Source organism: Neophocaena asiaeorientalis, unplaced genomic scaffold (genome assembly GCF_003031525.2).
Source record: "Neophocaena asiaeorientalis asiaeorientalis breed wild unplaced genomic scaffold, Neophocaena_asiaeorientalis_V1.1 scaffold197, whole genome shotgun sequence".
Classification (NCBI taxonomy): domain Eukaryota; kingdom Metazoa; phylum Chordata; class Mammalia; order Artiodactyla; family Phocoenidae; genus Neophocaena; species Neophocaena asiaeorientalis.
The window spans coordinates 3983873-4237886 of NW_020174703.1; the positions used below are offsets into that span (position 1 = coordinate 3983873).

A 254014-nucleotide genomic window follows, 5' to 3' on the forward strand; every position below is an offset into this window, starting at 1 on the left:
AAAAAAAAAAAAAAAAAAAAAAAAAAAAAAAAAAAAAAAAGACTTGTATGAAAAATGCCATATAAAATTGCAAAGATTTTTTAAATGTCCAGTACTAGAGTGACAGCAGATCTGGGTCCACACCTGCAAGCTGAGGGCTGATGACCCTGTCAGTGTCAATCGTTTTAAAGGTATCCCTTTTAACCTAGCAGCCGCTGTGTGGGTACCCCTCTCCTTACTCCCATCCCCTATTGAGTCATTTTCTGCCTGCAAACTAAAGCCCGACCTCTCTTCCCCATCTCCACCTCCCGCTAGGGGCCGACCTCCTCACCTTCCTTCCTCTCCCACCGGTCCACAGAGAAGCGGGCGCCCCCGTCCACCTGTGCCAGCGCCTGGCACACCTGGGCCTGGGTCTCCAGGATCAGCAGCTCCATTTTGGTCTTCATGTCGCCCGGTCTCCTCCGCAGCTCGTGCAGGTCGGTCACAGGCGAGGCCATGAAGCAGCTGCAGCGGCGGGCCAGCTCGTCGTCCTCCTCCTCCGGCCTCCCCGGCGAGGGGCTCGGTGTCCCCGAGCTCTTGCTCACCATCTCCGCCCGCTCCACGTGCCCGAAGGCGGCGGCGGCCAGCCCGGCCAGCCCCGCGGCCAGCCCCGCGGCCAGCCCGGTCCTCAGCCGGGGGCCGCCTCCCGCAGTAGGGCCGTACCCCAGCCCGCGGCTCTGCTCGGAGCAAGCGGTGCCAGGGGGACGGCAGAAGCGTCCGGCCGCGCAGCGCAGGGACCAAGAGCGCAGTTCCCCGCAGCCGCCCCGCGCCGCGAGCCAGCAGGAGCCCGCGCTCAGCTTGCCCAGGTGCATGGCCATGCTCCCGCACTGTCACCCTGGGCAGTGCCCACCTCCCTCAGACAGGCCCCTGAGCCCCCGGGAGTTCCGAGCGGCGAGCGGCGAGCGGCGCAGGCACAGGGAAACTTCACCAGAAAAGAGCAACTACCGGGTCGGCTCCCCGGCGTAGAATGCCGGGAGCTGTAGTCCCGGCTCCTATCGCCGCCTGCAGGGGCGCGCCCGGGAGATAAAAGAATCCACCGTCCCCAGAAGGGCGGGGCCCACGGGTAGAGAACTGGGGTGCTGGGTAGGAGAGGGCAGTGGAAGCGAAGGCGGAGATAAAAGAGGCCGTCTTGTCACGTACAACCTCTGGTCTGCGGTTCACGCAATCACAGGGAGAAGACAAAGTAGGGCTGGACGCGCTGAGGGCTAACCAGGGAGAAATGTGGCCAGAGACCCCTGCCCCAACTTACATTTCTAAACAGCCTTGCAAACCCTGCCTCCTGTACGTGTAGAAGGCCCCTTCGTCCCCGGTTCTAGTCCTCTAGAGCTTCTAGAGCTTGTAGGATTGGTGGGGGCGGAGCCTGGGAAACTCCTTACCTATGGGCTAGTTTTTTAAAGGAGTCGGAAAAGCTAGTTAAAGGACTCCTAAGAAAATCCTAGGAAAAGACTTTCTGGGATCAACTCCATATCACAGTTCTATCATAAAAATCTTCCCAGGCCTTGCTTCTACAGTGCCCACTTAATTATTTTGGAACTAGGAAAAGCAAAGTGTTTTATTACTAAACCGGCATAAAACTTAGGAACTGGTGTGTCTGGCTGCTCAAGGAAGAAGAGATTTAAACATACGGATCCTACAGTTGTAGAGTGCTGCCAAGTGTTTCTCACGTTTAGTACTTCCAGCAACTCCGGTAAGCTAGGCAGGACAGACATTCACACCCCTTCCTCTTCTCACCCCCAGCGCGCGCACATACACACACACACACACACACACACACACACACACACACACACGTCAAGAGAAATGAGGAAAGAAGCTAACATAGGTTTGGTAGATTTTTTTTGTTCCTGTAACCATGCCACAGTTCCATGTTGTCTGGACATAAGAGTGTAGGAAGGACTGTCATAGGCTAATTCGTCCCTTAAGTCTCCAGGATGATTTTAATTTCTAGTAGTAGATAATTACATAAGCCACTGGTGGTGGTTTCTACGTTTTTTTCTTGGTGGCTAGATGCAGTGATGGACATTCCATGGCTGCGGGTCAAACCAGTTTTTCAAGGCAGTATATTTTATCATCCACAACAGCATCCAGCAGCTCTTACACAGAGCATATTGTTAGCTGGGTGGGCATGCTTGACTCTCTAGCAGATTCTCTAGTGTTAAAGGCCTGGATTAAGAAGTGAATGAACTACGTTGGGGGGAGCTTTTAGCTGTAGTGTAACTTGCTGGGAGGCTGAGTTGGCAAAGGAAAGAAAAGATAAGAACTGTCAGTGTAGAATGCAGCCCACTGCAGGGAACATGGGGGCTGAGTGAGCACCAAGAGGGGACCAAACCCAGCCTGGAAGCCTGGCAGGTCTTTTGGCAGGGGAGACACCAGAGCTGAAGAACCTTAAGGAGGTTTAGCCCTCAACAGGGTGAGGGAGGGTCTGGAAGCTCTGTGGGTGAGGGATTAAGAAACATTAGCTGGGTATTAACCCTCCTTGACTGGTCTAGACCATTGAAAAGAATACCTCAAGGTGTAAGGGAGGAGGTGAAGGACAGACGGTGTCTGTGTTCAGAGAAGAAAGGTCCACAGGGCAGTTTGGGGCCTCAGCCCTATCAGGGATATCCTTGCGGCCTCCTGGGTCCTGGGCCTATGCACCTGCCCACAATCACTTTGTCACTCCTAATCCCATTCCTGCCTCACCTCTGTCTACCTGGGCAACTCTTTTGTGCCTTTCAGAACTGGGATCTGGCTTCACCTCCCACTGATGCCATCCCTGACCGTCCCAGGCTGACTTGGATAGCATCTTCTCCTCCTCTAGGCTCCTGTGCTCACCCCTACCTAACACTTGTCCTACAGACAACACATCTGTCTACCCCACCAGACTGTGAGCTTCGTGAGAGCAGGGTCTTTGTATCCCCAGCACCTACCACAATGCCTAGCGTGTGGTTGGCTCTGAATGTTTATAGAATGAATACAGAGGGCAGACTGAGCAGGAGATACTGCCAGATGCTCTGAAGGAATCAAGAAGAAAGAGTGTTGTGAGACAGTGAGATGTGAGGGGAGAGGGAGAGGGGGCAAAATTGATGAAGGGGGTTAAAAGGTAGAAACTTTCAGTTATAAAGTAAGTCCTGGGAATGTAAGATACAGCATGGGGACTATAGTTAACAATACTATACTGTACATTTGAAAGCTGCTAAAAGAGTAGATCTTAAAAGTTCTTATCACAAGAAAAAAAATTTGTAACTATGTGTGGTGATGGATGTTAACTAGTTAATTGCAGTGATCATTTTGCAATAGGTACATATATACAATCATTACATTGTACACCTAAAACTGATTTAATATTATATGTCAATTATAACTTAATTTTTTAAAAAACAGAAGAACTATCACTCAAGGAAGGCTTTGTTTGCCTTTTCTAGATGCCTGTGGTGGGGTTTTTTTGTTTGTTTTTGTTTTTTTGCTGTACGCGGGCCTCTCACTGTTGTGGCCTCTCCCGTGGCGGAGCACAGGCTCCGGACGCGCAGGCTCAGCGGCCATGGCTCACAGGCCTAGCCGCTCCGCGGCATGTGGGATCTTCCCGGACTGGGGCACGAACCCGTGTCCCCTGCATCGGCAGGCAGACTCTCAACCACTGCGCCACCAGGGAAGCCCTGTGATGGGTTTTGACTGAGCCTGGTGGTGATAAGTGAACCTCATTAATGAAAAGGAACCTCTCTGGCCCATTTTCCTTTAAGAACCCCCTTCATTATTGCTCTAATTCTGAGAATACCCATAAAGTTAGTAAAAGATAAGCAGGCACAGGCTGTTTTGAACATTTGCCTGGTCAGATAGGCTGGACTTGAGCCCAATTGTGTGCTAGTTTCCAAGTTTCCACCCCTCCCCACCCTTAGCCTTTCTATGTGCAGGGCCTCTCTCATTTCCTCCTCTGGTTTCCAGCGCCTTCCCTACCTTCACCTTGTTATGGTACACTTAAGAAAGACCTTAACAGCCTGATTAGTGTGAGTTTAAACCACACTTCCTAGGGGTTCAAATTGTCTCCAAGGAAGATACTTGTATGTAAGTGTTATTTGTTGGGGTGGAGTAAAAGGCATCCCCTTGTCAAGCAATTTCAAGCATCAGAAAGCTGACAGGGACAAATCATACGTTTAGAGTAAGTTGTAAGACATAACGTGTAAGGTAGATATTCTCGTCCTTTTTGAACCCAGTTTCCTGCACTGCTGTGTGTTCTGTGTGACCCTACCAGCCAAAATGATTCTGACTAGACTTATACAAACTCATGAGGTATAGGTATATTAGTATCATTTTTCAAACTCCACATGCTTCCCAGAATCCTTATGAACTTTACTCCTTCTCTCTGCCCCAAAGCCCTGTTGAACATAACTGACTTTAGGCCTGCTGATGGTATATGAGTCTGCCCTTTTCTGGAGAGAATTAGAAAAGACTCTGACATCCCTCTGGCAGATTTTCTGCCTTCTAAAAACACACACACAGTCATAATTCCCAGTACCTTAACTAAATTGTACTGCTTTCACCAATTCCCAAATTTTGAGAGCCAAACTTAAGAAATGTATTGGGTTGGCCAAAAGGTTCGTTCGGATTTTTCATAAGATGGTACGAAAAACCTGAACAAACTTTTTGGCCAACCCAATATTATTCAAGTGACTCAGCTCTGTTATTTTCTGCTAGATACAGAAACTCAGGATAATTATAAACTGTGTTGCCAAACAGATGTGTTTGCCTTGGCAAACTTCTGCCAACTTATCCGAAATTCTAATGAGGGTGGTCATGGGGTGATAGTAGTGACATTAGCAAAGAAGTGGAATTTTTGAGATTTTTACTCAATTTTTGTCCTAGAATTTGCATTTTAAACTTTTAGGATTTTGGAGGCAAATATTTACACAAATCATTAAAATAATTGTTTTTTAAAGCTAATGTAGGCTAAATATCTAATTCAATTTGGTGTTGCTATTTTGTTTTTTCTTTAACTGAAGGAATTTTTTTTATAGGAGCATAGTTGCTTTACAGTGTTGTGTTAGTTTCTGCTGTACAGCAAAGTGAATCAGTTATACACATATATAACTATAACTATATATATAATCCCCTCCTTTTTGGATTTCCTTCCCATTTAAGTCACCACAGAGCACTAAGTAGAGTTCCCTGTGCTATACATTAGGTTCTTGTTAGTTATCTATTTTATACATAGTAGTGTATATATGTCAATCCCAATCTCCCAGTTCATCCCACCCCACCCCCATCCCCCCTTGGTGTCCATATATTGGTTATCTACGTCTGTGTCTCTATTTCTGCTTTGCAAGTAGGTTCATCTGTACCATTTTTCTAGATTCTACATATATGTATTAATATATGATATTTGTTTTTCTCTTTCTGACTTATTTCACTCTGTATGACAGTCTCTAGGTCCATCCACGTCTCTGCAAATGGCACAATTTTGTTCCTTCTCATGGCTGAGTAATATTCCATTGTATATATGTACCACATCCTCTTTATCCATTCCTCTGTTGATGGACATTGAAGATGCTTCCATGTCCTGGCTATTGTAAATAGTGCTGCAATGAACATTGGGGTGCATGTGTCTTTTGGAATTATGGTTTTCTCCGGATATATGCCCAGGAGTAGGATTGCTGGGTCATATGGTAGTTCTATTTTTAGTTTTTTAAGGACTCTCCATACTGTTCTCCATAGTGGCTGTATCAATTTACATTCCCACCAACAGTGTAAGAGGGTTCCCTTTTCTCCACACCCTCTCCAGCATTTATTGTTTGTAGATTTTTTGGATGATGGTCATTCCGACCAGTATGAGGTGATACCTCATTGTAGCTTTGATTTGCTTTTCTCTAATAATTAGTGACGTTGAGCATCTTTTCATGTGTTTGTTGGCCATCTGTGTGTCTTCTTTGGAGAAATGTCTATTAGGTGTTCTGCCCATTTTTTGGTTAGGTTGTTTGTTTGTTTGTTTTATTCAAACAGAAAGTCACAAAAATTATAATCATCATCAGTTCACTCAGTCCCGTGTAATTAATTTCTTTTCATCTTGATCTTTTGTTAGCACTTTTGTGAATTCATCAGTTTTCCATTAGAGTTCTGAAAATGCTGATTCATTCAGTTCAGCAGCATAGTCAGTTACCAGAAACCTGTACTTGTCAGAGTCAGGCTTCCCTGGTGGCGCAGTGGTTGAGAGTCCGCCTGCCGATGCAGGGGACACGGGTTCGTGCCCCAGTCTGGGAAGATCCCATATGCCGTGGAGTGGCTGGGCCCGTGAGCCATGGCTGCTGAGCCTGCGTGTCTGGAGCCTGTGCTCCGCAACCAGAGAGGCCACAAGAGTGAGCGGCCCGCGTACAGCAAAAAAAAAAAAAAAAAATTAGTTTTTCGTAGAGGTGTAGATACCACCCAAATATTCCAGAAAATTTTTATTAAATAGAGAAAGCCATGGTGCCTGCCCCTTATGTCTTTTATGTTCTGCCTTTAGCCCCTCTGTAATTCTTTCCTATAGTAATATGTATGTGATATCTGGAGTTACAGCACCATTTTGCAACCAAGATTAAGAAAGTCCCATGAAAAAGTTTGCACATCAGGAAGATTGAAGGAGCCTGGGTCCTGGTTACATCCTTGAGCAGATGCACTAGCCCTGGGCTGCCTACCTTTGGAGCTGTTATTCTATGAGAAAAAATAAATTAAGGTACTGGTTGTCAGGTTTTCTTTTACTTGCAGCTTAAGTCTTTCTAATACTCTAATTCTTCCTTGTTCGTTCAGACGCCCACCCTGGAACAAATCCACAATGGCTGGGGTAGGAGATAGGATCATGTTAGAACACAGGGTACCTCCCCCTATAATTAGTGTTGGAGAGAATGAGTGGTGAGTGTGGGATGTCATTTCTAGAAAAAGGGAAATATGGTAAGCAAACAATAGCATAAATGCCCGATTTAGAGAGAAATTTTTGAAGATTATCCCAGTATTGAGCCTGTGGATCTAAGATTAACAAAAATATGAAATTCAGCAAGAAGAACTAGCAAGTATAGGGGGGACAGGAGGTAATCACTTTGATCCAGACAGTTGTTAAAAGAGTTGTTTCCACCAGTTTAGCCAAAGCTCTCCAGAAGTCCATTTGCCTGGACACGGCAGTTTCCTGGCCACCTATCCCTTCACTATACAATGCTCTCAACATCCATTCTAGGAGGCTTAAGAATATCATGGGTCAACTGAAAGGTGTGTGGGGGGAATCATTTGGGAAAATGTTAGGGACAAAGTGCTGGGATATATGCAGGTGTCCCTTCTGTTAGGCAATCAAGGAACAATGGGCATTGGGCTGCTGTTGAGTAATCCTCACCAGACAGAAATAAGAACGACATTTAACATTGCTCCTGGGTACCTGCCTCCATGATGATTTCGTGACACTAGCAACCGATGGTATTTGCAGAAGAGATGCAAAGCTGCTCCCATTCAAGTCATGGAGAATTCATCTGATTTGGTGGACTAGAATACTCTCCTGGAAAATACACATTGAAAACCTTTTAACTTAAACCCATATCAACATCTTACTAAGCTTAGGAGTCAAGAATTTGTTTCCTTTGTTCTCTGTATCTAACTAGAGTGACATTTTCTCCGATGTCTAACTGTTTAGCTAGGACCAGAACTTGCTTCTAGAAATGATGGTGTTGAATGAATGCAGAGGGAAGGGAAGCACATTTAAAATACTCTCTCTTATTGCAGACACATTGAATTTAAGATGCTGGTGGGCTGTGTAAATCAAAATGTGGGTCCAGAAAGGGGTAAGAACTGGAAGGGTAGATTTGTGAGATACCCACAGCTGGAATGATGAAAAGTTCACAGAAGAACTTTTAGAACAAAAGGATAAAGGGTTCAAAGTCCGAAGACAGAGCACAAGACACATTTAATGACAAAAGAAACAAGAAGTCTTGGGACCTTTGGTGCTATGTCCCAGAGGCATGGGGTGGGGGTCATCAAGGAGGAGAGTGTGGCCAGTGGACAGAAAGCTGCACTTTCTGATCAGAGAACTTAAGTGCTGAGTACCAGATACTAGAAATTATGAAGTCACTGGATGTCTTTGAGACAAAAGCTTCAGAGAACCAGATGATGTGGCAGGTAATTTAAAAGAAAATATAGAACAATAGTAGCTCAGGGTGGGCAGTTACAAGATCCATCTTTTGTCTGAGTTGGAAGACTTGAGCATGTTTTTGTTTTTTGTTTGTGTGTTTTTTGCTGAGAAGAGTGAGGCAACAGAGAGAACTAAAAATGCAAGAACGTGCACCGCTAGGAGACCCCGTGACCAGACCCCGTGACCAGACCCAAGTTTTAATTCCTTTGCTCCTTTTCCCAAATTGAACCATTCAGCCTCCATTCAGAGAGCACAAAGGTCAAGGAGAATGGGAATGAGGATTGGGCGAAAGGATTAAACACTTTTGGTCCTGATATATGTACCTTCAAGGGACCAGGCTTTCTTGCTCCAAATAGTTGGTCCTGCCCTCACCCTCATTCTAACCAGTTCCCAGGCAGCTTTAATGTCCTAGCCTCAACTGTAACCGAAGGGTTATGAGAACTTTGTGGGGTAACTATTCTTGGTCAAACTGAATCCTGGTCATTCATTCTTCCTATAGACACTTATTTATCACTTTCTATGTGCTATGTTCAAAACAACCCCATAATTTTTTTTTCTCCCGTTGTGGAGCACAGGCTCCGGATGCGCAGGCTCAGCGGCTATGACTCACGGGCCCAGCCGCTCCGCGGCATGTGGGATCCTCCTGGACCGGGGCACAAACCCGCGTCCCCTGCATCGGCAGGCGGACTCTCAACCACTGCGCCACCAGGGAAGCCCAGATGTAACCACTCTTATTACCCTCACATGATGAATCAGGAAACTGAAGTTTAGGTTTAGACAGGGACCAAGTGTAGACCTTGTTTCTAAGGCTGTCTTAACATTACTGCACTGTTCTTCATCTGACCCAGAGTCACTGTCCGCTAAAACAATGAAACCAATATTTTCTAAATACCTGCACCTTATTAGGAACTTCAGAGTATGCAAAGGAGCTAATACCCTCCTCCCACCCTCCTAGAAAGAGATTCCATTTGAGACACCAGATAACCTCTTTAAATGAAATACCACACAGGCAGTCCCCATTCTGCATGGTACTTTGGGATCATAAAAATAATCATGCATACAGAGGCCAGAAAAATCAATCTGAATAATCAATGTGAAAAAACTGATTGTTTTGTGATCTTTAAAAATGTTTTGTCAAAACATTAAAGATTTAGTTACTGTAAGTTATAAATGAAAAAATATCAAAACTAGTAGTTATTTAGTACAATGCAATTTAAAGCATTAGAAACATTCAGAATAAAGTGTTTTATTTCTTTGCACTTATCAAGAATAGTTTCAACAGTGCTTGCCTTTTTTGTTGTATATCTTTATGATATGGAACGAGCATTTTTTCTATGCCTTGGTGAATTGTCAGCCTCCTTTCTAAGTTTGGATTAGCTTCCAATATTTTATCCTTTGTGCTTTCAGTGTTGTGAAATATTCCAAGAATTCCTTTAATGTGAAGGTTTTTTGTTTGTTTATTTGTTTACCAGCATAACTTCCTCTGGGACATCTTTAGCTGGCTTGTCATAACCACTTTCCTCAGTTATGTCAATAAGTACTAAGTTCCTGTGATGCTTAATTTTATGTGTCAGCTTGGTTGGGCCATCGTGTCCAGATATTTGGTCAAATTTTGAACTGCAATATCAGATTTCACCTCCGTCTCCAGTGTACTGGTTCACTATGCAGATTTTGGACTTGCCAACCTCCATAGTCATGGGAGCCAATTCCTTAAAATAAGTCTCTCACTATTATATATAAACATAACCTATTGGTTCTGTTTCTCTGGAGAATGCTAACACAGTTCCTCTGGCTAAATATCTGTCTCAGTGGTGGTGATGACATTTCCATGGTCAGCTTTTTCTAATTCTGTTTATATTCAATTAGAATTTCACTTTTTGTCGCTTTACTACACTTTCGTCTCTATTGTCCAATTACCTCTTTCAGTATCATTTTTGTAAAATGTCACATGAATTTATTACTGTTAGACAAAGAAGCAACATAGTTACCCACTTTGCTCTCGGTATGTAGTGTGTATATGTTAATTCCAACCTCCTAATTTATCCTCCCCACTGCCACATTTTTCCCCTTTGGTAACCATAAGTTTGTTTTCAAATGCTGTGAGTCTGTTTCCATTTTTAAGTAAGTTCATTTGTATCATTTTCTTTAAATTCCACATATAAGTGATATAATTGGTATTTGTCTTTCTCTGTCTGACTTAATTCACTTAGTATGATAACCCCTAGGTCCATCCATGTTGTTGCAAATGGCATTATTTCATTCTTTTTTACAGCTGAGTAATATTCCATTGTATGTATGTACCACATCTTCTTTATCCATTCCTCTGTCGATGGACATTTAGGTTGCTACAAACAGTCTTTCAAAAAAAGTAATGTGATTGGTCAATGAATATCACGTGCACCTGTTATTTATGTAGTGATTTGTGGACTGAAGAGCTAGCACAAAGTTTGTGCTTTATTTTTTATTTTTTTTAACATCTTTATTGGAGTATAATTCCTTTACAGTGGTGTGTTAGTTTTTGCTGTATAACAAAGTGAATCAGCTATACGTATACATATATCCCCATATCTCCTCCCTCTTGCATCTCCCTCCCACCCTGCCTATCCCACCCTTCTAGGTGGTCACAGTGCACCGAGCTGATCTCCCTGGACTATGCGGCTTGCACTTTATATATCCATCTTTATCTCTATCTACCGTGTGTGTGTGTGTGTGTGTGTGTGTGGTAACTGAATTTGAACTATGTTGTTGGGGAGCTGGTGATATTTAACTAAACCATGGTAACTAACTGAAATTTGTGCATATTGAGGTCATGCAATTCAAGGACTGCCTGTATTTACTTTTGAGTTGATTGTCTAGGTCCATAATTAATAAATCTCTACCATGAATAAATAAAGCAAAGAAAACAGGTTCTCAGCTGAATCAGCAGCATCTCTGTAAAAATTCTACCATATCATTAACTGTCATTCTTGAAATACCTGATACTTGTTTTTCTTGCCTATTTTCTGTGAATAACTGGCTGCTTATAGAATCACATAAAAATGTTCAAATATAGAAAGTGGTTTGTGGCAAAGACAACTATTTGTCCACTGAAAATCCATTCTCCTCTTCTTCCTTTAATTATGGTACTCCAGGTTTTAGTGGGGCATATAGCTGCCTCACTGAAGACTACATTCCCACCCTCTCTTGAAGCTTATGGCCAAATTCTGGTCTATAGGATGTGAGCAAAACTGTTGTATGCCATTTCTGGGTTTGTCCTTAAAAGGAAGGGCTGTGTTCTTCCCTGGTCTTTTCTCCATTGGCTGGGATACAGATGTAAGAGCAGGAAGTGGAGCAGTTATTTTGAACCCCAAATGGAATCTGTGTTGAGTGTAGATGTCAGGGCTACTACCTCTGGACAGTTATATCAAAGAGAATAAACTTCAGTCTTGTTTTAGCCACTACATTTTGGGGTCTTTTTGTTACAGACATTTAACTCTAACCTAAAAAATCCATGGATGGTTTCCTGTTTGGGAATAAGCTATAGCCTAACATAGTAATACAGGGGATTTATATATATCACACTAAATAGTTAATTGATTCTCCTCCCTTCCATTCCTAACTGAAAGAGGATAAGAAAAAAAAAACAGAAGGCTCTAAGTATAATCCCCTTCTGAGAGAATAAATTGAGCAGAACCTACTGAAGACAGTTAATGATATAATGAAGCCACCACAGATAGGATGAGTAAAATCTGCCACTCCACAACGTGGATTTGATGTTCCACATTTATCAGTTACTGTGCACTAAGGCTATGAGCCTCTATTCCTAGTAACCAGACGTGCTGGTATGGAGGCTTCCAATAATTAAATCGAATTCCCAGGAACTGCTGAGGTCTGATGAGAGACAGTTACTGGCAATATTTACATAACTTTTGTGACAAAATAAATTTAATGTAGTGTCAATCAGTTAAGTCACTGACATGGAAATAATTTACCCTGATACAGTTCTTAAAATTTGTACATCATGGGGACTTCCCTGGTGGCGCAGTGGTTGAGGATCTGCCTGCCAATGCAGGGGACACGGGTTCGAGCCCTGGTCTGGGAAGATCCCACATGCCGCGGAGCAACAAGGCCCGTGAGCCACAACTACTGAGCCTGAGCGTCTGGAGCTTGTGCTCCACAACAAGAGAGGCTGCGACAGTGAGAGGCCCGCGCACTGCGATGAAGAGTGGCCCCCACTCGCCGCAACTAGAGAAAGCCCTCGCACAGAAATGAAGACCCAAAACAGCCAAAAAAATAAATTAATAAAATTTTTAAAAATGTGTACATCATGAAATATGGCTCTTTTGTAAGGAACTGATAAAAGATCTGATTCATCAACACCAACAAACGTGTAATACTCGTGTATATACACTAGAGGGCACTCACCTTCTACTATTTTCTATTTGAGCAACATTTACCATAATGGCTTTCAAACAAGTGTATAGAAGAATCACCTTGGGAATCTTATTTGAAAAGTATACCCTAGGTTGTGAAGGAGCCTGTGAATCTGCATTTTAGTAAGAGGCTATAAGGGAGCATGGTTAAGAGGATGGCTCGTGAAGCCTGACCACCAGCGTTTGAAACCTGGCTTTGCCACTTACGAACTCGGACAATTATTTAACCTCTCTGTGCCTCGGTTTCCTCATCCATCAGATGAAGTTAGAAACAGCACCTACCTCTTACGGTTGTTGTAATGATTAAAAGAGTTAACCTATAACATACAGCCTAATGTCTGGCAATAAATATTCACTCTATTATTAGAAGTTTTTTGGGGGTTTGTTTTTGGTTTGTTTTGTTTCATTTGGTTGGTTGTTTTGGTTTAAACAAAGAGTTTTATTTGGGCAGACCTGGGGACCGGGAGGGCCCGCACATAAAAGAAGGTGTTGGGTCTCTTGGTGGTGAAGCATGGCTTGTGCTGACAATGCAGGACCTGGTGGGGCAGCCGGAAGTTGATCTTGGAGTCATGGAATTGCTTGACTGATGGTGGGGGACATCTGCTGGCTGTGATCTCTTCCACCTTCATGATATGGATCGAGTGGGCCCAGGCGCGGGGCCGGGCGCCCACGTCGTGGTCTGCAGGGCTCAGGAGGGGACAGGGTGAATTGTACATCCTCCCAAACCTCCCATCACGTCGGGGGGAGGTGGGCACTTGGGGACCCGGTGGACACAGCATCTGGTCCCAGCAGGCACTGGCTACCAGGGATGTAGACCCTCCAAATTCACTTTGAGAGGCATGACCGCAGCCCCCAAAGGCAACGAGATCCATTTGCTGGTAGCACCTCTGTTTAAATTGTTGCTATATGAAACAGCAGTTCTTGGGGCTAGGGCCTTAGAAGTGTTTAATAAAGATGCTCATTGATTTTGTTTCAAAGAGACTTGAGAACCATGCTTGAGAAACACAGGACTCTTTTTAAAAGAAAAAAGAAGATATTTTCAACATTCTACCCAGCTGGGCTGAGACTTCAGGCTTTAATCTGCTAGAGTGAAAACGGAATGGCAGGAACCAAAGGTACAGGGTGGAGAACAGAGCAGGATGAAGCTGGTCTTCGTATGTTTTTCCAGAGAGTTTGTATTTTATTCAGAAGTCAGTGGAAATTCATCTAAGACATTGAGGCAGAAGATGGCATAATCAGATTGATATTTGAGATAGATCACTCTGCAAGTGGAGTGGGGGATGGAGAGTGAGTGGTGATGCTGAGGCAGATAGATAGGGGAGCTCAGGTAGATGCAGAGCTGCTACTTTTCCATCCTACGGAATGGTCTCCAGAAAGCATTACAATTATTTACATTAGTGATTCCAGTATTAATAATTTGAAGCTTATAAATGCTTTCTTCTTAGTTCAAAATAGAGTGGAGTTTGTAATGAAGCACTCTGCCCCAACCCTACCCTATGATTTATACACACTATAGAATATACAGTACCTGGCAGGCATCCTTCCTGGGTTTTGTTTTGTTTTTTTTAATTAATTAATTAATTTATGGCTGTGTTGGGTCTTCATTTCTGTGCAAGGGCTTTCTCTAGTTGTGGCAAGCAGGGGCCACTCTTCATCGCACGCGCAGGCTCAGTAGTTGTGGCTCACGGGCCCAGTTGCTCCACAGCATGTGGGATCTTCCCAGACCAGGGCTCGAACCCATGTCCCCTGCATTGGCAGGCAGATTCTCAACCACTGAGTCACCAGGGAAGCCCTTCCCTAGGTTTTGAGGCAGTCCCCAACTGCCTCACAACACCAGAGGCTGTAAAAGGGGCACATTCTGCATCCTGACTCGTGATACTGTAGAGGTTGGGGTAGATTTCCAGTAGCCGTGGCAGCTTTAAAGTGTCTGACGCAAAAGGTTTAAAATAAACTTCAGTTCTGCTCTATCACTTCCCCAGCCAGAATGGGAGGAGCTGCCAGTGGGGTGGGAGGAGTGTAGGAGGAGGGGAAGGCTGAAGTCACACTCTCCTTATTGGCTTTACCTAAAATTCACCAACACTGTTCTGCTACCGTCAAATTAGCAGAGTCAACAGTGCTAGGGAAAATGGCTACATGAGTCTTTTCTCTAGTTCCTGAGGAGGGGCTATAAACGATTTTATGAGAAAAGAATCCATCCCTGGAGTCCTCTCTGACAGGATCATTTCCTACTTGTGCACTCAGCCAAGCCTTATATATCACCCACATACCTTGTCACTAAATTCCTTAGAAACACATGTTTCTAAGTCTCTGAAAACATGCAAAATGTAAATAGATAAAACAGCTCTTCCCTCTGTTGTTCAGATCGCAGAATCATAGGTTATTATCTTAGACTGCTTAGAGCTAGAAAGAAACTAATCCAATGGTTTTCAAATTTGTTTTAGTATCAGATCCCTTCAAATGAAATCCTGGCAAGTTCAATTAATATGTTCAATTAATTGAACATTAATATGTGAACAGAAAGCAGAGCTACTTCTATTTCTATCTGGGCAATGCCTCTCTCTGTGTTTGTCACACCTCCAACACCCTACTGTGTGAATTAATTCTTTGAACACCTGGGACTTAGAGGAGCAAAGTCTGATTTGGAGCAAAGTCATGATTAAACAATTTCTTCCATTTTACAGAGGACAAATATGAGTCCCAGAGAGTTAGTAATTATTTGAGTAGAGTGTAAAATCAACAGGGGGATGCAAAGAAATAAAATCAAAGCTTATTGTTCGAATGCATGATAGAGAATAGAGTTTGGAAAGGATTTTCTTAATGGTTTCTTCAGAGTTGGATCAATGAGTCAAGAAAAACATGATAAATTGCAATGTGTGAGGGGCAAGAAGAAGGTTTAATTTAGATCTAGAGAAGGATTTCGATAGAAAGAGATGCAAACTTTGGAACTTCGAAATCTCTGGCCCAGAATTTGTTCAATGTGGCAAAGCTGCATACCTGTCTACAGAGAATCAAAGCCAGCTTTTAATTAAAGTCCCGCATTGTGGTGGAGACCTTCAGCCCTATCAGCCATTAGTCATCATCATCCTTGGCATTATCAAATATCCATTACAGGTCTTTACAAGTTTAACCCAGAGGTCCTTTTTCCACTGGACGTGGTTTGTGCAGATCAATAGTTTAGACAGACAACAACATGGAAATTTCCTGAAGATTCGTAGGAGAAAAACTACTCAGTTCCAACCTTTCTTGCCTTTGTTTCTGCATTCAAAATCAAACTCAAAACTTGCCTGGTCCAGGAAATGTCTACCCACCTGACTTGGTTCATTACTGTGCTCAGCAACTTCCGTTTTTAACTTACCTTGCTGAACCTCTGTTCCTCACCTGTAAAGTAGAGATAATAAGAAAGATTTCTTACTGGGCTTATATGAATAAATGGAAATAAAATACATTAGCCATTTAGCACAGTGCCTGGCACATAGTAATTATATTAAAACTGTTAGTTTCAGCATGAATATCTGATAAACCAAGGTCAAATTAATAAAAATTAGAAAGAGGTTAAATTTCTCTTCAGGTATCTTTTCACTTAGAATCCACTCTAATTTCTGGGCTCTGTTATTTTTTATTTTTTCTCTTTTCCCCTTTCTTTCTTTTTATTCTGGAATAATAATGATCAACTTTCATTAGTGTAGAGGTTAACTGATGATAGGAATCAAAGTAGAGAATAAATTAGATACCCTATTCAATACTGTAGTTTGCCTTTAGTTACAAACTTTTTAGAATTGCATTCCCTTAGACAGCAGAGGTGTTTGTTTCCCATGCCTCTTTCATCTCTAAATGGTTAGAGAACATCTGTTTTTTTTTTTTTAGAACATCTGTTTTTAGTTAATACATTCTATAGTGTTGGACAAGGTAAGTATCTCTGGAAATAAGCATGTGGTCAATCCAGACCAGCTGAAATTAACCCACACTATTCAAGTGGAAATTCTAGAACTGAAAAGTTCAATAGCCGAAATGAAAAATTCAATGTATAGGCTTAACAGCAGATTGAATATTTCAGAAGAAAGGGTTATTGAACTTGAAGACAAATCAATAGAAATTATTCAACCTGAATAACAGAAAAGTGAATAATAAGAAAGAATGGCAAAAGAAGTTCCACGCAGGAAGCTGATAGCAATACAAGCCTACCTAAGAAATAAGAAAAATCTCAGATAAACAACCTAAACATACACCTAAAGGAACTAAAAAAGAAGGACAAACAAAACTCAGTTGAGAATATGTTTCCTTTAAATCCAAAGATTACCACAGAATTCACCACTGTAACAGAATAAAGGAGAAAAGTCATAAGATCAACTAAACAGGTGATGATAAAGATATTTGACCAACTTCAACATTTATTCATGGTTTAAAAAAAACTCTTTAGCAGAAACTAACACAACATTGTAAAGCAGCTATACTCCAAAATTAATTCAAGAAAAGAAACTCTTTGGTATAGCCACAACGGGAAATAATTCAGCACTTCCTTATAAAACTAAACATGAAAACACCATATGACCCAGCAATTTGAACTCATGGACATTTATCCCAGAGAAGTGAAACTTACGTTCACACAAAAATCTATACATAAATTTTCATAGGAGTTTTATTCATAATAGCCAAAAACTGAAACAACTCAGATGTCCTTCAATAGGTGAATGTTTAAACAAAGTGGGATATATCCTTACTATGGAAAACTATTCAGCAGTAAAAAGGAATGGACTCTTTATATGTCAAAAAACTTGGATGAATCTCCAGGGAATTAGGCTGAGTAGAAAAAATCAATTCCTAAAGATTGCATAGTACATAATCTGTTTGATTTATATAAAATGTTTAAAATTTTTTTTTTTTAGAAATAAGGAACAGATTAGTGCCTACCAGGAGTTAGGAATAGTAGGCAGGGAGAGGAAAGAAATGTGCTTATAAAAGGGCAACATGAGGAATCCGTATGGTGATGGAAACGTTCTGTATCTTGACTATGGTCAACTTACACATGAGATAAAATTGTATAGAACTAAATACACATGAGTATAAGTAAAACCAGAGAAGTCTGAATAAGATTGTTGGATTGTAATGTCAAGGTCTTGATTGTAACATTACACTGTATCTCTGCAAGATGGCACCACTGGAAGAACCTGGGTAAATGGTACAGACTCTCTCTGTATTATGTCTTACAACTGCATGTTAATCTACAAATTATCTCAAAATAAAAGGTGTAATTTAAAAAACCACTCCTAACAACCTAGTAATAGATGAGAACTTCCAAATCTGATCAAACGTAGTTCTAAAAAGCATATAACAAACCTTATACTTCTTGGGGAGATATTGAAAGCTTTTCTTTAATATAAAGAACAAGACAAATACCTGTTCTCCCCACTTTTATTCAGCACTCTATTAAAGGTTCTAGCTATGGAATAATGCAGAAATCGAAGTTATAGGACAGGAAAAGAACTAAAATTGTCATTATTCACAGGTCATGTGGTTGCATATGTAAAATTCCAAAAGAATCTACAGTTAAATTTTTAGAATTCATAAGTGTACTAGCAAAGATACAGGAAAAGTCCATATACCAAAATTGTATATATAGTATACAAAAATCAATTGTATACATTAGCCAAAAAAACACCCCAAAATATTTCAAATATACCATTTAAAATAAAATTAAATTAAACACAAGAATAAATCTAACAAAAGACATGCAAGGCCTCTACACAGAAAATTACAAGCATTATTAAGAAAAATTAAGGAAGATCAGATAAATGAAAGAATATACCATAGATGTTTTAAATACCAGTATTATAAAGAGGTCAGCTTCCTGAATTGATCTATGGCGCAAGTGCAATACTGATCAAAATCCCAATTCGTTTTTGTTATTGTTGTTGAAATTAACAAGTGGTTATGTGATTTACATGGAAATGTAGAGAGGTAAGGAAAGCCAAATTGCTGTTAAAGAACACCATGGGAAAATTTGCTGTACTGAGGATTAGTTAACAGAACTATTAAATAATTTTAAAATATTAACAAGTTATAGAAGTTAAAGGAGTGCAATACTGGTACAAAAATGGACCAAAAGACCACTGGAACAGGAGAGAAAATGAAAATGCAGAAACAGACAATGAATAAACACGTAATTATGACAAAAGTGGAGCTGTAGAAAAGTGGGTAAATGATAGCCTTTCCAATAAATAGTGCTGGGTCAATGTATTAATTTTCTGTAGCTGACATAACAAATAACCACAAACTTAGTGGCTTAAAGCAACACAAATATATTATCTTACCGTTTTTAGGTCAGCAGCCCAACACAGGTCTCGCTAGGATAAAATTGAATATTGGCAGGACTGCACGTTCTTTTCTAGAGGCTCTAGAAGAGAACTCGTTTCCTCGCCATTTCCAGGTTCCTAAAGCCACCCATGTTCCCCACTCTACGTTGGCTTGTGACCCCCTTCCTCCATCTTCAAAGCCAACAGTGTTGCCTCTCTCTGATTATTCTTCCCTAATTAAATCTCCCTTTGACCACAGCCTGGAAAGATTCTATTTTACAGATCCATTTGGTTAGGTTGGGTCCAGTCAGATAATCCAGGATAAACTCCTCATCTCAGAGTCACATCTGCAAAGTCCCTTTTGCCATGGAAGGTAGCATATTATGAGGTTCCAGGGATCAGGAAAAGGGCATCTTTGTGGGGCCATTGTTCTGCTTACCACAGTCAAGTAGATACCCTATGGAAAAAATAAGAAACTTTCCTTTACCACTCACCAAACACAAAATCAATGACAGATGGGTTGTAACTGGCTATAAATGTGAGAGTTTGAAAAATTAAAATTTTGGAAGAAAATACAGAAGAACATCTTCATGATATTGGGGTAGTGAAGGATTTCATGACCAGGACACAAAAAACATGTAAGATTGAGAAATTGATCTAGATTAAGATTAAGAACTTCTTTTCATCAAAACATCCTATTAAAGAATGCAATGCAAGGCCACAGAGTGGAAGAAGATACGTGGAACACACATCATCAATGAAGCGCTGCGTCAAAGTCTGGGTTCCCCTGAAAGCAGAACCTGAAAAAAAGACTTGGGTACAGGAGCTTCTGGGGATCCACTGTGTGTGTGTGTTATGCTTCACAATAAAACAAGTTAACACCAATAAAAACAAAGGTCTTAAATGTAATAGCTAACACTTATTAAATGCTTTCTATGTGCTAAACTCTGTTCTAAACATTTTATGTAAATCAACTCAGTTAATGCTTAAGACATGCCCAGAAGTAGATACCTTTATAATCCCTGTAAAGGAGGAAGCTGAGTCACAGTATAGTTAATGTCCTAAAGCTAGTAGGTATAGTGTGTGATGGCAGGGATTGTTGTCTCTTTTGTTGACTGCTACATTCCCAGTGCCTCTTGATTGAGTAAAGACGCAAAGTAGGATTCAAACCCTGCTGCCTTTGGTAAAGCCTGCATTCTTAACATGGCACAGAACAGCTCATGTTATTCATTTAAAATCTCCTATTAGGGCTTCCCTGGTGGCGCAGTGGTTGAGAGTCCTCCTGCCGATGCAGAGGACACGGGTTCGTGCACCGGTCCGGGAAGATCCCACATGCCACGGAGCGCCTGGGCCCGCGAGCCATGGCCGCTGAGCCTGCACGTCCGGAGCCTGTGCTCTGCAACGGGAGAGACCACGACAGTGAGAGGCCCACGTACCGCAAAAAAAAAATGTCCAGATTGTAAGAATGAAGATAATAAAAGTATAGGGAAATTAAAATTAATGTTTTAATTTTAAAAATAGGTTTCTATTTTAAAAAGTAAATGTTAAAATGTTATCCATTAGTCTAGATTTCTTAGAGGAAAGCGGGATGGGAAAAACTGATCTTGGAGAGTGAGCAGTGAGCGGTGCCTTGAAGCGAGATCTTAGTTCCCTGCCCAAGAACTGAACCTAGGTAGCCTGGATGAAAACCAGGAATCCTAGCCACCAGTCCACCAGGGTCTAGAAGCTAAAAGCAAAATTCCCCTGGCCCTTGCCCCCACTGAAAAATGCATTTCTCAAGGAGGCAAACATGTAAAAACAGGTACATTATTAGAGGCACAGCACAAGTGGGAGAGCACACAGAGAAACTGTTTAGTTAAGACAGAAGTAAGGCAGAGATACACACCCAGAGAGAAAGGGGTGTGGGCGTCCTCCCTAAGGAAGAGGAGGACAGTAAAGAGGTGTCTAACTCACTTATATAGGGCAGTTCCTCCAGGTCTTTTTTTTAACTTTGGCCAATTATCTGGTTTCTTTTCCCACACCTGACCTTCCCTAGGCACCTCCCCAACATGCATGCACAACTTTTTTCCAAGATGGATTCCAGTCCAGAGGTCTATGGGGGGGCTTGGCATCACCTATTATGGGGTGGTGCCCCCTCCTTTTTGACCCCCAAGGAGCCTTTCTGCACATGTGCAGTGTCTCCCTTGCCCCAAGGACGGGAAGTATGTGACCTATTGATCTTTCCTCAAACAGGGTTTAGCCTCTCTCTGTCCCCGCAGTGACTATTATCTTAAAGTGTCCATAGTCCAGCTATTTACCCTGTCCCTGTTGTTTTTTTCCTATCTCGAAGTGCAAATGGGAGGCTGGTTGTAAATATTTAGCCTAGAGGCCACCTGCCTCATTCCTCAGGAAAAGTTAACAGGAGGCTGGTTGTAAATGCCTAGCCTTGGAGCCCATCTATCTCCTGCCTCAAAACCAAAGGCCTAAAGAATGTTTTAAAATACTTTTCTTCCCCACAAAATGTGTTTAAGATCATATTCCCATCATTGCCAGCCAGCATTTTAGCCCTTGCCAATGAACTTCACAGATCACAGAAACCCACCCTTCATAACCCTTCTCCCAACACCTGAGCCTAATCCCTGCATGACCCTCTCCCAGCTGAAAGACTTGTTCGTGTTGGCGGTTACTTTAGCAGTCGCATTTCCAGCCACTGAATCATATTAAGCTGAAATCAAAACCAAACACATATTCCTCTAAGAAACAGCCAAGGCTTTCACGTTAAATACCGAGCATTTCTCCCCAGCAGTCCAGGAGTTCTAGCACTTTAAGATGTTGACCAAGTATTGTCCAGACTACAGGTCACTGCTTAGAAGTTTTTGTTGCTGCTGCTGCTTTTGATGGTGGTGGTGATGCTGTGTGTGTGTGTTTTCAAAACCAATGTAGAAAAGTTCATGCAATAGTCTGCTTTCATTTTAATAAAAATGATTACAGTATAATTTGTATAATAAAATCTCTTCTGAGAGATTACAATTTCCCTTCTGTTGGATGATGGCCAGGTTGTTTTGGGTGGGCAAGGGGAATATTCAAAAGTAGTATTCATGCTTTTTCAATGAAACATGCATTTAAATGAAACACGCATTTAAATGAACCACAAATCAACATGTCAGTTGAAGCTATGGAACTGGCTACTACAGTGACTTTATTTTTTTTAATTTTAAAAAATTTTACATTGGAGTATAGTTGATTAACAACGTTGTGTTAGTTTCAGGTGTACTGCAAAGTGATTCAGTTATACATATACATGTATCTATTCTTTTTTGAGTTCGTTTCCCATTTAGGTTATTATAGAATATTGGGCAGAGTTCCCTGTGCTATACAGTAGGTCCTTGTTGGTTATCTGTTTTAAATATAGCAGTGTGTACATGTCAATCCCAAACTCCCAAGGTTTTGGTGCTTGTGATAATGTCTTCAGAGAAATTATGCAGTCTAAAACACTAATGTATTCCTACTCTTGTATATTTAATTTTCTATGAAATATATTTATGTGCATATCCATTATCATATCAATCACAATGCCTGCTTGTTGTTATTTCCTTGAGCCTATTAAATGATTTATATTTTCCCTAGAAGTTCATATACAGTGTTTTTTTATTCACTCATAAAAACCATATTTATTTTGAAAGCTATAATTTCACATACTCATACTAGAATTATATATAATAAAGTCCCAGCCTGTAGGGAACAAGTTAGAAAATAAATAGGCATACCTGAAGTAGAAAAAAAATAGGCATACCTGAAGAAACAAAGAACAAATTTCAAATATCTTATATTGTACACAGGATTATTTGCTATTTATCAAATTTTATATTTTGTTTAATATTTTTTCATTTTTTTCCATAAAAAAGAGTCCATAGTATAGTTAAATTTTTGTTTGTTTGGTTTTTTCGGTACGCCCGCCATGGCTCACGGGCCCAGCTGCTCCGCGGCATGTGGGATCTTCGCGGACCGGGGCACGAACTCATGTCCCCTGCATCGGCAGGCGGACTCTCAACCACTGCGCAACCAGGGAAGCCCTAGTTAAATGTGTTTTAAATGTTTGTATCCTTATAGGTCTTTTCATATTCTTACATAAATAAATCACAAAAGGAAAGTATTTATTTGAATACAATGAGATGATTGGCACATTAGAAAAAGCCTTGATTTTCGGAGTCAAACAGAGATGAGTTCAAAATTCAGACTTTGCTACTAATTAGCTGTGTGATTGTAGGTGGGTGACTTGACCTCTCTTAGACCTTGCTTTTTACCTCCCTAAGAAGGAATAACATCTGCTTTGCAGGGTTGTTGTAAAGGATTTTTATCCATCCATTTCATCAACATATAAGCATTTCTAAGTGCTACTACTTTATAACACAAATTTTTTTTTTTTTTTAGTTGGGAGGAAACTTTAATGAAGAAAAAATTACGAGCAAAAGCAAGAGGCACGTAAATTTGTTTCTCCTCCAGAGACCATACATACTCCAGCAATGTGGATGAAATGTCCCCATTTTCAACCCTATATATTTATCCAAATCAGATAGATAGATAGATAGATAGATAGATAGATGGATGGATTCAAGGTGCTCTTCTCCTTCCTACAGAGAGCTGTTTATTGAGGCAGCAAATATTTCTTGAGTGTCTAATCCATGCTGGGCACTATGCTTGGTGCTGGAGGCTGTGAACAAGACAACGAGTAGTAGTCATTCCACATGCTAATATAGGATATTAGTTAAGAGTTCTGGTTACAAGAAACAGCTACTCTAGCAAATGTAAGCAAAAATGGGAATTTATTGGAAAGCTACTACTGGTAGAGTTAAACATCCAAACCCTGGATAGGGTAGGACCAGGAATTCATGGACCTTCCCCTTTGGGCAATGATGTCATTATGGTGACTCAGCCCCAACAAGTCCCAACCGCTGTGCCTTTCAGGTCAAGTTTCTGAAGAGAGAAACTCATTGGCTCAGCTTGGGTACAGTGTCTGTCCCTGGTCCAATCACCCATGGCCAGAATGGCCAGCTCATGTGGCTTGAACCTGCCCCAACATATCTGAGTCTTCCCAGAAACTGAAAGAGTTTCACATGAACTACTGTTCACTGAGATCTCCCTCTCTCTGTTTATGGGCTATTGATTTACTGAACCAAAATATAGGATTTTACATTCATCCTTAGTTACATTTCATCCTATTAGCTTCAACCAATTTGATTGAACCTGTTGAGTTCTGTTGGCTCTTAGTCATGACGCATGCTAATTATTCCTTCCACATTTGTGACATTTGTGACTTTGATTACAGTATAAAACTCTATTCATCCAAACTGTTGACTTAAGAAAGATAAATAAAAAAGAAGATAAGGTGGAGTGTAATGCCTTGTAACACGTCACCCAAACCTTGTGCTAAGTTGTTCCCAATCCAATAAATGGCCACCCTTGATTTTCAGATGCCAGTTGGTATAACTATACGTATTTTCATCTAGTGCAAATTTCTGCATTTTTTTTCTGCCAGGATATAAAAGTCTTTAGTTGTATTTTGGCATTTCTCTCTAATATTCTTTAAACATCACCAATAGTACTTCGTAAGTCGCTTACAGAAGTCATTCCAACCAAAGAATTAAAGTTCAACTAGATCTGGACACATTCCCTGATTTAAATGATCTAGGTACCCTTATTCCATGCTACTCTATTTGGACTTCCCTCAACTTCCTACTTCCCTATGACTCATATTTCTCTATTAATATTTGAGATTTAGTTTGCAGAAACTAACACAATATTGTAAATCAATCGTGCTTCAATAAAACAAATTAAAATTAAAAAAAAATACTGCTATCTAATCACTTAAAAATGACCTCACCAATATACAGAAAAAAAGAGGAAAGAAACACGTCATCAACAACAGATGAGTTAGTGTGGTAGCTTTATACATAATTTTTTTCTTTTTTCTATTTTCTAAAAATATGGAAATATTTTTCACTTCTATTTCAGTTCAACCAGACATGGATTAGGCTCAAACTAAGAATTCACCAGACTATGGGAAATCTTATACCACTGCATGTGTAAAATATATTTTTACTTAACAAATATTGATTCAGCATCTATTACTTACTAATGAAGAAAGAGCCAAAAGGTTCCCAAATGGAACAGTCTTACTGCAGTTTGGAGAAACCAGTCATATTTTGTCCCTACAACCCGTGTGTACCTGTTCTCCAGGTGAAATGCCCTTCTTCCATTTCCACCTCTCTACATTCTTATTCACCTTCCAAGGCCAATTTCAAATGCTAATTTACCAAAGAAATCTGCCCTAATCCTGTCATCTAAATATGCCTTTGACAATTCAGAAGTCCCATCATATCCCGCCTTAAGATCAACTGTGTATGTTGAGGCCTTATGGGATGGGGGATATGTCCCTTATAGGCAAAAAATGTAGTTTAGTCAGTTTTCTTAGATTCTCCATAGGACCTAGCATGATATGCCATAAATACTTTCTGAAAAAAGGAAACCATTAAAGGTAATTAATCTACTCTGTTAACACTTCCCTATTCAGGAAGTAAATCAGCCCTCTCAAATCATAGTCAGATAGAACATGAGAGAGAATACTAAACACTGACTGGGATAGTTAGGAGGATTAACTTTTTTCCACCTTTTTCTCAAGTCAGATTTGTTCTTTTGTGTAGAAACAACGTCCTTATTGGTAGGTTGGTAGCTCTTAATCTCAGCTGGATGGAATTTCATCTTGTTTTCAGCTGGATAGAAGTAGGCTGGCTATATGCTTGTTAGTATTTAAGAAGTCCCTTATCTTGGGGGGTAGCACTTTTTATGCCTGGTTTTTCCTAAAGTTGAGATGGCATCCCAGGCAGAGGGCCTTCTTTCTGAAGAGTGTAGGGTTGCTATTAATCAAATAGCATCTTATGAGCTGCATGTCAGTGATGCTTATTTATCTATGGTTAGTATGGGTCCTTGAGCCACTGTGAGGGAGGTTTCAGTTCTGATCTGGATAATATATCTTACATATCCTTTCTAATTGTGGTTATGGCCATGTTTGTTGTTTGATACTAGATGTAACAACAATTTAGTGGCTGGGATTTTGCTTCTCTGTGGCCCAATGATTTAGAGCTGTGATTGCAAATTGTGGCCTATTATTGGGAGAATCACAGTTCTTTTCCAGCGGATTCCCAAAACTTGTATGGGCATCAGACACTGTTATAAATAACTTTTCACCCATCTGCTATTTTAGAGCTAATGTAGATGTGGTAGGGTTAATGAAATAGATTGACTTTACAACGGCACTTAATTTATGCTGGACTTCTGCCACTTGTCGACATAATTACTGGTTATAGTGCTAGCATATAGGGTTCATAAATCTGACCCTTAAAGAGGCCTAATAGCAAAATGCTAGGCACCAGCATATTAGAATCTGAGTGGCTTCTCTTTGAAGTAGCCTGGGTTCGGGAAGGCAGCTGGGGCCTTCTGGAAGTCAAAGGACAAACTGAGGACCCTGGACTGAAAAAAGAAGGCCTCTTTGGATAGCCACAGAGACAACAAAGTGAGTTTGTGTGAGAGTCCAGTCTTAAACATAGACTTCTCTCACCTCGAGTCTCTCCCTATTCTTATCCCTGTCCCAGGCCTGTTATTACATTGAAGATACAGAAGTGCCTTCTTTTCATACATTTTTCCAAGATCAAGCTGAGGTGAAGAGAGAGCATGCAAAGCAGTTCATAAAATATCTAAGAAAATATAAGTGTAAAGTCTGCCTTCCGGTGATTAAGGTGACTATGTAACTTTGTTATGATGATCTCCATGGGGCCTTTGCTGGGTCTAGAGAACTAAATTATTAGTTGCTACCTGACTTGTTAGCTCACTCATGTTCCTACACGGGATGTGAGGGCAAGCATGTGTCTTCTTTGTAGCCTCTTCATATCATTTTCAGTAAACTTTAGCTGCTAAATGTATGTTTGGCTTTTCTCAAGGAGCCATACAAAGTGTCATCTCTGGACCACAGCACCAGCATCACCTGGGAAGCTCACTGGAAACGCAGATTCATTGACCTCACTCTGATAAACTCAATCAGACTCTCTAAGGATGGGGCCCAAGGAGCTGTGTCTTACCAAGCTCTCCAGATGATTCTAATCCTCTGTATAGTCTGAGAAGAACTACTGGTCTCTCCCTAGAGCTGTTAGTATCCTATATTAGATCTTTAATTCAGATGTACGCTCAGGTATTTAATACAGCCGTCTCTTCGATGTAGTAAAACAAACATTTTTTTTCACTGGAACAGACACTAAGAAACAATCTGAGCCTTAGTCGAACGTATTACATTTAGCAACATTCCTACTTATCTGAGGGGGTTCTTTTAACTCCAAGTCTATAAAGAAAACTAAATGTCTGGTGACTGAACTGAACCACCATCCAAAGCTAATGAAATCCCAAAGCTAATGGAATAGTGCGTATAACTGTGCTAGTGGTACCCATGCTTTGCAGAACATTAAAGTCACCTGGGGAGCTTTGAAAAACCCTGCTCCTCTGTACCAATTAAGTCAGAATGTCTGCAGTTGAAAGCCAGACATCAGTATTTAAGGTGCTCCACTGATTCCATTGTGCCAGGAAGTGTGGAAATCATTGACCTCTGCAAACCTAGTCATAATTCTACCTAGGAAGTAGGATGTAACCAAGCTGTGCCTCAGGTAGGATAGTGACTCCCCTGTTTCTCTCCAACAGAGGCCTGATATAGATAACTGGGGAACTGGCAAACAAGCTATAGAGTCTGCTCTGCAGTTGGAGAAAGCGTTAAACACACTGCTGCAAGAACTGAAGACCTTGGCTTCTAAGAATAAAGAAACCAATGTAAGTAGTAAACTGGTTCTGAAAGAAGTGTCATCTTTCACTTCTGGATTATGGCTTGCTTTTGGGAAAGAGCCCAAGGCAATGGATTAGCTAATGTGTCTATTTCCCCGGAAGGAAATATATGAACTTATTTCTTGGACGTGGGAGGAGGAGGTGTCCTGACAAGGAGAAATGCAACTCAATACAAGACGGGAAGACGACTTTTCAGGAATAACGCATTCTGGATATAAATAAACACATCTTGAGAACCACTGTCCTAGACTGCCCCTACAAAAGTGAATGTCAGTGGTGACCTATTCTATAGACTTCTCTGAAGTATTCTCGGTTCATAGTGAGCACTCTACCTCGCAGTGGTAACTTATTTCTCACCAACCCTTTAACTTTTCTGGAAGTCGAAGTGAAGAAAATGACCTAGTAGAAAAGTTATCAACCTAGATGCATACTGGACTCGCTGAGGAGCCCTGAAAATGATCAAATGCCTGAGCCTTATGCCAGAACACTAAAATTTAAAGGCCTAAATGGGGTCTGGGAGCCTACTCGAAACTTACATGTCATTGAGATAGGGTGGAAAAACATCCGCAGTGGTAGCTTATTACTTAAATTAATCTGTACTTTTGATGAGTTGCCTTAACACTCATACTCATTGAAAGTGGTTGTTTGTATTCATCTGGAGGTCTTGAAGGTCATAGATCAGTGCTCTTTGAACTTCAATATGCATATGAATTGCCTAGTTGCTTCTTAAAATATAGATTCTGATTTAGTAGGCCTGGAAAGGATTCAGGATTCTGCATTTCTGACAAGCTCCTAGAACTGCTGGACTAGGACTGAGCTATAATTTGGGTAGCAAGATCTTAGATTGCCTCCCACTGCAGACAAGGGCCTCGATGAATTCCTCCTTGTTTTATTTCTGTAGCTCTCACGCTTCATGAAGAAGTTCCTGGATGAACAGACCAGGAACATAAGCTATCTGGAATACCAGCTTAACTACCAGAAGGACTTAGGAAAGGTGGCCCAGAGTGAAGGACAGCCTGAAAAGGCTGCTGAATCATCTGAAACATCAGGTAAAGAGACAACATCTGATGGCAACACAGCAAATCTTCCCACCCAGCAGGTCCCAACGTCAGCTACTTAAGAATCTTGATCTTCTCCATTTGACAGAAATGTGCTTTCCTTTTCACCTCACAAATAAATCTGTTTTGCATTATAATTATGTGTAAAGAGATTGATATTGGAGCACAAGAAGGGTTAGGTTCATTAATGTGAGTTTGGTGAAAGCTTCCTGAGGTACAGTGGGTGCTTTTAAAAAAAAAAAAAAAAAAAAAAAGGCTTTCCTCAACACCCAGATACAGGATTTGGTAAATTCAGCTAGTCCAAGTGGATATAGCAGAAATTAAGTAGTGAAACTTTAGATCTCCCTAATGTCCTCCTCCCCCAGCTTGTATACACATCTTAAGTTTACAAAATGGTAGGGTTTTCTAACTTAAATGCAAAGCTAAAACTTAAACAAGAACTCTTGGTCTAGAAAAGGTGACTCTCACTTGAAAGATATACAGTGAATAGGCAGCTGCAACCCAGGTGCATTTCCACAGCTGGAGGTAGGCATAGGGAACAGGAGGGTACCTAGGCAATTAAGACAATACAGGGCTTCCCTGGTGGCGCAGTGATTGGGAGTCTGCCTGCCGATGCAGGGGACGCGGGTTCGTGCCCCGGTCTGGGAGGATCCCACATGCCACGGAGCGGCTGTGCCTGTGAGCCATGGCCGCTGGGCCAGCGCGTCCGGAGCCTGTGCTTCGCAACGGGAGAGAGGGATGCCCCGACCCCCTCCACTGTGGGCTACCTAGCAGCTACTGGGGTAATTGCTTTCAGGAGCAAACAATGAGCATGCAAGCTTGGATCAGACCCAAGGACCTCAGGTGGCTAGTACCACCTGGGAAGAAAGGGGGCGCTATAGGATTGTGTCCTGGCTTTAAAACTGACCAGCTCCATGGCCTTGAATACGTTTTTATTTACCTCACTCATTGATACAGTTTAGTCATCTGTAAAGTAGGATTAATATTACTTAGTTCATAAAGTTAATAAGAGGATTAAGTATGTAAAGTATCTAAAAACAGCACCTGCTCAAATTATGTATTCTGTTATTTGTATAATAAAGTGTCATTTCTTAAACTTGGAAAGCCAGTACTACATAATGGAAGCACTTAGAATAAGAAAACATGTCACTGAAATTGAGACAGAATCTTAAAACATTTAATATTAGAAGTATCTTGTTCTACATATTTAATCATCACCACAAGCCTATGAGATAGGTTCTTTTTTATCTCCGTTTTACAGATGACACTGAGACAAAGCAGTAACTTACCCAAAGTCATACTGCTACTTAGTGGTGGAGCTGAGGAAGGATTAATTAACTGTCTGATAAATATTCTCTATTATGGTGTTCATGAAAAGTGATGTTGAATTGCTTAAAAAGCTTAATTGATTTCAACTTTTATGTTTATGTTTTGCTAAAACTACTTACTTTTGAACCATGCTTCTTTCATTTTACTTTTTTAAATTGTGGTAAGAATACTTAACTTGAACTCTACCCACTTACATTTTTAAGTGCACAATACAGTATTGTTGGTACTTCCTTTGTGGTTCAGTGATAAAGAATCTGCCTTCCAATGCAGGGGACTCAGGTTCCATCCCTGGTCAGGGAACAAAGATCCCATAGGCCACGGGGCAACTAAGCCCACACACCACAACAACTGAGTTCGCGCACCTCAACTAGAGAGAGAGAGACAGAGAGAGAAAAAAAAAACCCGCGTGCCAAAACGAAGAGCCCCCACGCCGCAAGAAAATATCCCACGTGCCTCAACGAAGATACCGCCTGATGCAACCAAGACCCAACGCTGCCATAAATAAACAAATAAATAAAATTTTTAAAAATACAGTTTTGATAACTATAGGTCCTATGTTGTACGACAGATCTTTAGAACTTATTCATCTTGCATAACTGAAACTTTATATGAATTGAACAGCCCCCCACGTCCCCTTTCTTTTGAATGTATGTCCATGTTTACTCTGTTCTTCTATTCATTCCTATGTTGCATGAATGTTTTTAGCAGGTCATTACTACTGCAATCACTACTGGAAAAATCCATATGCCATGTATGCTTTAAAATGTTCAATGCCCACTTGTTATGTTACATTTGTATTAATAAAGATTGCACATTAAAAAAAAAAAGTATCTTGTTCTAAGGGGAATAGTCAACCACATAGTGGACTTCTTTTCCTACCTCTTCACACCTTTTCTACAAGTCACACATCTTGAAAATCACTGCCACGGCGAGCTTGTCACCCCTGGAGAAATACTAGTTTACAAAGCATTCTTGAATAAATTCTCACTTTTATAATTACTAATTTATATCCAATTTTATACTTGTTAATGAATGATAGAAATTCACATTGGATTGGGAATAAGACAAGACTGCATTATGCTCAGCACTACTTATTGTTTTTTCTGAATGTTCTCAAGCAGCGTTTCTCAACCTCAGTACTACTGACATTTTGAGGCAAATGACCCTTGTTATGTGGAGTAATCCTTTGCATTGTAAGGTGTCTAGCAGCATCCCTGGCCTCTACCTACTAGATGGAACCTTCTCCAGTTGTGGGAAAACTGTTTCCAGACATTGCCAAATATCTCTTGAGAGGCAAAAATCACCCTGTTTGAGCACCACCTTTATAGGCAATGCAATAGAAAAGCTAAAGGAAAAGATCTGTTTGAAAAAAACTTATTTAATGTGATATGATTATAACTAGAACTGAAAAACTATTATAACTTACAAGAAAGTTATAAACTTTCTTGTAAGTTATAAGTTATCCTGCATCCTGGCTGGATGCAGGATGAATATCTACAAATCAACTTTTCATATATAGTATCAACAAATAGAGAGAATATTTTTTAAAAGATATCTTGTTTAGCCACAAATATCAATACATAAAATATCTAGGAATAATTTTAACAGAAGTAGCTTGGAAACTTTATAAAATAAAACTAAAATGTTTCCTGAAAGAAAGAAGCTTTGAATAATGAAAAGAGAAGAGGAAGATTAAATTTGAAAATTGTGACACCTTCCAGATCAAAGGTCTAAAGCAATTTTGTTCACGATCCTAACAGGATTTTGAGGGTTTAGACAGTTTAGTACCAAAGAGTAAGCTCCGGTCATGGGGAAAAACATGGGAACACACATAAAACTTCCTTAACATCATTAGTCACTGGGAAATACCCCCAAATCACAATGAGTCACTATATACTCACCAGAATGGCTAAAATTAAAATGACTATCAACACCATATGCTGGCAAGGTGGTGAAATAACTGAATCTCTCTCACACATTGTTGGTGAGAATGTAAAGTGGTACAATCACTTTGGAAAAAGACATGTCATTTTATCTTATAAAATAAGCATATACATACCTCATGCCTTTTGGGAGGACACACTTCAGCACATAATAAATAATAATATTGTTAACTAAAATTGAGTAGAGAAAGCTACAAAGAAAAGAAAGGAAGGAGTTACAAGCTAATTCACTTGATGTTCACAGTAGGAGTCAACAGATACTGCCTGAAGAAAGAGGGTTCTAAGAGTTTTATGTAAAACTCTAACTATAAAGAGTCACTAGAGGGACTTCCCTGGTGGTGCAGTGGTTAAGACTCCGAGCTCTCAATGCAGGGAGCCCGGGTTCGATCCCTGGTCAGGGAACTAGATCCCACATGCATGCCACAACTAAGAGTTTGCATGCCACAACTAAGGAGCCAGCGAGCCACAACTGACCCAGTGCAACCAAATAAATAAATAAAAATTAAAAAAAAAAAAAAAAAGTCACTAGAATAAAAATATCATAAGGACTATAGTCCTTATGATATTTTTAATTTTTTTAATTTTTAATTTAATTTAATTTAATTAATTTAATTTAATTTAAATTTTAATTTAATTTAATTTAATTTTTAATATAACAGCCTCCATAGTGAAAGCTTATATAAATACAATCGTCATACTACATTTTATTTTGTAACCCTTACGTTAGTCCTTGTTTTAGCCATAGTTTCATTGTTAAATACATTCAGTGTTCACTCCCAGGACTTTTGCTGATGTTTCCCTGATCATTTTTCTGCTTGCGTCAATTTTGTTCTTTCGGAGGTGTTTCAGCAAGGCCTAATGCAGATAGTATTCCCACAGTCCATGAATTTGCAGAAAGTTTTGCCTGTGCCTTTGACACTTGAAGAATATCTTGGATGAAAATCCTTGGCTCAAACTTTCCTCAAATATCTGATAAATATTGTTCTGTTTCTGTTAGCATTGACTCTAGCTATGCCAACTTGTCTTTCTTTCCCTTATAAATGACACAATGTTTTTGCCCAGATTCTCAAAGTGTGCTACTAGTGTTAGTAGGCTACATCTTGTGTTGGCAGGGTATGTGTTAGTAGGATATGTCTTGGTATTGATCATTCTGAGACAGTTTTTTTCCATATCTTGGGTATGCTTTTTAATATACAAATTCAAGTCCTATTTCACAGCATTTTCTAATGTTTGCTTTACTCCATTCTTTTATATTTCCTCCAACTGGAAGAACTCCAATTATTCATATTTTGAATCATTTTTGCCTACCATTTATAACATTTACTTTAAAAAAATCTTTTTGCTTATTTCCCTTATACTTCATTTTTTCCATATGTATACACTGTGTCCTGCTGTGCTTTCTATAGGGTCTATTTCTTCTTATACTATTTGTAATTTAGTCTTTATTTATGAAATGATTCTGTTTCTTTCATTTCTTTCCTAAATTTTACCAGGTACCATTTCAAATCTTTCTATTGACTGACCATCAGCTTCCTTTGGTGGCCAAGTCTTCCCTGTGTTAATGTATCTATTTATTTTTTAAAGGTTACACTCCATTTACAATGATTACAAGATACTGGCTATATTCCCCAAGTTGTACAATACATCTTTGTAGCTTATCTTACACCCAATAGTTTGTACCTCCCACTCCCTCACCCCTTCACCCTTCCCCACACTGGTAACCACTAGTTTGTTCTCTGTATCTGTGAGTCTGCTTCTTTTTTGTTATGTTCACTGGTTTATTGTATTTTTTTAGATTTCATGTATAAGTGATATCACACAGTATTAGTTTTTCTCTGTCTGATGTATTTCACCTAGCATTATGCCCTCCAAGTCCATACATGTTGCTGCAAATGGCAAAATTTCATTTTTTTTATGGCCGAGTAGTATCCCATTGTGTCTATGTGTGTGTGTGTATATATATATATATATATATATATATATATATATATATATGTATATATACCACATTTTCCTTATCAAGTCATCTGTTGATGGATACTTAGGTTGCATCCATACCTCAGTAATTGTAACTAACGCTGCTATGAACGTTGGGGTCCATGTATCAATACCTTTTAGAATTAGTGTTTTTGTTTTTTTTCAATATTTACCCAGGAGTGGAATTGCTGGTTCATATTGTAGTTCTATTTTTAGTTTTTTGAGAAACCTCCGTACTGTTTTCCACAGTGGCTGCACCAATTTACATTCCTACCAACACTGTAGGAGGGTTCCCTTTTCTCCACATCCTCGCCAACATTTGTTATTTGTGTTCTTTTTGATGATAGCCATTCTGACCAGTATGAGGTGATATCTCATTGTGGTTTTGATTTGCATTTCCCTGATTATTAGTGATGTAGAGCATCTTTTCATGTGCCTGTTGGCCATCTGCATTTCTTCTTTGGAAAAATATATATTCAGTCCTTCTGCCCATTTTTTAATTTTTATTTTTTTGATGTTGAATTGTATGAGCTGTTTATATATGTTGAATATTAACCCCTTATAGGTCATATCATTTGCAAATATTTTCTCCCATATCCCCTCCCATTAAGTAGGTTGTCTTTTTGTTTTGTTGATGGTTTCCTTTGCTGTGAAAAACCTTTAGTTTTATTTAGGTCCCATTTGTTTATTTTAGCTTTTGTTTCCTTTACTTTAGGAGAGGGATCCAAAAAAAATATTGCTGCAATTTATGTCAAAGAGTGTTCTCCCTATGTTTTCCTCAAGGAGTTTTATAGTATCTGGTCTTACATTTAAGTCTTTAATCCATTTTGAGTTTATTTTGTATATGGTGTTAGAGAGTGTTCTAATTTCATTCTTTTACATGTAGCTGTCCCGTTTTCCCAGCACCACTTATCGAAGAGACTGTCTTTTCTCCATTGTATATTCTTGCCTCCTTTGTCATAGATTAATTGACCATAGTGCATGGGTTTATTTCTGGGCTGTCTTTCCTGTTCCATTCTATGTGTCTGTTTTTGTGCCAGTACCATACTGTTTTAATTACTGTAGCTTTGTAGTATAGTCTGAAGTCAGAGAGTGTGATTCTTCCAGCTCTGTTCTTTCTCTAGATTGTTTTGACTATTTGGAGTCTTTTATTTTCCCATACAAATTTTAAAATTATTTGTTCTAGTTCTGTGAAAAATGCCATTGGTATTTTTATACGGATTGCATTGAATCTGTAGATTGCCTTGGGTAGTATGGTCATTTTAACAATATTGATGCTTCCAATCTAAGAACACAGTATATCTTTCCATCTGTTAGTGTCATCTTCAATTTCTTTCATCAGTGTCTTACAGTTTTCCAAGTACAGGTGTTTTGCCTCCTGAGGCATTGTATTTTATTTTATACCTAGGTTTATTCCTAGGTATTTTATTCTTTTTGATGTGACGGTAAATGGGATGTTTCCTTAATTCCTCTTTCTGATAGTTCATTGCTAGTGTATAGAAATGCAACAGATTTCTGTATATTAATTTTGCATCCTGCAACTTTACCAAATTCATTGATGAGCTCTAGTAGTTTTCTGGTGGCATTTTTCAGATTTTCTGTGTATAGTATCATGTCATCTGCAAACAGTGACAGTTTTACTTCTTCCTTTCCAATCTGGATTCTTTTCATTTATTTTTCTCCTCTGATTGCTATGGCTAGGACTTCCAAAACTATGTTGAATAAAATTGGTGAGAGTGGGCATCCTTGTCATGTTCCTGATCTTAGAGGAAATGCTCTCAACTTTTCACCATTGACTATGATTTCCATGTGCATGGAATACCTTTTTCCATCCCTTCACTTTCAGTCCGTATGTATCCCTAGATCTGAAGTGAGTCTCTTGTAGGCAGCATATATACAAGTCTTGTTTTTGTATCCATTCAACCACTCCGTGGCTCTTGGTTGAAGCATTTAGTCTGTTTATATTTAAGGTACTTATCACTGTGTATGTTCTTATTGCCATTTTGTTAATTGTTTGGGATTTGTTTTTGTATGTCTTTTTTTGCCATTCTTCTTTTGTTCTCTTCTCCTGTGATTTGATGACTACCTTTAGTGTTATGTTTGGATTCCTTTTTCTTTTTTTATGTGTATATCTATTATAAGTTTTTGGTTTGCAGTTACCCTGAGGTTTTTTTTTTTATAGCTGTCTATATACATAATTGTTTTAATTACTGATCCCTTCATTTAAAATGCATTTTTAAAACCCTGCATTTGTATTCTCCTCCCTTCATGATTACTGTTTTTGATATAATATTTAATATCTAATTGTTTCATGTATCCCTTAACTGCTTATTGTAAATATAGATGATTTTACTACTCTTGTCTTTTATCCTCCCTACGAGTTTTGTTTGTGGATGATTTCCTACCTTTACTGTGTGTTTGCCTTTACTGCTGAGTTTTTCACTTCATGATTTTGTTTCTAGCTGTGGCCTTTTCTTTTTTGCCTAGAGAAGATCCTTTAACATTTGTTGTAAAGCTGGTTTGGTGGTGCTGAACTCTTTTAATTTTTGCTTGTCTGTAAAGCTTCTGATTTCTCCATCAAAACTGAACAAAAGCCTTACTGGGTAAAGTATTCTTGGTTGTAGGTTTTTCCCTTTCATCACTTTAAATATATTGTGCCGTTCCCTTCTGGCCTGCAGAGTTTCTGCTGAAAAATTAGCTGATAGCCTCATGGGAGTGCCCTTGTATGTTGTCATGTATTTATTTTTTATTGTTTTCTTTCCCGTCTGCAATTGCATCAAGATTTTATGCCTCTTTATTCATGTTGGAATGTTATATTACACTTTTCTTCTGTTTTGGCCTGATATTTTTGTAGGGAGTGTTGTTAATCTGTAGGGAAGTTTTGTATCTATTTTCAGGTCTTTTTTTTTTGCCCTTGTTTCCCTAGAGCAGCTTCCTTTGGATGTTTTAGTTGCATAATACTTTGTCGATTATATTTAAATAAGTCAGATTTTTCTCAGTTTGAAGGAGGATCTTTTGAAGTACGGGAAGGGGTAGCTTTCCCAGTTTCTCAGTTCAAGAGCTCCCTCTTCTATGGCTACTATAAATTGCACTTCTGGTACTAAGTCTTACCTAAATTTCAGATCTTAACTTGGTTCACAAAGGCTTCCACCATCAGTTCCAAACTTCTATAGTATCTTTACCACCTCTGGTGAAGAAGCACTTTCACCAAGGAATCTTGTCCTAATTTCCACTTTCTGACTCCCCTCTTATTTATTTATTTATTGGTCATCAAATAACCCTTTATTTAATTATTTTCCTTTGTAGTTCTTAACTAGCTAGGCATTCCACTGCACCACTGTTGATGTCATCTCTGATGTCGTGAGGGTGGCAGCCATCAGCATTGCAACCCACGGGCTGGAAAATCCCCAGGATCTCTTTAATGGTTCCAGAGAGTTCTCTAGCTAAAGATCAGTGCCTCATCTGTTGCACAATGTTGACAATCTCATCAAAAGTGATGTTTGCACTGTGCTTAATGTTTTTCTGCTTCTTTCTGTCTCTTGGCAGTTCTTTGACGGCTTTGATGATCAGGACAGAGGCAGAAGGTACTACCTCAATCTGGGCCTGTGTGTTCTGAATGGTCAGTTTCACTGTAATTCTCAGACTCTTCCAATTACTAGTTGCCTGGTGATGTCATCACCAACCTCTTTTGGAGACAGACAGAGGGAGCCGATATTGCTGGCCAGGGCAAATGTGGCACCAAGTTTCCCATCAGTGCACCTCAGATATACAGCTTTTATCTCCTTGGGGTTGAACTTAGGTGGCAAGGTGGAGGTGGCTGGTGTCATATGAACCCATATTTGGGATGACCCAAGAAAGCTGCACCTTGGCTGCTTCAAGCTGAAAGCTCCCTTCTGTTTTAAAAGTGCTATTTTCCCAGACAGCATCTTCAATAAGTGGTGTTGGGAAAATTGGACAGGTACATGTAAAAGTATGAAATTAGAACACTCCCTAACACCATACACAAAAATAAACTCAAAATGGATTAAAGACCTAAATATAAGACCAGACACTATCAAACTCTTAGAGGAAAACATAGGCAGAACACTCTATGACATAAATCACAGCAAGATCCTTTTTGACCCACCTCCTAGAGAAATGGAAATAAAAACAAAAATAAACAAATGGGACCTAATGAAATTTCAAAGCTTTTGCACAGCAAAGGAAACCATAAACAAGACCAAAAGACAACCCTAAGAATGGGAGAAAACATTTGCAAACGAAGCAACTGACAAAGGATTAATCTCCAAGATTTACAAGCAGCTCATGCAGCTCAATAACAAAAAAACAAACAACCCAATCCAAAAATGGGCAGAAGACAGCAAAAAAAAAGTGCTATTTTCTCAAATCTGCCACCTCTGTGTGACTCCTCACCCAAACATATTCTAAGCCTTTTATCACCAACTCTCTCATTGCACCTTCCCACTTTGATCACAGTTCTCACTGGTGATCTGACCTCATCCTTTTGGGAGTGAATATTTACTGTTGATTTCTCACATCTGCCACTTCTAGGACCCTTCTGCACATCCTGTTCTCACAAACACCTGCAGCACTGTTGTGGCTTCCTGAACTAAAACTTATGACTTCAGATGCCCAAAACCTTTATTATCCGGGATACTTAAAGGAAGAGAGTAGAGGAGAAAAAATCCAGTAATAATAGATGTCATATGGAACACACTAAAATGTTTACTTCCTAAACGTGAGGAATACCCCTTGAGTGCAAAAATCATATCATTTGTCTGCTAAAGAGGGTTCAGGAATAGGGCTATGCTGACAGAAGGTCCTTCGGGAAACATTAGCTACATAAGTGCAAAAAGACTCACGAAGACAACCTGAAGTGGATGAAGGTTGGATTGGATTTTGTGACTACTGAAAAGAGAGATACTGGGCTTCCCTGGTGGTGCAGTGGTAAAGAATTCACCTGAATGCAGGGGACATGGGTTCGAGCCCTGGTCTGGGAAGATCCCGCATGCTGCGGAGCAACTAAGACCATGAGGCACAACTACTGAGCCCGTGTGCGACAACTACTGAAGCCCACGCGCCTAGATCCCGTGCTCCGCAAAAAGAGAAGCCACTGCAATGAGAAGCCCGAGCACCGCAATGAAGAGTAGCCCCCGCTCCCCGCAACTAGAGAAAGCCCGCGCGCAGTGGCAAAGACCCAATGCAACCAAAAATAAATAAAAATTAAAATAAATAAATTTATTTTTTAAAAAAAGAAAAGAGAGATACTGCTTTAGAAAAAAATATCAAAATCACTCAGCCTAGATTGCTATCCTGGTCCTTTCTCACCTACAGGAAATTCTTGCAAATGGATGATCCAGAAATCTCCAACTCAAACAACAACGATAAATACAAAAGAAGAAGGAGTTGAGTTATCAAGCAGGGTGGTTCCTCCTGGAGACTCTAAGGGAGAAACTCTTTCATGCCTCTCTCCTAACTTCTGGCGTTGCTGGCAATTCTTGGCATTCCTTGGCTTGTGGAAGCATCACTGCAATCTCTGCCCCCATCTTCACATTGCCTTCTCCCTGTGTTTCTCCCCTTCTGTCCTCTGTAAGGACATCTGCATTGGATTTAGGGCCCACTCTAACCCAGCATGATTTCATTTTGATCCTTATCCTAATTATATCTACAAAGACCCTTATTGCAAATAAGATCATATTTTGAGGTTCTGGGTAGACATGAATTTGGGAGGACACTATCCAACCCACCACAGCATCCATAAAGCCTCTTTGCAACTAAGACACTAGCACCCCTATTTATCACCTCTAAATTGATTTGTTCCTCTTTTATCAAATACTATGTGACAGGCACTGTTCTAAGCATTTCACAAATAATAACTCATTTAGGAAGATGGCGGAAGAGTAAGACGCGGAGATCACCTTCCTCCCCACAGATACATCAGAAATACATCTACACGTGGAACAACTCCTACAGAACACCCACTTAACCCTGGGAGAAGACCTCAGACCTCCCAAAAGTCAAGAAATTCCCCACGTTCCTTGGTAGGGCAAAAGAAAAAAGAATAAACAGAGACAAAAGAATACAGACGGGACCTGCACCAGTGGGAGGGAGCTGTGAAGGAGGAAAGGTTTCCACACACTAGAAGCCCCTTCGCAGGCGGAGACTGCGGGTGGTGGAGGAGAGCTCAGCCACAGGGTGCGGAGGGCAAAGCGGAGAGATTCCCGCTCAGAAGATCGGTGCCGACCAACACTCACCAGCCCGAGAGGCTTGTCTGCTCACCCGCCGGGGCGGGCGGGGCTGGGAGCTGAGGCTCGGGCTTTGGTCTGAGGGCAGGGAGAGGAGTGGCGGCGTAAACACAGCCTGAAGTGGGCAAGTGCACCACGGCTAGCCAGGAGGGACACCGGGGAAAAGTCTGGACCTGCCGAAGAGGCAAGAGACTTTTTCTTCCCTCTTTGTTTCATGGTGCGCACGGAGAGGGGATTAAGAGAGCTGCTTAAAGGAGCTCCAGAGACGGGCGCAAGCCGCGGCTAATAGCGTGGACCACAGAGACGGGCATGAGACACTAAGGCTGCTGCTGCTGCCACCAAGAAGCCTGTGTGCGAGCACAGGTCACTATCCACACCCCCCTTCCAGGGAGCCTGTGCAGCTCGCCACTGCCAGGGTCCCAGGATCCAGGGACAACTAACCCGGGAGAACGCATGGCGCGCCTCAGGCTGGTGCAATGTCCCGCCGCTGCAGCCGCACGCTCGCCCCGCACTCTGTGCCCCTCCCTCCCTCCGGCCTGAGTGAGCCAGAGCCCCCGAAGCAGCTGCTCCTTTAACCCCGTCCTGTCTGAGCGAAGAACAGACGCCCTCAGGCAACTTACAAGCAGAGGCGGTGGCCAAATCCAAAGCTGAACCTGGGAGCTGTACGAACAAAGAAGAGAAAGGGAAATTTCTCCCAGCAACCTCTGGAGCAGCGGATTAAATCTCCACAATCAACTTGATGTACCCTGCAACTGTGGAATACCTGAACAGATAATGAATCATCCCAAATTGAGGAGGTGGACTTTGAGAGCAAGATATATTATTTTTCCCCTTGTCCTCTTTTTGTGAGTGTGTATGTGTATGCTTCTGTGTGAGATTTTGTCTGTATAGCTTTGCTTTCACAATTTGTCCTAGGGTTCTGCCTGTCCGTTTTTCCTTCTTTTTTTTCTTTAACTTAAAAATTTTTTTTCTTAATATTTGTTTTTTATTTTAATAACTTTATTTTACTCTATCTTACTTTATTTTATTTTATCCTCTTTCTTTCTTTCTACATTTTCTCCCTTTTATTCTGAGCCATGTGGATGAAAGGCTCTTGGTGCTACAGGCAGGAGTCAGTGCTATGCCTCTGAGGTGGGAGAGCCAACTTCAGAACACTGGTCCACAAGAGACCTCCCAGCTCCACGTAATATCAATTGGCAAAAATCTCCCAGAGATCTCCATCTCAACACCAACACCCAGCTTCACTCAATGACCAGCAAGCTACAGTGCTGGACACTCTATGCCAAACAACCAGCAAGACAGGAACACAACCCCACCCATTAGCAGAGAGGCTGCCTAAAATCATAATAAGTCCACAGACACCCCAAAACACACCACCAGACGTGGACCTGCCCACCAGAAAGACAAGATTCAGCCTCATCCACCAGAACACAGGCACTAGTCCCCTCAACCAGGAAGCCTACACAACACACTGAACCAACCTTAGTCACCAGGGACAGAAACCAAAAACAACAGGAACTACAAACATGCAGCCTGCAAAAAGGAGATCCCAAACACAGTAAGATAAGCAAAATGAGAAGACAGAAAAAAGACAAAGTGAGAGAGTGGCATGGACATATATACACTACCAAACGTAAAATAGATAGCTAGTGGGAAGCGGCCGCATAGCACAGGGAGATCAGCGCGGTGCTTTGTGACCACCTAGAGGGGTGGGATAGGGAGGGTGGGAGGGAGGGAGATGCAAGAGGGAAGAGATATGGGAACATATGTATATGTATAACTGATTCACTTTGTTATAAAGCAGAAACTAAGACACCATTGTAAAGCAAGTATCCTCCAATAAAGATGTAAAAACAAACAAACCAAAAAAAAACAAAAAAAATTCAATAACTATTCAGACAACTTCTATTTATCCTTTTTTTTTGAAGTTTTGAATTGTATTTATTTTTTTATACTGCAGGTTTTTATTATGATCAATTGTATACACATCAGTGTATACATGTCAATCCCAATATCCTAATTCATCACACAACCACCCACACCTCCGCTTTCCCACCTTGGTGTCCATACATTTGTCCTCTACATCTGTGTCTCAATTTCTGCCCTGCAAACCAGTTCATCTGTACCATTTTTCTAGGTTCCACACACATGCGTTAATATACGATACTTGTTTTTCTCTTTCTGACTTACTTCACTCTTTATGACAGTCTCTAGATCCATCCACGTCTCAGCAAATGATCCAATTTCGTTTCTTTTTATGGCTGAGTAATATTCCATTGTATATATGTACCACAACTTCTTTATCCATTTGTCTGTCGATGGGCATTTAGGTTGCTTCCATGACCTGGCTATTGTAAATAGTGCTGCAATGAACATTGGGGTGCGTGTGTCTTTTTGAATTATGGTTTTCTCTGAGTATATGTCCAGTAGTGGGATTGCTGGATCATATGGTAATTCTATTTTTTGTTTTTTAAGGAACCACCATACTGTTCTCCATAGTGGCTGTATCAATTTACATTCCCACCAACAGTGCAAGAGGGTTCCCTTCCAGTATTATTATTGTTTAAGACATTTCATATTCATTTAGATTTACCCATGTATTTATCCTTTCTGTTGTTCATTATGTCTTCCTATTTCATTTTGCTTTCTATCTGGAACCATTTACCTTCTGACTAAAGAATTCCCATTAGTATTTCTTTAGTGTAAGTCTACTAGTGAATAATTTTTTCAGTTTTTTTCATGTGAAAACATCTTTATTTCACTTTCATTTTAGAAAGTTATTTTTCAGTGGGTGCAAAATTCTAGTACAGTTATTTTCTTCTAGCTCTGACATTAGTTGTCACTTTGATGTTTGTGGCCTACTTTCTTTTGTTGAGAATTCAAGCATCAGTTTTATTGCTGCTATTTTAAAAATCATACATCTTTTTCCTCTAGCTTGTATTAATATTTTCTCTTTGTCTTTGAAAAATGTTACTATGATACACCTATATGTATGCTTTCTCTGTATTTAATTTAAATGATGTTTATGGTTTCCTGAATTTGTGGCTTCATGTTTATTATGAACATCATTTTGATCTTCAAATTTTATCTCTGCTTCATCTGTCTCTTCTGAATTTGTTTTGGTTTGTTTTTGGTAGGATTTAAATTACATATATGTTAAATATTTTCACTATTTCCCATATATCTCTTATGCTTCCTCTTTTTTTTTTTTTTTTGTATTTTCCATTCTGTTTTTCTCTCTGTGCTTTGTACATAAGATTTTCTCCCAAGGTATGTTCCAATTTACTAATGCTCTCCTAAATTGCTTCTAATCTACTGCTCTTAACTTTTTAATTTTAGCTATTATATTTTTTCAGCTCTATAATTTCATTTGAAGAATTTTTATATTTTTGAGTTTTATGCTGAGATTTTCCATTTTGTGATCTTATTTCTGGAACATATTAATATGTTATTTTAAAGATCACATATAATAATTCCAATATTTGGATCTCCAGTAAGTATATTTCTATAATCTGTTTTTCTTTTATTTTTCAGTCATGTGGTTTTGCCTCCTAGTAATTTTTCATTAGCAGCTAGAAAATACATTTGATAAATTGTAGTGATATTTTAAGACTCTAGATAATATCTTCTAGAGAGCATTCATTTTTGTTTGGTAGTTAGATAAAAGGAAGATTAATTTTAATTAAATCAAGGATTAAGTTAATTTAATGTCTAGCCCTTATAGAGTTGTAAGTTAAAATTGGAATGGTTGCCTGAGCCTCTCCTTGGTTGGCCTGAAGTCCAATTTTTGACCACCAGCACTATAAGACTGCTAGAAATTTTGCTCAGCTTCTCAGCCTCCTGGCTTCTACTTACAAACAGACAAACATCTAAAAGGAGAACTTAGGGCCAAATTGGGCTCACTGCTCTATTCTTGCATTCTGTCTTAGCCTAGGTTCCCTAGAAAATAGATCCTGAGGTAAAGGTTAAGCGCTAATTTTTAACAGGGAGGTATAACTCTGAGATAGTAAAAGTAAAGGGAAAATAAAGTGGGTAGAAAAGGAGGAAAAGGAAATATAAGCTAGTGTATTACTGCAGATGACCACAGCTTCATGAAGAGAGGCTCACTGTATAGAACCACTTTGTCTTGGAGTAGTCTGATAGAGGGATAAAGAGAGAGGAATTTATTCAATGGCTCCCTCTATTGACTGGCTTAACTTTCATTGGTCAAAATTTACCCACAAGACATTAACTTCTATGCATTCCTGATGTTTCAACTGGTCTCTTCAGACCCACCAAGGAAACTGAATCCCATACCCTACAACATGTTGATTCTTCTAACTCCAGAACTAGTGAGAGTAATCAGATCCTTGATGGGTATGGCGGGGCCTGGTGCCATAGCTGCAGCAACTCATACCACATCAGGAGCAATGGAGTCTATGTGGAGACTAGCACTCACCTTGGGGGAGGCTGAAGCAGCCTGCAAAGCTTGTTGAAGAAATGGTTGTGACCTTGTGTCCACAGTAAGTTTGAGGACCTGGAGAACAGATAGGGCCTAGAAGATTTAAGGAGGTTCCTCAATGTGTCCAATGCACCTTTTCCTGGGAATCTTGACCTATCAAAGCCCTTAGTAGCTTCATAGTTTCCAAATGTCTTTAAGCAGTGGTTTTATGTATTGTCCAGCATTTCTGATTCTCAGGGGAAGGTTTAATCTGCAACCAACCACTCCACATTACTAGAAAAGAAAAAAAAAAAGGCACTGCTATCTTTTAAAGATCTTATAATAGTAACATATAATGTTAACCACAGGCACAACTGACACCCAAATATAGCTAAAAAACTAGTTGACATCAGCTGCAGAGTAAAACTAGTGGGACACCAAGAAGCCAGGTTCTCACTTGTTAGATATAAATCACCCCTCACCTCTATGTTGACTCCTCAGATAAGTTCAGTTGATATTTTCAAAGTCAACTTGCCCTTGATTTCCTCAGATTAGTCACTGTTAGTATTACTCACCCGTTGGAAAGTCCCATCCTCAGGAAACCACTAATCACGGGTGGGGCCATAAGAGAAGGGCACACAATATACCAATTATATCATCTCTGAAGCAGAGGGTTCACAAGTGCCTTTATTTTTTTTCTGAATGCATAAATTCCTTTATTGAAAATATTGGGTTAGCACTGTAGTACATATACTCAATATCCATAACTCAAGGGCCACACATTTCTGATTGGAAAATACTGTTTTAAATAGAGAACACAGCATCTGGATATGCTCTCACAAGTATAATATCATGGACTAAACTAGGTAGGAGTGAACTATATGCAAAATGACCATTTTGTTAATAGCATATGTTTGCAAATGGCATAAATGGTAAATGTGGTCATCATGAGACATTCTTGGTGTCTCACACCAACACATAATTTAACAGGCAGATTAAGGTTAAACTGCCAATAAGTTGTTAATTAAGAGTTCTCAGTAGGAGAACTTGGGTGAAAGTACACCCAGTCTATAGATTTAAGATTTTATAGCATTCATTTAAACTTGCATGGAATGTGAGTGGAGTAAAATAATTGTTGATTTGACAGGAGGCCACTTGGCAATTTGTTTGTTCTCTTTTATATATACTCTAAAATAAGAGAATATCTAGCTAAAGGAAATATTCTGTCAGCTTAAGGCCAACATTCTAAGAACTGTTTACTTCTTTAAAATGTTATATAAACACTACTTTTCATTAATTTTTCCTTTCAAAGATCACTATGTGTTTAATTCTGACTGCTGCAAAAACTCAACTCACACTAATCATTATCTCTTCTTCCTTTTCCCAGCTAAAGTCTATCTCTGGTCTAACCTACAGTCTATAATTCAACTTCTTGTGACATACTCTAAGAATTTCAGGATCTCCTCATCTGCTGCTGTTCCAAAACATTACTGACCTATATGAACCCTGTAATTTTTAGCCTCTTCCAAATTAGGCCAAAGATTTTAGCTCTTAATTAAACCTCCTTATAGAAATTTACCATTGTATCTTTTCTATATTTTTATGTAATATAAAAAAGAGGAAGAATCAGTGGAAGGAGCTCATTAGGACCACTAAATAAAGGTCTTCTCTTATATTTGCTACCTTCTCAGGGCACTTAGATGCCTCTCTTTAGAAAAATGTCACCCTTTGGAGAATGGTAAGAGATGCATGCTTAATCATACAGTTCATGGAAATTGAGAAATGTTTCATTAGCTTCATCCAAAATAACAATAAGTTTACTACAAAGGTTTTAGGATAACAACCTTTCTCTACTTCCTCCCAATCTGTCATTGTCACCACCATGGGTCATCCTTGCCACAGCAATCTGAATATGTGTGGCCAAAGGGAAATGATGACTTTTCCAAAGGGAAGAGGACCTTTCTTCAGTAAAGGGAACATACACGGCTCTGGTTTCCTGCTAGAGCTTAACGTATAGGCCCCATTCAACATCAAGAAATACTGTATCACAAAATTGTGTATGCAGTTAAAAAACTATGTGTGCAGTATGATCTCAGTTATACAATATGTGTGTCTATAAAACATGTATGCATGTATGAGGATATATAGTAAAGTGTTAACCAATTATGAATCATGGAATTATGGGTACCAGCTAATTTCTATGCACTTATTTGTGTTGTCATCATTTTATTTATTGGACATGTAATATTTTTTTCAAAAAACTTAAAAAAAAAACTGTTTTGTCAGATGTTGTGCTCTTCTAGGTACGTAAGTCAGTAAATAAACATGAAATGCATAGAACAAGCAAATAGCTTGTTCTCAACAAATGTTAACTATTATGGATACAGCACAGGAAATTAAATTTAACTTTTTCATGAAATGCAATTTTAAAATATCTATATTTAAAGGCATGGGTCTTAAAAGAGTGTACAGATCTACAAAGGAACCAAGTAATCTACTAAAAGTGCTTGCCTCCTTTTTTATTTTTTTAATTTAATTTAATTTTATTTTATTTTGCCACATTGTGCTGCTCACGGGATCTTACTTCCCCCACCAGGGACTGAACCCAGTTCCCCTGGAGTGGAAGCCCAGAGTCCTAACCACTGGACTACCAGGGAATTTCCACTTGCTTCCTTTTTTAGAATGAGGTATAACTGAAACAGGAAAAAAAGACTTATAATGACTATTAGGCAGAGGACTATAAGAGATTTGAAGTCAACAACTCTTTAGCTGTGAGTGCTGCCCCTCACTGGCTAAGGTTATAATCTGGGTAAAAAATAATGAAAAAATATTTGGAGAGAAAAATGATGAGCAAAAGAAGACTAGAAGGGGGAAAAGAGGACAGGAACGGAAAGGAGAGAAAAAAGTTAGATCTAATTATAATGATTAATAGGAGAAAAGAAAACAATAAAATGAATAACAATTGGAGGGGACTTCCCTGGTGGCACAGTGTTAAGAATCTGCCTGCCAATGTAGGGGACATGGGTTCGAGCCCTGGTCTGGGAAGATCCCACATACTGCTGAGCAACTAAGCCCATGTACAACAACTACTGAGCCTGCACTCTAGAGTCCGCAAGCCACAACTACTGAAGCGCACGCACCTAGAGCCCCTGCTCCGCAACAAGAGAAGCCACTGCAATGAGAAGCCCGTGCACTGCAACAAAGAGTACCCCCACTTGCCGCAACTAGAGAAAAGCCCGCGCGCAGCAACGAAGACCCAACATGGACAAAAATAAATAAATAGATAGATAGATAGATACATAAATAAATAAATAAATTTATTTTAAAAATGAATAACAATTGGAAGAGTGGCATCTACATAGACCAATTAATGTTACAAATGTCAGGCCTTCTGCTGAGTGTTTTATAAGAAGTATCTCATTTAGTTTTTAAAATTGAAAACTAAATATAGAAATTGGTATTAAATTGTCCCTATTTAACAGAGGAGAAAACTAAGATTTTCAGGGTTTAAGTGATTTTTTCCCCCAGATCATGTATTAGACCTCTTTAATGAGGTATGTCCTGTCCTTTTGAGCTTCACTTTGGCCTGATTTGTCTTCTTGGGATGTGATGTCCCATCTTCCCAAATTATAAAATAAATGAACAGAATATCTGTCCCTTGTTTGATGTCCTCTATATTGTCACTATTTTCTATAATCCTGTGAATTAAGCAGGCTTAATAGGGCTCAAAATAACTTAATGTGAAGACAAATGCAAAGATCTAACTCTAATACCATATTCATATTTTCCAAACTAAAACTTAAATCATTAATTCTATGACATTATACTTGCAAATTTATTACATATAAAATTTTACTAAAGTATAAAGAGAAAATCACAGAATACTTTTTTGAAAAGCATCAAATTAAACAAAATGTGTTTGGCACCAAAATTTTACTGTTGTCACCATAAATGCTTGACATCTGCATCACCACTCACTTAATAAGGAATATTTTCCCCAGAAGAAAACTAAATGGGAAGAGTGTCTGCTGTGAAGTTTTATACTTTTCCCAATATTTGGATAAAAGAGTTCTGGATTGACAGTCAGAGTCTGGGTCCAGGTTTTAGCTCCTGCTCTGTCAGTTGTGCAGTCTTTGCCCCAGCCCCTAACTTCACTGGGTCTTAGTTTTCTGATCTGTATAATAAAGTTTTGAGCAATATGTTTGGAAAAATACTATGACTATATAGCTTATAAAAAAACAAGGCAGGAAATTACCAATGGCATTTTTCACAGAATTAGAACAAAAAATTTTACAATTTGTATGGAAACACAAAAGACCTCAAATAGCAAAAGCAATCTTGAGGAAAAAAAAAAACACGGAGTTGGAGGAATCAGGCTCCCTGACTTCAGACTATACTACAAAGCTACAGTAATCAAGACAGTACGGTACTGGCACAAAAATAGAAATATAGATCAATGGAACAGGATAGACAGCCAAGAGATAAACCCACACACCTATGGTCACCTAATCTATGACAAAGGAGGTCAGAATATACAATGGAGAAAACGCAGTCTCTTCAATAAGTGGTGATGGGAAAACTGGACAGCTACATGTAAAAGAATGAAATTAGAACATTTCCTAACACCATACACAAAAATAAACTCAAAATGGATTAAAGAACTAAATGTAAGGCCAGACACTAAAACTCTTAGTGGAAAACGTAGGAAGAACACTGTTTGACATAAATCGCAGCAAGATCTTTTTTGACCCACCTCCTAGAGTAATGAGAATAAAATAAACAAATGGAACCTAATTAAACTTAAAACTTTTGCACAGCAAAGGAAACCATAAACATGACAAAAAGACAATCTTCAGAATGGGAGAAAATATTTGCAACTGAAGCAACTGACAAAGGATTACTCTCCAAAATAAACAAACAGCTCATGTAACCCAATCAAAAAATGGGCAGAAAACCTAATTAGACATTTCTCCAAAGAAGACATACAGATGGCCAACAAACACATGAAAGGATGCTCAACATCACTAATTCTTAGAGAAATGCACATCAAAACTACAATGAGATATCACCTCACACCAGTCAGAATGACCATCATCATAAAATCTACAAACAATAAATGCTGGAGAGGGTGTGGAGAAAAGGGAACCCTCTTGTACTGCTGGTGGGATTGTAAATTGATACTGCCACTATGGAGAACAGTATGGAGGTTCCTAAAAAAACGAAAAATAGAACTCCCATATGCCCCAGTGACCCCACTACTGGGCATATACCCAGAGAAAAACATAATACAAAAAGACACACGCAACCCAATGTTCACTGCAGCACTATTTACAATAGCCAGGACATGGAAGCAACCTAAATGCCCATCGACAGATGAATGGATAAAGAAGATATGGTACATATATACAATGGAATATTACTCAGCCATAAAAAGGAACGAAATTGGGTCATTTGTAGAGACGTGGATGGACATAGAGAAAGACTGTCATACAGAGTGAAGTAAGTCAGAAAGAGAAAAACAAATATTGTATATTAACTCATATATGTGGAATCTGAAAAAACTGGTATAGACAATCTTATTTACAAAGCAGAAATACAGACACAGATGTAGAGAACAAACATATGGATACCAAGGGGGAAAGGGGGGAGTGGATGAATTGGGAGATTTGGGATTGACATATATACACTATTGATAGTATGTATAAAATTGATAACTAATGAGACCCTACTGTATAGCACAGGAAACTCTACTCAGTGCTATGTGGTGACCTAAATGGGAAGGAAATCCAAAAAAGAAGGGATATATGTATACGTATAGCTGATTCACTTTGCTGTACACTAGAAACTAACACAACATTGTAAAGCAACTATATTCCAATAAAAATTTATAAAATAAATAAATTAATAAACAAAACAAGGGCTTCCCTGGTGGCGCAGTGGTTGGGAGTCCGCCTGCCGATACGGGGGACGCGGGTTCGTGCTCCGGCCTGGAAGGATCCTGCATGCCACGGAGCGGCTGGGCCCGTGAGCCGTGGCCGCTGGGCCTGCATGTCCAGAGCCTGTGCTCCGTAGCGGGAGAGGCCACAGCGGTGAGAGGCCCGCGTACCACACACAAAAAATAAATAAATAAACAAAACAAAACAAGGCAGGAGTTCTCCTGTGATAAGAACTAGATCATAAAGAACTCTAAAACTAATATTTTAATGTCTCTAATACTTTGTTAAAATTTTTTTCCACATGTTTAATCATTATTGTTGACTTTTACTTGGTGCCATAAATGATAGGAGATAGGAGTAGCCAAGATGGTGCAGTAGGAAGACACTGAGCTTACCTCCTTCCACAGGCAAACCAAAATTACAACTATTTACAGAGCAACTATTGATGAAAAAGACTTGAAAACCCACAGAAAAGATTTTCTGCACCTAAAGATATAAAGAAGCAACCACAATGAGACAGGTAGGAAAGGCAAAGACATGGTATAGTCAAGACACTTACCCCCAGGTGAGCAACTGAGAAGCAGGAGGATAATTAAAACTGGAGAGGTTCTCCACGAGGAATGAGGAGTCCAAGCCCCACATTGGGCTCCCCAGCCCAGGGTTCCTGCACCAGGAAGGTGTGCACCCAGAACATTTGGCTTTGAAGGCCAGAAGGGCTTACTTTCAGGAGAGCCAGAGGGTGTAGGAAATAGAGACACCACTCTTAAAGGGTGCAAACAAAATCTCAAACACAGGAAGGCTAAACAATAAACATAAATAAGAATAAAAATTCAAACATAAAAGTAAACTAAACAGCTAATTGATCACTGAAGAAATCGAAGAAGAAATTAAGAAATACCTAGAGACAAATGAAAATGAAAACATGACCCAAAATCTATGGGACACAGCAAAAGCAATTCTAAAAGAAAAGTTTATAACAATTCAAGACTACCTCAGGAAAAAAGAAAAATCTCAAATAAGCAACCTAACCTAAAGGAACTAGAAAAAGAAGAGCAAACAAAACACAAAGTTAGTAGATGGAAAGAAATCATAATGATCAGAGCAGAAACAAATGAAATCAAGACCAAAAAAAGAAAGAAAAGAAAAAAAAGAGAAAAGATCAATGAAGCTAAAAGCTGTTTTTTTGAAAAGATAAACAAAATTGATGAACCTTTAGCCAGACTCGTCAAGAAAAAAGGAGGGCCCAAATATATAAAATCAGAAGTGAAAAGGGAAAACTTACAAACAATACCACAGAAATACAAAAGATCTTAAGACATTACTGTGAACAACTATATGACAATAAAATGAACAACCTAGAAAAAATGGACAAATTCCTAGAAATGTATTATTTTCCAATCTGAACTGGGAAGAAATAGGAAATATGAACTAATTACCAGTAATGAAATTGAATCAGTAATTTAAAAAAAAGAAAAAAACTCCCAGTGAAAAAAAGTCCAGGACCAGCTGGCTTCACAGGTGATTCACCAAACATGCAGAGTCAATACCTTTCCTTCTCAAACTATTCCAAAAAATTGCAGAGTAAGGAATGTTTTTGACTCATTCTATGAGGTCAGCATCACCCTGATACCAAAACCAGACAAAGATATCACAAAGAAAGAGGATTTCAGGGACTTCCTAGTGGTCCAGTGGTTAAGAATCTGCATTTCAATGCAGGGGACACTGGTTTGACCCCTGGTTGGGGAACTAAGTTCCCACATGCCACAGGGCAACTAAGCTCACGTGTTCTGGAGCCTGCATGCCACAGCTAAAGAGAAGCCCATGCACTGCAACGAAAGATCCCACATGCCGCAACTAAGACCTGATGCAGCCAAATAAATAAATAAATATTTTTAAATCGTGTTAAAAAAAAAAAAAGAAAGAGAATTACAGGCCAATAGCATTAATGAACATAGATGCAAAAATCCTCAACAAAATACTAGCAAACAGAATCCAACAACACTTTAAAAGGATCGTACACCATGATCAAGTGGGATTTACCCTAGGGATGCAAGTATGCTTCGGTATCCCCAAATCAATCAGTGTGATACACCACATTCATAAACTGAAGAATAAAAACCACATGATCATTTCAATAGATGCAGAAAAAGCTTTTGACAAAATTCAACACCCATTTATGATAAAAACTCTCCAGTAGGTGGGCATAGAGGAACATATCTCAACATAATAAAGGTCATATATGACAAACCCACAGCAAACATCCTTCTCAAGGGTGAAAAATTGAAAGCATTTCCTCTAAGATCAGGAACAAGACAAGGATGTCCACTCTCAGCACAATTATTCAACATAGTTTTGGAAGTCCTAGCCATGGCAATCAAAGAAAAAGAAATACAAGGAATACAAATTGGAAAAGAAGAAGTAAAAACTGTCACTGTTTGCAGATGACATGATACGATACATAGAGAATCTTAAAGATGCCACCAGAAGACTACTAGAGCTAATCAATGATGTTAAATTTGCAGGATACAAAATTAATGCACAGAAATCTCTTGCATTCCTATACACTAACAACGAAAGATCAGATAGAAAAATTAAGAAACAATCCCATTTTCACCATCACAACAAAAAGTATAAAATACCTAGGAATAAACCTACCTAAGGAGGTAAAAGACCTGTACTCAGAAAACTATAAGACACTCATGAAAGAAATCAAAGATGACACAAACAGATGGAGAGATATAACATGTTCCTGGATTAGAAGAATCAATATTGTGAAAATGTCTATACTACCCAAAACAATCTAGAGATTCAATGCAATCCCTATCAAATTACCAGTCACATTTTTTACGGAGCTAGAACAAAAAAATCTTAAAATTTGTATGGAGACACAAAAGACCCCAAATAGCCAAAGCTGTCTTGAGGGAAAAAAATGGAGCTGGGTAAATCAGACTCCCTGACTTCAGACTATACTACAAAACTACAGTAATCAAGACAATATGGTACTGGCACAAAAACAGGAATATAGATCAATGGAATAGGATAGATAGCCAAGAGATAAACCCACACACCTATGGTCAACTAATCTATGACAAAGGAGGCAAGGATATACAATGGAGAAAAGACAGTCTCTTCAATAAGTGGTGCTGGGAAAACTGGACAGCTATATGTAAAATAATGAAATTAGAACACTCCTTAGCACAATACACAAAAATAAACTCAAAATGGATTAAGACCTAAATGTAAGACCAGACACTATAAAACTCTTAGAGGAAAACATAGGAAGAACACTGTTTGACATAAATCACAGCAAGATCTTTTTTGATCCACCTCCTAGAGTAATGGAAATCAAAACAAAAATAAACAAATGGGAACTAATGAAACTTAAAAGCTTTTGCAAAGCAAAGGAAGCTACAAACAAGACAAAAAGATAACCCTCAGAATGGGAGAAAATATTTGCAAACAAATCAACGGACAAAGGATTAATCTCCAAAATATATAAACAGCTCACGCAGCTCAATATTTAAAAAACAAACAACCCAATCAAAAAATGGGCAGAAGACCTAAATAGACATTTCTATTACAGATAGCCAAGAGGCACATGAAAAGTTGCTCAACATCACTAACTATTAGAGAAATGCAAATCAAAACTACAATGAAGTATATCCTCAAACCAGTTAGAATGGGCATCATCAGAAAATCTGCTAACAACAAATGCTAGAGCAGGTGTGGAAAAAAAGGAACCCTCTTGCACTGTTGGTGGGAATGTAAACTGATATAGCCACTATGGAGAATAGTATGGAGGTTCCTTAAGAAACTAAAAATAGAATTACCATATGATCTAGCAATCCCACTACTAGGCATATACCCAGAGAAAACCATAATTCAAAATGACACATGCAACCCAATGTTCATTGCAGCACTATTCACAATAGCCAGACAGGGGAGGTGGTGGTGGTGGGATGAACTGGGAGATTGGGACTGACATACATACACTAATACGTATAAAATAGATAACCAATAAGAACCTGTTGTATAAAAAAATAAATAAAATAAAATTCAAAAATATTAAAATAAAGACTACCTTTCTTTTTTTTCTTTTTCTTTTTTTTTTTTGGCCACACCATGCAGCATGTGGGATCTTAGTTCTGCCACCAGTGATGGAACCCGTGCCCACTGTGGTGGAAGCAGGGAGTCTTAACCACTGGACTACCAGGTAAGTCCCAAAGACTACTATATATTTTTTAAAATAAATGTATTTATTTTATTTTATTTTTGGCTGTGTTGGGTCTTTATTGCTGCACATGGGCTTTTCTCTAGTTGTGGCGAGCAGGGGCTACTCTTCGTTGTGGTGTGCAGGCTTCTCATTGTGGTGGCTTCTCTTGTTGTGGAGCATGGGCTCTAGGTGCATGGGCTTCAGTAGTTGTGGCACGTGGACTCAGTAGTTGTGGCGCATGGGCTTAGTTGCTCCGCGGCATGTGGGATCTTCCTGGACCAGGGCTCGAACCTGTGTTCCCTGCATTGGCAGGCAGATTCTTAACCACTGCGCCACCAGGGAAGCCCAAGACTACTATTTTTAAACTCTTTCATTTTTATTTCATTGTATCAATAGATTGAAAAAGTGGCCACAAATGGTATCCATCCTGCACACGTGTCCCTTTGCAAAGGTCACTTTGCAGTGATTCCCATGAAGAGGTAAAGTCTATTCTTCTAAACCTCGAATCTGCACTTGACCATGTGGACAATGGGATGGTAGAAATAATTACACAAGCAGAGACTTGAAAAGTAGTTGTACGTTTTCAAGTACAACTTGATTGCTCCCTTGCTGCTCTTGGGAACCCTGGAACCACTGCATGTAAATAAGCCTAAATTAGCCTCCTGGATGATGACATGTGGCCCAGTACCCATATGAGAGCCAGCTAACTACCAGATATGTGAGTGAGGCCACTGACTGCCCTCTGACCAGGAAAGCATAAGCAAGACCACCTGAGACCAGCAGCAGACCTTTGCAGCTGACTCCAATCCAAAATGCTAACCCACAGTATCAGGAGCTGGTAAATAAATGATTGCTGTTTCAGGCAAGTTAGTTTTGGATGGTGGGCTACACAGTAAAAACTAACTGATAGAGAAATTAGCACCTAGAAATGAGTTGCTATAGTAAAATGGGTTGCAAAAGCCCAAAACACGTGGCCTTGGGTCTCTGAATTGGGCAGACACTGAAAGAACTTTAAGAACCCAGAAGCAAAAACGAGAAAGAGGGTGAGCAAACTATTAGTGGTAGCTGGAAAAACAGTGAGGAAATTACTATAACAGGCCAGAAAAATGGCAACATGTATCATGTACTTAAAAACAATTGGCACAATGGTTGCCTGCAGAACTTTGCAGATTTTTTAAAATACATATTGCTAATGAACTTATGGACCTTGCCAAATGATTTCCTGGCAAAATGCTGAAAGTGTCAATTGGTTTCATTTAGCTGCCTAAGAAGAAAGAATTTAGAGGAAATATACAGGAAATAGCAGTTTCTCATCCCTGATCTCTTTAGCCAGAAAATCCTCCAAGTGAAAGAAGGCTGAGGTGAAAGATCATATCAAGGTGTGGCTATTAAAGCTTTATTAAGATATTTGAAAGAATTAAGGTGGCATCCAGTTGATCCTCTTAACTGTAAAAAGGTGGGGTTGTCTAAGAATATTAAGGCTGTTATCCCACAGATAACAGACTGACACACCCACATAATTCTCTTTCTAAAGAATGTGGGTGTGGCTTTCCTTGGACCTAGTAGACTCCAGTCAGATTCAAAGGAAAACCAAAAAGGTTTTTTTTTTTTGTTAACATCTTTATTGGAGTAAAATTGCTTTACAATGGTGTGTTAGTTTCTGCTGTATAACAAAGTGAATCAGCTATATGTATACCTATATCCTCATATCTCCTCCCTCTTGCGTCTCCCTCCCATCCTCACAGTTTTAAGAGTTGTACTGATGAAAGCACCACATAAAGGACTGAAGAAATTAGATTACTCAAATTACAAAATATGAGTCCTTCCTTACAGAAAAGTCTCAGAAGACAGCCAAGAGCTCAGAACGTAGAGCTAAGAGCCCTGGAGAACAATAAAGCAGGGAGATGAAACTAGACCTAATCAAAAAATATTTCCTGCCCCCAGGATGGGGAGACTAGCAACCCATGTCCTGGATTTCAGAATTGTTATAGACCAGCAGCTGCTATGTGTTTCAGATCCTTCCCCTTTCTGATGGCAGTGTCTCCTGTAATGATCCTGTCCCTGCCCAGTCATGTATATTACTGGGTGTGTTGAGGGCAGATAATCAGTCTTTTTTGGTTCATAGGTTGCCAGACAAGAGGAGCCCCTCTGAGGATCCTCATCTGATCTGATTTAGATCACAAGATTCCACACTAGCCTGATGCCATAGTTAAAGGAGATCTTGAGGGTCTTACGTATGGAAGGAATGATAAAATTATTTTGTTCAAAGGACAGACTGCTAGATTGCAAAAATGGCTATAATACATTGTAGCTTCTTCCACGAAGAGATGTTTATTTCTCCACCCTTTGAATCTAGACTGGTCTTGTGACTTATATCACCATTAGTGTGCAACAGAATTGATGTTGTACCAATTCCAGGGCTACAGCACCTTCACTCTCTCTGATCATGTCAACCATGTGAACATACATGGGCTACCTGCTGCATGACGACAGGTGTGTGGCCCAGTCACCATTGTCGCTCCAGCCAACAGCTGACCAACACAGAAGCAGTTTTTTAGCTGCTCAGAGACACTCGAGGAAGTTAAATGAGCTAGTTGAGAAGAGCACCCAATTGATCCCAGCCCAAATTGCTGACCTAAGAATTGTGAAATAAACACATGGTTGTTATTTTAAGGACATCAATTGGAGGTAGGGGAGGTTGTCACGTAGCAGTAGGTAAGTGACACAGACACCTAAATGTCACAGAGCCATTTATCGATGTCCTGTCCTTTCTCCTCTGGTCTTCAATTCTCTCTCTGCCATGGATCAATTGTGCATAAATCGGTGGGTCTGTTTTGGGCATTGCAGTCTGTTCCAGTAGTCTATTTATCTGTGTCTACACCAGTTCGACACTATGTTATTCAATGTAGCTTGATATCTGATGAGGCAAGTCTCCCACAACACACCTTTTTCTTCTTCCTTTTCTTCTTCAAGAGAGCCTTGGCTATTCTTAACCTTCTGTTCAATTCTTTAAATTTTAGATGAGTTTATCGAGTACAATAGGAAAAAAACACTCTGCTGGGATTTTTTTTATTGAAATCTTATTAAATCCAGGGATAAACTTGAAAGAATTGGCATTTTTTAAAATTGAAGTACAGTTGATTAACAATGTTGTATTAATTTCTGCTGTATAGCAAAGCAATCAGTTATACACATATATAAATTCTTTTTTATATTCTTTTCCATTATGGCTTATCCCAGGACATTGAATATAGTTCCCTGTGCTATACAGTAGGACCTTGTCCATCCACTCCCTAAGTAGTAGTTTGTATCTACTGACCCCAAACTTGAAGTCCATTCCTCCCCCACCACCCACCCCCTTGGCAACCACAAGTCTGTTCTCTACGTCTGTGAGTCTCTTTCTGCTTTGTAGATAGGTTCATTTGTATCATATTTTAGATTTCACATATAAGAGATATCTTATGGTATTTGTCTTTCTCTTTCTGACTTACCTCACTTAGTATGATAATCTCTAGTTGCATCCATGTTGTTGCAAATGTCATTATTTTGTTCTTTTTTATGGCTGAGTAGTATTCCATGGTACCACATCTTCTTTATCCATTCATCCATCAATGGACATTTAGGTTGTTTCCATGTCTTGGCTATTGTGAATAGTGCTGCTATGAACATAGGGGTGCATGTATCTTTTTGAATTATAGCTTTGTCTGGATATATGCCCAGGAGTGGGATTGCTGGATCATATGGTAATTCTATTTTTAGTTTTCCGAGGAACCGCATACTGTTTTCCATAGTGGCTGCACCAACTTCATTCCCACCAGCAGTGTAGGAGGGTCCTCTTTTCTACACACCCTCTCTAGCATTTGTTATTTGTAGACTTTAATGATGGTCATTTTGACTGGTGTGAGGTGGTACCTCATTGTACCTTTGATTTGCACTTCTCTAATAATTAGCGATGATGAGCATCCTTTAACGTGCCTATTGGCCATCAGTATGTTTTCTTTGGAGAAATGTCTATTTTGGACTTCTGCCCATTTTTTGATTGGGTTATTTGTTTTTTTGTTGTTGAGTTGTATGTGTTGTTTGTATATTTTGGAAGTTAAGCCCTTGTCAGTCACATCACTTGCAAATATTTTCTCCTATTCTGTAGGTTGTCTCTTCGTTTTGTTTATGGTTTCCTTCACTGTACAAAAGCTTGTAAGTCTGATTAGGTCCCATTTGTTTATTTTTGTTTTTATTTCTATTGCCTTGGGAGACTGACCTAAGAAAACATTGGTATGATTTATGTCAGAGAATGTTTTGCCTTTGTTCTCTTCTAGGAGTTTTATGGTGTCTTGTCTTATATTTGACTTTACTTGTGAGTTTATTTTTGTCCATGGTGTGAGGGTGTGTTCTAACTTCATTGATTTACATGCAGCTGTCCAACTTTCCCAGCACCATTTGCTGAAGAGACAGTCTTTCCCATTGTATATTCTTGCCTCCTTTATCAAAGATTAATTGACCGTAGATGTATGGGTTCATTTCTGGGCTCTCTATTCTGTTCCATTGATCCACATATCTGTTACTGTGCCAATACCACACTGTTTTGACTACTGTAGCTTTGTAGTATTGTCTGAAATCTGGGAGGGTTATGCCTCCTGCTTTGTTCTTTTTCCTCAGGATTGCTTTGGCAATTCTGGGTCTTCATGGTTCCATATAAATTTTAGGATTATTTGTTCTAGTTCTGTGAAAAATGTCATGGGTAATTTGATAGAGATTGCATTAAATCTGTATATTGCTTTGGGTAGTATGACCATTTTAACAATATTAAAGGAACTGACTTATTTTTGATATTGATTTTTCCTATCTACAAACATCTCTCTATTATTGAAGTGTTCTTTGGTCTCTTCTAATAAATTTTTATGTAATTTCCCACATAAATTTTTTTTTTTTTGCAGTACACGGGCCTCTCACTGTTGTGGCCTCTCCCGTTGCGGAGCACAGGCTCCGGACGCGCAGGCTCAGCGGCCATGGCCCACAGGCCCAGCCGCTCCGCGGCATGTGGGATCTTCCCAGACCGGGGCACGAACCCGCGTCCCCTGCATCGGCAGGCGGACTCTCAACCACTGCGCCACCAGGGAAGCCCTCCCACATAAATATTTTGTACATCTTTTTAAGATTTATTCATAAGTACTCTGTATTTTTATTATTAATATAAGTTAGATTAAAAAAAGTTTTTCCAACTGACTATCAAAGTGAAAATGACTCATTAATTGTAATAATTTGTGGGCATTTGAATATTTTCTGTTTAGGAAATAATCTAAAGAAAATAGCTCTCTCTCTACCCCTTATGATTGACAATGGATGAGTCCAAAACAAGATTTGCAAATACAAGAAGAAAGAGAGGGAAGAAAGAGAAATAAAGCCAAAAATGTCCCCTTCTTTCATTACAAGTTTGTAAGTCTGAAACAGACTGAGTGGAGGCAAGGAGTAACTACTTAGATAAGAGTACGTAGTTTTAAAAAAAAAAAAAAAAAAAAAAAAAAAAGAGTACGTAGTTTTGATATTACACTTGCAGGGAAAGAAGGCAAATTATTATAAGACCAGATGAAACTTTTATTTTCTAAGAGCAGCTGTAGGATTCCTGGCACAACAGGACATTTGCTATCCTAAATGTCCCAATCAATGAAAGCAATTTAAGCTAACAAAGAAGACAGTCAGATGGCCAACAGGCACATGAAAATATGCTCAACATTGCTAATTACTTAGAGAAATGCAAATCAGAACTACAATGAAGTATCACCTCACACCTGTCAGAATGCCATCATCAAAAAGTCTATGAATAATAAATGCTGGAGAGGGTGTGGAGAAAAGGGAACCTTCCTACACTGTTGGCAGGAATGTAAATTGGTGCAGCTGCTATGGAAAACAGTATTGAGATTCCTTAAAAAACTAAACAATAGAGTTGCCATATGATCCAGCAATACCACTCCTAGGCATGTATTCGGAAAAGATAAAACTAATTTGAAAAGATACATGCACCCTGATGTTCATAAGAGCACTATTTACAATAAACCCGAGACATGGAGACAACCGAAGAGCCCATAAACAGACAACTGGTTTAAGGAGATGTGGTATATATATATGTATACACACACACACACACACACACACACACACAATGGATTATTACTTAGACATGAAAAGGAATGAAATATTGCCATTTGCTGCAACATGGATGGACCTAGAGATTATCATACTAAGTGAAGTAAATCAGACAGACAAAGATATGATATTATATTACTTATATGTAGAATCTAAAAAATAATACAAATGAAACTATTTACAAAACAGAAACAGACTCACAGACATAGAAAACCAACGTATGGTTACCAGAGGGGAAAAGGATGGGGGAGGGATAAATTAGGAGTGTGTGATTAACAGGTACAAACTACTATACATAATATAGATAAGCAACAAGGATCTACTGTATAGCACAAGGAACTATATTCAATATCTTATAATAACCTATAATGGAAAATAATCTGAAAAAAACTACATGCATATAACTGAATCACTTTGCTGTACACCCAAAACTAACACAATATTGTAAATCAACTATACTTCAATTAAAACAAAAAATTTAAGCTTTATGAAAAAAAGTATAAGATATATTTCATGTTTTTCTGAGATGGCAAGGAAACTAAAGTATCCATAAACACCAACATCAAAGTAAAAGTGGGAAACCTAAGAGGAAAGCAAGAACCAAAACCAGCATTTGTCTGAAGGCGTCTCCAGAAACCCTGGTGGCTTTGAGTTTCGGTTTTCATGTCTGGCCAATTCTGGTGATAAATGATAAAGCTCAGGGACCTCCAAGACTGGGAGTCTAGTTAGATCACCCCGTTCATTGCTGAGGCCCTGTGGGGCAAATAATGGCCCTCCAAATGTGTCCATGCCATAATCTCCTATACCTGTGAGCATGCTGTTACACGGCAAAGGGGAACTACAGTTGCAGAGGGAATTAAAGTTGGTAATCAGCTGACTTGAAGATAGATTATCCTGGATTATCCAGTGTAATCATAAGGGCCTTTTAAATGTGGAAGAGGGAGAGAGAAGGCCGGAGTCATAAAGGGATTTGAAGATGCTATGCTGCTGACTTCAAAGATAGAGAAAAGAGGGCTTCCCTGGTGGTGCAGTGGTTGAGAGTCCGCCTGCCGATGCAGGGGACACGGGTTCGTGCCCCGGTCCGGGAAGATCCCACATGCTGCGGAGCGGCTAGGCCCGTGAGCCATGGCCGCTGAGCCTGCGCGTCCGGAGCCTGTGCTCCGCAACCGGAGAGGCCACAACAGTGAGAGGCCTGGGTACCGCAAAAAAACAAAAACAAAAACAAAAACAAAAGATGGAGAAAAGGGCCAGGAATCAAGGAACGTACATGGCCTCTAGAAGCTGGAAGAAACAAGGAAACAGATTCTTGCACACAGACCTCCAGAAGCAGTGCAGCACTGATGACATTTTAATTTACCTCAGTGAGATTCATTTCAGATTTCTGACCCCCAGAACTGTAAGATAATAAATTTGTGTTTAAATCATGTAGTTGGTGATTATTTGTTACAACAGCAATAGAAAAGTAATACAAACCCCAAAGGGATAATATATTTCCAGAACATTTTCAATATGGGATTCTGAGGGAAAATTATGGCTATGGAGATGACAGAATGATTTCTATAATAAATGTTAAAATGAACACAAACATACTCAACCCATTCAGGAGTTTAACAAACAAAAACAACTTATTGAATTGGATTTAATCAAATTAAAAGCATTATTTTCCTCTGGGAAAGGTAAGGCAAGTTTCATTAACAATTACAAGGCTTCCCTGGGGGTGCAGTGGTTAAGAATCTGCCTGCTAATGCAGGGGACATGGGTTCGATCCCTGGTCCGGGAAGATCCCACATGCCGCGAAGCAACTAAGCCCCTGCGACACAGCTGCTGAGCCTGCGCTCCAGAGCCGGTGAGCCACAGCTACTGAAGCTCACACGCCTAGAGCCCGTGCTCCACAACAAGAGAAGCCACCGCAATGAGAAGCCCACGCACTGCAACGAAGAGTAGCCCCTGCTCACCGCAAGCCAGTTCACACTGGCTGTCACAATCCTGCTTTCTTTGGAAGCTTTGCGGAGGGTAAGGTGCATGGGGTATGGGTTTCAGTCCTCTATGAGAAAGACATGAGACAATATATTGGGCTTAATTTGGGCTTTTTACTGATAGCTAAGCCTGCAATAGGTTCAACCAGAGTTATCAATAGAAAAGAATTTTAGAATCATGAAAACTTCAAGCTGTAGGAAAGCTCATAATACCATCTTTCTAATTCCCTGACTCTTGGGCATAATGTGGCATCATTCTTGTTTTACTTTTTTATGTGTTTATCTATTGATGAAGCACTTAGAGTTTATTTATTTATTATTGGAGTATATATAGTTGATTTACAATGTTGTGTTAGTTTCTGGTATACAGAAAAGTGATTCAGTTTTATAAATACACACACACACACAATTTTTCAGATTCTTTTCCATTATAGTTCATTACAAGATATTGAATATAGTTCCCTGTGCTATACAATAGGACCTTATTGTTTATCTATTTTATATATATAGTAGTTTGTATCTGCTAATCCTAAACTCCTAATTTTTCCCTTCCCCCAGAGTTTAAATAATTTTCCCAAAGTCACTTTCAAAAAGTGGGCTTTTCTAAAGAATATGAAAATTTCCCAATTAGCCACTCTAATTGAAATTAAGACTGATATATATTATATTTCTAATATCCATCATATTAGAAAACTGAGAAAAATTTAAAATATTTACATATATTTAGTTATTAATTCGATTAGAACAACAAAAATAAGCCCATTACCTGTTATCATAATGTACAATTTTGAAAAATAACTATCCTTTCCAAAACAAACAAAAAATAAGACAGTTCAAAGAGTGAACTGTTTTACAGTTTTGCAAATCTCTTTAATGTTTAGCTTAATAGACAACTGGATTCTCATATCTGTACTTGCATTCAATCTGCTTCTCTATACTGTTTTGGCTGAAATAAATGTAGAAAGTCCAGTCATACACAGAGGAGTAATTGACATAGAAAGAGGTATTTAATAGCCTTTTCAGACAATTGATGGTATTATTCTTTGCTACTACATCAAAACTTGACTCATCTTGAAGAATGGTTTCAATGTGGAACCTGAAACAATCTGTCGAATGTTATAACTCATATTTTAGGTTCTTTTTTCCCAGTCTCATATTTTATAACCCCTCATGTATGTATGTCCATATATATGTCATATATATGTCATATATACGTGTCATAAATATATATATCTCATATACACACATGTGCATGTAGCAGGCACTGTCCTAAGCTCTTTATAGGTATACCTGATTTAATTCTCACAACAGCCTTATAAAGGTAGACATCCATATCTCCATTTTGTAAACGGAGAAACTAATGTAAATAAAAGTAAAGTCTCGGGACTTAACTGGTGCCTCAATGGTTAAGAATCCGCCTGCCAATGCAGGGGACATGGGTTCAAACCCTGGTCCGGGAAGATCCCACATGCCGTGGAGCAACTAAGCCCGTGCACCACAGCTACTAAGCCTGTGCTCTAGAGCCTGTGAGCCACAACTACTGAAGCCCACACGCTTAGAGCCCACGCTCGGCAACAAGAGAAGCCACTGCAATGAGAAGCCCGCACACCACATCCAAGAGTAGGCCCCGCTCACCGCAACTAGAGAAAGCCCACGCGCAGCAATGAAGACCCAACGCAGCCAAAAATAAATACATTAAATAAATTTAAAAAAAGAGTCTCTTCTCAGAGTTTGCCAAGGTCACATAACAAGTAGTCTTAGACCCAGAATATGAATCCATTATGCTGTTGACCCCTACTAATACTACTTCCCTTACTACGGATGGAGTAAATACTAGAAAGTAAGTGATTATATCAAACATATGTCATCAACCCCATTTTGCACCTAAGGAAACTGGGATCTAGACAAGCTAAGTGAGTTACTTAAGGTCACAGAGGTTGTTAGAGGCCCAAACTGGGAACTTTTGCCTTCAGTCTTCTACAATTCAAGAAATCCACAACACAGTAGTCACATAAAAAGGAGACTACAATTTCTTTGTTCATCTGTGTTAGGAATAAAGTGGCTAGTATAAATGGGAAGGGTTTTCATTTTCTTCAGAAAAATATATAGACAAATTCTATTTTTCGTTCACTGTTTTGGTCCAAAGTTATTGGATAAAAATTAATATTTTATAAGCACAGGTTTGTACACATAAACAGGCACATAGAAACTGGCACTTTAATTCTAAATTTTTATTTAAAGGATTTAATCACAGCAAAAAAAAGTCTACGCCACTCAAGATTTCTTTATTAATGAGTCAAAATAGACAAAATCTAAAACAACTAGAAGAGTTTCATATATGTGCTACAGTCAGATCTTTACCATTTACTTTCACTGGTAAAGTCACCCTTTCTGTCAGAGTCTCTAAGTGAAATCTGGTTCTATCCTGAGCTTCTGAACCCATAACCTCCTGGGCAGTGCCTTGTATTGGGTTGCTAGAGTCTTTCTTGAGATTATTTTACATCTTCAAATCATCTAACTTTCCCCTGATGAGCAATAGTTAAAGGCCCTTTATAAAGTTACTGAAGGGACTTCCCTGGTGGTGCAGTGGATGGGACTTTGTGCTCCCAATGCAGGGGGCCCGGGTTCGATCCCTGGTTGAACTGGTGCCCCTGGTCGGGGAACTAGATCTCACATGCATGCCGCAACCAAGAGTTTGCATGCCACAACTAAGGAGCCCACCTGCTGCAAGTAAAACCCAGTGCAACCAAATAAATATTTTTAAAAATAAAGGTACTGAAAACAGATCAGAATGAGCCATTTCCTTCACTTAACGCCCTTTAAAGCTACCACATCACCAAGAATCTCCAAATTCTCTACACATTATTCATGGTCCTCATGATTCTGAGAAACTAATAAACTGTCTTCACGGACTCTCCCTTGGCTCTCATGGGCCACACAAGGTGGTTCACCATTCTCTCTAATGACCTTGTCATGACATGCACCACTCAGCTCTTGTTCTCTCTTCTCCTCTCACTCCACTCCCAGCCAGTCTTGACTAGTGGTGAATAATACTCACTTCAGTGTACCATGACCTCAGAAACATGCCCACAACAAGCACCCCGCAACCATCCCCCCTTCTCTTCCTTGCATTTATAGAGAAGCATATCCGTGCCTCTTTCGTAGCATGAATTACTATTAAATTTGCTTGTGTGCCTGGAGCATGAGCTCTGTAACAGCAGAGATCTGTTATTCATCTTTACTTCCCCTGCACAAAGATTAGGGTCTGACGTGAAACAGGGAAGTCTGCAGAACTATTTGGTGAAAACTGTGTTTGCTGGCTTGATCCACTTCATAATGTTACATTTCTTCCAAACTGAAGGTTCTTAGTCTAATAGAAAGAACGAAGCCTGGGATCCATTCTCTGGTTTGCTAGACATAGGACTTTAGGTAAATTTTTTAACCTTTCAGCATCTGTTTTCTGTGAGAGTTTTGGAAAAGTAGTAGATAGTATATTGAAAATACATAAAGTACCTATCATTGTGACACATCGTAGGTGTTCAATGGAGTGTGGCTATTATTTACTTTGTTCCTGTGGCCCCTGATGGTCACACCCCTACTAAAGGTTGTGTGTGGGCACGTTACACAGCTAGCTGGAGAGAGGGCAGCTATCACCTGATCAACACATGTTCTTTAGAAAATTTCCTGGCCCTAACTTCTCTCTAGGATCATTTACTAATCAATGACACTATTTAATATTGCCATAATCCCTTGTGCCCTTATTTCAGTGATAGTCATAACCTACGGAGGTTATATTTTTCTTTCTTTGTCTGGAGATTTCTTGTTCTGACACGCTTGCTATTTCACACTGAAATTATTCTGTACATGTATAAAAGAATCAAACTTTAAAATGAAGGGGGCTTCTCTGGCGGTGCAGTGGTTAGGAATCCGCCTACCAATGCAGGGGATACGGGTTCAATCCCTGGTCCGGGAAGATCCCTCATGCCGCGGAGCAACTAAGCCCCTGCGCCACAGCTGCTGAGCCTGCGCTCCAGAGCCGGTGAGCCACAGCTACTGAAGCCCACATGCCTAGAGCCCGTGCCCCGCAACAAGAGAAGCCACCGCAATGAGAAGCCCACGCACCGCAACGAAGAGTAGCCCCTGCTCACCGCAACTAGAGAAAGCCCGCGCCCAGCAATGAAGACCCAATGCAGCAAAACATAAATTTAAAAAAATATACATATAGGGAATGTTGTCTTTTCAGAACCAACCCTTAAGCACTGACTAAATGATGAAATTTAAATTTTCTTATCATTATAAATGCACGGTAGCACTCTCTCTCTATATATATCTCCCAGTCATAAAAAGTAAATAGGTTTCTTTGCTTTGAACTGAGAGATACTTTGGTTAAGAAGCATCAGTTGTGAGTAAACCTTACTTGCTTTCACAATACAAAGAACTATCTGGGCCTCCATTAGTTTAGATGGTCAGATAACTGATCACAGGTTAAATGTTGAGGGCAAGAGAATGACCATTTATTGTAGCCGCCAGACAGAGAAGAGCGCCTGTCACGAAACAGATAAGAAAACTCTATGAACACATGCATCTTCTCCAGCACTCAGCTATTACCAAGCCCAGCAGGAATTTTGACCTAGGCTTGGCTGACCCCAAAGCCCGTGATCCTCTTACTCTTGCCTCTCCCTGTCTCTGGAAGGCAGGATGCAGTATGTGAGTGGTCCTTCTAACGTGTTGTCCAGCTGCCATTCCTCATATCACAAAGTACAAAATCTATAACCCATTCCCCTTCTCACTACAATATTGGTAACCCAGTTTGTCACTCTACCAGAACTACAGAAGGAAGGGAGGGCTTAAAAGAAGTCATCCCCCCCAAAGAAATTTCTATTATCTCAAGTATATTTGGAGCAAACTGGAGACTAGAAAGGCAGGTAGTTTCTCGTACATCTATAGATAAGAGTGACCCTGGTAAACCATTTCCTGAAAACAATTTTTTGGTGCTGATCTGAAAGTGAGTGGTTCTGTTTGGTCTCGTGATGGTTTGTGGGTGGTTGGTTTAGGATGGGATGAACCATTTTTTCTTTTAAATTTTTATTTATTTATTTTGGTTTCTCCGTGTCTTAGTTGCGGCATGTGGGATCTCCGTTGCAGCATTTAGGATCCTTAGTTGCAGCAGTATGAGAGATCTTTTTTTAGTTGCAGCACGTGGGTTTCTTAGTCACAGCATGCAGACTCTTAGTTGTGGCAAGAACGTGGGATCTAGTTCCCTGACCAGGGATCGAACCTGGGACCCCTGAATTGGGAGCACGGAGTGTTACCCTCTGGACCACCAGGGAAGTCCGGGATGAACAATTTTATGGTTAAGGGTCTGTGGGTGAAGATCACTGCCTTCACCCCTCCTCAGACTTGTCAGACCGGCTTGTTGGAAGGGATGAGCCTGTCAGTTGCAGGCAGCAATTTTCAGGCTATATGGACTGTAGAAGGGATTTGAATTAATCCATTATTTCCCAAACTTGACCTCCCTCTGACCAACTTCTGTCTGGCTAACCGTCTAATTTCCCTGGGGGTTTTCCTTTTTTAACAAAACAACTTTGTTTTGATTTAGCCTAGGACTAGGCTTGGGTTTTAGGGAGGAAACGTCTTTAAACAACTTGCATTTGAAATGAGGAAGTGAAAAAAAAAAAAAAATGACGAGGCAAAGCCAGCCGTTTCCTACAAACCCTTGATAACGTGCAGCAGTTCATTGTCCTTCTGCCCCAGTGGAAACGGGCTTCCGCGCTTGCCTTGTCTGCTGCTTTTCCAGCCTCCCTCACCTGTCCAGACAGCTGTAACCTCCCCACTGGTCATCACCCCCGCAAGGTAAGATTCTGAGATACGTGTGTGAGCTCTGGGACAACTCGGTCTTTACTCAGTTTTGAGCAAAGCTACACTTTTCTTACAATGGTTGTGATAGGTGACACTTTACAAATACTGCCTCCTTTAATCCTCATAGCTCCCCAATGAGGAAGACTGTATTATTATCCTCATTTCACAGAAGAGGGAAGCGAGACTTAAGCCGTGTGTCCAAGTCATTTTTCTGATTCCAAGGCCTGTTCTCTGAACCAGAGGGTTTCAAAATGTCTTCCCATCAGCAGAGTGCTGGTTAGGAACAGAGATTTCCAGGCAGCAAGCTCAGAGATCCTGACTGAGTAAACGTGGAGTGAAGCCCGGCAATCTGTTTTAACGTCTCTGTTGGAGGCAGGATTTAAATCTTTCCAGTGATGTTCTCCGCCTTTATGTGGCCTGCTTGGTACAGCCCCTTCACACTTCTCAGCGCTGATTCATCACTCCCGCTGGGTTCTCAGAGCACTCTGCTCTCACGGCTAGTATGTGTTAGCTTACTAACAGACAAGGCCACGGTGTGTTAAAATTTGCTGGTTTTAGTTCTGTCTTCCTGACTAGTTGGGAGCTACTTGATGCCGGGGATACTGTTTCTTTTTGACTTCCTCTTCCTGAATTGCTTCTTCCACTGATCTTTACATAGCTGGGTTCTCCTTATTATCGGGGCTTCAACTTAAACGTTTCCTCCTCAGAGAACCTTTTATAATGACCTTAAGAATTAATTCAGCTCATGCAGCTCAATATTAAAATAACAAACAACCCAATCCAAAAACGGGCAGAAGACCTAAATAGATATTTCTCCAAAGAAGATATACAGATTGCTAACAAACACATGAAAGGATGCTCAACATCACTAATCATTAGAGAAATGCAAATCAAAAGTACAATGAGGTATCACCTCACACCAGTCAGAATGGCCATCATCAAAAAATCTACAAACAGTAAATGCTGGAGAGGGTGTGGAGAAAAGGGAACCCTCTTGCACTGTTGGTGGGAATGTAAATTGATACAGCCACTATGGAGAACAGTACGGTGGTTCCTTAAGAAACTAAAAATAGAACTACTATCTGACCCAGCAATCCCACTACTGGGCATATACCCTGAGAAAACCATAATTCAAAAAGAGTCATGTACCACAATGTTCATTGCAGCTCTATTTACAATAGCCAGGACTTGGAAGCAGCCTAAGTGTCCATCGAGAGATGAATGGATAAAGAAGATGTGGCACATACATACAATGGAATATTACTCGGCCATAAAAAGAAACGAAATTGAGTTATTTGTAGTGAGGTGGATGGACCTAAAGTCTGTCATACAGAGTGAAGTAAGTCAGAAAGAGAAAAACAAATACCGTATGGTAACACATATATGTGGAATCTAAAAAAAAAAAAAAAAACGGTCATGAAGAACCTAGGGGCAGGACGGGAATAAAGATGCAGATGTGGAGAATGGACTTGACGACACAGGGAGCGGGAAGGGTAAGCTGGGACAAAGTGAGAGAGCGGCATGGAAATATATACACTACCAAATGTAAAATAGATAGCTAGTGGGGAGCAGCCGCATAGCACTGAGAGATCAGCTCGATGCTTTGTGACCACCTAGAGGGGTGGGATAGGGAGAGTGGGAGGGAGGGAGACGCAAGAGGGAAGAGATATGGGGATATATGTATATGTATAGCTGGTTCACTTTGTTATAAAGCAGAAACTAACACACCACTGTAAAACAGTTACACTCCAATAAAGATGTTAAAAAAAGATTATATCTCAATAAAACCAGAAAGAATAAATTAAAAAATAAAATAGTTAAAAAATAGAATTCAGAACCCCACCACTCATTCACTGTCGTATCACCCTATTTTCATATAGCGTAGAGCACAGAGATTTGCATAGTAGGTGCTCAATTAGAACTAGATTATCCAAAGCCAGATTAAGTACATGTGTAGGACACCAGGAAAAGAGGTACCCTGTTTTATTTTTAAATAGAAATCGACATATAATTATATATATATATTTTTTCTTTTTCTTTTTTTTTTTGCGGTACGTGGGCCTCTCACTGTCGTGGTCTCTCCAGTTGCGGAGCACAGGCTGGGGACGCGCAGGTTCAGCGACCATGGCTCACAGGCCCAGCCGCTCCATGGCATGTGGGATCTTACCGGACCGGGGCATGAACCCGTGTCCCCTGCATCGGCAGGCGAACTCGCAACCACTGCGCCACCAGGGAAGCCCTATAATTATATTTTTAAACTGTAGAAGTCATGTGGAAAAAAAAAAAATTAGGATTTTCCTGGTCTCTCTTCCACTTACATTATGGCTTAAAATTATTTTTATAGGGCTTCCCTGGTGGCGCGGTGGTTGCGAGTCCGCCTGCCCATGCAGGGGACATGGGTTCGTGCCGCGGTCTGGGAAGATACCACATCCCGAGGAGTGGCTGGGCCTGTGAGCCATGGCGGCTGAGACCGAACCACAGGAACCTGTGCTCCGCAACGGGAGAGGCCGCGGCAGTGAGAGGCCCGCGTACCGCAAAAAAAAAAAAAAAATTATTTTTATATAGAATTACTTATTGAAAATGAGCTCCATAACATGTGGAGTCTTTGAGTCTCTAAAGGTTTTAAACTAGCACTGGTATGTGTTTAACATCTTTGGTTTCCAAAACATTTTGAAAATAAATTGGGCAGGTATTATTATTCAGTCCCATGCTGAAGAGGTGGGGAAAAAAAAAAAAAGGAAGAAAAAAAAAAAGGAAAAAAAAAAAAAAGGGAAGAATAAGCACACAAAAGAGGATGTAGCATCAGATCTCACAGGTTAAAGGCTCAGTCCTACAAGAGTGCCCCTTCCTCCCCACTTCAGACAGCAGTCACCAAGTCCCGGTTGTCACCTATGCTTCTGATCTATAGATTGGAGGTTCCAATGACCCCCTCCTTGGGTTTGGTTTATTTGCTAGAGCAGCTCACAGAACATTTTACTTACTAGATTGCTGGTTTATTATAAAAGGATGTAACTCAGGAACAGCCAGATGGAAGAGATACATAGGGCAAGGAATGGGGAAAGGGTACAGAGCTTCTCCAAGCACACTGCTCTCCCCAAATCTTCATGTGTTCACCAACCTGGAAGCCCTCTGAACCCCATCCTGTTCCGTTTTTACAGTAGGCATAATTGATTAAATCATTGGCCAATGGTGACCGAATTCAATCTTCAGCCCCTCTCCCCTCCTGGGAGGTCTGGGGGTGAATCTGAAAGTTCCAATCCTCTAATCACAGAGTTGGTTCCCTTGGCAACCAGCCCCCATCCTTAGGTTAGGTCTAAAAGTCACCTCATTAACATAACAAAAGACGCCTTCGTCACTTATCGCTTAGGAAATTTGTGCCAGAAATGGGGACTAAGACCAAATATATATTTCTTATTATAAATCACAGTATCACACCTGTCAGTGAGGCCCCAAATGCAAGGGCATCAAGAGTACAGAAAATAAGAAAATATAGCTTATATGGTTTAGTCCTGTAAACTCCAAAAAATGACTGAAACATAGCTGCAGGCTTCTGGAAATCCTCACCTTCTAACTGGAAGAGAGCCTGAGAGAAGTGGGAACACCTTGTCTTCTTCCATTGTCTTAGACTTTGTAATTAAATTTTGACTTGACATTCTTCCCTTGACTTGGGAATGACAGAACAAATTTTCTTGCTCTGTCCGTTTTTAAAAGAAAGGATTCTTGTAAATGTGTCATACTTTACCAGTATTCTTAATAAACTTTGGCAAGGATGTGGCACAGAATGAAACTACTCTTTTCAGATGTAAACGCAGGCATAGGTCCTGTAAAATCTTTAAAGAAAAGTGATGGGAGAAGAGAAAACATGTCTCTGTTATCTCTGAGGAGCTGTCCCTTTCCAGAACCTAACCTGGGCCAGTAAACTGTTCCAACTCATCCTGATTGAAAATAAGAATGAGCTGGAGGGGATAGAGGTGGAAATGGAGAAGTGAGAAACTTAAGGAGATTGTAAGGTTATTTAGGAATATATGGTCCAAAAGGACATTTAGCAGAAATCAGAGGGACAGTTCTCTCTTCCAAAAGGGAAATAATCTTTTGCTCCTGTTGGCATATTTTCCTGAGTATCTCTTGGTTGAATTTCTGCAATAGCAAAATAATCAGTTTATCAATATGTAGTGGGTTTAGTGCATTACTTAGAAATGTTGATAGCACAGACTCTTAGACTTGTGGAAATTTTAGGAGTTAGAAAATTAATCCTTCACCTATGCAGGAATTCTGAAAAAGTTATATTGTTAATACAGGCAAGTTATTCCATCACTAGACACCTTGTGGTGTTAAATGGCTGGATAAGTACCTAGCCCTTTAATGATATGGTTTGATCCAAAAGATAAAATTGAAGATAAGTAGAGAAAAAAATGAACCAAGAAATGTGTCTAACAGAATCTCCCACCTGAAAATCAGGTCAGTAATCTTAATTTAAAATTAGTTCTCAAAGCCAACATTTCGATAAACCATAGAGAGACCATGCTTCTTTTCTTTTCTTTTTTAAAAATTTCTTTATTGCATTTATTTTATTTTATTTTTTGGCTGCGTTGGGTCTTTGTTGCTGCCCGCGGGCTTTCTCTAGTTGCGGCGAGCGGGGGCAACTCTTCGTTGCGGTGCATGGGTTTCTCATTGCGGTGGCTTCTCTTTGTTTTGGAGCATGGGTCCTAGGCGCGCGGGCTTCAGTAGTTGTGCATGGGCTTAGTTGCTCTGTGGCATGTCGGATCTTCCCGGACCAGAGCTCAAACCCATGGCCCCTGCATTGGCAGGCGGATTCTTAACCACTGCGCCACCAGGGAAGCCCCCATGGTTATTTTCTGATGAGAGCCTGGATTGTCAGGGTTCTAGACTGCTAGTTGTATATGCGGGATGATTTTGGGGCTGTAAGAAGGAAAAATGTGACTGACTTTAACACTGAATGTATTTTAATATATTACATATTAATATAATGAAAGACATACTTTATAACGATTCCAGGGTCAGATCATTTAGCAGCTGGTCCACCTCATCAAGGATCCACCTTTCTGTCTTCTTGTTCTGCCTTCTCCAGATGCTGGCTTCATGTCCCTCAGCTGGAAGAGGGACAGAGAGAGCACTCCCTTTCCTCATTTATCTTCTGAAGAGACTAGGAAAACTTTTCCAAAGGCCCTCCTCCCTTATCGCATTGGCGAGAATCGTGTGGCATGCTGGTTCCTAACCTCCTCAACCCCAAAGGCAGTGGCTGCCATGGTTGGTTCAAACCCATCCTGATTTACACCCCTGGGACTGGGAGAAGCCCAGTCTCCCTTAAAGTTTATGGCCAGCCAAGTCCTTAAAATCTTTGGGTTTCTATTGACAAGGGTACAGGGAAAAATGAATTTAAGACAGACCATTGCATCAAGAAGGCAGTGTATTTGACAGTCAGTGGAGCACAGAGAAGGGTTTATATGATTCCACCCACCCCATTAAAGGAATCCTTATTATTCACAAGTTCTTTCAAATATTGAGATGAATGCTGTTTTTGTCATTTCACTTGGGCTTGGATATTTTTCCGGATAGAAGAAAATAAGCCTAATTTCTTTCTGTTGTGTCAACTGCCCAAGCAACAGGATTTAAATGTAGCTCTCACGTGACTCCTAACTCTTTTCCTAAAGTTCCTAAGCTAAATTCGCCCGTTCTGCTCAGCCATACCTTGTGGTTTCCAAATCTTTCACTATGTCTTCTCACTGTACATCCCTTATTTCTCCTCAATGAACTACAAGAAACTCAACTTTCAAGACCTAGCTCTGGAAAGCCTTTCCAAATTCCGCATGGTTGTCGGGTGCTCCACCGTCAACATTTACTGAACTCTACATGCCAGTCATTATGCCAAAGGCTTTATCAAGAACCTCACTTAGGAATCCCCAGGCAGTCCAGTGTTTAGGGCTCCACGCTTCCATTGCAGACGACATGGGTTCAATCCCTGGTCAGGGAAGTAAGAGCCCGCATGCCATTGGCGTGGCCAAAAAAATAAAAAAAGAATCTCACATAATCTTCATAAGAACCCTATGGGACTGTTATAATTTTATCTCAGTTTCATAAGTAACAAAACTGAGGCACAGAGAGATTAAGTAATTTACGAGGTCACACAGTATATAAATGGTGAGGCCAGGATTCAAAACCAGATGATTAGACTCCAGGGTCCTGGCTCATAAGCATTATATCCTACAGCCTCCTATGCTCTTATCGGCATCTCCAGAGTTCTTCTCGCCCAGTGCCTGGCACATAGTGAACACTTCACAAATGTTTGCTGAGTGAATGAATGATTCATGATTTTTCTCTTCTATAGAATATCATTTATCAATTTCCTCCTGAAAATGTGATGCCCAGCATTGAAAACACTACTCCAAGTGGTTTTTGGCCAGAACAAAATAAATGGCACATGTAGGAAGCCAGATAATGTCTCCACCCCGTGCCCCCCAAAATTGTCCCCAGAAACTGTGAAAATGTTACTCTAAATGGCAAAAGGAACTTTACAGACATAATTAAGGAGATTGAGAGGGGAAGATTATCCAGGTGGGCCCAATGTAACTACAGGGTCTTTATAAGAGGGAGGCAAGGAGGGTCAGAGTCAGAAAAGAACATGTGTTGAGAGAAACAGGTGTCACAGAGAGACCTGAAGATGCTACGCTGCTGGCCTTGAAAATGGAAGAAGGGCCACAAACCACGGAATGCAAGTGGTCTTTAGACACTGGAAAAGGCAAGGAAACTGATTCCCCCCTGGAACCTCCAGAAGGAATGCAGCCTTGATGACATCTTGATTTTGGACTTCTGACCTCTAGAACTGTAAGGAAATAAATTTGTGTTGTTTTAAGCTAATAAAGTATGATTTGCTGTAACAAAGCTTAGCAGCAGGAGGAAAATAATACAGCATAGATACTTTTCTTGATGTAGTTATGTTTCTATTAATAACAGCCTAGCAGTGTAGCCCTCTTGATATTAGGCACATTGAGTTTTCAGACTGCAGGCAGATTAATCTAAAAATATAGATTCTCTCTTTTCATTTTTTTTTTAAGACTCTTAGTTGGCATCCGTCCCCTTCATGTGGCCCAGACCTCCTGTATTGTCACCACCATCCTAGTACCTTTTGTTTGCTCTCATTGATGCTGTGTTAGAAGTTTGTTTCCCAAGAGGCCCATTCACAAGAAATAACAAATTCCCCCACATCCTTGGGACTGTGTTCTCACCACAAAATCTAACATTATGTTACTCGTTTGGATGTAGTCAGAATTTTTTTTTTAAATCTAAATTTCTAAAATGTCTGTCTATGGAAGAGGAAAAGAAGAGTTATTTCAAGTTAAGCCATAAAAGCATCTCAACCTCTAAGTATTTTGAATCCTGATAATCAGTGATAGCAGATTTCTGACTTCAAGTTAATAGATTCTTGCATTTAGGATATAAAATATTTATTATTTTATTTTGCCTGCCCATCTAAATTTGTATTTTATTACTAACCCATGCCTTGTTATTCCTCCTATGAATCAGAGATATCATCTGTCTTGCAGTCCTTTAATAATGACTTTAACTTGAGCAGTTGGTATATTTAACTCCCTAAACCATGCTTATTAAAGTGTGGTCCTTGGACAGGCAGCATCAGCAACTTCTGGGAGCCTGTTAGAAATAAAAATTCTCAGGCCACACTCTAGTCCTGCAGAATGAGAGACCCTGAGGCGGGGCCAAAAATCTGAGGCAATAATTAGGGCTTGGAACTATGTTAGGTGATGGGGTCAGAGTGTGAGACCTCTACAGACCTTTTGGAAAAGTCATTCATATCTCAGTGACTAAGAATCCTTGGGTAAGATTCTCTTCTGGCAAATTCTAAGTACGTGCATGTCTTATTTTAAGCAAAGGTAACACTAGAAAAGGAAAACCTTTTGGAAAAAAATAAGGAAGATTATTTTCTGCATAAAGCAAATTACAAATATCATGTTCCCAAATGCTTCCAGGAAGTTGTTTCCTCTAGTTCCCACCACGCTGTTTATGTCCAACAGTTACAATACCCTGACAAATAGTGTTTGTCTACGTGTCTGCTCATCTGCAATCATCATCAAGGTGGAAAATCTGTTCATTCACCACTGTTCTCTTTGAACTTAGCCAATGCATGACACATAGAATCTCAGTAAGTGTTTGTAGTCTTAATGCCTATTTCCCTCATATCATTTCTCAAGGCAGGAATTCCAATGTCTAGGATTCTGTATGCCTGATGCCTGGAATGCCATAGTGCTGGGTATATAGTAGGTTCTCGATAAACATATAAATGAATAAATCAATGAAATCATGATGTATATATCCAATTCCATTCCCCCTATTAACATGATCATTTCACATTGTGATGTGCTATGAAGTTTTAGTAGAAATAAGTAGGCGTGGGTTGGTGCCAAAGGAATTTCTGTTGCACTAAGATTTTGATTGCCAAAACATTGGGCATTGCACAAACTACTTCTGTAGAGATGAAGAAAAGCCAGCTAGCGAAAAGATAGAGGATTTCAGAAATTAACCTGAATTTTGACCAGAATTCGTCTTATTATATCTGAACCAAAACACACGTTATTGAAAAAAGACTAATTGTATTAAGTACTAACAGTAAGATATTAAGAAATGCTGATAACCGTATGGTTCCTAGAGCAATAGGAAGCAATTTTATATTAAATCTGTCACGGCAAGTTTGCCATACGATTTTTTTTCTAAGAATATTTCTCGTGAAGTAAGTGACATTCATGTCCAAACTTATATTCATGGTTGATTTTTATGAAAAGATCCCAGCCCTTGGTTTTCTAACTGGATATACAGAGAATCAAATCTACAGCAATTTTGTCTCCTGTTAACTGGTTTGGGGAGATAGAAGAGTAGATTATAATAGAATACTGAAGAAGAGTCTTTTCCCCACAAAGACAAGCTGTTTTTTTTGTTTGTTTGTTGTTTTGCTGTACACGGGCCTCTCACTGTTGCGGCCTCTCCCGTTGTGGAGCACAGGCTCCCCACACGCAGGCTCAGCGGCCATGGCTCACGGGCCCAGCCGCTCCGCGGCATGTGGGATCTTCTCAGACCGGGGCACGAACCCGTGTCCCCTGCATCGGCAGGCAGACTCTCAACCACTGCGCCACCAGGGAAGCCCTACAAGCTGGTTTTAAATTTGTTTAACCACTAAGCAAATTTAAACACCGTTCTTTATTGTTGTTTTTATCTGATCCTTTGATATGCTAATATGTATTGCTTGTGGCTTGGAGGAGGGTTAGAACTCAATCTTATTTGCCTCAGATCTTGTATTCTTTTTTCTTTTTTTTAATTTTATTTATTTTTGGCTGCGTTGGGCCTTCGTTGCTGCGTGGGCTTTCTCTAGTTGTGGCGAGGGGGGCTACTCTTCCTTGCGGTGCACTGGCTTATTGCTGCTGTGGCTTCTCTTGTTGCGGAGCATGGGCTCTAGGAGCGCGGTCTTCAGTAGTTGCAGCACTCGGGCTCTAGAGCACAAGTTCAGTAGTTGTGGCGCAAGGGCTTAGTTGCTCCAGGGCATGTGGGATCTTCTCGGACCAGGGCTCGAACCCATGTCCCCTGCATTAGCAGATGGATTCTTAACCACTGCGCCACCAGGGAAGTCCTGAATCTTGTATGCTTGGAACTCAGATTAGCATCTCCCAACAACACAGTTTGGGAAAGGATACTCAACTCCAAAAGCAAGTATTTAATTCATTGTGAAATAACATTTATAAAGGGAAGAACTAAAAAGGCCCACAGAACACTGCATCAGACTCTGTTTTTACCTGTTAGGTCACTCCTGGATGGATCTTTATGTTTAAGGACAGTAAGAAGAGCATCATTTCTACTAGGGAAAAAAATAGAAATGATAATGAAATGGAAATGTTGGTGTTTAGCTTGAAGATAAAGAAAAATTAAAGACATAAATGGATCACTATTTTATCAAAATTCAGAAACTTGGGGATTAGGTTATATCTGTGCACTTTAGTTTTTTTCTGTGTATGTCAGTCATTTGAGGGATTTCAGGACAAAAGCATTAGGTTCCTCTCTCTCTGCCAAATGAATGCATGTGCCAGGGATCAGGACCCACCCAGACCTAGGTTTGAATCTGGTTTTGTTCCTGCTTTTGTCCTCTTCATGCTGTCTCAGTAATATTTAACTCCCAGGTTTGCTATCATTAAATGTGATCATGAATGCCAAGTCCCTCCTTAGGGCTCAAGAAATGTTACTTTCTTTCTGCTTCACCTACCTCTCTCTCCTGTCTAGGGTTTTGATTCATTTGGGGCTGCCATACTCTGCCTTGTGTTATTAGGTGACTGTTAATAAGAATTTGTTTTAGGGCTTCCCCGGTGGCGCAGTGGTTAAGAATCTGCCTGCCAATGCAGGGGACACGGGTTTGAGCCCTGCTCCAAGAAGATCCCACATGCTATACAGCAACTAAGCCCGTGCACCACAACTACTGAGCCTGCACTCTAGAGCCCGTGAGCCACAACTACTGAGCCCGTGTGCCACAACTATTGAAGCCCGCGTGCCTAGAGCCCGTGCTCCACAACAAGAGAAGCCACAGCAGCGAGAAGCCCGCCCACCGCAACAGACTAGCCCCTGCTCGCTGCAACTAGAGAAAGCCTGCGCCTAGTAACAAAGACCCAACTCAGCCAAAAATAAATAAATTTTTTTAAAAAAAGAATTTTTTTTAAACCTCTTTATGTTTCCCCATGAATCCCTGCTATAAATATTCATCCCTCCTCTATCTCTAGAAGGTAACCATGCTTTGGTGTTCTGTTGTTCAGTGAGTTTTCTGTTACAGGATAAAAAGACAAAAGTTACCAAATCCCTAAAAGATGACTGAAATATGTTTTCAAAAGCATAGACTGATGGAGGCAGAGAAGGTGGAGTCCACTGTTGTTCTCTGTTTGGGTGGGGCTGGGAGTCAGGGTGTTCTAGAGAGAAAGGGAAGAGAGGCCTAAGCAGAGTTTGGAGAGATTTGCCTAATGTTGGGAAGTGAAAGAGCAAGTTGTGGGTCTCCAGGATATGATCACACAGAGAGCTGCTCTAGGTGGTGGGATGTCTGATGGGGTGGCCCTGGGTATCTAGGCTCGGGGGTGGTGGTGTTGAAATAAACACCATGTGAGAGGGAAGCACAGGTGAAATGGAGATGAAGGGCTCAACAAGATGACGTTTGAAAGCTCTTTCAGGACACTGTTAATTATCAGAATATAAGCTCCAGGAGAGCAAGGATTTTTGCCTGTTTCCTCACCGGCAAACTGTATTCCTAGCACCTTCAACAGTGTCTGACATATAGCAAGCACTTAATCAATATGCATTTGATGACTGAATGTGGAGTGTTAATGACATGAAGGATAGAAGTTCAGGTAAGATGGGGGAAAAGAAGGAGAGGTCAAGGATGACAAGCATTATCAGTAATAATGAGTCAGTTAAGAGAAAAGGCTGGTTGGTGTGGAAGACTAAAACATTCAGTTTTCTATTTGTAGACTCTGCTTTTTGTAAAGTACTTTGCATACAGTGGGTGCTGATAAATACATGATGGACGGGATGCTCAGCAAGCAGTTGGGAGTACACGATTGAGAATTAAGAAAGTAGTCGGAGCTAGAAATGGAAGACTCCCCAGTCCCTCTGTGGAAGTGGTGAGTGGGTCCCAGAGAGATCTCAGATATAGAGTAAGTGCGGGGGGGCAGGGGGGTGACAACTGCAAGGACATGCACATTTTCTGAAGCAATGTACAAATGAACTTATGAATCATCTTGGAGTTAAGTACAATTTAGGGACAACTTCCAAATATTTAGTATTGGATTTTTATTGCTTTCCAGCCTGTGGATTAGAATTTTATCTGAGAGAGTCTCAGTGGCAGGACTCTTGGTGTTAACGGACCCAGGAAGATTCAACGGTATTCAGCTTTTAAATCTATAGACAGTAAATGTTTTATCAGTTACACAAAACTTAGGGGATCCAACGTCTAGGATTTGGCTTGGTTAAAATGCATTGATTTATCTTGTAATAGGCACAGAGGCATACAATTAAATCCTGCTTACTCCCATCCCTCTCTCCAAGCAAAACCAAAATTATATGTGCTTCTTTTCAGTCCCTTAGGCAGGGATTCAGAAACCCACAGTTTTACGGAATAATACTAAAGTGATGGTGAAGACGAAATGTATCAGTATTTGCCACTTCTGAGGCACTGCAGACCATTGCTTGGATGGTCAGTATATCACCATGTGTTAATAGACTTGTAATAATTAACAGTCATGAGCAGGATTTGAAAAAACTGCTGCCAATCTGAACACACACAAAATAAATTAAAAAGCTGACAAGAAGATACAGTAAAAATGAAAACTGTAGTAAAACAACTACTAGTTTAAATCACTGGGAAACAATTGTCAGTTTTAACCCTTCATTTACTTCTACTTCAGATGTTCATAAGTGGTTCCTGTATCTAGAGGTTTTCATTACTGATACTGGTCCTCTTTTATTCATAATGTCCTGTAGTGTAATAAACTATTCCTAGCGAGGAATAAAAATAAAGAATTGAAGTACTGGGTATGCATGCTTCCAGGAAGCCGCTGAGCATGTTTTCTTTGTGATGACCCTGATGCCATTATAGCTACTGCTTCTACTACTATAATTACCTTAAAAATGGGATCTGCCCCCCCAAGTGACTTCAGGTGTGAAAGAGAGCAGACTGACCTGGGAGGAATGATGGCTAGGGTTCTGATGAAAGGTTTCAGTAACTTACTTTCTGTATATCCCTGGAGAAAACATTCTGGGTTTTTGGAAACTGGAAATGACTACAATTCCATTTCAGTTGACATTTTGATACCCATGCACAAAAGGCTAATTAAGCCTTCACAAGATTCTCATTCAATTAACCATGGTTGTGTTTTCCCAAAATGTCCCACTGTAGCATGTAATTGATTTTCTCCCATTCTTCATCTCTTGAATAGAAAGGCACTATGTCATGGGTGTGAAGAGTTTAATATGGGTTCAAAGTTTAGATTTGGGCCCTTGGACAAGCTGTGTAATTTCTCTGAGCCTTAATTCCTTATCTGGAAAATGGGAATAATGATATTTAGCTTACGGGTTTGCTATGTGTGGTAAACAATGCAGTCTATAAAATCACCTAGCATCTGGCAGGAGTATAATATGTCACACTAGAGTTGTCAACTTTAATAATATAAGCAAAAACGAGTTTTTTGGGGAATAGCCAGAGGAACTGCAATTCTGGATACACGAACCATGGCAGACCATAGGCAAATCCGAAGAACAAGGAACGGGAACCTGCTTTTATAGCGAAGGGTGAGTGGGGGATTGGGAAGGGCTATTATAACCAAGGAGTCCATTGGAGGAAGCTGGGAGTTCAAAGTATGGAGGCTTTTCATGGGTTGGGCTGCTACAGTTTATGATTGGCTGGGCTGGCCTTGGGCAAAGAGAAGTTTTCTTCTTCCTGCTGTATAGTAAAGTAGGCAAGACCTTTCTGTTTGGAGTAATTGGAGATGCATGGCAGATCATGAAAGCTCCCACTACAGGCCTGTTCTGACTCGAATTTTAGCTGAAGTGTCTTTAATTAACCCTAGTATATCCAGCGGTTCCACCTTGCCCTTCTTTTTTCCCCTACCCTCTTGAATCCCCTATGTTTATCTTCAGCTGTGGTGGCGGAAAGCTGGGAGAGGTTCCTAGTTATGCAGGGGCCGAGGTTCCTGGGGGACTCTCTAGAACCAACTTGGTATCCCACCAGTGTCTCTCTGCTTGACAAGTCAGTCTCTTACAAATATTCTTTGGTGATGTAGAATTCCCTTCAAGTTTGAAATTAGATGAGTTCCTTTTAATTCAAAGGTTGAGAATAATAGAAACCTAAAACACTGTCACTATCAGGGTTCTGATGAAAATGGTGTATAATCCTCCCTTTACAACAGAGTAACCACAGACCCCCCCACTCCCCAACAAGCAAAGTTCAGTTTGATATGTTTCCAAGCAACTGCATGTAAAAATTCCTAAAACATAAAAAGCTTTGAAATTTCTACTTTTTTTTTTTTTGGTTACAAATGGCGCTTATTGTGAAAATCAAACATTCTGAAATGAATAATTTAGAAAGGAAAGTCCTCCCATGAATGCATCCTCCAGAGATAGCTAATGTTCATGTCTGGTATGTATCGTATCAGATACTTTCTGTTTGTGTACTAACATAAGCTGTACTATAAATATCATTATTTCTATTTTTTGTATATCTAACAGTAACAGGATCCTACTAGGCAACTTGCTTAGCAACTTGCTGTTTAAATTTAATAATATCTTGGACATTATTCCAAGTCATTAGATATAGGACTAACTCATGGTTTTAGTGACTATACAGAAATCTACAGTATATGTGAACCCTATTACTCCAGTCCCTTACCAATGGCTGTTTGAGTCATGGTGTCTCTCCATTATAAGCAATATCTAAATGGCAATTCTTAAACATAACTTTGTATAACCAGGCAAAGATATCTACAACAAAAGTTTCTATCAGTGGAATTTCTGCAACAAAGTATATAAATGTTTAAAATTATAACTGATTTTGCTAAAATATCCTCCAAAAACACCTGACCAATTTGCATTCTCACAAAAAGCACAGGGAAGTACTTATATCTCCACACTAAGTTTTTTTTAAAGGTTTTTATATTTTTTTAAATATTTATTTATTATTTGGTTGCACGGGGTCTTAGTTGTGGCAGGCGGGCTCCTTAGCTGCAGCATGTGAACTCTTAAGTTGTGTCATGCGTGTGGGATCTAGTTCCCTGACCAGGGATGGAACCAGGTCCCCTGCATTGGGAGTGCGGAGTCTTATCCACTGCGCCACCAAGGAAGTCCCCACACTGAGTTTTAATAATCATTTTTACCAATAAGTGCAAATGATACGTAAATTTGATTAGTGAAGTCCAGACTCTTCAAATTTACTAGAATGTAAGCTCCACAGGGGCAGAAATTATTGTCTGTTTCCTTCACAGCTATATACCTGCTCAGAACAGTGCCTGGCACATAGTAGGTATACATATTTGTTTAATTAAGTAATGTTTATTTTTCTCTTCAGAGTGCTGCTTGTTCATGTAGTTTGCCTATTTTTCTATTAAATTCTTGGGGTTTTTTTGGTCCCCTAAGAGCTCTTGGTATAATAAGTAACCATTTGCTGTGTGCTGCAAGTATTTTTTCCCAACTTGTCTTTTTATTTCTTGGTGCGTTTTGCCTTTAGAAACTACATTTTTATGAGTTCGAATGTATTAACCTTTTTCTTCAAGCTTCTTTCATGCCTAGTTTTTTTCCACTGCACAATAAAAACAAGATTCACATAGGTTTTCTTCTTGTTCTTTCAACATGGGCTTAAGGGTTTTGTTTTGTTTTCATCTGATATTTCTATTTGGTGTCTACAGATTGGAAAAAATGCATTGTATAGAATAAAGAGCACACAGGTAGGGAATCGCCAAGTTAGAGAGTTCAAATTTGTACCTAAACACTGACGCATTTTTATTTTGGATTTTTTTTTTTTACTCTCTTTCCCCAAACACATAAAAATAACTTTGTTAGTGCCTTTTTAAAAATTACAAATATTGCTCATGTACATTATAAATACTTCAAGTTAGATAGATTTAGGGTAAGCAGCAAAAATCCCCTTCTTTCTCTACCCCTATAATTCTAGAAGAAATCTCTGTCAACATTTTGGTGTGTAGGCTTCAGGACCTTCTCTTATGTACTCACAAGTACATACACACATACCAGTGGTCCTTTATTTTTCTGCTTGATATAAATGAATCACACTGTATGTGTTTTATGAATGTAGAACTTCTAAAGCCAATATACTGTAGCTGTCATCATATCAGTATATGTATATATACATATTTATAATAGCTTTGCAACAGTTGCATTCATTACTAGGATATACTACCATAATCTAATTAGTCACTTTCTATTCGTGGGCATTATTTTCCTGTTTTTAAACATTACAGGCAATGCTGCTGTGACCATCCCCATACATATTTTTGTGTTCCTGTGTAATTAGTTCTGCAGGATGGAGTTCTAAAAAATGGAACTGATTTGAAAGGTACACGCATTTACAGCAGACTGGAGTTTACGAAATGCAGAGAAGCCTTTGTGCCACTCACAGCCCAGTGTAATGACTCCACCTTGCACTCTGCCTCAGGAGTGCTATAGAAAATAGCCTTTTGCTTTTTGTTTTTTAAGCATGAAGCTTTGAACATGAAAATATAAAATAGTTAATTATTTGAGTGTAGGTTTATGTACATTTTGCCCAGCAATTCCACTTTTAGGGATCCATCCTATAACAACACTCCCATGAAGTGAAGTAGCATAAGTTCAGCTCCATAAACCAGTTATGATGAAAAAAGTTGTTAAAAATGTTAAGTATCATTAATGCGCTAAGTGAGTGCTCTAAGTGACCCAGATATTTTGTCTCAATTATAAGTCATGGGACTGGAAATTAGGAGAGCATCTCCACAGACAGATGGTAAGGGTGAGACATCTCCCTTCTCTCCTGTGAGGTGGCACATCAGCTGGGACAGTGGTCCAGGCTTCTAACATTTCTCAGGATTGAATAAGAGCTCTGAGCAAGCTGCTCCAAGATACAGCAGCTTTGTACACTGCTCCCACCCCCTCGCCCCGCCCACAATTCGGGGAGGTGTCCTACCATCTGGCGATCTGTGCAGGGAGCTACCCAGCAACCAGAAGGGCCAACCTCTTTTCGTTGTCGGGGTAACTAGGAGTCAGGAAGAGATCTCAGTTCCTTTCCCTCCTGGTCCTCATTCCTAGATCACTTGGCTTGAGGCCAGAACTGCTTTCCAGGGAGATAAGTCAAGGAACTTTAGCATAACCACCGAATTGCCCTCTAAAAAGGAAGTAGTACTTTACACTTACTTGAATAGCTTCCTTGCCACCTTTGCTGGAAACTCACTAATTGACTCTTTAATCTTTTTAGTTTTTGCCAATCTGATTTCTCATTACTGTCTAGTTTTTCTTACACAGTGTTATTATAAAACAGACACTAAATTTTTTGGACATGTTTGTGGACTATTTGTCTTTCTTCTGTGAATTGCTTGCTTATGACCTGTGTCCTATTTTTAAATGGGTTGTCTTTATTGATCCATAGGAATTCTTTATATATATTCTGGATATTAACCCTTTTTAATAATACTGCAATTGTTTTCCATCAGTTGCCTTAATTACGGCTCCCACCACATAGATATTGACATGCTCATGTGCTTAGAACTTGCTGAACCCCAGTTCTACCTTCTCCCTTCCCTCCCTCTCCAGCTTGTGGAAGGAGAGTAAATGCAGTTCCTGACAACTACTGGGCCACTAAGACCTCTGAAACCTTGACAGGACTAGTAGAATAAGGAGAATAGGAGAATAAGGAGACACTATCATTTATGAAGTGGCAAATAAGCTTTCTGGTAGATGTGAATTCCTTTTTCATGAACTCACAATACTGGGGAAAACAACACAATGGTTATTTATATATGCAAACGTGTAGCTGAGCCCTTGCTCTGGAATGGAGATTTGGAGAAGATTGGGCTCTGCTTGAAAGTACTAAACTGCCATTTGCTAAAGCAATAGTTTTTCTACACTGTAAGCAGACTCATAGCTCTAAGTTAGGATTTAGACTCCTTACACACTGGCTTATTATTTTTGAGATGCACGTGTCCTCGATTTTTTTTTTTTTTTTTTTTTGCCACACCACGCGGTGTTTGGGATCTTAGTTCCCCGACCAAGGACTAAACCCATCCCTGCAATGGAAGTGCGGAGTCTTAACCACTGGACTGCCAAGGAAGGCCCTGCACATGTTGTTTAAATAATTGCTTGCAGGAGATAAAGACAGGGCTGGCAGGATCTTTACGTAGAGTTGGAGGAAGGATTGTATATAAAAAGGGTTAGCTTGGTCAAGCTCAGTCCTGAGTCAGATATTGTTTAAAACTGAACACCCCAAGATTTGAGAATGTTACGAAAACTTTTTTTTTAAATTATTATTAACTTATGAGGGGATATTGTGCGAAAGTGGCCTCTTTTCACTTTGTGGGTATCTCCAGTCCTGGGGTTCATCTACTATGATCTGATGTGACTTGCTGACAGCACACCCCTACAAGTAGGTCTCTTCTGCATGGAGTAGACAGTCCTACATCAATCATGCCAAGAAAGCCTGCACTTGGGACGGGGCATGAGAATTTGGAAGGCAGGCTGTATACTGGGGTGAAGAAGAAATACTACTTTCTTGAACCTTACTCTAGACTGTGATTCTACAGAGTGCTGAATGGTACCCCAGGGTAGTGCGGGGAACCTGGCTTTCACCTGTCCCTGGATACCCTGGGACACATCCCATGAGACAATATCATTTTAATTCAAAAAGACTGCACCATCCATAATCAAAAAACAAACCTAGCAAACAAGGCCAGCCCTATGTGTACAATGCCTAAATATTATGATTTCAGGGATCTTTAAAAGACCCTGCATGTCCCAGTAGTCCTGGCCCTTCCCTTCCCACCTTATTAGAATAAATCTTCTACACAAAGGCTGAGTTATAGTTACATTGTGAAAACATCCCTCCCCCCGCAAAAAAGTTACCAAAAACACTATCCCAGAGACGGCTACAAATTCACCCTGTTTAATTCTTTATCACCCTCCACAAGAATTCAAAATTTTTACATAGTTGCAATAATGTGCCCATGCAATAATGTATCCTGCATTAAAAAAAAAAAAAAAGTTTTACAGGTCAAAAGCCCTTACACCAGATAGTTACATAGTGATATGACATTCCGGAAAGAAAATTGATTTTGGTTTCGGGCACTTTCATTCGAATCACTGCTCCAAAATAGGTGGTATGACCTTGGGTACATTACTTAACCTCTTGACCCCATTTCATCATTTTTAGGTTGAGATTATTCTGGTTTGCAGGATGAATGAGAGAAACAGACATGATACATGGAGGGTAGCTGACTCATGGTGGGAAAGGACTGGCAGCTAATATTCCTACTTCCTGGATTGATGTTTCTTTTGAGATGAGCACTGTGCTGAGAATTCTCTATGTTGTCATCTATTTTAATCCTCCTAACAACCCCTGAAGATAGGTTGTACTATCTCACTGTAGAGGCGGCCAAAAGGAAGTATACTGAGGTTAAGTCACTTGCTCAAGGTCACACTGCAGGCCAAAGGAGGAGGTGGAATTTGAATTAGGTTAGGGTGAACAGTTCCTTCTTGGTCACTGACTATGAAGAAGCACAAATGTCACCTAAGAACAGTGGATTGCCTCTCCCCTTAGCACATAACGTTACAGATTCAAAAATCCTAGGAAAGCCAGAGGGGAGGAGGTATACCACTGCTTTAATTCTGAAACTCATGAACAAGAGAAGGGTAATAAACTCAGGAGAACCTAAAAGAGCAAAGTAACCTCAAGAAAAATGGGCCCAGATGGACAAATTCCCTAAACATCTTTCACGACTCTGATGTCTCAGGAATCACCTTTAAAATGACAAAATCTGTGTGGGTTCCTTCAAAGGCAATTTGTAGAAAGGGAAAGGGATAGGAATTTTCTGAACCCTCTGGGTTTTTTGATAGGAGAACTGGGAAAATAACAAGTGCTGCCTCCTAGGGCTGTTGTTAAAATTAATACAAATACCAGAAGGTCCGTCACAGACGGAGGACTTTGTTTCAGTGCCTGACACATTACTCACTTTGAATTGCACCCAAGTCTGTGGCTCTTCTCCCTGGGGTCATTTGATGGCATGTGATTTATATCACAAACACTGAAATTTAAAAAGTATTCAGAGGGAAGAGATATGGGGACATATGCATATGTATAACTGATTCACTTTGTTGTAAAGCAGAAACTGACACACCATTGTAAAGCAATTATACTCTAATAAAGATGTTAAAAAAAAAGTATTCACAGCTATCCAAGTATGAAGACGCTTTTCTCAAGGGAGACCTACTTTAATAAGAAAAGAAAATGCACGTCTCACCTTTGTTCTTCTCCCTAAAGTAACGTTTCCTCCAAAAGATAAAAAGCACTAACACATTTGTCCTTGAAGGGCCGAGCCCAGGAATTCTGGTCTCTCTGAACACCCTCTCCCTTCCTGCTGGCGACCAAACCGCCTGCCCGGCCTCGTGTCACAGAAGTCCCCCCACGCGCCAAGCAAAAAGTGTTTACTTCTGCCGCCTGCCAGCCCGGCGGGGAGGGCGGGGAAGCACCCGAGGTGCCCCTCACTTTCGCCCCTGCAGCTTTCCAAACAAACCAGGGCGGGATGGGAGTGTCTTCTTGGCTGTGGAACTTGATCCTCCTACCTTGTCCTGAAGCCACCCGCCGCTTTCCCCCGGCCCCCTTCCCGGTGATTTTCCTGTTCGGGACGCCCGGAGAGGGCGCGCGGCTGGTGTCCGCCCAGCCGGAAAGGTAGGGGCTCGGCCGCGCTCCCACCTAGCCGGCCCGGGGACGGGGAGCCCCACCAGCTCCCTCCGCATTGCACCTTCCTACGCGAACTCTGGGGCGGCCGCGGCCACCACGCATCAGGCGCAAGCCGCCGAGCGGGAGGAGCTTCTCCGCGGCTCCGGAGACGCTAGGCGCTTTCGCCGGAGATCCGAACCCGGGCGCGGCGGGCAGCGCACGCGCCGGCGGACGCCTGGGACTCCGGGCGGCGCCGCGCCCTTCCCCGCTCCCCCGCCGGGTCCTAGGGAGACTGAATCCTTCCCGCGCCGCCCCTTGAACCGCGCCACCTTCCTCCGGTTACCGCCGGCCGCAGGCTTCGGCGGCTCGATGCTTCAGGCGCCGCGGGAGAGGCAGCAGCCGGCTGGAGCGAGCGGCGACGAGGGAGCCGAGAGCAGCGGGCCTCCGGCCCCGGAGCCCGGCACGCCTCTGCGGTCTTCGCGCCGGGGCCTCGGCGGGTAACTCTCCCCCGTCCGCTTCGCTGCGGGTTTGTATCGCCGGGGGAGGGAGGTTGGCGGAGTGGAGAGATCCGCGGGCTTTGCAGCCCCTGAGGCTGAGGATCAGGGGCCGGGGGCGCGCCTCCACGCACCAACCCCCCCTCCCCCCAGGAGCCTGCGTGCGCTGGTCCCGTACCCCCGGGTTTAGGGTGTAAGGGGCGCTCGGCCCCAGGTGCTCTCCCGGGAGGGGCGGGAGGGGCGGGAGGGGCGCTGGAAGCTTGCGCGCAGGGAAGGCCGACTGGGGTGATGGGCGCTTTCCTCACTATTGTTTGCCTGTAAAAGGGTCTGTACGCGAGCAGGGGCGAGAGGTCTGGAAGGTTCTCCCGTTTTACCTTAGAAAATTTTGCTAGAAACCCTTCTTCCCGTTACGGTGGAACTAGACCTAGCAAACCCAGCTCCGAGGCAATTTGGAGGAAAGGGCGGCGGTGAGAAAATTTCCGTGACTTGGGCTGCCGTTAGTTTAGGGGGTAGGCGAGAAGACGCTTGTGGTTTTGAGGCGGATTGTTTCCGAGCTCCCTGGCGATCTCTACCCCTGTGTGCTGTTCTTTTGGCTTGAAAGAAAATCTATCAAAAGCTATTTTCAGAAACTAAAAACAAACCCAAAACAGTTTTTTTGGGGAGGGTCTTCAGTAGAAGGGCGGGGAGAGAGGTTGGGGACGGGGGTGGGCGTTGCTGTTCAAAGATGATGGTTCAGAAACGGTTCTTGGAAGTGGTGATGAGAAAGACATCTTGCATGCCAGCATATCAGAAACTACGTAAACTGCAGATTCTAAACTCAGCAAAGTCGCATGTGCTTAAGAGGAGCGCCGCCGGGGGTAGATAGTTAAGGAAATTGCTGATCGGCCAGAAGCCTCTCGCCCTCTGGCCCCAAGTTCACAGTAACCTTCTGGTCTCTGATAGCAGCTTTTACAAGGCTAGCTTGGATATTTGACTTTCCGGTCATAAAACTTTCTCTCCCGGCTGCAGACCATGAAACTATCTTTTTATTTATATGGAGATGTTAAATATTTAGGAGGATCTGGTCAGGGTGGCAGGTTATTTTCCGTTCGAAAGCATGCTGATTTGACATTTGTAAAGTGATTCGTTTTCGTTTCCTTTTCCTTTCACCTACGACTGCTTTTAAATACGAAGATCTGCAAAGAGCCACTCTTAGATTGTTATCTATTGATAGTTTGTCGTCTCTGAATAAGGCTAATTGTCCCGGAGGCACTTTAGATAATGGCAACTTTGGTTTTTGAGGAGAGAACTCTTCTAGAAACTGTTTTCCTGTTCTGGCTTCAAACTGTCCTTAATCCTGGAGGGGGAGGGGAGGTCTTCATTGGTTGCCCTTGGGGCTTCTCTTGAGCAGTATTTTTATCAGCTTCACTCTGATTGCCAACCCGCAGATTGTACCGTGTCTCCGTATTATGGTGCAATAAAGCAAGACTGCTGTTTTGATCTTTTCAGTAGATTTGTTAGAAGTACTCAATTTATTCTTATGCCCCGAATCAATACAAATCTTCGGGGCTCAGAAAAGAATAGAGGAACAGTTTTGGCAGAAGAATGCCATTAAATGCTATTTTATTAAATCTATGCTATTTTATTAAATCTTCCCAACCACCCTATGAGACAGGAATGCTTAACCTTATGTTATAGTTAAAAAAACTGAGACTGCCCAAGGTTAAGTGACCTAGAATGGATCACAGGAAGGTCACTTCACCTCTGCCTTACACCATTCCAGGAAGCCTCTGTAGCAGACGTTCTTCACCAATTCTTCCATTCATTTGCATATCTTTCTCCTTTGCCTTCCACAGTGCTCATTTATATACCCCCTGATCGGAACACAGATTAATTCTTTTTTTTTCAGAACTATTTATTAATAGTATTAAGCAGAAATATATACAGAAAACATACTCTGAATAATGGCTACACATATAATTTTCAGCAGATACTTACAAATATTCATGTCTCCCTTTCTTTTGATTAATGTTTTTTTAAACATCTTTATTAGAGTATAATTGCTTTACAACGGTGTGTCAGTTTCTGCTTTATAACAAAGTGAATCAGTTATACATATACATATGTCCCCATATCTCTCCCCTCTTGCATCTCTCTCCCTCCCACCCTCCCCACAGATTAATTCTTAATTACCCCTCATGCTTGGCTTCTTGAGCAGGTGCTCTGCATACTTTGTCTTTCCTTCTGATTAGCTCCAGAATTTCAACAATTAGTTATCCTCTATCTCCTCCATACCTTTGACATGGCCCTTGGGTGTGCTGTGTCTGGCCAGGTTTACAAGGTCATGTTATCTCCATTGGTTTATGTTCTGAAAGTTCTTTTCATTCTGAATACGTGTATATTCTCACCGAAGTTCCTGCTCATCCTTCTTGCCTGGAAGAAATCTTGCCAGGGCTACAGCCCCACCCTCACAGCTGAAATGAATCTCTCCTGTTTCTCCCAAATACAGTGGACAACAGCACACACCACGATTTCCAATCGAACCCTGATAAGTTAGAAATAAAAAGTAGTTTGGAGTGAGCTTGATGTATGGAACAGGCTGTCTGCCTTGGACATTACAGTGTTTCAGTAGAAAACTGTATTTATGATTCCATGTCAGGGTGTTAGAAGCACAGTTCCCTCACCACAGTGGGGTAGCAGGCGTTCTTTCCCACGATGGTGACTGAATTGGTGGAAGTGTCTCAGACTCGGTCAGGAACTTGGCTGCCATACAGTCAGGCTAAGAAGCGATAATATTATGGGGGTGAGGTTATGAGGGTAAAAGTGCGGAGCAGTAGGATCTGAGTCTCATCCATATTTCTTTTTCCTTTTCTTCTTTTTTTTCGCAGGGGGCAGATCTTTTGGTCATCCAGCTTCCCATTTACTGTCACAACCTTCTGCATCTGATCAGGGCTTTCCTCTTCCTGGACCATTGGGAAAAGGCGAAGGAAAGCACCCAACCCTTAGGAGATTTTCTTACCTTCAACACTGGAATGCTGAGTGAAGAGGATCTCTTCTTCTGCATTCTCTCTTCCCCCTTACACTTGAAACACAGTGGGCCAATGCCATCATTTCATCCAGTAGCACAGAGTAATGCTGGTCTTTGAAGGATTCTTTAAACATTGATTTACTTTTTATGTGGTTGGGAATGGAAAGGTCTGTGGGAGATGAGGGAATAAGGCCTCCAGATGAGGAAATGGAAAGGAAGCTGGAAATTTCTCCAAGGGAAACAGCGTTACTCTCGCCTTCATGGGTTGTGGAAGCAGGCCCAGAGTTGGTGTAGCTGTGGGTCATGGTCACTATGCTTTGATGGGGCAACGAGGGAGCAGAGAGTGGTTTTGCAGTGGCTCTTGCGTGACTTTCCACAGTCATCTATATGGTGGGACTTGAGATTTAACCAATATTTACTGCGTACCCACCATGTAATAGATGTTCTAGGTAGGTCATGCGGCGTTGAACAAAACAGATGAAGCTCCCACTCTTACAGAGCTTGTGTTTCTGTGGGAAATGGAATCAATAAACCAGATACAAATAAATGGAAAAACGTTTTTCAGATAGAGATGAGTGTTACAAAGACAATGCAATGTGGGCGCGTGCCAGACAGGGCATGGGGGAAGCCAGTTTAGAGCAGTCAGAGAGCTGCTGTGAGGAGGGCATATTTGAAGTGAGATGTGAAAGAGCAGAAGGAAGAGCATTCTAGGCAGAGGGAACAGCAACTGCAAAGGCCCTGAGGCATAAATGAATTTGGGATGTCTGGAGGACTTGTAGATGGAGAAGAGTGCAGAAGGGCAAGAGAGGAGATGAAGTCAGTGAGGCAGGCGGAAGACCGCTTATGTGAAGATTTTAAGTCCTAGAAAGGAGTTTGAATTGTGTTTTTATTAGAATGGGCTGCCACTGGAGACTTTCAATTAGAGACTCAGTCTTCACCTGGTGGGCAATGGGCTTCCCTGTTTCTCTCTCTCTCTCTCTCTCACACACACACACACACACATTTTCACTCTCAGTTTTTCTTCTCCCCATTAATTGTCCATCACTGATTTCCCCTTCTTTGCCCTAGGTTAGAGCACAGGCATATCCACACTGAAAAGCAGGGCTCACAGGACTGTGGACAGTGTTCCTCTTACCCTCTGAAATAAATCCATATACTCAGTTTCAATTTCAAGCATGAAACTCCCCATCACTAGCTCTGATTTCTTAGCCTCTCTCCAGACTGAATATCTAGTTGTCTCTAAGTCTCTGGATTGGCTGGTGACATCTGAAACTAGATACTAAGAAGTATCTAGTCAAATCAATCATAGTTGGTATCTTTTGCAAGACAATGATTGTCCCAAAAGGGGATATTCTGTGTAACAAGAAGGTCTTGCCTTTTCCAGAGCTCCCACTCTCTTTCCCCAGCCTATGCAGTCTGATATGAGAGGTAGTTTCAGTGGAAATGTGCAGGACTCTTATAATAGTTGCCATGGGACTAGACTATGCCTCAGAAATTTCATTTCTATTGTTCTTTGTAGATGATCTTGTCAGTCTTAGAGTAACACTTAAATCATGAAAGCTTATGTCCAAGTCGATATCTCCTAGTAGCACTGGTTTATCAGAAATGAACAGAAGCATTTTATCAGTTATCCTTTGATTCCAGGATAGCTCATTATTGCCAGTACATAACTCTCTGGGGAAGCTTGGTATACTCTTTAGAGAGAAAATTGCTTTTGAGATTATTTAGCCAGATGCCCTGCTCATTTATTAATTTACATACTTAACATACGTAGTATAATTTACATACTATTTCATATATAGCACAACTCACTTTCAGCTTTTCGTGTCTGTTTCTGTCTGATGTAGTGGCATAAAATCTGGAACACGTTTCTATTTGAGAGGGCAGCAATTATGTCTTGTCTTGTTCGCCCCTGTGTCCTCGGAACCTGGTGTGGTGTCCAGAACACTATAGATGGCCATGGATTAACTCACAATGTGAATATATTGGCTCAGCTGTAACATCTTTATAACTCTTAGGATTATAACTATTAGTATCATCAATTTGTCATCTCAAAAACTTAACACGTTGGAGAAGACAGGTGAAAGGTGAATTCATTACTGTGGATTAGTCTATATTAATTAAAACTCTTCTGGTTTTGAAACTCTTCTTTTTGAAAATAATATAGTATACTTAGGCTGACACGTAAGAGACCGGTATGTGAATATTATCAGGTGGATATTCTCAAATTTGTTTTCGTGTACAGTAAACTTTCAGAACAGTTTCATAATTCATAACTTATGATAATTTGAGTTGGGTTAGTCAGTTAGCTGGGTATGTGATTACATTAGTGAGGAAATAAGTGTGCCAAGAGCATGGATAATGGAATCATTTCCCTCTTTAATAGCCCAGTGTCTCACATCCATGATGTCATGCCCTTTAGGAGGCAGAGATTTGCACCGCTTGAGTTCCAGTGCTTATTATGATATTTCTTAGGTTTCTGTTATGTATCATTTTACCTAACTGGAGACACACACAGATGCCCTGGGGATAAAAAGCTCTCCTCATTGAGATTGCCAGAGCTGGGAGGAGTCCCTGCCTGGCAGAGGGAACTGAGAGGGGCCCAGCTGTGGGCTTTTGCTGAGACTCATAGTGACAAAGTTTCTCACAAAGAACGGTGCCTTCAGAGGGCATTTTCCTGGTTAATACAGATATTCAAGGACATGCTGTTACATAAACAAAGCCTTCTTGTCTTCGAGCTGATTTTACGGAGTCTCCCTCCCCCCACCCCATCATATTTTAGTCCTCAGAGAAGTTATCAGCCCACTGCTTCAGACAGCTTGGAGGAGTTTTCTTCTTAGGAAAGATTCTATTGTAACTATTTAGGCCAGCACCATAGAAGGTGCTGCTTTTATTAAAATAATAAAATAAAATATGTATAAAAATACAATATAAAGTATAACAAATGAAATAAAATAAAATGAAATGCTTTTATTAAAATCTGTACAACCCTTTAGTATGTAAGAGTCCTTCATGTATTAAGGGATAGAAGAGGCAAAGGTAAGGGAATATGTACATTTTCTATGTTCAGCCTAGAGCCAAAGAATAAAAGATCAGATTATTTTTTTAATTCCCTGACTTCTTTTTAGGGATAATATACAGCTAATATAAAATTAGATAATGTAATATATAATAATTATTATAATATAATAAAGATAATATAAAGTTATAAAACTGCACTTAAAAATTGAGAAATGGGTTATCCAGTTGCATTTAGACAAGAGCAATGAGATGATAATCCAGTTGCATTTCAACTGGGTTTTCAACTTCTTTTCAGCAACAGCAACTAATTTAATTTATAATTTTATTTAATTGACAGACTCTGCAAGTTAAAGGAACTCTGTTGTAAATGTAAATGATCTTTGTAAGATGAAGAATACTGCTTTCAAGATACTTTTGATATTTGGAGCCAATATTTCAAGTATATGTCAAAAGAAGTTAGCTAATCACTCTTGTTTGATCCCAGCTATGCTACAATTAAATTAGAAATAATTGGATTTTTTTCTTAAGCAGGATGTTAAGGGATATGTGTAATTTCTGATCATGAAGTACCTGTAAATGTTTCGCAGGCCCTGATTGTTTTTGGAGGACAAAACTGGCCCACCTATTGCAAAACAAAAACAACAACTCCCTCCACCAACTATTTTTACAGAATCGGTGTGTAGGGCTCTTCTGCTTTAACCATAAGTAATATAATCATATTCTTATAAAAAGCTTCTACCCAAGTTCTCTACCTATGACCACCAATATTCCTGTCCACACACCTTTTATAATAGCATTCCTCAAGCATGGGTTTTATTATGGAAATTTTTTCTGCTCAAAAATCCAGAGAATTTCTCCCACAGGTCTTTGAAGTTTTCTGCCATCTCCTGTTGCTAACTTTCTTTTCACTCTTCCATTTGCACTGCAGTCACTGGCAAGCCTCCTGGCGCTGCAGCTTGCTAGGGTCCTTTGACACTTAGTGCCTTTCTCCTTCCACTCCACACTCCCCCTCCCCCATCCAAGCCAGGTGATAACCTGCCTTCGTTTCCCAGCTTCATGGCTAATAACTGCACGACTGTGAACGCATTGCCTAACTTCTGTGAGCATCACTTTCTTTATCTGTAAACTTGAAATAATGCCCACATCACAGTTATGATAATTAGAAAGAAAACACGTATAAATAGTTCAGCATAGTTCCTGCCAAATATCAAACATTTAATCAATGTTGTTACATGACTATTATTATTATAACTCTATTATTATAGCTGTTCTTCCTCGAATAGTTAAAATTTGACTTTCTCCAAAAAGTCTTTCTGTTTGGCCTTCTCTAGCTCTAATTTTTTCTCCAGTCTGTGTCCTCTTAGACCCTGACTTCACTTTGGACTCTATTAATCTAGTCATGTTGTATTTCTTTAATTATTTTTCAGTGAACAGCAACAAATATTTGGGCACCTATCATGTGCCAGGCACAGTGCTATTTACAACATAGAGATCCATGGGCATGCAGTGGAGGGATACAGTGTGTGTGTGTGTGTGTGTGTGTGTGTGTGCGTGTGTGTGCGCGCGTGCGCACACACACACAGAGACACACACCACACGGGCTTCAGGTGAAGATGGGGCGTGAAAATCTGTTGGTTGAATAGCACTGTGAGTTTTTCAGAATAAGCTAGGGTTAAGAAGTAAAAACTACTCTATTCAGATGTCCATTAAAAAATTAACATCTTTTCATCTTTTTCTATAGTATAAAAAATGATAGTTATAGTTTCTGTATTCTTTTTTTTTTTTAAAAAGAATGATATTGGAGGACAACTTCAGATCACTTCTTTTTTTAAAAAATTAATTAATTAATTAATTTTTGGCTGTGTTGGGTCTTCGTTGATTGGCTCGGGCTTTCTTTAGTTGCTGCGAGCGGGGACTACTCTGTTGTGGTGTGCAGGCTTCTCATTGCAGTGGCTTCTCTTGTTGCGGAGCACGGGCTCTAGGTGCATGGGCTTCAGTAGCTGTGGACCGCAGGCTTTAGTAGTTGTGCCTCGTGGGCTCTAGAGTGCAGGCTCAGTAGTTGAGGCTCACGGGCTTAGTTGCTCTGTGGTATGTGGGATCTTCCCGGACCAGGGCTAGAACCTGTGTCACCTGCATTGGCAAGCGGATTCTCAACCACTGCTCCACCAGGGAAGCCCCAGTTTCTGTATTCTTGAAAAAGCTTTACATGTGCTTTCTTCCTTAGAAGCTCCTCTATCCTCATCCAAATACAGGGTAAAGGTAGAAAAGGAAGTCTTCCTTGAAGAGCAGAATCCCACTAGACCATTCCAGTTTATGGCGGGGAGGGCAAAGGATGGGAGGGAACAATCCAGGCAGCAGGAACAGCATGATCAAAGGCACTGAGGCATGAAACTGTTGAGTAGGATGGAGAACTGTGCAGAATTTCATGCTCATAGAGCATAATGTTCAAAATCAAGCATTTTGGGAGATGATGCAGTAGAGAATGTAGGGGTCAGCTAAATCAGACTCAGAAAAAAAAAAAAAAAAAAAATCAGACTCAGAGCCCTATGGCCTATATGTTTACATCTCCCTATAAGGATATGCAGTTGGGTAGGTCTACATAGACAATTTTAACAAATTTATATATAACAATTTATAACAGTCAAATTCTGCACATTGCTTCTAAAGTTGCACTTGGATTTTACATGTGGCATGGAATACATCTCTTCCATTTGCTGTTTTCATAAGAAAATGATGAAAACATTAGTTACCTGTAATATATAATTGATATCAGAGCTCTCAGTTTTTAATAACTTAAGTGTTTGAAAGATAGAAATGTGAAGGAGTTACCTGGTGGCCTAGTGGTTAGGATACCAGGTTTTCACTGCCATGGCCCAGGTTCAATCCCTGGTTGGGGAACTGAGATCCTGCAAGGCATGTGCAGTGCAGCAAAAAAAAAAAAAAAAAATTGTGAAGTATCATTTGAGACTTCTGAAGCCTGGGTTTCTATATGAAAGTTGAGAGTAGAGAGGAACTTCAACAGGACAGAGACATCTAAGAACAGACCAGAGAGAGGATCATTACAAATTCGTAGCCTTGAAACTTTCAGTACCTCCCTAATACATTTCACACCCAAGAAAGCCACAGCTTCGTCTTCTATAATTATGTGATTGATAATTTGTGTGTATAATTTGATCAATATTTGATTTTTATTTCTTTGTTTGCATTGCAGTTAATGTTTGGCTTCCTTTTCTCCCTCTCCACTCCCTTTTTTTACCCCTCTCCTCCTCTCCCTCCCATTTTTTTTTTTTTTTTTAAAGAAGATGTTGGGGGTAGGAGTTTATTAATGAATTAATTAATTATTTTTGCCGTGTTGGGTCTTCGTTTCTATGCGAGGGCTTTCTCTAGTTGTGGCAAGCGGGGGCCACTCTTCATGGTGGTGCACAGGCCTCTCACTATCACGGCCTCTCTGGTTGCGGAGCACAGGCTCCAGACGCGCAGGCTCAGTAGTTGTGGCTCACGGGCCTAGTTGCTTCGTGGCATGTGGGATCCTTCCAGACCAGGGCTTGAACCCATGCCCCTGCATTAGCAGGCAGATTCTAAACCACTGCGCCACCAGGGAAGCCCTCCCCGCTCCCATTTTTAAGGCAACATTCAGTTTGTTTTTTTTTTAAATTAATTTATTTTATTCTATTTATTTTTGGTTGTGTTGGGTCTTCATAGCAGTGCGCAGTCTTCTCATTGTGGTGGCTTCTCTTGTTGTGGAACACGGGCTCTAGGTGTGCGGGCTTCAGTAGTTGTGGCTCACAGGCTCTAGAGTGCAGGCTCAGTAGTTGTGGTGCACGGGCTTAGTTGCTCCATAGCATGTGGGATCTTCTTGGAGCAGGGCTCGAACCCGTGTCCCCTGCATTGGCAGGCAGATTCTTAACCACTGAGCCACCAGGGAAGCCCCATCAGTTAGTTTTTGATACATCAATATGTTATTTAGAGCTTATGCAATGTCTGATGTTAAATGTCTGAATTATATTTAATTCTAGAAAATCTAATGTGTTTTTATTACAGAAATATGTTTTCTACAAAGTCTGAGTGGTGTCCAGTGTAGTTTAACTCTGTCTTTTGGTGTTGATTTCTCTTGCTTAGGAATTAAGCAATAGGACTGAAAACTCCCTAAACATAAGAGTGTAAAATTCCCGGAAGAAAATTAGATGCGAAAGAAAAAAAAACACTGGAATTTACTTGAGGTGTAATTAGCCTGAAAATGGAATGTGTGGGAGGGGTCCGCAAGGAGGCTAGGAAAACAGAGGGCAGATCAAAAAGTGTCTTACTGCGTTTCCAGCACTACTGAGGGAAGAATGTATCCTTATTATAGGTCTGTGGTTATCAAACAACTTTTCTTATCACCCAGGGATTTGCCTCTAGAAGTTGTCAATCTTCCAGTTTAACTATATGTACTCCTTGGCTCTTATATTTTTCTCATTATAAGTGAATTACTTTGGCATTTCCATTTATACACCAGCTCCTGGGAGCTGAACATCTCAGGTAAACTGACCACTCAAATGTCTGAACCAGCACAGCTGAGCAGCTAACTCTTGGGTTGGGGCTTCTCCCAGGTAATGCCTTTTTCTGAGGTTCTGCCTAGGCTGCCAACACCTCTATTTCTTGGACAGCTCCAATTTCTCTCTCTCTCTCTCTTTTTTAAAGTAAAGTTCTTATGGAAATATATTGGACATACAGAGGAATACACAAACCATCTAAGTATAATTTGATACGTTTCCTCGCAGTGAACACACCCACGCTACGTGCCTCTGGATGAAGAGCTAGAACATTACCTGCCCTCCAGGTGTGTACCATGTGCTCCCACACAGTCACTGCTCCCCTCCTTGAATGTAACCACCATTCTGACTTTTTTTTTTTGTGGCCTCTCCTGTTGCGGAGCACAGGCTCCGGACACACAGGCTCAGCGGCCATGGCTCACGGACCCAGCTGCTCAGTGGCATGTGGGATCTTCCCGGACTGGGGCACGAACCCGTGTCCCCTGCATCGGCATGCGGACTCTCAACCACTGCGCCTCCAGGGAAACCCTCTTTTTCCTTTTAATTTGAATTAACACCCAGGTATTCTGAATGACTCTAGAGCATCAGGGTCCCTCTGGCTGAGAGTACGGACTAGGCATCAAGAAGGGTGTTATAGGTTCAACTGTGTCTCCCTAAAAAGGCACGTTGAAGTTCTAACTCCCAGTACCTCAGAATGGGAACTCATTCGAAAATAGGGTCATTGCAGGTGTAATTAGTTAAGATGAGGTCATGCTGGAGTTGGATGGACCCTTAGTCCAGTGTGACTGGTGTCCTTATAAGAAGCATCTGTGTGAAGACAGAGACAGAGAGAGAGCACTGTGTGAAGGCAGTGGATTGGAGTGATGATCTATAAACCAGGGAATGCCAAGGAATGCTAGCAAACCACCAGAAACTAGAAAGAGGCAAGGAAGGTTTCTCCCCTACAGGTTTCAGAGGGAGCATGGCCCTGCCAACACTTAGATTCTGGACTTCTAGCCTCCAGAACTGTGAGATAATACACTTCTGTTATTGTAAGCCACCCTGTTTGTGGTACTTTGTTGTTGCAGCCCTAGAAAATGAATGCAGAGCATCTGCGGCAGGCCTGGTGCCCTGACCCCTCTTCTCTCTGTCCCCCAGAGTGCACCTGATCCTTGGTTGTGGAATTGCCCTGGCTACACCCTTTTGAAGCTGCTCCTGTCCTAGCTCACAGAGTGCCCTGTCTTGCCCCTGGTTGTTCCACGTCTGTGTTGTGGAAGACAAGGTTTCATTACATTCGTATGACTTTTTCTTTATTTCTTCACTCTGCTCTTCCCTAGTATTTTCAGACTGAATCAGTTTGGTTTCCTGACATACCCCAGACCAAGCTTTGTAAATCAGCCCTCTCTGCTTTCCCACCATTGCGTATCTGGGTCTCTGCTGAGGTGTCCGTAATCCATCCTCCCAGACCCAGACTGAGCCACCGTCTCCGTCTAGTGTTGTCCCCAGTTCCTCTGATCCACAATCCTCTCTGATAGGAAACAAAAAGAACTTTATTCTTTAAATGAAATCCCTATTTCCAATAGTATGGCATGCTGTAAATAAAGGTTTCATTTTGTTGTACTTACGCATATCAAAGGCTGGTTCTCGTTTCAGAAAATAAAAAAGCCCTCAGATCAAAAAGCAGCTCAACAATTAGGCTTTAGTTAGTAATAACGAACGAGGCAGAGCCTATTCGATGATGGAGTATTTTTTTCTTCAGCAAAGGATTGGTTTTAGACTGCCTGACAGTAACTTATCGATTTCTTATTCTGGGCTGAGTTTCTGGTGTGAGGGGAATGATAAGGATGGGACTGTTGTTAAGTCCCCAGGGTGACTTCATAGACTCAGGCCACTTCCTTTGTTCTTTTGTACTGTTGCTTCAGGACCTAGGGATTCTGGTGGCTTTTGTCTTAAACGCTCTTAGTACAGACTCTCCCTTCACCTTATACGTCTGTAGCCTAGGGTGGTTACAGAGTGCATGTGCCTTTTAACTGCCCCTGCTTTTTGTTCAGAGGCCATTGTTTACTGCTAGTAACTACTGGGGAAGTCTCCAGACATTTTAAAATATCACAAACATGGGGAAGTTTCAAAAGTTTAAGCATTTCAACTTTTCGTTCCTGGCTTATTGGTGATTCCTTATTCTCTTGCTAAGAATCTCTCAACCTCTAATTTCTGCTGTTCATACAATATGTTTTGCCCTTTGAGGGAGAATGCAAAAAAGTTGCATGTTTTAGGCTTCTCTCTGTGTATTCTCTATAATATACATATTATTTAATTGAAAAATAATAAGAGAGTACACTTTGAAACTACAGGTAAGAGGTTAGAATTAGGCAAAATGTTACGTTCGGTATGTTTAATCGTCTATGTTTTTATGGACTTGTCTTTAGAGCATCTGTGTTGTCAGCTCAGACAGTCCTTGTTCCTTGAGATCTTGTGCCATGTGATGGATGAGTAATACGTATCTGTGTTGGATGGATGGATGGACAGATGGACAAGTGGATGATGGAGCTGCTCCATTTGCTTGGCCTGTTATTTCACTGAACTACTGGTAGGATGATTTTCTGTTGAGTTCAGAGCTGCCTCCTGAAGCCTGGGTAGGTTTTCCTAAGCCGAGGGGGTTTTCTTGGGCTGGAGACCAGGGATCTAGAGGAAGTGATATCTCCTTGACTCTCGCCTGTGGAATGTGCTAAAACATTTGGCTAATTGTGACCATGGAGTCAAACAGTCTGACTCCATTGTGATCCCCAGTGCACTGGAGTTACTTCTTTCAATGGAAACCCAGATTTCTTTTTTTATTCACCTTCTTGGGGATGGTGTACAATTCTTTGGAAATCTGCTAGGAGAAGAGATGTTTCTTCCCCCTCCCTTCAAAGAGAATGCTCTTATTCAAATTTCCTTTGCTCCTTCTAGATTAGGTTTTGTTTTGCTTAGTTTTGTTTTTGGCTGAGCTGCGCCTTGCAGGGTCTTAGTTCCCCAACCAGGGATTGAACCCCAGTCTTGGCGGGGAAAGCGCCAAGTCCTAACCTAACCGGCCTGCCAGGGGATTCCCGAGACTAGGTTGTTTTATAGTGTAAAGAATGCAGCCATTAATCTATATTTTAAAACATCTGCCTTTTGAGGTTTTCTCAGATTCTTTATAGAAAATGATGCTAAAGGGATAGGAAACCCATAGACGTAGACTTGACTTCAGTTTATGCTGGATGATAAACCTTGTTACAATGTCCTTGAGCTAAAAATTTTCATTAACGTAGATAGATCATTGTGTATAGTCACACTGTTTATGGGTCTAAAGACTTCAGGGTGAAAGACCTGGCATTTCATTGTTTTGCTTAATTGTCCACTTTATTTAGCATTGACTCTGGCTCATAGTAGGCACTTCCCAATCCCTCAGTTCTAAAGAGAAATTTAGTTATCTTTCTGTGGGGTTGTACCTTGGATTATGTTCTGGCCAAAACACTGAACAAAGCATTCCAGAGAGACCTCTGGTTTGTTTATCTACTTGCTCAAATGCTCTAACTTTTCTGCCTAGTCAGTGTGGTTATCAGAAAAAGAAAGTGATTGTAAGAAGGCTATTTTCAGCATCCACTTTTTCTTCAGTGTGTTTTGTTTTCAACGGGATGATCATAGATTCACCTTACCTAGAAATGTACTTTTTTACTTAAAATACTATTAACTAATACTATTAACTTCCCGTTTTCAGAGAGTCATGGTATTTTAAATATCTACGTAGTTTTAAACAACTTGAATGATCAAAGTTAATGTTTTAGAAAAAAGACTCTATGCAAAAGTGAAATTTCAATTTTAAAGTATTTCTAGCAATTTGTAAGTTTCACTGTCTTAGTAAACTTTTTTCTAGATTGGAAAAAAAAAGATTTTGCTCCAAAATGACATTTAGATTAGCAGTTCTCTGAAAACAACCTAAATGTCTCTGGTAGGGAATGGAAAGCTTTGTGATATATTTGGTTGATAGGATACTCTACAGAACTTAAAAAGAATGAACAAGACCTTTATGCTTCAATATGGATGGACCTCAAAACCAAAAGTGTAGCGTGAAAAACGCAAATTTCAGAATAGTATGTATTTGTTATGTCAATGTTAAACATTACTTTAAACAATATTACATACCACATAATGTTTTTGAATGCATGTGGGTGTGTACACATGTGTGAATAAAAAGTAGATAAATTTGTGATAGTGGTTGCCTCTCAGAGAAGAGGAACATGGTAAGGAGGGGAACATAAATCTCCATTAAAAAAAAATCCCTGAGAAGATATGGCTATTTTGGTTAATGGGTTCATGGGCATTTGTTATATTAACATTTGGACTTCTGTTAATGGGTTTTTTTAAAAAAATATTTATTTATTTGGTTGCGCTGGGTCTTAGTTGCGGCTCACCTGCTCCTTAGTTGTGGCACACGGGCTCCTTAGTTGTGGCATGCAAACTCTTAGTTGAGGCATGCATGTGGGATCTAGTTCCCTGACCAGGGATCGAACCTAGGCCCCCTGCATTGGGAGTATGGGGTCCTAACCTCTGCGCCACCAGGGAAGTCCCTGTTAACATTTTTGTAATGAAAAAATTCCATGTAATATTTCCTAATGAGATAGATTCCAACCTAGGAACCATACATTTATGAAGACTCTGGGAATGGGACTGAAGCTATTCCAATACATCTATATTTCACAATATTATTCTGTGAAAAATGAAAATTGACAGAATGAATCTTGAAGATGAGGAAAGCTCCAAGTTGATCTGGCTCCTGGAAAGCTAGAATAGCTTACAGATTCAGAATAATCTGAATTATTAGATTACTGCCTAGATTACTGCCTACAACTGCCTAGCCAAACCCCTTGTTTGACACCTAACTTTGAGACCTTGGACAAGTTAACTTCTCTAAGCCTCTCAGTTTCCTCATTTACAAAATTAGAATAACAGGCCCATCTCAGCACTGTTGTGAGGGTTCTATGAGTTCATGCATGTCGTAGGGCATGCAACAAAGATTAGCTCTTATCATTTTCATGCTTACTCCTGTTATCGGCAACCTCAATTCTTCTGGCGAACTGTTCTCATTTTCACTTCAGAATCTTCGCAAATGCTGTTTCTTCTGACTGGGATGCTTTTCATTTCCACCCTGATTTCTTCTGGTTAACTCCTTCTCAGAGGAGTTCTCTGAATTTTCTCAAATTCCTCTGAGAAGCTCCCTGTCCTTCCCCACCTGGGTAAGTTTCTTGTCAGACCACAAGTGTAATTTAATACTTACTTATATAGTAATAACTCTAAGTACTATTACTTAATAGTAATAAAACTACTTGCTAATTTCTGCTTCTCTCCTGGATTGTAGACTGTTTTTCTTCTTCACTTCTGTATCTTCAGTGCCTATGACAAGGGCTGGCATTAGGAAATTAATTATTGACTAAATCAGCAAAGTTATAGTAGAGGTAAAAACTTTCAGAGTTAATTTTACTAGGAAATGAATTGACTCCCTTTGCCTAGAGGATTCATTTAGCTGGTATTCGGAAGTAAATCTAGGACTATATGATTTAATTAAAAAATATGTATCCCATGTACTGGTTTATTTGTAATAATAATTAGAAGATACCCCAAATTAAGATTCACATCATATTTGTAATTTGACTTTGGAGGGTCATCTGATGGATAGTAACATAAGTATCATCACATACTTTCATTTACTGTGGAAAGCAGGAACATTTCCAATTGCTTTAATCTTAAGATTTGATACATGCTCATCTGATCCTTTACCCTCAAGCTAACTGACTTTTTTAAGAGTAGCAAAAGAGGAATTAACAAACAGGAAATGATATGTCTCAAGGAGCAGAATAAGCTAGGTTCATTCAGAATAAACTGATGTAATAAGTAGCTTGAAAAAAAGGGCTTTTGTAAGTCAGATGGAATGTTACTTATAACTTTTAAGCAAACTATAAAACAGTAAACCCTTTGGAAGGAGAACTTACAGAGTAGGAGGAAAGACAGGAAACTGGTTCCTCCTTAGTTGTGGGTTTATTTACTCTGGGAGAGAAACCTAAGAAGGCTTTACAGTTTGAGGAAGGTCTGTGTGTTCAGATATTAGCATATTTCCCCAGGAAAGACATCACACAGAATTTTGAACTGATTAAAAGCCCAAATTTATGAGATAAGTAGGGAGCTGAGCAAAATATGAACAAGAAAGAAACTTTCAAAGCATTGAAAGAATTTTTTGACCCAGATGGGGTGGTGGGGAGGTGAAATTTCAGGGCTAGGAAAATAATGCAAGGCCCTATGTTGAAAAAGAAGACTACAAATGTAGCCTTAGGAGTCTACCCTCGCCACCTTTGGAGGCAAATGATTTTGTAACAAATCACTGGGAAAAATTACTTTATAGCCATATTTTGTCTTATCCTACTTCTCTGTTAACTATTGTATACTGAAATCATAAGTAACTGCATTTTTTTTTTTTTTAAAAGAACAGATTTATTTATTTATTTATTTATTTTTGCTGTGTTGGGTCTTCGTTTCTGTGCAAGGGCTTTCTCCAGTGTGGCAAGCGGGGGCCACTCTTCATCGCGGTGCGTGGGCCTCTCACTATCGCGGCCTCTCTTGTTGAGGAGCACAGGCTCCAGATGCACAGGCTCAGTAGTTGTGGCTCACGGGCCTAGTCGCTCCGCGGCATGTGGGATCCTCCCAGACCAGGGTTCGAACCCATGTCCCCTGCATTAGCAGGCAGATTCCCAACCACTGCGCCACCAGGGAAGCCCAGTAACTGCATTTTTAATGCTGAGCATATACTCATTCATTCATCAGGACACGCTTATTTGGTTTCAGTTATTTACCAAGCTTGGAGTAAAAGCATCATTTTTTAATCCTTTTTTAATTGAAATGAAACATGTATTCTTTAAAATTGGACAAAATTACTTATTGTTCAAAAGTTTCACCTGGGGGGTACTGGAAGATACCACCATACACCCTTTTTATTTTTAATTTGAAGGTTTGTGCCTGCACAATTCTGCTAATAACTGCTTTACCTATTTATTCATCATCTGCCCCCAAATCAGGGTTGGAGTACTTTTGAAGCCATATGGTTAGAAGATTGCACTTTGGGAAACACTGGTTTAAATAACATTCTAATGCTTGTAACCAAGCTACATCAGCATTGGCACCACCTGGGAACTCGCTAGAAATGCATATTCTTAGTCCCCACCTGCCCTACCGAATAAGGAGCTACATTTTAACAAGATGCTCAGGTGATGTTAATGGACATTAAAGTTTATTAAGCATTACTATCCAAAGCCCTCCCAAGTGGTTTTAATTAATTAATTTTTTCCAAGTGGTTTTTAAAACAGAGTTATCTTTAGTAACAAATGACTCGTTATCCAGCAATGGAACCTGTATTATCTTTAGGCAACCTAAGCAACTTCTTCCGTGTGGAGCTCAGAGTCCTTGAATATTGCATTCACTGGCCTTGTCTTAACTCCCTGTAGCATTCAGTACCAGGCTAATGCCTCTTTTTCATGAAGGCCATACAGACATGAGCATAGCCATTTTTGTTTTCCTTCCTTGATTTAAGCTTCTCCAGGTGTAACTAAATCCCCATCCCTCTAGTTGTTCCTGGTGTGACATTGTTTGGGGTTTCTTTACTAACCTTTCCATTTCAAATTTGTGATTGCTCCTTTACTCCAGCTGGTAGTAGCTAGTAGTAGGTTGAAGATCATAGGAACCCAGGGGTTGTACTTTCTATACATTTAGGGAGAATGATTTTGAGGCTCAACTTTATCATTACCCATAATTTCCTTAGGTTCAAAATTCTGTCTTGTGGTGGAGACTTCTAATTATAATAATTGCCACTAAAGAGCACCGCTTTGCCTTTCTTCTGGTTTCTAAATGCACCAACTGCTTAGCACTTCAAATGCCGGGGTCAGTCAGCATATACAGATATATGCTGCATATAGATATATATGCATATAGAGATATATGAAAATAAGCATTTTCTGTTTCTCCATAAATTTTAAACTTTTAAGAAAAAAAGTCCCCTGTAATCCACAATTCAGCACATCAACTGATTTCTTTTTTTTTTTTTTTTTTCTGGTATGTGGTCTCTCCCGCTGCGGAGCACAGGCCCCGGACGCGCAGGCCTAGCAGCCATGGCTCACGGGCCCAGCCGCTCCGTGGCACGTGGGATTCTCCCGGACCGGGGCACGAACCCGTGTCCCCCGCATCGGCAGGCGGACTCCCAACCACTGCGCCACCAGGGAAGCCCGATCTATGATTTTCTTAATTAAGCATAATCACTTTCTTATTGTAGGACATCAGTTCGTCAGTGGGTTCTGAAATAAAATATTGGCCATATTTTTGTTGGTTTTGTTTTTTGATATTTGTTTCCTAAAATTTTTTTTTTAAATGACACTTTCTACTAACCCAAGAAATACAGAGCATGCAGTTTTGTTTGTTTTGTTTGTTTTTGTATCAGGATTATTTAGTCTTGTGTAAGAAAAGTTATAGCAGGAGCATTTGAGATTTTTTTTTTCAAAATTTTTTGGAGAAAGTAGCCCATGGCACATTGTTAAAGTAGTTGCTGTTCTAACTTGTCACACTTCCTTTCCCCTCACTTCCTTCTGGATATTTTTGTTCTTCTTGACCTTCCTCCACATTCTCCTGTCTCTCTCCCTCCCTTTCCTCTTCAGAAGGTTTTCCAGCAGCTCCTTCTCTCAACTCTGCATTGAACAATAAAGCTGTGTGTACGTGTGGAGAGAAGCTGAAAAAGAAGACAGATGGTTCTTTCATTACCGGGTTGTTCTGGATTAATTGAGCTGGATATGTTATTTTTTTCAAGGAGACTAAGCTGGATCGCGTGCATAACCAGTCATGGGCTACAGTCATGTAATATATGCAGCCGGTTTTGCTGTTGGATTTTTGTTTTTGTTTTGTTTTTGGTAATTACATCACCCTGCAGAGCATTTTGGGACGGGCCAGTAGTGAGTTTACTAAAGTAGTATTTTCGTTCAAAGTTTTTTTTAATGGCTTAAGATTTTTCTCGGGTAGCCGAACCATCCTTATAAGCATGCTACCTTTGTGTTTTATTTCAGCACTTACAAGTGAAGAAGCAGCACGACCTTTTTGTCTTGGATAATTTCTAGTGGAGAGGCTCCAAGAATTTAGCAGCAGCCTCCTGGGCCTCCGGCACCCTTACCACATTCTACATCCTCAGGGGACAGAGGGCCTTTGGGAACAGACCCCTAAAAGAGTAGGTAAGCAAAGGCAACAGGACTGTCTTCTCAGACTTCCTAGCTGTTAAGTTGGAACACTTGAAATATTTTTATACAGTGTTTCCCTCTGGCAGGTGACTTTACCCTCTCCTTCTTTGTATACAGCTGCCTGTTAATTTATCTCTTACTAGTTTAACAGGTGACCAGAGGGCCTATGAAACTACATATTAGGTAACCAGTGACTCTTTAGCATATCCCAAAATTGAGCTATGAAAGTTTTCGTTATTATTTTCATTCTCAGTCTAAATGGGCCTTTTTGGGACTGTTCTAAAACAACATGGAAGTGAAAGAGTAAGTAAACTGAAGTTACAACTAGAACATTACATGCATCACAACTATTGTAGCAAGTGCTGTTAACCAGTGTTGTTGGAACGAATTCTAGTTCCCTCTCTGTCTTTAATGCTACAATTAGTAATAATTTCATTGAAGTACCTTAATATAATTTGTGTGTATATTCTCCTTACTATGCCTGGAATCCCATGTACAAATTTACACCTATTTATAAATTCATTCTGAGAAAGCTCTGGAGCTCGAATGTCTTCTAGGAATTAGCTCTATGTTTTACCCATGAATCCATAGCCTTTCTGATTTGTTGAGGTTCATCAGAGAACAGTTATTCTACTAGCAAATTTGTTACTGCTAGCTACTGCTAGTTACTAGAAACTACTAGTTACTACTAGCAACTGCTTTGTTTGGAAATCGTTTTATGAAGGACACTTATTGACTTACAGTATTATGCTTTAGTACTGTTGGTACATCTGGGCATTTACAGTGGTTTTGGGATTTAGTCCTTGGGAATCTCTTGAGCTCTTCATTGTTCATACCAAGATTATGAGTGGATTCAAAGTCCTTCCCTAGTGTCCTGAGGCACTGGTCTTGCAGAACTTTTGAGCACTGTGAATGTAGGCTGAAGGTAAGGCTGGATCTTCAGGTTTCTTACTGCCAGAAACATCTTAATTGAAGGAAATCTGGGCTATAATCATCTTGGAGATTTCTGGAACTGCCTTTCCTGTCAATCTATACATCTGCTTGCGTCAAGAATATGGAAATATTTTGAGTCCTTATAGCCTAATGGTGAAGAGCATGGATTCTGGTATGTGCCTGGGTTCAAATCCCAGCTCCACCACTTACTACTTGGGTATCCTTGGGTACATTATAACTTCTTTGTGCTTTAGTGTCTTCATCTGTATGATAGGAATGACCTTTCTTAAGGGATCATTTTGAGGATTAAAAGAATTATATACGAAGAGCATTTAGAAAAGTTTCGTCACATAAGTGTTCAGAAAATTTAACCTAGTTGTATTGCTGTCGGTTGCACTGTTTTTTCTTCTTCCTCCATTCTCTAGTCTAGGGCTAACAGGTATTCAACTCTTCATCGTTAACTTGTTAGATGTTGCTGACTGACCCTGGCATTTACTTCTGAGCCTAGAGTACCATATTTGAATCCTTCTCAACATTTTTTTTTTTTTGCGGCACGTGGGCCTCTCATTGCTGTGGCCTCTCCCGTTGCGGAGCACAGGCTCCGGACGCGCAGGCCCAGCGGCCGTGGCTCACGGGCCCAGCCGCTCTGCGGCGTGTGGGATCCTCCCGGACCGGGGCATGAACCTGTGTCCCCTGCATCGGCAGGCGGACTCTCAACCACTGCGCCACTAGGGAAGCCCCTTCTCAACATTTTAATGGATCCAGATCAGAGTGTAAGGTGAAAACTATTTGCCAACTCAGATTATTTGTAAAGTTCTTGATTTTCTTTCTTGCTTCAAGACATAAATTTGATATGCTGATTACAAACCTAGGTTGTTTGGTTTTACTAGGACTCAGAGCAGTTTTATTATGAAAAGCATAGGAAGGTATGGCTTCTATAGCCAGAAATAGGGTCTAAGACGAGTTTTGCTAATGAATTACTATTATCTTGAATGCCTTTTGTTTTACATTTAGAAGCAGATGGGTAAGCCTTCCTATCACAGATACTTTGAAATGTTTAAATAAATGTGGAGAAATAATAGCTAGCGTAGTAATGGAAGCTTAATTTTCTTTCTTTTTTTTTTTTTGGCTCTTATTGTACACTGTCATGAATTCTTCAGTATCTTTTCCAGGATGTTATGAAGTTAGTTCTGTTTTTTGTTTTTAAAATAAATTTATTTATTTATTTTTGGCTGCGTTGGGTCTTCATTGCTGCACGCAGGCTTTTTCTAGTCGCGGTGAGCAGGGGCTACTCTTGGTTGCAGTGTGCGGGCTTCTCATTGCGGTGGCTTCTCTTGTTGCAGAGCACGGGCTCTAGGCACGTGGGCTCAGTAGTTGTGTCTCACAGCGCAGGCTCAGTAGTTGTGGCACACCAGCTTAGTTGCTCTGCAGCATATGGGATCTTCCTGGACCAAGGCTCGAACCCATGTCCCCTGCATTGGCAGGCAGATTCTTAACCACTGTGCCACCAGGGAAGTCCCCTGAAGTTTGTCTTTTATTGAAACCTTGGTGTATGGGCAGCTTATACTTTATTAGTTTTAAAAGAAGAATTAAAAACAAGATTAGGAGAGTCCTTACCACGTGCCAGACATTTTTCTAAGTGCTTTATATTTACAACTTAAATAGCTCTATTAGGTACTATCTTTATTCCCATTTTACAGGTGAGGTATAAAGAGGTTAAGAAACTTCCTAGGGTCATACATCTAGACAGAGGTAAAGCTGAGACTCAAACCCAGGGTGTCTGATTGCCAAGCAGACAACCTTAACACCTAATTGCGCTGCTACCTGCAGAGAAGAAATTACATGAAGAAGATGAGAAGGAAGATCGAAGGGCCAAATTAAAGAAGTCTTAAATGCCAGGCTGAGTGATTTTATGTGTATTTGGCAGACAATGGGATAACACTGAAGGTTTTCCTGTGGGGTGGATGACAAAATGAGAGCCGGGCTTGCTTTGAGGAGTTTATGCCGGTGCAGCACATGGGCTGATTTAAACGCAAGATAGATTAGAGATCATTGCTAGTTGCTGAGAAGTAATGAGAACATGGGTTTAGGAAATAGGATTAAGATAAGAGCTTGAGGGCTTCCCTGGTGGCGCAGTGGTTGAGAGTCTGCCTGCCAATGGAGGGGACACGGGTTTATGCCCCGGTCCGGGAGGATCCCACATGCCGCGGAGCGGCTGGGCCCGTGAGCCATGGCCGCTGAGCCTGCGCGTCCGGAGCCTGTGCTCCGCAGCGGGAGAGGCCACAACAGTGAGAGGCCCGCGCCCCGCAAAAAAAAAAAAAAAAAAAAAAAAAAAAAAAAAAAAAAAAAAAAAAAAAAAAAAAAGATAAGCGCTTGAGAACACCTGTATTTAGGTGTGCCAAGGAGGAAGAGAAAGATTTAGAAGCTCAGGCAGCAGTCGTGAGACGCAGTGTCACCCGAGGGGTGTTTCAGGAATTGAAAACCATAGAGATTTGAGAGGATTGGAGTGAAATGAAGACTAGTGGGTTATTGTTGTGTACCCATGATGAGCCTGGAATCGTGCTGGAGGAAAATCCACGTAAAAATGTTCTCCTGCACTGCCAACTCTGCTACTTATGAGTGAGGTCACCTTTGGCAAGTTTTTACTTTTTTCTAAATCCTGTCTGCTTCTTCTGTAATGTGGTGACATAAGACCTTACTCTGTCTAAATGCCCTGAACTCTTGCAGTCTTTCCAGCTCTAAGATCTGTAATTCCTGGGTCCCAGGTGTGAATAGCAATAATGGGAAATGTTGTGAGTGAGTGGTGATTCAGTTGGCCCTTTTAGGTGAATCAGAAGGCGATGCAGGATGAAGTGTGTGTCACGTAGATGTGATCTGTATATTTTCTCTCAAAAATAGCAGTGGTGATACTGGTAGTAGATGGAAGGTGAAAGGATAAGGCTGTAAACAATATAGGAATGAAAATATCCAGGGAATTTACAGAGAGACCACAAATATCCCCTAGAATGATGATGGAAATTTTTCTGAAAGCCACTTATTTTCAAAGAGAGTCTCACTAGTTTGTTCAGGGAAAATTTTGTTGATTGGAAATTTTAAAAAGTCAAGCCCAAAAGACTCTTAAAAGAGGTAGCATGGAACTTAGAATGAGCTTTCACTTCCTCTCAACAACTGTTTTTTGTGGAGCCCTGATCCTCTCCATGGGCTGTGATTCCTCTTTCTTCTGACCTTCTCCAGCAGTGCTTCTCAAACACACAGATCACCTGGGGATCTTGTTAAAAGGCACATTTGACTCAGTAGATCAAGGGGTGGAGCTGAGACTCTGCAGCTCTACCAAGTTCCCAGGTGATGCCAATACTGTTACCAAATGCAAGTTCTTGTGCCTAACGCACTGTGAGGCCAAATAAACCGAAGTGTCAGAGTTTGGAGCAGAGAAAGGTTTATTGCAGGGCCAAGCAAGGAGAACAGGTCCTTGTGTTCAAAAACCCCGAACTCTCCAGTGGTTTGGGGGGAGAAGTTTTTAATAGGCAAAATTTGGGGTGAGGGCTGCAGGGTGTGTGAATTTCTTCTGATTGGTTGGTGAGGTAACAGGGTGGTGCTCCAGGACTCTTGTGCTCAGCCTGAAGTTACCATCCTCCACCTGGGTGGGGGCCTTAGTTCCTGCAGAAGAATTCAAAGATATATTGTTGTGTATATTCCTTGAAGAGGAACCAGGACCCTGCCCCAAGGCTGCACTGTTGTTTCTTGACTGCTCCTCCCTTGTTTCTGCATTCCCTCCCTTCCCTAATTAGCAACTGTTTGAATCTGCCCTTTGGAACTCAGGGAAGGTCTAGGAGGCAGAATGAAGCCTATTTCCTGCAAACAAATGGGGGACACAGAAAGGTTTTGTACCAGGGAGGGACCCACAGGGTCGGGCTTGGTTTCAATACTGCTGGTTTGTGGACCACACTCTGAGGAGCAGGGGTCTAAAATATTTAATTTTACTTCCCACAACAGATAATCATAGTCATCCTGGAACAGTGTAACTTCCTTCACCAGACTGTGAGCTCTGTTTGCCATGTCTTTAAAATAGAGTACACATGCTTAATGAATGCTCAATAGTAATAGATGAATCCATTCTTACCCCTGTCAGTGATCTGTATTATTCAGTGGTGTCAGTAATTTGAATTGTTACAGATAGGGGCTTTTTCCTTTTAACTGAGCAATCGAAGCAAATCTGTTATTCAGAAATAGGCACCGGCATGTAATATAAAATTTTCATATAAAGTTAAAAATACATTTACTATATGACCCGTGAAAACACATGCCTACCCAAAGTCTTGTGCTTGAATTTTCAATGTAGTGATGCCAAAATCTTGGCCTCTGTGCTCTGGTGCCAAATTGAATCCTGGAGACATTTTGGGTGAAATAAAAAAGAATTGCTTTGCCAGGCAGAGGGGAACGCAGAAGGCTGGTCCCCACCTGGGAGGATTTGGTGAGGAGTTCTCTAGCAGTAGTTCAAGGGTGGGGTTGCTGATAAGGATCAGGGTGTGTGCAGGTCCTATACTCCTTTAATCTAGCCTCATGTGGTCTTCTGATGAGCTTTGAGGTTATCAAACTTGTGATCTTCTCTCTGGAACATCTTGCATTTTGTGGGTGTTTTAGTTCTACAGAAGAGCTTAAAGATATTGTTATGTGTGTCCCTTGAGGCAGAACCAGGACTCTGCTCCAAGCAGGCTGCACCACTGTTTCTTGACTGTTCCTCCCTTGACTCTGCACCCCCTTCCTTCCCTGATTAGCAACTCTTGGAATCTACCCTTAGGAACTCAGGGAAGGTCATGGAGGCTAGAGTCTGTTCCCTACAAACAAGGAACAGGGGACACAGAAATGCTTCCATGCCCAGGGGCTCCATAGGGCCCTGCTTGGTTTCAGTAGCTGTACTTATAATAACTAAAACCAAAAAGTAACCAAATGTTTATTAACTGGTGAATTGATAAACAAATTGTGATCGTGGTGTAGCCATACAATGGAATACTACTTAGCAATGTCAACTGATTTTAAAAAGTGCACAACCTAGAAGCTGAGAATTATGTTTTATTCAGTGCCCTTTCTGAGGACTACAACCTGAGAGACAGCACCTTAGATAGCTCTGAGGACCTGTTCCAAAGAGGTAAGGGAGAAACCAGGATATAGAGGAGTTTTTGCTGAAACAAACATACAGATGTAGTTGAACATCAAAAGATTACTGCTAAAAAACAGACATCTCAAGTTAATGATTTTAGTACTTTTCTATGTGTGGGAAGATGCAAAGTCTGGACTCATTGAAATTATTCCTTTGATATACATCTTAACTGTCTAGGGCCCATATCCTGTTTTTCTCCACCTCAGGGTGCACTGTTGGGGGACTGGGGGGGTGTTGGGGGGGGCGGTGGCTGCAGTGGCTGATGGTTTGCTGGTGGGCAACATTGCTGTTTGCTGAAATGGTAGGCAACCTTTTTTTCTTTTTCTTTTTTTGTCCACAGTAATAAAAAGGAAAAAGGCATGAATTCCTGGTAGAAGTAACAACATGAACAATTTCTTTCAAAAACATTATACTAATATAAATAAGCCAGAAATAAGATACATACTGTATGATTCCATTTATATGAACCTTTAGAGAAAGCAGAACTATAGTGATAAACAGATCAGGGGCCAGGAACTAGGGGAAGAGAGTTGGCTGCAAAGAGGGACAACACAGGAACTTCCAGGCTTGTTGGAAACGTTTAGTATGATTTTGGTGATTGTTACACAACCTTACAGATTTGTCAAAACTCATGAAATTGTGCACTTAAAAGTGGTGGGTTTTATTATAATTTTCTTCCCTCTATACAGTTAATTTTAATTTAATTAATTTTTTAAAAGTTTATTTATTTTTGGCTGCTTGGGGGCTTCATTGCTGCGCGCGGGCTTTCTCTAGTTGTGGTGAGCGGGGCTACCCTTCACTGCGGTGCGCGGGCTTCTCATTGTGGTGGCTTCTCGTTGCAGAGCACAGGCTCTAGGCACGCGGACTTCAGTAGTTGTAGCACACGGGCTTAGTAGTTGTGGCTCACGGACCCGGTTGCTCCACGGCGTGTGGAATATTCCCAAAGCAGGGATCAAACCTGTGTCCCCCGCACTGGCAGGCAGACTCTCAACCGCTGCGCCACCAGGGATGTTCCACAGTTAATTTTAAAAATTGGCCACCGTCAGTAACCTGTTAACAATATCTATTACTCTTTAGAGTCTATCTTATCAATAGGGCATTAATCTAAGAAATAGAGAAAATTTCCACTCTGGGAAAAGAAATGGGTCTCTGGGAGAAAATATGAATAAACAGTAGGACCATAAGAAGTTCCCTTAAAAGCTTCTTTGTGTATTTTCAACGAAGCTGAGGCTAAAGGGAGAGATCTTGAAAACAGGAACTTCAGTTCATTTATTTTTAACATCTAATATAGTGTGCTATTAGCTGAATGATTTTAGTCTGTCCTGCTGTGCTATTAAGGGACAAAATTCTGCTGAAACATCATTTCTCTTCTTTTTATATTCTTTGCAGTGAGCATACCCAATTTTGGGGGCAGGATTTGGTCATCTGCTTTGGCAGTGACAGCTTAGCTTTTATTAGCTGAAAAGATCTGTCTACATAGGCTAAGGATGAACTCTGGGAAAAGCATTGGCTTTCTTTTATTTATTTTTTAAATTTTATTTATTTAGTTTTTATACAGCAGGTTCTTATTAGTTATCTATTTTATACACATCAGTGTATACATGTCAATCCCAATCGCCCAATTCATCACACCACCACCACCACTCCCCATTGCCACTTTCCCCCCTTGGTGTCCATACGTTTGTTCTCTACATCTGTGTCTCTATTTCTGCCTTGCAAACTGGTTCATCTGTACCATTTTTATATATTCCACATACATGCGTTAATATATAATATTTGTTTTTCTCTTTCTGACTTGCTTCACTCTGTATGACAGTCTTTCTCTACGTCCATCCACATCTCTGCAAATGACTCAATTTCGTTCCTTTTTATGGCTGAGTAATATTCCATTGTAAATATGTACCACATCTTCTTTATCCATGCGTCTTTCAATGGGCATTTAGGTTGCTTCCATGTCCTGGGTATTGTAAATAGTGCTGCAGTGAATATTGGGGTGCATGTGTCTTTTTGAATTATGGTTTTCTCTGGGGATATGCCCAGTAGTGGGATTGCTGGGTCACATGGTAATTCTATTCTTAGTTTTTTAAAGAACCTCCATACTGTTCTCCATAGTGGCTGTATCAATTTACATTCCTACCAACAGTGCAAGAGGGTTCCCTTTTCTCCACACCCTCTCCAGCATTTGTTGTTTGTAGATTTTCTCATGATGCCCATTCTAACTGGTGTGAGGCGATACCTCATTGTAGTTTTTTTTTTAAAATTAATTAATTAATTTATTTTGGGCTGTGTTGGGTCTTCATCTCTGTGTGAGGGCTTTCTCCAGTTGCCGCGAGTGGGGACCACACTTCCATCACGGTGCGCGGGCCTCTCACTGTCGTGGCCTCTCTTGTTGCGGAGCGCAAGCTCCAGACGCACAGGCTCAGTAGTTGTGGCTCATGGGCCTAGTTGCTCTGTGGCATGTGGAATCTTCCCAGACCAGGGCTCGAACCCGTGTCCCCTGCATTGGCAGGCAGATTCTCAACCACTGTGCCACCAGGGAAGCCCCCTCATTGTAGTTTTGATTTGCATTTCTCTAATAATTAGTAATGTTGAGCAGCTTTTCATGTGCTTCTTGGCCATCTGTATGTCTTCTTTGGAGAAATGTCTATTTAGGTCTTCTGCCCATTTTTTTGATTGGGTTGTTTGTTTCTTAAATATTGAGCTGCATGAGCTGTTTATATATTTTGGAGATTAATCCTTTGTCCATTGATTCGTTTGCAAATATTTTCTCCCATTCTGAGGGTTGTCTTTTTGTCTTGTTTGTAGCTTCCTTTGCTTTGCAAAAGCTTTTAAGTTTCATTAGTTCCCATTTGTTTATTTTTATTTCCATTACCCTAGGAGGTGGATCAAAAAAGATCTTGCTGTGATTGATGTCAAGCAGTGTTCTTCCTATGTTTTCCTCTAAGAGTTTTATAGTGTCTGGTCTTACATTTAGGTCTCTAATCCATTTGGAGTTTGTTTTTGTGTATGGTGTTAGGGAGTGTTGTAATTTCATTCTTTTACATGTAGCTGTCCAGTTTTCCCAGCACCACTTATTGGAGAGACTGTCTTTTCTCCATTGTATAGCCTTACCTCCTTCGTTGTGGATTAGTTGACCATAGGTGTGTGGGTATATCTCTGGGCTTTCTATCCTGTTCCATTGATCTATATTTCTGTTTTTGTGCCAGTACTGTATTGTTTTGATTACTGTAGCTTTGTAGTATAGTATGAAGTCAGGGAGTCTGATTCCTCCAGCTCTGTTTTCTTCCCTCAAGATTGCTTTGGCTATTTGGGTCCTTTTATGTCTCCATACAAATTTTAAGATTTTTTATTCTAGTTCTGTAAAAAAATGCCACTGGTTATTTGATAGGGATTGCATTGAATCTGTAGATTGCTTTGGGTAATATAGTCATTTTCACAATGTTGATTCGTCCAATCCAAGAACATGGTATATCTCTCCATCTGTTTGTCACCTTTGATTTCTTTCATGAGTGTCTTATAGTTTTCTGAGTACAGGTCTTTTACCTCCTTAGGTAGGTTTATTCCTAGGTATTTTATTTGTTTTGTTGCAGTGGTGAATGGGATTGTTTCCTTAATTTCTCTTTCTGATCTTTCATTGTTAGTGTATAGGAATGCAAGAGATCTCTGTGCATTAGTTTTGTATCCTGCAACCCTACCAAATTCATTGGTTAGCTCTAGTAGTTTTCTGGTGGCATCTTTAGGATTCTCTACGTATAGTATCATGTCATCTGCAAACAGTGACAGTTTTACTTCTTCTTTTCCAATTTGTACTCCTTTTATTTCTTTTTCTTCTCTGACTGCCATGTCTAGGATTTCCAAACCTATGTTGATTAATAGTGGTGAGAGTGGACATCCTTGTCTTGTTCCTGATCGCAGAGGAAATGCTTTCAGTTTTTCACCACTGAGAATGATGTTTGCTGTGGGTTTGTCATTTATGGCCTTTATTATGTTGAGGTAGGTTCCCTCCATGCCCACTTCCTGGAGAGTTTTTATCATAAATGGGTGTTGAATTTTGTCAAAAAGCATTTTCTGCATCTATTGAGATGATCATATGGTTTTTCTCCTTCAGTTTGTTAATATGGTGTATCACATTGATTGATTTGTGTATATTGAAGAATCCTTGCCTCCCTGGGATAAATCCCACTTGATCATGGGGTATGATCCTTTTAATGTGTTGTTGGATTCTGTTTGCTATTATTTTGTTGAGGATTTTTGCATCTATACTCATCAGTAATATTGGTAAGTAATTTTCTTTTTTTGTAGTATCTCTGTCTGGTTTTGGTATCGGGATGATGGTGGCCTCGTAGAATGAGTTTGGGAGTATTCCTTCCTCTGCAGTTTTTTGGAAGAGTTTGAGAAGGATGGGTGTTAGCTCTTCTTTAAATGTTTTTTAGAATTAACCTGTGAAGGCATCCGGTCCTGGACTTTTGTTTGTTGGAAGATTTTTTTTTTAATAATTTTTAAAAAATTTACTTATTTTTGGCTGCGTTGGGTCTTTGTTGCTGCGCACAGGCTTTCTCTAGTTGTGGCGAGCAGGGACTACTCTTTCTTGTGGTGCATGGGCTTCTCATTGCAATGGCTTCTCTAGTTGCGGAGTGCGGGCTCTAGGTGCACATGCTTCAGTATTTGTGGCTTGTGGGCTGTAGAGCGCAGGCTCAGTAGTTGTGGCACATAGGCTAGTTGCTCTGCAGCATGTGGGATCTTCTCAGACCAGGGATCGAACCTGTGTCCCCTGTATTGGCAGGCAGATTCTTAACCACTGCACCTCCAGGGAAGTCCTGTTGGAAGATTTTTAGTCATAGTTTCAATTTCATTACTTGTGATTGGTCTGTTCATATTTTCTATTTTTTCCTGGTTCAGTCTTGGAAGGTTATACCTTTTGAAGTATTTGTCTATTTTTTCCAGGTTGTCCATTTTATTGGCATAGAGTTGCTTGTAGTAGTCTCTTATGCTTTGTATTTCTGCGGTGTCCCTTGTTACTTCTTTTTCATTTCTGATTTTACTGATTTGAGTCCTCTTCCTCTTTTTCTTGATGAGTCTGGCTAATGATTTATCAATTTTGTTTATCTTCTCAAAGAACCAGCTTTTAGTTTTATTGATCTTTGCTATTGTTTTCTTTGTTTCTATTTCATTTATTTCTGCTCTGATCTTTATGATTTCTTTCCTTCTACTAACTTCGGGTTTGTTTGTTCTTCTTTCTCTAGTTCCTTTAGGTGTAAGGTTAGATTGTTTACTTGAGATTTTTCTTGTTTTTTGAGGTGGGATTATATTGCTGTAAACTACCCTCTTAGAACTGCTTTTGCTCCATCCCATAGGTTTTGGATCATTTTGTTTTCGTTGTCATTTGTCTCTAGGTATTTTCTGATTCCCCCTTTGATTTCTTCAATGATCTCTTGGCTATTTAGTAACATATTGTTTAGCCTCCATGTGTTTGTGCTTTTTACGTTTTTTTCCCTGTAATTGATTTCTAATCTTTTAACGTTGTGGTCAGAAAAGATGCTTGATATAATTTCAGTTTTCCTAAATTTACCAAGGCTTGGCTTGTGACCCAAGATGTGATCTCTCCTGGAGAATGTTCCATGTGCACTTGAGAAGAAAGTGTAAACTATTGTTTTTGGATGGAATGTCCTATAAATATCAATTAAATCTATCTGGTCTATTGTATCAGTTAAAACTTGTGTTTCCTTATTAATTTTCTGTCTGGATGATCTGTCCATTGGTATAAGTGAGGTGTTAAAGTCACTATTATTGTGTTACTGTTGATTTCCTCTATTATAGCTGTTAGCAGTTGCCTTATGTATTGAGGTGCTCCTATGTTGGGAGCATATATATGTATAATTGTTATATCTTCTTCTTGGATTGATCCCTTGATCATTATGTAGTGTCCTTCCTTGTCTCTTGTAACATTCTTTATTTTAAAGTCAATTTTATCTGATATGAGTATTGCTACTCCAGCTGTCTTTTGGTTTCCCTTTGCATGGAATATCTTTTTCCATCCCCTCACTTTCAGTCTGTATGTGTCCCTAGGTCTGAAGTGGGTGTCTTGTAGACAGCATATATATGGGCCTTGTTTTTGTATCCATTTAGCGAGCCTGTGTCTTTTGGTTGGAGCATTTAATCCATTCACGTTTAAGGTAATTATCGATATGTATGTTCCTATGACCATTTTCTTAATTGTTATGGGTTTGTTTTTTTGTAGGTCCTTTTCTTCTCTTGTGTTTCCCACTTAGAGAAGTTCCTTTAGCATTTGTTGTAGAGCTGGTTTGGTGGTGCTGAATTCTCTTAGCTTTTCTGTAAAGCTTTTGATTTATCCGTGGAATCTGAATGAGATCCTTGCCCGGGTAATCTTGGCTGTAGGTTCTTCCCTTTCATCACTTTAAATATATCATGCCACTCCCTTCTGGCTTGTAGAGTTTCTGCTGAGAAATCAGTTGTTAACCTTATGGGAGTTCCCTTGTATGCTGTTTGTCATTTTTCCCTTGTTGCTTTCAATAATTTTTCTTTGTCTTTAATTTTTGTCAGTTTGATTACTATGTGTCTTGGCGTGTTTCTCCTTGGGTTTATCCTGCCTGGGACTCTGTGCTTCCTGGAATTGGGTGGCTATTTCCTTTCCCATGTTAGGGAAGTTTTTGACTATAATCACTTCAAATATTTTCTTGGGTCCTTTCTCTGTCTCTTCTCCTTCTGGGACCCCTATAATGCGATCGTTGGTGTGTTTAATGTTGTCCCAGAGGTCTCTTAGGCTGTCTTCTTTTCATTCTTTTTTCTTTATTCTGTTCCACGGCAGTGAATTCCACCATTCTGTGTTCTGGGTCACTTATCTGTTCTTCTGTCTCAGTTATTCTGCTATTGATTCCTTCTACTGTATTTTTCATTTCAGTTATTGTATTATTCATTTCTGTTTGTTCTTTAATTCTTCTAGGTGTTTGTTAAACATTTCTTGTATCTTCTCGATCTTTGCCTCCATTCTTTTTCCGAGGTCTTGGATCATCTTCACTATCATTATTCTGAATCCCTCTTCCCTGTCTCCACTTCATTTAGTTGTTTTTCTGGGATTTTATCTTGTCCCTTCATCTGGTACATAGTCCTCTGCCTATATATTTTGTCTTTCTGTGAATGTGGTTTTCGTTCCACAGGCTGCAGAATTGTAGTTCTTCTCGCTTCTGCTGTTTTCCCTGTGGTGGGTGAGGCTATCTAAGAGGCTTGTGCAAGCTTCTTGATGGTGGGGGACTGGTGGTGGGTAGAGCCAAGCACTGGCTTTCTTGAAAGACTGAAAGAGGAGATGTGTGTATACATATAGGAACTAGCTGCATAGCATGGTATAGCAGAAGAATTGGGGGGAAGAAGAGAGAAAGAAAATTATGCATATTCTTCTTCCGCTATGCAGAAAGGAAAAGACTATGTATTTAGAAATCAGCCAGAATGTATACAGTTGGTCCAATTTGTTGAAACTATACTAATAGCTTTTCCAGGGAGGAGGTACGTAAATCAAATTATAATTTTCTATTAATTTACTCAGATTTTTTCCCCTTAATTTGTATTAAATAACAGTAGCTCAGAACTTCAGATTTAAATTTAGCTTTTTTAGGTGGTGTAATATTGCATACTGAATTTTACATGTGCTATTTTTATTTTTAAATTTTGGCCTCTTGAGAATTTTCAGGTCCTTCTAGTAGAAATCTGATCAACCAGACTAATTCCTTAAGATTTATCTCTTTAATTGTGAAATGAACAGTTTTTTCTTTTGTATTTTAATGTTTCTAAGTATATTTTAATCAGTGCCTACTTTAATGTGTATCATTCCCTTGCTTAACAAGGTATTAAGTAACTATATTAAGTTCATGCTGTTATAGTTAAAAAATACAGTGATCATAGTTCTCCAGAATGTATAATTTAGAAGTTTCCCATAATATACAATATAAAAACCCAGAAAGATCTTTTGAGTGGGGATGATAGCACCCCTGTTTTCATCATCGTATGTGAAAAGGGCTTAGTGCAGTGCTGGGCATTTTGTAAGTACTTAATAAAGTGTGCTATTGTTTATATGATCATCAGCACCAGAGGGTGGAGGTCCTTAGTATATAAATGAGGCTTCTGGACACATTTGGATCATACCATTAATGATAAGGATCATTACTTGAAAGAGGGGTAATAACTGACTTAAAGAGGACTGAGGCCTTTCCATCCATTGCTGCGAGGTCCTGTGTGTCTTCTTTAAGGTTTGGGCTCTATGGAGACGGCTAGATCTAGGAGGCTTAGGGGACCCGTGGGTCTGGACTAAGAGACTTAGACATTAATGCATAGGTAGAGCTGCAGTTCATGCTCACAGGGGCATGTGATTGCAGAGAAGAGTCATAAGCTGAGCAGTAAATACGAAGAGGAAGGAAGGCCGGATGTAAGATCTGTTGCCAAGTTCAGACAGTCTCAAGTATGTGTCAGTGTGAGCTGAGGTCTGGTGGAGACCTGAATGAAGAAGAGTCTCCCCCAGGGTTGAATGGACACAGGCTGAGAGCAGGGCCACCTGGTAAGATTGTGGAGGTGAACCTTGAACAGGGGCACCTGGCTGAGAGGCAAGTTGTGGTTGAAATCCTGCCCATGCCAAGCTATGTGCCCACAGGGCTGTGTGGAGCCAGATTGGGTGTCCTTGTCTATTTTGCACAAAGATGCAAGTTATCGAGTATTTTTGTTGAGCAGAGGTATGCTGGATGAGAGAGGAGACCGAACAGCAGCAGAGCAAGACCTCTGTCACTGGGGAAGCAGAGGGTATCGAGGGATAGAGTGGATGAGTACACGATGTAGGATCCTGGTTACTTAGGATTGGATGTTTGCTTGCTGAGCTGCTGGGGTAGCTGAGAGAGAGAAGAATGAAGACCTTGGAAAACTAGGATGTAATTCAGGGACCCGGCAACGGGAACTCAGGCCAGGTGAATGACATGTCCAAGTGTGGGATCAGTAGGAACCTGACCAAACTGTTGAGCTGCCGCTGGAGGCTTCTCAGGCTCCCTTTCCTTTGGGCCAGGATCAGGCTCAGAGGTTGGGGTGGAGCTGAGCCTACAGATGGGCACCGGGGTGTGTCTGCAGCTGAGCCTAGAGGTCACTGGGTGGAGAGAGGCCGGGCAGGCCGGGTCCATCTTGAACCATGTGTGTGTAAGCATGTTTCTTTCTTGGAGCCATGTGATATTGACTGAGATACCCACCGGGTTTTTGTGCTTAGAGAATAGAATGATGTTTGTAGAATTATTGCTGAATATGCTTTTTTCTAACTGGTTGTTGGAAAAACAAGCCTCTTTAGGTTTGAAAAAGCATTAGAGAGTCTAAAAATAAGAATCTGACCATTTTCAAGTGTCATGCCATAGGGTTTTTGTTTTGTTTTTATAAGCAATGCTATTATGGTTGCCCTGGGGCTCAAGAATGTGCATTGAAATAGGAATCCTCCAGTTTGATTCTTAAGCATACTGAAGTTTGAGGATCACTGCTCCAGGGCACTCAATAGAACTATGGAGGAAAACCAAAATGGATTTACTGAAATCCAAAATAGGGTGGGGAAGAACAAGGGTGTGAGTAATAGGGTGTTATTTCAGCAGTCTGTGACTATAAACTTTATCTCCATTTTATCAATTCCTAGAATTCATACCGCTTAGGGAGCTGGTTATGAGATCTGTAACTACATTCAACGATTATCCACGTAACATCTTCTGTGTGACATGTATTGTTAGAAGTAGATAAACAAATGCAAATAAAGTGATTGACAAATCCTGCTCTCATGGAGTGGGGTCATTATCGTAACATCTGTTATGGTCTCCGTATTTCAGTACATTCCTCGATGGTTCTCTTGAGAATCCTAGAGCAGTGATTCTCAAACTGTAGTTTGGGTCGGCATAAGAATCAGACTGGAGTGTTCTTGTTTCAATACACTTTTCCAAGCCCTAGAGACTCAATTGAGGTTAATAGAGACGGACAGGAGTGAGCCGAGTGGTACATTCAAGTATCTAGATGGACCAGAAACTTGATAAGAGATGCAAAGAAATAGTATATCTGTTTAAGCAACATGCATTGAAATAGAAGATCTAGCATAGAAACATATATTAAATTTGTCTTTTGCATTTAATTACATGTAGAAGTGAGGACATACTCATTTCTGCCTTTGAAGCAGAAGTGGGAACTAAAAATGTTTTAGGCTATAAAAAATATATTTTGTAAAGGGTTTTTTTTTTGTTTTTTGCATTTATACTCTAGAGAGGATGGTGTCCAGGTTTGTGTCTGTCTATAAATGTGCAGTGAACTATACTGTCCATTTAGTATAAAAACAAGCAAATAATTAGCTACATTTACCTGTGCTGTGATATGGTGTACCTAAAAGTGTGTAAAAAGTGAGGATGTGGGAGGACTTCCCTGGTGGCACAGTGGTTAAGAATCCAGCTGCCAATGCAGGGGACACGGGTTTGAGCCCTGGTCCGGGAAGATCCCACATGTCACGGAGCAACTAAGCCTGTGCACCACAACTACTGAGCCTGTGCTCTAGAGCCCGCGAGACAACTACTGAGCCCACGCACCACAGCTAGCTACTGAAGCCTGCATGCCTAGAGCCCATGCTCGGCAACAAGAGAAGCCACTGCAGTGAGAAGCCCGCGCACTGCAGCTAGGGAAAGCCCGTGAGCAGCAATGAAGACCCAAAGCAGACAAAAATAAATAAATAAATTAGTTAATTAAAAAAAAAATTGAGGTTGTCGGAAATACTTTTTAGTAGCTTTTTTCCCCCAGTTTTTTAAAATGAGAAAATGACTTGTAGCATAAATAGCATTTAAAAGTCATTTCGAGCAATGACAAAACAAAATGTTTGTTTACATCTTAAGGCATATATTCATTTTCTCTTGAGATAGAGAAAATAGGTATTTTTTAATATTTCTGAAAAAAGTTTTGGATTTGAAATAGATGTGTAAAATTTTGTTCTGAATGAATTTTTTTCCTATCTGACATGGGAAGGTATTGGTCTAAACATGAATCATGTTGTGTTGATTAAAGAGGATGAAGAGAGACAGAAAAAATATTCACCTTCTGAAAATTTAGTAGGTGTTTCCAAAATAACAGGCTGATGTCAGTTTCTTATACTCTTCTCTCTGTATGTTTATTCACTAATGCTTGCATGTAAGCCATTGTGTAAATCACCTGTATAATGATCTTGTCTTTCCCTTGGCCTTCATCCCCTGTGTTTCAGGTGGGCCAGCCATGAGAGGGTACCTTGTGGCCATCTTCCTGAGTGCTGTCTTCCTCTATTATGTGCTGCATTGTATATTGTGGGGAACAAATGCCTATGGGTAAGTTTTATTTTTGCTGTTTAAAAATGACTACCAAACTGGTGTTTCACATAGGCCTGCAAATGGTATTAGAGGGACCTATTAAAAAAAACAAAAAACAAACCCTGTAACGCTTTGAACCTTTTCTAGCTTTTCCATTATAAATTGGAGTTTTACCATTCTAGTATCTTATACATTACATCTAACAGTTTAAATATTGATAAACAACAACATCTTTTTATTGACTTTTCAGTGAAGCAGTGGTGTTGACCGTCTTTGGGGCATCACATTCTTATTTATATAATTCATCTTTTTGAATTGATGGAGTAATTCTTAGACTCAGTGGCACTTGATTCTTAGAGTCTAAAATGCTTGGATAAGAGACTTTCGATAAAATGTAGACACTACATATGGTTCCTTTTGTTTAAAAATATTTGGTGAATAATGATGTATGTGCAATTTGAAATGACTTCGACTTGAAATGTCACATATAAAATTTGAAGAGGCACAGGTAGTTTTATTAAAGAGAAAACTTCTATAATAAGATTTTTATCATTTTTCCTTTTTTTTTCTATTTTGAAAAGTACTTAGTTTGAATGAATTAATTGCAAATAAAAAATTAGCTATAGTTTATAGCCTGAATAGAAATGACTAGAATAAATACCACACAGGACTTGATTTCCTTGCATTCATCACAAAGCATGTGACAATCTAGAAAACTTCAAAATCAATTATATTTCTTTGAAAAAGGAGTAACAGCAGTTACTGATACATCACAACTCGTCAACTTATAATACAAGCTTCCTGACATGCATTTCCTGAGTGAACCCAAATGATCATTTTTTCAAACAAGGACATTTTGACAAGTTGAAGTGAAGTAAAACAGTTCATGGCTTCTAAGCAACAGGTTTTGTTTTTTAAAAACCAAAAGAAAATTCAGAACAGCACTGTAATAGGATAAATTAAAGCTATGCTACCACATACAAAATTTTCCTAGAGTCAATTGAGTATAACACTTTTCGAACCAAAGGAAAACAAATCAAGAGATTAAAAAAATGATTCTGTCTAATCTAAAATCTACTGATTTCTACAAGTGTCACAAAGGGTTTGAGGTAGCGCAACTGTTTGTACTTTCCTTGTGGTATGTTTAAAAAAAGGGGGTGGGGTAGGGGGAGGGGAGAGGAAATGTTTTCTTGCTTCTGAAAGCAAAGAACTTATTGGAATTAGAGAATAAACTGACCATGCAAGTATGTCCCTCCACTTGGCTGTCACTGGTACTCATCTGCCAACCAAACATTTCCTTGCGTCCCACTGTGGCAACTGTCCTTTTAGGATTCGGGCCCACAGTTAAGGCTGGTCTGTTAGATTAACAACAACAAAAAAAGAGCACTGTGGTCATTCAACCCTTTATACCTCCCTAAATTTCTTAACACCTGCATAAGTCCAAATACAGGAGAGCTGATTAAGCATTTCTTTTTCTAAAAGCAAATCGAGTCACTCTCCTTTCTTGTTAATTTATGCTTTTTCTCATGAGAATGATTTTTTTCTAGAAAAGTGAACAGATGAACCACAGTTTATATCTAAAAAAATAAACTTGCCAAATGTTGCTGATACTAAAAACAGATTAGTTATCATGGGAAGAAAATTAGATAATCTAGATTAAATTGCCTACTCAAAGGTACATATAAAATGTTTCGTAGCATTAAGTTTTTGTTATAGTACTACACTCGGGAGAAACATTAAGGAAAAAATCTTTCCCGATTCTCTTCAATGTGGTTAAAAACAAAACATCTCGTACATAATGGTAATTAATATGAATTTGTTTTTACAAAGTATTCTAATTTACCAAATTTCATATTTAGATGGGGGTGGGGAGAGAGGCTCTCTTGTCCCTCTTCCTAACTTTGCAAATCCTTGAGCTATGCTTTGCTAAACTACCATTCACACCAAGTGTGAGACCATCGTTACCGTGCTACTCTATCAAGAACATTCTAAGATATTTTCTATAATAAAGATAGAGAAAATGTTAATATATATGTTGCTGTATTCTACAATGTTTGCAACAAACTGTAAACTAACATAGTTTGAACCAACAGTACCCTCAGTTATACAAAACAATTTTTCAACCCTGAGGATGGGTGATTCAAAAACACTAAAGGCATCAAATTAGACTATGTCTATTTCTCCTCAAAATATATTTTCAAAACTCAGAATTCAGAAGTCTGGTACTTTTGGAAATTCCTTTGCTTGAGTTTCCCAGAGTTTTGCTCAGAAATTGCTACTATGTATTATAAATGTTTAAAAAAATTCTTCATCTTAATGCAAATGACCAGAGCAGAAAAACTGACATGGACAACGGGTTGGAAAACCCAAATCACTTAGCTTATAAATGTATAATGTAATCCTGGAGGACAACTGTTAGTCTAGAGGTATCCTATTTCCTATTGTCAGTCCTTTGGTGAGGAATCAAGTTTTGATGACCTTTAAATCCTGAATGAGTGGTGAGTATAGGATGTCAAAATAAACCACATAAAAACTTCCTGTCTTAGACAAAAGTTCGGTACTTTTTGCCAGTGTTTGAATAGTAGATCCTAGATCATGTTTTTAGGTTTTGTTTTGTTTTGCTAGATTAAAAAAATGATGCTTCTGCATTTAACTTCATCACTGGTTGATTGTAATGCTCTTTATGGAAGGAAGTTAGGCAAATCATTGTAATGCTCTTTACGGTCACTGAAAAAACCCAATGCCAGGTGGGTCGGTTTGGACACAAGTTTTGAGGTTTTGGACTTAAATAATGAGCCATAGATCTTAGAAGTCTGATTATATACCACATGAGGATCCTACTGCAGGCATCTCTCCCTCCATCTCTGCCACTTTTGTCTCTGTCCTGTACTTAGTAATGGAAGACAAGAACAGAAAAGAAAGCACGACGTTTACTAGATTGCTAAATTCCCTGCAAATCCTATTCTTGGTCACAGGGGAAATGATAAAGAAGACAATGAAAAGGGTCCAAATTCAGCACTTTTTTCTTGTCATCAGAATTTGAGGAACGTTCATGTCACTCCTAAGCTAACACATTACTCCAGACACAGAAAGTATCGTGAAATTACCTTGGATGCTGGTAATTACCTCAGAGCTGGAAATTACCTCGGAACTTGCTTCCTTAAAAACTGTTTAAGACAAGGAATTGTCTTTTTTTAAGAAAAAACACCCACAGTCTTCACAATATCCCCAAATAGTTTGTTTTCTGGTTTAATAACCTTAGAAACCAAGTAATATCTTATACTTTATTTTGTCCTCTGACTATAATTTGGTTTTTGTGGCTTGGTGTGCTGGCCCACCATATTTATGTACCTTCCTCACATATAAATCTAGATTTTTTTTTTTTTTTGCCATTTGGGGTATTTACAAAAGATGATTCTCTGCATCTGGCCTCAGAGTTCAGAAAGCTAGCAGTTTTAACTGTGGATTTTGTACCAAAAAAAGTTTAAAATTGAGTCAATCCATGAAGGGTTTAGGCTGTTTCTCTTTGAATCCTGTGATTGCAGAAGAAAATTGATTCGTTTTCTTTTTTAGATTAATTCTCCACACAACTGATGATCATTAATAGTTTTTTTTTTTTTTTGCGGTACGCGGGCCTCTCACTGTTGTGGCCTCTCCCGTTGCGGAGCACAGGCTCCGGACGCGCAGGCTCAGCGGCCATGGCTCACGGGCCCAGCCGCTCCGCGGCATGTGGGATCTTCCCGGACCGGGGCACGAACCTGTGTCCCCTGCATCGACAGGCGGACTCTCAACCACTGCGCCACCAGGGAAGCCCTTTAATGGTTTTTTTGTTTTTTTTTTTGTTTTTTTTTTTTAATGGTTTTTTATATTAGGCTGTTTGCTCTTTCCTGGCTGAGTCTGGGTCCTGCTGCCCCCTGTCCCCTTCATTTGTTTTCATTGTTGTGCTCTGTCTTGTATCACAATACGCTTTGAAATTGTGGAGACAAGTGCTCCATTCAGGGGACACACAAGCGCCTGACCTGTGCCAAGAATAGAGGGGAGTTAGATTTGTGACTCTAAATGGTGGGATTTGGGGCGTCCCCGGGGCACGGGCAGGGGCTACGGAACCTGCTCGGGGCAGTGTCTCTGTGGCGTTTGATGCCCATGGGTGTCCCCGTGTGTGGCACGGAGGACCTACATAGCCGTGTGCATTTTTCAGGCTTTTAGGAACTTCTAAACTGTGAGTCTGGTCTTGGCTTCCACAGTGTGATGATCCCAGTTCTTCTCAAAGGGTCCTTTGAGTCACTGCTCTTGGACCCTTCTGGGTCACTCGTCACCTCAGCCTTTTCCAGTCTCTCGCTTTGCATCCATGAATCCTCAAATGTGTCCAGGACTTAGGAGAAGCTTCTGTCATACGTCAGGGGCTGCGGTGAGCGTTTCTTTTCCCTGCCTGAGAAGCCTCTCACTGGTGGCACCGCGTGGGCTCCCAGAGCATTTTCTTCCCTTTGGGCCGTCTTCCTAGTTCTGGTTTCTGACTGACGCTATTTTTGTCTCATAGGGTGCCACCTGTGGAAATGAAGAAGAGAAATAAGATCCAGCCTTGTTTATCAAAGCCAGCTTTTGCCTCTCTCCTGAGGTAAAAATACAAAAGAAACCGTGGCACACAAAATGTTCAAAATGTGTTTGTAATCATTCTCCACACTTGTTTGCTTTTTTTCATGCAAATCTTAGCAGTGTAAGTACATAATATGGTTATCCTACATTTAAGGAAGAGCTTGACTATTCTGTGTCTTTTTGTGCTTTTAGTCAGAACTCTGCATATATTTTAAGAAAAGGCATTGAAGAACTCAGTCAGACCAGTATTCTTTTCACACAGGTGAGATTAGAGAGGTCTGTTTGTGTTTGATCATAAAAGAGTGCACTGTCCTTTTAGGGTTTTCTTTCCCTACCCTTGTTCCCATGTTATTTTCCACCCTTGTTATTTTTATTTAACTTCTAGGTTAAAGTTTACAGTAGATATTTTCCTTTCACAGACTTTTAATGAACTACATAGAACGTAGATAATAATTGTTCATTATGGTTGTCAGGACTTGTAGAGAATTTACTCTTCCATCCATAAACATTCTTTTTCTTTGTCACCACTGCTTTGATAGAGTGCTGGTCAAATGCTTCCAGATTAATAGAAATCAATGACAGTCGGGTCTGGGCATGTTGAAGCGTGTAAAACACATACAAGCTTTTCAGCATTTTATCTTTTAAGGATCTAAAATTAACAGTGTCTTTTCTTATTTTCTTTTATCGTATTACTGTATCTCTCCATGACTGGTTCTTAACCTTTTGGGGCTACAGGTCCCTTTAAAAATCAGCCACCCTTCTGGAAAACTTTAGATACATAAAATATTTTTACATCTGACTACAGGTGTGCCACGGCTGCTTGTAGTCAATCTGTGGGTGTGTGTCCAGTTAGGATCACTGCAAAACTAGAAGAGTGATGTTAAACTTGTTTTTTTTTTTTTTAACCATGACCCCATAGTAAGAAATACATTTTGCTTTGGAACTTAGTATCCATACATATTTATAATAAAAAAGAAAGAATTTTTACCTTTCCTACTCCAGATACCCTGTATCCTGTTCTATTCACTTTTTAAAAATGAGCTGACCATGACTCGCAAAATTGACTTCATGAGCCACCCGTGGGTTGCAGACTGCAGCTTCAAAGTGCTACTCTAGAATCAAAGTACTCTTCAGCTTTCGAGAGAAAAGGCATTTTCTTTCTGAGAAAACCCAAAGGGGTTAGAGTATTTATGAAAGATTGCTCAGCAGGTGTGTAAGTCTGCACATTTGTCAGTGAATAGTATTCCCTGGAGGCAGAGCTCCCTCCTTTGCAGTAGCCATTAGGAGAAGCTCTGCTGGGAAACCTGGCGGAGTTACCTGCAGTACTATGAAGAGGACACGTTTCCTTAGCATTGAGCTTGGGTGTGGTTTCATCTTTGTCAGGTATGGGTTAGTGACTCCAGATAATAGTTACTTCACTTTTTATAGCTTCGGTTTCTTTGTCTCGTCGACTGAAGAAAAAAAAAAAAAAAGCACAGCCTAAAAGTTGAGAATGTTTTATTTGGGGACCTTACGGAGGACTGTAGCCTGGGATGGCAGCCTGTCAGATAGCTCTGAGGAACAGTTCCAAAGAGGTAAGGAAGGAAATATTGGAGTTTTTGCTGAAAAAGACAGACATGTAGTCATGTTGCAGGAAGGGAGACCCCTTCCAGGGTCCTAGAGTGAGCTGTTGTGTAACACTCTGAAATGTATTGTCTGAGGAGACACACGTGCTGACAAAGCAAGAGACGTTATTGCAAAGGGGCGCCGGGCGGAGAGCAACAGGGTAAGGGAACCCAGGAGGATTGCTCTGCCATGTGGCTCGCAGTCTCGGGTTTTACGGTAATGGGGTTAGTTTCCGGATTGTCTCTGGCCAGTCATTCGGACTCAGGGTCCTTTCTCGTGGTGCACGCACCACTCAGCCAAGATGGATTCCAGCGAGGAGGATACTGGGAGGTTGGTAGGACACGTGGACTGGCGTCTCCTCTGTCTTTTTGACCTTTCCCGAATTCTTCCGGTTGGTGGTGGCTCATTAGTTCCGTGTTCCTTACCAGGACTTCCTGTCGTAAAATAACTCATGTAAATTGTTACTGTCTTTGCCTGGTCAGGGCAGGCGGTTTCAGTCAGTGTTTCCCTTAACAGTCAGGTATCAAAAGATGACTGCTAATCACAAAACAGCAGACATCTCAAGTTAATGATTTTAGTGCTTCTCTATGAACAGGAAGATGCAGGAGTCTGGGCTTATTGAAATTATTCGTTTTGATATGCACCTTAACTGTCTAGGGGCAGCATCTTGTCTTTCTCCACCGTGTATCCCCCTCGGGGGGTACCATCTGGGGCGGCTGCAGTGGGCTGAAGGCTTGCTGGCCTCAACATCCTTTGTTTACTGGAACGGCAGGCCACATTTTTTTTTTCCACAGTCTAAATTGGTTAGTAGAATTTACCTTCCTTTCCAGGCTTTTGTAGGAGTAACAACAGCAAAGATGATCATTATAATGTAATATAACATACTGTAACATAATACGATGTAATATATAATTATTACAGATAAGGCAGATACTTATTGAGCCCCTACTCTGTGTGAGACATGGAGTTATCGACTAAAAAAAAAAGCACAACCTAAAAGTTGAGAATTATGTTTTATTTGGGATGTTACTGAGGACTTAAGCCTGGGATACAGCCTCTCAGATAGCTCTGAGGGACTGTTCCAAAGAGGAAGGAGCCAGGATTTGTAGGAGTTTTGGGGAACAAAAAAACAGGGAGTCGAACATCAAAAGATTACTGCTGGACTTCCCTGGTGGCGCAGTGGTTAAGAATCTGCCTGCCAACGCAGGGGACATGGCTTCAAGCCCTGGTCCGGGAAGATCCCACATGCCATGGAGCAACTAAACCCGTGCACCGCAACTACTGAGCCTGCGCGCCACAACTACTGAGCCTGCGCTCTAGAGCCCACGAGCCACAACTACTGAGCCCATGAGCCACAGCTACTGCGCCTGCGCTGTAGAGCCCATGCTCCGCAACAAGAGAAGCCACTGCAATGAGAAGCCTGCAACGAAGAGTAGCCCCTGCTCACTGCAACTAGAGAAAGCCCATGTGCAGCAACGAAGACCCAACACAGCCAAAAATAAATAAAATAAATAAATAAAAAAAAAAAGATTACTGCTAATTAAAGAAAAAACAGACATCTCAAGATAATGAATTTACCCCTTTTCTATGTGTGGGAAGATGCAAGAAACTGTATTATTGGAATTATTCCTTTGATACGCACCTCAGCGATCTGGGGCCAGTATCCTGTTTTCCTTCCTTCTAAATTCCCCTCAGGGTGCACAGTTGGGGGGCGGCTGCAGTAGCCAAGGCTTGATGGGCTTCAACATCCTTTGTTTACTGAAATGGCAGGCCACATTCTTTGCCACAGTGCTTAACAGTTATTTCATTTAGAAATAAAATGTAAGTCACCTAGTACAAGGTCTGACTGGCAGTAGACGTTAATCATCAGTTACCATCATTATCACTCCCACCAACTCCGAAGAATAGAGTCCTTTATTGCTTTCACCTCAAGGTGCAAAGTCATCTGTGGTTTACTTTCCCAAGGAAGCCTGGGAAGATCTTGAATCTCCTCTCAACCTTAAGTCAGGTGACCTGACACTTCCTCTTCCCAGAGCAGATGCTAAGCTTAGGGATTAACCCTGATACAGATAATGACCTTTTGAAGTTGGCTGGACCCCTGAGGCTGCTAACACTTGTCACAACTGAATCTAGCACACACGCCCTTCTCGAGTAGGAAGGGCTAGTTTCTCACCTCTTTGCTTAGTCTGAATATGGTATAAGTTCTTAGCTCAGCTCTAAAGATCTTGCGCTCCTGTGACTTGCCAAGGTTAGTGGTTCCTGGGTAGCAAAGCCAGGATCAAGCTGAAGCTAATTTGTCCCTACTCTACTGCTGTTTATTTTCATTTTGTCATGCAGCCTCTGAAACTCAGGGGCGCTCTGATCTCCACCTGCAGTCTTTCTACTAAGGAAGAACAAAACTGATAAGGCCGGAGAGAAGGGGCCATGTGTTGGGGATGGGATAAGGGTTAGCTTGACTTGCTCTGCAGTACCTAGTCCTGGTAGGTGGAAATGGCATTTTAATATGTGCTTTACCTCTTCCTTATCTCTCTCTCTTTTTTTTTTTTTTTAAACCCCACATTTATTTATTTATTTTTTTGTCTGTGTCGGGTCTTCGTTTCTGTGCGAGGGCTTTCTCTAGTTGTGGCAAGCGGGGGCCACTCTTCATCGCGGTGCACGGACCTCTCACTATCGCAGCCCCTGTTGTTGCGGAGCACAAGCTTCAGACGCGCAGGCTCAGTAGTTGTGGCTCACGGGCCTAGTTGCTCCGCGGCATGTGGGATCTTCCCAGACCAGGGCTCGAACCCGTGTCCCTTGCATTAGCGGGAAGGTTCTCAACCTCTGCGTCACCAAGGAAGCCCCCCCCCCGCTTTTATCTTGATGTGGACGTTTTCAAAGTCTTTATTGAATTTGTTACAACACTGCTTCTGTTTTATGTTTTGGTTTTTTGGCCCGGAGGCATGTGGGATCTTAGCTCCCTGACCAGGAATTGAACCCGCACCCCCTGCATTGGAAGGTGAAGTCTTAACCACTGGACCACAAGGGAAGTCCCTGTTCCTTCTCTTTAATTAAAAAAAACTTATTTCTTTCTAAATCATAATGGTCCCATAAAGAATTAGTTTGGAGTTGAAATTCATTCAGTCATTTCTTAAATGTATGTTGTCTGCCTACTCTGTGCCAGGAGCTAAAAGTGAGGGAAAAAACAGAGGTGCCTCATCAAACATTGTTGTCTGAGAGAGTACCCGAGTGGAGCAGGGGGGCAGGACAGGCAACAAGAAGACAAGTATCCGTAGTTTTTGTTCTTGAGTAAATTTTAATTTAATGACCTTAGGGAAGAGTTCAGTTCTAGCTACCTCTAACTTTCAGTGTGTTTTTATTTTCACAGCTGACAACAGCTTTATGGTACCTTTTCTTCTGGGAGTGAATCAGCATCTGTACTTTTACTTTCCCTTATTTCTTCCTTTGTCTCTTCCCGTAGATGGCTGTCACTGGTGTTTGCTGGTTTTTAAATTTTGCGCCCCCCCCCACTCCCCACCCAAAGCTGTTACATAATTTTGGTTTTACTACTTGGAAGGCGTTTCCCTTCCGGGTGTGTAGTTCCAGTGCACATCCCATTCTAGGTGATATTTAAATAGTGTTTAAGATGATTTTTTTTTTTTTTTTTGCGGTACGCAGGCCTCTCACTGTTGTGGCCTCTCCCGTTGCGGAGCACAGGCTCCAGACGCGCAGGCTCAGCAGCCATGGCTCACGGGCCCAGCCGCTCCGCGGCATGTGGGATCTTCCCGGACCGGGGCACGGACCCGTGTCCCCTCCATTGGCAGGCGGACTCTCAACCACTGTGCCACCAGGGAAGCCCTTTAAGATGATTTTTAAAGAATCTTAAAAATAATTATACATTCATGTATAGTTAATACAATAGGAATGACATACTACAGTTATTTACAGTTGTGATTTTAAAAACATGCAAATATTATACACATTTGGGAAAATCATTCTTTATCCTTTTCTTCCAGGTTTCATCAGTTTCACCCTTTTCTGTGTGCAGCTGATTTTAAAAATACTGCTTCCTTCTATGGTAGCGATAAGTTTGATTTGCCCTATGGGATAAGAACATCAGGTCAGTAATATTATTCTTACCCTGCTCTATTAATATGAGTGGTGTTTGATGTGAATCACATGTTTATATAATTTTAAGGCGTTTTAATCTTTCTGTTTCATAATGATTCCTAAGGATATGATTTGGGGATTGGGTGAAAGGAATTAAATTTTAATACATAAATCCCCATTCATTTTGAGTCAGTGTGGAATAAAAGAATGAAAAAAGGTAGACTTTTTTGTTTTTGAGAAACTGCTTTTCACTTTTGTTTTGCCACCATATTATTCATGAGTTCCAATGCCTTACTTTATTCCAATTCAGAATTAGTAAGACAACCCTATGGGTTAACTTCCTCCCTATTTCCCATTTCACCTCTTTACCTATGAGTTTTATTTTATGTCATCAGCACATTCTAGGTCCTTGGTCAATCTTTTAATTTAATCAGAGGATATTTTATTTTTGCTAAATTTAGAGAGGATTACTCCATTTACTAATGATGAAACGATTTTCCCTCTGCTTGTTAACAGCTGCTTTGCCTTGCACAATTTTATATTCTAGATTTTGAGAGAACCTGAAAGCCTAGGAGGTGACAAGCCTATAGTTTCCTGAGTTAGACTTTTCTTATTCAGCCGATCCTGGGTGTGTGTGTGTGAGTGTGTGTGTGTGAGTGTGTGTGTGTGTGTTTAAAATACATTGCAGAGAGTTTGATAATCTAATAGGTTTAAAGTTGCAGAATATTGATTTCTATACCAATGTCAGTTTCACAGTCATCTGATATGATTAATTTTTGCTTATGATTGTTTTTAGATTAAGCATCTTATTTTTCTGGGGTTTTTGGAGAATGTCCTTAGAGCATTTACCATCTTGAGTGTGCCTGTTAAGTAGTGCTGGCTAACTGCCGTTGTAACATGAATTTTCACCACAGAATAAATCACAGGTGGCCATGCCAGTTTGAAGTGGGTTTGGGGGAGGGCAGTGGATAAGGTGGTTTACTGTGTACCTAAGAAGTCATGATTGCTTTCATTCCTAATACTCCATTTGTTTTCTAGCCGAATACTTTCGACTTGCTCTTTCAAAACTGCAGAGTTGTGATCTCTTTGATGAGTTTGACAAGTGAGTTTGTTTTCTTCTGTTTTACTTCTCCGTTTTAGTTTTAGCTAAGTTGATTCAAAACATGTACCCCAGTGTAAAATATATTCACTCAGGAAGATTCCATATCTTTTGTGCATAAATAAATATGCCTAGGAGTTATTTCTATGACACTTGAAGTAAACAGACTACAAATATAGTTTAGAAGTTGCATAATTAGTTGGCTCAAAAGATTGCAGACAGTCTTGATGATGTGCCATGCTAGTCCCAAGTCAGGACATTTTTAACTCACGTTCATCTTCTCTAAGTTGTTGTTACTGAAGAATTAATTCATACGCCCTGTTAATCAGCTCACAGCCTCCTTCCGTGGCATGGTTCCCATACCTTCCCATACATCTTCTAAACTGCTCCCTCATGAGGATCTTTTCTGTTTCACTTGAATATTGGATTTCAGAAGCAGCTCTCTTCCTTTTATTCAGAATTACATTTGAGGGAAGTGAACAGCTTGCTTAGATACACATTTTCTGACTACAAAAGGCAGTTTCGTTTTTAGAAAAATTTGGTGTCCATTTAACCCCTTAGGGATTGAGTTGCCAAAGACAGACTTCTTAGCACGTCAACTTATTTTACAGAGGTGGACTTATTTCACAAAGTTTTAAGCTGTACTTTAGAATTTGGCCAGTTGTCCAGTGGGATGAGAAGGGTGATCTGCAGCTGTGAGGCCTCCATTAAAAAGGAAAATGGCAGAATTCCCCCTCTTATCCAAGAGAATAGAGGTGCTTTTTGGTGGGTGCAGAAATGGGGGCAGCAGACGGAGGTGTGAAAATGGAGACAGTTTACAGAACAGAGCTGGAGGAGCAGTGCTAGATTTTGTCTGAATTCACCTAAGTTTTCTCTGTCAGGGGCCCAGATTATTGAGGTGTAGATTATGTAATAATGTTGGTTCATTTCAGTTTGTACTTTTTATAATTTAAAACTATGCCATCAAACTAATCGATTTCAAGTTTTGATTGCATATCCACAGCAACCATATATATTCTTTTCTAACCAAAATTTATATAGCTCTCATCTGTAGGATATTGCTTTATGCAGACCTTTGGCATGCGTGCTTTTTATCAATTCTAACTTTTTTTTTTTTTCTTTTTTTCGGTACGCGGGCCTCTCACTTGTGTGGCCTCTCCCGTTGCGGAGCACAGGCTCCGGAGGCGCAGGCTCAGTGGCCATGGCTCACGGGCCTAGCCGCTCCGCGGCATGTGGGATCTTCCCGGACCGGGGCACGAACCCGTGTCCCCTGCATCGGCAGGCGGACTCTCAACCACTGCGCCACCAGGGAAGCCCTCTCTCTAACTTTTTACAACCACCCTGCAAAGTATGGTCGATGATCTCCATTTTTTAAATTGAGAAACTGAGGCCAGGCAAACATATATAGTTTGTTAGAACTGGTAAATGTCAGAGCCAGGATGTGAACCTGGGTGGGTCCATCCAGGGGTGGATGTTTGACTTCACAGTGCTAATGATTATACCCTAAATAATTGTAGCAGGTATCTGCAAAGATTTTTAAAAAATCCTTGGCCCTGTAAATGTGAGATACTGTCAGGATTCTTGATGGGACGTGACTGGAACTTTTGTTCTTGCCTGTTTTTTTTTTTTTTTTAATTTTTATTTATTTATTTTTGGCTGCGTTCGGTCTTCATTGCTGCGCACGGGCTTTCTCTAGTTGCAGCGAGCGGGGGCTACTCTTCGTTGCGGCGTGCAGGCTTCTCATGGCGGTGGCTTCTCTTGTTGCGGAGCACGGGCTCTAGGCGCGCAGGCTTCCGTCATTGCCTGCTTTTTATCTTAGAATTAGCCGTGCTTTATTTGGTTGCTCTCAGAGCCTCTTCCTGCACAGGTATTCATCATCTGTATGTGCCTCAGCCAGGCTACCTCCTCTCTTCTTGCTGACTTGGTCTGGCTGCTCCCCACCCTTTCCTCCTGTCCCCCGCTCCCACCATCAACCCGCGTCGGGTTCTCAGCATCACTAGCCTTTGGAGGGAGGTGGGTGTGGGTGGTGAGGAAGCACTGAACATCATGCTGATGGCACAAAGGTTCCTGAGTCTGACGTTGTCAAGAGATGGAAGTACCATCAAGGTACAAGCGGAAACTGCAGGTATACAGTGAATGGAGACTGTCCCTGCAGGACCCTCCCAGGGTGGGTACAGTGATGCCCTAGACACTCGGCATCGCTGAACTGCTTGTGTGACGCGTGCAGACTCGCTCCCTAGAGATTTCAGAAAGAGTGTTTTGAAAGTGGCTAAGAATATACTTGCGACAATATTATCTTCATTTAGATATTAACTTTTAGGAGGAGTTCACGTGTAATAATAAATTTTACCTACCTTTATGTGAGTCATTCTACATTTGTCTGAAACCCACGGTGCAATCCAAAGATCGTAACAGGCCAGCCCCTGCCTGAGCAATAAATGTATTTTAGGTAAAAACCCCAGAAAGGCGGAATGCACTAACCTGCCTATCGCTGCCTCGGAGTCAACTCAGTCTACCCCAAATAACCTCATACATTTCCCATTTCTCCTCTCTGCCTGGGGAAATGCCGTGGAAGAAAGAGGTGTGAGAACAGTCTGTCCTTCTCTGGCAGAGGATCTGGACCGCCCTTAGTCGGGGAGTCCTCCCTGAGCCCCCACTGTGGATCCGGGAGCTGTGGCCCTCGTGTACCAGGAGGAAGCCCTTCTGGCCGAGGCTTGCTAATTCTCTGTAGGGGTCTGTAGGTCAGAGAGGAGGGGCTCAGGTGGAGAGAGGTGAGAACCTCCTTTTCAAGTCCCTTCCCCCTTTGGCTGTTCTCTTTGTCCCTCCCACAAAGGTTCAGACATTTTTTTGTTGTTTCAAATCTGAATCCTTTACTTATCTCATTTAGCATGCATGATGCCCGTGGTTGGGATAGATTTTACTGTGAATGGGAAGACTCCAAATATCGGTTGCATTTGCAAGATACAACTTTTCCTCTTTCTTGCAATTGTCATGTAAATGAAGCCTGCGGTTAAGCAATCTCAGGCCAGCTTAGCAGCTGTTAATCATCAGAGACCAAGGCTTCTCTATTGTGACTCTGTTATTCTTCCTTATGGTCCAATCTGATGGCTGGACTTCACCAGTCATATGTACATTCTGGCCAGCAGGGAGGATGAAGGGGGAAGGGCACGCCCCCAGCCATTAAGACTTGCCTCCTTCTTTTTTTTTTTTTTTTTTGCGATACGCGGGCCTCTCACTGTTGTGGCCTCTCCCGTCCGGAGCGGAGCACAGGCTCCGGACGCGCAGGCTCAGCGGCCACGGCTCACGGGCCCAGCCGCTCCGCGGCATGTGGGATCCTCTCAGGCCGGGACACAAACCCGCGTCTCCTGCATCGGCAAGCGGACTCTCAACCACTGCGCCACCAGGGAAGCCCCTTGCCTCCTTCTTTAAGGATATTTCCCAGAAATTACATATAACACTTTATTACAGCCAGTGATGTGCTGGAGCCTGTTGGTACCAACTTGTGAGAGCTGCCGCTCTTCCCAAGTCCGTGTTCAGTGTCATCCAGGTAGAAGCTTGAAATTAGCCGTGGTGGGAATATATTTATACCTTGGAAATTGGCAAACACTGCAAACTAGGGCTTCCCCATCACTCCCCTCTCTCCCAAAGAGGACTGATTGTTAAAAATTTTCTAGCAACCACCAATTATATCCCATTGGCTAGGGGTATAATCACAAGGCCTTTCTGGAAGGTGGACTGGAAAATGTAGCCTCTATTCCATGTGGCTGTGCACCCACCTTAGAGAGAGAGAGAGAGAGAGAGAGAGAGAGAGAGAGAGAGGGAGGGAGAGAGTCCTATTTTAAGAGACAAATGAAACATAGTTATTGAGGGGCAAGTAGCAGTCTTTGCCAGTGTTGTCCACCATTTTCTGTTTCTGTGCCTGGAAATATTCAAGATTCTAAAGTCAGTTACATAACACTATACCAACCTAGCTCGGTGCTAGAAGCAGCCAACTGTGGTTTCTCTCTTGAAGATGAAAGCTGTTGAAACATATTGGGGTTGCAGATCATTTTGAAGCGGGGTTTCTTATGAGGTCTTATTTATGCCACCTTTGTAGGTAATGTGAGTAAAGTAACTCAGTGAGGCAGGGAGAGCCTTTTTCTAAAGTCACTACCATGAAGAACTTGGGCCAGAGATAAAGAGCGAAGGGAACAGAAGTGTGCATGTTTGGCCGTAACTCTGTGTGGCAGAGCCCAGGAATTTTAAGAATTCCATGCTGCTTCTTTGCTCTACCTCCCCTCTTCCCTCTATCCTGCCCGCCCCCCCCCCCCCCCCACCTCCCTTCTTGTAATCACATCTGTTAGAAAAAGTATTTTCATTATAGAAAGTTGCCTTTCGCCCTAATTTTGTGATAGGAGTTCGCAATTTTCCCTGTGAAAAGATGAGAACACATGATAGGCCATTTACATACCCCATTGTATTTTATTATGTTATTTATCTTTTTGGTATGTAGTTTTAATAGAGGGTTAACCTTGGGCTTTTTCTTTTATATTCTTTCTGAGTTTCTCTCCTGAGCAATGGTACAGCAGGTTGGGATGGGGTGAATATTGAGGCTGCTAAACTGTTCCCTAAAGAATCCCAGTTACCTCACCTCACCTGTTCCTGCTCAGTTGTGTGGACTGAGGGCCAGACCCAAAAGCACAGTAAAGTCACAGAGAGGGTCAGAGGCAGGAAGGATGGAGATCGGTAGTCCAGTCCCCTCACTTTAAAGATGAGAGGACTGAGGTCCATAGAGGTTAAGAGGAGGTCTCCAGACTTCCACTCTTCTCCAGTTACTCCCTTTGCATTTAACCAGCAGAGCAAAGACAGAAGACTCCACAATTAAATGTCTTAGACTGAGTGTCATCTGAAGAGGTAAGGGGAAGAGAATTCCGGAACTGTGAATTCTTTTGGGTATATTCTTTAGGATTTCCAGGGCTATAAATCGCCCACCCACCCCCATTATGTAATGTGGCTTCTGCCTTTATCCTTAACCTCAAACCATTTTTAATACTTTTACAGGGCTAAACTAAAACATCTCCAGGGTACATGTGTAAATTCACCAAAACAGATGTACGTTAAATAGGGTTTTTCGTCTGTTTTTTGTGGGGTTTTTTTTTTTTGCCTCTTAAAGATAAATGATCTGGATAGAATCTTCTCTGAATAGATACCGGCAAATTACAGAGAAGGCCAACTGGCATATTTACTGTGCATGATCTTCAGGATGAGAGTTAAGAAGAGGAAATTTTTTCAGTACTAAGCCAGAGGATCCTAAGTATGGGAAAAGGAAAAAGTCTCAAAGAAATGTTGACAAATCATTTATTTTCCTTGTTAAGGTGAAATTCACACAACATAAAAGGAACCGTTTGAAAGAGAACAATTCAGTGGCACTTAGTACGTTCACGGTATTGTGCAGCCACCACCTCTAGCTAGTTCCAAAAAGACAAACCATTTAAAAACAATGATTAATCTTTTTCGTGTTTTCTTTTCCGTGTTCCTCCTTTTATGGGAACACTCAAACTAGCTGTCTGACCAGAACTTCGGCAGCAGGGGAGCGATGCTAAGGGTAGAAAAGGATAGCTTAGAAAAGTTTGTTTTTATTCTTTTGCTGGGGAGAGGGGAGGGCAGGTGGTGGGCATGGGCCATCTGAAATAGAGAGGCGGTACTGGTGAAAAGTTGCTAGAGTCAGCAGGTCAGGCGTAACTGCTCTGGGACCTTGGGCAAGTTTCGGAGTTTCTGAACCTTGGTTTTACAAAAGAGGAGGTGGATCTGTATATGCACATTATACCAATGTCAGCTTTACTAGTTAATAAAGTTAAGTTAATAAATTAAGTCAGTGTAACCACTGGAAGAAACTGGGTGAAGGTTACACAGGACTTCTCAGTACTATTTTTGCAACCTCCTGTGAATCTAGAATTATTTCAAAATAGAAAGCTTAAATTGAAAACATGGGCTTCCCTGGTGGCGCAGTGGTTGAGAGTCCGCCTGCCGATGCAGGGGACACGGGTTCGTGCCCTGGTCTGGGAAGATCCCACATGCCGCGGAGCGGCTGGGCCCGTGAGCCATGGCCGCTGGGCCTGCGCCTGTGCTCTGCAACGGGAGAGGCCACACCAGTGAGAGGCCCGCGTACCGCAAAAAAAAAAAAAAAAAAAAGAAAACATGACCACGTGAAACTTGTGCATGAATGTTCATAGCAGCATCATTCATAATAGCCCCAGAGTGGAAACAACCAAATGTCCAGCAACTGCTCAATGGATAAATTAAATGCATATCCGTACAATGGAATGTAATTCAGCCGTACAAAGCAACGCAGTACTGATTCCTGCTGGGGCATGAGTGAATCTTGAAAACAGTTTTTTTTTTTGCGGTACGCGGGCCTCTCACTGTTGTGGCCTCTCCCGTTGCGGAGCACAGGCTCCGGACACGCAGGCTCAGTGGCCATGGCTCACGGGCCCAGCCGCTCTGCCGCTCTGCGGCATGTGGGTTCTTCCCGGACCGGGGCACGAACCCGTATCCCCTGCATTGGCAGGCGGACTCTCAACCGCTGCGCCACCAGGGAAGCCCTTGAAAACATTTTGCTCAGTGAGAGCAGTCAGTCACAGAAGATCACATATTGTATGACTCCATTTATATGAAATGGCCAGGATAGAAAGTGGATTAGTTGTGCCACAGACAGGGGTTGGGATGGGGGTGGAAATGGAGAGTGACTGCCACTGGCTGTGGGGTGTCGTCGTCGGGTGATGAAAACGTTCTGGATTGGATAATGGTGATTGTGGCGCAGCTTTGCGAATATGCTAAAACCTGCTGAATTTTATTATTTAAATGGATGAATTTTAGGGTGTGTGAATTATATTTCAATTTCAAAAAACGCTTTTATAAAGGAGGGGTATGGTTGAGGTACCCTCTAGATTCCTTTCTAGCCACTTTGTTCAGAGGGCACCATGATGCCACACCTAGAACAAACGGTTTGGAGTGACACACCTCTAGTTCTCTTGCCATCGTTTCCCTACGCTGTCGCTCTTGACTTCTCGGGACTCGGTTCCTTGTTAATCTCCAAAGCACAGCTCACACAATTGTGGCCATGCTTTTTTATAAACTTCACTAGTGATGGAGGATATTTTTGGAGGATATTTTAAGGGAATTGCATCACAAAGAATACCCACAATGTGCCCATGTTGTGAGATCCTGACCCTTCCTGGCTGTGTGTGGAGCTCTGTAGCACCAGCTTGCACCCTGGTCCTGGAGATTGCTGCTTTCTCCTCAGTGGGAGCACATCCTCCCACAGCCAGAGCAGCGAAATCCTGGATCACAAAATCTCTGCTCTCGCTTAAAATACAGGAACCAGCTCTCCTCCCGCAGCCATCACCATCGCATTCCGCAAGCCCGCCAGATTCTGTGAAGAGTGCTTGAGTCCTGCATAGGTGGTTATAGAGTAACTAAGCAGAAATATCTTACTTAATGGAAGCACCTGTGTTAAGTCAGTTGCTCGCTAAGTGGATGGGGATTTGTGAAGGCTGCCTAGTTGCTCATCCGGGCAGAATCCATTATGTCAGCAGTGGCAGAGCCAGGTTACATCGGCAACCAGCCAGGGTGGGAGCATGGTCTTTGACAACTTACGACGTCAGCAGTGTATTTATTAAAAAGAGCCCAGGCTCTATAAGGGATATCAGTGTCTGCATCACTGCTCTGGCCGTCCTCCTGCTTTGCAGTTTCTTTACATGGCAGCATTTTCAGCCAGGAGGAGGACTTGAGGGTGAGGGGAGGTTGTGATTCTTCATCAGCAGAGTAGTCATTTGTGGCAGAGAGGAACACATACGTGTTCTGTAGCAACTGCTGTGGTCAGATGTTGGATAGAGAGAGATACAGAAACCATGGTACACATGCCGGAGGAACTGACTATGGCTCTGTGTGACACAGGTTGACAACATTTGAGACCTCAGTGATTCCCCTACTTTGTAAAAGGGCATGCTGAGATCCAAGAGGTTAGGTCATGAGGCCAGGCTCCCAGAGGTGCTGAGTAGGGGAGCCACAGCTAGCAGTGAGATCTCCACCCCACTCCAGTGCACAGGGTTTTAGGATCTCTGGGCTGCAAGTAGCACTATTCCTAACTAAGCGTGATTTGAACTAAGTGGATGGTTATTATCTCCCATATCACATAGATGTGTGGATTCAGATGTATAGAATCAGGTTTGTGGATCTAGCTCACAGGGCAGGCCACGTATGGCTGCACAGACTGGATTGCACAAACCGCGGGAGTGCCGACGTACTGGGTACCACCTGCACGTCTGTATGGATTGGCTCCAGTTATGGGATTGAATTAATGGCTCGGTAATGTCAGGGCAGCTTCTTGGTGGCTCTCTCTAGCTTTCCCTCTTTGGTGCAAGATGACTACAGCCGCCCTAACCTTGTTATCGCATGTCAGTATCTAAGCAGAAAGGATGGGTAGATAAAATCAGTGTTCTGCTCAAACCATTCTCTTCCTGGGGGTAAAATCTTTTCCAGGGCATTTAACAGACTTCCCTAATATCTTATTGCCCAGGGATGGTTCATGTGACCACATCTAAACCAACCATTGGCACAGGAATATACTCACCACTGTTAGGCTTGTGAAAGCAGGGCTCTGCCAGCAAAGGTACAAGGGGTAATGGGTGTTGGGAATATGACCAGTGGGATCTGCCAGAGATTGCTACATTGAAGATGGAGTGATACATTTTAATGTATACACTGTGCTGCTGAAAGGAGTCATACAGCATTTAGAAAAGAAGACAGATCACAGATCACTGCAAGTGGGCAGTTCACGTTTACTTTCTCTGTATTGATGGTTGATGTTTCACTCTGCACAGGCTAGTAACTCTTCTGGATCTGCCTGACTTGATGAGAAACATGGCTTTCACCTAGGGGAAGTGTAACCTCTTGCCATCACTATTTCAGCAGCTTTCCAGATTTTCCATTAACAGGTTCAGGCACTCTGGAATGATCTTGTTTTCTGGGTGAGCAATTTGAGGCACATGGATTTCCCTACCTGTTTCCAGAGTGGAGGAAGGAAGAACGGCTACCTGTTTCTCCAGCTACAAAGTCACACTTAAGGTGACAACCAAATCAGTTTCTAAAATGCACAACCTGTGAATCAGGAAGTTTTAGATCGGAGGATGCAGAAATGTAAATATGTTTATAAATAAAATATAAATAACATATAAAATTTTAGATTAGAGGATGCAGAAATGTAATATTCTTGCCCACTAGGGATTCACAATTCACTGCGGCTGATAGTGAACGAAAGTTGTGTTAATTAAATATCTTGAAGGTATACAGTCACCCAAAGGACACTGGAAGTTATGGATTCACGCTAAGGAAACAGGGGAAGCCAGGAGCCCAGGCCAGGTGGATGAAGCCAAGGAGAGGATGAATCACTCCTTTGGTAATGTGGGGGTACCTGCTGTGGAGGGAGGGAAGCAGTGAATTACAAGGTATGTGGTTCAGACCGTGGATCTGTTCCATTTCACATTTTCCAGCATCACGGGGGCGCTGTGAATACCAGCTGCAGAGGAGATGTTCTTGCCTAAGAGTAGTCTTAGACACGCCCCTTGAGGAGTTCCTAGTGTCATGTATGATATTCAGAAAAATGTGTGGATCTTTGCAATACCCCTTGCCAAGAGGAAAAGTAAAATTTCATTGACGAGATTTCCTTTTGAAGACATCAGCACACTTTTCCTGTGGTGAAGGGCCCTGCCCTTTCCACCTGCCCCCTACAAAGCTGACAGAGAAAAAAACAGAAAGGGAAATTTAAAAAATGCGGTGACCATGGAACTGTAAAGCGTCTTTGGAACTGGAGTTCTCTTGGGTGAGGCAGTGTCCATACGATTTCTTTTCATTTCTCCCAAGCGGGCGGAGGCTGAGTAGAAGGAATGACCCTCTCTCTGTAACCAATCCTTGGGGCTCCTGTGAAACAGATCTGCTTACACCCTTAACTCCCCCTTTTCTTTTGGCTGGAAGGCTTGTTAGGGTTTGTGAGAGGAGGTTCAGGACCTTGAGTTTGAGAGGGGACCAGGGATGTGACCTGAGTATGACAGATGGTACCTTCTTGTATTGCGATGCTCTTTTGGCCACGTGATCTGGGGCTTGATTATGAACTGTAATCCCGCCTGTTACAGATAACACTGAGGGAAACTTCTGGCCGAGTGTTTATGCAACTGGCTGTGTCTGGGACTGAGCTGAGTTCCCTCTTTCTGGGGTCAACTGCAGAGATTAGGCCTGTGGGGCAGGAGTCCTTTGTTGAGGTTCCAAGATAAGAACTCTGGGGACACACAGTGGTGGCCTGTGCTCCTGGCCCCGCCCCGGCATGTTCGGTGGTATTGGAGTCAGGCAAGCCTGGTTCAGGCTGGGGACCCCAGTCCAGGATGGTTGCTGGGAGGGGAGTGGCCTCCAGCCTTCTTTGAAGGGAGAGGGTTAGTCTACATGCCATAAATTATAGATATTCCTCCTTCACCTCCACACAGGTGACCTCCCAGGAACAGAGCTGTTATTTCCATCCTGTCCATTCCTAGCCACTCCCTCCCTGGTGCCCAGCCTCACTTAGCGTCCTGGCAGGGAGACGGGGCAGCATCTGGAGGGTCAGCCTCTGATTTTGCATTAAACTGGCTGTGAGGTCATGGAAGGAGGAACCACACAAGCTGTGTGTGTGGGAATTGCTCCCTGCTGTACAGCTCTCATGGGCTAGGTCTGCTCAGGAGGATGGCTGCAGACCCAGAGAGAAAAGCGTTTTGAAGTTGACCAGCATCCCCATCTTCTCCGTGCCACCTGGCTGCAGAGCACCGTGGACAGAATAGCTTCCTGGAATTGGGATTTATGTCAAACTTGTATATAAGAGCACCTAGAAATGTTCCTTTCATAGTTAAAGACAAGCAGATTTAGGAAAGAAACTTCTAGAACACATTGTGACATGTCCATCATAGGAGGTCTGGGGGTACAGACTCAAGGAGGGCCTGTTGGATGGTTGCCCCCCAGCCCCCATCAGTACCATCTGTGAAACCCTGGATCTTCTTGTTTTTGTAACAACGTAGACACTGATTATGCATGACTTTTTAATATTTGGGAGCTGAAAGTATCAAAACATTAAAAAAGTGTTTTTAAAAAGTTTAAGGTGTGAGGCTTCCCTGGTGGTGCAGTGGTTGAGAGTCTGCCTGCCGATGCAGGGGACACAGGTTCGTGCCCTGGTCTGGGAAGATCCCACATGCCGTGGAGCGGCTGGGCCCGTGAGCCACGGCCGCTGAGCCTGCGCGTCCGGAGCCTGTGCTCTGCAACGGGAGAGGCCACAATAGCGAGAGGCCCGCGTACCGCAAAAAAAAAAAAAAAAAGTTTAAAACATCAAGCAAATAGATGAACTAAACAAATTCTAAATAAAAAAGGGAAATTTACATGTGTAGGAATGTGTATCTTGTCTCTCCTTAACCTGACAGGACCAACTCCTGGCTCCTTTCAGTAGTTCCTGTATTGCTGTGTTCTCTACGTTTAAATATTCTACAGCATTTGTGCAATTTTGCTACTGATTAATCTCCTAAGAGCCTTACGGTCTGGAGTTCATCTGGTCTGCTGATTTCATGGTTCTTAGAGAAACAGTTTTTTCCTCATACTTCCATGTCATGAGGGCCCTGCAAGGACAATCTCAACAGCCTTCTCCTCTGTAGTTTTCTCCCCGAGAGGAGAAGGACATGATCTGTTCTGTCATTTCTCCAGGCCTGGCCGAGTGGTGGTGAGAGCTTGGAGTTGGATGGGCCAGGCCATTTTTTAAAAATTAATTTTTATTGGAGTATAGTTGTGTTAGTTTCAGGTGTACAGCAAAGTGAATCAGTTATATATAGACATATATCTACTCCTTTTTAGATTCTTTTCCCATATAGGTCATTACAGAGTATTGAGTAGAGTTCCCTGTGCTGTACAGTAGGTTCTTATTAGTTATCAATTTTATATGTAGTAGTATATACATGTCAATCCCAATCTCCCAATTTATCCCTTCCCTGTCCCTCTCCCCCTTGGTAACCATAAGTTTGTTTTCTACAGCTGTGACTCTTTTTCTGTGTTATAAATAGGTTCATTTGTACCACTTTTTTAGATTCCACATATAAGTGATATCATATGATATCTTTGTCTTTCTCTGTCTGACTTACTTTACTCAGTATGACAATCTCTAGGTCCATCATGTTGCTGCAAATGGCACCATTTCATTCTTTTCTATGGCTGAGTAATATTCCATTTTGTGTGTGTGTGTGTGTGTGTGTGTGTGTGTGTGTGTGTGTGTGTACCACGTCGTCTTTATCCATTCCTCCATTGATGGTTGCTTCCATGTCCTGGCTATTGTAAATAGTGCTGCAGTTAACACTGGGGTACATGCATCTTTTTGAATTTTGATTTTCTCCGGATATATGCCCAGGAGTGGGATTGTTGGATCATATGGTAGCTCTGTTTTTAGTTTTTTAAGGAACGTCCATACTGTTCTCCATAGTGGCTGCACCAGTTTATATTCCCACCAACAGCGTAGGAGGCTTTCCTTTCCTCCACACCCTCTCCAGCATTTATTGTTTGTAGATGTTTTGTTGATGGCCCTTCTGACCGGTGTGAGGTGATACCTCATTGTAGTTTTGACTGGCATTTCTCTAATAATTAGCAACGTTGAGCATCTTTTCACGTGCCTCTTGGCCATCTGCATGTCTTCTTTGGAGAAATGTCTATTTAGATCTTCTGCTCATTTGATTGGGTTGTTTGTTTTCTTGATATTGAGATGCATGAGCTGTTTATTTTGGAGATTAATCCCTTGTCCGTTGCTTCATTTGCAAATATTTTCTCCCATTCTGTGGGTTGTCTTTTTGTTTTGTTTATGGTTTCCTTTGCTGTGCAAAAGCTTTTAAGTTTAATTACGTCCCATTTGTTTATTTTTGTTTTTATTTTCATTACTCTAGGAGGTAGATCAAAAAAAGATCTTCCTGCGGATTTGTGTCAGAGAATGTTCTGCCTGTTTTCCTCTAAGAGTTTTACAGTATCTGGTCTTACACTTAGGTCTTTAATCCATTTTGAGTTTATTTTTGTGTATGGTGTTACAGAATGTTCTGATTTCATTGTTTTACATGTAGCTGTCCAGTTTTCCCAGCACCACTTATTGAAGAGGCTGTCTTTTCTCCATTGTATATCGTTGCCTGCTTTGTCATAGATTAGGTGACCATGGGTGCATGGGTTTATCTCTGGACTTTCTATCCTGTTCCACTGACCTATATTTCTTTTTTTGTGCCAGTACCATACTGTTTTGATTACTGTAACTTCGTAGTATAGTTTGAAGTCAGGGAGCCTGATACCTCCAGCTCCGTTTTTCTTTCTCAAGATTGCTCTGGCTATTTGGGGTCTTTTGTGTTTTCATACAAATTGTAAAATTTTTTGTTCTAATTCTGTGGAAAATGCTATTGATAATTTGATAGGGATTGCATTGAATCTGTAGATTGCTTTGGATAGTATAGTCATTTTCACGTTATTGATTCTCCCAGTCCAAGAACATGGTATATCCCTCCATCTGTTTGTGTCATCTTTGATTTCTTTCATCAGTGTCTTATAGTTTTCTGAGTACAGGTTTTTTGCCTCCTTAGGTAGGTTTATTCCTAGGTATTATATTCTTTTCTTTTGCAATGGTAAATGGGATTGTTTCCTTAATTTCTCTTTTGGATCTTTCATTGTTACTGTATAGGAATGCAAGAGATTTCTGTGTGGTAATTTTATGTGCTGCAACTTTACCACATTTATTGATGGGCTCCAGTAGTTTTCTGGTAGCGTCTTTAGGATTTTCTATGTATAGTATCACGTCATCTGCAAACAGGGACAGTTTTACTACTTCTTTCCAGTTTGGATTCCTTTTATCTCTTTTTCTTCTCTGATTGCTGTGGCTAGGACTTCCAAAACTATGTTGAATAAAAGTGGTGAGAGTGGACATCCTTGTCTTGATCCTGGTCTTAGAGGAAATGCTTTCAGTTTTTCACCATTAAGAATGATGTTTGCTGTGGGTTTGTCATATATGGCTTTTATTATGTTGAGGGCCAAGGCCACGTTGGATGAGAGCTGAACAGTAGATAAGCCACTGGCCTAGGCTGATTCTGGCCAGCAACGGGAAGTCCCACTTCATGTCCTACTTTAAAGCTCTTTGCCAGGAACACACAGTAAACTTTTCATTTGTATTGGTTAAGCTCCAAGAACCAGTACCCGTTTGGGGAATTGAAATGAGCACGGCAGGTACAAGGAAGCTTCACTTTGCCGACCAGATTCTATACTGTCTGTCTCCAAACTTGTAAGACGCAGCAGTAACCCAGAGCTGGAATCTCAGGGGAATGGGTAATGCTGATGGAAAATACATACACATCTAATATGAAACACACTTGTATCAGTATTAACATGCAGAATCCTATATTGAGGGGTATTTTTGTAGTCCAAAGGTCTGGACTCAATCCTAATTTTACCTCTTTGGAGTATGACTTTGAAATGTCACCTAACAGTTTTTTGAATCTCTTTCTTCATTTGTAAAATGGGAATATCAGGCTTACTTATCTCAGTGGGTGGTTATGAGAATCAAATGAGGGGATGTATATGAACTGATATGTGTTAATAGTTGCTAACGATGATATACTTCCTATGGAATGTTATTTCTTGAATCTTATATCTTTCTGATATATCCCTAGACCTGTAAGTTACAACTGGTTCTTTTTCTACCTGTGCAACCAGTGAAATCTTGTATTGGGTTCCTCAAAGTATGAGTGGGTTCTTGGAATCACCCGGTTTTGTAAAAGATGGCTCAATCTCTCTCTTGTCATTTGCCCAACAGTGTGCCATGTAAAAAATGTGTGGTGGTTGGTAATGGCGGAGTTTTGAAGAATAAGACGTTAGGAGAAAAAATTGACTCCTATGATGTAATAATAAGGTAAATATATCTTCTATTTGCTAACCTGGAATTGTTTCAAAAGAGTATAGTTTCCTGCTTTAGTACCGCTGTGTTTTAAAAGGAAGGAGAGTCGCTGTAGTATGTTTAAGTACATTACACGTTACTTGAGTTGTTGGCTGGAGTAGGCCTAGATTTCAGGTCATTTATTTAGCAAATATTTATGAAATCCCCTTAATATGCCAGGCACAGCCCTAGCTGTAGTTCTAGCACAGTTCTAGGGGGATATAGCAGTGAAAAAGAATAATATTCTTGCTCCCCGTGGAGCTTCCATTCTAACGAGGGGAAGAAAACAGTAATTAAAGAAAGAAATGTAGTAATAAATGCCATGCAAACAATTAAAACATGTGTGATAGAGAATGACTGAGTGGCTATTTTTGAATTGATGACTGTTTTGAAGGGGAGACGTCTAAACTGGACCTAAGACCACACAGTACCGGCCGTATGAAGACTAGGGAATACAGACAGAGAGGATGTTTACTGCAGGTCTCCAGGAGGGTATGATGCTAGGTTTAAGAGCAGCAGCAAGAAAACCAGTGAGGTTGGAGGGCAGCAGGCTGGGGAGGTGGTGCAATTGGCAGCGAAGAGGTAGGTAAGGGGCAGGCTGTGTAGGACTTTGTAAACTACGATTAGAGCTTGCGTTTTATGTTAAGTATAACAGAAAACTTTTGAAAATTGTTAAGCAAGAGAGCAACTCTATCTGGTTATGTCTTTAAAATACCCTGGTGATGGCATGGACAATGAAACAGGAAGGACAAGCTGTGGAAACGAAGAGGCCAGTTAGGTTGCTGCATTTGGGTAGATGATGGTGGCTTGCAAAAGGACTGTCATGGTGTGGAAGGAGATAAGGGGCTAGACTGAGGCATGTTTTAGAGGTAGAGTTATCAGGATGTTCTGATGCATTAGATGTGAGCAGAGATGGGAATAAAGGAATGCAGGATACCTCCTCCTAGGTTTTCAGCTTAAGAGATTGGCTGGATAGTGGTACCATTCATTGAATTGGGGAGGACTAGGGTAGGAACAGGTTTAGAGGAGAATCAAGATTACTGTTTGAACATACCAAGTTTGATATGCTTACTAGATTTGCAGTGGGTAAGTCAAGTAGGCAGTTAGATAAACAGGTTAAAATCTTCATTGTGAACAGCCTGTAAGTTGTACTTAAACCATGGACTGGGTGAGATTTCCCAGGGAGAGACAGAGAAGAGGGCCCAGGACTGAGCTTTGAAGTAGTCAAAACTTAAAGGTTGAGCAAAGAAAAAGGAGTTACAGAGTTGGAGAGGATCTACCAGTGAGGTAGGAAGAAAGACAGGAGAAGGTGATCACAAAAGCCAAGAGAGCACAGTGTTTTAAGACAGAGGGAGGTTTCATGCATGACAAAGGCTGGTGAGAGGTCATGTAAGATAAGGACAGAGTTCACCATTGGACTGGCAAGCTGAAGCTCACTGTTACTCTTGACAGAAGAAGACTTGGAGGCACGGTGCGGGGGAGAAGCCCAAGTGGGGTGGTTTGAGGAGAGAATGACAGGTGAGAAAGTGGAGAAACCAGTAGAAGCAACTCTTTAGAGAAATTTCACTGTGGAGTTGAGAAATGAGATAGTCGCTGGAGATGATTATGGACTCAAAGGAGATTTTCTATTTTGTTTCCTTTTATAAAGATAGATTCTAAAGCATATTAGTAAACTGATGGAAATGAATAAGGAGGTTGGTGTGGTAACAAGAGAGGGGATGGGGTCCAAACACCAGTGTGGTTATCTCTGCAGTGGAAGGGAAAGCTGGGATTGTGGTTACAGCTACCAAGTCCCGTAGGTGTAATGGTGGGGAAATGCGGACATTTCGAGTGCTGTTTTCTCATTGAAAGGGTGAAGATGGCTACGAATAGTCTTCTGTAGAGTGGGAAAGCTTTGCGCTGGGCAATGCATTAGGATGACCTGGCAGTGCTTGGGCATTTTGCTGGGTTACAAGCTGAGGGTTTCTGCACAGCGTGGTCACCTTATTTTCTGTGGATTATTCATTTTGAGGAAGCTGTGAAAATTTATCCACAAAACAATGTTGAAGCACTCACAAATTTCTTTATAATTGTCTAAAATCTGGTCACCTAGAACCACACCAGGCCCTTGTGGGAAAATGCCATTAAAGACATTATGAAAGTCATTTCAGGTGTTACTAAGGCTGCCTTATATCACAGTCAGTGGCACAGGGTCAAACAGTATTTATCTCCTAGGGGACAGTGTTTTGGGAACAGTGCATTCCTTTTCATAGCACACCTTCATGGTGTGTATAAATAGTATACGTCTAGCCTTGGCTTTGAGTATCCACAAACCCAACGCTGGATCCTTTGTGGTTCTTTGGTTCACACCAGAGATAGTCATTCATTTGGTTGTGCTTGGGTATAAATATAGCAATTTTATGTTGTTACTTTATTTCAGAGCACAACAATTTTGGTGGGTTTTCAAATCACCTTAACTGTGACTCTTGCCTGTCAGTCACTGAGACACACGTCCACCTGCTACATGATTGTGTAACCCTGGGCAAGTAACTTTCTCTCTATGTACATTGGGGCCCTCATCTACAAACACAAGGGGTTCTGTCTGGATGTCCTGCCATGTCTCTTTTAGCTTGAGTATTCTGTGGTTTTATGTTCCCATTTGTTTCATTTTGTCTTCAGTTTTTCTGGAGGTAAGAATGAATTATCAGGTCCCCACAGTTAATTTTCAAACACAAATGAATGTTTCTGCCTTTGATCAAACAGCTGTTTCACGAAAGGGAGTTATTTCCTTGGCTGTTACGTGTGAAAGATTGACGGATTGCCGTGTGGCTTTAGAGCCCTGGCTACACAGCTGACAGTCTGTCCAGCTCTGAAAGCTCTGAGAACTGTGATGGACGTGACCCGTACTGCGCTTGATCTACATATCTTGTGTGTTTTACTACCCACAGAATGAATAATGGTCCTATTTTAGGACATGAAGAGGAAGTTGGGAGAAGGACTACCTTCCGACTTTTTTATCCAGAATCTGTTTTTTCAGATCCCAATCACAATGATCCTAATACTACGGTGATTCTCACTGCTTTTAAGCCGCTTGATTTAAAGTGGCTGTGGGAATTGTTGACAGGTGGCAAAATAGTAAGTTGGCAAAATTGATCTGGCTTCCAATTACCTTCACTTTTTTTCATTAAAAAAAAGAGACAACAACAAGTTGTATTTTTATTTTCTTACTTTATTTCAGAACACTAATGGTTTTTGGAAGAAACCAGCATTAAATCTGATCTATAAACCGTATCAAATCAGAATATTAGATCCTTTCATTATCAGAACAGCAGCTTATGAACTGCTTCATTTCCCAAAAGTGTTTCCCAAAAATCAGGTATGTATTTTCCTTTGCAGTTTCAAACTAAAGACCTCACTGGGGTGGGACAGAGGGTCCTTGGGGCTCTTGGAAACTGGATGAGAACCACAACTTGTGAGGTGGCTTCACTCATGCCTGGGTTAGTGAAATCACATTATCTTTGGATTTTAGCTTTATGTTTTTCATGTTGCAAGGAAAAGAACCTTAAGTGTGTGGGGGGTTCTGCCATTAATTAATTCATTAATTATTTTTGGCTGTGTTGGGTCTTTGTTGCTGCCCACTTGCTTTCTCTAGTTGCGGCAAGCAGGGGCTACCCCTCCTTGGGGTGTGTGGGCTTCTTGTTGTGGTGGCTCCTCTTTGCTGCGGCACACAGGCTCTAGGTGCGTGGGCTTCAGTAGTTGTGGCTTGTGGGCTCAGTAGTTGTGGTGCACAGGCTTAGTTGCTCTGCGGCATGTGGGATCTTCCTGAACCAGGGCTCGAACCTGTGTCCCCTGCATTGGCAGGTGGATTCTTAACCACTGAGCCACCAGGGAAGTCCCTAATTCTTTTTAATTATAAGGAATCTCGTTGACTCTGACTCTTGCAGCCCTGTTTGTCTACATTCCCTAGGGAAAAAATAGTCTTTAGACCCATACAGAGGCAGGCTATGTTTTTCACTTGAAGCTTGAGTAACTGTGTAATGTGATATCTCAGCTGAAATGAGGCTTTCCCTTTTGTAACTGGGTAAAATCCAAAGAAATAAACACGTATTTTGTATCTTTTCTAATTCTTTTTAATTGTAAGGAATCTCGTTGACTCTGACTCTTGCAGCCCTGTTTGTCTACATTCCCTAGGGAAAAAATAGTCTTTAGACCCATACAGAGGCAGGCTATGTTTTTCACTTGAAGCTTGAGTAACTGTGTAATGTGATATCTCAGCTGAAATGAGGCTTTCCCTTTTGTAACTGGGTAAAATCCAAAGAAATAAACACGTATTTTGTATCTTTTCTTCAGCATGATAAAGAAATTCTAAAATATTACATGCTTAAAATCAAACAGCTTTTACAAAGGAGTGTTTTTTAAAAAAGGAAATCATCCTTTTCTCTTCTCTCCATAACTCAGATTATCTCCCAAGCTTTATTGCCTTTTATATCCTTCTAGACTCTTGTCTATGCATTTACAAACACAAGCACTGGTTTTTTTAAAGTTAATTTTTATTGGAGTATAGTTGCTTTACAATGTGTTAGTTTCTGCTGTACAGCAAAGTGAATCAGTTATACCTATATCCCCTCTTTTTTTGATTTCCTTCCCATTTAGGTCACCACAGAGCACTGAGTAGAGTCCCCTGTGCTATACAGTAGGTTCTCATTAGTTATCTATTTTATACATAGTAATTATATATGTCAATCCCAATGTCCCAATTCATCCCATCCCCCCTTCCCCCCTTGGTAGATGTTTGTTCTCTACATCTGTGTCTCTATTTCTGCTTTGGGAGTAAGTTCATCTGTACCATTTTTCTAGATTCCACATATAAGCTGTATTATACGATATTTGTTTTTCTCTTTCTGACTTAACTTTCCTCTGTATGACAGTCTCTAGGTCCATCCATGTCTCTGCAAATAGCACTAGTTCGTTCCTTTTTATGGATGAGTAATATTCCACTGTATATATGTACCACATCTTCTTTATCCATTCCTCTGTTGATGGACATTTAGGTTGCTTCCATGTCCTGGCTATTGTAAATAATGCTGCAGTGAACACTGGGGTACATGTATTTTTTTGAATTATGGTTTTCTCCAGGTGTATGCCCAGGAGTGGGATTGCTGGGGCATATGGTAGTTCTATTTTTAATTTATTTTTTTATTTTTTTATTTACTATTTTTAATTTTTAAGGAACCTCCCTACTGTTCTCCGTAGTGGCTGTATCAATTTACATTCCCACCAACAGTGCAAGAGGGTTCCCTTTTCTCCACGCCCTCTCTAGCATTTATTGTTTGCATAGACTCTTGTCTATTCATTTACAAACACAAGCACTTTTTGTTTGTTCAGTATAATTGTGATTATACTATAGATACTGTTCTGCTATTTCCCCTCTCCATTTAATTAACCCTTCTCCTATTTATAGACCTTTAGTTTTTTTTGTTTTTTTTTTTTTGTGGTACGCGGGCCTCTCACTGTTGTGGCCTCTCCCGTTGTGGAGCACAGGCTCCGGACGCGCAGGCTCAGCGGCCATGGCTCACGGGCCTAGCCGCTCCGCGGCATGTGGGATCTTCCCGGACCGGGGCACGAACCCGTGTTCCCTGCATCGGCAGGCGGACTCTCAACCACTGCGCCACCAGGGAAGCGGAGATATGTAGTTTTATATCCAGCTTTTATCCTCTATAGGTAATGTAGAAATGCATGTACTTACAGAGATTTTCTGCACACTTGTGTGATTTCTGTAGGAAGGACATCTGGAAGTGGAATTCCCAAGTCAAAAAGCATAAATAGTTTAAATTTAAACCCTATTTCGTAGTAATTTTGAGGGGAAAGGACAGCTTCTGAATGTATATTTTGTGACTTTTCAGCTCTTACTTTCGTACGTGAAGTAAGATCAGATTTGTTCCTTGATTTTTGTTTTAGGTGGTGCACAGGAAGACCCTGGTCTTACTTAGAGATGATCCTAGAACTAGTTGTAAGTAGACTGAAGTTCTAGTAGGACCCAGTGTCCCAGAAGCCAAGGGAGGGACACAGCTGTATTTCAGAGAGGTCAGCTATGTCAGATGCGGTCCTGGAAACATGGAGGTCATATTGATATGGACAAGGGTAAGAAAGAGAAAGACAGCCTGACTGAACTGGGTTAAAGAGAGAGAACATGGGACACGAGTGAGCGGAGGCAAATCTTTAATGGATTTTGCTAGAAAAGAAAGCAGAGAAATGGTTGGAAGATATAGGCTCAAGAAGGTTTTTTTTAATTTTAAAGAAAGATAGATGATATGTTTGTGTGCTGAAGGGCATGATTCAATAGAGGGAAATATTGATGATGAAGAGAGAAAAGGGATACTTGTGAAAGCGAAATTGTTGAGAAAAGAAATGTGATAAAATGGAGTGCACGAGTGGAGAGGTTGGCCGTAGGTAGGAACAGGGACATCTTCATCCACATAGGAGTGAGCACTGAAAAAATATGGTTAAAGACGAAGGTAGATTTGGAATTGGGAAGATGATGTAGCTCTTGTCTGATCGATTCTGTTTTCTAAGAAAAATAGGGATTAAACCAACAAAGTAGGAAGAAGGGTAGAGCTGTTGGATAGAAAGGTATGAAATTGTCATCTTGGAGAGTAGGAACGGAAACTTACTAGGGGAGTGAAATGTAAAATGGATGGCTAGTGGGAAGCAGCTGCACAGCACAGGGAGATCAGCTCCAAGCTTTGTGATGACCTACAGTGGTGGGATAGGGAAGGTGGGAGGGAGACGCAAGAGGGAGGAGATATGGGGATATATGTATGCATATAGCTGATTCATTTTGTTATACAGCAGAAACTAACACACCATTGTAAAGCAATTACACTCCAATAAAGATGTTAAAAAAAAAAAAAGACTTAAAAAAAAAAAGGCTGTTAGGCTTGCAGACAGATTTGCTTCCTGGAGTTTATCTGATTTTATTGTGCTGCTGATTTTTTTCTTTTTCTCAAAATCATAATCATATGTAATTTCCATGGGATCTGTAAGAAACATTTAATCAAAAGAAAATCTCCTTGAATTTTTGTATTAGTAAATTTAAGATATATCTTGTTTTTGCCTCTGAAGGCCATCCAACAAGAATGAAAACTTTGAATGCCAAGACCCTTCTGCCAAACATCTATTATAGTGTTTTTCAGGATATATGTACATGTGAAGAGGATGCTTGGTTTCTTTCTTTTTAGTTAAAATTTAGTTAAAATTATAATCAATTTAAAAACAAAATTGAGATTGTGACTTTAATCTGTATATACGTCTAGAATCTTTATTTTCTAGTCAGATCATTACCATGGCAATTTGTTATTGAAGTTACTTGATTAAAGCCGTCTTTCCCTAGAGCTAAATTATCAGCATTATAAAATAGAACCATTTTAAGGCTAAATTATTTGAAGCCTTTTAGCATGATCTTATCCGTTAGTGAATTAAGCTGTCCTTACGTTTCATACGTGGGTTTAACATTCTCAGGCTTTGCTTTTTCCACAAGTTGCTTGACTTCGGTGTGTTTTTTTAAAAACAAGGCAGCAGCATCCTTTTCCTTAAAGGCTTCATTTGATAGCTGTCTTCTGGACTAGTACTGCAGTTAAGTTTGACCTGAGAGACTTTCTAAGATTCCAAGCAACACTTTATATTCAGAGTTAGGATATTAACTTTGGGGCTTGAGCCTTAGGGCATGACAAGGATTTAACTGAAGTATTTCTGTCCTGATTAAATGTTCAGAAGATGCTTTTTTGTAAGATTAGGTCACCCAAATGTTTTGGAAACAGGTACCTTGTTTGGATTTTTTTCCTAAATTTTCATTTCCTCCTCCAGAAACCCAAACACCCAACAACAGGAATTATTGCCATTACATTGGCATTTCACATATGTCATGAAGTTCACCTTGCTGGTTTTAAGTACAACTTTTCTGACCTCAAGAGTCCTTTGCACTACTTTGGGAATGCCACCATGTCTTTGATGAATAAGGTAAAATATATATATATATATATGTGTGTGTGTGTGTGTGTGTATATATATATATATATACACACACACACACACACACACACACACTTTGGTATAATCTTTGATCTTTAGAGTTGGAAAGCTTATATTCTCCCTTTTCACCCTGTCATTTTACTGAGGGAACAGGTTTTGAGGGGATGACGGCTTGATAAGGGTTTACAGAGATAGCACGTGCTGAAATTAGGACTCAGGTCCAGAGTTCTTACTACAGCTCCCAATCTGTTGGCCTCAGACCCCTGGGAGAAACTCATCAAACCTATATAGTGACCAAGCCTTACCCTAGATACTGTATCATATTTGCACTATTTGAATATATAGAAACCTGCTGTTTGAGATATTTCAAATTCACCTAAAAGCATGGCCATAATCATACGAATTATTTTCATGTAGTTTTTCAGTTAAGTCGATGCGAAGGTCCATAACATTTTAACCTCATGAAAGAATCTTCATGGTCAGAATAGTTGTAAACCTCTATACTAGATCATTCTTTTCTTCTCTTGAATGGGGATTAATGGTGGTGGATTTGCTCCTTAAGATTTTGACTTTAACTGGTTAAATGGGAAGGAATTTCCTATTTTCCTAATTATAACTTAGATTAGTGACGCAGTGATAGGATTAAAATGTTACCTGTACATTTTAAATATTGAACTGTGAATGATTTGCTGTTAAGTATATGGATATATCCCATGACATGAAACCAGTCCCCTTAAATCTTCATCCCTAAGTACTATATAAGCTGAAAAAGTGATATTATTCAGGTTAGAGCTTAACACTTCCAAATTCTGGTTTCTAGATTTATACCATAATTCAGTAGACTAGAAGATGATGTGAGGGAGCCTCTTACTTATGTGATGGTTTAAGTGGAAAGAGTGGGCTTTAGGGAAAGCTCTGGCACAAGAATGAGCAATGAAAAAGAAATGAGAAAGATAAGTTAAAAATCCATGCCACTTGTTACTTGAGTTTTTAATTAAGCTTCTTAGATACAGCATATTCCGTTGCTGCTGTTGTTAACATTTTGAGATTGGGATAGATGGTGATTTTATTTTTTTTTTCTTCTTTAGAATGCGTATCACAATGTGACTGCAGAGCAGCTCTTTCTGAAGGACATTATAGAAAAAGACTTTGTAACCGACTTGACTCAAGATTGACCCTACAGACCCAGAAGACGATGCCAACAGTATTAGTTTTACTTTTACATTGCAATTTTAGTTTCTTTTTAAATATGTTGGATGTACTTGTCAAGAAATTAAGTCTGTTGCTGCCTGGTGCTTCATAACCACCGGCTTAATTTCTGTGAATATATTTAATTTATGGAAACCAAGACATGCTAAGATATCAGGGAGCGTGAACTTCTTTTCATTGCATTGTTTTAAAAATAAGCTAGTTTTCTGAGGTGTTTTTAAGCATCTTTTTATAGTTGTTACTTCATCTTAGACTTTTGAAGGGATGTGACTTCCTAATAAGTAAGGGGATTTAGTTTACCACAGCAGATTTTGAATGTAACGTGACATTTTGAGAGGTTTATCTGCCTCCTGTAAATTGGTGGGGAGCTGGCATGCAGCGGTGCCTTGAATGTGGCATACTGGAACCACTTCAGGCCTCTGTATCTCTCTCTGGATGATTGATTGTTTGGTTCCTTTTTGTTCTACCTGAGGAACCTGACTGGAATCTTAAACCAGACCCTAAGCATGGATGATTAGGGAAACCTAAGATCATACTGGCTTAATTAAGCATTTTTTTCCTACAGTTAAGTTAAACCATGATTATGACGAGTAGTTTGGTAGAATCAAGATGTTTTTTAAGTCGAAGGAAATAGGATAAATATGAAACTCTGGATAAGTAAATAACCAAAGAAAGAATGCAATTCCTAAAGTCTGGTGACTGCATTATTTTAAAGAAATAAAGTTTATACAAAGAAGCTGAACTAGGCAAGCTCAAGAAGGAGAAAATTCTTAAAACATTTTTTGCCTGGTTTAATTTATTCATTAAAATTTCAAAGTTTATTGGAAGTAAATTAGGAAAGACATGAATGAGTAAACCTTTAGGAAGAGTCAAGCTTTTTCTGGATTTAAATGTCATTTTCATGAAAAACCAATTGTCCACATGATTAAATTGCATCTTCAAATGGAAAGCTTACCTAGGGTGCACCAGAGAAGACTCTTGTGGGATGCAAACAAGCCAGTTGGACAAAAGTGGTGAGCTAGTCACCTCCCTTTTCATTTTAATGTCTGACTATAACCAAAGGCTATGGGGAGGGAGGGGGACAAGGGGTGAAGAGAACAGTGGAGGTTATAAGGCTGGAATCAAGAGCTGTCAGAAGAGGTAGGAGTGGAAAGAACTGGCATCTTTTGAACAATAATTATCACTGGGAGACAATGATAATTATCACTAACTAGCCTGCATCATCTCTAAAGAGAGTGTATAAATACTATTAGATCAGAAACAGAAATAAGTGACTGACATACTTGAAAGTGGTGTAAGGGGGACAAAACTAGTAGCTGATGTAACCCAGACCTAGGCAATAAATATGGACTCTGTTCTGTTAATCCCAGCATATGTTTGTTTGCACCGTACCAGTCTCGTTTGATTTTTCTGATAACTTCTTTGAGGTGGAAAAGGCACTGCTGTTCAATGTGAACTTTCCCTTATACCACACAGCCATAGGCTGCAGCTGGGCTGCTGAAGCTGAGTTTGATGTAAAGTAATTCGGGCTTCAGAAAGGATGGTGCTGGCTACAGAAAAAGTCAATGTCAAAAGCCAACGGTAGGGGCTTCCCTGGTGGCGCAGCGGTTGAGAGTCCGCCTGCCGATGCAGGGGACACGGGTTCGTGCCCCGGTCTGGGAAGATCCCACATGCCGTGGAGCGGCTGGGCCCGTGAGCCCTGGCCGCTGAGCCTGCACGTCTAGAGCCTGTGCTCCACGACGGGAGAGGCCACAACAGTGAGAGGCCCACGTACCGCAAAAAAAAAAAAAGCCAGTGGTAGGCACTTCCCTGGTGGTGCAGTGCGTAAGAATCCGCCTGCCAATGCAGGCAACACGGGTTCGAGCCCTGGTCCGGGAAGGATCCCACAAGACGCAGAGCAACTAGGCCCATGTGCCACAACTGCTGAGCCTGCGTGCCACAACTACTGAGCCTGCGTGCCACAACTACTGAAGCCCACGCGCCTAGAGTCCGTGCTCTGCAACAAGAGAAGCCACCGCAATTAGAAGCCCGCGCACCGCATCCAAGACTAGCCCCCGCTCACTGCAACTAGAGAAAAGCCCCCGCGCAGCAACGAAGACCTAACGCAGCCAAAAATAAATAAATGAATTTATAAAAACAACAACAAAAAAAACCCAAACCCCCCAATGGTGGCATTTTCAAATGTTACTGTAAGTACTATAATACTGGCCATAAAAACCTGATCTTAAAATTGAGGGATCTGGCATTTTGCATGGTATGAGAAAGGTTACAAACCTCAAGGTTGTTTTATTTAAGCAAAAAACAAAAAACCTGAACAAGACATATATACAATTTATTAAAAACACATGAACACATTAAAATCTCACTATTTATACAGTCTAAATTCTAGCAACATATACAAATACTGAGTGACTACAGTACATGCCGAGGTAAGAAAAGTACATTCTGGGAGAATATCACTGACACTCAAGCCATTTTTATTTCCAATACGTATTTCAATACATGTTTTGTTTCTACCTTTCCCAGTGCCAAAAAAGAGGAGGAGGAGATGAGAAGAAACTAGTCACAAGTTGGATTAAATGAGAACTGGTGCCACAATTGACCTAAAAGTATCCAACTCTTCCTTAGATTTTGCAGTTTAGGGACTTCAAGTTCAGAACTGAAAGGCAGAGCCAGTAGGTAATTTTTTTTTTTTTTTTAAATAAGCAGAGCTTCATTGATTTAAGAGGGGCTGAAAAGCTTTTATTGTCCCACCTAATCTATTCATTCTTTCGAATTGTATTATCTGACATGGTTGTTTCTGTAACCCTCTTGCTCTCCAGGTAACAATGTGGGGCCCAGGGAAAGAAGTTCAAGCTTTATCACATTCCATAGAATTACAGCCACATTCATATTTAAACGAGCTCATTTTCTGCTCCCTCCAGTGCGAGGGTCGGGGGGAGGTGTGTTGGGGGGGAGGGCAAGTGTATACGTAACATCCTAATTTCAGTTACTGAATAAATCCTCTGCTCGAACCATTTCAACAGCGAATAAACCCATTGTTCAATACAAAGTGCAAACAGTGAAACGTGAACTTAAATAACTGGGCTAGACCCTGCATACGCAATTGGATCTATTTAGATTTACAGCTTTCAATAAAATATAAATCAGCATTCACAATATCTTCCCTTTAACTGTGCCGGTTCCCAAGATCAAGTAACAGCGAAGCCAGTGTAATTTTATGAAACCTTAAGGGCCACATTTCCTGCACCACTGTCTGATTCTACTTTTGTAACTGCATTAACGGGAAAGAATTTAATCCAATAAGCCACAGTGAGTTAAATCTTTTACATGTTTCAAGCAAAGAATAAAAATTCCAAGGGAATTCTGTAAAAGATGGTTACTTTCACATTTTCAGTTTTTACTTGATTGTCTCCAAAGCTGTATATATAGCAGACATAGTAACATTAGGAAAAAAAAAAAAACCCAAAACAAAACTCTAATATGAAAACATACGAATTAAAAGAAAAAGTACAAACCAGTACAACCCTTTGTATCAGGCTCAGCTCTTCATTTGGAAAGTAAAATATATAATAGTAGTAAAAACTAAGTATTTTATAAAAATTATTGGTAGTTCAAAAACAGCACAGTGGCAATATATGAATCAAGTCTTAAAACATGCATTATTTAAGAAAACATTTGCTTCTCAAAAAAAAAGTTCTATGGGAAAACAATCAGGTACACACAAACAAAAATAGCAAGCATCTTTGGAAAAATGAAATAGTTACTGAAATCATTTCTCTTAAAGCTTCGAACAGGTATATGATTTGAGAAAAAGTATATTTTTGTATACTAAGGACGAATAAAAAAATAAAGCAATTGGTTTACTCTCTTCCCACCTGAAAGGGGATAACTGCATTAATACATGTGCTTCACACATTCATAGGTTTTAATAAAAGTTCAACATCTGTGCTTTTTGTTTCAAATATTTTGAAACAAAATGTGTATTGGTTTTTCACTGAATAAAATTATGCCTCAAAAGTCTGTTGGAAAAAAGGAAAAGCCACTGAAAATAAGACCAAGAAAATCATACAACTAGAAGGCAGGGAGGCCGTAGAAATAGGCAGTTCTGTTTTGAAGCAACGTTTTACAATACTGATAGACTCACGGAAGCAAGCAAAATGAACACTGTACATCATTAGTCAAATTTAGCATATTCTGCCATCATCTGGTGGCACAGGCTAAAAGAAACAACTAGAACCTGATGGGAAAGTATATTTCAATATAAAGTCTGCAAACTAAGGTTTATATTGATTGATAGAAGAGGGGATGCCAAGTTTCTATATTTTAATCATATGGTCAGCTTCCATATCATCTTACCAGTCTAAAGACTTTTAAAGATGGTTTCTACACTAACCCTACTAAGCTGCACGTGGTTTCTATTTCAGTCATTTAAACTAGTTCTGGGCAAATGGTGACAAAGAAGTTGCCCAGAGGTATCAAAAACAAGACAGGAAGTTTCCCTTGCTAGGATGCTGAAACATTTGTTCCCTAGGTATATAAAGGACTGCACCCCCTACCACATAGATGGCATAATCACACAGAGCTGAAGAATACATGCTGGGTTTACATTTCTTATAGTAGTTTACTGTGGAAAACAAGTATTTCTTTATTCGACTAAAAACAACAAATTACCTTGAGATTCAAAGAATAACCTGTATACGTAAAACCAAAGAGGACAAATTCGGTTACTTTTTTTGGCGGCGGGGGGTGGTAATTTATATGACTCCCGAGGAGTCATGATTTTGCCTTTCACCGTGATAAATATAAGTGGGTACTGTTTAGCGTTCACTTTTAGAAACCCTCAACTTTTCACAACTCTCCTAGGAAAAATTCCATTGCAAGTAAAGTTCGGGGCAGGAGAATCTCCTTTACAGCTTTTTTAATTTGTAAAGTTGTTCTGTTTCCACATGGAAACATTAGGGGATCTGAAATAATGAGGTTGATAAAGCAAGCATCACCCACTGAAAAAACTCAAGCATTTATAAACACAAGAACGGGGCTGGCCACCAAGGGCCCCAGGTGGAACAAGCAGGGATGAGGCCAAGTTATGTACTATGAAATGTTAAAGCTCGTTAGGGTGTCAGAAAGTGAAAAATCACTCTGCTCACTACAGGTCAATTTCCCAGCTATAGCTCTTCCTAAGGAAAGATGGATAAGTATATATGACTGCAATCAAAACAAGGATTATGTCACTATTTTTTTTAAAAATTCAGAAAGCAATATAGGAATAGAAGAGGAAGAAGTCATGATAGTACCCACCTTTCACAAAGAGCAGAATTTCAAGCCATCAGACATTTTATAACAGTACCGTGCGTTATTGCCAGAAAGGCTTACAGAGCCATCTCGAGTTCATCAATGTAACTGCAGCATTGGTAATAAATACTCTCAGTGATTTTTAATTTCTTTGAAGTGCATAGTAGGGAGCTTTTTCTGTATAAAATAGTGTTTTACAGTAGTAACAAACAGGATATTTGAAATTTAATAGGCAAGCAGTAACTGTGCTACAGTAACACTTTTAAAGCAAGATGGCAAGATTAGTAGTTTCCTGTACCTCGGTCATCACATTTCCCCCAACCACGTCCGTGACAGATATGTAATACGTTCTATATATTACTACCACTAATACAATTTTAAAAAGGCCATGTGCTTTAAAATGATGCTTTGTAAAAGGCAGCATCACCTTCAAAGGGTTTCTTTAGAAACACCACACTCGCCAGCCCTCCCTGCTCCTGATACCCCCTGTGCGCTCTGTGGCACTTGGTATACCAACTCGTCTGGGGCACTTGGAGCTGGCTTCCCACCTTTCGGCGTATCATACTGGGCCTGGGCCGAGGAGCAGCTGTCAGTCCTGGAGAGAAGAGTGTTGTATGTTCCCACCAGAGGGGGAGGTTGGTTCCCTGCAGCTTTGAAAGTGGACGCTGAGGGCAGGCCAACCGAAGCTGTGGGGTGCCCGGACATATCCACGACAATTGGGGTTGCGTACTCGGGCCCAGTAACCGGGAGTGGTTCAGCATAGGCATGATAGACTTCCTGCACAGGGGAGCTGTAAGGGTCTAGGTCAGCATAGCCTGCTTCTTTGCCTTCCTCTGGTTTAAAGGTAGATCTCTGATGGAGTGTGCCAACAATTCCTCCCACAAGTGGCTGTGCATACTCTGTGGGTATCGCAAAACACAGACAACAGAAAAGTTATCTCATTAAGGCAGGGATCCTATAATTCAGGGTGGCAGCTGCAGGCTTGCACCGAAAACAAACACCTCTTTATGGCACGTTTGTTATCAACGGAGACTGATGGATCTTCCCGCAACAACTAACTTCAAAAATTAAAACTAAAGACGTTACCCTATATCTCATGGTAATAAGTCGATGTGCCAGAGAGCTTCATTCATGGAAGTCTGCATAAAGAGTGTATATGTTCTTCAGATTTATAGACAGTACTTCATTGGAAAATAAATATTCCATTACTGAAATAATATTCGTCTTGGAAAATAATTTCATAGATTTTTTTTTCCTTTTTCAAATATTAGGAAATGTTTAAAATATATTCTACGTTAATAGGATAAATACTGTGAGGCCACTGTGTCTTTCCTGCTCTCCTTTTAAAACCCCCAAACGCCCAATAAAACCAAACGGAATTTCAGGTAAGCAGACAAAATGCCTAAAGTTTTTAGAAATGAGTACCCCAGTTTTATGGACAGAACATCTAAGACACAGAAATGACTCTCTTGAGGTCTTTTTAAAAAGTGGTTCTATATTTGGAAACTAGTTCATCTCCTATACATGAAACAGATAAAGGGTACTGCAAATCTCACAGCACTTTACAGTGAGCGCGGCAGCTTCTCCTTCCCATGGTGGCTGCACTAGTTACCTGCAGAGTCAGCCTGCAGCACCGTGGTGACTTCTCTAGGACTCAAGTGATTCACTTCACTACTGCTGTAGCGAACTGGGGTTTCCTCGTGCTCCACTGATTTGGCAGGAAGAAACTGCTTCATTCCTTTCCACCAACCTTCATTGTGATCATAAGTAAAAGAGACCATTACATAGAAAGCTATGTTTGAAATGATAACAGTATATGAAGGGAGCAATCCTGTTGCATTTAAGCCATTTCTATAACAAATATTTATACAAACCAGCCTTTGTGTTCAAGGTTTTTTTGGTTTCTTTGGTAGTTGTTCTGGTGGTAAAATACACACAACATAAAATTTCCTATCTTAACCATTTTTTTTGGCCACGCTGCACGGCTTGCAGGATCTCAGTTCCCCGACCAGGGATGGAACTGGGGCCACAGCAGTGAAAGCCTGGAGTCCTAACCACTAGGCCGCCGGGGAACGCCCTGAACCATTTTCAGTTGAACAGCTCAGTGTTATTAAACACATATTCACATTGTTGTGCAACCCTCCCTACCGTCCATCTCCAGAACTTTCTTCACCTTGTGAAGCTGGAATTCCATACCTAGTAAACCGTAATTCCTGATTCTTCCCCTCAGCCCCTGGCAAGCACCACTCTACTTTCTGTCTTTATAATTTTGAGTACTCTAAGTACCTCGTATGAATGGAATCATATGCTATTTTTCTTTTTGCGACTGGCTTATTTCATTTAGCATAATTGCCTCAAGGTTCATCCACGATGTAGTATATATTGCAGAATTTCCTTCCTTTTTAAGGCTTAATATTCCATTTTATGTGTATAACCACATTTTGCTTATCCATTTATTTTGGTGGATAGATACCCGGATTGCTTCCATGTTTTAACTATTCTGAATAACGCTGCTATGAACACGGATGTAAATATATCTTTTGAAGACTCTGCTTTCAATGCTTTTGGGTATATACCTAGAAGTGGAATTGCTGGTTCATATGGTAATTCTATTTTTAATTTTTTGAGGAACTGACAAAAAATTCTGTTTTCCACAGAAGCTGTACCATTTTACATTCCTGCCAACAGTGCACAAGGGTTCCAGTTTCTCCACATTCTTGCCAACACTTACTGTTTTCTGTTTCTTCCTATTCTCTATTTTGTTCCTCTCTTCTCTAATCTTTATTACTTCCTTCTTCCCTATAGCTTTGGGTTTAGTTTGTTCTTCTTTTTCTAGTTCCTTAAGTTGTTCAAACTTATTTTTTGCTTTGATAAGACTATCCAGTGCAAAGCAGAACACGGTAGAAATCTCTATCAAAAGCATATACTGAAGCAAATCACGGCTATTATAGTGCAGCCAGATATAGTTTGTTATAGCAGTGGTCTTTAATAAGTTTTAATAAGCTTAAAAAATTCTAAGATCAACCCTGCAGGGGGGCGGGGGGACGACGGTGAGAAGTAGCAGCCCAAGACCTGCCCCCATCACTGCTCTTTTCTACCCTCGTCACAGTGAATTCTTTTGACCCCTAACAGTCATTCCAGTGGTGAGACTGGGAAGTGGGAGACCCACCCGCAGAAGGCCCCTGGTGTCACCTGCAGCAACATGCCACCTGCCACAGAGAGCAGGAATTTGGAAGATGACAACTCATGGCAGAGATAGCAGACTTCACTGACTCGTAAAACGCTGAACTCCACTGCACTGTAATCCTCTGCTTCTTACCTAGTGTTCACGTACACCACACAGAAAGCTGGTCTCCTCAAGACCGATACATACATGGGACAAACCAGACAAATTTTCCAAAAGGAAAAGAATAGAGCATGTGTTATGAGAAATTCTTACTTCCCATTTCATTACTTACAGACTAGAGACTTTATAGAAAAGTAAAAATGATCAGAACAGAAGAGGAATGCCATGTTTCCAACAGTGCTAGGGAGTTTATGTGGGCCTGAAAATGGCTTTCCTCTTTCACTGCTGCCAGCTGGTGGGCAGAGGCTTCCCTCTGATGGAAAGAGATGTAAAGCCACAAATTACCTGCCCGGTCCCAGTAAGGTAAGTCATAGGTGCCTTCAGCTTTTTTCTTTCTGGAAAAATACAGAAAAAAAAAAGTTACCAAATAGAGTTAATTCACTAGTAAGAAAGCTCTGAAACTGCAGGATAAACACCAAAGTTAATAATTAGTCAAGAGTACACATTTCTACTTGCTGATTTCCCTGGGAGACCTCTTTCACTCGACTTCTGAAGTTGCCACTGCTGAGGCTCATGAATTCTGGACTCTCAATAAATATTAAACTATCTCCTGAGACAGTTATCTTGTTACCCAACTATTTTCCACTCAAATGGATAAAGGGATAAAAAAAAAAAAAAGACTATGTAGATAAAAACCTTGAATCAAATCAAAGACCCAACCCTGACACGTGGATTATTCTGGGGAAATCATGTTAGGTTTGTTTTGGTTTCAAATACAAATTTCACAAATCAGTCAATTCACAAAGTTCACAGGACACAACAAGAGCAACAAAACCCCCATATTTTCTTCTACATTGTTACTTTTTTTTCAACTTACTTTTTTTCTACAGTCCTTTGCCCCTGAGAAGTTTAAAGTGTCACACACCCTTAACTGCATAGACCTGATTCCTCCACCCTGTGCAAGATAAGCCAATGCTGTCACTAACAGTGAGGGGACCGAGGGCCACGTGTGCAACGAAGAACGTTCTCCCCCAGCCTGCTCCTCAGAATTCTGACACATCCTCCCCTGGAGAAACTTCTGTCCCTCCCCAACATTAAGAATTGCTATCTACTGTGAGCTTTTTAAAAAGAAAAAAATCAAGCACACAAAAGGACATTTTCTGATGTACACCTAATTAAAATAATGCACTGCAAGCTAAAGAGAAAGTTGTTCTAGTGTTGTCAACGAGGAAAAGAGGGTTATGTGACTTGCTGAAGATCACAAGTGGGGCTTTCTCAAAGAGCCCAAGCTATGTGCTTTTCCTGCTTCGAAACATTCTTCTCTAGTATAAAACTATGTTTTTATTATTGATACTAAAAGCTCCCTCATTTTAAAGTCTGGCTGTATTTAAAATATAATACTTCATTATTTCAAAGTAAGGTATAGCGTAAAATTTGTGGACGAGATGGTAGGTGCTGAAGCTGTCCAAGGGTTGTACTATAAAGGATTTCATATTCTTGATCTCCAGTGACAAAGCTGCAGGTGATTTATTCGTTACATGTAAAGTACTTAGAACAGTGCCCTGTATAGGTTAGGGATTCAGTAACTTGCAGCTGTTTTTATTATTACTTTTCTCCTGGCTATTTTCCATAAGCCCCTTAACGGCGCTTCCTCTTTACTCCTTGTCACAAAGCCAGTCGTCAGCAATTTCATCCACTACGTTTGTAGAAGTAACCTCAATTCTGCAGCTCAGACCTTTTGTCCTGAACAGGCTCGTGTTCCATCTTGCCTCTTGGGAGTCTGAATGTCCAGAGTCCTTTAAACGTCATCCCACACTGATCTCAGGACTTGCCTCCTGCCTCTCAACAGCTCTACTCCCCTGTCCTCACCCCCACGCCCTGGGGCTTTAACCGCAGAGTAGTTAGACTTGAACTGCCAGATTGATCAGAGGCTGCAGCGGCTAACAGCACGGGCTCTGAAGCCTGGACCAAATCTCCACCCTGCCATGTGCTGACCAGATGACCTCGGACAAGTTACCTGTGCTCTCTCAGTCTCACTTTCCTCTTCTATAAAATGGGATTTATAACAACACCTGCTTCACAGGTTGTTTTAAGGATTAAATGAGTTAAAACATGTAAGGCATTTAGAAAAACGTGTAAAACCAGCATTTCATTTTATTTTCTATGAAACTGCCGTTGCTACTGTTCTCACCACTACTACTGTTGCTGTCCGGTTCCCTGAAAGCATCGTGAACTTTCCTTCCTGGACTCTCCCAGAGCCCTGTTCCCTCCTCCCCCGCCTCATGCTCTCATGCTAAGTTGTCAGTTCTGTACAGACAGCCCCTCAACACCAGGAATCCGGTACCCACGCCTCCTCCAGCTTACTTCCACCCGTGGAACAAACTGTGGTTGGCACGGTTATGATGCCTACTCATCTTGGGTGAAACTTAGAGGATTTAAGCTATTTAAGACATGTTACGTAGTTCAAAATGGAGTCCCAGTGGCCAACAAGAACTTGCCTGTGAGTTGTTTTGAAACATCCACTGTAGGACTGCCAGTGTCCTCGAATGATAAACGGAGAATATTACTTTAGACAAGAAGTTTGATGGGCCATGTATGGCACGGGAACAGACAGCAACTGAAGGAGTCCAGACTCTTCCCCTGGGGTAACAGTTATTCCTTAAGAGGAGACCATTGAACAGAGTGACCTGAAGGATCTTGGCTGGAGGCCCCCATGCTGCTGAGAGCTGTTCCAGATGGAGGCCGCCTGCGGCCCTGCTGGAGCCGGGGTGATTTCCCACTCTCACTTGTCATGTGCTGCTGTTGGTGCTGAGATGCCTCCTTCAAGGCTTCTCCTTGGAGTGGTTCGTTTACATCCTCCTCCCCTGCCCCCACCCCAACACTTTGCCTAACCTGTGTTGTGCGCTAATTATGTGTAGTAAACCGAGTGAGTCGTGAGTTGAATATTGGCTACTGTTTTATCTCCAATCCCGTGATCCCTACCTGCCCATACTGCTGGGCCCTGCAACAAACAGGTTCCACGGTGGAAGGTTTTCTGCAGAGTATCCTCTCCCATCCATAGACTCTGGGGTTCACCACTGGACTCCCAGCACACGGCTCAATACTTGGCAGGGAGTAGGAGGCTCAAATATGTGTTGGATGGCTAGACAAATGAAGTCCCTCCAAAGCTGTCAGTCACCAACTCTGTCCCTCCTACTCTGTTACCTCTACTCACGACATCTCTACCGGTCAACTGCACAAGCCAGAAACGTGAGAGAAACTTAGATCCTCCTGTTCCTTAGCAAGTGGCCAGTCAAGCCCCGCACTGACGCCTCTAGGAAACCTCTCCCCCTCCAAGTCTCTCCCTTTCCTAGAATTGCAGTATCATGTTCTTGTGTGGCCTTAATAGTTTCCTAACTCATCTCTCTGCCTCTTCTAGTCTCTCTCTCCTCTTCAATCCACCCTCCTGCCACCATTTTTCTACAATCATCTGATAATATCACCTGTCTGCTGAACCCTGCTCAAGGATTTCCCCATCTACAGAAAGTCCTTTCTGGTCCCAGGCCCAGGCTGCATTTCTATGGGTCTCCTAGCGCTCCCGCACGCCAAGCCCCTGTGGGATGACTCACTGTTCTGCCTACATTCCACAACTCTGTGCCTTCCTGCAAGCCATCCCATCCATCTGGGCCATTCTCTCTTCCTCTATCTCGCCAAATGTAATCCCTCCTTTAAGGCAAACCATGCCAAATTTGAGGAACACTCTTTTCTGAAAAAAAGGTTTCAGGTAATTCTCATGGTTCTTACGTCTGTGTTCCCCAGCACTTCATATACAACTCATCATGCCAAAGTATAGTTGTCAATCCTGCTAAACAATCTGGAGATAATAATTGTGTCTCATTCTTTCAAAGTGCTACTAAGTATCTATTATATCTTGCTGATGTGTGTAACCCATTGTATAATACAAAATTTGATACAATAAAGGTACTTAGTAACTGATTATGGAATTGAACTTACTCATTTTTTACAGGAATAAAGGAGAAGTATATATATTTTTATTCTAATGACTGTCTTAACTCTCCCTCTCAAAAAACTTCATCTTCTACATTTAGTTTCTATTTCACATTTGGAAACATCCCCTCTAGGACCAGTTGGGTGAACTAGTTTTGTACGAACCTGTTTCTCCAATGCCAAGCACACACTAGTATGAGAATGAGAGTGGTAAGGACCATGACCAGCACAGGGACAAGGACGGCGGCCAAGGCTACATCTGAAAAACAAAAACAAACAAAAACACATTAATACCAAAGGCATCATTAAGGAGAAGAGTACATATTAACCATATCACCATTCAGAGCTTTTCTATCTTAAAAAAATACCATAAACATAATTTATGCAATGAGAGTGGGCACGAGTGGTAATTGCAGAGGCCTTCATGGATACATGGAAGTGCGTCACATTATTTGCTCCACCTTTGCAGTTTTTAAATCACCAAGACAAATGATAAACTGGGAAAACGTATTTTCTGCATACGTGATAAAAGGTTAATATAGTTAATCTATTACAGAATTTACAAGTAAAAAATAAACAACAGAAAAATCAGCAGAGATGAAAGAGCAACGCATTAAGAGCACAAGTGACCATTAAGCATGTTCACCTCATTAGTAATCAGAAAGATGCTATTTTTGCTTATCAAATTGGCAAATATTTAAAAGAACAACTAATTGTTGAAGAGGGTATCAGGAAACAGGGATTTTGATGGGACTATAAATTGAAACTACCTTTCTGATTGGCATTTTGGGACAATATCTATAAAAACCTACTACTTGGCAATTCTCTATGTAGAATTTATTCCTAGGAAAAAATTAAGATGGGATTCAAAGATGTATCTTTAAATATGTTTGCTTCTGTATCTGCAGAAGACTGTAAAACTGGAAGTAATCCAAATGCCCAACAATGAAAGGGAATAAGTAAATCATGGTCTCCTTATAATAAAATATTATCCTTATAATATAATATAATATTAAAATATCATCCAGCAATTGGTAGTGATGGCAAAATACTCATAGATGCAGGAAGATAATAATATAGTATTAAGTATAGAAACCAAATGTGTGTACTAACAAGGCAGAAACCAACACAATGCTGGAGCCTGCAGGGACTTGGAGATCACTTAATCCCCTTATCTCACTCCATAGATAAAGAATCCTGGGCAGAAATGGTCTGCTTAAGGTCAGTTGGGACACTAGTTTCTTCCTCCACCTCTCAACCTCCTCCTGGCCATGACGGTGATAACAGCAACAACTGCTGCTATTTACTGGGTGCTAAGCGCCAGACCTGCATCTTATTTACTCCTTATAATCCCACCCAAAGAGAGAAAGAAGCTGAAGATACAGGGAGGGAGAGGATAATCAGTAACACCAGGCCTCTGAGAAGCTGTATGGATGGGAACTAGGTGAGTATGCAGGCTCCACAAAAAGGAAGTGCCCTTCGAATGGCTTCTACTTTGGGAAGCTGAAGATGTAATTGAGAGTGACTGAGGATCTCTGGGTCAAGGGTTTGAAAAATACAGAGAATGTTTCAAACAGCTACTGTTGAGAACAGACAAAAGAGCTAACCAGGGAAACAGAAAGACCACCAGCTGCTACTGAGGGCTCCACTGAAGGAGGATCTGTACATTACAGTGGCACAAATCTGACCATGACATGATTTGCACCAGCATCACTCTCAGCCTGGATGTAAAAATGGAGAAAGGAGAAGTGAATAAAACAGAAATCATGACTCAGGATAGAAAGGACTAAGAAATTAGAAAAGCAAATGCGCTATATCCCTAAAATTTGTGAAATCGTAGAGAGAATAATCAGGTTCAGATGGATACAGTCTGACTTAATCAGAGGCATTAAAATATATGCTTAGGTTCAAAAAAACAATAAAAAGTTTACATACTACTGTTCCAAAGAAAAGGAGACAGGAGGTCTTCAACCAAAAAGACCTAGATGTTCTTTGTTATTTTAAAGATTACAGGGATCCTAGTTCTGGAAGAAAATGCTTTAAGAACCCTTTTAGTCCTAAGATTTAAAAATTCTATAATCAGATTTTAAGATGAACAACACTTTTTTTTTTTTTGCGGTATGCGGGCCCCTCACTGCTGTGGCCTCTCCCATTGCGGAGCACAGGCTCCGGACGCACAGGCTCAGCGGCCATGGCTCACGGGCCCAGCCGCTCCACGGCATGTGGGATCCTCCCGGACCGGGGCACGAACCCGCGTCCCCTGCATCGGCAGGCGGACTCTCAACCACTGCGCCACCAGGGAAGCCCTGAACAACACTTTTAAATGACTGTTTTTCCATCCGGGTATGTGGTCTGGGATTCCACCTGAACGCATGCTTTCTGTAAATGGATAAGAAGCTCTTTGTGGGATGCTGAAATTTCTTGTCTCTGTCAACTCTTGCTTCTCTCTAGACTGGACAAAATAAATGTTGCCCCTGCCATTTCAAAGAGTTGCCACCAAGTCCTCAGCCACTACTCCCACCCCATGACTGTGCACCCTGAGGGGAATTCAGGATGGAGAAAAAACAGAATACTAGCTCTAAACAGTTAAGATACATATCAATGAATAATTTCTATGAGCTCAGACTCTTGCATCTTCTCACACATAGAAAAGCACTAAAATCATTAACTTGAGACGTCTGGTTTTTGTGATTAGCGGTAATTTTTTGATGTGTGACTACATTTTTTCCAGCATAAACCCCTATAAATCCTGGCTCCTCCCTCTTTGGAACAGTTTCTCAGAACTATCTGAGAGGCTGTATCCCAGGCTACTGTCCCCAGTAAGAACCTGAATAAAACATAATTCTCAACTTTTAGGTTGTGAGGTTTTTTTTGTTTTTCAGTCAATACTAGCTTTTCCTGCAGCATGAGAAAGAAATTGGTCTCTTTGGGAATACTTCAGAAGATAGGAAGGAAACTGACATGTAGGAAGTTGTAGAAAGTTATCTGAATCCAGGCAAATTTTCAGAAAATGAGAATGATTAAGTGCTATGTGGCACAAGTTACTCTGAATGAACTGCTTTCTCTTCTCTGCACTGTCCTGAAAATTAGTGTGCTTTTTATCTGTCAACACTGAAATTAATTCCTCCATGCCACTGATGCTTTTTGTTCCTGAATTCAACAGAAATTTTGTTTTCAAACTAGTAAAATAAAAAAACTACTATGTTTTATATATGTTAACACCTTATATACTAATAATTAAAAGCAAAATTTGAAAGTAAATTGAAAAACACACTATTTATAATCTGAAAAACTGTAAACATTTAAAAAACAGAGACCAAATTTTTAAAATAAATGTTAACAGAGTATCTTTTTTTAAAAAAAAGTATGTATTTTCACCAAAACTTTTTTTCTCCTTCTTCCCTTTATCCTACCAAGTTCCCTATCCAGCAAATTAATGTATAATCAGAAAAAAAGTTTGTTTCCTGCTATGGTTTTAGTTATTTCTAGAAAAATTATCTTCCTAAGCCTGAGACTCCACATATTTAGCTATAGAGGGAAAAAAAAATCATAAGAGGAAGCCTAGAATACAGCAGCCATCTCTAAATATTTAAAGAACCATTTTACATAGTACCAGATAATAGAACTTAGAGCAATGCAGCCAGCTTTTTCTATAAGGTATGGAATCAAATTTTTTGCTATACTTAAAAAACAGAGGGAAAAAATCCTGAGCGTTTAAAAGCTGGAAATGTTTCTGAAAACTTAAGTTAAAAACAAAAAAACTCACTACTATGAACAGGTATTAATTTTGGGGTTTGCATACCTTTGGTCACATTTGGAGTTATGGTGGTATTTTTGATTTCAGGAGTGGCAGTTGTTTGCTCTGTGTGTGCAGGGAATTCATTGCTACTTCGAGGTTGTAGTGGTTGAGTAAATTTGGGGGCACGACCTTGAAAAAAGTTTTAAAAACTTTTTATTCTTTAATCTATACCAGCTTGATTTAAATAGTTACTTTATAATGCTTTTAATATGTTTATGGAAAATTATACCACAAATCCAGGGAACATCAAATTCTCACATTTAAAGTAGGCATACCTTTGGCTATTTTTGGAGGGGCTGTAGTGTTTTTGAGGTCACTGCTGCTCCGAGGAGGTGGAGGCTGAGTAAGTTTTGGAGGACGACCTTGAAAAATGGTTTAGAAAAGTTTATACATTTTGCTTATAAAAATCATAGTTAAATATAGTAATTTTAAATGTCTTTAACATTTCCCAGAATACTTAATTCTGCACAGTAATTTTAAATCTCAGAGAGAAATACGTCAGAAGGATAAATATACTCTGCATGAAATGCACAAATATATTGGGATTTCTGAGTTTTTAAATAATTAAATTGTCTGAAAAGAATCTTCTTAGGAAGGAGAATAACAGAGAGTCAGATGATATTGAATGATAAAGCTGTAAAAATGTCGTCACAGTATAATATACTACTCATTCAATTCATTTAATAAATACTTATGGAGGGCCCACTATGTGTCAGGCACTATGGTAGTCTGGGGGGATATAACAGTAAACAAAGTATTAAAATATTGTATAATTTTGAAGGAAGTTATTCCCATTTTTAATTTATTCAAAGTAAAAGGCACTTAGGCTAAGGTGACTTACAATCACCAGTGCTTATACGATACAAATATTCTACTACATGAGACCTGATTAAAAATTATTAAGGTTGAGACTACATTTGGAAAGCAATCTCATTGCATTATGTCATCAATGACACCCTCTCTTTCTTCTTCCACTTGTAATTTTGGAAACCAGTTTGATATCTAATATGATATTTAACAGGGATAACTATTTCTTTTTAAAAATCCCTTTAAGAACATACTGTAGAGTATAAACACTTACATTATTATTAATTAATTTCTCAGAGAACAGCACAGTCATTTTTAATTAATCCAGTGAAAACCACATGCCTTAAACATACTGTTGCTTTACCTTTAGGAATAAACTGACATCCAAGCAGTTCCACTTTCATGGCAATTTTCTGCTGCCATTGGGTAGGATTCACTCTAATAAAACGTGCAATAATTGGTGGCAAAAAGTTATTACGCACATCCTGGTGATAATCTTTGTTTCCTTGAAATATCTTTAAAAAACAACAAAAATTGGTACTTTACATCAACAGAGGCCAGGGCTAAACTGCTCCACTGAAACATGTTTTTGGTTTTTGCTCTGGGCCTTAAATGAGTTCTGCAAAATGTGACATTAAGCATTAATTTCTAAGAAAATAAATTAATCATAATTTGGTAAAACTATTAAGAAGCTGCACACGCTTCATAAAAATTTCATAGGAGGAAAATACTGAGTACAGAAATGATTTTAAGATGACTTAAACATAACAAAAGTTTTAACTTGGCAATTTGGGAAGAAGGTTTCGATTGCAGTGCACAGTACCTTGTATTAATAAATTAGTAACTCTAGTCCTGTGGAATCACCATTTAAATATATTAATTTTATTTTCAAAGTAAAGCATAATTGAACATTTGAGGTCTTAGAGGAAATGCTGTACTGTGTACCTTTCATAATTTTTCTCTCAATAAATAAACTGAAAGTGAACATACACTAACAAACACATAACAGATACATAGCTCCGCCTGCTGGAGAAACTATATAAACACAGTTCCCATATCATACATTTTCATTTCCTGCTATTTGAACCAGAAAAGTGACGCTGCCCACTGCCTAATTTAATAATCATAACTAAATAGCCACAAATGCATCATATGAATAATCCTTAGGTAAAAATATAATTTCAGGTGACTATTTCAAGCAAATAATAATAGTATCTCACACTGGAACAGCTCTTAATTATTTACAAAGCATCTTCATATAATTAACTCAGATGTTCTTCATGACAAGCCTACAAAATAGGCAGAACCCAGAACACTGCGGTTTATACAATGTAAGTGGACTACATAGCCAGTCAGTTTACAGCAGTGATTTGAATCTGTGTCTTCTGACTTAACCATAGGGCTCCACTAAGCAAAAAAGAGCCCTCCTCATTTCTTCAGGCCAAATTACCTAGGCAGTTTCTAAAGACCATCAATAAACAGATACCTGCCTAAAATCCAAGTGGTTTTTTTCTCAGTTAATGTGAGAACAAGTAAATGTTTAACTCCTCAATCAAGTTATTTCCAAATACAGCTATTTTCTTCCTGGCTGATTCAAATGGCATTCGACTATAACCTTCTAAGATGATTTAATATCCTTCATTTTTAAAGAGGTCTGAAGTTACAATAATCTCTGAACTAGTAAGCTTCCATTATTTCCTCAGATATTACTCTCAAGTAAAATGAAGGCGATTCCTTGCAGTCTATTATATTAGCGGAACAGGAACAATAACTAAACATCATCATCTTAGGACATAAAAACTATCCCTGAAATTTTACTCCATACTGCCATCTCATCTTCATAAAAAACTTAAAGGAAAAAGATTTCATAAAAACTAAGTAAAAAGGATTTTCATTTAATGTACAAGCATTTATTATGACCCCCCGTGTAATGTGGGGGCTCACAAGGTGCCACGAGGGTGAAATGGAAATGGAAGTTAAAGTTTTCACTCTCAAGGAACTTACATTTTATTGGATATTACCAAACACAAAAATGGCATACTATTAAAAAGCAATATATTATGAAAACAACTTGTATATACATTCCCATTTTCTGAAAACAAAACCAAAAGCAGCCTGAATCTTTGTGTATGTGCTCATGTATGTGTGCATGCTTAGAAAGGGTATGAAAATGAATACGTCAATTATCCCTGAGTTGGGAGTAGATGAGAGAGCAGATGGACAAACATAAGTGAGGCAAAAAACACTGTTATTTCATATAGTTCAATGTAAGGACTTCCACTTCTACCCACGACAGACTAACAGGGACTGGATTTATCCTTCTTCCTTAAAGATCTGAAAAATCAGATAAAATATATGAAACAATGGTTTTCAAAGGCTGGACAACAGGCAGCATAGGGCAATACTCCCCAAGTGGAGGAAAACAAATGAGGTGAGCCCTTCTATTGCACCAGTATTGCCTGGAAAGAGCGTGGTGGTCTCCCTGAATTGAGGGAGAGTTCAGAGATGGAGAGGCTAAGGCAGCTAGAATTTGCAGGGCAGAGTGTGGGAGAGACAAGAATTACACAGAGACTTCTAGGGTCTGTTGGGGTTTCCCCTTACACCTTTAACTAAACTATCTGTGGATGGAAAAAAAACCACTAGAAAGGAACAGGAGAACAATTCTCAGGGCCATACAGGGCTGGGCCAGCTTATGTTGCCAACAGAGACTGGAGAAACCTCATATACATGGGACATTGGATTGAGTTCTTAGAACAGTATTGTCTCAGTAGTGGGGAAAAATTAGAACTAAAACTGCTCAGGTGCTGCCTAACAAACCTAAAATGTAAGCTTTGAAAAGGTCACATGATTTCCAAGGAACCTAACTGCATCCCAGAATAAAGCTCAAAAATATTTAAAGGAGTAATAATAAAAAAAAGAAATCGAACACCAAGCAATATGAAGTTCACAATGTCTGGTAACCAATCAAAAATTACCAGGCATGTAAAATAGGACCCATAATATCTAACAATATATAAAGGCCCAGATATGACATGTTAGTATATAGTATTAGTAGACAAGGGCATTAAAAGGGTTATTATATACTCCGTATGTTTTAGAGGTAAAGAAAACCATGAGCATGTTAAGGAGAGACATGGAAGAAAATTTTAAAAGCCAAAAACTGAATATCTAGAAGTGAAAAATACAATGTTGGAGATAAAATACACCAGATAGGATTAATAGCAGATCAGACACTGAAGAGGGATAGATTAGTGAACTTAAAGATAAAACAATACAAATTTTCCAAACTGGAACATGGAAAGAAAAAGACTGGGAAAAAATAAACAGAGCATCAGTGAACTGATACATCTTCAAGATTCATAATCTTCACGTAGTTAGAATTGAGGAGGCAACATATTCAAGAAAAAAGGGCCTATAATTTTCCAAATCTGATAGAAATTATAACCCACAGATCCAAGAAGCTCAAAGAAATCCAAGCAGAAGAAACATGAAGACAACTACACAAAGGTACATCATAATCAAATTGCTTAAAATAGGGCTCCCCTGGTGGTGCAGTGGTTGAGAGTCTGCCTGCCAATGCAGGGGACACGGGTTCGTGCCCTGGTCCGGGAAGATCCCACATGACGCGGAGCGGCTGGGCCCGTGAGCCATGGCCGCTGAGCCTGTGCGTCCAGAGCCTGTGCTCCGCAATGGGAGCGGCCACAACAGTGAGAGTCCCTCGTATCGCAAAAAAAAAAAAAAATTGCTTAAAATAAATTCTTGCTGAAAACAATGCAGACTAGAAAGCAATGGACCAGCATATTTAAAGTATTGAAAGAAAAAACTGTCAACCTAGTATTCTACGCCCAGTGAAATTATCTTTCAAAAAAGAAGCCAAAAAAAGTTTTTCAGAAATATGATTCAGTGTTGTTAGATGTTTTAATAATATAAGCATGGATAATACTTATAATTTCAAAAAATTAACTATATTCTACAAGTATAACAAATATTATTGTACAAATAAATATGTATGTGCTAATAGTAAAAAGTAAGTTTGGGGGCATTAGGCAGAAGTAAGTTAGATTCAGAGACAATATTTTTATCTGCTTCAAGGGGTGGAGGCTCACCAAAGATTGAAGTTCATGTGATATCAAGCAGAAGAGAGGAAAGAAGGCCTTGAGTAACAGCTGAAGAGTTTAGATCCATACGAAAGATTAAAGGGAATCCCTGGAGTTTTTTGAACAGAGAGGTGAGAAAAGTGGCAAGTGAAAATATATTAGCATATCATGTATATGATAGAGAACTGATAGTATCATAAAATTGAAACAAAACTCACAGGGAGGTTTCATTGAAAAAAATGTGCTCATAATTTCAATTCTAGATGAGAGGCATCCACCTTCCTTGGGGACAGGGACCCCTTGTGGTGGGTGGATCGAGGTCCAGGAGCCCAGGTGAAAGTAACAAACCTCTAGTTGATAGCCACCTCTACCTACTTGCTCTCTACCCCTAAGCATTGTCATTTCTTGCTAACTAGAACAGTTCATTATTACCACAGAGGTTAAGGAAATTCTTTAGGTGGAAAAAAAGTTGTTTTCTACGACAAAAGTTGGTGAGGTGATCTTGACATGACCTTTCTATAATATCCTACAATTTAATGCCCTTCTACCTTTAGCTCTTTTGTCCCCACCCCCGCTGGCCTAGAGTAGAAATCTAGGAACAAGTTAGGCTCTACATCATTCTGTGGATTGATAAAAGCTTTTTAAGGACAAGAAATTAAAGTTCCTTTTTATTATTTCTTAATGAATTATTTAAACAAGTGAATTAAAATGTACTGGAAAAAAAAAAATCAGGCAAGTACTTACCCTTACAATCATCAAAAGGGACCTAGAAGTACTGAGAATTTCCTAACCACAGGTAGAAGGGTAAGGCCAATAACTAACACTACCTAAAATAACCAGAAGAGGGCAGAGTAAGACCAAATGATATTTAATTTTTATATCACACAGGAAGAGCTTCTGTGGCTTTTGGCAAAGGCCACCTACCCCCCATCCCCCTTTTTAATGTTCTTTAAAAATACTCTGGTAATCATTTTACCTTATCCTGCTCCACACCAGGCTCTCTGTACACAGTCCATCTCTGCCCATCATCACTGTACAGAATTCTGTAGGCTGACACATAGTAATTGTGCTCCACCATGGTGGAGCCGGTGGTTACAATGCCTGGGAATGGAGAGGTCCTTTTGTTAGTGCTCACAGTCTGATCTTTGAAGTTTGTTCATCATTGAAGCATTAACACCTAAAATGTACTGTTGAAACATTTTTGTCGCTGGCACATTACCATATCTAAGTGCACGTTTTCATCCTAATGGTAACTAAATCCTTGGCTTTGCTCCCTTGTAGAGACAAGAAGAATGATAGGCACACGTAAGGAAAGGACTATTGTATTTTGGCAGCTTGTGTTCACGACACTGCAAAATATAGTTCACCTACTGAGAAAGAATGACTTCCTGGGAATGAATAGATTAAAGAAGATTACTGGTATTATTTTTAGAACCAAAGCAAAATAAATCTTTAACAAAATTATCTAAACCAATCCTAACCAATTATTCTGACCATTTAAGTTGCTCTAAATAATTAAATTTATACTTGGCACATGTGGAATATTATTTGTAGCACTTAAAGTGGACTCCTTGAACACAAATTTCTCTTAATGACTATAGGAGATGGTTATTTCAGATGTCGCAAGATCCCTTTACTGAAACACGACCTTAAAAGAATCTCTTTACAATGAAAAGAAACACTAGTAAGAATCAAATACCAACTCCTCTCCTCTGCCATGCTTTATAAAACCAACTTCGGTCATATTAACACCAGTACACTAAACTTAAAACCATAGAATTAAATTTGCAGTGACCTAATTTTCTATTAAATTCTTAGATGTCACTAGGTTTCCAAATGAAATTAGTATTATAAATCATCTAGAAAATTGTGTCTCTTAACCTGTGATCTTCTTTTCCTTATTCAGATCTATTTGCAACCACTGATATTCATCAGTGGCAAAAGCGGCCCAAGGAGGTCCAGGTTTTTTCAGCCTGGCCTTTTCGGGTTTCCAGCTGTTCTCCTGCCCTGTGTGGTCCGTCCACTCCAGCACAGATGATGCCGTTATTTGAGCATCGGCGATCACGCCAGATTCCATGCCCAGTGTTCCATAACAACCTGAAACAAAGAAGAAAGTAATTTGGCCTCCAGATATAAACTCAAAAATCTCTAAACACTTGCTCATTGGAAACTCTAATCGTTCCTTTAATTAACATACACTATGCTGACAATATACTGTACTAGAGGGCTTCAAAAGTATGCAAATGTTTCTTGGGTCTATGTCTTCGTGTCTCATCAGAGAACGTACAGACATATTTATTCACAGCAGTAATCACTAGCTGAATGGCAACACATTACCCTCTCCCTGGGATACTCTCCCCAGAGGGCAACTTGCTCCCTTACCTCGTCTCCAGGTGTTTGCTCAGATGTCACATTCTCCATGAGGCCTGCCCCAACCCACATTAAACTTCGAACCTGTCCCTTCTGAACTGCCTGTCCTCTTTCCTTGCCTTATTTTCTACATCTTTTATAATATTGTAAACAGGACGTTATAAACATTCATTTACTTATCCGCTGTTTATTGTCAATCTCTCACTTCCAGAATGTAAGCTCCAGGAAAGCATAATTTTGTTTATTCTGCTCACTTTTGTTTCACTAGCACCAGAACAGTGCCTGACAAATGAAAAAAGGCACTCAATATTTTCTGTTGATTGAGTTAATTACTTCAGACATATTCAAAATTCCCTTTTTCTAAGGTAACTTCCATGCTTACATGATCATTTCTCTATTAATATAAAACCTCCAGTTTATTCCATTCATTAAATTATTAAGCACGTATTTTACCTCATAGAGTTATTCGTGATAACTAAATGAGAAAGTGCAAAAAAACCCCAAAACCCAAAACCCAACCTAGCAATTGGCAAAGTGCCTGATGTACAGTGTTCAAAAAATACTGGCTATTATACAAATTATGATAAGTTATAAAGTCCGTGAGAGGCTTACCACTTGTCTTAAATGTAAAAAGACTTGTAGATAAGTGTCCCCTGAAAGAGAGAAAGACTTTTTTGGTGACACTCATATAACCACATGATTTCCTCATATTTGTCTTAGCAAAGCTTTCTTTTGCTTTTATTTCACTAAGCACCATCTATGGCTATCTATTAGACAGCATAATCAATTTTCTCTACAAGTATCTAGTGCCTAGTTTCATATATGATTATGCAAGTGCATCCATGCAACCTTCAATATGTACTTATTTTATTTCTTTTTCATGAAATAAATTGATTCCTAAAGTGTTTCTGTGGCAATTGCTTTTTGGGAATATATAATGAAAAGTGTAATTCTCATAGAAAGAGGCTCAAGCTTCCTGGGGCAAACAGAAGAAAAGCTGGCTACTACTAAGAGAGACTGCATTTGTTACAGGAAATCAATGTATCTAAGAAAAAGTTTCAGTGTTACAATGTAGCACTGCATTTGAATTTCAAAGTAACCGGCAGAATAGGTGCTTAGGGAGAGTGGAGGGGTGGGATTATTAGTTATTAGTTCACCATATGGCAGGTCAAAGGGCCCTAAGGACCTTGGAGGGATAAAATCATCAAAGTCATCAGTGTATGCTCCTGCCTTTAGCACAACGCTCAAACCATCACAAATGGATGCAACCTGTCCGTTTTTTTAAATATGAAAGAGAGAACACATGAAAAAAATTCTTTCTAAAGGTATAACAGTGGAAAGGAATGAAACGATCTGCATAAAATCGTCCAGAAGAAACCAGAGGAAGGAAAGGTAGCTGACTCTAGAGCAGGGATGAGCAAATGACAGCCCATGCATGGCCTGTTTTGTATGGCCAGAAAGCTTAGAACAGTTTTTACGTAGTTAAAAAGTTGTAAATAAAACAAAAAAGAATGAGTGCCAGACATGTGGCCCATAAAGTCTGAAATATTTGTTAGCTGGCTCTCTACAGAAAAGGTTTGCTGCCTCCTGCTTTATACTGTCTTGAGTATGGATCACACTCTTGGCCTTCTGAATGAAACTGGCCTAGGACCTGAAGAGAAGCTGGCTTCAATTACGCTTATTGTCTGCAGGACCGAGCATGTCTAAGATGCAAGATTTACAAACAGATCACTCATACTATGTTTCTATTCAATGTTTCAATTTCTCCTGCTCTTGATGCCTAGTCTATGTTTTGTAATACAGTAGATCATAAATACCATGAAAATACATTCTTAAAATATTCTCTTGGGATGAGAGGGATTCATAATACTATCTGATTTATGTCAAAATTTGATTTATATTCAAAGCGTTTCAATTATCCTAATCCATCATGGGCCACACAGGCTATAAGGAACAGAGTAGTTAGTTATGCCTTCTGATCTTTAAAACGAAGTAAGGATTTGGCAATATACTTCTAGACTCACTCTGGGCTCTTTCAACACTTAGAAAAGAAGAAACAAATCACTCTTCCAAATGACTACCAACCTTTCTGACAGAGAACAAGCCAAGATAGCAAGACCTCGCCTGCACTCGTCAATACACTCAGATATCGAGCACACAAAGGTTATTTCATGAACACCATCAACGTCTGTCCTTATCACACAAAGGTTATTTCATGAACACCATCAACAGTGATACTGCTCAGGTCTAACTCATCCCTATCCCACCCCGTGAAACACACTTATTATAAACAGCATATATACTTACACCACAGACGTTACGTTGTTAGCCAAAGAACTTTCATAGTACGGGATGCCTTTACTAATTACGACACTAATCCGGCCACCCAAAATGTTTGACACTACGCCTGCATGCACACCAGCCATGCACAATGGTGAGGACTTCAGGGAGGAAAGATAAAAGATTAGTTTTAAATTTTCTTTTGATAATTCATAAACAAGACACTTATACTTCTTCCTCTAGAAATTAATTGATCTGGGCAGTTTTCTTAATAAACATGGGATAGATTATTGATAATACAACACAGAACAGGTTTTTAGCAGAAGAAAAACAACAAAATGTTACATATTACTAAAAAGAAGTAATTCCTAGAAAATAAAAATCAAGATAAAGATACACAATAGATTACACATCTATCTATGAAGGAGTTTAAAAAAATGAAGTTTTATCATCACTTTAACGTAAGTCTATATCCAACTTACATCTCTATATCCATGAGGGATTGTTCCAGATATCTCAGCAAAAGGAAGCAGACAACCAGCGGGGCAGTATTTGCTGTGAAATAAAAACAAGTTAAAGAGTATATAGTGCTGTACTTTCTGGGGAAAAAGACCAAAAAATGTCACTTACCAGTTTTCAGTTCAATGTAAATACCATAATCTCACCACTCTGAGAGAACCACCACTTCTAAAAAGCCCTTAAGATTTTCTTCCAACCATTTACACGTCTTCACATACATATATACAAAAATTATTTCATATTCTACATACTGCTCTATTTTGCTTCATAATGAATGGCAGACATATTTCTACTGTAAGAGCTATTCATGATATTTAATAGCTACATTTGACTTGGTGGATGAGCCTCAATTTATTTCACCAGCTCTCTACTGATCAAATTTAAGTCGATTTAAAAAAAATGTTTGGCATTCATTTATTTACTCACTCACTCATCCACCTACCCACTTAACACATTTACATGAATGTCTATTACATTGTCTGTTAAGTGCCGGGCTGTGCTAGGTACCGGGTTTACAAAGGTCAACCAAGCAAATATGGTGCCATCCTCACTGGGTTTACATTCCTGTCGTGGGAGAATACATTAAATGGATACTTTAGATTAATTAGATTATGATTAATTAGATTATGATTATGCTATAAAGAAAAGGCACTCTATGAAATAACCGGGAGGAATATAACAATAAAAGTAATACAAACATTCAGCAAACTTACTATGTCCCAGGCAACATTCTAAGTACACTTCAAGTCATCCACATAAGAACCCTACATGGTAGGTATTATTATTATCCTCATTTTACAGATGAGGAAACTGATGAGCTGTGTGCCCAGGTCACACAGTTGTGTCGTGGTAGATGGCTCCAGAGTTTGTGTTCATATGCAGGGCTCTGCACTGCCTCGGTCAGTGGACGGGGCTCTGACGAAGGGAAGCCTCAGCGGAGAACCACCAGCTGTCACTGGAACAGTGCAGGGATGTGCAACGCAACCAGAAGGAAAAGCATGTCCTTGAGGCAGGATGGCCTGTGTGTGTCTGGAACCGAGGACAACCAGTGCAGGTAGAGTGCAGTGAGAAAGGTAAGGTTAGTCTGAGAGAAGCTTGGAAGAGGGGACAGGGATCAGATCATGCAGAAGCCAGGGGGGCTGTGGTGAGGAGTCTTGGAGTATATTTCTAAGTAAAAAGAGGACGTCAACAAAGGATTTTGATGGTCTATACATATCATCTGATTTTTATTTTTGTTAAAAATTTATTCTGGCTCCTGGAAAGAAAAGAGACTGTAAGGACCATGAGTGGAGGATAAGACACAGTTAGACAGTCCAGGCGAGAAAGGACGGCAGCTTGCATGTGGGTGGTGATAGACGGAGCTGGAGAGTGGAGGGTCCAAGACAGCTGATCCTCTGGCAGGGCCGTGTGACATACACCGATGCCAGGGTTACCGCTGCTGGCCACAACCCCCAACGAGGGCTGAAGAGCCCCACCAGCCCACAGAGAGAGAACCATTCCTGAAGACAAAATGAAGGTTCTTTGGGGAGCAGTAGCAAGTTGGGGGAGGTGAGTGAGATGGGTCTTCAAAGATGAGAATGAATGTGCTAAACAGAGAAGAATAAAGTGATTCCAGACAAAAGTTCTGAGAGCTCAGAGCAGTATAAATAATCCAGGGACGTTTCAACATGAGTAGGTTAACGTGAGACTAGAAAAATGGCCCAAAGACTACTTGTGAAGGACCCTGAGAACCAGGCTAATGAATAGGGATGGCATTTTGTCATAATAAGTAGCTCCTGAAGATTTCAAAGCAGGGGAGTGAGCGAATACAGATTTTAGAAAATAACTTGGCAGAATGTGAATGGCAGAAAAAAGCCAGCAAAGGTTAGAAAAGGGAAACCAATTACAAGTTAATCCTAGTCCAAGCAAGAGACAAGGGTGTAAAGCAGGAAAATGGCAGTATTAATAAAAATGCCACCTGGGTAAGAACAGTGAGGAATTCTCTAACAGCCTAAATCATCCTGTTACTTCTTTTTGAGCAAAGATAAATGGATCTTCTACCTTTATTAGGAGTTTTGCCAGATTTTGAAGAGTGACTAGTCCTACTTTTAAAGTATATCCAAATTATACTTCCATTGTGGAGAAGATTCAAATGCTAAAAGTTAAGGCAAAATTTAAACATGAAAACTCAGTGGTTTTACATAAGCTCTGGTTTACTGATGTCTCAGAACAATGATTATGAGTCACACCATGTACATTAATCTTAAGTACATAAGATGAGGATGAAATAGATGAAGAGTAACATTTAAGAAAAAAAAGTCACAAATATGGTCATACCTGAACTCAGGTTCCAAAAAACTGGATGCAGTGTCTAAACAAGTAATTAGATCTAGGAAAAAAAAAAACAAAAACGGATTCAATAATAGGTTTATTCTTGCTGAAACACCGTTTCCAAACCCATATCATATTGTTCTAAATTTCAAAATCTTAACAGCTATCAAGGTAGTACTTTAACTTTTTATAAGGTTTTGGCAATCACAATTTCTTTAAGTATCTGGACTTCTGGGGCTATGTCTGCCCAATATTGAATACACCACATCGCCTCATAGAATCACGTATCACACACATGGACGGCACACAGATAAGTATAATTTATAGCCCTGAAGTAGCTTCTATAAAATATATTGATAGCTTCTGAAGCAAATATTTCTTGTTACTATATGACTAAAAATGATCCTTTGCTGGTTACGCATGAGGGAAACAATAACAAATGAAAGGTGAGTTAATTCTGTGGCTCTAACTAACTGCAACTCAAAATCTGGTCCAGGAGTAGGACCAGCAGCGGCAGTATCTTCTGGGAAGTTACTAGAAATTCAAAAGTTTGAACACCATCTAGACCTACAGCATCTCTTGGCAGTGGGGCCCAGAAAGCTATTTTAACAAGTCCTCCAGGTAATTCTAAAGCACACTCTGCATAAGACAGAACTTTAAAGTTTTAACATTTCCTATCTCAAAATCAAATCTGTGTAAGAGCTAACCTTGTCTAATTAAGACCTAGGTCACAGGCTTGTGTAAAAAGGTGGCTTCTGGTTCAAACATTTCAGTGGTTTCCTTCTGCTCTTAGGACAAAGGGCAAAGTCTTCAACACAGCCCCCAAGGTCCGACCTCAGTCTGGTTTTGCCCGTCTTGGCCTCTTTTCATACTAGCTTTCTTCCTCTTCCTCTGTGCTATCGGCCAGGAAGGCGCTTCCACTATCCCTTCACCTGGCTCACTCCTCTCTAGATCTCAGCTTAACTGTCGCATCCCCTCAGAAGCTGTTCCTGATCTTCGCAAGTCAAACTGTGCTAGCACACAGTAGGCACTTAGGGCTTTTTGGTTTAACGAATGGATGACTATTAGATGTTCTCATAGTACCATGTGTCACATAAGAGTGATCTGTTGCAATCATTTTAGTGTTGATAAGCAACATCATTTTATGATGCCTAGCCCATGGGTAGTGACTGAGGCTGTCAGTCTTCACCTTTGTATCGCCAGCAGCAATCACAGCATATGGCATAACAGGAGGCTTTCTATCAACATTTATTGAATAAATGGATGAATAAAAGCTTCTGATTGTTAGCATGTTTGGCTAAGTCCAATCATGGACTAACCTGTAGGGGGAAAACCTGGAAGAAGGTCCTAAGCCAATCACAAAGGTGAGTGATTTCACCTATAAATGCTAGCCAAACACTGTGCCGAGGGTTCCCAATACACTGACGGAGATAACACCTCGCATTCTTCTCGGCACACTGAAGGTGTACAAATATTTGTTAAATCAATGGCAAGCACAGAATAATTGATTATTCTATTTTACAATTCTGAAGAAAAATTATGTGTTTATTATCCAACTGGTATGTGTCTTGAAAGAACTAGAGCATAATAACTGTTAAACTAATAGGAAAGTGGTATTTTGAGAGAGATTACATGGATGAATATCTACATAGTATAGGTATGATTAAGTTAAATCTGTATTTTAGGAGTTTAAGAGGATACATGCCTGGATAGAGGTTCACTATCACCTGGTTAACTGACTAGGAAAAGCAGACAAACTGAATTACCTGTATATTCTATAGATATTCCTGGCAATCTTTACACAGCATCAATAAGAACTGATTTTCCACTTTCCTGTTCCACCAAAAGAGTTTCCAACTTCTAAGATTAGAAACTGAACTTCTAAGATTAATAGCCTGGGATGAAAAGGTACCTGTGTGGTCCAACATGGCATTCAAGCCATACGAAGACTGCCAGCTGGCCCTATTACCTTCAGGCTACATGCCAGAATCTCCTAGTCAACTATGGATATACTTGATTAGAAGAGGGCTTTATGATAATAAAGCCCATGCAGTGCTGAAACTCCAGATTTTGCACAAATGTATGCAACTCACTTGACCTTGCTCTCAAATTCCATGGGGGCTCAAAACAGCTCCCTAAGAGGAAAATATGAATTACAAATGGAAAGCTATAAGGAGAGCCAAGAAGACAAAAGAAAAAGAAAGAAAGTCACGATTAGAGATTTTGACCTTTACAACTCCATGAAGGCAAAGAAAACATCAATTAAGCAGGGAATTGAGAAACTTTAAAACGTGTCTTTCTAGAAAGCTTCTCTATTACTATCACTATTACTATAAGGCGCCCAGTTAACAAGAACACAGCCTAGGCAAGATGAATGCAACTCAAAGGGAACCATCTGACTCAAACTTCTCACAGCAATGTATAAGTTATCATAATGAATGGAATAGAACTGAGAGTCCAGAAATAAATCCTCAAATTTACAGTCATTGATTTCAACAAGGGTGCCAAGACAATTTAATGGGGGTAAAAATAGTCTTTTTAACAAATGATGCTGGGACAACTGGATATCCACATGCAAAAGAAAGAAACCGAACCCCTACCTCAGATCATATATAAAAGTTAACTCAGGGCTTCCCTGGTGGCGCAGCAGTTGAGAGTCCGCCTGCCGATGCAGGGGACACGGGTTCGTGCCCCGGTCTGGGAAGATCCCACATGCTGCGGAGCGGCTGGGCCCGTGAGCCATGGCCGCTGAGCCTGCGTGTCCGGAGCCTGTGCTCCGCAACGGGAGAGGCCACAACAGTGAGAGGCCTGCGTACCGCAAAAAAAGCGCAAAGAAACAAAAAAATAAACAAACAAAAGTTAACTCAAGGTGGATCTAAATTCAAGAGCTAAAACTATAAAACACTTAGAAGAAAATACAGGTATAAATCTTGACTCTGGATTAAGCAATAGTTTCTTAGATATGACACCAAAAGCATAAGCAAATACATAAAAACACATAAACTGATTTCATCAAAATTTGAAATTGCTGTGCTTCAAAGAATGCTATCATGAAAAAGAAAGATAAGCCAAAGAATGACAGAAAATATTTGCAAAGCATGTGTCTGATAAGGATCTAGTATTCAGAATACGTAAGGAATTATTACAACTAGACATTAAAAAGACAACCCAATTTTTAAAAAAATATTTATTTATTTATTTGGCTGTGCCAAATCTTTAGTTGTGGCATGTGGGATCTAGTCCCTGACCAGGGATCGAACCCAGGCCCCCTGCATTGGGAGCTCGGAGTCTTAACCACTGCCAGGGAAATCCCTAACCCAATTTTAAAAGGAGCAAAGGATCTGAATAGACAGTTCTCCAATGAAGATATACAAATGGCTAATAAGCACATGAAAAGATACTCAACATGATTAAGTATCAGGGAAATACTAATAAAAATTACAGTGAGATACCGCTTTATACCCACTAGGATGACTAGAATCAAAAAAACAGGTAACAAGCGTTGGCAAGGATGTGGAGAAACTGGAACCCTCATATATTGCTAGTGAAATTGTGAAATGGTGCAACTGCTTTGGAAAATGGTCTGTCAGTGCCTTAAAAGGGTAAATACAGAGGTACCATATGACCCAGCAATTCCACTACCAGGTATATACCCATGAAAATTTAGAACATGTGTCCATACAACACATGTACACAAATGTTCATCAACTGATGAATGGGTAAACAAAATGTGAAAGAAGTGGTATATTCATAAAATGAAATATTACCTGGCAATAAAAAGTGCTCATACATGCTACAACATGGATCAACTTCAAAAACATGCTAAGTGAAAGAAGCCAGTCACAAAAGAGCACATATTACATGATTTCATTTATACGAAATATCCAGAATAGGCAAATCTAGAGAGATAAAAGTAGATTAGTGGTAACCTAGGACTGGAGGGGGTTAAAGATTAGCGAATGGGTAGTGATTATTACTTGATTATTACTGACTACAGGGTTTCTTTTGTGGTGATGAAAACGGTCTAAAACTGACTGTGGTGATAACTGCACAACCCTAAATATACTGAAAATCAATGAACTGTACATTTTAAGTAGATGAATTGTACGGTATGCGAATTATCTCAATAAAACTATTAAAATCTTAAAAACAAGAAAGAAAAAGAAGCTATCATAGAAGTAGTAATAATTTCCTTTCATATACAGCATATTTGCATTGATGGATGAAATAAGCTTAGTAAAAGACAGAGCCAGGATTGGCAGTTTGTTTATTTATTCATTTGATCATGCATTCAACAGTTTTTAATAAGTATGTATTATGATCAGGTGTTCTTCTAGGTGCTATAGATGGAGCAAAGAACAATCAGACAAAAATCCCTGCATATATGAAGTGTACCTCCTGTGGGGGTAAGAAAAAATAGACAATGTAAATAAGAAAAATATATAGTGTATTAGTCGATAATAAATACACAAGAAAAATAAAGGAAGGAAGTTAGGGAAAGTTAAGGGGTTGCAATTTTAAGTAGAGTGGTCAGGGTAGGCCTTACTGAGAAGGAAGCATTTGAATAAAACTCTAAAATAGGTGAGGGAGTGAGGTATTAGGTATGTGGATAACGGAGAACAGTCAAAGGGAATCACAAAGGCCCTCAGAAGGAAGTATGCCCAGCATTGTTGAGGCCAGAGTGAACAAGGGGAAGACAAGTAAGAGATGAAGCCAAACGAGTCATGAGAAGCCATATCCTAATGGCGTCTTGGAGGTAAGGACACTGGGCAGAATGAGATGGGACCTTCGATTTAATAGGATCACACTGATCACTGGGTTGAGAGTAGACTGAAGGGGAGAAAGGGCAGAAACAAAGGTCGGGGAGAAAGGGCAGAAACAAAGGCCAGGGAGAAATCTCTTGCCATAACTGAGGTAAAAGTTGATGGTAACGTGAACTAGTGTAGCAGTGGAGGCCAAGAGATGTAGTCAAATTCTGATATACGTACATATATATTCAGAGAGGTGGTGATGGATGTGAAGTTTGAGACAGAGTCAAAGATAACTTGAAGGTTTCTGACCTGCAGTAATTAAAAGTATGCATTCCACGTAAAGTGCTTAGGGCAGTGATTATAATAGTAAGTACTGATAAAGTACTCATTGTCAGCTCAGTTATCAAGCTGGATCCACTCTAACACAATACTAGCACACAATACTAGAAAATCAGTGATATATGTTCACAGTGAAGAGCAGTATTTAATTCACTCAGTTCTCAACTAAGAGCTTCTGGATGGGAATTTTTTTTTTTTTTTTGGTAATTTTACTCCAATATTTAATACATACAAAAGAATACTTATAACATATACATTGCTACATGAAACACCAAATATACTGTGAACTTCATTTGGGTGCTCTGGAACAGCAGGGAATGGCAGCAGTAGTAGTACGCAGAACGCCCTCAGGGATTCTGCTGAAGCTCACAGCACTCCATTCCCTCATTTCCCCCGCGCGGCCCAAAGAAGAGGTGGCATCTACAGTGCACATTCTACACTAGTTTTAGCAGCAGAGTCTAACCCAAAGTGAGTGTGATCATAATCCCTATAAAAAGAGCTGCTCTAACCTTTAAAGAGGAGGCAGGCCTCCATTGGGTTTTGAAGGCAGGATTATGTGACCATGAGGAAGAGCCCAAGAAAAATACGAAAACAAAGATGAGCCAATAATCAACAACAGGATGACAGATTTCAGGGTTTTCTTAATGAAGACATCAACATCAGATTTTCTAAGACAGCTCTAACTTAGTTAGCAATATTACTATGAGGCATAATTGATATCCTTACACAGGGTTTTATTTAAAGTACAATTAAAATTTTTTCTAATATATAGTAACTGCATAGGCTTGGGAACTTCCTAGTTATTCCATGAAATATTTTTTAAAACATGATACCTAATGTTAACCCACATGTAATACCATGAAAATATGATATTTTATAAGTTCACAAATAATAAAAAATATCAGCATATTGGCTACTTAGAAATATTTTTGATTGACAGCACTGTCTATTCCTGAGATTAAAGGATTGTGAAAGAGATTTAGATTTTCCCCTAATTAATACTCTGTTTTGTGCTCTTGAATAAATTGAAAAGACTCTCAGCAGTGTCAGTACCCATCACTTACAAGAGTATATCACCAACTATATTAGCTGCAGGGTATAATTTTTGTCCAGCTGAAGCCATTTACTTCTGAGGGAAGGGATGCTTGAGTGCCTTTATTTATTCTAACTCAAGGAAGCATAAAGCACTGTAACTAAGTAATTATATTTACCAGAAAGAAGAAAATACACAAAGCAAGACAATGTATACTACAAATTCTTCTCCTTTATTTGCTCTGAAATTCTTTTAAATAACAAATTCCCCAGAAACTGAAGGGACCCGAGGTCATTCTTTCCCAATTCTCACTTTGTCAGCAACCTTGCATTGCAGGTGTACAGATAGCTACTTGTTCAAGAGCTAGAGGATGTGGGACAAGGCTCATCTTTCTGCTAAATTCTTGTGGCAATATTATTGTGTGACCTTGGGAATAATTCCTTGTTTCCACGATAGGAACCTGGCACTGATCTGTACCATGTGCAATCTAGTGAAGGGAAATTTACGTATATAATAAAACATAATTTACCGTGATTCAGCATCAACTAACATTTACTAAGTGGCAGATAATTTATGTGGTACTTTACATCTAATCTCCTTTTACATACTGAGAATAGAGAATAAATCTTGTTTCTCTTAGAAATATTACAATGCCATCTATGGAAGCTGAGTCCACAACAGAAGCTCAGGGAAAATTTTCTCAGATGAAAACAATTTTTTTTTTTTCACAGATGATGTAGGCATGGCTCAGTTGCCTAAGCAATAAGTCAAATAGGCTACAAGCTACATATGGATAGATCAAACCCTCTCCACACCTAAATTCCTATATACTAAAAAATGAACATAAGACATATTAAAGACATTATAAGACATATTGAAATAACATAAGACATCTTATATTAAAATATAAGAGACATTAAAAATATTAAAGATTGTAAGACACATTAAAATTCTTTTGTAACCTAGTATCGAGGACACTAATAATATCTTAGTAAGAGTAGCAGTGAATGAATTTGTCCCCCGGATAGCACAAGATAGCACAAACACATACTTAGCCCCTTAAAAGAATTGCTAACTTACTAAAAAAACCAAAAAAAACAAAACACATAGAAAACACTTAAAATCATTAAGGTGCTCTTGAGGTTATCTGTCAGTCTGAAATAAACTCTCTCTCATAAAGGTGAATTGCCTCTTTGGGTTATACCACCTTAACAAATTAATTCTGTTTATAAATTTCTCTGCAAAATTGGTAACACTTTATTCATCAGCACCTTTGTTGTACAAGTTGACATCAAAATACAGATATTTTTCTGTGTGTATACACACAAACACTATACATATTCATTTGTGTATAAATAAGGACAAATCTAAAAATATGCATGTAAACTGAGACTTCATTAATAAAATCTTACTAAATAGTTTAAAAGTTTTAAAACGTTTGCCAGACACAACAACAAAAATTAGGAACGCAACAGAAAAACTAAAAATAGAAACATAGCTAAGTGTAGCACTCAAAACAGAAAGGATGCTATAAAATTACTGTACAATTAAGGTAGCAAAAAATCTAAGGAATTCATGCTCTATTTTCAAAACCAAAAACATCCCATGCAGGAAAAAAAAAACCAGTTACAGAAATCTGGACTCTATTAGAAAGGAGTTCTCTATTCCACCCTTAGGTTTCATTTACAAGTTAATATAATCCGATGGAAGATGGAAGAAATGGAAAATATTTGCAAAAAAATGTGGTTAAAGAATGTAGCAATTAAAACCTTTTATACTATCGGTGTTAAGTCTAAAAATAACCCAGCATATAGCAATAATAACCCTGTCAAATGGGAATATTTGTCAGGCTCAGCTGTCCCCAAGTCCTAAGCACATTGTCAGGAGGCAATGAATAAACAAGTGTTTATGAGTTCCAATTAGGCAGCATGTTAATACATCTACATTGGATCATTTTATTTCACATGTAATTTTAAACTAGTTCCTGTTTTTTCCTAAAAAAATAAAGGCAAACTTTAGAGTGACCAATACAAAATTCTGGATTGGTAAAATTTGAAGTAATGAGGTTTAACATTACTTTTTAAGTGATAATTCATGTTCTAAAAAAGGAATATCAGACTATCACTTTTCAGCTGGTCATACACATATATATGTGTACACACACACGGATACACACCCCACCCCAAATTGATGGCACATAACAAACAGAGGCTGCCTTAAAAGACCAGAAGCTATCAATGCAAATGCAGACATGCCTTCTGAGCTCATTGTTCCGTAACTAAAATTACCTAAAAAATTATTGCCCAGAGTCATCCTAGAAATGTTGAGCTTTTCTTAGAAAGTGGTTTATGTTGAACAGATTCAAAACCAGGAATTTAGAGCAAATCACCTATAAAATTTATTTTATTTTTCAAGTCCAGTGGTAACTACTGTTTTTTACATTTACATTTTAGAATGAAAATGTCGGTATCATTTATTATTCTGGATTAAAAGAACTGAGTTACTGAGTCTGGAGTGGCTGGCTTTGACTCTCTCAGTAAGACCAGCAGTAACTAAGGAGTTTCTCTCTACAGAACTTCTAAACAGTGGTTGCTAATATGTTGCCCAGGATATGTCTAGGATCCACGTACATCTTCATTTTCAGATGAAAATTTCAATTTCAGAAAGTCTAGTTCGAATCTGATGGAATTATACCAACTCAGAGTAAATTACTAATCCTCTAATTATTACTGAAGTGTTGATTAATATTTTTATCTGTCTTTCTTTGCTACTCAATAGAAACAGGAAAACTTCCTTTCACTGGTGGATAAAATCTTTCAAAAATGAGGTTTCCAGGTGAAAATTAAAAGTGGTAATTGTCAATGTAAAAGACTGGAAACTACTGCTCAAAGATCATTAAAAATAACAGAGAGGAATAAAACCATTAAAGTTATAAAAACTAGACCCTAAAGTGAAGAGCACACCAGGTACAGTGCTCCAGACATCACCGAGGCACTGTAGCAGCTCAGCACCTCATCCAAGAAGCTTCTTTGTATCTGAAGCCTCTTACTTCAACATAAACTCAGGTAGAATGAATATTAATCCTTTGAAATGTTTCCCTGTAGAAGATATGTCTGGTTCAAAAGTCTTTAAAAAGAATTAAATTAGAATCTGGCCTAATTCTGGAGCTACTTTTATAGCAAGATCTCTTAATTTGGTCATCTCTGATCCAGTCCCCTCTAAACAGCCTCTTACCTGGCCTCCCTACAATTCTTCCTCTCTCTCTTGGGCCCATTCTTCACAGATCAGGGAATCGTAAAAACAAAAACATAAATCCAGTCACATCACTACCCTGCTCTAACAGCTTCCATGCACTTTTTTGGGGATAAAACTCCAACCCTTACATTTTCTGCAAGGCCCTGAATAATGTGACTTACCACTCATTCATTTCACCCCAGCTGTGCTGGTTATTTTTCCAGTTCCTCCAAAGCTCCTTCCCACCCTAAGGCCTTTGCACCTGCTGCTCTCTTCCCTACAATGTTCTTCCCTGTATGTCTGGAACCTCCAATTAATCCTTTGGTTCTGGGCTCAGAAGTGGTTTCTTCAGGAGAGCTTTGCTCTTCACCAATCTTCTACTCCCTGCACCCTTCTGGCCTCTCATTATTTGAATGTTTCCTTCATCATACTTATAACTGCAATTAAGTAACCATGTGTTTAATGCCTTTTTCCAACCCTGTACTGTAAGCCCTGTGAAGGTGTGATTGCGTCTGTCTCATTTACTGCTGTTTTCCCGGTGCCAGGCCTATTGCAGGAAATAAGGCACTGAAGGGAATATAATTTTGCAATGGGCTCTTGTAAGAAGTAATGAAAATTAGTCTATCTTACACAAAATCATGGCTGTATCAACCACACATCACACTATAACGTTAACAAGTCTTTGTGACAGTTTAACAAATGACGAAGCCAGTGAAGCAAGATTTTTCACAACTTTTTCATTCCCAAATACCCTAAACCGTTAACTAGGTTATTAAGCTGGGGACATGTAGTGATGTTCCTTGAAAATATTCATGGAATTCAGCGTGGCAGCTAAGTTTCCTGGATGGAAACAAACTGAGACTCTCAACCAAAGTGCACCAGCCTTCAAATGAATGAGCCATTAGAAGAAATTATGTCTGAAAGGCCACCCAAGAAGAAGTAATATGAAATTCAACCAGTGTTCTCTTGAACTTAGCCAATTCACTTCAAATGAAACAAATGCTTGATGGATGGGTAAGAACGCACAAAAACATTAAGAAAAAATTCAGGAGCAAGCTGTGAGATGAGGATTTCCCAAGATGATTATGACTTTGTAAAGTGTTACTATAAAGAAGTTCCTGATTAAGGTGGATATTTCGAAAAAATCTTTGGAAGCTAAGAGTCATCTAAAATAGTGACATAGCCATTTTAAATCTGGCATAGATGTATATAAGTCTACAATATACTGATTGTGGTATCTGAGATGATTGTCAATTCTTAAGAAACTCTAATAAGGGCATTTAGGTTTCCGTGGATCAAAAGCTCCATAATTTAAATATCCAATGTAAGAAACTTTTTTTTCTAAAGAGGAGATACTTATTTTCCAGAAACCTTTAACTCAATAAATAACAAACAGAGAAAGGGGAAAATATGAAAACACAAAATAAATAATTTAACCTGATACTGTGACCAAGAAACTTAAGAAGAATAAGAAGCAAAGTAATTATCTTCTATCCTCTCACCCATCAACCCAAGACTTTCACAAAGTAAAACCGAAAGGATGGAAAGCTATCATTTCACTCTGTGTTTTCTACCTTACTCTTCTGATGGTGGCGGGCGGGGCAGGAGTGGGGAAAGTGAGATGTGTGTGTGTACAGCAGTCAAAGGGGGGAAACTAACATTTGTCTTCTGCCTACTATGTTATGTGCCTACAGACACTAAACATGTATTATTAGATTTAGTCCTCACAACTAACCCATTTACAGATGAAACTGACAGAGGTGAAATGACTGGTCAGAGGTCACTTGCTTAGTACATGGCAATGGCAGGCTTTGATTCCAGGGCTACCTAGTGCCCCTTCTACAACACCACACTGCCTTAGTTTTCCTCGTTCTGTCAAATATATTAATTGTTCATTTAGCATAACATTTCCAGTTCTTTTCTTTCCATTATTCCATGCAAATGAGTTTTCTTTTTCACTCTAAGGGATTTTATTAGTCTTCAAACATTGTTCCATAGCTTAGAAATTAAGGGAAAATAGACCTTTTTTCACACAGAACAGCTCTCCTCTCTCACACTCTTAATGAAACTTTAATTAGACAGATAGTGTGTATCTATTTCACTTAATAGCCTTGCTTTTAATTCCCCCCTTCAGATTCTAAATATTAACAATCTAGAAAATATCTCATGTTTATCTTGTAGTGTCTCAGAGAGCATTCCCCAGGTTATTCCTGGTGCTATGCAAGTCTCTTCTTTGAAAAGAATGGTAATATGGTTTTTAACACAGTAAGATGAAGTGGTAAACTGTGGATAATAAAGCTTTAAATTGATACATTTCAGTAACTGATCGATTTTTTTTTTTTTTTTTTTTGCGGTACGTGGGCCTCTCACCGCCGTGGCCTCTCCTGCCGCGGAGCACAGGCTCCGGACGCGCAGGCCCAACAGCCATGGCTCATGGGTCCAGCCGCTCCGTGGCATGTGGGATCTTCCCGGACCGGAGCACGAACCCGTGTCCCCTGCCTCGGCCGGCAGACTCTCAACCACTGTGCAACCAGGGAAGACCCACTGATAGATATTTTAAAGTTATTATCATTTGTGTTCCAATCTTATAAAGGTGGAAAACTTAATATTTCTTCTACTAAGGAAAGGTAAGTATATAAAAAGTTAATATACTTAATTTTTAAAATTCTGAAACTGATCTAATTTTGTCAGATTTATGTATGTCGTATTAACTGTTCAGTCTTCCTACTGTATTCCAAACTCAGATAACAGGTACTCAAAGAAAACATTGCATTTTTGTTTTCAGAAACTGTAAAATGTGGGAATCATGATATAAAGTGAAAATTACCTTGCTTATCTATAACCGAGTAAGAAGCCAAAAATCCTCGTCCAGAAACATGAATTCCACTCATGAACAGCACTGTAATTTCATTGCTTTTTGATTCAATTGAATGGTTCATTTGCAACCCCAGACCACAGTATTTGCCTAGGAATCAAAGAAAAGCAGATATTTGGTGTGATTCATGAAGTCAATAATATTTACAATGTAGGTAAAAGAATCATAATAATATACCAAACTGGGCATTAAATTAATCTAAAATGACTAGAATGTTTAATGATGAAAAACTCACATTACTCTGGAGAGAAAAAAATTCCAACTAATAACTGTTCAAATGATTCAAAAGGAAAAACAGTGTATACAGGCATCACTGACCTTATAATGACTCAGTTTCCTGTGAAATATATTTATACTCTTTAAAACTATGACAAGGAATTATAACAAATTAACTTAAAGCATTTCATGCAGGCAGGTGGCTCATAAGTGAATTGACAGTCAAGCAGTAGTATTCTTAACATGTTCCCCAAGGGGGAACAGATTCTTGAGCTCCGGGCACCCCTTAAACCTTTTACAGACCTTCTCAAGTTTTCTTCCAAGAATTGTTGGACTTCTGTCAACCCCTTTAGGTGATCATATCTAGTCCTACAGCTTTAACTATGATATGACAATTCACATTTATACCTCTACATAGTCTCTTCCTTGAACTTCAGATGCATGTATCTAACTGCCTACCAACTTTTATCCTTTAATGTCTAACAGACATGTAAAAAATAACATATCCTCCCTCAGTACAGATCTAAGTTTATTAAGATAAAAGGGCAGAAAAAAAATTAGAGCAAGATATCCACCAATAACTAATAAAAATGGGTTTTTCTTTTTTTTATTCCCAAATTTCAGCCATTTATTTTTTTTCATCTTTTAATTCCTATGGGGTTCATCAATTCTTTATCAGTTAACATTCTCATTGACAAAGACCAATTTATATTAACTATAGTTATATATAACATATCAAGGGAGTACATGGGAAAATCAGAACACAAGACTTCATCAGCTAAATAGAGTTCAACTCAGTTTGCTGTTATGGAGACAAACAAGATAAATATATTGAAGCATAAACAAAATATTACGCTCAGAATAACAGCATTCCAGAAGGAAATGGAAAGCTGAAGATACAATAAACGTCTCTAATTTACAATATGTATAATTATATAATTTATTAAAATCAACACAATTCATGTACAAAATATTAACATGGCAGCCATTAAGTTTGTTAAGCACTTCAAATACTGAAATGTTAAGACAGTAAAACTACACTAAGCACCTTTTGCATCAAGGGATCTAATCTAACTCACTAGGTTCAGGTTGAACATTCACTCTCTGAAGTATTTCTTCAGGCATGCAAAAAACAGGGCTAACAGGTTTAATCTGTTCTTCTCCCAAAAGTGACAATCCAGCAATTCCAAATAGAGTGTGAAAAGGATCTACCACATCTCCTGGCCTGTCCGCAAATCCTCCCGTTTCTTCATCTTGACATGCTACTTGACATGAAACTGTGCAGTTTCTGTCAATCCCATGAAGCCTTCCAATTATCTTTAGGGAAGCCAACACCCACCAAGAATAGCATACATCTGGTAACTTCTCTGGCCTTCCATTGAGTCCACCTGATGGAAGCTGTCGTTCACAAAGCCACCAACCAAGTAAATCAGAATTTACTGGATGCAACTGACTAGTAATAGCCCGGAATCCTGCGCAGCATGGGATTCAGAACCTGGCCTGCAACCAAATCCACCATCAAAGTTCATACATGATAAAACAAATTCGATTGCCTTTTCCACATTAATAGCATCCAGCTTCCCCAATAGAGCCAAAGTTGCCACCGCACAAAAAGAGAATCTTGTGTTGATTTCTCCCTATTATATAAAAGTAGATTTTCACATCCCATGAAACAGCTGGACTCTCCTGCCTGCACTGCATTCAGCCCTTATCTTTTAGACTGGCCCCCTCTGTTCCAGTACTCCTGTACGCTGATATAACTAGCGCAGTGCATGCTGGAACTTCCAGCAGACGATTAACTCCAGTTAGACCAGCTGCTTAGTGGGACCCCAAATAACTCCAGTGAAAGAACCATCTTCTTTCTGTAGACTCTGAACATATTCCACAACTTTATTTACATCAATAACATTAATACTATCATAGAGAGTAAGAATCTGGACAGCACTAAGAGTGTACAAAAGATGAGGATCATGTCCAATACTAGCACTTATTCCACCACACTCGTGTTGACAAGACTTAATAAATGTCAGAATTTCTTCTCTATTCATGCGATGTAGCTGTCCCATGAGATCCATTACAGTCAGACCCCAATAGATGCCATTCATTCTCAAATATTCAGACATACAGTATTCATAATCATCTTTGAGCCATAGGATGCTATATAATCTGCAAGCTTCTCCACTAATAGGGTGTCGGGTGCATCTGACTTGATAATAACATCCTTCTGTGGTGTGCCCATGTCTGAGACCGAAAAAAGCAAAAATGGGTTTTTCTTATGTGCCTGGTAACTTTAACAAATTCTGAATAAAAAGTTCTAAAAGTATTTTAAGTTGAACATCACTTGATGTCCATTTTCAAGGACTATACATTTTCATGTGAGTAGAAAATGCTAAATAATCAACCAAAACCCCCATCAGAACTGGTAAGGGAGATAAGGTCACAAGGTCGATATACAAGTCAATTGTAAACAATAACCTAATCAAAATGGGCAGAAGACCTAAATAGACATTTCTCCAAAGAAGACATACAGATGGCCAACAGGCACATGAAAAGATGCTCAACACTACTAATTACTAGAGAAATGCAAATCAAAACTACAGTGAGTTATCACCTCACACCTGTCAGAATGATATCATCAAAAAATCTACAAATGATAAATGCTGGAGAGGGTGTGAAGAAAAGGGAACCCTCCTACACTGCTGGTGGGAATGTAAATTGGTGCAGCCACTATGGAAAACTGTAAAATAGAGCTACCATATGATTCAGCAATCTCACTCCTGGTAACATATCCAGAAAAGATGAAAACCGTAATTTGAAAAGATACATGCACCTCCCTCCCCCCGCCAATGTTCATAATATAGCAGCACTATTTACAATAGCCAAGACACAGAAGCAACCTAAGCATCTGTCAACAAATGAATGGATAAAGAAGATGTGGTATGGGACTTTGTTCGTGATCCAGTGGTAAAGAATCCACCTTCCAATGCAGGGGACGCGGGTTCCATCCCTGGTCGGGGAACTAAGGTCCCAAATGCCACGGGGCAACTAAGCCCACGTGCCTCAACGATTGAGCCTGCATGCTGCAAACTACAGAGCCCAGGCACTCTGGAGCCCAAGCACTCTGGAGTCCATGTGCCCTGGAGCCCACACACCACAACTAGAGACAGAAAACCCACAGGCCACTAGAGAGAGAAGCCCATACACTGCAACAAAGACCCGACACAGCCGGAAAAAAAAAAAAAAAAAAAAAAAAAAAAAAAAAAAAAAAAAAAAAAGAAAGAAAAAAAGACAAAAAAAGAGACGTGGTATGTATGTGTATGTGTATACACACACTACACACACACAAACACACACACACACACAATGGAATATTACTCAGCCAAAAAAGAATGAAATATTGCTACCTGCAGCAACCTAGAGAATATCATACTAACTGAAGTCAGAAAGACAAATACATGGTATCACTTATATGAGGAATCTAAAAAATAATACAAATGAATTCATTATAAAACAGAAACAGACTCACAGACACAGTAAACAAACTTATGGTTACCAAAGGGGAGAGAGAGGTGGGGAGGGAAAAATTAGGAGTATGGGATTAACAAATACAAACTACTACTGTATATAAAGTAGATAAGCAACAAAGATTTACTGCGTAGCACATGGAATTATACTCAAAATCTTGTAACAGCCTATAATGGAATATAACTTGCAAAAAAAAAAAAACCTGTCAATCACTATGCTGTGTACCTGGAAACTAACATAATATTGTAAATCAACTATACTTCAATTTTAAAAAATCAATTTTATTTCCATAAACTAGTGACAATCTGAAATGAAATTTTTAAAGCTTAATTTATAATAGCAACAAAAAGATTAACTAAAAGATACATTTAAAAAAAAGAAATTCAAAACCTGTACATTAAAATATGCAAAGCTGCTGAAAAAAATTAAAGAACTAAATAAATCAGGAGATATACCAAGTTCATGGACTAGAAGATTCAATATTGTTAAGATGTCAGTTCTCCCCAAGTTGATCTACTGATTCAATGCAATCCATATAGAATAGCCAAAATAATTTTAGTAAAGAAGACAGTAGAGAGACTTACATTACCTGCTTTTAAACTTACTATATAAAACTACAGTAATCAAGAAGAGTGTGGCATCATCGTAAGGGCAAATATCTACATTAATCTGAATGGAGCAGAAGAGAGTCCAGAAATGAACCTACTTACAACTATCAACTGATTTCTGACAAAAGTGTCAACAGGGAAAGAACAGTCGTTTCAACAAATGTACTAAGCCAGTTGGATATCAATATGAAAACACAACTTAGAACTTCACAATATACACAAAAATTAAGTCAAAATGGATCATAGATTTAACTCTAAGCACTAACCTTATAAAACTCTTACAAGAAGACATAAAAGAAAACTTTGTGACTTTGGGTTAGGCAAGGATTTCTTAGATTCAAAACCGAAAGCATAATCCACTGAAGAAAAATAATAATTAGGATTTTATCAAAATTTTAAATGTTTGCTCTTTAAAAGACACCATTAAGAAAATGAAAAAAACGACAGGTTAAGAAAAAATATTTGCAAAACATTAATCTGATAAAGACCTCACATCTGAAATGTGTAAAAAACTCCTGTAACTCAATCAATCCAATTTTTTTAAATGGGCAAAAGATTTAAACAGACACTTTAACAAAGAAGATACACTCAAGGCAAATAAGCACATGAAAAGGTGCTCAACAGTATTAGTCATTAAAGAAATGCATTATTAAAACTAATGAGGAGATACCACTACATACCCACTAGATTAGCTATAATCAAAAAGACTGACAAAACCAAATATTGGTAAGAATGTGGAGAAACTGAAACCTTCATACACTGATGATGGAATCATAAAGGGCACAGCCATTTTTGAAAAACAATTTTGGCAGTTTCTTAACATGTTAAACATAAAATATACATATCATACATTTCATACAACCCAACAATTCCACTTCTAGTTATCTTTTATTTGCCCAAAACAAAAATGATGAACCTCAAAAACATTATACTAAATAGAAGAAGCCATTTATGATATTTCTAGAAAAGGCAAAAAAAAAAGATAAAACATAGGATCAGTGGCTGCTTGGGACCAGGGGTGAAGTGGGAACTGACTCTAAATGGGCACAAGGGAACTTTTTGGTGTGATGGAAATTTCTAAACCTGCATTTTAGTGATGTTCACCCAGCTATATAAATATACTAAAACTCATCAAACTATACATTTAAAATAGGTGAAATTTATGGTATATAAATTGTATCTCGATAAAGCTTTCAAAAGAAATGCAAACATTAAAACAATTTTTATTGTGAGGTGTTTTGCACAAAGAAAAAATAGGTCACAGAATCAGACACAGCAGAACAAGAACTTCAGAGATCTATTTCATGCCCCTTCTGACAGCTGAAAAAACTGAATACCAAACATCAAGGTGTGCATACACGCACGAGTGTACACACACACACACACACAGGTCTTAGGTGTTTGCTATGGTGTTCAATATAAAATATGTCTTGCTCATCCTTTCTTTATTTTTTAAATATTTATTTATTCAGCTGTGCCGGGTCTCAGTTGCAACACTCCGGCTCTTTGTTGCCGAGTGCCGGATCTTTATTTGCAGCATGCAAACTCCTAGTTGCGGCATGTGGGATCTAGTTTCCTACCAGGGATTGAACCCGGGTCCCATACATTGGTAGTGTGGAGTCTTAGCCACTGTACCACCAGGGAAGTCCTTGCTCATTCTTTCTTTAAAAACACCTACTGTGCAAAAAAAAAAAAAAAAAGCCTTCTATTGCTAAATATGGAATGCAATTTAAATATAGCTATTAATATTTTTAACTTTCAAGTAAAACAACAAAGAACCCTATAACAGTTATTATCTGAATATACAAGAAGAAAAGATGATTAAGTCTTTAGATTGTTTAATACTAAATAACTTAGAAACAGTCTGATAAATAGGACAAATATTAAATACTGTATTATTTTTGAATACTAAATATTAAAAAATAATGACCTAATATTAAAACAGAGCAATATAATATGTACTTCATGTTATTCCAAATATTACCTCAAATACTAAAAATATTAGACATTGTATAATTTGTTAGCAAAACCAAATGTGTGCAGAGCCAGGGCCCATCACATTAAATCTTAAGGCCCAGTGGGAATAGGTAAAAGGAAGAAAAATTGTATCAGCTAGAATCTTTACATAAACCAGTTAACTCTTGTAAAAATGAACAACAGGTTCAGCTGGGCTTACCAGCACTAGCTGTTCTTTGCCATTTAAGGATTTTATTACAAGGCTCATAAAGGTGCTCAGTACAAATACTGACTTTTCAGATACTTTTAGATACAAACAAAAAAGGTCATATTTAAATGATCATAAAGAATATGATCATGACACACAGAAGTATCCTTACTTTATAAAAATTATATCATGTATACAAATACTAGGAAATTCCAAGTTATTAGATTTAAAAGTGAAAGTGCTCTATGAAAATAAATAATTGACAAAAATATATTCTTGAAGTGACACAAAAATTTTTTTAACCCTTTTATAATATAGACATAATCATAAAAGTATTTTCTATTAGCATTGCAGTTTTACCTCTTGTTTATTTAGGGTTCTCTTGTCAACTGAAATGTGTATAAATTCAATCTGTGGTAGAAACAGAACATTTTTTTAAAACCCCTCTTTTTCTGTGAAACTCAATAGGCAGTCCTAAAGAATCCCAATTTAAAAAAATAACAAGAAGAAAAGAAAAGTGCAACAGCTCTCCTTGCTTAAGTGAGATCAATATATACCAGATAAACACCTATTTTCACCTCTTATTCCCAGCCAGGATGATGGTATCTCTCCTCACTTGGCTTGCCTTTGATCACAGGTTTTACCCATTATACAAGTAATACAAGCACTTGGCAAAATACTCTGGGAAAGAAAGAAGAAAATTCATCCTTAATCTGGGCCAATATACTCGTTAATTCTCTAACTGCTTTCCCCAATTAGTTATTCAAAGGTACTCCTGAATCAACAAGAAGCATTTAACTGCCAACAATTATAGGTTCTGCTGATGGCTCTCAAAGCCAGCCAAATTTGTTAGAAGTTTCTCATGGATAAATAAGAGAAGAATTTCAAAAAACAGTATATGGATATAGAAAAATATAATTATAAAAGCTAATCAAATATTAATCACCATAAAACCCATGACACACTGGTTTATAGTCTAAAAGAATCCATGTTCTGGGCAAATAAAAATGTTTGAAAAATCATTAGCCCTTAGGAAACTAGAAAAAAAAAGCAAATTAAATCCAAAGTAAGCAGAAGAAAAGAATTAGAACAGAAATCGATCAACATGAAAACAGGAAAACAATGGAGAAATTAATGAAACTAAAAGCTGCCTCTTTGAAAAGAAAGTCAGTAAGCCTCTAACTAAGAAAAAGAGGACACAAATCACTAATATCAGAAATGAAAGTGGGGACATCATAATATTAAAAAGGATAATAAAAGAATACTATTAACAACTCTATGTCCACAAATTTGATAACCTAGACGAAATGTACAGGTCCTTGAAACACACAACTTGCCAAACACATACAAGAAGTAAACAATCTGAATAGGCCTATATCTATTTAAGAAATTGAATCAATAATTAATAGTCTTTCAAAAGAGAGAACACCAGGCACATATGGGTTCACTGGTGAATTCCATCAAACATTTAAGAAAGACATCACACTAAATCTCTACAATCTCTTTTCAGAGGACAGAAGCAGTGGAAATATTTCCTAACTCATTCTATGAGGCCAGCATTACCCTAAAACCAAAACCAAAGACATTACAAGAAAACTACAGACCAATACCGCTCATAAAAATAGATGTAAAAATACTCAACAAAATATTAACAAATACAATTCAACAATGTACAAAACAATTACACACCATGATCAACTGTGATTTATCCCAGGCATGCAAAATTTGAAAATCTTGCATGCCTGGTTCAACATTTGAAAATCAATGCAATTCATCACATCAAGAGGCTATAAAAGAAAAACCACATGATCAAATCAATAGATGCAGAAAAAGCATTCGACAAAATCCAACATCCATTCATGATTAAAAAAACTAGGAATTGAGGAGAACTTCCTCAACTTGATAAAGCACATTCCCCCCAAAAACCTACAGCTAACATCACACTTAATAGTAAGAAATTAAAAGTTTTCCCAATATCAAGAGCAAGGCAAAAAATGTCCCTTTTCACCACTCCTGTTTAACATTATACTGGAAGTACTAGCTAACATAATAGGACAAGAAAAGAGGAAAAAAGATCATACAGATTGGGAAGGAAGAAATAAAACTCTCTTTGTTCATAGATGACACAATCATCTGTGTAGATAATCTAGAAGAAATAACAAAAACTCCTTTAATTAATAAGTGATTACAGCAAGGTTAATATACAAAAATCATTTGCTTTCCTATATATCGACAACGAACAAGTGGAATTTAAAATTAAAAACACAATACCATTTACATTAGCACCCTCCAAAATGGAATACTTAGGTATAAATCTAACAAAATATGTATAAGATCTACATGAGGAAAATTACTAAACTCTGAAGAACAAAATCAAAGAACTAAATAAATGGAGAGATGTTCCATGTTAATGGACAGGAAGGCTAAATGTTGTCCAGATGTCAGTTCTTCCCAACTTAATTTATAGATTCAATCTGAATAAAAGTGCCAGCAAGTTGGGATGATTAGATATTCATCTGTAAAAGAATGAAACTGAATTCTTATCTTATACCACTCACAAAAATTAACTCAAAGTGGACTAAAGACTTAAATGTGAGGGACTTCCCTGGTGGTCCAGCAGTTAAGACTCTGTGCTCCCAATGCAGGGGGCTCGGGTTCCATCCCTGATCAGGGAACTAGATCCCGCATGCCACAACTAAAGATCTCGCATGACACAATGAAGATCCCGCATGCGGCAATGAAGATCCCGTGTGCCACAACTAAGACCTGGCACAGCCAAATAAATAAATATTTTTTAAAGACTTAAATGTGAGACCTGAAACCATGAAACTTCTAGAATAAAAAACAAAGGCATAAGAAGTTCCTTGAGGGGCTTCCCTGGTGGCGCAGTGCTTAAGAATCCACCTGCCAATGCAGGGGACACAGGTTCGAACCCTGGTCCATGAAGATCCCACATGCCACAGAGCAACTAATCCCTTGCACCACAACTACTAAGCCTGAGCTCTAAAGCCCGTGAGCCACAACTACCGAAGCCCATGTGCCTAGAGCCCAGTGCTCCGCAACAAGAGAAGCCACTGCAATGAGAAGCCTGCACACTGCAATGAAGAGTAGCCCCCACTCGCCGCAACTAGAGAAAGCCCGTGCGCAGCAATGAAGACAGCCAAAAATTTAAAAAAACCAAAAAGTTCCTTGACATGGGTCTTGGAAATGATCTTTTGGACATGACACTTAAAGCACAAGCAGCAAAATAAAAAATAAACAAGTGGGACTATATCAAACTAAAAAGCTTCCCTAGAGCGAAAGAAACCATCAACAAAGTGAAAAGACAACCTATGGAATGGGAAAAATATCTGCAAACCATGTATCTGATAAGGGGTTAATATCCAAAATATATAAAGAACTCACACAACTCAATAGTAAAACAAAAAAAAAACCACCTCAATTAAAAAATGGGCAAAGGGGACTTCCCTGGTGGTCCACTGGTTAAGACTCCATGCTTCCACTGCAGGGGGCATGGGTTCAATCCCTGGTCAGGGAACTAAAATCCCGCATGCCGCCCTGTGCGGCCAAAAAAAAAAAAAGGCAATAAAAAAAATGGGCAAAGGACCTGAATAGACTTTTCCAAAGAAGATATGTGAAAGTACATGAGAAGATGCTCAACATAACTAGTTATTAGGGAAATGCAAATGAAAACTACAAAAAGATATCACCTCACACCTGTTAGAATGGCGATCATCAAAAAGACAAGAGGTAACAAATGCTGGTGTGGATGTGGAGAAAAGAGAATCCTTGTGCACTGTTGGTGGGACTGTAAACTGGTAGTGCCATTATGGAAAACAGTATGGAGGATCCTCCAAGAATTAAAAACAGAACTACCATATGATCCAGCAATTCCACTTTTGGGAATATATCCAAAGGAAACAAAAACACTAACTTAAAAAGGTATCTGCACTGCCATGTTCACAGCAGCATTATTAACAATAGCTAAGACATGGACACAAACTAAGTGCCCAAAGATGGATGAATGAATAAAGAAGTTGTGGTACATATACACACAAAAGAATATTACCCAGCCATAAAAGATGAGGAAATCCTACCACGTGCAACAACACTGATGGACCTTGAGGGCATTATGCTTAATGAAATAAGTCAGACGGAGAAAGACAAATGCTATATGATCTCACCTATATGTGGAATCGAAAACAAGAACAAACGCATAGAAAAAGAGATCAGACTTGTGGTTACCTGAGGTGGAGGGTGGGGGGAGGGGAAATTTGAAGAAGGTAGTCAAAAGGTACAAACTTCCAGTGATGAGATAAATTAAGTACTATGGATGTAATGCACAACATGATGGCTATAGTTAACATTGCTGCATGATATATAGGAAAGGTGCTAAGAGAGTAAATCCTAAGGGTTCTCATCACAAGGAGAATTTTTTTTCTTTTCTTCTTTTTTATTATATATACATATATAAACACACACACATGAGAAGATGGATGTTAGCTGAACCTATTGTGGTCATCATTTCACAATGTGTGCAAATCAAACCATCAGGCTGTATGCCTTAAACTTACACAGTGATACATATCAATTATTTCTCAATAAATCTGGAAAAATATCCCAGCAAGTTACTGGATATCTACAAACAGATTCTAAAGTATATATAAAGACAAAAGAGCCAGAATGGAAAACGCAATACTGAAGGAGAACAACAAAGTTGGAGAACTGACACCTCTTGTCTTCGAGACTTACTATAAAGCTACAGTAATCAAGACAGTGTGCTACCGGTCAAAGAATAGACAAACAGATCAATGGAAAAGAATAGAGAGCCCAGAAGATCCACATAAATACAGTCAACTGATAAAGGAGCAAAGGCAATACAACAGCGCAAAGATAGTCTTTTCAATAAATTGTGCTGGAACAACTGGACATCCACATGCAAAAAAAAAGAATCTAGACACAGACCTTATACTCTTCACAGAAATTAATTCAAAATGGATCACAGACCTAAAGGTAACATGCAAAACTACCAGACTCCTAGAAGATGACCTAGGAGAAAATCTGGATAATCTTAGGTATGGTTATGACTTTTTAGATAAAACAGAAAATGCAGGATCCATGATAGAAATATTTGTTAAGCTGGATTTCATTAAAATTAAAAATTTTGGCTCTGCAAAAGGCAATGTCTAGAGATTGAGAAGACAGGCTGGAGACTGGAAGAAAATATTTGCAAAAGACGTATCTGGTAAAGGACACATCTGATAGAGAACTCCTATCCAAAATATATAAAGAACACTTAAAACTCCACAATAAGAAAACAACCTAATTTAAAAATGGGCCAAAGAAGATATACAGATGGCAAATAGGCATATGAAAAGATGCTCTACATTATCTATCATCAGGGAAATGCAAATTAAAAACACAATTGAGATATCACTGTACACCTATTAGAATGGTCAAAATCCAGAACACTGACAACACCAAATGCTGGTGAAAACGTGGAGCAACAAGAACTCTCATTCACTGCTTATGGGAAAGCGAAATGGTACATCCACTTTGGAAGACAGTTTGTGGATTTCTAACAAAACTAAACAGTCTAACCATCCAATCCAGCAATCACACTCCTGGGTATTTACCCAAAGGAGTTGAAAATTTATGTCCACACAGAAAACTGCACATGGATGTTTATAGCAGCTTTATTCATAATTGTCTGAACTTGGAAGCAACCAAGATGTCCATTAGTAGGTGAATGGATAAACTGTGGTACATCTAGACCATGGAACATTACTCAGTACTAAAAAGAAATGAGCTATCAAGCCATGAAGAGACATGAAGGAACTTTAAATGACTAACACTAGTGAAAGAAGGTAATCTGAAGAGGCTACATATTGCTTGATTCCAACCATACGCCATTCAAGAAAGGCAAAACTATAGCGACAATAAAAAGATCAATGGTTGCCAGAGGTTGTGGAAGAGGGATGAATAAGCAGAGCACAGAAGACTTCTAGGGCAGTGAAAATACTCTGTATGATACCACAATCATGGACAAATGTCACTGTGCAACACCAAAAAAAAAAAAAAACATTAGCCACTAAGGAAATGCAAATCAAACCCACAATGAGATACCACTTTACCCCTACTAAGATGGCTAGAATAAAAAAAGATAACAACAAGTGTTGACAAGCATATAGAAAAATTGGAACCCTCATACACTGCTGGTAAATGGTACAGTCACTTCAGAAAAAAGCCTGTCAGTTCTTCAAATGGTTAAACACAGTTACCATATGACTCAACAATTCTACTTCTAGGCATATACCCAAAAGAAATGCAAACATACGTCCACATAAAAACTTGCACAGGATAGCTCACGGCAGCATTATTCATAACGGCTAAAAGGTGCAAATATCCTAGGGTAAACTGGCACGGAGAGATGGTGATAAATCTGAAAGAAAGAATGGTGTGATCCTTTGGAAACAGAAGGAGCTGTGAGAATTGAGATGACCTATCTAGAGTCTACTACGGGAGAGAAGAAATCTCTTGCCTTCTGGGAGAAGGAAAGGCTGTATCTCTGAATGGGAAGAGATGTTAGATGTTAAGTGGATCATCTATGTGAAGGCCTGGATGCTGGAGGGGGTTGGGTGCATGGCTGTCAACACCACAGGAAACTTAAACAGCAGTAGAGTGGGAAGAAGCCTTTGAGGAGAAAGTGGCTAAGAAGTCCGTGAAAGCTCCAAAGGAAATAGAGTTCAGGGGCCCAGGAAAATGTGGCAGGAGCTAGAACCAATAATCTCTTTGTAATAATTCTAAGTGGAAAAGTCATTGTTTATATAACGAATTCCTTTACCATAGAAATTCATGTTTCTATTTTTTCCCATATTTTAGATAATGATGCAATAGATTTGTTCATATGCACAGCCTTTTTCCCCCATATTTAAAATAATTATTGAGGCCAGATTTTTTAAAATTACAGGGTCATGTTGCCTTCCAAAAGAGTTACACTGATTTACATCACTACCTCCAATATAGGTTGAGAGTTTATTTCAAGGCAGCCTTATTACCACTTTTTTTCCTGTTTATAAGTGCTTTTAAAAATTCTATAAACTTTATAAAAATTTTGAATATAAGGAGAAAAGAAAATCATTCTTATATAATCCTATTACACCAAGATAACCACTAGTAACACTCTGAAGGGTACCTCTCAATGCCTTGGCTCTCACCATCTGTTAAATGAAAATTATAGTACTATTTATCTCATAGGGTTACAGCCATCATTAAATGAACACACATGTGTCTGTGTACATATACACACACAAGCACAGTATTCTCTCTTTATTCATCAATTCATATACTTGCTCTTATTTAACATAAACCACACCTACATAACTGCTTTTCAGAAAGGCTGTATGAATTTATTCTGCCCCCAGTAGTATTAGAGATAAAAGAAACTTGGTAATTTTCTATTTTCTTGATTAACTAGTGAAGCTGAATTTTCCCAATGTGCACTGACTTTTAGAATTTCCTCTGGTATGTGATCCTTTTATGCTACCCCTGACCCCTGGTTTTAAAAAAAATTAACTACTTCTATATTACAAATATGGCAAGAGGGCGATTTTCTTGGGTGGGCCTCACCTAGTCAGGTAGGCCCTTTAAAAGCGAGTGTTTTCTCTGGTTAGTCACAGAACCGGAAATTCAAGAGACGCATGCCAGCTGGCCTAAAAGAAAGCAAACATCTAGGTGGTGAGCTAGCACTCCAGACGGCCTCTAGGAACTGAAAGCAGTCCCTGGCCGATCGGCAGCAGGAAAATGAGGACCAGAGTCTTATAACTGCAGGGAAGTGAATTCTGCCAACAACCAGTGAACTTGGAAGAGAAGCCTCAGGCCAAGATGAGAACCGCATCTCCAGCTGATATCTTGATTTCAGCCAGGCAAAACCCTGAGCAGAGAATCGAGTCATGCCAAGCCCAGACTTCTGACCTACAGAAACTGAGATAAGAAATTTTGTTTTTTTCCCCTCCATTCAAGATTGGCTTGTATTTTGCATAACTAAATATCCAAATACAAACAGTTTCTATGTACTAGACCCCAAAAGGTTATTTTCCAAAGAATCAATAAAAACAAAAATACATTTCCAAGTTTAATGTCTTTTTCCCTACTTTAATAGAACTTTTTTTTAACAATATATCTAAGAATTTAGTCTGTTCAGAATATTTTTTGGCAAAAAAATCAGTCATAAAATACATGTAAACTTTGTCTACAGCCTTTTCTGAGTTTTCAACACCCATGTCCCTGATAGTAGAACACACAAATGAGTCAGTTATACAGAGACTTGATCAATTTAGTATTTTCTAAGTCATTTCATGTTTAATGTAGTTCAGATCCAAATTTCCACTCACCCTCTCGTCTTCCCAAGGATGGCATATAGGTTAGAACTACGTGAATTCCATATATCAGTGGGGAAGGAGTGTCTGACCCAAAGCCATCCCTGGTCATTGATCCATGAGCTCTTCCATTTCCTTATCTTGTTACATCTGTTGGTGCTTTTCTTAGTCATTCTCCACCCTTCTGGGAACGTTTAGATGCTCTCTCATACTTTTCTCTGGGGTTTTGACTGCATGTGTTCCTCTTCCACTGGGTCATGGAACCAACAGCAAACCAATGTTTCTTCTATTGCTCTTCTTTCAGGATCTGCTTCATCTGCAGGGCTAAAATCAAGGTATCAGCAGAGCTGATTTCTTCTGGAGGCTCTAGGGGAGAATCCACTTTCTTGCTCCTTCCAGCTTCTAGAAGATGCTGGCATTTCTTGGTTCCTGGCCACATCACTTCAGAAATTTTGACGTTTTAAGCTGCTCAATTTGTGGTAATGTTATAAAACAGAAAACTAATACAATGTGAAATTTACTTTGGTGTATAGTAAGAATACCTTGCTTTTGGATGATCAAATCTGAGATAAGTACTATAGTATGCAAATTGGAGTGTATATATGGCTTAGGCCCTCAATTAGCAGACAGATGTACTTTACTTGCCCTTTTGGCCTGTATAGTTTTGAGCCTAAACTATTTCAAAAATGTTTGAAGTACTTGCCAAGATTTAAAAAATCTGGAAACTCCACATAAATTCTGAGTTTCTGGCTTCTCTTGAAACACCACAAGAAAAAAAAAGAAGGAAACCTGGGCTAGTTTTCCAAGTGGTTGTACCTAAGTAATGGATGTCCCTTTTGAAAGGGAAAAGTCACACTCCAGTTTGCCATAGCATCCACCATTCCCTAATGTCCCCAGTCCTGAAGCTCAGTTATCACTTATCATTGTGGCAATGCCGTTATTATAACCTAGTCCATTTCACTCATTTATTTTACCTGTCTGGCCTCTGTTGGCAGTATATACGTATCCACCTGAATAGAGCTTAGAGATCTTAAGGATATCATGCCTCTTCTAATACCCATACCAACTACACTTTAGGTAGATGATGAACAGCAACAAATTAAGCTCTGGAAGATGGTAAATAAAATACTCTGTATTCAAAAGAGAGGAGAGATCCATCTGATTTCAGATTGACTAGAGGTGGGGTTAATATTGTCATAAAGCTTAAGAAACCTGATTTATGTTCTCAACTAAGTGGAAGATCATTTAACCTATTGAGAGGTGTGCCATGGAACAATGCTCCTTTTAGGAACTTGCAACTTAGAAAGATAAGGTGAAGAATGGGGAATTATTTGAGAAAGCAAAAGCACCATCAACTGTCCACCTCTAATAGAAATGGAACTTGCTTAGAGAACATCACTCAATTTACAAACAGACTTGGGGACAGCTTTTTAGGGCCCATGTACAGAAGCACCTCTAATCTCAAAAACAAAACTTAGAATTCCCAAAGGAACTAATTTACTGAATATCCACGCACTGAGCTAGGTATGTGCTAGGGATTCAGTGATGAAACCAGATAGGCACAGTGCTGCCCTCAGAAAACTTAGTGCAGTGGGACAGGGCAAGTGCACAGCTGAAGCCTCTAAAGTACAGAAGCCACTGCAGTCCCCAGAAAATGTTTAGAGAAGATTCTATCATTAAATAACATCCATCAGTACAGTTTCTTTAAGAAGTCGGGCTTCAAGGATCACTGCCTTGTGCTTGGTGGGCCAGAGCGAGTTTGAGTTGTAAAATTTAGCTGCCCGACTTCAAATGATTTTGTGTTCTCGTTTTGAATGACTAGGATGTCTTCTCATAATGATTCCTCTTATGCTGTGACTAACAATAAGTTGTTTTTGGCTGGATTTAGTATTAGCTTTGGCTGCTTCAACAAAAATTCACCTGCAGAGGAAAATGATAGAAGGGTACAGATCTAATTTCCCTTTAAACAATTCAACTATTGGGTATATATTTAAAAGGACAAGTAACAAATATTTACTGTGTTTAAAAGGAATTCAGTAATATCTCTAAGAATGGATTTGCCTCTCCTTCTAAAAGATAGTGGTGACTACTTTAAGAGTACGTTTTTCTACAACACCATAAAGTCATTGTGCATCTTGATTTCAGGGAAGGTGGCTACTTCAGTGTTATTTTTTTCATGAATAAATGAAAGATCCAGTATTTGCATGTTTCAAAATGAATACGGTCCATGTGGAAAAATGTACCTTGACACTTTTACTCCTACTTCACACATCCTACACAAAGATCAATTCTGGATGGATTGAGGATATAAATGTACAGGAGGGAACACAATAAAGCATTAGAAGAAAACCTTGAGAACATCTTCATGACCTGCAAGTGGGCAAAGATTTAAGAAGATAATACAAAAAGTACTAACCATAAAAAAAAAATTACTGTGAACATTAAAATTAAGTTAATGTCTGCTTAGCAAAAGATACCAATAAAGGAGTAAAAAGGAAGGCTATATAAAGGGAGAATACTTGTAATAAATATATCTAAAAAGAATCCATAACCAGAATATATAAAAGAACCCCTACAAATAAGAAAATAATCATCTGATAGAAAATAATGTATAAAAAACTTCAAGATTCTTCACAAAAGAAGATATTCAATAGCTAATAAATAAATGAAAAGAGAACAATACCATTAGCCATCAGGTAAATTCAAGGCAAAGCTACAATGTGATATCAGTACACACAAACTAGAAGGGTGAAAAAAGAAAAAAACAGAGAATAATAACTGGTACTCTCATACACTGGTGGTGGGCATGGAGTGGCACTACCACAGATGCATTTGGCAGTATCTAATAAAGCTGACCATAGGCAAGCCCAGGGACCCAGCAATTCTTCTTCTTGATATAGAAATGTGCACTCATGTTCACCAAGACAGGTAACAGAATGTTCATAGCAAACAGTGACAGCCAAGAAGTGGCTATATGGTGGATATCCCTTAACTTTAAGTAAGTTTCCTTACTGTTAGAAATTTAGTTTGCTTCCAATTTTTCTACATAGTGAATAATGTTGCAACAAACATCTTCCTAACACATCTTCTTCTATCTTTTGAAATATTTCCTTAGGAGTGATTTTTAATATATACTTCCATACGGCTACCCAAGTGAGTTATACCAATGAATACAGCCTCAATATTAAAAAAGGACCAATTTTATCACACCCATACCAAAATATTAAAACTTAAATGTTTTTCACTAATCTAAAAGTCAGGGAGGCAATATACTTAGCTTTAAAAATTTTGCATTTCTTTGACTCTAAGAATAATTGCCTCCTCTAATATCCTCTTTCATAATGGTGTCATGGACAAAAGAGCATCTAAGTTTTTATTACTATCCATGACGGTGACCAAAGGGTCTTGATAGAAAATTTTATTGCGATCACAAGAACCAAAATATCCACAAAGCAATACCAATCTTCCCCATCAAATTTAGTAGGCTTTCCTTCTCTCTTGTGAAACTTCTACTTTAATTGAGAACTCTAACACTTTTCCTCTGGAAAACCAGCAAACTTCTGGATAGAAGAAAGCTCCATACTCTGCTTCTGTTTCTTCATAAAAATTCTAGAAAAGGTAATGACTCAAGGCCCTGGCTCTTATTAAGTTGACAGCTTCTTTCAGGACAGCTGGCAGAGTTTTCTCATACCGAGTACCCTAATGTAAAAAGCAATGAGTCATAACAGTGTACAGATTTCAGCAAAACCAGATGTGTTGCCAAACATCACAGGTGAGACATATACAGCATACCAAGAAATTTCCTTCAAAGATTTTCTGGAAAAGTAAACTTTTCACCACTTGGGAGATGTCAAAGACTTTTTAATATTTCCTATAAGGGCTCACAAATAGGAATTCTTGGATAGGGTCAGCATCGTGTAGATTACTTTCATCCAGTTGAATGCTGATGAGAAATGGGACAGCTGTCAATTCCTCATTAACCTGCCTCAAAACATTAGAGGAAACATTTTGAAGTAATGACATCATTTATAGAGACAAAGCTTTAGCATTTCTTTTCTGTTCTAGGCCACAAACCAGATTGACCATTCCAGGGTACAAAGATTCACTAAGGTCTTTCAAAATGTATATGGCTTCTATACTTTCCAACGCAACAAGCAACCTCATAGGATGCTTCTGCATTAGGGACAAGTCCACGTTAAATTTAAGTATCCATCAAGCCTTCTAATGAAAAAATTCATAGTAATCAATGTATTTTCATGATAAACAGATATGAGATGCCCTTAGCCTTCCCAAGTTCATGCTTTCACAGACCAGGATTTTATTTCACATGAAATTCTGTGGCTCTCACATCTACCAGGCAAAATACTTATAATCATTAAGATTAGATATCACTTCTTTAATTCCTGCCCAAGGAAAACTACTCTAAATGTAAACTGTTAACAATGATGATCATATTGTAATAACACTTCTTTCAAGTGAAATAATACTTCACACTTTAATTTGACATAAAATAATTATTTTTTTTTTTTACAAAGACAACTTTAAAAGAAACAGTAAGAAACTTCAAGAACAAAATTTATTTATTTTTACTAGGGTCACAGGTCCCTAAAGCATATTAATAGATTCCATGGAGTCTAAAAATAAAGTGGTAAAGGTTAATGAAAGACCCATTGGGGGAGACAAAGACAATTAAGATATCTTATGCACAGCCAGAAAATACTGAAAAAAAAAAAAAAGGCCACTGGTAGGTAAGAGCACTGACTTCAGAGAAGGAACTTAAGAGCAAAGAAATCCTGAATAGGGCAATTTTGGAAAGGAAATACTTTGGTGGGAGAAGTAGGTTAACAGTAACAGAAATGGAAACTGTATGGTAAAGGTGGGGGGCAGGGGGAAAAACAAGAGGAGGAAATTTAGGATCCTGCAAGATTTAAAAAAAAAAAAAAAAAAGAAGGATACATAACTCCTCCCCTTCTATAGCCTCTTCTCTTCAGGAAAAAAAAGAGAAAAAGAAAAATTTACTGCACTAGCAGAAGAGGGCTATCAATAACCTACCATAAACTACAAAGCTAGTAAACCATTGCAAACCACCAGCACTGTCCACAGAAATACTAAGGCAGTCTTTATCTACTTAAAAAACATAGTATAAAAAGAAAACAAAAAATGAGAATCTCAACAATTCAGTTTTATGGAAACCCTCTCATCCCCCCAAACAATGGTAAAACAGAAGGAAACTGGAACACAACACTAAACTTAATTAAATGTCCTCAAACAAGCAACTGGGGATATGACAAAACACCTCGAAACAGAAACTCAAAAACTAAGAACAGAAATGGACAAAAGGTAGAAAAAAAAGTAAGAGCTGACTGATCTCAGAAAAGAAATAAGTGACAAAATTATGTCAGAAATGAAGACCATATTACAAGGTGCACAAGAAATAATAGATTCTAATGAAAACATGATAATGAATGTTGAAGGAGAAAACAAATACAATGAAAAGGAAATTTTAAAAAGTAAAAAGGATCAGTGAGAACGTGGTTGAAATGAATGTGGTTGAAATGGCAAACAAGGTCCAGTTTTCTTACAATTAAGCATCTAAAAAAGATACGCAAGACAATGGAAGAGAATATTAAAACTATAATCTAAGAAAGCTTTCTAGACTCTACATACTGAAAGAGCTCATTAGATACAATGAACACTAACTCACAGTGATAAATTTCAATACATATCCTTGTAAAACTATTTGACTTTAAAGATAAATAAGGAAACTTTACAGCCTTGATACAAAGATCAAATACCTTATAAAGGCAAGAGAATTCAACTAGTATCAAACCTCTCAAAAAACAATATAAAAAGCCAGGCAATAATGGAAGAGGACTTTTTTTTTAAACTCAAAGAATGAACACATGAACCAAGAACTTATATATCAAATCAAGCTGATTCTCAAGGTTAAGAAAAAATTTTAAATTAAGCAGTTTTAAACATGCAAGATACTCTGTACCCATAAGCCTTTCTTAAGGAATCAATCTATTCAAAGATGAACTTCATCTATTCAAGATATAACTGAGAGAACTTAAAGCAAAAAGACTGGCAGTGAACATTTAATATGTTTAAACACTGATTGAGAACAGGTAGAGATGGGTTGAAGAATAAGATATTATATGATATAGGCTATATGTTATGAATTTATGTTCTGTCAGAGTAAAAATGGGGAAAGAAGAGACAGGAAAAGAGGAAAGTAGAATAGTTCATTGAATGTTATATGAATAATAGATAGGAGTTACAGGCAATTGGTAGGAATTAAAAGACACCATTAAAAATAGACAAATCAGATAGTAAAAGATGAAGACAAGAGGGGATTAGAGGTATTTAAGAAAGTAGAATTGGAAGGTTAACACTTAAACTACAAAGCTTATTAAACTCCAAAAGAAGTTTAAATATAGAAGAAAATAACGTAAAGAAACAAACATAGCAAATATAATACACACGATTATAACTTAAAATAATATGACAGAGTTAAGACAAAAAAGCTTTCAGTTTTACAAACAGATGCAAATGGGCTTAACTCAGTTATTTAAAAAATTTTTTTCAATTTAGTTCACAAAATGAGACCCCCAAATATGTTATATATAAGAAACACATGGGCTTCCCTGCTGGCGCAGTGGTTGAGAGTCCACCTGCCGATGCGGGGTACGCGGGTTCGTGTCCCGGTCTGGGAGGATCCCACGTGCCACGGAGCAGCTGGGCCCGTGAGCCGTGGCCGCTGGGCCCGCACATCCAGAGCCCGTGCTCCGCAACGGGAGAGGCCACAACAGTGAGAGGCCCGCGTACCGCAAAAAAAAAAAAAAAAAAAAGAAATGCACCCAAAACAAAATGATTCAGCAAGGCTAAAAATAAAGGAATGAGCAAAGACAGGTATACCAAGCAAATGAATATAATAAGAGATAAGGAGGACAGTGTGTATGTGATACTAATGTCAGACACAGAAGAATGCAAACTAAAAAGAACTAAATATGACAAAGGAGAAACTTTTTAATGCTAGAAGACAGGATTTAAAATGAAGGCATTATAATTATGAATAGCTATGCAATAACACTGCAATCATCTTTATAAAAGAACCCAAAGAAATACAGAAAGAAAAAAAGAAAAAAAATACACTAATAAGAGATCAAGTGGATAAAAATAAGGATATAGAAAACCTAAACAGCATAATAAGACATATTTTGGATATGTATTAAACTTTACATCTTAATATTACAGAATAAACCTTCCTCTCAAGCATACATGGGACATTCACAAAAAAGATTGTATCTTAGGTTATACATAAAATATAAGCAAGTTCCACAAAGTAGAAATATTACAATGTTTTCCAACTATAATGCAATAAAACTAAAAATTATTAACAGTAACAAAGGGTACCTCCAACTGAAATAAATCTATTTATCTATTATTTATCCAATAATAAACAATTAAAATTATTAGTGGTTAAAAGGGAAATACAAAACACAATTAAAGAATTCCTAAAAAATAATAATACTATAAATCAATCTGTGGTATATCAGTCTTAAATATGTGACCAAAGTAAAATCCACAGCTTTAGATAATTTTATCAATAAAAATGAAAGAATATAAATTAAATTCCTGGTTAAAAGCTAGGAAGAAATAACAAAAATAAGCCAAAAGCAAGCATAGTGAGGAAAATAATAGAAGAAAATGAAATAATAATGGAACTAGAAACAGAGATTAGTAAGGCAGAAAACAGAAAAAGAACAGATCTAACTATAATTAATAGATCAAAATCTATTTTTTGAAAAATATCAACAAAATACACAAACCACTAGCTAACAATCAAAGTGGTAAAAAAAGAGTGAAAGCACAAATATACAAAACAAGAAATGATGGGGGGAAATATCCAGTGAAAAAACACTGAAATAACTATTAGGAAAAAAAATCATAAGAATCTATTTTGTAGACACTGCTACAAATAAATTTGAAGACCTAGGTGAAACTGGTAACTTGCCTGGCAAATAGTTTACTGAAACTGAACTCCTTAGAGACAGAATATTGAAACAGATCATTCTCCTCTAAAGAAAGCTATTAAGGACCTACCCTACCAAAAAAGCACCAGGTCCAGATGGTTTCACAGAGTGAAATCTTCAAAAACTAGCTTGTTAAAATGCTCTCTAAATTTTTCCAGATAAGTGAAAAGGAGGAAAACTTTTTATTTAATATGTAACATCAATACGTAAACCTGATAAAGACAATGCAAAATAAACTGTGCATTAATTATCACTTATCAATATTTATGTAAAAATACTAAACAGAATATTAGGAAACAGAATCCAATACCATATTAAAAGAATGACACATCATAATCAAGTGATATTTATTTCAGGAATACAAAGTTGGCTCAATATTAATGAATCCATTAATATAACACATATACTAAAAGATTCTAAGGAGAAAATTATATAATCATCTTCATAAAGGCTAAAAAAAGCTTTCCAATAAAATTCAACACTCTTTCCTAATGAAAAACACTCAAGAAAACAGAAATCAAGGGATATTTCCTGTTATGAACTGAATGTATTTCTCCAAATTCATACATTAAAGTCTCAACCCCTAGTGTGACTGTGTTTAGAGACAAGGCCTTTATGGAGGTAGTTAAGGTTAAATGAGGTCTTAAGAGTAGGGTCCTAATCCGATAAGACTAGTGTCCTTATAAGAAGAGACATGAGAGAATAAGGCTCTTTCTCTCTCTCTCCTCTGGGGCCTCTAGCCTCCAGATACCGAGAATAAATTTCTCTTGTTGAAGCCACCTGGTCTGTGGTATTTTGTTATGGCAGTCTAAGCTGACTAAGACACTTAACATTTCCACTAAGACCAGGAACAAGTAAAAGATGCCCACCATCTCCACTACTGTTTAACATGGTATTGATTGGTGGTATTAGCCAATGTAATTAGATAAGATAAATCAATCATAGGCATAAGAATTGGAAAAGAAGTAGTAAAACTCTATTTGCAGATGTGATTGTGTACCCAGAAATCCCTAGAAAGTGAGTGATAAAACTAACTGAAACAATAAAATAAAAAAAAAACCTCAGTAAAGTGGCAGGATATAAAGTCAACATATAGAAATCAACAGTCTTCATGTAATTAGAAACTCGAGGACATAGTGGCAAAATAAAACAAAACAAAAACACCTCCACTTACAACAGCAACAAAGAAGATAAAATATTTAGGAATAATTTTAGCAAAAAATATGTAAAACCTACATGAGAAAAAGTTTTAAACACTCCTGAAAGACAACAAAATTAGATTTGAACAATGGAAAAAAAGCAGCTTATTCTTAAACAGGATGACTCAACCATCATAAAGACAATTTACAAACAATATAATCCCAATTTAAAAAATACCAACAACCATTTTTATGAAGTTGGACAGTTGACAGATAAATTAACAGGCAAGAATAGCCAGGAATATGCCAGAAGTGAATATCTATAATGGGAGACTACCCAGATGAGACATTAAGACACGCTATAAAGCCTCTATAATTAAAACTCTGAGGTTTTGGTATATGACTAAATAGACAAGTGGAACACAACAGAAAGTCCAGAAACAGATCCCAAGTACATACAGAATTTGAGTATATGATAAAGGTAGTATTTCAAACCACTGGGGCAAAGGCAGACTTTTAAATGCCTGATGCTAGGACAAGGGGTTAGTCATCTGGAAAAAATACAATTAGATCTACACTTCATACCGTAAAAGAGAATATCTCCAAGTGGACCAGGGATCTAAATATAAAAAAAGAAACCACATAAATGTACCAAAAGAAAACATGGGTAAATTTACGTTTAACAGGGATATAGGGAGAGGCTTTCCAAATATGACTCAGAATCCAGATGCAAAAGACTGATGAATTTACTACATTTAAAAAATTTTACATGGCAAAAACCCCCACTATAAATAAGCTTCATAAAGTCAAAAGACAACTGACAAACTAGGAGAAAGTGTTTGCATCATATATCACACAGAGGCTAATATCACTAAAAGATAAAAGAATTCCTAATACCTAAGAGAAACAAAGACCAAAAAACCTGAAAGAGTGGGCAAACAATGTTTTTTTTTTTAAAAAATGGACCTTCAACATATAAATAAAAGGTTCAGGGTGGATAAACAACAAGGTTCTATTGTACAGCACAGGCAACTATATTCAATATCCTCTGATAAACCATAATGGCAAATAACATGAAAAAGAATATATATGTATAACTGAGTCATGCTGCTGTAGAGCAGAAATTAAACACAACATTGTAATTCAACTACACTTCAGTAAAAATTTTTAAAAATAAATAAAAGGTCCAACCTTCCTCATAGTAAGAGAAATGCAAATTACAACTGTACTGGGATATCATTTCTCACCTATTAGTGGGCAAAACTTACCAAGCATGACAACACACTCTGTTGGCAAGGCTGTGGAAAAGCAGGCATTTTTATGCACTGCTGGTGGAAATGTAAACTGGCACAATCCTTGTAGAGGGAAGTTTGGCAATAGCTAACAAATCTATGTATACACTTACCTTGTGAACCAATAACTACACTTCAGAAACTTATTCTGAAGGTACACCTCCAAGAATACAAAAACACATATGCATCAAGTTATCTATTGCAGCAGTGTTTGTAACCACAGAATACCAGAAGCAATCTATATATCCAGATATAAAAGAGTGGTTGAACCACAGTACATTCACAATATGGAGCTCTCTGTGGCTGTAAAAAGAATAAGGACTATCTTTATGAACTGATGTGGAATGATTTCCAGGATACATTGTTAAGTGGGAGAAAAAACAAAGTAGGACAGAATATCAATAGTATATTAGGGTTTTTTTATAAGGGGAAATAAAATCTAAATATATCATTTGTATAAAAAAGGAAGTAGAAAAGATAAAACAAAGACTAATACAACTGGTTAGCTACAGGGGGTGGGTGGAGATGAGGTGGAAAGGACAGAAAATATGGAGTGAAGTAGGAAGGACTGTCACTCATCTACCTTTTTGTACAGTTCTAACTTTGAGAACCATGTAAATGTTTCACATTCTCAACAAAATAAAAAGAAAACTAACTAGAGAAAAAGCCTACAATGGAATATGAACAGAAGTCAATGAACCAAACTGTACTACAAATGGATAATAACATAACCACACTGGAGGGCAGGAGGTGGTGGGGGAAATCTAGCCCAGGCAGTACTGAACACAGTATTTAGATTAAAGGTCCTCTGGTTAAGACTAAGCAAGTATGGATTCTAGGTAGCAGGCTTCTTTGATTTAGAAGCATGGATTAGTAATTCTGAAACTATTTTCTGTGTATTATAGCACTAAACAAATAAGTGAACTAAGTACATATACTGTAGACAACAGGAGCTAGATACCTCACTGTCAGAGAAGTGATTACCAGTATGAAAAGAGAAGGAACAGAATGAACCTGGAGAAACTGGATTAGGATTAAAGGTATCAATATGAACTCATGCTTTTTAATCAATATAGGTAGATAAATATAAAAAGATATAATGTGCGTACCTGTATATACATAAGTACATATATACATATATTTATCTACTAAATCTATCTGCTAATAGGGCATGGCAGCCAACTGGCCTGAAGTTACAGACTAGATATTGATTTCTAATACTATTTTCCACTAAAAAGAAACAGGATTCCTTGAAGAAATGGATGATTTCAGGGTTGAGACAGGACAAGTACAAGACAAATCTAGAAAATCCTGTGCCAGACCAGAAGGAAGTACTTAAAAAATGATGAGGACATCACAAAAGGAGACAGGAGCTAGTTTGAAGAGGCTCTCAATGGAAATTTGGGACAATTTGAGAATCAAAACAAATGATAGTAAAGGATGATAAACAACGGACTAACACAAGAATCCATGAGTCCACACTGGTACAAACAAATAAATAGGAGAGAAGGAAAAGCTCATTTTTTCAGTAGGGAAGAAAAACCTAATCAACATAAAAGGAATGATGACATAAGAAAACCACCGTTGTCAATTATCATAACAACTGATTAAGAAAAGAATCATTAATGGAGTATTTACATCATTTCAAAGAGTCTCCCCACGATATGCATATTGATTGTGAAGGGAACATAGCTACAGTGTAGAAATCTGGGAGATATCACCTTAGTCAATAGATCAAAGTTAACATCACCAGTAATGAGACAAATCAAAATTGTGAGCCTCCTGATTGGAAGTACTGAGAACACATCTGTGGCATTCCTGCTAAAGTCTGTAACCTGAATCTAATCATGAAGAAACATCAGACAATCCAAATTAAGAAATATCCTACAAAATAACTGGCCTATCTATTTCAAAAATGTCAACGTAACAAAACACAAGGAGTGACCAAGGAACTGTCCACTCCTTTCTCCTTTCATCTCCAAAGTAATGGAGACTAAGAAGATGTGACAACTGAATGCAATACATAATCTGAGAATTTCTTTTGCTATAAAGGACATTATTTGTACAACTGTAGAAATTTCAGCAGCTCCTGTAGCTCAGTCCTACATCAATGTTAATTTCCTTAATTGTGATAACTGTTTTGTGGTCATGTAAAGAGAATGTCCTAGTTTTTAGGAAATAAACACAATATACAGGGGTAAAGGAACATCATGCTTGAAAGTACTCTCAGCTTAGAAAAAGAGTGTATGCTTGTGGGGGAAAGGGATATGGCAAATGTGATAAAATGGTAACATTTGGAAAATCTGGGTGAAATGTTTATGGAAATTATCCCATTTTTGCAACTTCTCTATTAAGTCTAAAATTATGTCAAAATAGGCAGTTCCCTGGTGACCTAGTGGTCAGGATTCTGAGGTTTTAACTGTCATAGCCCGGGTTCAATCCCTGGTCGGGGAACTGAGATCCCGCAAGCTGTCACGTGGTCAAAAAAAAAAAAAAAATGTATGCCAAAATAGATAGCTAAAAGGAAAAAGTTAATGTTTATTAAAAAGTTGCTATTTTCAACAGTTTGCAGTAAGGAGACCATGTAGTAAAAGATTAAGGAGTAATAGCTGGTATCTATTACTCTATAGTCTAGTGGTTGAGATTATGGACTTTGCTATTAGCCACACCTTAGTTCAAGTCCCAATTCTGCTTATATGACTTTGGGCGTGTTGCTTACCTTCTCTGATCTTCTATTTATCTGTTTTATGGGAATAATGTACAGGATTCTTGTAGGATTCAATGGTATCAAGTGTGTCAAGGGCTTACAGTAAAACACACCAATTCTGGAGCCAGACTGCTTAGGTTTGAATCCCACTTAGCAATTTGCTAGCTATGTGACCTTGGGGAAGTTATTCAACCTCTCTGTGCCTCAGTTCTCTCATCAGTAATAAATGGGGGTGATAAAAGTATCTATCTCAAGGGTTCTTGTGAGGACTAAATAAGTTAATTGATAAAAGTAATTTGAATAGTACCTGGCACATAGCAAGCACTGCATGCATGGTAGTTATTTTCACGATTAGCCTGAGCCTCTACAGAATAGGAATTCAAAAAATATTAGCAATCATTATCATCATTAAATACCTAATATTATCATCACTATAGCTTTTTCAAGAGGTTTGGTGGTAAAGAGAAAGAAAATTTATTTTTTCTCTTAAACTAGGAAGACCTAAGCATATTAGAGAGAAAGGAGACAAACAATACAGAAAGAGAAACTTTTCTGAAAACACAAGAGACACGGAATCATTTACCAGATGAAGCCCTGAGGACCTCAGTTTCCCTCTTTGTAAATGTCACCTGAAGATTTAAGAGACAACTTTAAAAGGTACTTTGATGAAGGTGTAAGACAGAATGTACATCTTTAAATATAACTTTGAACACACGGACACATTTACATTTCTTCTACAGAATGCATTTTCCTTTAATAGCTATTAGGTTTTAAAATATTTAGCTCCTCTTTTAGAGATCCAGCCACAATATCCCTTATTCCCCAAAAAGTTCATTTAAAATGGAAATTTTAAGCAAAATCTAGGAAGAAAATACATACAATAGAGTGGGAAAAGGTTACACATAAGCAAAGATTTTTCTTTTTAATATGGTTTTAAATTTCATTTTTGGACTAGTTATCAACAATATCCATCAGGGAAATGATGCTAGTAGATGTCTATGGACCAATATGAAAAGATGTCTAAGTATTAAAAGAGAAAAAAACAAGTTGCAAAATAGTTTGGAGATATATATTTATATATGTACAGAAAAAGTTAAGATTAATAATGAATGATTTTACTTTAATTTTCATCTTTACAGAGCAACCACTATGTCTCAGACACCGGGGATTAAAGAATAATCAAAATGGAAAAGTAAAATTCAAGGCACAATGGAACTTTCTCATTCCAATACAATCTGCCTAAAAAAGGGACAGACCTAGAGAGCCAATCTTAACTCTATCATTAAACACATCCTGTTTGTCAGTGAAATGAGTACAACTACACTAATTTCACAAAGATTTCTGGACAGTCTAGCTATTTAGAAAGTTGTTGTATAAAATCATAATAAACTCATATATGTAAATAATATTACACATTATTGATCAATCCAAAAAAATAGAAAATAACTGTCCAAAAGTGCTTTATCAGTTAAAACACATTCTAATGAATTTATGATTTAAAAAGTGATTCCTTGAGAAACGATTCTTCCTTTCATTTTCTTTTCTTGATTATTCCATAATAACATCTCTCAGGGGAGAAAAGTCCCTAAAATTAACACCTATAGAGAAAAAAACCAAAAATCTAAGCTTTATACCAAAACAAGAAACTTTTTTTATAGGAAAATGCAGCTCATTTGAACCTGCTTCTGTTCAGAAGGGACCCTGAAAAAAGACAATATAGAAAAAAGAGGATTCCTTTTTTTTTTTTTTTTTTTGGCGGTACGTGGGCCTCTCTCACTGCTGTGGCCTCTCCCGTTGTGGAACACAGGCTCCGGACACGCAAGCTCAGTGGCCATGGCTCACGAGCCCAGCCGCTCCGCGGCATGTGGGATCTTCCCAGACCAGGGCACGAACCCGTGTCCCCTGCATCGGCAGGCGGACTCTCAAACACTGAGCCAAGAGGGAAGCCCGAAAAAGAGGATTCTTTACCATAATCACTGGAATCTTGATAGCCACATGTATTTGTTTCTATTCTGTAATTCCTGGCATATCTACTTTAACCAGAACAGTTATTCCTGAATGACCTTTATTTCTCTGCGATGTCAGGAAAGTTACTTTTCTACCACTAACCACAAACTGCTCCCCAAATGGAGGACCAGTGGATATACGGTAGGTGGTGATGGTAGGGGGAGGAGCAGAACTAAAGCTCAACAGGAACCATCATCTCTCGGTCCCCTTGACCTTTCTACAGCTTTCCATTCACCTGTATGAAGAGAGAATAAGGAAAAACAAAACCAATGGAAATAAGGGAGAGCTGAGTAGTGGACACCTACTACACCCCAAGCACTGCAAAATGTTATTTCATTTACTCTTCCTACAGTACTGATGATGACTTTGAAGTCTGGGCTGATGACTTGTAGAAAGAATTCTCAGCAAGTAAGTCCTGGAGCTATGATGAGAACCCAGTGAGTGATTTAAAACCTGTGCTCAATATTTTTCCCATGCCACTCTTCTTGCCTAGCAACATGACACTACTTATTGTCCAAATACATAATCCTATGGTTTTCCTTTTTAACAAAAAGCACTTTCAATATGGAAATTTTCAAAACTACATCAAAGTAGAGAGATGTACTCCCATGTGCCCATGGCTCAGCTTCACCCGTGTGCCATTCTGGTTTCACCTGCCCTCTTCTTACCATTTTTTCTCTGAAATATTTAAAAACAAATCAGAGACGTTTTGTTTGAACTTCAAAGTGTCTCTCACAAATCAGATATTGAATACACAAAATATAACATTACCACAGAATTTGAGATTCTGCTTTTCTCAAAAATGTCCTCTCTCAGTTAGTTAGTTTGAATCAAGACCTAAACAAGGTCACAAGGTCCACAAACTACTTTTGGAAGATGTATCTCTAAATGAACGACAGTTCCCTCGACCTCCTCTCCTTTACATATACGTGGCATTTTTTTAAAAAGGAGTCTTTATGGTTGATAAAGTGTGTTTCTCTAGCTCCTTTATTTCATGTAAACTGCTAGAGGCATGATCAGATTGTGGTTCACTTTTTTTATTATTGTTTCAAGACTGCTGAGGTGGTACCATTTACTCCCTACTGCATCTCCTCAGGAGGCACTTAATATGCAACTGTCTTCTATCAGTATTATAGTAATAGTGTTTTCTAAATCCTCAGGCGATTCGAGTTTCTAAAAGCTTATCCGAGACCATATATTTGTGGCAATCAAGCACCCAGGTTAATCAAGAGCTGATTGGGAGACAACAGAGGTTATCAATCAGCAGCCAGGTAAGCAGGCCAGGAATTGTTCCTCTCATAGATAAGAGGCCAAAAAGTGGAGAAGAGATGAAGGGTTTGACTAGAGACAGAGAGGAGGCCAGAAGATGAACATGATGCTTAAAGAACAAGATAGTGGGCTCCAATTATAGTTCTGAAAGACATTTTACACACCTGTATCAATAAGTCTTTCCAAATAAACTCACAGAGAATTTTAGAGTTCTTTATGTTATAATGTTATTTCACCAAGACAGCCTTACAAATTTTGCTATGTTTCCTGCTTCAGAGAAAGGTGCTGATCTCTAAGCCAAAGGTTCTCAACTTGACCTCAAAGTATATTCTCCTGGGTAGCTTTAAAAATACTGAGGTGTGGATCCCACCGAATAAATTCTGATTGAACTGCTCTAGAATGGGGACAGGTATATAGTATTATTTAAAAGTCTTCCCAAATGACTCTAATATGCAGCCATAATTGAGAACCAGCTGCTCTTAGCTAAGAATAAAGACAACAGCAGCTAATATTTACTAAGCATATATTATATGTCAGGTACAGTTCTAAGCACTTTACATGTACTAGTTCATGCCCTATTTTACAAGTGAGGAAACAGAGATAAGGTAACTTGCCCGAGGTCACACAGCAAGCTAATAGCAGAAGTATTTAATATCAGGAAGTTTGGATCCAAAACCCATGCTCTTAATTACCATGATATACTGACTCCTAAGCATGAATTATACTTACATTCTTTAACTGCAAGTAAAATGATCAAAGAAAAACAAAATGAACAAAAAAAGATAATTAACTTCCTCCTCCTCAGAAGCAGTAGAGTGGCATCTTGTTGCAAATGTACCAACACAGGCTTATTAGAAAAGTGAATAAACAGATAAGAATCTTCTCTTCCCAAAAGAAGATTCAACTTTGAGATTTCCACACATTTCAATAATTTCCTACATATCCTATACAGCATAGTTATTCAATGTTAAGTATCAAACACTGCTTCAGTTTTAAAACTTGGGGCAATGATGTATTGAAAATTTCCTACCTATTTCGGTTCTGCTAACTCCAATTCCATTATAAATTCTCAAGTAATTAAAGTGACAAGAATCAGAATCTTCAATGTCAAAGTCACCAAATTTGATGCGCACTCGCTCTCCCATCTTTACACGGATCTCCCATTCGCAAACAGTGCTGTTAGGATAGGTCTGTGGGTAGTTTATGGACGTCAGGGTTCCACTTTCAGGGCCTAGTACAGTATGTCCACATCCATCACCTTTAAAAAAAAAAAGTTAAAAGGACGATAAATTATTCTTTACATCTTTAAGTTACACTACAAATAATCAGGATCTTTTGTGAAGATTTTAAAATATGTATGATGTCAGATATTTTGTACCACCAATACATTCCTTACACAAGATAAAACAGATAACATAGTTCTTAGTAGGTCTACTCACAGGAGCCAGGAGAAGCCAGGTTAGGTTAAAATAATCAATGATTACTGGTATAATTTATGAGTTCAAAGAACTTTCCAATCAAAATAAATAGAAGTAAACATAACTTAGCAATAATTATATATATATGTCATAATAAATCCAGTCTTTAAAAGAGTATCAATTCATAGTAATTGTTCAAAACAAATGTCAACTATAAAAATAAATGTATATGATCAGCTTCATCTATTTAGTTACAAATAGCACAAACCCCTTCAAAAATCCCTGTGAGAAGTCAAATGATTTCTAAAAACAAACTATACTAAAGATTATGCAGATTTCTGACCATATTACACGATGCAAGGCATTCCTTCTTGAAGGCATTAAAGCAATATTTCATTGTTTAATTTTATGTTCTATTGAAATTTGACTTTTCAGTTGTCCCTCTCCAAAAGCCTCATTTTCCCCTATAGAATGACGAAAAAAAAACAGTTTATAAGACTTATTAAAGATTAGTAAAATGACCTTCATATCTTGGTAGCAGCATTATTTGCTCCAGAAATTTCTTCAGCAACTGAATATGGAAACAGTTAACACATTGTTTGTAAAAATCAAATATCTGCATTCTTCCCTTTATCATAAAATTTGTTATTTTACTGAGCGCCTGGAAGGAGGAGTTAATACTGATTAAGAAGTTTTAGCTGCTGCTCCAATTGCACTGCTTAGCGTTCCTAACGATGGGATTCAAATGGATGTCTTTTTAATAGGAAAATGAATACATCCTTTCAAAATAATAGTATTTTCTCTTTCAAAAGAGCTATTTATAATCACCTTTTGGAAGAGTTCAGAACTTAAAACAAAGAAAACTATATTAGAAGTGACACTTCTGAGTTTTAACCTCAATATGGATACAGATGGGTGTAACAGAATTTTATACTGATTTTTTATTTTTAAGAACAGTGTAGTGCTGATATGATTTACTAGAACAGACGAAAGCTTTAAAAGCCTATGAATAAGAATACAGTATCTACAAGTAGGAGTTGCAAAATAAATGTTTATTAATTGAATGAATAAGGAAACTGTACATTAACCTATGAAAAAGTTATCTCAAACTAGTCTCAAAACTAGCTTTAAGGAAGGAACAACTCTGTACCTAGATTCTGATGACAATACTTCGTATCTTTTGCTGATAAATTTTATTGCCAAATCCACACTAGTACTGTTACTTAGTCTGCTTTCACAGGTCAACCAGCAATATGGCTTCTTAAACAAATCTCTCTCACATAAAGCTTAGCTTTTAACCAACATTAAACTTCACCTATCTTCTACACTTGCCTTCACTCCACACACAAGAACTAGGCATAGCAGTTCAATAACATAATACAAAAAGCCACCATTAAATAAACCTGTGAGTTTTTGTGTGACATAGCCACTGATCTTTTGCAAATATAAAACTTAGAATGTTATACAACTCAGAGGAAAAGAAAAATAACCACAAATTTCCCCTGAAACTACCATGAAAATACCTTGAATATCTCTATTGGATATTATCTAAATTAAAAACATAAGGATATAAAAACCTCCCTTGTGAAAATAAATGAATTGTAATATAAAAAACTTTTGAATAATCATTAACATTTTTCCTTAGAGAAAAAGACAACCATCCTAAGACAGATCTTCTAAAAATATGAAACTAGTCAAAAATGTTCTGCTACTACTGAAAAGATGAAAACGAGCTTTCTGGAAGTGTTTCAATCTTTAAAAAGTAGCCCTGAATAAACGAAGTAACTCAAACTATAAATGTATTTTCTTTAGTAAGTATGAAACTAAGGCAGCTTCTTAAGTGATTAGAAGTGTTGATGGATTTCAGAAAGCCAAGAATATTGCTATTAACAGCTGAAGTCAGGACTTAGTAATGGCAGATTGTCGCATTTAATGTATTCCCCACAGGCTATTATTTAACTTAAAGTTGTCATGTTAAAATGAATTTTACAAAAAGATTACAAGCAGAGTGTTAGGAGCAATTCTTAAATATCTTTATGCTCATATTTATGTTTGATTCTCAATAAATGCACAAAATGTTTTCTGCCATTTCCTCCATACAGCACAGTTCCTACAAAAGTTAACAAAATAAATACTAACTGATGAAAAACAGGACTTTTGCATGCATGGTGATGAAGAAAACAATTAAAATGGAGCTGTCTTTTTTCAGCATCTTGTGTAGGGGGAGGGTATGAACAGTCCACAAGTAACGTGCCAAGAATGTTCTAAAATATGTGATGGAGTTCAGAGCTTCCTCCTCTCGCAAACAAGACGATACGCACCAGAAACTAAAGTTAAAAGAAAGTCTCAAATCTACTGCAATGCACAAATTTGAATGTTCCAAATTTCCAAGACTATTTGATAAGTGTAACCTGACTAGATAAATAGCTTAGGCTGGCCTGGCCAAATACCTACTGCTATGAAGTATATGTTTCGAATATTACAGTTGGAAAGGGATACTAGGCCAGCAGTTTTCAAATGTTTTTCTCTGTTATTCCAAAGTAAGAAATGTATTTTACACCTTGATTCAATAGTGTCTTAAATATATCTTCCTGACCCACTAAAGGGTCCCCACCTGTGCAATGAACAACACTGTACTAGGCATCCAAAGGTGACAATGTTGAATTCTCAAGTCAGAAAAAGATCTTGTCCTCACTTTTACCCCCAATTTAGAACATGTGCTTCCAGTTTATTTTTACAGTTCTTAAAAGCGAAGCCTATTCTACACCAAAATACTTAAAATAGGACAAAATATTTAAAAGTAACACTAAAATCTAGAAAATATTATCAACAAATCACCTAATATACTGAGAGCAGGGTTTCTCAAATGTGGGTGGAGGACACTGGAACAATTCTGGGGTGGGGGGGTGCCACAGGCATCTAGTGGGTAGAGGTCAGGAATGCTGCTAAAGTATCTTCCAATGCACACGACAGCTCCCCAGAGTGAAGGGTGATGGATCCTAAAAGTCAAATAGTGTGGAGGTTGAGATGGGCTGACGTAGAGCAAAGGCTAGGACATCTCCAACAGAAGATCTGGGTTTTAGTTCTTTTTCCTTTGGCTCAAAGGATAATGCTGTTCTACTTGCTGAGGGTACAACCCAGGGAACAGTTTTCCCCACAAGGTCAAAGAAGTAAACAGAATGCTTTATTTTTCTTTAAGTTAAAGGGAAAAAAAGGTCCTTCTTATTAGTCTACAGCTCTCAAGTATTTTTCTTGGTCAGGGGCCCTCATTTAACATTGGGGTTTGAAAAAGGATGGTAATAGGGTCAGGAAGTAAGTCTCCAGATTTTCTGCTAAGCTTTGTAACTGGAAAGAATAATAATCTGTGACCAGGCTAATACCACCTACTATTACTCATTTTTACAAGGCAGAATTGACAAAGAGAGTGTAACCACTACTGGAAAAATAATTTTCAAAATGGGTATTGTAGGACCAATCCATACACTCACTCTCACGAACAACACCACATCGACAACTCTTTCTCCTTCTCCAACTCCATCATCACCACCATCACTGTAAGCTTCTTCTTCTCCTCCCCTGCCCCCCGCCCGCCGCCGCCGCAGATGGTCTCCACCAGACTGTAACTGACCATAAGGGGTAGAAGCCTGTAAATGTAATTTTTGAATTTTAATTTTATTTCAGTGGAGAAAAAACACTGGAATTTGATCTCACTGCCCCGTTGTTTGGCTGCAGATTTATCTAGGGGATTACTCATAGAACATGTGTTCGCTTCCTCTGAAGACTGTCAGGTCAGATGTGTTAAGCCAGATACAAATTTTGATACTGTTCCAGGAAAATAGCTGAGTGATTTTTTTAAACTACTTTTCCCTAGAGAAAACACAAAGAACATTAATTTAAATAATAATGAATTAATACAACAAAGAACACATGCTTATTTTAGGTTGCTTTCTAAACTTCAAACCAAGTGTGTTTTTTGGATAAATATGTGCTCATGATGCTGATTTTATGCAACTCTCCAGCTAACCCCATATTTTAGTCACATTACTATTAAAAATAATGTTATCTTAATTATTTAATTTTATTAACATGAACACCGTATGACTTCTAAAAATACTTTCTTTAACAAGAACAAAGACAAAAGCAGGAAGCTTGCACAAATATTCCAAAAATGTAGAGCAATGTAACTTTCATTACAATTCTTAGAAACTAGGAAAGGTTTATACTTTTCCAATAAGCTTTCAAGGATTTTCGTCACTGTGAACAGGTGAGTTTGACTATATACTTCCTCTAAATAAGTGTCATTCTGTCACATCTTGTAACACATCTGTGCAATCTTATAATAAACTGAAAAAAAAGGCATTTAGAGAGTAGAAAAGTGTTCAAAAGAATAACCTGCAAGCGTTAACAAGGATATCCTATTTCATTTGACTACAATGAAGATTTTTAATCTCTTATTTAGCACTACGAATTTTTAGACTAAAAAGTACTATAACAGTCCTGTTACTTTAAGATTTTAAAGTTGCATCACAACAATCTCGAAAAGATAATTCAAGGTCCTATTTTAATTCACTCATTTTTTTTAATACTGCCTAAGATGGATACGCACTGAGAGCCTAAAGAGGGTTACTGTGGCAATTTAAAGGAAAAGAAATAGCTCTCAGCTCAAGCTTTTTTAAGCCCACACTCATCTCTGCATGTGTGATAATTTACAAAACTGAATCACATGAAGGAATGTGAGATGTATAAATCCTCTTCAATCCCCACCAAGCACACACTCTATGTAGTACATAATGGTTAAGCAAATTGGTTCTGGAGTCATGTGATGAATTTAAATGCCCTACCTACCACTCACTGTGACCTTGAGAAGGTTGTTTACTGATGCTAAAGCTGAGTTTTGTAAAATGGGTATACTAACATCTCAAACCACAGAGGGTAGGAATTTAAAGAGATACTGTATGAAAACACCTACTATCGAGGGCCTAACCCATACTAATGTGCTCAATAAACGTTTGAGGGTAATTATGGTCATAAAAGACCAGAAAGGCTTTTGCTCATCACATGTAGGTCCGGTGCGTTTGGCCACAACCTAGCTAAGGTATCAGAACAATGGCTCATTACTTTAGAAGATTTATATCAGCTTTAAAGCTTCAAGTACAGTGTCCTGTGAAAAGTGTAAATCAAGAGAAAGTAATTCTCACTAATCTTCTCCCCAATGACCTCTACTTCACTTCGGTAACTCATGAAACCACAACCTAGACTGTTTTTGCCATTACCGGAGATTACTCCCACCTGTGAAATCTCAACAACTTTAATGTCTCACTCTTTCGGTCAGTCTCCTGACCCTTCTGCTCTCTTACACCCACTGCACACTTTCTGTGAACTTCTCTCTTTTCTCCCCATCTACTATCTTGCTCTAGCCTCATTTCTTTCCCTACCCAGCCTGGACTTCATGTCCAGTGTGTGAACTACACTCTTCCTGGTACCTTCACTTCCTTGCCACTATGTCCTTCTTGAGGATCTGCCTGGCAAGCCCTCCACCCTGGATCATATGATCTCTCTTTGCCCAGGAGCTGAGCACTACTGGGAAAAAAAAAATCACACAATCCAGGGAATAGTTATCATTAGAGTAATAGGTTCTGATCTCAGATGGGCACTGAAAGCCACTCGGTATTCTCTTACTCAGTGGTTCTCAAAATTTAGTCAACATTAGAACCACCTAAGGGCTATTTAACGTAAAGGTTCTCAGGCCCCATCTCTGTCTCCATAGATTCTAATAAATATGTCAGAAACATTACCTGAAACTTGGAAATAGGTTAAAAAAATAAAGGTGAGCAGCAGATCCTTTACATGTCATAGAGGCCAAAAGCTAGGGCAAAATACTTAATTGGATTTGTTGTTTATCATTGATTAAAGGTCCCAGTCTTGGCTACACATAAACTTGTAGACTGTTGTCTTGTAGAGATGCATATAATATCTGTATAGTTGAAAAAAATAATCCCACATGTTAGAGTTTATGGCCCTATTGGCCATTAAACAGTTTTAGCCATCCAATCTAGCAATCACAGCCTAAAACTACCTATCTAAACACCTAGTTTCTCAAATATTCTTTGGACATGTTTCAACTTCTTACTGGTTCCTTCATTAATTAATAAGTTGAATAAAATCTTTGACGTGTTAATTTTATATTTGCATGACATGTATAATTTTGCCTTTTTTTGCAAATTATATACTGGAAAGTAGCTCTGCAGTGGAGCCTAGGAAGGATCTGCACTTTAACAAATTTCAAAAACTAAGAGCAACAACAACCAAAAAAAAAAACACACACAAAAAAATCTTTCTCCAGCCAGTGTTCCCCAACATCTACCACTTTCTTTCTCACTTTTTCTTTTTCTTTTACAGAGAGATTTTTTTCAGTTCTCTACATTCGATGTCTTACTTCTTTGCTTCCCGTTCTAGGCTCAAAATACTGCAATTCAGCTTCCAAAGGGTTGTGGTTGGATTGTACTCTCCCTCCGCCCACCTCCGTCCCAACAACCAAATTATATGTTCCTAATTGCTGGTACCTGTGAATGTAACCTTATTTGGAAACAGGGTCTTAGCAGATGTGATCAATTTAAAATGAGGCCATACTGGATTAGGACAGACCCTAATCCAATGTCTGGTGTCCTTATAAAAAGAGGAAAATCTAGACACGGATACAGACACAGGGAAAACACCACATAACTACAGAGACAGAGACTGGAATGATGCAAAGGGATTCCAAAGCCTGCAATTGCCAGAAACTAGGAAGGGGTAAGGAAGGACCCTGGTCTAGAGCCTTCAGAGAGAGCACATTGCCCTGCCAACACCCTACATTCAGAATTTTAGCCTGCAGAACTATAAGACAATACATTTCTGTTGTCTGAAGCCATCTAAATTTGTGGCAATCTGTTACGGCAGCCCTAGGAAAGGCAGACCTACCTCTCCAATGTACCCTTCACTAAAGCAGTCTGTTTCTGAGCTGCCAAAAGTCAATACTTTCCCATCTTTATCATTTGTGACCTTTCTACAGCATGTGGCATCGCTGTCCCTTCCTTCCCTCCCATTTTCCTTCCTTCCTTATCTTTCCTCCCTCCTTTTTAAAACTCTTCTTCCCCATCTTAGTTCTTCTTTTGACTCTCTAATTGCAACTTCTCCAGCACCTTAGCTGACTTATCTTCCAACTACTGACTGCTGATGCTGCTGTTCTCCAGAGCTCCTTCCCCGCCCTCTGTGCTGCCTGGGCCATCTCCCCACCCTACAACTTCAGCTACCACCAAAAGGGAGAATGCTCCGTAGTCTCCAGCCTTTCCCCTAACCCTCAAACGTGTCATCTACTTCTGTACTGAGCTCCTCTGCTCAGAAATTCCACAGCACTTCAAACTCAACGTGCCCCAAGCATTCAGGGAACATCCTCCATGTGCCAAGCATTGAACCAGGTGCTAGGGACAAGAGAAATGACAGACAAGGCCCCTGCTCTTACAGAGTTTACAGAATAGTACGACAGACGTAGTAAATAATTTCAGGGACGATAAGTGTTGCAGGGAAGTAATGGATATGATAGGGTGTGTGTGTGCGCGCGCGTGTGTGTGCGTGCGTGCGTGTGTAGGATAAATAACAGTTAACTAGGCAGGAATACTGGTGGAAGAGGGATGTGGAAAGCAGGGAGAAGAGGATTCCAGAAAGAAAAAAAACCCAACATTTTAAAATGACCTTTGCTCTCTCAAATTTAACTGGTCATTAAGTTTTATACATTGTTTCCTTAATATCTCTAAATTTCGTCCCTCTTAAGGAGTGCAGGCCCTTGTAATAGTTCTCTGACAGGTTTCCCCACTTCCTTTCTTTGCTCTAATCCACTGCCCACACTCCTGCCAGTTTCTTAAACACCAATTGGGTCACATAGGTCCCTTACTTAAAAATCCTTTAACTGTTCTTCACCGGTGATACAATAAAACCTCAAACTCTTCAGTAAGGATACAAAGTCCATAATAATCTGTCGCTGGACTCCCTTTCCCGTCTCATCTCTTGACTCTTCCCACAACCTCTCTGCTCCAGCTCTGGAACTGTGGGTGACGCCCTCTATGCTCCACGCTCTCTCTCCTCCGCCGCTGCACCTGCTACTCTGCTCTGCCGAGAATAAGGTCCTTCCTCCTCATATCCACCTGGCAAATACCTACCCAACGTTGTCTCTTTTGGGAAACCTTTCTGAAAGCCCTGGTCTTTCTCTCCCTTTCCATCATCAAAGTCTCTTTACTGTACCGAATATGCTTAATTATGCATACTTATGTCACTTTGCCACACCAGCTGTAAAGCTCTGTCACAGACAGGCAATGCATTCTGTTCGCCTTGGTAGCCGCAGACATAGAAATAGGGCATACCAGCCTCTTAACACATGCTGCTGAATTTAGAAAATAATAAACCCAAACAAGCCAGTGGTAGGCACTTGGTAGGTAAGTGATAACAGTAGAAAAGTACATAGGCTTGGGAATCAGACAGACTTTCTGATTTAAATTCTAGCTATGCCAACTTTTGAGATGATCCTGGCACTTAACCTCTATATCCTCAACTATACATGGGAATAATACCACCCATCTCCCCAGGTAATTGTGAGGGTTTGGTAATAACTTATCTAAAAAGCACTATAATTCTATAAATGTGAACACTCTCTTTGAACACTCTCTTTGAAGATGATGCCTCTATGTATCTAGTACCCCCATGTATCTAGTACCCCCCTTTCCTTCTGGGAACTACTCTGCAGTTTGCAACAGTTTTCATATGACTTCATGCCCCCTGGTTAGTTGACTGGTTCAAGGGTGGGTACTGACACTCACACTGGGCCAACATGAGGCCAACTTACCCTGCCCTCTCATTTCTGGACCTTGTATGTTAGGGAAACCCCAGAATCTCTCCAGTGTTGAAGCTACAAGCCTTGAGGATTGCCAGCAGCCATTATTTGTTCCATGCAGAGAAAGTGAGACTGTAACAAGACAGAATTAAGCTGAGTCCTTGGTGTCTGAGGTCCAGCTGCATCCCTGCTTTTCCCTGGGCTTAGGTTGGCTCAGTTCTTAGGAAGATTCCACAAGTTACCTCAGAATGGTCCCAATACTTTTCCCTTCTACTTTAAGCAGATTTAATTTTCTGTTCCCTATAACCTCACTAATCAAAACACTCTTCCTCCACCCATGCAACAGAATGTCTGTCTCATATCCAGACCTATAAAGTTAGCATCTAGGACAAAAAGAGTAACCAGAAACAGGGCATGCCAAGAAGAAAGGAATAAACCATGAACCTGAAAATGATCTGAGGGTGGAGAGCAAAGAAAGCTAAAATCTATCAGCAGGTAGGAAGCTGGAGAGAGAAAGTAGAGGTCAAAAGGGAGGGGACAAAACCAGTATTACGGTCTGGGTGGGTTGGAGGCCAGGTAAGGACATATGTGAACAACCACGCCCTGCTGTCACACTCCTCCACTGCGCGGTCTGACCCCTCTCACTAAGTAAGCTAGGGGTGAACTTTCCTACACAATAAGTGGGATGGGGAAAAGGGGCAGAAGGATGGAGAAGCACTGGATCTCAGTAGAAAGCTAACACTTGTAAATGGAAATTTTAACTGAAGAGTAGGGAAAGAGAAACAAAATTTTCATTCACATGTTGTTTCACTCATTGAACCAAAATTTATCAACTACCCAACAGATTTGATCGCAGCCCTCATACGTTCTAGAGAGGTGAGTTATACATTTCAAAACACTGAGAGTGACATGCCTAGTATTTAAATCCAAGTATGTCTGACTCCAATATCTCCATACTTTCAAAGTCCACCCACGTAAAAAATAGTGAAGACAAAGAAAGCTCTCAGGTTTAAAAGAAAAAAAAACCTCAGTTTAAGTGACAGTTTCAGAAAAGCAGAAGCTAGACTGTGAGGGAATCATCGTTTAACAAATATCTTTTGCGTGCTAGACACTAAGAAAATGTACAGCACAGATGTAGTCTACTTGTCAGAAAGCTGATCATTGAAAAAAGCAGAGATATAAGGTACCTGGAAAGCAACCAGTTGACAGATGTATATACAAGCCAGTGGCATCCTGAGCATGTTTCCAGGTACAAGGTAAGAAGCACCACAGAAGTTTAAATTATACTAAAACACAACTTGTATTCCCTGATGAAGCAGTGTTTTGGATAAGGTGTAAGAGATGATTTCAGGAAGAAGAAAAGGCAAGGCAGGAGGCAAAGTTTTACTGTGCTGAGCAGAAATCCCCACGTGAGGGTTGATTAGTCATCCTTATTGAGGCAGATCTAATCACAAAGGCCACATGCCTTTCTCCTGCAACCTTGAGCTGTCCAGAACCAGAGAAAGAGGACAGTGGGGACTGGCACATGGGCCAGGTTTGGGATCTGTCAAGGACAAGGGGAAAAGCATCAATGAGATGACTGACCTGGGCTGAGACAAGTGAACCTAGAGATGGACTGGGTAGAAGCAGAGATACCTAAGGATGATGTCATTGCTAACATCACAGGTACAAACTCTTCAGTCTGCCCCACAAGGAACGTTCTCCACAATCTTGTCCCCACTGACCTTTTCAGTCTGCTTCTCATTACTTTCCTGACACCAAATTATTGTAGCTACCTGAATGTTACCCAGGAATTTCGGCTGGCAAAGAAAAAGGAGGCAGGCCACTACTAGAACCAAAACTAGGGGGACTTTTATAAGGCTGGAGGTGGCTATTCAAATCAGAATCTGAAAGAGAGGGCAAAGGAGTGCACCCCACTTGCTGACACTGACTTAGGCTAGCACAGTTCTTAAAGACCACCTATTTGACAGGGGAGCACAGCAGTGTTTTCTAAGTAGAAACCATGGCTCTGTTCAGAGTTGCAGTTGAAGGAGGACTCCTCTCATTACAAAAGCAAAGGGGTCTAGCTCCTGGGAAGAGGGAGGCTGGGAAAACACTGGGCAGAATGTTAGGCCCTGTGCAAGTAGGTTAAGATTCCAGAAAGGGTTCTATTTTCATGAAACTGAGAAGCCCAGGCTCTGACTGCTAACTGAGGGAATCAGACAAAGGACAACAGTGTGAAGGGCATGCAGGTGCCCAGAGACTAACACCAAATAATGTGCTTGGGGCAGCAGATTCACTGCAGAAATGAGTTCTAAATTCTTTTGTTTTGTTTTTTTTTTTTTGGCACCGCCGAGTAGCTTGTGAGATCTTAGTTCCCGACCAGGGACTGAACCCGGGCCCTCAGTAGTGAAAGTGCCAGATTCTAACCACTGGACCATCAGGGATTTCCCCTAAATTCATATTTTTGAATGATGGACATCATGATAAGTATTAGAAATAAGAAAATGATTAAAACTCTCTGCCAGAAACAAATATTTAATATACATTGTGATTAATGACTGAACAGAGAAAACAGGAAATTACTATTGGAGATGAGTGGGTGTGGTGACAGAGAACTCTTCCCAGAGGGTATGATACCCAAGAAGGGTTTTGAAGGATGATAAGGAGGTTACCAAGCACACAAGGAAAGGGGCTCTTTCTCTTCAAGTGGAGAAAATGACACATGTAAAGAGATCAGTATCAGGAACAAGGCAAAACAGGATGAAATTATATATTAGAGGAATAAAAATCTCAGTCTTATACCTGAGCTGTATACAAAGGGTGAGGGATGCTGGCATGAGATTAAGTCAGAGAGAAAGGGAGGGGCCAGACTCTGAAAAAATTACATATATAATATGCAAAGGAGTTTGGATTGTATCTTATAAAGGGGCTGCTGGCCACACTATGGAAGTATTAACATAGCTCCAAGAGGGCAGTACCCCAGTGCACAGAACCCTGGTCCTTAGAAAGCAACCATATTTGCCCAAATATGGGGCAAGTCTGCAGGGTATGGGGCTCAAGGAGGAAGCAATGGGCCAGGACCAGAGGCAGAGGCATGCTACTCATTGCAGCAAGGATGGCTTTGACACTCACATGCTTTCCTGGCTCCCTGCTGTTCTGATGCTGTGATCTTAACTCCTGAAATGTCTGCCATCCCTGTGAACTAGAAACCTACCAGTCCTAAAAGCTTACCTGCTTAAAATCATTTTATCAGCAAGGTTTTTCCTACTTCCCAGGCATTGTGAGCTCTCTCTCCCTTACAAACTCACAGCACTGTGCAACTTCCCTTGGTTATTTATCCGTATATTCCAACATGAAGATAATTATTTCCCCAACTAGCCTGTAGGACCTCTGAAGACAATGACAATATTTTACTCTATCGTAACTGTCTCAGGACTCTATTGACCGACGTGCACACATCCCTAGGAGCGTGTAGTTGGTACTCTTCCATGCTGAGAGTTTTTAATGAGAGAATGATGAAGAGTACCAGCATTTTCTCTCTTATCCCAAGCAATTAAGTTTGCACACTTAAACTGCAAACTCACATGCACTGTACTCCACAAAGGAAAGGAACTCCTGGCCTCCTCTCCTTAGAAAGCAGTCGAGGGAGCTTGCATCTGTGGTCCTCCCCATGATTCAAGCAGCTAACCAAAGTTCTTCTTTCAACTACATATCCTTTAGAGTGCAGGTGGATCTAGTAGGTGATGTTCTGGCAACCTTTTAAGATCACCCCGTTACACCATCTGCCTCAGTGGACACTGGCATTCATTCAATTCTAGTTTATTTGAATATCTGTATTTTTTGTCCTCATGGGAGTATATTGATTTAATCCACATAAGGACCTGGAAAATTAGCAGTATGTGTTTCTAAACTAATACTTTGAACTGACATACTTTCTCAAAGGTACTTTCTCAAAGGTCCTATCCTGAATGAAGAATTTAATCAAATAACGAAAATAATGTAATAGCAGTTCTAAACAATATAATAATTACTTCACAAATAATGAATGTCCTGTGAAAAATTTTTAGATTTTGAAATTTTTGTCTTGCTGTATTTTCAAAGTATGCTTCTGTGTGCTAAATCAGCCTACAAATTAATTTTAACATGATATGTCTACAGAACTTAACACCACACTATTAAAATTACAACCACATAAGATTATGTAGGTATGTGAATATGCACTAGAAAGGAAGACAAAAATTATAAATGGATAGATAAGGGGGTAGGACTGTGGATAATTATTAGTTAAGTTTTTGGTTCTGAGTAATTGTTATATAATTGTTATCTGTACAATATTTTTAAAATAAATAAAGTGCTAAGGCCATAAGGTTGTTATAAAGTAAACTGAATCCATGAGCAACACAAGAAAAACTGCCAAGCTGTCTCACTTCATATTTCAACAATCACATTTAGCAAATAACACTATTTACATTTAGCAAATATCACTATCTCTACAAAGCTTTTCCTGATCCTTATAATTTTATGTCATCATTCCACATCTTTCCAACTAGTCAAGAAGTGGAAGTGGAAACTACTTGCATGCATTCAATTAATACCCAGTATTACCACCTGAGCTTTCACACCCCAGGTTCATTTTGTAAAGTATAGTCCTAAATTTAAAATCTAACTCTATGTAAATCTAGCCTTTCCTCATCATACTATCTGATTCATTCTTTTTGGAAATTAATTAATTCACTTGTGTTTTAGTTCTGGTACTTTAACTCATACCCATTTCATTATTTTAAGTTTTTTTTTTTTTAATGTTGGTCTTCTAGAATGAAGCTTAGATGTTCAAATAGAACTATTAACTATTTCCAGAGGGAAATAAAGTTTTCTCTCTGCTGATAACATTGGGAAATCTACCTAAAAATCATTAACATGTAATTTTACAATTAATTTTTCATTTACAAGTTTTTAAAATGTAGATTTAAAATCTGATCATTAACACATATGGAATACGTGCTATATTTCTAACTTTCACTATGTAAAATTAATCAGAAATATAGCAGAAAAAGGATGCTCTGATTTTTGCCTCTGAACAGTAAGTACATATAAGAGCCCTAATATTTTATCAGACCTAAAAAAAGATAATGGAAAATTCTAAATTAACAATGTCAATATTACTAATAATCACAAACGTTCTTTGCAGAGGGACATGTTCATTTCTGACAATTCACAAATAGTGTTCAAAAACTATTTCCCCACATCACAAGCAAATAAAGGCACTACTTGACAGACTGTATATTTTTTTCACACATTAGTTCAAATATCATTGTGAAATTGAATGATTCTTTTTAAGAAAGAAACTGATTTGATAGATAAATTAGCCAACAAAAATCACTACCTTCACAAACATTTCATGTTAATAGGCATAAAGTCAGTCTCAATGGATTTTTAAAATTAATCCCTCTGATATATTACCACATTCAAATAATACTCTAACCCAGAAGGTAGGCAAACCCTCCATGACACAAATGAGGAAGCTGAACTCCTAAGATGACGTGACACAAATTCCTACAGTCATGATGTAAACCAGAGACTTAAATTCATTCACAGTAGACCCTCAACTTCCTATTAAGTTAATTTATTATGGTAACAAATAGGCAATCTGCATAAGTTCCACAAATTTAAGTTTTTTAGAAAGACATATATTCTACCGGAAAAAATGCTTTCAATAAAAAAGAAAAAGACTTTGAAGGTAAATTTAATATCAAACTTAGAACTCAAAATACACAAATACAAGCCATGCCTAAAACACCATCATAGTTAAACAGATGTGAATAAACAGAATTTATACATATATTAATGAAATAAGGTTGGTTAAAATACATCTCTGTTGTGAAAGGTTGACAAGTTTTCAGACCAATGATAAATTTTATTCTGGGCCAAATAAAAAGAAAAAACACTTGGTCAGCAGAAAATCTGCTGAGGAGTAGCTATGTATGTATGGCATTAATTGGAATGAGTGTAGTATCTTCTGCTACTTCAAAATGATGTCTGAAAGATTTAAAAAAATATCCTGAAGCACAGTTCTACCTCAGCATACACATTCAATGCATTTCTACCTAGGCTGGCTAAGGGAAAAAAGAAATCTATATATCACAAAATTCTTTCACAGCTTATTTTTTATTGTGACTATATGTAAATTGCACAACATTTGGAAAAGCATAAAGAAATTATCTACAACTCTACCATCAAAAGACAACTGTTATCTTTTTTTAAATTATTTCCTTCCAGACTTCTTACCAAGACTTCTTATAAAGGAGAGTAAAAACTCCAGCTTGTAACTTAACATTACAATGTTGTAGACATTCCCATTATTAAAAATTCTATAGGCTTTTTAAAGCACTGCTTCTCATTTTGAAATTAGACTTCTTTTTAGGTTATTTGAAGAATCCCAGTGGACCCTAAAGCACATCTGTTAGACTAGTAACACTGACTGCAGTTCCACCACAGACCGCATCAGGGTTCTTTGGGTAAGAAATATAATTTTTAAAAATTAGGGAATTCAAATCCCATACAATTCCTGAGTTTTCAGGCAATGTATACCTAAATGGCCCTTACTTTATCAATTTAGTAAGCTCAAGATTAACAATGATAGGGTCTTCCTTGGTGGTGCAGTGGTTAAGAATTCGCCTGCCAACGCAGGGGACACGGGTTCAAGCCCTGGTCCGGGAAGATCTCACACGCCGCGGAGCAACTAAGCCCGTGCGCCACAACTACTGAGCCTGCACTGTAGAGCCCACGAGCCACAACTAGTGAGCCCACGTGTCACAACTACTGAAGCCCGCGCACCTAGAGCCCGTGATCCACAACAAGAAAAGCCACCGCAATGAGAAGCCCGCGTACCGCAACGAAGAGCAGCCCCCGCTTGCCGCAACTAGAGAAAGCCCACGCGCAGCAACGAAGATCCAACGCAGCCAAAAATTTTTTAAAAACTAAAAAAAAAGATTAACAATGATAATCAGTTATAGCTATTTGTACTTTACCCTTTTCAAAACTCCTGTGTACTAGCATTTCATTTTCATCAAGCTAGGAAATAGGTATGTATTCTCTTATCAGTGATGTAGAAAACTGAGGTACAAAGAAATTAAATGATTTTTAGAAATTTACCCAATAAACAGGTGGACTAGAAATCAGGTCTTTTAAATTACCAGCATCATTTCTATTTGTGTTCATCTACATTGATGTTTATATAACATGACACTGTGAAAGAGAACCATGTTAAAATGCTTTGGTAAAAACTGAAATTAAACTTAAAAAAATAAGGTAATGTTGCATGTTTAATTAGACCAGGTTTAAGAAATTCTAAAAGCAAGGCAATTATCTCATTTGGAGGGGAGACATTTAACTGGTTCTATACTGCTCAAAGATTTTTTTAAAAACATGATATAAACAGTTTCAGATCTTGAAATAAGCAAACTGGTCAGAATATTCTTGTTATGTAATTAGAGTTCTGTATCAAGGTACCTTATTTTTTGTGTGTCTTAGTTTCCTTATACTTGAAATGGAATAACAATACTTATCGCAGATGGCTATGGTGAGGATTAAGTGAGTTAATAGACATAAATTACTTAGGGCTGTGCCTGACACAAAGTAAGACCCAATCAATCAGTGTTAGCCATATATAAGCCTGTTTTGCTTTTTCTACTAGGAGAAAAATAGAAGCACAGGTTCTAAAACTTAAATGGAGGAAAGGATTTCACGCTAATTTATTAAGTGCTGATGTTCAAGAATTCGTTTAAGGAGATGATCTAACTGAAACCTGAATGCTGCCTAGATCTGAAAGAGGTCAGTTTACCAAATACATTTTTCCCATTTACATTTTATTTCCACATGCCTGTCAAAGTTTCAGCATCTTCACAATGACAGGCTTATGGCCATGATTCCATACTTTACTGAAAACCATATGAGAGCAACATTAAGCTGGACTTAAATGTGGAGATCAACCCAAACCCAAAACCCAAAAACCAAAACCCTTCCCAGCGATAAGTAACAATCCAATCCTTATCCCTCTCACTGCAATAAAATGCAGTGAAATGCAATGGAAAAACGTGTTCAATAACTGATGCCAAACTGTTTCAAAAATTGCTTTTCGCTGCCTGAAAAAAGTACTTAAAAAGGGGAGGAAATCAGCCTGGCATTCTCTTTCCATTATGATTATTCAGTAAAGTTTTTTTTCAACGATTGTTAACGGAAAAAAGTTTTGTCACTTTCTGTAAGGGCTTGCCCTTTTAACACGGAACGCTCCATTTGGGCAAGAGTACGCTGCTTTGGGTCCCAGACCCAGTGTCTGACCCAGGCAATCTAGACCACCATCCTGAATAGGCAGGGACTGCAAAGAGCATGTTCTAAATCCAACACTCAAAGATAACCAGAATAAACTTCATTCGATTTTGAACCTGAGCACATTGACAAAAGATGATAATTATCATCACTTGCCTTCAATGGATTTAAATGCTATTTAATTACCTTGCATTTCTACTCTGTCCATCCATCCATTTAGCTTAACATTAGGGGTCGCATCTCCAAAACTTCTTTTCCTCTCCAAGACTTTCCCCAGTAGAAGAATACAATACCCAAAAGGAGGCCTTCACAGCAAGGTCTCAATTCCCTCTTTTCAGAAAAATGAATGGGATTCCCCAAAAGTAAAGCCGCGCCAACTTGGCGGACAACAGACAGCCCATCTCAGCAACTCAACCCAGCGAGTGCGGGGCCAGGTCTGGCCACGCACCGAAGCGCACCGCACCTACCCCGCGCGTCTGCAGATTCATTAACGGCCCGGACACCCGGCGCCCAGGAGG

The 254014-nt window shown here is 39.5% G+C and overlaps 4 protein-coding genes, 1 long non-coding RNA gene, 1 other non-coding gene and 2 pseudogenes across 20 annotated transcripts in view; 2 read left to right on the forward strand and 6 right to left on the reverse strand.

Annotated features, from left to right (window-relative positions):
• CPOX (coproporphyrinogen oxidase) overlaps positions 1-1262 on the reverse strand; it is a 14227-nt gene extending 12965 nt beyond the window's left edge. Inside the window, exon 1 of the mRNA XM_024759256.1 lies at positions 311-1262. Coding sequence (XP_024615024.1) covers positions 311-836 — 526 coding nt within the window. The 5' untranslated portion in view covers positions 837-1262. The remainder of the gene's footprint in view (positions 1-310) is intronic.
• Positions 1263-13355: 12093 nt separating this feature from the next.
• Positions 13356-13487, reverse strand: LOC112409296 (small nucleolar RNA SNORA68). The gene has a single exon (XR_003005137.1). It is a non-coding gene; the product is annotated as a small nucleolar RNA SNORA68 (small nucleolar RNA).
• A 12199-nt stretch (positions 13488-25686) lies between these two features.
• On the forward strand, positions 25687-28818 carry LOC112409251 (ferritin, heavy subunit-like). Its single transcript, XM_024759240.1, has 3 exons — positions 25687-25788; positions 27561-27686; positions 28600-28818. The coding sequence occupies exons 1-3, from the start codon at positions 25687-25689 to the stop codon at positions 28816-28818; spliced, it is 447 nt and encodes a 148-aa protein (XP_024615008.1).
• An 8496-nt stretch (positions 28819-37314) lies between these two features.
• LOC112409252 (60S ribosomal protein L12 pseudogene) lies at positions 37315-37832 on the reverse strand (annotated as a pseudogene).
• A 30831-nt stretch (positions 37833-68663) lies between these two features.
• On the forward strand, positions 68664-163959 carry ST3GAL6 (ST3 beta-galactoside alpha-2,3-sialyltransferase 6). 15 transcript variants are annotated; one of them, XM_024759272.1, is made up of 11 exons: positions 68664-68789; positions 109403-109564; positions 126916-127015; positions 131535-131612; positions 137188-137291; positions 138320-138383; positions 153250-153345; positions 156297-156483; positions 156587-156724; positions 161212-161364; positions 162465-163959. In XM_024759272.1, exons 3-11 carry the CDS (start codon positions 126927-126929, stop codon positions 162549-162551), a joined length of 996 nt encoding a protein of 331 aa, XP_024615040.1. In that variant the 5' UTR covers positions 68664-68789; positions 109403-109564; positions 126916-126926; the 3' UTR covers positions 162552-163959. The 15 variants fall into 15 exon arrangements, with proteins under 15 accessions (XP_024615040.1, XP_024615043.1, XP_024615045.1 ...); XM_024759273.1 differs by lacking the exon at positions 68664-68789 and adding an exon at positions 87507-89265; XM_024759271.1 differs by lacking the exon at positions 68664-68789 and adding an exon at positions 89623-89753.
• Positions 73537-90293, reverse strand: LOC112409279 (uncharacterized). The gene is made up of 3 exons (XR_003005133.1): positions 90125-90293; positions 73796-73906; positions 73537-73715 (listed from the first exon to the last, which is right to left on the reverse strand). It is a non-coding gene; the product is annotated as an uncharacterized LOC112409279 (long non-coding RNA).
• A 939-nt stretch (positions 163960-164898) lies between the features above and the next one.
• DCBLD2 (discoidin, CUB and LCCL domain containing 2) lies at positions 164899-236108 on the reverse strand. Its single transcript, XM_024759283.1, has 15 exons — positions 235939-236108; positions 203520-203657; positions 191342-191393; positions 188989-189061; positions 188534-188667; positions 186839-186879; positions 185738-185953; positions 184833-184957; positions 180124-180274; positions 179228-179314; positions 178956-179081; positions 175319-175412; positions 171512-171561; positions 169493-169630; positions 164899-168779 (listed from the first exon to the last, which is right to left on the reverse strand). Exons 1-15 carry the CDS (start codon positions 236051-236053, stop codon positions 168310-168312), a joined length of 2010 nt encoding a protein of 669 aa, XP_024615051.1. The 5' UTR covers positions 236054-236108; the 3' UTR covers positions 164899-168309.
• Positions 204849-206022, reverse strand: LOC112409223 (geranylgeranyl transferase type-2 subunit beta pseudogene; annotated as a pseudogene).
• Positions 236109-254014: the final 17906 nt, after the last annotated feature.

Bases quoted from the DNA above. Each gene is read 5' to 3' on its own strand.
- LOC112409251 (XM_024759240.1), top strand. From the start codon at position 25,687: ATGGCATCCCAGGCAGAGGGCCTTCTTTCTGAAGAGTGTAGGGTTGCT. The intron at 25,789-27,560 runs GTTAGTATGGGT...TCTCTCCAACAG, and splicing joins GTGATGCTTATTTATCTATG to AGGCCTGATATAGATAACTG. The intron at 27,687-28,599 runs GTAAGTAGTAAA...TTATTTCTGTAG, and splicing joins CTAAGAATAAAGAAACCAAT to CTCTCACGCTTCATGAAGAA.
- ST3GAL6 (XM_024759267.1), top strand. From the start codon at position 124,131: ATGTGTCAGTGTGAGCTGAGGTCTGGTGGAGACCTGAATGAAGAAGAG. The intron at 127,016-131,534 runs GTAAGTTTTATT...TTTGTCTCATAG, and splicing joins TGGGGAACAAATGCCTATGG to GGTGCCACCTGTGGAAATGA. The intron at 156,484-156,586 runs GTAAGTTGGCAA...ACTTTATTTCAG, and splicing joins TGTTGACAGGTGGCAAAATA to AACACTAATGGTTTTTGGAA.
- DCBLD2 (XM_024759283.1), bottom strand. From the start codon at position 236,053: ATGGGAGAGCGAGTGCGCATCAAATTTGGTGACTTTGACATTGAAGAT. The intron at 179,315-180,123 runs GTAAAGCAACAG...CCATTTTTCAAG, and splicing joins ATGTCAGTTTATTCCTAAAG to GTCGTCCTCCAAAACTTACT. The intron at 175,413-178,955 runs GTATGCAAACCC...TTTGTTTTTCAG, and splicing joins AACTCCAAATGTGACCAAAG to ATGTAGCCTTGGCCGCCGTC.